Genomic DNA, 240956 nt, shown 5'->3' on the forward strand with positions numbered 1-240956 from the left:
CTCAGGCGGAAAAGCTGGGCCAGGAAAGGGGGCGGCTGTCGGGGGAGCCATCATGGAGGGACTGAGGACTGTCAGTGGGGACAGCAGTTGAAAGCTGGGACTGGCTGGGATCACCAGCTGGGGCCAGCTGTCCACAGGAGGCAGGAGGAGGCCTCTCTGAAGTCCCTCCACTCCCAGGGCCCTCGGTGTCCCTTGTCAGGGTGTAGCCTGGGCCAGCAGCTCATCACACACCTAGAGAGAGCAAGAAGGCCAGAGGGAGTCAGCAGGTAAGGTCTGTCCAGGCAGGTGCATAACTAGAGGGAGGGAGCACAGTGTGTGCCCAGCGACCCCTGCTGGCAGGCTCTGCATTGCAGCCCAGCTTCACTGCACCTTATAGGTAAATAGGCCACCAGAATGGGTGTAGGCCAGGGCAGTGAGGCTGGGTAGCTGCGTCTGAACAGTCAGGTGGGAAGGACCAAAGGGCAGGGGAGGAGAGCCACAGGACCCCTCCCTGCAACCTCAAGTCTCTGGGGGAGTCACAGAGGAAGCCAGAGAACCAGGGACCTGAGGCCACAGCTTCCTCAATGCTCCAGCTGTTTCTCTGTGCTGACACTTTCCCCACAGCTTGATGAAATTCAAAGGCAAAATGGGAGTCACTTTACAGAAACCAGCCAGTCTCCCTGGAGCACATCTGCAAAGCAAGAGGTGCCTGGGGGCCAGGCACGGTGGCTCACGCCTGTAATTCCAGCACTGTGGGAGGCTGAGGTGGGCAGATCACGAGGTCAGAAGATCGAGACCATCCTGGCTAACATGGTGAAACCCCGTCTCTACTAAAAATACCAAAAAAAATTAGCTGGGTGTGGTGGTGGGTGCCTGTAGTCCCTGCTACTCAGGAGGCTGAGGCAGGAGAATGGCGTGAACCCGGGAGGCGGAGCTTGCAGTGAGCCGAGATCACACCACTGCACTCCAGCCTGGGCAACAGAGCGAGACTCTGTCTCAAAAAAAAAAAAAAAGAGGTGCCTGGGGTGTCTCTGAGCCCAGGCCCCCCAGCCCCTACTGCTGTGCTGCATGCAGGAGGTACTTGCCAGCCCTCAGGGCACACTGGAGCCCCACGGACCCAAGGAGGAGCCCCAGGCATGGCAGGCAGCCCTTTCTCCTTTCTCCAGCCCTATGGTCTCACTGGTGTCACTCCTGGGGCCAGGGTCTCAGGCTCTTTCAGTCACCACTCAGCCCATGCAGTGAATCAAGGCCCCTTTGGTCTCCCTGGTAACATCTGCCAAGGGCAGCCCTGCTTGGCTGAGCTCCAGACCCCTAACTCTCACTGCTCCCCCAGAAGGGGCCCCAGGCTCCAAGTAGCCTCCATGTCCTGGCCCAGGGGTTCCGTCCCACTAGCCTCTGCTCAGCCTCCCTGCCCAGAACCTGCCTTTCCACCACACCATCTGCCAACTCCTCACTCTCAGGCCAGCTCCTTTCAGAGCCTTTCTGGCCACCTTTTCCTTGGTGCCCGCCCCTCAGGGAGATGAGTGTCCTCCCTGGGGAGGGGATTAACAGGGGCCAGGTGGGCCTGGATTCTTCCCTGCCTGCCCAGTACAGATACACATCAGGAGCCCTGGGCCCTCAGACACCCAGAGCCAGGCCCTACCAGGTGGGAAGAACAGCCAGGGCTGGGAAGGCCAGGCTTCTGGCAACATGTCTGTCTCCCCGGGGCCCTAGAAGCAGCCCTGGCAGGTAGGATCCCCACCCTTGACCTCGCCTCCCTCCTCACACCCAATCCCCAGGAAGGAGGACTCCTCGGCCACCTGTCCCCTCACCCTGCACACCTCAGGCCCCGGCCCTCCAGCCTCTCCCACCCCCTCCAATCGGCACAGACCGGGACTTGGCTGGCCAGGCGCCTCTGGCAGCCCTGGCCCCAGAAGATGGCAGGGGGACAGCGTCAGGCCACCCACCCCAGGGCCCCCAAGACTCTCGGCTCGCTCTCGACCAGAGGCCTCCCTCCTCGCCCAAGCCTGGTGGTGCCCAGCCCTCTCTCCAGCGCCCCTCACCGCACTGCCCTGGCTCCAGGCTCACCCCCAGACATGGGGTCTCCCAGCCCAGGTTCCCTGAGGCAGCTGGAATGAGCAGTCCCTCAGTCGCAGGGCCCTGGAGGCTTGAGCTGATCTAGCCACCGTCCCGGCCGGCGACCAGCAGGTTCCTGAGCAGTTCCTGCGGCAGCGGGAGTGCAGGAGCTGTGCCCCAACACGTCTGCCAGCGCGAGGGCCGGGCGTGGGCTCCGCTGGGGCTGGCACAGTCCAACCTAATTAGGCAACAACGCCACGTCGGCTGCCGCAAGCCTAGGCGAGGCCACAGAGGACCATGAGGTCAGCCATTGGCGTAGGCCCCACAGCACGGCACCGGGCGAGCCAGAGTCCCCGCGAAGGACAGCCACACTCCATGCTTGCCCACCCAGTCCTGCCCTGAGAGCCACCGTGGCCCCAGAGTGGCACCCTTGCTTCCAGCCACACTGGTCTCTGCAGCTCCTGGAGACCTGGAAAGGGCCTACAGGTCAGAGGAGCACCAGCTGGTCTTGTCATGGGGCCATCCCCAGTGAGGCCTGTTGCTCCCCACCCTGGCCATGGGGTGCTGGCCGATCCCTAGGAGCCCAGACCCTGGCCTGAGAAGGGGACATTGCCGGTGCCAGGCCTTCTGCCTCTGCTCAGACCCTGGCCCTGCTGCCATGGGCAACTCTCTCTGACATCACTTGGGGACAGGCTGGACCGCGTCATGCTGGGGACAGAGTGGAGAGGTCCCTGGACCCTGTCCCCATTGAATCAGGAAGCACAGCCCAGGCCCAGGCCCAGCTCCAGGCCAAGTGCCCAGGGTGCAATGACCACACACAGACCAGCGGATCGTCCTCTAGGCAGGGACCTATGCCTTCGAAGTCCTGGGAGGATGAAGTGGCACCCACTCAGCAGGCCCTGCAGCCCTAGGTTCCCAGCCTGTCAGCCCGCCGCTCTCACCCACGGGGAGAACCCAGGTACCTGTTCAGGGCCAGCGAGTCCAAGCCAGCTCCCACTTCTGGAGGGCTCCCACCCCCAGAGGGCTCACCGGCCGCTTCCGTTTCAACACCTGCTGTGCCCCCTCCCCCTGTGTCCCTTGGATCACGAGCTCCCAGCAGAGGTACTGGAGGCCCCCACAAGCCCCGGCCTGCTCCTCTGATATCCTCCCATCCTCCCTCCCACCTTCTGCGGCAGTGCCCAGGAAGTGGAGTGCCACACCCTTGGCTGGCATCCCCTGGCTCAGGAAGCCCCCTGAGGGCAGGTAGAAGTGGGAGCCTCAGCCTCTCCAGGAGGGATGTCTCAGAGGGGCACCCTCTCCCTCCTGGTCTGAGGCCCCGCTGGCCACCCAGCCCACGACAGAGTCCACTCTTGGGAGAGAGAGACTGAGGCCCAGAGAGGGCAGGACCCTATCCCGGAGAAACCACCAGCAGGAGCGGCTGAACTGGGGCCGGTCCAGCTGCCCTCAGCACCTGACTCCTCCCAGACCTGCTGCACCAGGCCCCCACGAGAGACCCAGAGGGTGAGGGGACAGCCCAGCTGCCCTCCTGGCCCCAGGGCACCCCACTGCAGCCCACTGCCCAGCTCAATGCCCCCAGAAGCTCCACCCGGTGGGCCCCTCGCCACCAGCACCTGCTGTCACACAGGGACCACCTCCTGCTACATCCCTGCTACCCTGACTTCCGTCTCCAGGCTGAGTGTGGGTCCCAAGCATGGAGACCCCTGGCCAAGACGTCCTGGGCATAGGAGGCAGGCCAGGCCCGTGCCAGTGAGCCTACGGCTGGGCCTCTGCCAGGTGCCACTGGCTGCCCACAGTCCTCTGCACTCTTCCGGCCCGAGGCCCCTCTGTGAGGCCCTGCTCCAACCCCTGGACTTAGCAGACGCAGGGAACACAGAGCTAAGGCCCTGGAGAATCCACAGGCCCCAGCAAGCTCAGCCGCTGCCCCCAAGCCGGTGGGGCTGCTAGAGCCCGCCTGTCTATGCCCACCTGCCGGCCTGGCCGCACATGGAGACAAAGCACCCAGCAGGCCCGACCCCACAACCGTGTCAGGAAGTGTGGGGCTGAGGCCAGGCCCCTCCATGCTCACAGCGGGCAGGAATGCCAGCCTGCACATCTGTGCAGGGGCCGGCTTCATGGAGGGAGCGGAGCCCGCCTGGCTCGCCAGCGCTCTGGAGACGGAGGGAGCGGTGTTTGACAAGGAAGGGAAGACCACGAAGGGCCAGCCCTAGGTCAGCGTGGGGGCATCGGGCCGAGCTCGCGTGTGTAGGCCGGGGACTCAGCCACTCTGACCCAGAGGGAAAGGCCCCCAGGACCCCACAGGACTCAGGAGGATGCTCCTGGCTGCCCAGAATCAGGGACTTTAGGAGCCCATGGGGTGTGGGACACCCCGGAGCCCCACTCAGTGTTAGAAGCAAGAAGAGAAAGCCTAGTGGCAGGTGGAGAAAGCAACGATCAGAACGGGGTGCTCGGCCAAACACCAGGCCATAGACACACCAGAGTGTGGCCCATGGAACCCTGGGGTCCTCAGAACCTTCCAGGATCCTGCAAGGTCTAAGCTGTTTTTAGATAAAGGAGGTGTCCCTTCCCCGCGCTGACATCTGCACAGATGGTGAAAGGCTCTGATGGGTGACACCCTGGGCCTCGGCTCAAATACAGTGTCCTTCACCAGTGCATGCTCAGAACTAAAGCAGAGAAGAGGCCATTTCCCTAAGAAGGTCTTTGTTGAAGCAGTACAAATGATGAACTGTACCGAAGCTCAGTTCCATGCAGGGAGGTGGGGAGAACAGAAAGCTGCCACAGCAAAGGGCGTTTTCCTGGGAGAAGGCTTTCGAGCGACGGGGACTCCAGCTGAACTAGCCAGCGGACCTGCTATATAGTGGGGAGCAGGATTTTCCTGGAAAGACAACTGACAAACTACGGTGCTGCTGGCTGTGTGCTGTGCAGGTGTTTCCTCAAAAATGCATGAAGCCAGGCCCAGCGCAGTGGCTCACTCCTGTCATCCCAGAACTTTGGGAGGCTGAGGCAGGCGGATTGCTCGACTGAGGAGTTTGAGACCAGCCTGAGTAACATGGTGAAACTCCATTTCTACAAAAAAAAAAAAAAGCACCAAAATTAGCCAGGCGTGGTGGTGCGTGCCTGTAATCCAGGCTACTTGGGGGTCTGAGGCAGGAGAATCACTTGAGCACAGAAGGCAAAGATTGCAGTCAGCCAATATCATGTATGTGTGTATATATGTGTGTGTATATGTGTGTATGTGTCTATATATGTGTGTGTTACATGTGTGTGTATATGTGTGTATGTGTGTATATGTGTATGTAAATGTGTGTGTGTGCATGTGCCCAATGAAATACTATTCAGCCTTTTTTTTTTTTTTTTGAGATGGAGTCTCACGCTCTGTCACCCAGGCTGGAGTGCAGTGGTGTGATCTCAGCTCACTGCAACCTCCGCTTCCTGGGTTCAAGTGATTCTCCTGCCTCAGCCTCCTGAGTAGCTGGGATTACAGGTGCCCACCACCACGCACGGCTAATTTTGTGGTTTTTGTTTTTGTTTTTGTTTTGAGATGGAGTCTTGCTCTGTCGCTCAGGCTGGAGGGCAGTGGCACAATCTCGGCTCACTGCAAGCTCCGCTTCCCGGGTTCACACCATTCTCCTGCCTCAGCTTCCCAAGTAGCCGGCACTACAGGCGCCCACCACCACGCCCGGCTAATTTTTTGTATTTTTAGTAGAGACAGGGTTTCACTGTGTTAGCCAGGATGGTCTGGATCTCCTGACCTCATGATCCGCCTGCCTTGGCCTCCCAAAGTGCTGGGATTACAGGCGTAAACCACCGCGCCCAGCCTAATTTTGTGTATTTTTAGTAGCGATAAGGTTTCGCCATGTTGGGCAGGCTGGTCTCAAATTCCTGACCTCAAGTGATCTGCCTGCCTCGGCCTCCCAAAGTGCTGGGATTACAGCCGTGAGCCACTGCACCCGGCCTCAGCCTTTAAAAAGGAAGAAATTCTGACCAGGCGCGGTGGCTTATGCCTGTAATCCCAGCACTTTGGGAGGCCGAGGCGGGCAGATCGTGAGGTCAGGAGATTGAGACCATCCTGGCTAACACGGTGAAACCCCGTCTCTCCTAAAAATACAAAAAACTAGCCCGGCGTGGTGTCGGGCGCCTGTAGTCCCAGCTACTCGGGAGGCTGAGGCAGAAGAATGCTGTGAACCCGGGAGACGGAGCTTGCAGTGAGCCGAGACCACACCACTGCACTCCAGCCTGGGCGACAAAGCGAGACTCCATCTCAAAAAATAAATAAATAAATAAAAGGAGAAATTCTGTCATTTTCAACAACATGGATGGAACTGGAGAACATCACGCTAAGTGACATAAGCCAAACCACAGAAGACAAAGACCACGTTCCACTTACGGGTAGAAGCTAAAACTGAGCTCATAGAAGCAGAGTAGAAAGCTGGTCCCTAGAGGCCAGGGTTTGGGGAATGGAGAGATGATGGCCAAAGAGTGTCAGGCCTCAGTTAGACAGGAAGGGTATGTTTTGTGGTTTGGGGGGATTTTTTAGTTCCATTGTGCAGCATGGTGAATATAATGAATAATAGAGTTTTGTGCATTTCAAAACTGCTAAGACTACATGTCAAATGTTCTCACCACAAAAGATGTTAAAAATCTGAGGTGGGCCGGGCGCGGTGGCTCAAGCCTGTAATCCCAGCACTTTGGGAGGCCGAGACGGGCAGATCTCGAGGTCAGGAGATCGAGACCATCCTGGCTAACACAGTGAAATCCCGTCTCTACTAAAAAATACAAAAAACTAGCCGGGTAAGGTGGTGGGCGCCTGTAGTCCCAGCTACTCGGGAGGCTGAGGCAGGAGAATGGCGTGAACCTGGGAGGCGGAGCTTGCAGTGAGCTGAGATCTGGCCACTGCACTCCAGCCTGGGCAAAAGAGCGAGACTCCGTCTCAAAAAAAAAGAATAAAAATATATATATATATATATCTGAGGTGATGGTTATCTTAATTAGCTTGATTTAAACTGAAATGATTGTATTTAAAAATCACACCATCACTATCTACCTCATAAATATATACAACTATAATCTGTCAAATATATACTTTTAAAAATGAAATTTAAAAATAAACAGGCCGGGCACAGAGGCTCATGCTGGGGGGCCAGGGTGGGAGCACCACTTGAAGACAGGGTTTGAGGTTGAAATCATCTCTGTAAACTTTATACAATTACTCAGGGGAGAAGGGAGGGGGAGAATGGAAAATGAACCAAGCTGGCGGTGCAGGCAGCGTCACGACGAGGTGTGCTTGCTCTCTGACCTGTCCTCATAACTGTCGCTGCCTACTGCCCCAGAATCATGCAGACCCTGTCCCAAGATCACAGTTCCCCTAACTACCGTAGAGAGAACAACTTAAACATTGTACAAGGTTGTTTTCCATCTGAGATACTCTTTCAGGTCCTGCGTAACAGTAAAATTACGGATACCAGCTGGTCGGAAGGACCTCACAGGAGCTGACTCACCAGCAAATGCATTTTCCACCTCCTGATTTCATCCCTCTTACCCCAACCAGTCAATGACCCCAGTTTCTCCAGCCCCTCACCCTCCATGATCCCCTTTAAAGCCCCAGCCCAGAACTCCAGGGGAGGTGGATTTGAGGGTCTCCTCCCATCTCCTTGCTTGGCACCTGCAATCATTAAACTTTCTCTGCTGCAAACCCTGCTGTCTCCGTGTATTGGTTGGTTACTGTGCAGAGGGCACACCAATCTAGTGGCCTTAGAACAAGAACAACCGGGACAATATAGCAAGATCCCATCTCTTTAAAAAAAAAAGCTGGGTGTGGGGGAGTGTGCCTGTGGTCCCAGCTACTCAGGAAGCTGAAGCAGGAGGACCGTTTCAACCCAGGAGTTCAAGGTTACGTTGAGCTGTGATGGTGCCACTGCCTTTCAGCCTGGGGGACAGAGCAAGACCTTGTCTCTAAAACAAACAAACAAAAAAACAAATAAAACCCTTTCCAAAACAACACAAAACGAAACAGCAAATTGCAGGATCTGTTGTCAATAATAAAATTCAAGTGTAAGTAAAAATCAGCATTTTGGAAAATTTGTATTCATCACTGTGAGTCTATCAGCTTCCAAATATTTAAAAGTTTTTATCATGAGATCGGGGTGATAGTAATGTGATTTTGGGGTAATATTTAATAAAATATGTCAAGATTTGAAAAATCTGCATAACTCAGTAAACCAATGTATTTCAAATTATTAATACCAAAACATGGTCTTCCAAAATTATGCATAGGCAAATTCTCACTCAAAGTGAAAACCAGGGCCAGGTGCAGTGGCTCATGCCTGTAATCCCAACACTTTAGGAGGCCAAGGTGGGAGGATCGCTTGAGGCCAGGAGTTTGAGGCTACAATGAGCTACAATGGTGCCACTGCACTCCAGCCTGAGCAACAGAGCAAGACCCTGTCTCAAAACATAACAAAAACAAAAAAAAACAAAGTAAAAACAGACCCACAGATGATAATGTTAACAATACAAAAAGTCCATTGGCACAGTTTCAGATTCTGTTATCCCAACAACCTGTAAGAAACTCTACCATTCATCGGCTGGGCGCGGTGGCTCACGCCTGTAATCCCAGCACTTCAGGAGGCTGAGGCGGGTGGATCACAAGGTCAGGAGATCAAGACCATCCTGGCTAACATGGTGAAACTCCGTCTCTACTAAAAATACAAAAAAAATTAGCCAGGCATGGTGGTGGGCGCCTGTAGTCCCAGCTACTCGGGAGGCTGAGGCAGGAGAATGGCATGAACCCGGGAGGCGGAGCTTGCAGTGAGCCGAGATTGTGCCACTGCACTCTAGCCTGGACAATAAAGCGAGACTCCATCTCAAAAAAAAAAAAAAAAAAAAATAGAAACTCTGCCATTCATCCAGTCCGGGTGCACCATCAGAGAAGAGTGTCCATGATTACCTGAAAAGATGGCACAGCCCTGTGAGGTCAGATCTCTTCACCAATTTCAACCAAAACACACTACAACAGATGCCACATGGATACAAACATTCAAGAGACTGCAAAACTCCAAAACCACGTCCCTCTTCTCACTGATTTTTTTGTTTTGAAAAGTATTTTCATAAAATGTTAACATGTTATTTCTATTAACATGTCATTAGTTTATGGGTTTTTTGGGTTGGTTGGTTGGTTTGTTTTTTGAGATGGAGTCTCACTCTGTCACCCAGGCTGGAGTGCAGGGGCACGATCTTGGCTCACTGCAAGCTCCGCCTCCCGGATTCACACCATTCTCCTGCCTCAGCTTCCCAAGTAGCTAAGATTACAGGCACCTGCCACCACGCCCGGCTAATTTTTGTATTTTTAGTAGAGACAGGGTTTCCAAGTTGGCCAGGATGGTCTCAAACTCCAGGCCTCAGGTGATCCTCCTGCCTCAGCCTTCCAAAGTGCTGGGATTACAGGCGTGAGCCACTGTATCCAGCCTTTTTTTTCTTTTTTTTTTTTTGAGATGAAGTCTTGCTTCGTTGCCCAGGCTGGAGTGTAGTGGCATGATCTCGGCTCACTGCAGCCTCTGCTTCCCAGGTTCAAGCAATTCTCCTGCCTCAGCTTCCTGAGTGGCTGAGATTACAGGCATGCGCCACCATGCCCAGCTCATTTTTGTATTTTTAGTAGAGACGGGGTTTCACCATGTTGGCCAGGCTGGTCTCAAACTCCTGGCCTCAGGTGATCCTCCTGCTTCAACCTCCCAAAGTGCTGGCATTACAGGTGTGAACCACCATGCCTGGCCTGTTGTTATTTTCAATAAGACTTCATGAAAAAAATATTTTTAGATGATCACTTTGAATTTCTATCATGGAAAAATATCAAATGATGTAACTAGTGATGTGCTGGTCAAGGTTTAACAGCAGCCCTCTCTGCTGCTTTCCGCGGTGTAAACATTCCACGCAAGCCACAGAGTACAGAGTACGGCATTTCCACTAGACAGACACACACAGACTGCACCCAGGTAGCAGTGTGGATCACAGTAAGCTACAAATAATTAGGAAGCTACACATTTTGAGTGTTTATTTCCTTTGCTTTTTATAGTATTTCTGTGTTTTACACAATTTAATTAGTTTAATTTTATTTGAATAATGGTTGTGTCCAACAACCAGCTGATGAGATTACTGGAGATGCTACTGTGGGCTCTGGTGAGCAGGTGCAAGCCTGCTTCAGCACACACTGGAGACAGCACCCCAAAACCAAAGCTCCTTGGGTTTCTCAACAGCTGCTAACAGAGTTGGGGCCAGATGCAGTGGCTCACACCTGTAATCCCAGTACTTTGGGAGGCCAAGGAGGGTGGATCATCTGATGTCAGGAGTTCGAGACCAGCCTGGCCAACATGGTGAAACCCCGTCTCTACAAAAAATACAAAAATTAGCCGGGCGTGGTGGCGCATGCCTGTAATCTCAGCTACTCAGGAAGCTGAGGCAGAAGAATCGATTGAACCCAGGAGGCAGAGGCTGCAGTGAGCCAAGATCGCACCACTGCACTCCAGCCTGGGCGACAGAGTCAGACTCTGTCTCAAAAAAAAAAAAAAGTGTAAAGGGGTCCCGAGGCCAAAACATTTGCACCCCACTAATAGTGATTAAAATACTCGCACCAGAACAACACACTGCATTCTGGAAAACACAAAAAACAAGAGATACACACTCAGTGCTCCTCAGATGGAGTCCCAAGGGGGAATCGATACTGATGGGGGTAAAAGCAATGAATGCACCAAGCAATCACTCCACTCTCCAGTCGAGAGAGGAGTGGCTCCCACAGCCCTCCAGGCCTGAGGCCTGAAGAAGAGATTCTTCAAAACGGGGGGTCTCTGGGCCAGAGGTCAGCTTGAAGCCTGCCCTTAAACTCTTCCTCTCTGTGACTCAGTTTCCTCATCTGTAAAGCGGGGTGCAAAAAGGATGCCCCAGCCCTGGGGTCCTGAGAAGCTGGGCCTGGCAGGCAGACTTGAGGCCCTTCCTGTGGTCCAGCTCTAGGACTCCCGGGACTCAGGGCTCTTTCTGCAGCCCCCACCGGGACATAACCGTTCAGCCCCACATCCCACTGCAGATCTGCAGCCCCGCCCCTGCCTGCACCCCACCCCCTCCCCTCGCCAGCATCACTGGGCCCCAGGCAGCCCCGCGCCTGCCTCTCGCAGGAGCTAGAAGCTTCCAGACCTGCACTTAGGGAGCTTTGTCCTGAAATCACGGGACGGGGGAGCTGAAAGTGGAATCGAGCAGCAGGAGGAGGGACAAGAGGTGGGCGCTGCCTGGATGCCCCCCAGACACTGGTTCCTTCGGGATCCAAGTCTTGGGGAGGAGGTGGAGTCAGCTGAGAGGGATGTGAGGTAGGGGCTGGGGTGGGGGCCTGAGTCCTTAACTCAGCACTGATGAGCTCCCGACCAATAACCAGAGATGGAGGGAGAGGGGAGGCAGGTTATGGCCGCTGTGCCCGCCCCCACCCTCATAGCTGCACCCGGGCTACTGGGGGGGCAGCACAGGAGGAAGTAGTGGGGGGAGGACACAAAGGGGCTGGGTCAGGGGGGGACCTGGCCTGCTGTGCTTGAGCTTTGAGCTGGCAAGAGCCATCTGGGGGCGGCAGGTACAGTGGTTCTGAGGCAGGAAGTGCCTGGCTGGCCCCAGCCCAGGGCTGGCTTCAGGGTCCCAGTCCAGCTTCCACAGACAGCTTCAGATGAATCCCCCGAGGATCAATATGGTGGAGCCCACAGAAGAAGGATGAATGGCCCCCAAGTCTCCAGAGCCCCACGTCACCACCCCCACCAGAGCCGGCGACACCTCCTCAAAGCTGGCCCCCCGGCCTGTGGATGCCAGGGTCAGGCACGGGGATCCCTGCATTGAGCTCTGGGCAAGGAGAGCCAGCAGGGTGGTGGCATGGTAGGGTGGTAGGGCTGGAGAGCCCCGGGCCCCCTGCCTGCTCCCCTTCCTCCCTCACTGGCCTCACATCCCCAGGAGAGACCCTGCACCCCAGGGAGGCAGTGGGTGGGGCCCAGTGCCAGCTATGACCCCGGGGTCCCTCCTTCTAGCACGTGGTGGGGCAGAACAACCAGAGCCCTGCCCCTCCACTGAGACGCCCAGAGCTCACTGCAGGAGCCCCCATGCCTGACCCTGGCATCCAGACCCGGGAGCCAGCTTTGAAAACTAAAACATCCCCACTCCTCTCTCCCTCAGTCTAACTGAAGGTGCCCAGAGGAATGCTGGACGCTGTTACTGTCGGCAGTTGCTCATCGGTGTGAATCAGTTCTGTGCAGTTTCCGAAAAACAAAATTCAGAAACCAACTAGCTATGGGGCTGAAGACACAGCAACGTGGGCTTTGCCTGGAATTCTCGGGGGGCACCTGCCGTGAGGGGTATCTGCCTCACACCAGTCACACATCTTCACTGCGGTGGCTCCGCAACTCCTGCAGGTTCCTGAGCACCTGTGTGTTCAAGTTTTGGGGCAGGACACAGGGATGCCCAGGGCCCAGCCTCTTCTCACCAGAGTCTAAACGCCTGCAAAGCCCTGAGCTGGAGGACCGGGGCAGGCCCCGGAGGGCACCCTACACACATGCCATCCTGAGTCCTCTCATAACTCAGAAGGCAGGGGCCTCTATTCCCCCACTTGATAGGTGAGGAAGCTGAGGCCAGGGAAGGCCAGGAGCTGCTCAAGGTCACACCTCAGCGCAGAGGCTGCAGCCCCTGCCTGTCCCCTCTTCCCAGGGCTGCCTGGCTCCTGGCCCCAACTCTGCATTAGGGAAGGCTGCATTAGGGGAAGGTGGCACCTCAGGAGGTGGCTCCAGGGTGCCCTCCAGCCAGCACACAGCCCCTCACCGGCTGGCCATATCCAGCACAGCCCAGGCTATGCAGTATTTGCAAGACAGGGCCGGACTCTCCACGGCCCATCCAGATGCCCGCATCCAGAGTGGACGCCACTCCAGCTTGGGCCTCCCTCGTGGGTCCTCTCTGGCCTTGCCTAGGCCCATAGGTCCTGGGCTCACTCTCCTGGGCACCCAACCCTGTGTGGTCCCAGATTCACCAGCCCCCCTCCCTCCAGCCTCACGGAGGAGGCTGGGAGGCTGGCCAGGGCCCACCCTTAGCGCCCCCCAACCCAACACCCCCAGCCTCCACATGCCGGAAAAGGCCATGCCTCTCACATGGACACAGCCCTCCCTCACTCTTACCAGTGCAGTCTCTTCCTCCAGGAAGTCTTCCCAGACCTCCTCTTTTGGGTGCCCTTGGTTTCCAGCCCCCAGCTATCAGCCAGTTCAGCCCAGATGACAGCTGCACACCAGGACCCTTCATTTCCTGTCAGCAAGGTCACGGTGCCCAGCATCCCTCCCCAAGCCCAGCGACAGGTAGACTGGGACACAGGTGTGGGCAGACTGACCTGGGATTCACCCTGTGCCTGCCTTGGACCAGGCATGGCCTCTCTGGCCATCGGTTTCTCAGCTCTGCCACAGGCTCATGCCCCTCTCTCCACAGATGCTGCCCCATTTCTCATTTCCTGTCCCAGCTCCCTCAAAGTTCTAAGAGCAGCCCAGGCCCCAGAGCCCCAGGGCCCCCCCAGGCTGGCTCTGCTCTGTCAGACCCACAGTTCTGCCAGGAATTCGTTCCTGCTGGTCCCCGGCCAGCACAGGGACACAAGGAGAGCCCCCGACCACCTACCCGAGCCCCAAAATCGCCCAACATCACTTCCCAGGCCAGCCCATGCCCAGACCAACCCTCTGCACTCTGGCCCCGTCCTAACCTCACCTGCTAAACCCCGGCCCAGGCACTGTTTCCCGCAGAGGCTCCAGGAGGCCTTCATCCACCAGCATTTCCTGCCTCTGCCTGCTGGGCCCTGCCCTCCCTATCTTGGCTCCGGGGCCTCTGCCTGACTGTGCCCACCCAGGGCTCACTTCCCCTCCCTGGGCCCAGTGCTGCCCGCCGCCCACCCTCCTCAGCTCACACTCTGCAGGTACCTCCAGGGCCTGGGTCTGCCACAGCCGGGTGGAGTGCGGCTCCAGGGCCTCCAGCCAGGAGGACGAACCTGTTCTCCTGGTTTGTGGCTGGCACTGAGAGGGGCTTCCCGAGGGCCGCACCCTAACGGTCCTGTACCTGTACTCAGGGCCAGTATGTGGGTGGCCCTTCCTCAATCCCCAAACCGATTTATAGCTAAAGAGAAGGGAGGGGACACGGCCACACCCCTGAAGCCAGAACTGCCACCCTGGGCAGGAGGCACTCCCCTCAAGCAGCACCAGTGCCCACCCCTGCTCTACGCTCCAGGCACTTGCCCACCCAGGGAACCCAACCTGCTGCGTCCAGCTCCTGGGCCCACCCTGCCCTCCTCCGGGTCCTGAGTGGCTGCTGGGTGCCAGGCAGCATCCCAGGCACAGCAGTCCCCCGTTCTGGTGCAGCCCACACCCCACCACAGAGGGCACAGGGGGCAGCACCTGCTGGGCTGCCCACCACACTGGGTGTTGGGGAGGAAATGGGGATACAAACGGTGGGGCTGCGCCCCGAGCTCCCTCTCCTCCCCAGCCTCCGAGCTCCCCAGAGGACTGGAACTGGGTTCAGTGGAGCAGCACAGGGCCTCCAGAGGAAGGATGTCGGATTGGACGACACACCTGCGGCTGCTGGGCAGAAGTGGGTGAGTGTGACGGGCAACGCTGAGAGCCCTGCTCCGGCGCAAGCTTGGTCTGGGAGCTTGCTGGAAACACAGAACTGGACCTCGGCCCAGGCCCATCCACCCAGACCTGCACCGTGACCAGACACCAGACGATGTGTGCACTGGGCAAGAGTGAAGTCGGCTCTTAATAAACACCAGTTGATTATTACCCAGTCCCATTCCACACACCAGAAGATGGAAGCCCAGGGGAGCTCAGATGGAATGGGTGTGAGAGCCCCCTGTAAACGGCAGGGCTGGCGGAGGGCACAGTGGGCTTCGGTCAGAGGCCAGCCAGGAAGCACTCCTGTGCAGTGTCCCCAGTAGCCTGGTTTCGAAGCTGGGCGGTATATAGGCTGAGTGGCAAGAGATGGTGAGGTATGTCGGGGCTTATCGATTCAAGAACAGGCTCCTCTAGAAGGATAGAAAGCACCGCCAATAGGAATAACGCTCGGTTTAAAGGCTGTGGTGATCCCCTGCTGGGGCCTGGCACGTGGCTGTCAAGAAACTCAAGACGGGGGGTAGGCCCTGTTGGCCACTTCTGCCCAATGCCTGTGGTTGCTCTCCCTAAAATCCACAGCCTTGGCCGGGCGCGGTGGCTCACGCCTGTAATCCCAGCACTTTGGGAGGCTGAGGCAGGCAGATCACAAGGTCAGGAGATCGAGACCCTCCTGGCTAACATGATGAAACCCCGTCTCTACTAAAAATACAAAAAATTAGGCAGGCGTAGTGGCGGATGCCTGTAGTCTCAGCTACTCGGGAGACTAAGGCACGAGAATGGCATGAACCCGAGGCGGAGCTTGCAGTGAGCCGAGATCGTGCCACTGCACTCCAGCCTGGGTGACATAGCAAGACTCCATCTCAAAAAAAAAAAAAAAAAAAATCCAGTCAACAGCTTCTGCCTTCCTGCCCTCAATCCCCGAAGCAGAGAGGGACAGGGTTTGTGAAAAGTCCCAAGAGCTCAAGAGGGGGCTGCCACAGGGAGACAAGGGCACCAAGCGGCAAACGCCCCCTCCCCTGGCAGGACCCCCCCATGCCCCACCCCAGAACCCTGGAACCCGCCAGAGCTCCCTGGTTGCCTGGTCAGCCAGGACATGGAGACATGACTCCCACCCCACCTCCCTGAGACCCCTCCAGGCGCTTCCTTTCCTCCGCCGTTTCGGGCAGATGGTCGCTCCACTTGGCGGGTGGTTCTGATCTAGATTCGATTGTCTTTGGGGCAAAACTCCCCACCTAATGCCGTGTAACTCTACAGGGGAGCCCGGTGGAGAGCAGATGGGCCGACACTGCCACCTGCTGGCCATCCCAGGATAGGACCCCCAAATTCATGTCATTCTCATGAAGGACCCTCGGGGTTCCAGAGGCCTTCGAGGCCCCAGTGAGTGAGGAAATTGAGGGTCGCGGGTCCATTACAAGACCCAGCCAAGGCCTAGAGCCAAGGCTTGAACCCTGGAGGACCCCCAAACCCCACCTGCCCAGGAACAGCAGACACTGGGACACTGTTTCAGGTCCTGCCCAGGCCCCTCCCACTGTGAGGCTGGGATTTGTCGCCCAGGGAGCAGGTGAGAAGAGTGGGGAAAGCAGTCCTGAGCCTGGGCGGCGGTGGGGGATGCCTCCCAGAGCAGGCCATCAGTCAGGGGCCCATCCTAGAACCCAGCGTGAATCCAAAGGAGCCAAAGCCTCCTCCTCAGAATCAGACTTGGAGCTGTGAACCCAGGGGCCAGAGCAGTTCTGGGCCAGGAAGGGGAGCTTCGTCTCAAACTGTTATCTAAGCATTGACCAGAACACACGATCACCTCAGCGGTTCCATGTGGGCGATGCCGGGCTGCCTGGTCCACGGATGAGGGGTTCAGCTCAAGGTGCCCAACCCAACCAGAGGGCAGCCTCTGTGTCCAGGAGACACGTGTGCACCCGCGGGGTGAGAACGCCAAAGGGGTGCAGGTGGGGGTAGGTTCAGTAGCCAGAGGGCCTGCGGGGCCACCCAGGCCATGCCCTTTCCTGTAAGAGCGGCCATTCCCGCAGGGTGGGGCTCTGGCTTTGTGACTGGGCTGTGCCAGTCTGGGTATGATCCCACAGCTGAGCCCCTGTAGATGCAGGTGAGGCAAGGAACCCCACGCCCTCCCCACTGAGGTCAGCGGGGCGCAGACGCCCCCTTGTCGGTGCCCTGCCTTCCTCCTGCAATCCTGCAGGACTCTCCAGGGCCAAGTGCTGCCTTTGGGGCCAAAAAGACAGCGCCTTCTCCTTCGCCTGCCCTGCGGCCATTCAGAGACATGCAGGGCACCTCCTGCTCTGCCTGGCCAGGTGGCCCCAGAAGCACAGGCCGCAGACACCGCGGGGGACCTGCGTGGGCCTCCAGTTCCCGCCCCAGCCCTTCCCATCCCCAGTTCAGGGCAGGTCCAGCTGTGGCCAGAGGTTGGGGAAGGCTCTGTCCCCTCCAGGTGTGCAGCCTTGGCCAGTGCTTCAGGCCTCCCTCCGCTCCTGCCCTGTGAGCAGAGGGGTCGGGGCGCCTGCGATGTGGTTCCCCAGAGCACCAGCGGGGTTCAGGCCAAGCAGGGTGGAGGGTGGAGGGCCACCTTCCGCCCGTCCTGGAACCACGCGGCGGCCTCCCGGTTGCCCCCCACCCGCCAGGCCCTGCCTCCCATGGGCACCAGTGGGGAGTCCACACCAAGCCGGCCATGTGCTTTTCGCGCGGGATTACTGGGGAAGCCGGCTGCTCGGTACCTGGAAGGTCCCGGGTCTCGCCTCGTGCCCCTCTGGCCCCCAAACCCACCGGCGCCCCGGAACAAGCCAACCGGTGCTGAGAGCCCGCGCAGCTCAGAGGGCGAGAGGGCGGGACAGCCGCGGGGGCGCTGGGAGCTCGGCTTCCCGGATAGCCAAGCGCAGGCCTCCGTCTCCCCAGCCGCAAATGGGCCCGCAGCGTCTCCACCCCGCAGCGCTGTCCCCAGTGGGAGGGCGGCCCGTGGACGTGCAGGGAGCACGGCGGGGGCCCGAGGCAACGCAGGACCCTGGGGGCGCCGCACCCCGCGGCCTCGCCAGCGCCTGTCGCCCGCGCGCCCCGCCCCCACGCCGGCTCCTGCGCTCCGCCCCGTTCTGCGCCTCCGACTCCCCGTGCTGCCCCGCTCCGCGCCGCGCTGGTTCGGACTCCAGCCCCACTTCCGCCCAGGCCCTGGCCCCACCTCCAGCCCCGGTCCGGCCCCGCCCCCGCACCGTGACGCAGAAGGTCTGCGCCGTACGCCGAGCCACGTCGTGCTGTCATCAGGTCTCGCCCGCGTGGCTGTGGGCGTGGCTAGCGTGGCTTCTCGGGACCACCTGAACTCGCGGCCATGGCCCCGGCCGCCGCCAGCCCCCCGGAGGTGATCCGCGCGGCGCAGAAGGACGAGTACTACCGCGGTGGGCTGCGGAGCGCGGCGGGTGGCGCCCTGCACAGCCTGGCGGGTGAGGGCCGGGCGCGGCCGGATGTCCTCGCAAGCGGCCTAGGGGGCGTTGCCCCTCATGGAGGCGGGGTGTCTACCGTGTGTGGTCACCGTCGCCTGGGCCCGTCCCGCAAGCCGGGACCCGGCAGTCTCCTTCGCCTGCCCTGCGGTCATTCAGAGATGTGCGGGGCACCTCCTGCCCTGCCTGGCCAGGTGGCCCCAGAGGCACAGGCCGCAGACACCGCAGGGGAGCTGCGTGGGCCTCCATTTCCCGCCCCAGCCCTTCCCGTCCCCACGTCAGGGCAGGTCCAGTTGTGGCCAGCGGCTGGGGAAGGCTCTGTCCCCTCCAGGTGTGCGGCTTTGGCAAGCGCTTCAGGCCTCCCTCCGCTCCTCCCCTGTGAGCAGAGGGGTCTGCGCGCCCGCGGCGCGAACGCCTCGTACCTCGGTCCCGTTCACACTGACCCCGGCCTTTCCTAGGCTTGACCAGCCGCCCAGGCCCCTCGCCCTTCTGACCCCAGGGTAGGCTCAGCCAGGCCCTACCTGCCTCACCAGGCCGTGAGCTGAGTACAGAAGCCAGTGTACTCAATGAAGCAGCGCCTGTCATCCTAGCAGTTTGGGAGGCGGAGGCGGGAGGATCGCTTGAGCCCAGGAGTTTGAGACCAGCCTGGGCAACAAGGCAACACTCCGTCTCTATAAAAAATCTGAAAATTAGCCGGGCGTGATAGTGGTGTCTGTAATTCCAGCTCCTCAGGAGGCTGAGGCAAGAGAATCGCCTGAGCCCAAGGGATGAGGCTGCAGTGAGCCATGATTGTGCCACTGCACTCCAACCTGGGTGATGGGACCAGACCCCATCACCGATTAAAACACGAAGAAAAAAAAAAAAAGAGGCCGGGTGGGGTGGCTTAGGCCTGTAATCCCAGCACTTTGGGAGGCCCAGGCAGACGGATCACTTGAGGTCAGGAGTTCGAGACCAGTCTGGGCAACATGGTGAAATCCCGTCTCTACTAAAAATACAAAAATTAGTGGGCATGGTGGCATGTGCCTGTGATTCCAGCTACTCAGGAGGCTGAGACAGAATCACTTGAACACGGGAGGCGGAGGTTGCAGTGAGCCAAGATCATGCCACTGCACTCCACCCTGGGGGACAGAACAAAAAAAAAGCAACGCCATCAAGTCTTTGGGGGTGGGGCAGGCAGTTGTTAAAGGCATCAACTCCCAGCAGAACGTTTCATGGAGCAGTGGCACTAGAGCCCAGTGGCAGGGGTGTCATGGCAGCAGGAACAGTGCTGTGGGACAGGAAGAGCGTGGGTAAATATCAGAGGACAGCCAGGCTCCCTGCCAGGAGGGGCCATGGGTATCAGGTGGGCAGCCATTGGCAGATTCTGAATAGGAGAGTGACAAGAATTTTTTGTGTGTGTCCATATTTATTTTACAATACACTGGGCACTTAGCCCTGTGCCAGACACTGTTCCCAGTGTTTTACAAATATTAACTCATTGAATCTTCAAACATCCCTATAGGTAGGACTTACTGTTACTCTTCTGATAGATGAGCAAATTGAGATTCCAGAAAGATCTCACAGCCAGGAAGTTGGAGAGCTGCTGTTTGATGCTAGACAGTTGGCCTCTGGCCTGTACTCTTACTACCCCAGACCGTCTTTCCATGTTGCCCTCATAGGCCCTAGAATGGTTGCTCAGGGGAATCCCAGAGCGAGAGATGGGCGCAAGTGGGAGGTTCTTAGCAGACTGTCTGCAGCTCACGCTAAGGCAGGTCAAGGTGGAGACAAGGTGGTGCCTCTGGAGACAGAATCAGAGAGGGAGTTGGGGGATGGGACTGGATCTGGGCCTAGACAACTCCGGGGAGGACTGTGGTCCCTCATGCTCAGGGCATGCCCACCAGCTGCCCCAGACTAATGCTGTTTCTCCTCTCAGGTGCGAGGAAGTGGCTGGAGTGGAGGAAGGAGGTTGAGCTGCTCTCAGATGTGGCCTACTTTGGCCTCACCACACTTGCAGGTAGAAGCCCCCACTGGTCCTCAGGACTGAGGGCAGCCACACACACCAAGTCCGGGGGACAGTGGCCAGGGGGCTGCCCAGCAGTGTGAGAAGCTCCTGGAGCTGGCCCGGGTGAGGCTGCCTCAGGGAAGTGCAGGAGGTGCTGCTCCGAGGGAGACGAGGCGTCAGCTCCCAGCAGGGAGCCCATTTTTCTTTTTTTTTTTGAGACGGAGTCTCGCTCTGTCGCCCAGGCTGGAGTGCAGTGGCGCGATCTCAGCTCACTGCAAGCTCCGCCTCCTGGGTTTACGCTATTCTCCAGCCTCAGCCTCCTGAGTAGCTGGGACTACAGGCGCCCGCCACCGCGCCCGGCTAATTTTTTGTATTTTTAGTAGAGACGGGGTTTCACCGTCGTCTCGATCTCCTGACCTTGTGATCCGCCCGCCTCGGCCTCCCAAAGTGCTGGGATTACAGGCGTGAGCCACCGCGCCCGGCCTAGGGAGCCCATTTTTCCAGTCTTTGTGTGTCCCTGGGGACCCACCCGGGTGCCATTGAGACCCATTTCTCAGTGGCCAGCCCTGGTAGCAAAGTGAGTCACAGTGCTGAGCCATGTCATAGGGTGCAGTGCCCCTGTCGGAGTGCCCTGGTGGAGCAACAGTGCTGAGCTGTGTCACAGTGTGCAGTGCTCATGTGACAGTGCCCTGGCGGCACAGTGGCGGGCCTGTGGCCCAGGCTGGTCGCCACCCTGGAGAGGGAGTTGTTGACGGAGGCTCTCAGGCTCCCAACCCCAGCTCAGCATGCAGCAAGGACCACTGAGCGCCAGCCTGGTTCCCTATGAGGGACTCCCCCTGGGCATCCTGCCGCCATGGAGAGCATGCTCGGTGGGTGGGAGACAGATGTGGCTACGTCACAGGGCATCTTGGGAATTGAGGGGCTCTTAGAGATAAAGACCACGTCTTGGGGAAGAGCATTTTCCAGGCAGAGCAAGCAGCTGGGAAAGGCCCTGAGAAGAACACGTCCTTGGCCGTTTGTGGGGATGATCCCGGGGGGCTCGTGGGTTTTCTAAGCCCACAGCTTTCCCTGTGCAAGGCTTGGGGCATTGCAGGGACTTGGGCAGGGGAGCGGCCAACCACTGGCTAAGACCAGACCTCAGGGGACAAAGTTGGGCTCAGGGAGACTACAGAGGCTGACAGTCCCCCATGGGATGGTGGTGGTACAGAGCAGGGGCGGCAGTGACGGGGTGAAACACGCAGGGAAGGTGCATGCAGGGCGCCCCTTGGGCTTGACCTCAGGAACTGGTGCCGCCGTCCACAGAGATGGGAATGGGAGCGGGCTATTCCGGGTGGGGGAACTGGAGGCTGTCTTGGCAGGGATGGAATTGGGGGTGCTCATCTGAGGATACATGGCGATATCAGGTAGGTGACGGAACTGGATGGCTGGCACTCAAGAGTCAGGTCCAGGCTGGGCATAAATCGGGTGGTGCCAGCTGTGCGGTTGGTGGAGAGCCATGGGACTGGATCTGAGTGCTTGGGCCGGGGGAGGTGGTGGGGACAGCTAGGGAGAAAGGGGAAGGAGCAGAGATTCCTGGGGAAAAGCCAGGAGAGGGAAGGACACCGGACACCGGCCAGCCAAGGCTCCAGGAGCTGAGGGCAGCCATTGGCCAGGCCTGTTATATGCTGCCTGAGGTCACAGTGGGCTTAGCAACAGAAGGTCATGTTGGCCTCAGCCAGCACGGGGTGGCAGTGGGCTCAAGGGCGACAAGATCGCGCTGTTGACAGGAGCCAGCAGAGGGTCAGCTGGCAGGGGGGCCGGGAGCCTGTCCCCGAGGCAGCAGTCTCAGGGTCCACATACCCATCCTCTTCCTCGCAGGCTACCAGACCCTGGGGGAGGAGTACGTCAGCATCGTCCAGGTGGACCCGTCACAGACACGTGTGCCCTCCTGGCTGCGCCGTGGCGTGCTGGTGACGCTGCATGCCGTCCTGCCCTACCTGCTGGACAAGGTCCTGCTCCCCCTAGAGCAGGAGTTGCAGGCTGATCCTGACAGTGGGCGGCCTTCGCAGGGGAGCCTGGTGCCAGGCGGGCGTGGCTGCTCAGGGGTGCGGCGCTGGGTGCGGCGCCACACAGCCACCCTGACTGAGCAACAGAGGAGGGCGCTGCTGCGGGCGGCCTTCGTCCTCAGACAGGGCCTCGCCTGCCTCCAGCGGCTACATGTTGCCTGGTTTTACATCCACGGTGTCTTCTACCACCTGGCCAAGAGGCTCACGGGGATCACGTACGTAAGTAGCAGGTGCTGAGGGCACAGCCGCTTCGGCCACCCGTGTCACCCCCACTGGACTTGGGTGTGTGCAGAGCTGGCCCTCCAGGCCTCTCAGCCAACAGGGTTCCACACCCAGAACCTGTGTCAAGGCAGGAACCCAAATCCTCTGCTTGAAAAGAGGCAGGTTTTGTTTAGTTACACTTGGCTGAAAGATCCAAGGAAGTCCAGACCCTGAGGGCAGAATGGGCTCCTGCTGCAGCCCCACGTGGACACCAGGCCCTGCACTCAGCTTTTTACTGACCGGGGGCCCTGGGTCACGCCTCACCACAGATCCCTGAACCTTGGCCCATGACTGCCCATGTCACTGCTGTGAGGAACAAGCAGCTTCTCCCAGAGTGTGTGGGAGCATGTACTGCAGCCTCAGCCCCAGCCCCTCACCCCTCACCCGTGCCTGGCCCAGCAGTCTGCCCCATCAGATGGCCGTTCCCACCTTCTCCCCTCCGCAGCTGTCGGCACCTCTGCCCATCCTAACCCCCAGCTGACGCTCCTGCTTCCAGATTCAGCAACGAAGCCTCCCCAGTGGTCCTGACACCATGTCCATCTGCCACGGCGTTAGACCCGGGCCCACCAGAGCCACTGCTGCACGAGCTCCTTCTAGAACAGCCCTCTGAGGAACCCCCTTTCTTCCGTCCCTAGAGCTGCACTGGGCCCCTCAGCCCCCACTTGCCAGGCGACCCCACCTCCACACACCCTAAACAGGAGGCCACAGTGATCTCGTCACAGAGTCAGTGGTCAGGTCTTCATTCTTAGCATACCCAGCCTCCCGCGTATTTGACGCGGTTCCTCGCCCCATCCGTGTTAGTGAGGGATTTGCTGAGCTGCTGTGACAGGGGCTTGGAAACGGGGCTCAAACCAGCTGGGAGGCTCCCTCTCTCCTAGGACAGCCAGGAAGTGGCTGGACACCCAGGGCCCACACTGGTGGTGTGACCTGCCACCTCTGTATGTGGTTCCCAGCCCTGGGCCGAGGCCATCTGGCTGTCTCCATTTCCCAGCCAGTGGAAAGGGACACGGGAAGCCGAGGGCAGCCAGCTGTCCTTCAGTGGCACAGCCAGAAGCTACACACGTCACCAGCAGCATGAGGGGGGGAGCAGGGTCCCTAGGGCCATGTGCCTTGCAGCAGGGTGGCTGGTGGGCAGCATCTACAGCCCAACATGTCTGCTCCCCCCCCATCCCTTTCAGAGAGGTGGTCCCTGGACATCCCCATGTCCTCACCCCCTCCACCAGCGCTAAGACTCCTTCTGCGCTGACAATGCCAAGGCCGGTCTGGAGCTCAGGCCTCTCCGTCATGCTAGGCTGTGAAGCAGTTCAGACTCCCTGAACCTGCCCCTGGCTTGGTTTCTGCCGGGCGCTCCCAGTGCCAGGGAGAGGCCTGGTTCTAACACGCTCCGTGCAGACTGACCCTCCCAGCAGGCGCTGAGGCCAGATCCCCTCAGGGTCCTGATGGGTGTGACACTGTCTGCCTTACAGCTCCGTGTCCGCAGCCTGCCCGGAGAGGACCTGAGGGCCCGTGTTAGCTACAGGCTGCTGGGGGTCGTCTCGCTGCTGCACCTGGTGCTGTCCGTGGGGCTGCAGCTGTATGGCTTCAGGCAGCGGCAGCGAGCCAGGAAGGAGTGGAGGCTGCACCGCGGCCTGTCTCACCGCAGGTGCACGCGGGGGCCACACGTGGGGGCTGGGGGTGTCCTTTGCACTTCACAAGGACCTGTGAGGTGCACCCACCTTGACGCTCTGCCCCCCCTTCCCCAGGGGCTCCCTGGAGGAGAGAGCGGTTTCCAGAAACCCCCTGTGCACCCTGTGCCTGGAGGAGCGCAGGCACCCGACAGCCACGCCCTGCGGCCACCTGTTCTGCTGGGAGTGCATCACCGCGTGGTGCAGCAGCAAGGTGAGGTGGGAGCCTGCTGGGGTCCTGAGATGGCTCAGCGGCTGCGCTGGCAAGACACACCTGGCAAGGCCGGGTGCGGTGGTTCAAGCCTGTAATCCCAGCACTTTGGGAGGCCGAGGCGGGCGGATCACGAGGTCAGGAGATCGAGACCATCCTGGCTAAAGCGGTGAAACCCCGTCTCTACTAAAAAAATACAAAAAACTAGCCAGGCGAGGTGGCGGGCGCCTGTAGTCCCAGCTACTCGGGAGGCTGAGGCAAGAGAATGGCGTGAACCCGGGAGGCGGAGCTTGCAGTGAGCCGAGATCGCGCCACCGCACTCCAGCCTGGGCGACAGAGCGAGACTCCGTCTCAAAAGAAAAAAAAAAAAAAGACCCACCCACCTGGCTGCAGCAGAAGTGGGGAGTCTGGCTCTGAGCACCCTTCAGGTTGAGAGTAGAGATGGGCGTCTTTTTAAAGGCTCCCAGGTAGGTCAGATGTGGGGTCGTTGTGGGGGTTAAAGTTCCAAATTCACGGTACTGAGACTTTGCTAAACACAGGTTGGGGCAGCGGCCAACCCTGAAAGGCCCCACACCTCCCCCATGCACCCCAGCATGCCCTTCCTCCTGGGCTCCTCACCACACTTGGAAACCCTGGCACACTGAATCACACCCACGGAAGATGCCGGCAGGGTGAGAGTGGCACGTCTTCCGGGAGCTGGGCTTCCTGGGCTGTGTCAGCTGCGAGAGCAGGAGGGAACCTCCCAGCCGAGCCCCATCCCCCAGCCCTGCCCCGGCCCCCACTGGGACTCGGCCTTCTGAAAAAAGGCTGGCTTTCTTGGTCATTAGTTGAAGGAAATACAACATTTATGTTCCATGTCATGGGCAGAGAATGTGGACAGGACAAGAGATGCCGATGGGGATGGGCATGGCCCAGTGGTCCCAGCTGCTGTGACCCCTTCCTCCTCTCTGCAGGCGGAGTGTCCCCTCTGCCGGGAGAAGTTCCCTCCCCAGAAGCTCATCTACCTTCGGCACTACCGCTGAGCCGGCGCCCAGGTGGGCCTGGACACAGGACTTCTACAGAAGTCTGAACGCAAGATTTAGTCTCAAGATGAACCCTACTTGCACAGGAATTAGAACATTCTCACGGGTTTTCTATCATGTAAGATACTAACCCAGCCACCCCGGGAGAGAACAGAAAGCTGTCCCTGACTGTGCTTTCTCAGCCCTGGGAGGGGCGCTAACCCCAACCTGGTATGACTCAGCCACTTCTTCAGGAATTTCACTTATTTGGACAGGATTTTAGGTTTCCCTCCCTTCCCCAAACCATACAGTTGAGAAGTAATTGAGAAGTAGGTCAGAAGACACTTTATTCATTTATATTGTGAGAAAATGGTTCCATCAGGCTTGTGTTAAGGCAATGGACTGAATGAGTGCATGTTGAGTTGGGAGGGGGCACGGGGGGCTGGCGGTTTGCTTCAGCCAGTGTGGTCAGAACAGCAGCCCCATGGCCCCCATCGGAGGCGGTCAGGCTCACCCCCAGAGTAGCTGGGCAGAGAGAAACCAACCAAGGTCAGCACCTCCGTCTGAAGCATTTGGCACACACCTTCAAAACACATCAAGGCTGCTTCCAGTTTCAGAAAATAGAAATCTGCATCTCGGGCCTGACATGCACACAGAGCTCTCCTCCTGACCCAAACGCACTTGCGTGCCAGGTCCTGGGGATTGGGGGGCTGCCGGGGCGCCCAAGCCCTCTCCTGGGGGCCCGCTGGGCAGGCGACCTGCTGACCCAGCGTCACTGCTGTGCTCAGCCCTTCAGCTCGTCCCTAGCCTATTTCCTGCCTCCATTTGACATTTCCAGGTTTTCAAAATTGCATTTAACCTGTGCCAGAGACTTCACCGTAGGCATCTTTAATAAACTAACTCCACCAAAATGTGGGCACATTAATAACAAGATGGAACTTGAGATTTCCTAAAGCGCAGTGTTAACATGCCTCGAGGGCGTATGCCACATTTCTCTACTGACCTGTTGGCAAGGCCGAGGCCTGGCCAGCAGCACCAGCTTCCAACAAAGACCCCCGCAGACCATGTCCTGCTGTTTGACTTAGGAATGAGGATGACCCTGTATTCCCGGGTTAGTCAAGGTCAGCTTACCAGGGGCTGGGGTGGGGAGGCTGTGACCCTCTAAACTGGGAGGAGCACCAAGGGAGGCACTGGGGCTGCAGCTGGGTGGGCAAATGCCACCGTGGCTCCATCCGTCAGCACCCAGTCCTTTGATTCACACTGTGCTCGGGCCAAGTGCACGCGACCTCCTGTCACATTTTAGGCCTGAGCGCTTATTAGGAAAACAGTATGGAAAGTGACAGACACTGCTGTCTGGAGTCTGAGAATCCAAGTGTCTCAACACAGTACCAGAAGCACCCCCTGGGAGCAGCCCTTGCTATCCTGGGCCAGGGACCCACAAGCTTGAACGTGGCCTCTTAAGAGAGGAGCTCAATGTCAGATATGCAAATACTGGCACAAGAAAATCCAGACAATCATCTTTCACCGTGTAAATTCTAAGACAGGACACACCGCCCAGAGTGAGGAGCCTGAGCAGCCCGGGACCCAGGAGAGGCCTTCCCTTGCATCTGTGTCTCGTCTGGGACCGCAGCTATGATGTTCTGCTGTTGGCAAAGTGGGTTCACCTTTTGGAAAGGCCAAACGAAAGTTGGGCTTTCTTGTGTCCAGCGACTGTCGTGTTTTAGATAAGACCTTAATAAAGGTGGAGTTAAAAATCACTTGGTAAGATGTTGAGTATTTTATCACATCAAAAATGCTGACATGCACGTGGGTTCTGCCTCTCCCCCCGCAGTGGGGTGCCGAGTGCCGAACCCACAAAGCCAGTCTGCTCCCCGCCAGCTTCGCTGCCCCTCGGGGGGTTGCATGATGACAGATTTAAATTAAAAACAAAACACTTTACATATCAAAGAAATGTGTCAAAATAATCTTAAACAATTAAAATATAATATATATTTATAATTCTGGGCCCTCAAAAGCAATCATGGTAGTTAAGAACAAAGTTTTGAGTCATTAGGATAGAGGCCAACTTTAAACATCTCCAGTGAGATGGATTAGGAAACTGGCATTAGAACCCCACACAGTTACTTGACAATCACCTTTAAAACGTTAAGTTCTTTCAGACACGCAGGAATCAGGCTAGATCATCACTCGGGCTCTGTGGAGTGGCTGGCACACCTGTGGCTGGTGGGGAAGGCGGCTGGCGGGGAGCGGCCCATTCCTCCCTCGCAGGCCTCGCTCCTGCCTGCCCACCTGGCACCGGGGGGGGACCGGCCACTCGCCCTTGCTCCCATGGGCTCCACCCGCCTGGCTTCCCGCCTGCAGCTGACTAGAATTCCATCCGTGAGAAACACTTGAATGTCACTGAAAAAGAAATCCATGCGATTTGGTTTAAGTGCCAGTTTCTTCAAGAACCTGATATTTCAGTTACAAATCATTGAAGCTCCTTTTTAAAAAGAAAATTCAACTCCCTCGTAATCAACTACTTTATGTGAAGAAAAAAGGCATTGTTAACAATGGCTCAAAACCGTTCTTGCAACACGTGAGGCAGCCTCAGTCCCGCTTCTAGCTGGCAAAAGCCTTGCCGGCGTCCTCCTTGCCTCTGTACCTCCTCTTCCCATGTGTGAACGGGATGTACCGGTACTTAATCATGTGCTGGGGAGAGAAGCACAGACTCAGTCACTGCACAAGCGCTCTCCGGCCAGCCACACTGTCCCCACATGGGAGCGGCCAAAGGCCCCCATCTTTTCTATACATCTGACAAGTGGAATCGGGGCCCCAGTGGCTTCCTGCACCCATGTCAACACAGCAAGGCCTTCCATAGCCCACGAGGCCTAGGTTTGAAACCCCATCAATCCCAGTGTTTCCTGAGCCTCCTATGGAGGAAGGGCAAGGGGGATGTGAGGTGGCCCAGGGCCCTCTGCAGCCAACACCCCGGGCACAGAGTAAGGCCCGCAGCAGCAAGGCCATGCCATCAAGGGGTCAGTCAGCAGTCTCAGCTAATTTCCCCCTAATGCCCTCCTCCTCAGGCAGGCTGGCGCAGGGCGCTGGGCCCCCTAAGAGGAGCCACTGGGACACTGCACATGCTGGGGCTCTCCCGTTCAGCTCCCACAAAGCTTCCATCAAGAGCCCACCCGCTCCGACAGATGCGCTCCCCGTTTAGTTCACTGGCCGTGCTGGGAATGGAGCAGTGTCCTCGTCACACACAAGACAGTGCCACTGAGCTCCACATTCACACCAGGCAGACTCTGCCACCACCCGCCACAGCCCACCACGGCTCCCCCATGCTGCAGGTAACAGAACAGCGACTGCAGCCGGCGTGGCGGCAGTGCCTCTGCTTTACCTTGATTTGCCTCTTCATTGTGATACAGAAGAGCATGATGAAGTACATCACCAGGATCGGCCAGAACACCGGGACGTTGAAAGCGTCGAAGAAAGTACAGACCATAGCCACAAGGATGCCCTTGGTAGCCGCGTGCCTTCAAGTGGGGAGAGAAGGTTAGCGCAGCATCTGCAGCCAGCACCGGGCACCTGCCGGCCGCCTCCAGCCTTGCAGCTGCACCAACCGTCCCCGCAAACAGAAGCATCCCTGTGGAAAGGAGGGGTCTACCCTGGGCACAGCAGCAGCATGACCCTTTGCAAGTAGCTCACAGAAATGTACTGTACTGCCCTCACCAGAGACTTCCTTCTCTCACTCCCTTGAAACGTACAATTCTTAAAACTACACGAAGTATAAAGCATTAATGTGAGGCTGGGGGCCCCATGCCTGCTGGCTGGGCCTGTGATCTGGAGAGAAACCCAGGCTGTGTCTTGTGGACCATCCAGGGCCTTCACCCTGTCACTGTGGCATGGCCACCAGTGCTCCCTCCCGCCCCAGCACATGGCCAAGAGATGCCATCGCCCTTGAGGCTCAGCTCTCCCTTCCTAGTCCAAGCCTCTGGTGGCTTCCAGGGCCCCTGATCTTTCTGTCCCCGACTCCATCTGGGGCTGCAAAGTCAAGGTGTGGAGCCCCACGAGCTCAGCAGGCTCCTTCACTTTACTGATCCAACAGACGTGGGTTCCTCTTGTGCCCCCAGGGCCCCTGGGGTATGAGGGACAGGACAAGCAGATGCAGCCACAGAGCTCCCATCCCTCTGACGGCTACGCCACCCACCTCTGCCTACCCGTGCAGATACGGGCACCTCGGCTCAGACCCCTCTCAAAAATGACTCCAGGAGAAGGCTAGTCCTCCTCTGCCAGCCACAGGGAGCCACAGGGCTGGGGATGGGAGAGAGGAAGGAGGGAGGACGGAGACTGGACGCAGGGCCTGCCCTCCCCAGGCCACGACCACAGGAGCCAGTGTGCACTCCATCCCAGAGTCAGCCTCCTTTCCGCCAGCCTCCGGGGCACTGGTGCTGACTTGAAAACAAGAGAACGCGGCAAGGCAGTGAGTGGCCTTCCAGTGAGAGCCCCTGTGATTCCCCCTGTGCCCAGCCCAGCACAGCAGTCATCTTTCGGGTGACTTGAACAAAACTTCAACCAGAATCAGTGTAGTCTCAGTCTCAGCCACCCTTGAGCCCAATTTTCCTTCTCAAATACCGTGAAGAATTAGCTCACCAAAATTTAAACTCTGGAAGCCTTCGAATGAAGGGGCGGAATTCCTCGTTCTGTTTGGTGGGTAGCGAAGGACCGTCATCTGCAAGGAAAAGCAACCATCAGGGAGGGGCGCCTCTTTTCATTTCCATCACATTTCTACCATTTCCCCTCAAGGCTTTGGACTAGCAGGCCTCACAAATCTAAACTGAGATTTGTGTCTTTAACCAAAGAGAAAACGGGGGTCTGTGGTCAACTGACACATCCAGTTCACTGCTTTCAGAAAGTGCTATCAGAATGTTTTTAAAGACTTCCGGCCGGGCGCAGTGGCTCACGCCTGTAATCCCAGCACTTTGGGAGGCCGAGGCGGGCGGATCACAAGGTCAGGAGATCAAGACTACGGTGAAACCCCGTCTCTACCAAAAATACAAAAAAAAAAAAAATTAGCCGGGCGCGGTGGCAGGCGCCTGTAGTCCCAGCTACTCAGGAGGCTGAGGCAGGAGAATGGCGTGAACCCAGGAGGCGCAAATAATTCAACCACATATAAACCTCCAGAACACGTCAGCTATGCCACGTACAGGCACAGAAAGAAAACAAAGGCAAATTAACATAAAAAGCAAGCAGCAGAGAACAGGGCGGGGCAGAGGATGCACTGACCGTGGAACCCGGGTGCCAGGCCTGTCCCACCAGCAGCTGTGCCAAGCCCGCTCTCACCCCACCCTCCCACCCGGACGGGTGCCGCTCCCCATTTACAGATGGGAAAACTGAGGCCTACAGGAAAGGGGCTCTTTGTTATTTTCTAGTCTCCTCCAAATAGCAACAAATGAGAGGAGCTGTGTTCCCGTCAATCTTCTCATCACATACCCTACCCAGAAGACTCACAGGCTTCTGGCCACACAGTGAGAGCACACCCTGCTCCCTGACAGCAGGTTCCCCCAGAAGGAGGAGGATCCTGGCAGGGAGCTGCACGTGGGTTTTCCCGCAGTGGCCACAATGTCCTGGAAAGCAGTTGTTTGTTCCTCCCCTGGGGCTGGCCAGTCAGGCGTGAACTCAGGGCCCCTACCTGGCCCAGGCAGGCCCAGGAGCAGCGTGAGTCTTCCAAGCATGGAGCACGAAGCGCCAGGAACACTTCAGCTCAGAGCTCCTCAGAAACCAGAGGAGGCCGCCCAAAGCCTGACCCGACGTGATGTTGGCATCAGGGTCCTGGCACTCTCTGTGCACAATGAGCTGCCTGTGGAACCCTCTGGCTATGGGAAAAGGTAACCTCATCATGGCCGCCTCCACGGATTCTGAAAGGGGCCATTGACTGGGGTGGGACGGGTGCCGGAGTCGGACCATCCGCCTCAGACCCCTACTGTCTATGGTGCCATGTGACCTTGAACACGTTACCTAACCCAGTACACCTCAGTTTCCTCATCTGCAAAGTGGGAAAACAGAATGAACACCTACTTCGTGGCTATCAGGAGGGTTTGAAGAGTCGTTCTACAAACGTATCCTGATCACCCAACGTTACAAGTACATTTCAACCCCAAGAGAAGAGTCTCGGGTGTTTCCAGAGAACACTGGGCAATCCCATCAGAAAAGAAAGGCCCAACCTGCCCACACAGCCCAGTGCACAGCTGCTACCCTACCTGAGTCTTCCATTAAGGAAGGATCCACTTTGGGAGAAAGAAAAGCTATGAAAAGATTTAGATGGTAGATCCCCAAGGCATAGGTCACAATGTACCAACCCTGAAAGAGAAGGAAAGAGAGTCAGTGGTGCACTCCGACTGTCCATCAGCCCGAGTCAGTTCATGTTTGCACTCCAGTTCACTCTCAACTTTAAGTGATCTTAAAAACACACAAAACTTACTTACAGCAACGACAATGAAATACAGTGAAATCCCATGGTAACAACTTATCTCAAATTATACTTTGTGCGTACTGAGACTAAGGGGACAAATGAGCAAAGCTCTTCAAGGGTCCAGTTAGACACATGTAATCCCCGAAGCCACAGACGCCCCATAAGGAGCGCAGCAGAAAAGGAGGCTTTTCTCAAGAAGCACATGCTCAAGCTACACCACAGGCTCAGGTGGCCCAGGCATCTGAGCGATGCTGGCCCAGAGCCCCCAGCAGGAGCAGGTTCATCAGAAACAGAAGACAGAATGTCAACTGTGACTGGAGGTGTGCTAGCTGATGTTCCTCCAACAGACAATTCCCATTGCCAAACACACTCTGCCAGGAGGGTGAAACCTTTGCCAGAAGAAACCCACAACTGGGCAATCAAGAAAAGAGAGCTTAAGCCAAGCCTTCCTCAAGAGACGCAGAGTGGGAGAATTCTGCCAAGATGCCTGAGTGCAGCACACTTGCAACTAACTCAGTTTTAAAATGACTAAGTATATCCCATTAGAAGCCAGAACTGCATTCTCAATTTTAAAAGCCTTAAATGTCTCAGTCGGGTGTGGTGGCTCATGCCTGTAATCCCAGAACTTTGGGAGGCCAAGGTGGGTGGATCACCTGAGGTCAGGAGTTCAAGACGAGCCTGGCCAACATGGTGAAACCCCATCTCTACTAAAAATACAAAAATTAGCCAGGCGTGGTGGCGCATGCCTGTGATCCCAGCTGCTCGGGAAGCTGAGGTAAGAGAATCGCTTGACCCCGGGAAGTGGAGGTTGCAGTGAGCCGAGATCACGCCACTGCACTCCAGCCTGGGTAACAGTGAGACCCCGTCTCAAAAAAATAAATATAAACACTTTAACTTTCTCATACAAACAAGAAATCTTTCTGCCTAAACACTTTTCGAGTCAGACTTAGGGCTAAACACTAGATGTGAGGGTTAACTGGATGTCTGTGTATCTACCTTTGTGCTGCAAGGCCACGCCTGAAGGCACATCAAATGAGGCACGAGCTTCGTTTAGAACATAGTAAAACTGACGAGCGCAGTGGCTCAAGCCTGTAATCCCAACACTTTGGGAGGCCGAGACGGGCGGATCACGAAGTCAGGAGATCGAGACCATCCTGGCTAACATGGTGAAACCCCATCTCTACTAAAAATACAAAAAATTAGCTGGGCATGGTGGTGGGCACCTGTAGTCCCAGCTACTTGAGAGGCTGAGGCAGGAGAATGGCGTGAACCCAGGAGGCAGAGCTTGCAGTGAGCCGAGATCCGGCCACTGCACTCCAGCCTGGGCCACAGAGCGAGACTCCGTCTCAAAAAAAAAAAAAAAAAAGAACATAGTAAAACTGACCTGTGGGTGCTGCACTCTTCCCGCCCCCTGCTCCTGCCTGATGTCCCTGATTCAAAATTTCTAGGTCATTCTTTCCATCAGACAATGGACCGAGTTCCAATTAAAAAAAAAAAAAAATCAGGCCGGGCGCGGTGGCTCAAGCCTGTAATCCCAGCACTTTGGGAGGCCGAGACGGGTGGATCACGAGGTCAGGAGATCGAGACCATCCTGGCTAACACAGTGAAACCCCGTCTCTACTAAAAAATACAAAAAAAAACCTAGCCGGGCGAGGTGGCGGGCGCCTGTAGTCCCAGCTACTCGGGAGGCTGAGGCAGGAGAATGGCCTGAACCCGGGAGGCGGAGCTTGCAGTGAGCTGAGATCCGGCCACTGCACTCCAGCAAGGGGGACAGAGTGAGACTCCGTCTCAAAAAAAAAAAAAAAAAAAAAGAAAAATCAATTAAGGTGGTAAACAAGGAAGTATCTTCCACAGTCCCCAGAGGAGAAAATAGCCCTGACAAGGCTTTCAACCTGCCCTGCTCTGCACGTAAGATTAACCTCCTCTAAAGATCTACGAAGAATTCCCATCTGCAGGTTTGCTCCTAGAAACCCCGTGTTTACTAGCAAGTAAAGGAGCACCCAAGGTGAAGTCTGAGACAACATCGCCTGACCTAGGGGTGCCCCAAAACACATGAAGGTTTGAAACCCTCAAGACCCTCTTTGGTCACTGTCTCTCTTATTTGACTCAGCGTCTCAACCTGCACTGCCCTCTTTGGCCTCATATGAGGTAGAACTCAGGAAAGGCTAAATAAACCCTTTGGATGCCAAATCATTCATGACACCCAAGGTATGGACTCTTCACCCGAGGAATGAGGCAGCCACAGAGCACCACTTTGTCCTCAGCATCATGCAGCAGGGTCAGAGGGACACAGCGGCTCCACTGTCCAGGCCTGGACACGCCCAGGGCAGGGCCAGGCTGGGCTCAGGACCACCTGGGTACACTGAGAAGCCTGGTGAGGGGACTCTGGGTGAATCATAAACAACCCTGTTTGTTAAAGACAGTCACTGAGATCTTTCTGACATTTGGCGTTTAGCTGAAAACTGATTTCTACAGACCATTTCCTGCAATACAAACTGGATCAACAGCATCCCCACCAGCACCACGTCCAGGTAACATGGACACGGCCAACTCACATCAGCCCACACCTACCTGCAGCAGGTAAACTCGAATCATGTAGACAAAGCTCAGGCCCAGTGTCACGACCCATCGCACGGCCGTGTAGGGTGTGGACTTGTCTAGCCAGGACTGATAAATCTAGAAAGACAAGAGTCCAAAAGCATGAAGCAAGTCCTGTAACTTCTGCACTGACCCTGCCACAAAATGTACCTTCTGCTAGCGTTGGCTTTCAATTTTTAAAAAAGCTAAGAGTGAGTTACAACAGCAAGAGATTGTCTATGTATCAGCACAAAGCAGTGACTATAATTAATCCAAAGTTTATTTTCAATAATTCCTGAAGCAGGTTCATCTCTTAAGCAAGACTGTTACAAAACAATCTCCTAGGAGGTTGTGACATGGTGCTGGCCCGAAGGGATCACTATGAGGAAGACCCAGCCTCACCCCAAATAGAGGACTGTGCATCTCAAAGTCCCCACCCTACAGCACAGCCCTTATCGCCACGTCTCAAGTCAGCTCCCCCATCTGCTGCAGCCAGCGGCCAGCCTTGCCCCACTCCCAGGCCCACTGGCCACAGCCTGAGTCCCAGCAGCCACAGCAGCATCTGTGTGCATCCAGGCGGCTATGGACATGACCGAGGGAGCCCTTAGTTTTATGTACTTTTTTTTTTTTTTTTTTTGAGACGGAGTCTCGCTCTGTCGCCCAGGCTGGAGTGCAGTGGCCGGATCTCAGCTCACTGCAAGCTCCGCCTCCCGGGTTTACGCCATTCTCCTACCTCAGCCTCCCGAGTAGCTGGGACTACAGGCGCCCGCCACCTCGCCCGGCTAGTTTTTTCTATTTTTTTAGTGGAGACGGGGTTTCACCGTGCCAGGACGGTCTGGATCTCCTGACCTCGTGATCCGCCCATCTCGGCCTCCCAAAGTGCTGGGATTACAGGCTTGAGCCACCGTGCCCGGCTATGTACTTATTTTTACAAATATATGTATGTATGGTTTTTTATTTTGAAATTTAATTTCCAAATTATGAGAAATTTCCAAATTCACAAAAGTAAAAAGATTATAGAAGCCCACATATGCCCATCACTCAACTTCATTAATCGCCAATCGCTTTTCATATGTGATTTAATTAAGGTGATGAATTTTTTTTTGACCCAGATCCTCAGCACCTGGAACTGCCGGTGACCCAAGCTTTTCCTGAGACTAAGGCTTCTGAGACTCCAGTGTTCAAAGGCAGCTCTAGGCACCTCACTCACCAAATGCACACGCAGCCCACACAAGAGCCTCCCGCCCTCAGGGGCAGAACCTCCGACCTGACACGGGGCAGGTGGGGCTCCCAGCACCAGGGACGTGGGTGGCCAGGAGAGGGACAGCAAGAGTAGAATGGCAGCCACGGCCGCGTCTGTCCTGCCTGGGTGCTGAGACTGGGTTTTGTATTTTTAAAGGTTGGTAAAAGGAAAACAAAAACAGAAAACGCATGTGACAGACCACATATGGCCTCAGAGCCCGATCTCTCCACAGGTGGCGCTTTAGGATGAAGAGAGCAGAGAGCGCTGTCTTCAGGAAGTCTGAGCCTGAGGCAAAGTAACTTCTCCGTCAGGAACAACAGCACACAGATCCTTCCGGAAAATGCTGGCAGTCCAGTTTCTTTTTCAAATATTTACACTCATCTACTAAAAACCCACCAACCTGTCCAAGTCTTGTGAAAAATCTGTACACCACCGAAGGTTTCCCATGGACGGACTCTCCCACACTGTCCCCTTCAGACATTCTGTAACTGGGAGAAAAACACAAAATACTTTTCAATAAAAAGCATTCAAGGGTGTGAAATCTTGGCCCTATTTTCACCAACACTGTCAAGTAGGTTTCTTCAACATTCAGTATTCTGTCCATACCATTTGTGTTTTTATCATGAACTGTTCGGGAAAAAGTAGCAGGTGCACAGGCTTCCGTGGAGGGGAAGGGCAGCGTTAGACACATGGGCCCAGCACAGGCCGCGTTTTCATTCCCACTCCAGCACCTCAGTCACCTGCGTGGGTGGCACTGTCCACCCCACTGGCCCCAGGAGCAGCCTTGGTGCCATGGGGTCCACTGGCTGGTCTATGGCATGTGGCACTGCACGTCCTCCCTCCAGGGACCGCATCCTCTGTGGATCCCTCAGAGTTCCCCCACCCAGGCACCCTGTCTGCTCCACGCCCTGTCCTGGGTCTCTGGTCTGGCAGGAGCAGGAAGGGTCCTGTCCTCGCAGGGCCAGGTCCTCCACCCCACGAACAGGAAAATGTTACCTACAACTCTCAGGTAGTGCATCCATCTGCGTCCCAGTTTCTTATCTGGCAAGTGGAGGTAACATATCTGCTCCTATTTCAACACACTGCGGTGATGCCCTGAGGAATTCACCTGAGAACCCACGTGCCAGAGGTCACATTGTTCACCCACTTAATTCCCAGATGCCCAAGTGAAGGGCATCATTACCCACATTTCACCAAGAAGGACCTAGTCTCAAACAGTAGAAGCCACGTGTCCACGGTCCCGCCACAGCTCTGCTTCTGGACAGGCCAAGCCAAGCCTGACTGCCACCTGGCTCCTCAGCCGAGCACGCCACCACCCACTCCCGGGACGAAACGGCATCAGGACCTGCCGCTCTTCAGGAAAGCACTGCTGAGTACCCAACGCCTGCCGGTTGTCATTCCTACTTTAGAAGATGAGATGCCTGCTGGCCCCTGAACTAGAGAAGATGCCAGGGGCGCATTCCCCTCCCCCACCACCCCCATCTGCTGCCTCGGCAGGGCAGTGAGGAGAAAGACTCCAGCCTCAAGTTTGGCCTAAAGTCCCGCCTGTGCTAAGTGGCTGTGAGGCCTTCAACAAACCCTCTGAGCACGCAGCAGCCGGCCTCGGTTTCCTCATCTGTAAAACGAGGCTCTAAGAAACACCAGACACGAAAGCAAAGACATCGTTCCTCGGCAACCCTTGGGGTCAGTCTTACTGTTCTCATGCACAAGTAAGAAAGCTGAGGCTCACAAAGGCTAAAGCATTGTCCTGGCCCATCAGCATGTTTGCAGTGGGCAGGAGCTGGAACCCGCATCTTCCTGAAACCAACGCTCCTCCAGTCCCACCCTGTGAGCGCTGGGGAAACCTTCCCTGCAGGTGGAAGGCAGAGGGGGCCAGACGCAATCCTGCCCTCAAGGGCCTCGGCTCTCCCATCACAACTGATGCGGGGAAATGATCCAGGCAGCTCCCTCCACGTCACCAAGTCTGTGCAGAATGTGGCTCCGTGACACCATTCCTGGATCCTGCGGAGTGCCAGGCCGGCTCAAGGAGACCGAGGGGCCCTTTGGTCTCATGTAAACCAAAGACACACAGGAGGAGGACTTTCACTCTCCACTGAGAGAACTCCGTATTTAAATAGAGGCTACACTAGAATGCGCCACCTGGAAAGGCCACCCTGTTTAGGCCAAAGCCAGGCATCTGAAAGACACGCATCACATTCTTCGTCTTGTAGCTCCTTACAGTTTTCCCCGTTTTACTCAGACTGTTTCCCATTAAAGCGCTTTTACTTGACTGCAGGTGATGAGAGTAATGTCAGAGAGAAAATACTCGGCTCTCCCACCAAAGGGTGTTCTCTAGGCAAAGTTCAGAACGTCTCTCTCTCCAGCTGAACGTGTAAAAAACCTACTCGAAACCCATCAGCCAATTCTGCTTCTCTGACACACACAACACGTATACCAAACACACACAGTCAGCTCACACCCTGACTGAACGCATCACCAGGAACAGCCTGAGGCAGTGTGGCAGGAGCAAGAACGTGAACTTTGGACTCCAACGGCCTGCTTTCAGATCCTGGCTCTACCACTCTCTGTCAGTGTGACCAGGACAGGCTATTCCAGGATGCCTCAGGTTCCAGTCTGTGAAATGGGACAACAGCACCTCTCGTGCCTTCTCCACGAGGCTCTTGCGAGTCGTCACTGGACAGCCCGTGGAACACCCTTGGATCCAGGCAAGGCAGTGCCAGCCCTGTTCCCAGATCAAGGCCAGCCCTCACAGCAGCTGCCCCCACTGCAGCCCTCCTCTCTGCTCAGTTTGAAGGCCACCTCCTCTTCAGAGGTCTCCGTTATTGCCCACACTGACCCCTAGTACCTTACATCACATCACCCTGCTTTTATTTTGTGTACAACTGTTTCCTGATACCTTTCTGGCTTATTTCTCAATTTTCTCCTGCTAGAATGAAGCTCCTGGAGGGGTCCCTTGTCTGGTTTGGGGCTGGGCCCTACCACCTGGAAGTCCATTCCATAGCAGACAGCCCATCAGTTACCTGCTGAAGGTGACTGCTTTATGTCTAGTCACAAACAAAACTGAAAGGGAGATAAAACCAGTCCAAGCAGAAACCATGAGGACATGCCAGAAAGTGTAAAACTCTCTATGTGCCTTGTTCTAGGGCCCACCACATTCATCCACATCTGTGGTCCATCACTATGTGTGTGGTAAGGATGAAGTCCTCCGCCTGGCGTCCAGGAGCACTGAAGTCTGGGATGAAGTCCTCCGCCTGGCGTCCAGGAGCACTGAAGTCTGGGATGAAGTCCTCCGCCTGGGGTCCAGGAGCACTGAAGTCTGGGATGAAGTCCTCCGCCTGGCGTCCAGGAGCACTGAAGTCTGGGATGAAGTCCTCCGCCTGGCGTCCAGGAGCACTGAAGTCTGGGATGAAGTCCTCCGCCTGGGGTCCAGGAGCACTGAAGTCTGGGATAAAGTCCTCCGCCTGGGGTCCGGGAGCACTGACAGTCCGGGATGAAGTCCTCCGCCTGGCGTCCAGGAGCACTGAAGTCTGGGATGAAGTCCTCCGCCTGGGGTCCGGGAGCACTGACAGTCCGGGATGAAGTCCTCCGCCTGGGGTCCGGGAGCACTGACAGTCCGGGATGAAGTCCTCCGCCTGGCGTCCAGGAGCACTGACAGTCCGGGATGAAGTCCTCCGCCTGGGGTCCGGGAGCACTGACAGTCCGGGATGAAGTCCTCCGCCTGGGGTCCGGGAGCACTGACAGTCTGGCTCCCACCACCTTTCTCTTCACGACCCCATCCCCAATTCCCCAATTCCTCCGGAACTAGGAAAGCCCTAGCAGCGGTGCACAAAGCTTCATGCCTCTAGTGTTGTTCAGTTCTCTGAAATGCCCTCCCAGACCCCTTCTCTTCCTTCTTTCCAAGGCCACATTCCAGCCTGGGCTCCTCCCTCCTCTGGGCCTGACCATCGTACATCTCCACCTGGCTCTGACACACTGTAACCGCCGTCACCTCGGGCATACGGCAGAAGCCAAGCGAGTCTGAATTACTGAGAACCCTTTATCCACTTACGGGATAACTGCATTTCCTGTGAAATGTCAACCCAACTAAAAACAAAGTGTTTCCAGGACCAACGGCCAGCCTCTACTCTTCACAAAGGGAAAAGGGCGAAAGCCCACTGAAGGTACTCAGGCTGAAAGCAGCCCTCTGTGCTGTAAGACACCTGGCAGAGAAACGAACGATACCTTTATCAGCGGGGCCACAGACCAGTACTAAGTCAGCCTGGAGAATTTATGATTTTATTGCCTATGTAGAATACGATCAAAACCGATGTAACTAGTTTCCCTTGAGCCCGTCAGTAACGCCTTCGGCCCAGAGCTTAACACTAAATCCTATAGATAAGCGCTGACCTGGACGCAGGATGGGGAGACGGCATATCCCCTCTCGAATCCAGCCCAACTCGCAGCGCTATGGGGGCGGCGACTTCCCGCTTCCCCCAAATGCACAACAGGGGAAGCGGACGAGACGAGGCCCGGGTGGGGAGGGCTGCAGCCCCCGCCCGGCCCCTCTCCCGCTCACCTGCCCCTCGCAGGCCCCAGGGCTCGGCCTGCACCCCCCAGCCCCTCGTCCCGGGCCCGGCCCCGAGGCGCGACCCGTACCCCTCAGGGCCGCGGGTCGGGAACACGGTCCCAGCGGCCACCCAGGCCCCGACGTCCCTCCCCGCCCGGCCCTCAGCGCGGCCCCGCCCGCCCGCGGCCTTGACAGCCCGGAAGCAGCGGAGGCGGCGCTGCCCGGCCGTTCCCGCGCCACGCAGCCCTTCCTGGCACCTCGCAGCTCCGCTACGGCCGAGCCGCGGTCTCCCTCACGGCCGCGGGAAGGAGGACGGCGGGGCAGGGGCGGCCGCCGGGGCTGCGCTCTGGCTCCGAGAAACTGCAGCGAGCACTTCCGCTCCGTCCTCCGCGGCACCGCCTCCAGGGCCCCCAAGATGGCGCGAGGGCGGGGTCGAGGGCTCCAACCATTTCCGCTTCCGGCGCAGACGCGCAGGCCGTTGGCGGGCGGGCCTCTCCGCGGAAGACACGACAGCGGCGGAAACGCGCACAGGCGCAGCTGCGTCCTCTGGCTCCGGGTCCGGCTAGCTTCGCTCCAGAGATTGCGCGGGCTCAGGGACTAGGCCCGTGGCCACACCCCCTTGCGACAAAGACCAATGGAAGCGGGCGTTGCTGGTCGCTAAGGAAACCCCCGGCGGCAAGATGGCGGCGGTTGGCGAGGGCACCCCGAGCTCCCGTGGGCCGCGCCGGGACCCGCCGAGGAGGCCGCCCCGGGACGGTAATGACTGCGGGCCACGGGGCAGGTCGCCGGCTGCCCTGGGCCCCGTTCGGGGTGCGATCGCTCTACGCCCTCAACCCCCAAATGCTCACCTCGGAAAGTGGAGGTCCAGGTGCCGCGGCGGAGCCGGGGCCGCCTCCGCGTCCCCCACTCCCACAGGACTCGCCGTGCGCCTCCCCGGGCCCGGCTCGCACCCTTCCCCGAGCCCTCCTGCCGCAGCAGGCCCAGGCCTGCAGGGGGTCGCCCCCGGCTTGCTCCCAGCAGGGAAGATCGGATTCCGGCCGCAGCCTCACAGCCAGCCGGACCTGGGGTTGCCTTGGGGATCCCGAAGCCGGGGATGTGGGGCCAGGGCAGGCGCAGGAGCAGCACGAAGCCTCCTGACTTCCTGGCCGGTGCTGTCCAGAAACGCTAGGTCGCGTTTCAAAAGCAGATTTTGCCTGTCACTCCCAGCACTTTGGGAGGCCGAGGCGGGCGGATCACCTGAAGTCAGGAGTTCGAGACCAGTCTGGCCAACATGGCGAAACCCCGTCTCTACTAAAAAAATACAAAAATTAGCCGAGCGTGGTGCCGCCTGTAGTTCCAGCTACTCAGGAGGCTGAGGCAGGAGAATCCCTTGAACCCAGGAAGCGGAGGTTGCAGTGAGCCGAGATCGCGCCACTGCATCCCAGCCTGGGCGACAGAGCAAGACTCCGTCTCAAAAAAAGAAAAAAAAAAAAAAAAGCCGCTCTTGATAGGAACTGTTTCTAGAATCAAATAAACGGGTCTGGAATGAACTCAGAGCTCACACTAGTATCTTCAGGTAGAAGATTTGGGGCAGATACAGTAGCCTGTGGTAACCCCCTGCCCTCCTCCCCGACATTTTCCCATAAACCCTGCCCCCAAGATGTGCCCGAGGAGGAGCTGGTGGGGAGGGAGCCCTACCCATTCCAGGAACTGCAGGAGTTGGCGGGTGGCCCACCCAGCAACTGGGAAGAGTTAAAGCCGGCCAGGCCCTCCTTAGGTTTGAGTGTGGATTTTGTCCCCAGGGATAGGAGACCACTGAAGGGTCACAGCAGGGGATGGGAGGGTCTGCTCCTCCCCTGTGTGCCTCACTGATGCTGCCGGCTCTGCCTTCCCCTGGCTCACTCATCTCCCGCAACAAGGCTCCCAACCTGTCCCTCACCACCTCCCGAGCACCTCTACTGTCTCAAGGACCTGCTCTTGTTTCAACCCAGCCCTCCTCTCACTGGGCCTGTCTTCTCTGCACCAAGTAGGTCCTCGTCCTTGTCACATAAACAAATGAGCAAATGGACGGCCCAACAGCCGACAGGAGAGCTCATGAGCCCCACAGGCCGCCTCTGGGCCGCTGAAGGTGATGTGTACCAACCCCTTGAAGTCCTCGAGGGAGCTGGACTCCCTCCTTCAACACTGGAGACCATCCCTCATCTCAGTGTCTGTGCTCACCTGTGTGTGTCTTCTCAATATTCAGGTTATGGTGTCTACGTATACCCAAATTCTTTCTTTCGATATGAAGGAGAATGGAAAGGAGGGAGGAAGCACGGTGAGAGGCCTCTGTGGTTTCTTCTTGCAGCTGCCACCCCACGGCTGATGAAGCTGGTTTCTCCCCGGGAGGCTGGGTGGGCAAGTGGCATTTCCTGTAGCTTTCGAGCCCACTGTACCCTGGTGCTTCCCTGGCTGCTGGGGGTAAGGCCGGATGGACGGGGAAACAGAGGCCTGGGAGACCCCCCTGGAGGGCCATCTTTAGCAAAGGAAGCTGCGACTTAGAAATTCTCCCTAGAGGTTGAGTTAATTTGTCTTTTCCAGAGTGAAAACTGGCTTTATGGTTTATTTCTGATTATAAGGAGAACCTACTCTTGTAGTAAGTCCAAGTAATAGAAGAAAGTGTAAAGTCAGGCCAAGCGCAGTGGCTCACACCTGTAATCCCAGTACTTTGGGAGGCCAAGATGGGTGGATCACTTGAGGTCAGGAGTTGCAGAACAGCCTGACCAGCAGGCTGAAACCCCGACCCTACTAAAAATACACTAGCTGGATATGGTAATGCACACCTCTAATCCCAGCTACTTGGCAGGCTGAGCCAGGAGAATCCCTTGAACACAGGAGGCAGGCGTTGCAGTGAGCTGAGGTTGCGCCACTGCACTCCAGCCTGGGTCACAGAGTGAGACTCCATCTCAAAACAAAACAAAACACAAAGAAACCAAGTATAAAGTCAATAACACCTGTACCCCCTCAACCCCAGGCAAATGCCATGAACCTTCCATGGTGTGGACCTTCCCACCACTGTGCTCCTCTCACACAGTTTTGTATCTGCCCTCTGCCAGTTTTCGTTTCTTTTCTTTTTTGTTTTTGTTTTTGTTTTTTGAGACAGAGTTTTGCTCTTGTTGCCCAGGCTGGAGTGCAGTGGTGCCATCTCGGTTCACTGCAACCTCCAGCTACCAGGTTTAAGCGATTCTCCTGCTTCAGCCTCCCGAGTAGCTGGGATTACAGGCACCTGCCACCACGCCCAGCTAATTTTTGTGTTTTTAGTAGAGATGCAGTTTTGCCATGTTGGCCAGACTAGTCTCGAACTCCTGACCTCAGGTGATCCACCCACCTTGACCTCCCAAAGTGATGGCATTACAGGCGTGAGCCACTGTGCCCAGCCACTCTGCCCAGTTTTCTTTCTTTCTTTCTTTTTTTTGAGACAATCTCGCTCTGTCACCCAAGCTAGAGTGTAGTAGCTCGATCTCGGCTCACTGCAACCTCCGTCTCCCGGATTTAAGCAATTCTCCTGCCTCAGCCTCCCAATTAGTTGGGACTACAGGCGCCCGCCACCTCGCCCAGCTAATTTTTTGTATTTTCAGTAGAGACAGGGTTTCATGGTGTTAGCCAGGATGGTCTCTATCTCCTGACCTTGTGATCCACCCATCTCAGCCTCCCAAAGTGCTGGGATTACAGGCGTGAGCCACCGCGCCCGGCCGACTTGTATTATTTTCTTTTTTTAAGTGGAGAAAGGGTTTCACCATGTTGGCCAGGCTGGTCTCAAACTCCTGACCTCAAGTGATCTGCCCACCTCAGCCTCTCAGAGTGCTGGGATTACAGGTGTGAGCCACGGCACCCGGCCACTCTGCCCAGTTTTCTCATGGGAGCTTGGTCTTCCGGGGTTTTGCTATATGAGCTATTTTTGTATCTATCAGTATTTTCTATATTTTTAAAACGTTTAACTTTTTTTTAGTGTTTTTGCTACGCAGATGCTTCTTCTGTAGGGTCCGGTAGGAAAGATGCTTGTCCACCAGGCAGGCGCGAAGGCTCCTGTCTGTGGCCGCTGGCAGAGCCTGGCCTGGGCAGGACGTTCCCCCTTTTAAAAGGTGCTCTTCTGGGGCGCTGTGTTCTGCAGACTCTCTGTCCTCACATTGACAGAAGCAGGGTGATGGGAGTGTCCCCTCAGGAGGCTCAGAGATGAGGTCTCAACTGCACTTTTATTTGTTTATTTATTTTTGATGCGGGGTCTTTCTCTGTCACCCAGGCTGGAGTGCGGTGGTGCAATCACGGCCCACTGCAGCCTCAACCTCCTGGCTCAAGTGATCCTCCCACCTCAGCCTCCTGAGCGGCTGGAACCACAAACACGCACCACCATACCCCGCTAATTTTTAACATTTTGTGTAGAGTCAGGGTCTCTCCACGTTGCTCAGGCTGGTCGCCTGCACTTTGATTCCTCTGCTTGTTCTGGCTGAAGGCCCAGGTTGCTCAGGCATGTTTCGGCAGATGATTTTGAGAGCATTTTTTATTTTTAAATACATGTATCGCATGAGTGATGGAGCCAAACACAGGTTTTGAAGGCAAGCTCTCTGTTCTGAGAAACAGGCCCCACACTGCACAGGGTCATTGCAGTCAACCCAACCGCTGTCTGACTTTACACAGCGATTTCTCCTGCCAGGTCACGGGAAGTTGTTATTTAAAGATGGCAGTTATTACGAGGGGGCGTTTGTGGATGGAGAGATCACGGGAGAAGGCCGCCGGCACTGGGCCTGGTCAGGTGAGCTCTAGCCGGGATGGCACATTCACTCCTTTCTCATAACCCGTTGGGCTCAGTTGGTCCCACGAGTCTAGACGCAGAAGGCATGACGTGTAGACGGGAACCTTTGTGCTGTGAGGAGCCTGGCCTACCCGGAAGGCCTGGGGACCTGACTGAGGCTCTGTGGTCACCACTGAGAGCAACTCAGGCTTCTGGAGACGCTTTTCTGGAATAAAGATTTATCTATCCCAAGTTACACTATTTCTTTTTTCTTTAAAGCTATTTCAGCCACATTGTATCCCTAGATGGGAAACCTCCTCTGGGGACTCCCGTGCTCGTTGCCAGAAGCTGTGTCTCCAGGAACCTCAGACCCTCATGCCAGAGGGGTCGGTGGGTTCTCAGTGGAGGTCTTTTCTCTCAGGTATTTTTTTTTTTTTTTTGAGACGGAGTCTTGCTCTGTTGCCCAGGCTGGAGTGTAGTGGCCGGATCTCAGCTCACTGCAAGCTCCGCCTCCCGGGTTTACGTCATTCTCCTGCCTTAGCCTCCCGAGTAGCTGGGACTACAGGCGCCCGCCACCTCGCCCAGCTAGTTTTTTGTATTTTTTAGTAGAGACGGGGTTTCACCGTGTTAGCCAGGATGGTCTCGATCTCCTGACCTCGTGATCCGCCCGTCTCGGCCTCCCAAAGTGCTGGGATTACAGGCTTGAGCCACCGCGCCCGGCCGGCTTTCAGTTTTTAAAGAGCCAGGGAAAAAGCTCATCCTTCACCCTGCAAACTCTTACCAGAGGGTCCTTTGCCCTCTGGTAGATGTCCGCAGAGAGTGTCTGCCTAGGGCTGTCTGCGTGCCCAGCTGCTGGGGAGACCAGACCTGCTTACCATGTTTTCCCTCATGAACCAGACTAAGTAGTACAATGGAGGCGGGGACATCCATTCTGGAGTGGTTCCTGCGTCTCATGGGTCGGGGACAGAGAAGAGCCGACTGGGGCCGCAGCCCTGAACTGAACCTCCTGTCTCACCTCCTTCTTGTCCACACGCAGGGGACACCTTCTCTGGACAGTTTGTTCTGGGAGAGCCTCAAGGACACGGCGTCATGGAGTACAAAGCTGGCGGATGCTATGAAGGGGAGGTCTCCCATGGCATGCGGGAAGGTCTGGCGTCCACGGGAGCCGGGCGCTGTGAGGGGCGGGTGCTTTCGGGGCACGGGATCCTACGTCCACTTGGGTTCAGGAACCTCTGATGGGGCCTATCTGACTTCAGAGGGTGGGAAAGAAGGTAGGGGGCCCATGCTATCTTCTCCCCACCCCCAGACCGTGTCCTATGCCCTGCATACACCAGTATGCCCACCAGGTCCTGTGGCACTTCGTGCATCTCTGTTATCCGCTACTGCGGAATAGACGCCCATGGCTTCGGGGTTAAAATGGCCACTGCTTTATTAACTGCTCCTGATCCTGGAGTCAGTAGGTTGGCCTGGGCCCTGCAGGGAGGGGCTTCTAGTCTGGTCTCATGGGGTTACTAAATGGCTATAGTCACAGCAACTCCGCCAGGCCTGAGGGTCCCTGAGATCCTCATAGGCCTGGGAAGCCCAGCTCCTTACCCAGGAGTCTTGGGCAGCTTGGCCACTTCCTCCACATTCTGTTGGCCCAAGCAAGTCAGGAGGCCAGACTCAAGCTAGGAGGGGGCTGTGCCCTGTCCCTCTACCCAGCCAAGCCAGGCAGAGCACGGTCCACGGTCCCACAGCCAAAAGGCCACCTGCACCCGAGACAGGAGTCAAGCACATGAACTCTCCACCACAGATGGAGCTTCTTTTTCCAGTGTTTTTCTTATGTTAAGAATCTGAGGCCAGGCATAGTGGCTCATGCTTGTAATCCCAGCACTTTGGGAGGCTGAGGCAGTCGGATCACCTGAGGTCAGGAGTTTGAGACCAGCCTGGGCAAAATGGTGAAACTCTATCTCTACTAAAAATACAAAAATGGCTGGGCATGGTGGCACACGCCTGTAATCCCAGCTACTCAGGAGGCTGAGGCAGGAGAATCACTTGAACCTGGGAGGCAGAGGTTACAGTGAGCTGAGATCATGCCACTGCACTCCAGCCTGGCGACAGAGCGGGACTCCGTCTCAAAAACAAAGCAACAACAACAAAAAAGAATCAGAAATACTCTCAAATTTCTGAGTTGTCCAAAATCTGAAAATGCCACAGTTTACTGAACTCCCATCCTCTTGAGTTTCTCCTTGTTCAGGTGAAGCCCTGCCTCCCTCACTGTGAACTTGAAGTTTCTTATAAAAACAAACAACAGGCCCAAACCGCACCCGTCCTCACCCCAGCAGGACACAGAGCCTGTGCAGCCTCCAATGGCAGTCTGCAGGGTCCCTCAGCAGCACCTTTGAGAGCTGGACCCCAGGGCCATTTTTGCTGCCCTGTCGGCTGACCGACCTGTCCCAAAGCACATCTGCCCTTCCCATTCAGAGCCTCTCCGAGCTGTGCCAAGGCCCTGTGTAGCCAGGCCTGCAGGGTTTGTCATGCTCCTGGGGGGCCCTGAGCCCCATGCCTCCTAGACTTACCACTTTCCTCTACCTGCCCTCTGAGGAGCAGGGGTCAGATCCTTTCTCAGATGCAGGAGGAGGCACAAAGCCAAGTCTGTCTCTTGGTCCCTTCTCCAGGACGCGGGTTTCTGGTGGACCGGGACGGACAAGTGTACCAGGGCTCCTTCCATGACAACAAGAGGCACGGCCCTGGGCAGATGCTCTTTAAGTGAGTATGAGTCTTGCAGGTGCTGCCCGGCGTATGACAGACACACAGGACAGGTGTGAGGCCATGTGGCCTGGGGGTGTAGACAAGACTGCCGTAGGACACCCCGGGCCTGTTCCGGCCCCTGCTGTCCACCTGCCACCGCTCCAGTGCCAAGTTGTTGGACCACATTCTGTGGTTTCGGTGTTGTTCTGTAATTTTCCCCTTATTGATTGAAATTGACCGATGGTGTGTTTAGTAGATAAAACATCACCCCTCCCATTAAAATACCTCCTGAGAAGGTCAGGCTGGCAGCAAGATGGCACCACAGGAGCTTCTCCAGGTCTAAATGAGGCTGGGGGTGCCCTCTGGCCAGCAGAGCCTCCCGCCTCCCAGGTGCTAGGCGTCTTCAGCCCGTGTGGAAATTCCCACGGCGGAGTCTCAGCCTCACTGGCTGTGGAGACTGCAGCCCCCTCCTGTTGCCTCTCCGTGTCATTTCCCATTTTGAGTGGCGGAGGCTAAGCGTGTCCCGAGCAGGCCTGCCATCTAGGGTGGGGGTGGGCGGACGTGTCCCCGCCGCCTGTCGTCAGCCCCCAGCCGGCCCTGGCGAGGCAGGAGCTCTCGGGGCCATCTGCTCGGGCCTATTTTTGCCTCCGTCCCGCGGTGCCTGCGGAGCCCGGTGGGAGGAGCCGGGCTGAGTCACTGCCACCACCTGGCTCCCCCTGCTGAGAGTGGACTCTGTGCGTGTGTCCCCCAGGAACGGTGACAAGTACGATGGCGACTGGGTCCGGGACCAGCGTCAGGGACACGGGGTGCTGCGCCGCACCGATGGCTCCACCTACGAGGTACCCAGGGGTGCAGAGCACCTGCTGCCCAGAGGGTGCGGGCCTCGCGGGGGTGGGACGCGTGGGGTGTGTGGGGAGCCTCACCCTGGCAGCTTCTCCAAGTTCCAGGCCCTGCAATTCCCTTATCCCGCGTGGGAAGATAAGTTTCCCTCTCCCCTCACAGTTCCCTGTCGGGAAAAGAGAAAAACAAACAGGAGCGTATTCATATGTGTGCCTTGTATGTACTCGAGAGGTACGTGGAGAGGCAGGGAAGCTCACAGGCGTGTGCCTTGTATGTACTCGGGAGGTACGTGGAGAGGCGGGGAAGCTCACAGGCGTGTGCCTTGTATGTACTCGGGAGGTACGTGGAGAGGCGGGGAAGCTCACAGGCGTGTGCCTTGTATGTGCTCGGGAGGTACGTGGAGAGGCGGGGAAGCTCACAGGCGTGTGCCTTGTATGTGCTCGGGAGGTATGTGGAGAGGCGGGGAAGCTCACAGGCGGCCCTCGCCTTTGACTTAAATCCCATCTTCAGCCAAACCAAAGGAAGAAGGGTGTTGGGGGCCAGTCATGGGATAAGGCTTGTGGTGCAGCTAAGGCAGGGCCTTCTCCACCTACAGGAGCCTTTGCGCCTTGGTGACCTGGGGCCTTTCTCTTCCTGGTACGGACAGGACAGACCCTTACCAGTGGAGTTTCCTTTACGGATGCAAATTTTTCTTACAAAAGGGAAACTTGTACTCTGTTTTCAGAGCTTCTCCTGTGTCTGCAGTTTCTCAAAATAATCAGCTCAAAATAGTGCTGATGCCAAAGAGGCAGATTTTGAGGTGGTACATTCTGGTCTGTGACAGGCCCTACAAGGCAGGGACCAGGATTGTTCTTGGGGGCATGGGGCAGCGGCCCCACGAGTACAGAGAGCAAATTTCAGGATGTTTGGAGGAGAGGACGCCAGACTTGTTGACAGGCTGGATGTGTGGGCAAAGGCAAGAGAAGAGTCAAGGTTGGCACCTGAGCTTTCGGTCTGAGCGTTGAATGGACAGTGGGGCCTGGTTCAGGACGCAGTCAGGAGGTAGAAGCAACACCCATCACTCCAGTGGGGAAAATGTACTGAAAGAGTCACTAACAAGGACGAGGCAGCTAGCTACCAAAAAGGGCAAGAGAAGGAATACCAGCATCGCAATGTCAGGAGGGGTCCCGGAGACAGAGCCTCTGCAGTGGAGTCTAAGAGTGGCGTGGTTGTTGCTTGGGCTGGGCTGCAGGCCTGAGCCCCTGGCTGGTGGGAAGGGGAGGCCGCTGGTCCACAGCCTGGGGGAGCTTCACAGTTAACCAAGCCATCCCCCATGCTGGCCGTGAGACACCAGCCCAATCGAGGGCCTCAGGAGCCCAGGTGCTGCTGTGTGAGGCTGTCACAGCCATGAGGATGACCATGACTGCAAGGGCTGTGAGGGGTCCCCTGAGCGTCCAGCAGCACTAACAGGAAGAAACCACACGTGCGGGTCTCTCAATGCAGCACAAGTCACAGCCAATCAGGACTGCCACGGCCGTGGAGAGGAGTCCCTCGTTCCCTAGAGCCTTGGGGCTGCTTTGATGAGAAACGCAACATTTAATTGTGTGGGTCGCAGAATTACAATGTCAGTTGAATTCCCTTCCTTACCAAGATTCTCGTGTGAAAGTTGGAGCAGTGGTTGGAGTGAATAGTCCCTCGAACTGGGAGGAAGCCAGCACCCTCCTGAGACTCAGACCTCAACAGAGAGGGTGTGGCTGCCAGCCCAGGTGGTAGAGAGCTTTTCTAGGGTGCCAGGGGCCAGAGCTGCTTCTCAGGAAACTCCCACTGAGGTGCAGGAGACGCTTGCCAGAGACCAGACACTGTGGGGTTTTCCACAGGCCACTGGCCCCGGCCATAGGAGTTAAAGTGGAAACACAGCTTCCCGTAGTCCCGCCTTGTTCTCTGTTGACAAAACCTGGCATTGCACTTGCTGGCAAAGGAGAAACATTGACAGGGTCCACTTCCCGTCAGGGACAAGTGGGCAAGGAAGGGGGATGCTGGGAACTGAGAGGTGGTGGGTTGGCAATTGGCATGGGGCCACATGGTGATGAAGGAGATGGGGTGGGGATGGGAGCCTCATCCTGGCTGGCACAGCTGTCCGCTCCGCAGCAAGGCCTCAGAGGTGGTCAGATGTGGGGCCCCTGGAAGGGTGGTCAGGTGGGAGGTGCAGCATGGCTCCCCTCCAAATGCATGTCCACCCTCCCTGCTCTTGAAACAGAGCATCCTGCTTGGGTAAAAGTGCCATCCATGCCCACTCCAGGGACTGCCAGCCCTGCTCAGGGCAGTTGGCCATTGGCAGTGTCCTTGCTGGACCCTGGGAGTCCATGTCAGCCTTGTTGCTGCCCCTGCTGGCCTGGGCTGGTGCTGCGGGTTCTCACCTGAGCCATATGCAGGAGATACGGCACCCAAGCCACGGCTCTGCCTCTTCTCCCCCGGGGCGTGTGTCCATCCTGCAGGACCAGACTTCACTGCGTGCTGGGGCAGCCATCACTCCCTTGTCTTCGCTCTCCAGAACGGCTGTGAGAGAGTGCGGCCAAAGGAGTCCCTGGGCAGAATTCTCTTCTCCTCACCCGCTTCCACCCCAGCACACCCGGGCCCCCAGCCCACTGCCACCATGACGATTCCCTCGCCTTGCAGGGTTGGGGCAAAGCTGGGGCCGGCGCTGGTGCACAGCTCTGGAGCTTGGGCTCGGGTGTGTGGTTTCACTTCCTGGATGCGAGGCGCTGCTGTCAGCCTTTTGGTGCGTTGGCTCGTGGTCCCCACCAGTCCATGCAGGGTGCAGGTGAGGAAGCTGAGGTGCAAGGACAGCAGGCTCCCTTACCAGGCAGTGGCAGTGCGGCCCTGGGGACCCCCGGCCACTCACCCAACCCTCACGTTCCCCGAGATTCAGGAGGACCTGCTCAGGGCCTGTCTCATGGCCCAGGGACACAGGTGCTGCCTGCTGCCAGACAGCACTGTCCACTCTGGCCTGGGCTTGGCAAGAAGCAGCTCCTGTTCTTCCAGAGGACCATGGACAGCTTCGTCCTCCCCACCCCCACTCCCAGCACAGCCCTGTCCCCAGAGGCTCTTCTGTCCCACAGGTCCCCTGGCTGCCACACAGGTGCCAACTCGGGTCCACGCTGCTTGCTGGTCACCAGCACCCTGGGCCGAAAGAGAGGACCAGGCGAGGGATGGTGCCCTCCCTCCTGGGCTGATGGCAGCAGGGTGCTCAGCGCATCCACCAGGGGGCGGCCCAGCCCTGTCCCGGCACCGCACTGGCCTCCCCGGGAGCTCCGAGCTTATTCCCAGGCCATAGTTTGGACAGGCGAGCGTGGCCTGGGATGGCCACCGGGCCCAGGGGCTGGCTGGGTACTCCTGAGAGCCAGGCCCCCGAGCCGCCTCCCGGCCTTTCTGCTTGGGATGGTTTTTCCCCTTGGCGCTAAAGCCTTGAATTCTGCGGACAGTTTTGCAGAGGATTTCTATGAGAGTCTTGGTGCAAAACCCTTAAAGTGACCTACATTCCCGGGGGCTATAATATGACCTCCCCACTCCCTCTGCCGTCCAGGCCCAGAGGACTGGGACACCTGGGCAGGCCCTGGGACTGCCTGCCGACCAAGGCCCACACACCCTCACCAGGCAGGCCTGTGGCCTGAGCCCCGTGGGGACACTGCTGTGTGCTGGTGCTCGCTGCCCTGTGGGGTCCCCTGGGCATTGTCCCCGGTGGCAGCAGTCCCCTGGCCTTGTCCACACCACTGACACCTGCAGGCACACACAGACCGTGGCCAGTGAGCTGCCCGCTCCTCCAGCGCCTTCTCTGGGCATTGCTTCTGCCCGGACCGACGTAGACGCTACAAACAGAGAAGGGCGCCAGAGGCCAAGAGGACAGGCTGGGCCCCCATGCCCTCAGGTCAGGACTGGGCCGGGGCCGCCTCCCACACAGCACAGCCATGGCTGCCAGACTGCACTTCAGAGGCAGGAGGTCTTCACATGGCTGTGTGTGCAAGAAAACATTACCAGGTCTGTCCCTTGGACTCTGGTTAATGAGGAGAAGCAAGGTGCTCTCGGCTCAGCTGCTCAGTTCTCTGTGTCTCAGTGCTGGACCCTCTGGTCACAGTGCCTCTCCTCCACCTTTATCCTGGAGAGTAAATGGCGTCCACCCGGAGAGGCAGCAGCTGCCAGAGATGGGAGTCACTCCGCATATCCTGAGGGCTGTCCAGAGGGAGGGGACAGCTGTTCCTTGTGGTGTCATTAGTCAAATATTTAGCCTGCTTTAAAAAACGTTTTGTTGGCTAGGCATGGTGGCTCACACCTGTACTTTCAGCACTTTGGGAGGCCAAGGTGGGAGGATTGCTTGAGCCCAGGAGTTCAAGACCAGCCTGGGCAACACAGGGAGACCCTGTCTCTACAAAAGAAGTTTTTAAAAATACGAAATTAGACTGGGCGCGATGGCACACACCTGTGGCCCCAGCTACTCAGGAGGCTGAGGTGGGAGGATGGCTTGAACCTGGGAGGCAGAGGTTGTAGTGAGCTGAGATCATGCCCACTGCACTCAAGCCTGGGCAACAGAGCAAGACCCTGTCTCAAAAAAATAAAAAACCAAAACACCAACCATTCTGTCATGGTAAAATCCATATAGTATAAAACGTAGCATCTTAACTACTTTTTGTTCTGTGGAGGCGAGGTCTCACTGTGTCACCCAGGCTCATCTCCAACTCCTGGGCTCTAACACTTCTGCCTTGGCCCCCAGAGGGCTGGGATTTCAGGCATGAGCCACTGCACTGGGCCATAGCCGTTTTTAAGCATGCAGTGGAGTGGCAGGAGGCACGTGTACATTTTGTGCAGCCACAACCACATCCACCTCCAGAACTTTGTCACCTTCCCACCCGAACCTCCCGTCCCCTTCCAACACGAACTCCCCACGCTCCCGCCCCTGGCGGCCACCGTTCCACTGTGTCTGTAGACCCTGCTGGTCTCGGGCCTCCTGTGAGTGGTGTCCTTTCATGCCAGGCTTGTTTCACCCAGCGCGGTGTCCTCAGATGCCTCCATGCTGGAGCCTGTGCCAGCCCCTCCTTCCTTCCTAAGGCTGAGGCGGGCTCCCCCGATGTGGACAGACATGCTTCTCTGCCCCTCTGTGGGTGGACTCTAGGGAGGCTTCCCCTCCTGGGTCCTGTGGGTGATGCTGCTGTGAATACGGCTGCACAGAGAACTCTTCGAGGCCCTGTGGGCCGCAGCCCCAGAAGTGAGACTGCTGCATTGGATGGTGATTCTGTTTTTAATTTTTGAGGAACCGCCATGCTGTTCTCCACAGCGGCCTCACCCTTTTACCTTCCCGCCCACGGTGCACACAGTTCTAGTTCCTCCGCAGCCTCACCAACACTGGTTATTTTCTGTTGTTTTTGTAAAAGGTTACCCTAATGAGTATCAGCCCTCTTAACAATGACCACAATTGAGACGCAAGCCCACCCACTGTCAGCTGTGGCCAGCACTGCGCACCCGGTCTTCCCCTCTTTGACGCTTCTTGGTGACTGTGTTCTCCCCCAGTCCTGGCCACCAGCCACCCCCATCCGGGAGCACCTGCCCCTCACCATGTTAGTGCTGCAAGGCTTTGTGGAGTGCCTTTGTGCACAGGAGTTTGGGCCCTTTCGTTTCTTCCCTGGGAGCTTAAGCCATCAATCGAGGCCACGAGGCAGACGCCAGGCCCTTCTTGGACACTGAGTTGCCTCTGAGAACTGCGCTGCCTCTCCAGCCACACCCCAACCAGCGCCGGCTGTTTGTTTTAGAGATCATTTTATGTTCTGAAAAGGCAAGAAAGTGGTGAGTCCTTCTCTCTCTCCTGGCCTTCGCCTCTGCCCACATCAGAGCATGCCCTTGGCACCTCCTACGTCAGCTCTGATCCATCTATAGTAGGAGAAACTCCAGGAAACATCGGCTGCTACCCAGGGCACCATGAGCTCGAGGTTGGCGAAGCCCTCCAGGAGACCTGTTCCCATCTCAATGGCAGGTATGTCTCCTGCAAACCGTGTCTCCTGCCTTGCAGCCAGTATTCCTTAATGCAGAACTCTATGAAGAACCTTTTTTAAAAAATGCATTCTAGAAAAAATACATTCCTGAAAATACACGTGTTACAGCTTCTTCTGACGGAAAATAAGAACAGCGGATCCCAAAGCAGAGGAGGCTCCTCTTCCACAGGGACAGGAGCCACGCAGCTCAGGCCGGGCCCAAGCCACAGAGGTCCTGGGCCGCGAGCACCCCCACCAGCCTGCGACGCCTCGGCCATCTCCATCCCCCGCACTCCTGGTTTACGGCTTACTGCCTCAACCTCCCAGGACCCGAGGGCTTGGGCAGGCCCCACACATCCTCCGAACACCCTCGGTGGGAGCTGGACCAGAACTCGGAGCAGACAGATTGGAGGCCACACGTGTGTGTGCACATCAGAGGGTCTCCTACCCATGTTGGCAGCAGCGTGGGCCGCCAGGCGTCCCTGGCTGCGTCGGCTGTGCCATGAGTGTTGGCTGTCTCACACGCCGGCTTTCCCAGAGTCGCCGCTGGGTGCCGAGCACCTGCTCACTGCACGGAGCAGGTGGCTCCTTCTGGGCAGCTTTGCCCGCCGCAGTCCCCCAGCCTCCTCTCCTCAGCTGGGCATGTGTGGGAATGCCCACCCGGGTCCTCCACGGGGCCTGCAGCCTCCACATTCGGGCCTACTGCCCTCAGACCCAGGGGTCATAGTCCAGGAAGCCTGGGCCAGTGGGGGTATCCTGACGTGCATGTAACACTGAGAACCATGTAAATAATTTGGGGCGTTTGAGCACGCATGGCCTTTGGGGAGTCTGGCCGGCTTGCCTCAGGTGGACCCCCCACCACCCTGGGGCAGAGGAGGGGGCTGGCTATCAGGACACCAGGGTTACACTAGGGCAGAGCCCATGTCCCCTCTGGAACTCCTCATAGTTCATACCTTAAAGCCCAGGCACTTGCGATGGGACCAGCGAGGTCAAATGCAGGACCCCTGGTCCTCACTGTTACCAGGAAGTGACACAGATGACCAGTCCTCAGAAACCGGAGCTAGCCCCACCCATCCCACCAAGGCACAGCAGCCCCTGGGCAGTCGCAGGGCCCAGGCAGGAGGGTCCGGCAGGCTCCTCACTCATAACATGGCCTGAGGGGGCTGGGCAGCTGGTCCTGGGAGCCCCCACCTGGTGCACCAGGCCGTGAACCTCAGCAAAGGCCCCGCCTGCTTCATACCCAAGATTTGGCAATTGTTGGGGGTTACTTTCTCCAGACCACAACACCCTGAAGGCCGACATTGGGGAAGGCTGGAGCCCCCGCTCTTCACCCCCACCTCCTGGGGCTGTCAAACCCCAAGGAGCACCAGACCCAGGATCCCCCAGGAGGGCCGGAGGCAGGAAGTGCCTCGTGGTGCCAGGGGAGGGTGGACGCCTGACTATGGCCTGAAAACAGAGGGAGTTGCTTCCAATAAAGCACGGAAAGAAAACAGCATGAATGGACCAGAAGTGCTTCCCAGAGTGAGAAAGGAGAGCGCTCACAATCTCTTCCACCCCAGGCTGCTTGGAGTAGGCCAGCGCTAAATCAGTGCCCGCACCAGCCAAGCCGTCGGAGCTCATCGACTGTCAAGGAAGGTGTGAGCCTTTGGCCAAGTGGTGCTGGGAGCTGGGGAGAGCTGAGCACTGCCCGGGGCCTCCTGAGTGCTCTGCCACCTGGCAGAGCAGGGCAGGGAAAGGAGGGCCCCTGACAGAAAACACCCTTATGGTCCTGGGGTCACCTTTGTGACCGAGGGGGAACGTATGTGTGTCACCATCATCCTGCACGACCGCTTCCTGACTTTGGAACCACTGTTTGCCTCTTTATTTTGGGTGTGGACCTGGACCCCAAGAAGCCCTTCCCCAAAGGTCATGTGACCATCACCACCTTCCTGTGTCCTACACCATACACCTGTGCTCACCTGGGTGCCAGGCAGTGGCCCGGCAGGGAGGAGGAGGGAGAGCAGGCGGTGGCGTGCCCATTCCTCTGTCCCGGCCTCTCTGTGACTGAGGCCCTGCACATAGCTCTCCACACTGGGCATTGCCCTGGGCTGTGCCTGGGTGCTCCCTGAGGCCCAGGCGGGAGGCGGCTGCTCCAGAACTTTCTTTTTTTTTTTTTTTTTTTTTGAGACAGAGTCTTGCTCTGTCGCCCAGGCTGGGGTGCAGTGGCCGGATCTCAGCTCACTGCAAGCTCCGCCTCCCGGGTTTAGACCATTCTCCTGCCTCAGCCTCCCGAGTAGCTGGGACTACAGGCGCCCGCCACCTCGCCCGGCTAGTTTTTTGTATTTTTTAGTAGAGATGGGGTTTCACCGTGTTAGCCAGGATGGTCTCGATCTCCTGACCTCGTGATCCGCCCGTCTCGGCCTCCCAAAGTGCTGGGATTACAGGCTTGAGCCACCGCGCCCGGCCTGCTCCAGAACTTTCAATGCCCCAGTCTGTGCCGTCAGCAAGGGGATCAGGAGCCTCCCCTGCACCCTATTTAATAAGCACCTGCTCATTCCTGCTTGGGGTGCATGCAACAGAAACCGAATTGTCAAAGGTGAGATTGATAACATGAATTAGACAAGACCATGCTATTGAATCCGTTGCATTGATCACTCAGATGTGCTTGGACTGATCAAGTGCTGCATGAAAGCTTGCCCGGCTCAGCCCTCCCACCCGGACACCAGCGGTGGGCACCGAGGATGCTGAGCCCGGACCTGATTGCTGAGCACCCAGGGAGGGGGATGCCAGGCAGGCTCGTGCCACATATGTGAGCCGCAGCCCCAGACCAGCCATGGCTGAAGTCACTCACCCCAAAGGTGGGCTCTGCACCTCTGCGTTTCTCATGACCTGAGTGTGTCTGGCTTCCCCTGCCCAGCCGTGGCCTCACTGGGTACTCACCCTGGACACTATATGGCAGCTGGTGCTGGCCCTGCCCCACAGCTCCACCTTCCTCCTCCTGAAAGCCCAGGGCACCTTCCAGAGGCCAAGCAGGTGGAACGGGGCAGAGACCAGACATCACTATTCTCATTACTGACGGTGACAGGGGCCCGGGACGCCCTGAAGAGCCCTCAGCTGTGCGCTGACCTTGCGCCTCTCCCCATCCAGCGTGAATGAGATGAGAGAGAGAGGACAATGGTCCCAGGAAGGGACCCTCAAGAAATGCCAATCAAATGCAGTGGACTCTCACCCAGTTTGGTGGGAACGCCTGAAGTCACAGGACAGAGAGCTGAGGGGGCAAGGCTGAGGGGAGGTGCTGTGTGCGTGCCAGGGCGCCCACGGCCTCCGACAGGCCTTGGCCTCCAGGCACGCCGTGCAGCAGCAGTCAGGACAGCCCATGGACTCTGCGCCAGTGCTTGGTATCTGAACCCCAGAAGCGCTCTCACCTGACCCCACATGCGATCAGCTCTGGGACTCCCATCCACTGTAGCTGCCAGTGTGGGTGGTGCTTGCCCAGGGCCCAGGTGGCACAGTCAACCGGACTCTGATCTTCAGGGCAACTGTCTGGCCAATAGGGTGATGTCAGTGGTGCGCTCAGCTTGGAACATTGCAGGAATGCAGCTGGGTGGGTGCTGGCTGGGATCTTGGGGTCTGGGTGCTAGAAGGACAAGAGCCCCAGGAGCAAGGGCCCTGTCCAGACAGCAGCCGGGCCTCTGCCCACCTGGCACCCCCAGCTGGCTGCCAAGCCTCTCCTGAAGCTGAGAGCTGCCTTTTTGCTGCCTCTGGGCAACCACGTGGGCTGCCAGTTGTCTCGGATCGGATAGAAGCCCCCTGCCTGGAGGCGTGAGCCGTGCTCCTGGCCTGCCGCTGAGTGGCCCCCGCCCTGCCCTGCCCCCAGCTGATGGCCTGGACCCGGAGGCTTCTCTTCAGCCACTCTGCAAATGCGATCCACACCACTCCCCGCCCCCCGCCAGCCCCTCATGCACGTGGCTCTCCCTGGCCTTTGGGGCAATCCAGTGGCCTTCAGGGCTGTCTGCAGAGGCCTTGTCTCCCTGCGGCCGGAGAGAACTCCGGCACCATCCACTTCTCCCTGATCTGCTGCACTCCTCAGCCCTGGCCCTCGGCCCTCCTTGTCTCTTCCCACGCATCCCAGGGCCCAGGATCCGTGGAGAGGCCCTGGGAAGGCACACACTGCGCCCTGCAGACCTGCCGCGGCTGCCTCGGGGTTCCCCTGGGAAAGGCACCCAGGGAGGGCCAGGCAGGGAAGCAGGAGCCCGCTTGGCTCCTGCCGAAGAGTGAACAGAAGCAAAACGTGCCTTTGGTTAATTTTTCTTCTAATAGAAGTAATTGAGAGTCAAATGAAATACCGTTGACATTTTCCGTGAAAATAATCACCGTGCTATTTCACATGATTTTCCCTGGCTTTGTTGTATGACTTGGAAACCAGGCTTGTTATGAAGGAGGCAGAGTTGGGGTGTGCAGCGAACAGGCGTTTCTCCCAAGCGCACGGGCACGTTTTTTCAAACTGTGTTTTTTAATTGGCCTCTTCATGTACAAATGAGCAGTGTAACGGACAAGCAGGGCACCTTAATCCCAGCGCCACAGTCGGCCAGTTTGCAGGTTCAGGCCTCCTTTATGATACATGCCACAGATGCAGTGTCTTTGTATTAAAAGGATTTTTGTGCTGAAATGTGCCCGTTCGAGGTTTTGTTTGCATTTTATATACTGTGCCATTGTTCCCATACCTCCTGGCATCGTTAAAATTCAAAGGGGAGTATATTTTGCAAAGCAAATTGGATCGCATTCTAATGAAATATAGTTTCTCACCACCAAGGGACAGGCTGCAAGGACCCTCAAGACGATGTGGTTTTCTAGCAGCCTGTGGTCCTCGGGCCCCGCTGTAGCCCCAGGGAGCTGCAGTGCCGTGCGGGGACCCACACAAGACCCTTGGGAGCCACCAGCCTGAGCCTCACCCTTCTGTCTGCAGGGACAGTGGCACAGCGACGTCTTCAGTGGACTGGGCAGCATGGCCCACTGCTCAGGGGTCACCTATTATGGGTTGTGGATCAACGGCCACCCAGCAGGTAGGTGTCCCTGCCTTCCCGTGGGCACTGTGAGGTCCACTGTGGGGTGTGTCCCTGGCCCCTGGGCAGTCACATGGGAGATATTGACACAGAGCACACTGGGGAGGAGTGGGGCGCAGTGGAATCTAAAATCCCATCCCTTTTTAGGAAAAACATGTTTGATGTCAAAAGTGCTCCTGCTGCAAGTGGGGCCTCCCAGATTTGGGGCCTGAGTGTTTGGGGGTGACCTGGTCACAGCTGCGCTGTCCCTCAAGTGGCTTCTGTCCAATTTCCCTGAGCCCTCTGCACTGTGATGTGACCACAGGGTGGCCTCGGGCTCACAGAAGGACCAGCCAGTTGTGCCTCCTCTGGGGGTGCCTCCCTGAGCCACCTTCCCTCTCACCATGGTGTTCCTGGTGGCCTCTGGGTGGCCTCTCGATAGATTCCAGGATGAGGGTGCCACCCCAGGGGTCGGTCTGGCCAGGGACATGACACTCATCCAAACCTTGGGGCCAAGTTGGTGACAGGTGCAGGTGCCGCTAGCACCGACTCGGGCTCTGCACTGGGGATGCCTGCAAGGTCTCAGCCCAGGCAGCCCCCCACATGCCTCCTCAGCCTGGAGGACCTTGGAGGACCAAGACCTGTTAGCTGGGAGAGGTCACAGGGTTACAGGTAACAGTAACTGCTGCCCTCAGCACAGACCTGCTGGCCCTGGGCTCCTCATGGAGGCTGAGGTCTTGGGGAAGGCAGAAGTGGCCAGGTGCCCGGGGAGCACTGAGAGGCAGGTCCCAGCACCCGCACACACACAGTGCACCCTGCAGGGGATCCTGGAGCAGAGGCCGAGCCTGGGTCCCGGCCCAGATGCTTCTGCCTCAGGTGGAGTCTCCCTGAGGGGCCCCTGGATCCTCAGCAGAGCCCTCCAGGAGCGTCTTGGTGACCTCACCTCAAGGGAAATAATCCAGATCCCAGCCCCTCCTCCCAAAAGTCTCTTGGTCCTTGTTGAAATTCCTAAGTGGGAAAAACGGGGCAAGAGGTGCAGGACGTAGCCTGGGTTCACCCTGAGGAGGGTCTCCCTCCAAGCCAAGGTGGGCTCTGGCTTTACCCCCAGAACACAGCAAGAGCTCCCACGGGGGCCAGAGCTTCAGGCCCTTCCCCAGCCCCACCGTTGCCATGAAGTCCAGGGCACCCGCCACCCTGTGTACCAGGCATCACCTGTGCTGCTTTTCAAGGCAGCCTCAGATTCCAGGCGTTCTCCCAGCATCTGCTTTTAAAGCCCCTCCATTGTGCTTTGCTAGGGGCCGGTCCATAGTGGAGAGTCAGGGATGGCTGGAGGCCGGTCCACAGTGGAGAGTCAGGGATGGCTGGAGGCCGGTCCACAGTGGAGAGTCAGGGATGGCTGGAGGCCGGTCCATGCTGGAGAGTCAGGGATGGCTGGAGGCCGGTCCATGCTGGAGAGTCAGGGATGGCTGGAGGCCGGTCCATGCTGGAGAGTCAGGGATGGCTGGAGGCCGGTCCATGCTGGAGAGTCAGGGATGGCTGGAGGCCGGTCCATGCTGGAGAGTCAGGGATGGCTGGAGGCCGGTCCATGCTGGAGAGTCAGGGATGGCTGGAGGCCGGTCCATGCTGGAGAGTCAGGGATGGCTGGAGGCCGGTCCATGCTGGAGAGTCAGGGATGGCTGGAGGCCGGTCCATGCTGGAGAGTCAGGGATGGCTGGAGGCCGGTCCATGCTGGAGAGTCAGGGATGGCTGGAGGCCGGTCCATGCTGGAGAGTCAGGGATGGCTGGAGGCCGGTCCATGCTGGAGAGTCAGGGATGGCTGGAGGCCGGTCCACAGTGGAGAGTCAGGGATGGCTGGAGGCCGGTCCACAGTGGAGAGTCAGGGATGGCTGGAGGCCGGTCCACAGTGGAGAGTCAGGGATGGCTGGAGGCCGGTCCACAGTGGAGAGTCAGGGATGGCTGGAGGCCGGTCCACAGTGGAGAGTCAGGGATGGCTGGAGGCCGGTCCACAGTGGAGAGTCAGGGATGGCTGGAGGCCGGTCCATAGTGGAGAGTCAGGGATGGCTGGAGGCCGGTGCATAGTGGAGAGTCAGGGATTGCTGGAGGCCGGTCCATAGTGGAGAGTCAGGGATGGCTGGAGGCCGGTCCATAGTGGAGAGTCAGGGATTGCTGGAGGCCAGTCCATAGTGGAGAGTCAGGGATGGCGGGTGGGGGCGGGGGTGGTGGGCAGCAGGACACGGTGTGGCAACACTGCCCACAGCAATGCCCCACAGGCCCCGGTAGAGCAGGGGCGGCCCTGGCTGCCAGGAGGCACTGGCCAGCCAGTGGACCCACCCTTGCCGGGCCTCGCCCCAGCCCCGGGTCCAGCACCTCAGGGTGCTGACTCAGACGCAGGGAATGCAGGGCCTGAATCCCAACCAGCGGGAAGACATGCCGGAACATTCCATGGGCAGGAAAATCCTACAGCCCCACACCGCCCACTTGTGTCTCTTGCGTACTCCGTGGTCCCTGTGGTCCACTTGATTCGATTCCACAGTGCTCCGGGCCAGCAGAGCCGAGCCGCACGGTCTGAGTGCGGACGACTGCCCAGGTCGCTGCTCTGCAAGGTGGCTTGTGGGGGGTCGGCCCCAGCATGTGCTTGTGTTCCAGCTGCCACACCGAGCTCGGGTCGGTTCCCGGGGCGCCCACTGCTGACTCAGCCATGGGGTGGGTGGAGGGCCATGCCAGTCACCACTAAAGCCACACTCTGTCCTCTCCCAGAACAAGCCACAAGGATCGCGATCTTGGGTCCGGAGGTGATGGAAGTGGCCCAAGGGTCTCCCTTCTCGGTGAACGTTCAGCTGCTGCAGGACCACGGGGAAATTGCCAAGAGTAAGCATCTCCGGGGGGAGATGACCTAATGTTTCCGAAAGAGAAACAGGCAGCAGGTTCTTAAGCAGTGAAGATGCGGACAAGATGTTGCATGTGGCTCCTGAGGCACAGAGGCGACTTCGTGCCCAGAGCCTGGCAGAGAGGTTGCAGGCGTGCCAGCTCCCCTGCCAGTCAGGGCAGCCATGGGTGTGTGTGCAAGCATGCGTGCACATACTGTGTGATGTGCGTGCTCGTGTATGTGTGTGCACGTGTGTGTATGCCTTGCACAGGTGTGCACAGGTCTGACTGTGTATGTGTGTGGTGGGGGCACGCATGCGTGCGTGTCAGTGTGTCCTTCCTTTTCAGGAGGAACAGTCTCCGTTCCGGTGATGGGCCACTTTCTGCTTCCCCACTCGTCTGCCGGTGGGCGTCGCAGTTGTTTGCACCTTGGGCTGTAGTGAATGGTGCCACTGTGAACACTTGTATACAAGTTTCTGTGTGAATGTGTTTTCATTTCTCATGGGTATGTACCTACAGATGGAATTGCTGGATCATGTGATAGATTTATGTTTGAACTTTTTTTTCTTTTTTGAGACGGAGTGTCCCTCTTCTTGCCCAGGCTGGAGTGCAATGGTGCAATCTCGGCTCACCACAACCTCCGCCTCCTGCGTTCAAGCGATTGTCCTGCCTCTGCCTCCCGAGTAGCTGAGATTGCAGGCGCGTGCCACCACGCCCAGCTAATTTTGTATTTTGAGTAGAGATGGGGTTTCACCATGTTGGTCAGGCTGGTCTCGAACTCCCGACCTCAGGTGATCAGCCCGCCTCAACCTCCCAAAGTGCTGGGATCACAGGCGTGAGCCACCGCACCTGGCCTGAACTTTTGAAGAAACTCCTAAACTGTTTTTCCAAAATGGCTGCAGCATTTTACAGTCCTGCCAGCAATGCATGAAGGTTCAGATTTCTCCGCATATTCCCAGCACTTGGAATTGTGTCTTTGTGTAATAGCTGCCCTGTCGGTGTGAATTGGTAGCTCCTCGTGATTTTGATTCGCATTTCCCTAACAACCGTTGATTATGAGTGGCTCTCGCTGTGCTTATTGGCTATTTGTTTATCTTCTTTGGAGAAATGTCTATTCAAATATTGTACCCATTTTTTAAAAATTGGACTGTCAGACAGTACAGTGGCTCACACCTAAAATCCCACCACTTTGGGAGGCTGAGGTGCAAGGATCACTAGAGCCCAGGAGATCTTTCTTTTTTTTTTTTTTTTTTTTTTGAGACAGAGTCTCGCTTTGTCGCCCAGGCTGGAGTGCAGTGGCGCGATCTCAGCTCACTGCAAGCTCTGCCTCCCGGGTTCACGCCATTCTCCTGCTTCAGCCTCCCGAGTAGCTGGGACTACAGGTGCCCGCCACCACGCCCAGCTAATTTTTTGTATTTTTCATAGAGACAAGGTTTCACCATGTTAGCCAGGATGGTCTCTATCTCCTGACCTTGTGATCCGCCCACCTTGGCCTCCCAAAGTGCTGGGATTACAGGCAAGAGCCACTGCGCCTGGCCCCAAAATTATGTTTAATTAGCTGGTCATAGTAGTGTATGCCTGTGGTCCCAGCTACTTGGAAGGCCTAAATTGGGAGGGTCCCTTGAGCCCAGCAGGTTGAGGCTACAGTGAGCCCCATGACTGCACCACTACACTCCAGCCTGGGCGACGGAGGGAGACCCTGTCTCAGAAAAAAAAAGGGGGGAGAGAGAAAGAAGAAGAAGAAATTTTTGAAAAGTCGTCTTCTTTTTTTTTTTTTTTTTTTTTTTTTTTTGAGACGGAGTCTCGCTCTGTCGCCCAGGCTGGAGTGTAGTGGCCAGATCTCAGCTCACTGCAAGCTCCGCCTCCCGGGTTTACGCCATTCTCCCGCCTCAGCCTCCCGAGTAGCTGGGGCTACAGGCGCCTGCCACCTCGCCCAGCTAAGTTTTTGTATTTTTTAGTAGAGACGGGGTTTCACCGTGTCAGCCAGGATGGTCTCGATCTCCTGACCTCGTGATCCGCCCGTCTCGGCCTCCCAAAGTGCTGGGATTACAGGCTTGAGCCACCGCGCCCGGCCCGTCTTCTTATTTTTGAGCCGTGGAGTTCTTTACCGAGTCTTCATACAAGCCCTTTATCAGACACATCTTTGCAAATGTTTTCTGTCCACCTAAGGCTTGTCTTTTCTTTTTTTTTTGTTTTGTTTTGTTTTGTTTTTTGAGATGGAGTCTCGCTCTGTCGCCCAGGCTGGAGTGCAGTGGCGCGATCTCGGCTCACTGCAAGCTCCGCCTCCTGGGTTTACGCCATTCTCCTGCCTCAGCCTCCTGAGTAGCTGGGACTACAGGCGCCCGCCACCGCGCCCGGCTAATTTTTTGTATTTTTAGTAGAGACGGGGTTTCACCGTGGTCTCGATCTCCTGACCTTGTGATCCGCCCGCCTCGGCCTCCCAAAGTGCTGGGATTACAGGCGTGAGCCACCGCGCCCGGCCTAAGGCTTGTCTTTTCATTTGCTTAATGCTATCTTTGGAACGGCAAAAATCTTTAATTTTGGTGAAGTCCAATTTGTCCATTTTTTCTTTTATGGATCATAGTTGTGGTACCGTATTTAAGAATTCTTTGCCTAACCCAAGTTTCACAAAGATTGTCTCATATCCCTCTGGAAGTCTTACAGTTCTAGCTCTTACATTTAGGCCTGTGATCCAGTTTGAGTTATTTTTATGGAAAAGATAAAGTTCTAAATTCATCTTTTCTTCATGGGGATGTTCCGTCATCCCAGCACAATTTGTTGAAAACACTACGCTTTCGCCGTCGAGTTGCCTTGGCACCTTGGTTGAAAATCCGTCAGCTCTAAGAGTCAGGGTTTAGTTTATGCCTGGACTCCCAGTCTGCTCCACTGATCTGTCTATCCTGATTTATCCTCAGTCTATGCCAGAGCCACACTCTCTGGATTCTTGTCGCTTTTAGCACGTTTTCCAGTTGGAGAGTCCTCCAGTTTTGTTTTTTCTTTTCAAAATGATCTTGACTCTGCTGGGACGTTTACATTTCCGTATAAAATGTTAAGATCAGCTTGCCAACTTCTGCAACAAGAACAAAAGAAGGCTGCTGGAATGTCGAGGGGGTGCATTGAACCCCTCTGGAGGGAATGGCCAGATGAAATCTTACCAACACTGAGGCTCATGAACACGGAAGCAACTCTCCATGTAGTTAGAGTTCCTACTTTATCACCAGTGTCTTGTTACTTTCAGCACACATCTTGCACTTCTTTGTGAAATCTGTTAATATATAATAATATTTTATTTATTAGATATTGAATTATAAGTATTTTGTTAATTATTTCTAAACACTGATAAATTTATTGTATTCTTTTTATGCCGTCATGAGTAGAATTTTCTTTCTTTTTTTTTTTTTTTTGAAACAGAGTCTCGCTCTGTCGCCCAGGCTGGAGTGCAGTGGTGTGATCTCAGCTCACTGCAAGCTCTGCCTCCTGGGTTCTCGCCATTCTCCTGCCTCAGCCTCCCGAGTAGCTGGGACTACAGGTGCCTACCACCACGCCCGGCTAGTTTTTTGTATTTTTTAGTAGAGACGGGGTTTCACCGTGTTAGCCAGGATGGTTTCGATCTCCTGACCTCGTGATCTGCCCGTCTCGGCCTCCCAAAGTGCTGGGATTACAGGCTTGACCCACCGCGCCTGGCCTAGTAGAATTTTCTTAACTTCATTTCAGAGGTTGCTAGACTACAATTGATTTTTACATATTGACCTCATTTCCTTTGACTTGCTTTACTCATTTATTAGTTGTACTAGTTTTATGGAGGATTCCTTAAGATTTTGTCTACATATGATCATATTGTCTATAAATAAATATAATTTTACTTCTTCCTTTTCAGTCTGAGCATGAAAACCTGTAAGGTTTTTACATTACCTCCAGCAATAAGCGAGGGTTCCAATGGCTCCACACCCTCCTCAGTACTTGCTAATGTCTGTCTGCGTTTTTTTTGAGACTGAGTCTTGCTCTGTCGTCCAGGCTACAGTGCAGTGGCGCGATCTTGGCTCACTGCAAGCTCCACCGCCTGGGTTCACACCATTCTTCTCCCTCAGCCTCCCCAGTAGCTGGGAAAACAGGCGCCCACCACCACGCCCGGTTAATTTTTTTTTGTATTTTTTTTTAGTAGAGACGGGGTTTCACCGTGCTAGCCAGGATGGTCTCAACCTCCTGACCTCGTGATCCACCCGCCTCGGCCTTCCAAAGTGCTGGGATTACAGGGATGAGCCACCGCGCCTGGCCTTTTTTTTTTTTTTTTTTTTTTTTTGGAGACTGGGTCTTGCTCTGTGGTCCAGGCTGGAGTGCAGTGGTGCGATCTTGGCTCACTGCAACCTCTGCCTCCCAGGCTCAGGCAATTCTCCTGCCTCAGCGTCCCGAGTAGTTGGGACTACAGGCACTGGCCACCACGCCCGGCTAATTTTTGTATTTTTAGTAGAGACGGGCTTTCACCATGTTGGCCAGGATGGTCTCCATCTTCTGACCTCATGATCCGCCCGCCTTAGCCTCCCAAAGTGCAGGGATTACAAGCTTGAGCCACCGCGCAGCCCTGTCTGTCTTTTGGATATAGCCATCTCTGTGGGTGTGAAGTGGTGCCGCCTTGTGGTTTTGATTTACATTTCCCTAAAGGCTGATGATGTTGAGCATCTTTGTGTGTGCTGTGGGCCATTTGTAGATGTTAGCTGGAGACATGGAGATAGGAGGCGGAACTTGACTCCAGAAGTGGGGCTCAGACACAGGACCAAATTGAGGACTAGATAAAACAGGGCCAGGGCAGAAGCAGCCTTCCGTAAGACACGCTCACCGACACATCATGCCCGTTTACCATCACCATGGCAACACCTGGGCGTTCCCGCCCCTTGCCATGGCAATGACCTGATGACCCGCAAGGTACTGCCGCTTCCCTAGAAGTCTCCACATAAACCGCCGCTTAATCTGCGTGCAGTTAAAAGTGGGTATAAATATGACTGCAGCACTGCCCTGAGCTGCTGCTTTCTGCCTGTGGGGCAGCCCAGCTCTGCAGGAGCTGTGGCCCTGTCACTTCCATACCTCCCGCTCACCCTTGAATCCTTCCCTGGCCAAAGCCAGGAACCCTCACAGGCTAAGCCCTACTGTGGAGCTCACCTGCCCTGCATCAAAATGTCTTGAGAGTTCTTCTAGATACAAGTCTCTTATCAGATATCTACTTTGCAAATACATTTTTCCATTTCGTGGGCAGTCTGGCAGTTTCTTGATGGCATCCTTTGAAACACGAAAGTTTCAAGTTTTGATGAAGCCCAATTTCTCTATTTTTCTTTTTGTTGCTTTTGATGTCATATCTAAGAAGACTTTGCTTAGTCTGGAGTCATGGAGATTTACTCCTATGTTTTCTTTTAAGAATTTTAGGCCGGGCACGGTGGCTCAAGCCTGTAATCCCAGCACTTTAGGAGGCTGAGATGGGCGGATCACGAGATCAGGAGATCGAGACCATCCTGGCTAACCCAGTGAAACCCCATCTCTACTAAAAAAATACAAAAAACTAGCCGGGCGAGGTGGCGGGCACCTGTAGTCCCAGCTACTGGGGAGGCTGAGGCGGGAGAATGGCGTAAACCCAGGAGGCGGAGCTTGCAGTGAGCTGAGATCTGGCCACTGCACTCCAGCCTGGGCGACAGAGGGAGACTCCGTCTCAAAAAAAAAAAAAAAAAAAAAAAAAGATTTTTGTATCTTTAGGCCAGGCTCACACCTGTAATCCCAACACTTTGGGAGGCCAAGACAGGTGGATCACCAACATGGCAAAACCCGTCACTACTAAAAATACAAAAACTAGCTGAGCATGGTGGTGGGTTCCTATAGTTCCAGCTACTTGAGAGGCTGAGGCGGGAGAATTGCTTGAACCCAGGAGGCAGAGGTTGCAGTGAGCCGAGATCACACCACTGCACTCCAGAGCAAGACTCCATCTCAAAAAAAATATATATATATAAAATAAATAGAATTTTATATAATATTTATATATAATTTTATTTATATGTAATTTTATTTGTATATATAAAATAAATATATATAAATAAAAAATATATATAAATTTATATATATTTTTTGTATATATACACAAAAATATATATATATTTAGCTCTTACATTTAGGACTATGAACCATTCAGTGTTAATCTTTTTGTATGGTATAAGGAAGGAGTCCAGCTGTTGTATATTCTTTTGAATGTGGATATCTGTTTGTCCCAAGATCATTTGTTAAAAAGAGCATTCTTTCCACAATTATCTTTTTGTTTGTTTTTGTTTTTTTTTTTTTTATAGAGACAGAATCTCACTCTGTTGCCCAGGCTGGTCTCAAACTCCCAGGCGCAAGCGATCCTCCCACCTTAGCCTCCCAAAATGTTGGGATCACAGGCATAAGCCACCAAGCCTGGCCTTTTTTCTTTCTTTCTTTTTTTTTAATAGAGCAATGAATTATCTTGTCCTTCAGTTTGCTAAACTTTTGTTGGGAGTTTCTGCATCCCTCTTCATGAAGACGATATTGGCATGAAATTTTCTTTTCTTGTAATGTTTTTGTCTAGTTTCGCTATCAAGGTAATGCTGTCCTCATAGAATGAGTGAATTAGGAAAAATTCTCTCTTCAAGTTTCTGGAAGAGTTTATGTGCAGTTGAGAAGAATGTGAATTTTGTTGCATACAATATTTTATAAATCAGGTCAGTTTTGTTGATATTATTGTTTAAGTATACGATATCCTTGCTGATTTTCTGTCTGCTTGTTTTATCAGTTATTGAGAGTAGCATATTGAAATATCTGACTATGATAGATTTGCCTTGCCAGGTGCAGTGGCTCATACCTGTCATCCCAGCATTTTGGGAGGCTGAGGCAAGCAGATCACTTGAAGCCAGGAGTTTGAGACCAGCCTAGCCAACATGGTGAAACCCCATCTCTACTAAAATCTCTACTAAAAATACAAAAATTAGGCATGGTGGTTCACACCTGTAATCCCAGCTGCTTGGGAGGCTGAGGCAGGAGAATTGCTTGAACCTGGGAGGCGGAGGTTGCTGTGAGCTGAGATCACACCACTGCACTCCAGCCTGGGCGACAGAGCAAGACTCCGTCTCAAAACAGACAAACAAAAGATTTGCCTATTTCTGCTTTTATTTATCTCAATTTTTGGTTCATGTGTTTTGGGGCTCTGTTATTGGGGACATATACATGTGGGATTTTTATGTGGTTTAATCAGTTGATCCCTTATCACTGTGAAATTACTTTCTTTATCTCTAGTTAACTGTCTTTACTCTTACATCTACTTTCTGTGATGTTAATATGGTCACTTTTTATTTCTTTTGACTAGCGTTAGCATGATATAGCTGTATCCATCCTTTTACTTTTAGCTTGCTTATGTTTTTTAAGTGTTCTTTTTGTAGGCAGCATATAGTCGTCTTGCTTTTTTATCCAATCTAACAATCTCTGCCTTTTAACTGAACTGTTTATACCATTCACATTTAATATGGTTATTGACACAGTAGGATTAAATTTACCATTTTACTATTTTTTAATTTGCTCCAGCTGTTTATTTCCCCTCTATATCTATTTTTATCTTTTTTGAATTGGGCATTTTTTATTATTCCATTTTATCTTCTCTGATTTTTTTTTTCCCGAGATAAGGTCTCACTCTGTCACCCAGGCAGAAGTGCAATGGTGAAATCATAGCTCACTGCAGCCTCGACCTCCTGGGCTCAAGTGATCCTCCTGCCTCAGCCTCCTGAGTAGCTGAGACTGCAGGTGCACACCACCACGCCTGGCCGATTAAAAAAATTTTTTTTCTTGTAGAGATGAGGTATCACTCTGTTGCCCAGGCTGCTCTTAAACTCCTGGTCTCAAGCAATCCACTCACCTGGGCCTCCCGAAGTGCTGGGATTACAGGTGTGAGCCACTGCGCCTGGCCCTCTGTTAAGGGATTAATTATAACTCTTTGCTTCATTATTTGAGGGATTACTTTAGGGTTTACAATTCATGAAGTGAAAGTGGACCATCATGAAGGGATTGGAGGAAGAGGAAGGGTTGGTCTTGCTGTGTCAGGGTAGCAGAGGTACATCCTGACTTACCAGTTCCTTCCTTCCTTTTTTATTTTATTATTTTCTCCTGGCAAACTGTGACACAGTTATTTTCAAGAGCTATAATACTACTTCACGTGTAAGAACTGTACAATTGTATACCTTTTTTGCCACTCCCAGTTTTTATGCAATTGTTTTCACACATTTTATGTTCATATATGTAATAAAATTAATAATACATTGTTATTTTTATTTAAATGACCACTTAGGTTTTAATGTCTGCTTAATAAACAGTAAGCAGTCTATTCTGTTGACCCGCATTGCTGTGGCTTCTGGTTCTTCTTGCTTCTTCCTGCGGATCCATATTTCCGTCTGCTCTCATTTTCCTCTGCCTGAAGGACTTAATCTTTAACATTTCTTGTAGTACAGGTTTGCTAGTAATGAATTCTTTCCGCTTTTGTATGTCTGAAAGCATCTTGATTTTAGTTTCTTTCTTTCTTTTTTTTTTTTTTTTTTTTTTTTGAGTTTTGCTCTGTCACCCAGGCTGGAGTACAATGGCACCATCTCAGCTCACTGCAACCTCTGCCTCCCAGGTTCAAGCAATTCTCCTGCCTCAGCCTCCCGAATAGCTGGGATGACAGGCACCCACCACCACGCCTAGCTAATTTTTTTTTGTATTTTTAGTAGAGATAGGATTTCGCCATGTAGGCCAGGCTGGTCTCAAACTCCTGACCTCAGTTGTTTTCATTAAATTTGGAAAATTTTCAACCATTATTTCTTCCAGTAGTTTTTCTGGCACAGCCTCTCCCATGTGTTACCCATGATTGGGTTACTTGAGGTTGTCCCACTGTTCACTGGTTCCCTTCCTTTCTTCCTTCTTGTTTTTTCTTTCTTACTTTTTTTTCCCTCGATGGTTCACTTGGGATGGCTTCTACAGCTGTACAGTTGAACAACACAGGTTTGAACTGCGGGATCCACTCATACACAGGTTTTCCTCTGCCTCGGCCACCCCCAAAACAGCAAGACCAACCCCTCTTCTTCCTTCTCCTCCTCAGTCTATTCAGTGTGAAGACAAGGATGAGCTTTATGATAATCCACTTCCACTTAATAAATAGTAAATATGTTTTTTGTTTTTTGGGGTTTTTGAGATGTCTCATTCTGTCGCCCAGGCTGGAGTGCAGTGGCATGATCTCAGCTCATTGCAACCTCCACCTCCTGGGTTCAAGCAATTCTCCTGCCTCAGCCTCCCGAGTAGCTGGGATTACAGGCATGTGCCACCACGCCCGGCTAATATTTGTATATTTAGGGCCAGGCACGGTGGCTCAAGCCTGTAATCCCAGCACTTTGGGAGGCCGAGACGGGCGGATCACAAGGTCAGGAGATCAAGACCATCCTGGCTAACACGGTGAAACCCCGTCTCTACTAAAAAATACAAAAATTAGCCGGGCGAGGTGGCGGGCGCCTGTAGTCCCAGCTACTTGGGAGGCTGAGGCAGGAGAATGGCGTAAACCCGGGAGGCGGAGCTTGCAGTGAGCTGAGATTGGGCTACTGCACTCCAGCCTGGGCAACAGCGAGACTCCGTCTCAAAAAAAGAAAAAAAAAAAAAAAATTGTATATTTAGTAGAGATGGAGTTTCACCATATTGGCCAGGCTGGTCTCAAACTCCTGACCTCGTGATCCACCTGCCTCAGCCTCCCAAGGTGCTGGGATTACAGGCGTGAGCCACTGCGCCCGGCCTTGTTTTCTTTTACTATGATTTTCTTTCTTCTAGCTTACTTTATTTTAAGAATACAGTATTTAATAGATACAACATACAAAATACGTGTTAATCAACAGTTTCTGTTATCAGCAAGGCTTCTGGTCAACAGTATGCTATTAGAGTTAAGTCATGGGGGAGTCAGAATCGACATGTGGATTTTCAGCCGCATGGAGGGTCAGCGGCCGGCATTCCCATGTTGGCCCAGGGTCAACCGCATTTCCAGGTTCATAAATCTGTTCTTCTGCAATGTTTAACCTGTTGTGAGCAACAGCATATTTTTTTATCTCATACATTATAGTTTTCATCACCAGAAGTTTCACATCATTCTTTTTTCTTATTGATTGATTGATTGATGGAGACAGAGTCTCGCTCTGTCTCCCAGGCTGGAGTCCAGTGGCGCAATCTCGGCTCACTGCAACCTCCACCTCCCAGGTTCAAATGATTCTCCCGCTTCAGCCTCCCAAGTAGCTGGGATGACAGACATGTGCCACCACACCCAGCTAATTTTTTGTATTTTTATTAGAGATGGGGTTTCACCATGTTGGCCAGGCTGGTCTCAAACTTCTGACCTCAGGTGATCTGCCCACCTCAGCCTCCCAAAGTGCTGGGATTACAGGTGCGAGCCACCGCGCCCGGCTCTTTGTTCTTTTTTTACATCTTCTGTGTCTCTATTTAACTTTAGAACATGGAATACAGTTATGATGACCATGCTTGAATGTCCTTTACTGCTGATTCTAACATCCGTGTCGGTTTTGGACAGTTTCAATGTATTTTTCTCCTTGTTATGGGCCATACTTTCCTGCATTCTTTGCATGCCTCGTAATCTTTGACTGGATGCCAGACATTGTAAATTTTACCTTGTTGGGTGCTGGATATTTTTGTATTCCTGTCAATATTCTTGAGCTTTGTTCTGGGGCACAGTTCAGTGACTTGGAGACAGTTAAGTCCTCCTGGCTCTTGCGTTTATGATTTGTTGGGCAGGTCTGCTGGAGACCTGTCTGCCTCACACCAATGGTTCCCCATGACTGTAGCAAGAACCTTCTGAGAGCTTGTCCCAGCTTCCTGTGACTTCTGAGTTTTTCCAGCCTGGCCGATGAGAACAGGCACCATGCCCAGTCCTGTGTGAGGCCCAGGTCCTGGTCCCTCTTAATTCTTCGGGTGGTTCTTCCCCAGCCTTGTGGAGTTTCGTCCCAGCTGTGCTGACTGGTGCTCCGCTGAGTATTCCAGGGCCTCCTGCAGGCTGCGGGGTCCTCCCTCTACTCAGGGTCCTCTCTCTCCTCTTCGCTGCTCTGCCTTTTGAACTTTAAAACTCTGAGGCCGGGCGCGGTGGCTCAAGCCTGCAATCCCAGCACTTTGGGAGGCTGAGACGGGCAGATCACAAGGTCAGGAGATCGAGACCATCCTGGCTAACACGGTGAAACCCCGTCTCTACTAAAATACAAAAAAAAACTAGCCGGGCGTGGTGGCGGGCACCTGTAGTCCCAGCTGCTTGGGAGGCTGAGGCAGGAGAATGGCGTAAACCCGGGAGGCGGAGCTTGCAGTGAGCTGAGATCCGGCCACTGCACTCCAGCCTGGGTGACAGAGTGAGACTCCGTCTCAAAAAAAAAAAAAAAAAAAAAACTGACTGTGTGCCTTGTTCCCCAGATTCTCTGCTCATTTTTCTCAACTGAGGGGTTTGTTGGGCTGTGCCTCAGTTTCCTCTGTCTGCAGCTCATCCTGCACGTTCTCTTAAGGCAGTGGCCACACCGTTTGTTTCCTTCTTTGAAGAATCTGTCCTGAGTTGCCTGGTGTCCGGGATCCTGGTGATCAATTTCATCGCACTTTGTCAGTGTTCTTGGTTGTTTGAACCGGGGTGTCCGTCGATCCCAGTCACTCCGTCCCCATACGGAAGTCCAGCAGGCTACGCTGGTGTTTTTACATTTCACATCTTTGCTTTCTCAGTCACGTCTCCTGCACCAGATCTTAGGCTGGGTTCCTGTTGACCTTTCCTTCTCCATGGGACCTTGACCTCAGAGTCCACATGACCAGGCCCTGGACCTGTGCCTAGTACTAGGGGTGCAGGGTGTGATACTTCATCGGTGATGATCGGGGACAGCCTAGGCTCTGAGGCGACCCTCCACCGCCACCCCAAGTGGGAGCCCGCCTGGGCCCTGCTTTGTCCGAATAGCCCATGTTCGCTGAAGTCCAGTCACTTCCCACCTGGGAACCCATCCCAGAGCTTGGCATCCACTCTGGGGCCCTGAACTGGTCTCCTTCCTCTTCTTTTGTTTCTTTTTTTTCTTTCTTTCTTTTCTTTTTCTTTTCTTTTTTTTTTTTTTTTTGAGACGAACGAACTCTCTGTCTCCCAGGCTGGAGTGCAGTGGCCGGATCCCGGCTCACTGCAGCCTCCGCCTCCTGGGTTCAAGTGATTCTCCTGCCTCAGCCTCCCAAGGAGCTGGGATGATTACAGGTGTCTGCCACCACCCTTGACTAATTTTTGTATTTTTAGTAGAGACAGGTTTCGCTGGTCTCAAACTCCTGACCTCAGGTGATCCTCCCAAAGTGCTGGAATTACGGGTGTGAGCCACCGCACCTGGCCTCCTTCCTCTTCCTCTTTGCTCCTCTCGACACAGCCATCTTGCCTCCACCCACGGTGCCCAAGCCACTCCTCCCTGCTATCCAGCTCCCACATGGGGTCTTCTGAGTGTGGCTGAACACCCAACTCCGCCACCTCCACCTGCCCAGCAGAGCCCAGAGCATCTGCACTCAGCAACTCAGAGGGACAATGGTGTCCACTCCTTGGGCACAGTCCTCTGGGGGCCACCTGCAGCCTGAGGTTCCCAGGAGCAATGGGGTGCAGGATGAAGCAGCTGACTCAGCAGACACTTGGTGGGCACCGGCTATGTGCCAGGCCCTGTGCTGGGTACCTTGGTGGAGGGACCATCCCCCCGGGTCAGGGTGGGAGATGGGCATGGAAGGCCTGCTATCCACCAGGGGGATGAGAACCACGTTGGAGGCCCCGGGAGCTTGTGAGTGCCAGTGCCACCCCATGCCCCTGACCAGCCCAGGGCCTGGGTGTACCTGAGGTGAACCCCTGAGGCTGGTTGGCAAGGAGACGCCTTCTGATAGTGTGCCACCCCCAGGCTCGGGCAGAGGTGGAGCCAGGGGTCCCCGAGGCCCAGAGCTGGAGATTCAGGATCCAGGACCTGAGGCAAGGGGCACAGGGGTGTTGGGGTGAGTGTGGCCAGCACCAGAGATCCCAGGGCCGGGAAACTTCTGCAGGGCATGGGAGAGGAGCAGAGAGGCCACGGAGGGCAAGCCGCGGTACTCAGCCCCCCGGGGCCATGGCTGCCAGCAAATGTGGCCCCGCCGAGTTATAAACACAGTGTCCCAGAGGCCTGCCCCGGGCCCACAGACAAGTCTTGGTGAGCCCTGTGCCCGCGCCCCCTGCTCCTGGGTGCCTGTGAGTGTTCACTGCCTGCTCCTCTCTCCTGGAAGGCGAGAGTGGCCGGGTCCTGCAGATCTCAGCGGGCGTCAGATACGTGCAGCTGTCGGCCTATTCTGAGGTCAGCTTTTTCAAAGTGGACGGAGACAACCAAGAGACACTCATCCAGACCCCATTGTGAGTATGTGTGACACCAACGAGTTAGTTTTGAGTTTGTTTTGAGTTCATTTAGATCACATTAATTCCTTGTCCTTTTTTCCCTGGAGACCTGGGCTAAGTCCTGGTTATGACAAATGAAATATTCGATGTCTGTTCTAAGGAAACAGCTCCCTTGAATTTCAGTATCTGACCCTTTGCTGTGGTCCCTCTTGCCTTCTGAGACCGCAAGCCCCGAGTCAGAGCCCCCAGTCTCCCCCAGAAATCGGCCCCGAAGCCTCTGGGCCTGGGTCCATATCTGGAGGGGCGACGTCAGGACTCCGGCCCTCGGGTGCTCCTGGGAGGAGGGTCGGCTGCAGAGATGCTCAGGCCTCTCGATGCAGCCAGGAGGGGAACGGCCCTTACCAGCCAGGCCTAGTTGGGCGCCACTCCCCATGCACACATCACCAGGCCTCCCAGGAAGATGCTGGACCAGGCCAGTGTGTGCACGAACCCACATGCAAACAGAGGCCTGAGCTGCAGGACTCCAGGAAGAGGCCTCACTCTAAGCCCTGCCACATGACAATCCATGCATTTTCCCGTTCACAGTCAGAACTTAGCCGTGCCCCAGGCGACCAGACCTGAGTGTACCGCCACAGCTCTGACACTCCCTTTTCCCACCAGCCCTTCTCCAGAGTTAAGGACAGTCTGACATTTGCAGTAAACTTGGACCCACTGTGAAAGTCAGAATGCACCCAAGAGGTGATGCTGCTGGAGTTGTCATAAAGAATAATGGGGGCCGGGTGCGGTGGCTCAAGCCTGTAATCCCAGCACTTTGGGAGGCCGAGACGGGCGGATCACAAGGTCAGGAGATCAAGACCATCCTGGCTAACACGGTGAAACCCCGTCTCTACTAAAAATACAAAAAAATTAGCCGGGCGAGGTGGCGGGCGCCTGTAGTCCCAGCTACTCGGGAGGCTGAGGCAGGAGAATGGCGTGAACCCAGGAGGCGGAGCTTGTAGTGAGCCGAGATCGCGCCACTGCACTCCAGCCTGGGTGACAGAGCAAGACTCCGTCTCAAAAAAAAAAAAGAATAGTGGGGGCGGCAGGCAGCTCTTCCTTCACGCTGAGACCTGCTATCTGGCTAGGCCCTTTTTCTCTCTGGGCCTCTGTTGATCCCATCCCAGCAGGAGACCTCCCAGAGAGGCTGAGTAGCACTCCCTGGACTCAGTGTAGGCAAGTCCCTGGGTCCAGGGCACGGAGCACGCTGTCTGCCTGCACCCTAGCTTGGTGTGGGGTGAGCAGAGCCAAGCTGCCCCCATTCCTTTGCAGTGGGTTCGAATGCATCCCTTATCCTGTGTCCAGCCCCGCAGCTGGGGCGCCGGGGCCCAGAGCTGCCAAGAGAGGTGCAGAAGCCGACGTACCCCTGCCCAGGAGAGACCTGGAGCTGGATTTGGGTGCCCTCTGTGGCCAGGAGGGCACCCCCGGTGGCCTGCTTGGTAAGTGGAGCTCACAAACCAGTTGGGGGTTGGGGGTGGGTGGGCCCAGGCCCAGCAGTCAAGGGAATGTGCGGTCATGGGGACCCAGAACCAGGCCAGAGCAGGAGCAAGCCGTACCCAGGGTCAGTCGTCACACGTGGGTGAAAGGAGGCAGGGCCAGGCAGCCGCATCCCCAGACAAGCAGTCCCGGGGGGCTGCGGAGGCTCAAGCCGATTGTTCGTCTCCCCTGAGCCTGGCAGGGGCTCAGCCTCGTAGGGTCCTCAGGGCAGAGTTTCTGGGTCTCCCTGGCTGAGGGCAGCAGACTCACCCAGGCCTTGAGGCCAGTGGCCAGCCTGGACACGGCCCCAGCCACTCTTGCCACCTGGTAGCCCCCACAGTGGCCGCTGGCCGTGGCTCTGAGGGGCCGCGGCGCCCACTGCTCTCTCAAGGTCTGGGTTTCCTGCTGCTGCACTTCTGCATGGGTGGCCTCACGTTTCCTCGTGGAGATGAGGCCTAGGTGCTCCGACAGAACCCCCAGCCCCCAACTCTGCCCCCCAGGCTGGGGCCAGTGAGAACGGCACTTCCATAGAATGTGTGGCCTAGACTTCACACGGATCATTCCAGAGTTACTCATGGATTTGAGTCAAAGCTTAATCCCTCCCGTGCAGCGCGATGTGCCTGTCAAACCTTCCCATGTAGTGCAGTGTGCGCGTCAAACCTCCAGTGCAGTGCGGTGTACACGTCAAACCCTCCAGTGCAGTGCAGTGTGTGCGTCAAACCCTCCCGTGCAGTGCAGTGTGTGCATCAAACCCTCCCGTGCAGCGCGGTGTGCGCATCAAACCCTCCAGTGCAGTGAACCGTGTGCATGTCAAACCCTCCAGTGCAGTGCAGTGTACGCGTCAAACCCTCCAGTGCAGCGCGGTGTGCGCATTAAACCCTCCCGTGCAGCGCGGTGTGCGCGTCAAACCCTCCCATGCAGTGAACCATGTGCACGTCAAATCCTCCTGTGCAGTGCAGTGTGCATGTCCCATGCAGCACGGTGTGCGTGTCAAACCCTCCCATGCAGCACGGTGTGCGTGTCAAACCCTCCTGTGCAGTGCAGTGTGCGTGTCCCATGCAGCGAGCGGTGTGCACGTCAAACCCTCCTGTGCAGCACGGTGTGCGTCTCAGTGCCAGAGTGAGGGAACAGTCTTAACAGCGTTGGGAGGCCCTGGGGTGCTGCCAGCCACCGGGTCCTTCTTGCCACAGCCCTGCACCCCAAGGCTCAGTAAATGGGGGTCGGGCATGGGGGTCCCCACTGTACAAATGCCTGGCACTTTGAGTTTGGGGGCCTTTGAAGAGGGCCCAGCTGACAACTGAGGTCCCCGGCCCCTAGAGCTGGAATCTGAGCCTGGAGTGCTGCTTGGGGAGGACACAGGCTGCAGGTTCCTGGGTCGAGGAGCACAGGGCAGATCTGAGAGGCTGTGGTGAGCCCAGATTCACAACTTAGCGTGGGTGGGCTGTGCGCCACCACGTTCCACATGCAGGTAAATGTCCCAGGTTTGATGAGATGCCCCGAATCATCCCCAAATGCACCTCATATGCCGGTCCTTGTCACCTGCCTTGGCCGATGCGAGCTCAGTCCCTGCCATGTCTCTGCCCGGCCCTGCCCACCACACGCAGCCCCAAGTCCCCTGGAGGCTGTCTCCAGGATTTGCACAGATGGCACCACCACCGCCTCCCCAAATTCTGAGGCCTCTCCACTCTAGACCTGAGCCCCACCTGCCACCCCTGAGTCCTCACAGTCTCCTGACCCGGCTGTCCCACTCGGGGGAGCCCCAATTCCGACCCTCCAGGCCCCTGGGGTGGGCAGGCAGGGCCAGCCCCTCCCAAGCCGGAGTCTGGTGAGCCTTGGTCTGGACCCCCCTTTCCTGTCCCTTAAGCCAGCCTAGCAGGCCCCAAAGCCTCCCTCACATCTTCCTGCCCAGGTGTGCCTGTCCCAAGGGTGCCCCAGACCTCAGCGCAGCCAGCCACACTGCCTCGTGGGCTCAGCTCAGCTCCAGGCTCTCCTGCAGCGAGACAGGGTTGAGGGGTGTGGTTGGCAGGCTGTGCCTGCACCCTCTCTCCCAGGCACTGTGTGGCCTGTGACCCTCCTGGTCACTGTCTGCAGCAGCCCCTCTTAGCAGCCAGCACTCTTGGCCGGTCACTTGGCCCCAAGTTCTCCCTGAGGATCCGTGACTCACACAGCTTAAGTGGGAGGAAGCAGCAGCGAAATGGCCCTCGCCGTCCTGGGAAGAGCCTCCGCCACCAGGGCCACCTTCCATGCCTGTGCCCCTGCCCCCGGAAACCTCACCCAGCTGGTGGCCAGAGCCTCAGAGCCTCGGGGGTCTGCTTGTAGGGAGCTCATTCTTCTAGGATCAGATGAGGCTCCGTCAAACAACGGCTGTGAGCAGAGCAGCAAGCCCGGCGTCATTCTTCATATAAAAGAGCATGCGGGCATCCCAGGTGGGACAGCAGGGCCCGGCGCCTCCACGGGAGGCCAAGGCGGCCAAGCCTCGGGCCAGCAGGGCCACGGGGGGTCCAGCCCGCGCCCCCTCGTCTGCCTTTACCTCAGTTTATAGAAGCAGTTTTATGCCGCATAGGTGGAATAGCTCTCATATTTCTGCATAAAAATACTTACTGGGCGCCACGCCTTCTACTTGGAGAGATTTTCGGAGCCAAGGTCTCAATTAAAACCAGCCTTGTGCCTGCATCGCACCCTACCCCGTGCGGGCCCCTGCACCAGCCCCACTGCCTGGGTCTGGGGGCCTCCCCCAACTGTCAGCCCGGCCCAGGCTATTTCTGGCTTGACGATGATGTGAGTGTCCAGCCGTAAATTATCCAGCACAAAAGAAATGTCCCTTGGGAAACCTAGAGGTACATGCTTTTGTTTTTGTAAGACCTGCTGGAGCTTGAACCCCAGACATTTGGAGTTTGGTGCCAAGCTCTACCTAGGGCTCATGGGTGCATCCAAGACCAACCCTGGGAGGCTGGGCTGCTGCTTTCACACTGATGTGAAACTAAACCTCTCTGTGCCTCAGTTTCCTCATCTATAAAGGGAGGGTAACAGCAGTGTCCACCCCAAGGACGGATGACTGAGTACACATGCTGGCCTCCACTCCGACCTGTGCAGGGGCACCCTGGAGGGGAGGAGCCTGGCCTGGGGTCTGGTGCAGTCAAGTCCATGCTGAGAAGAGGAGGGGGAGGCCAGAGTCAGGGAGGGGCTCTCCAGTAGGCTCCTACTTCCTTTCCGTCACCCAGGCTGGAGTGCAATGGCGTGATCTCAGCTCACTGCAGCTTCCACCTCCCAGGCTCAGGCGATCCTCCCAGCTCAGCCTCCAGAGTAGCTGGGACCACAGGCACGAGCCACCATGCCTGGCTAATATTTTGTATTTTTTTGTAGAGACAGGCCCTCGCCATGTTGCCCAGGCTGGTCTCAAACTCCTGAGTCCAAGCGATCCTCCCGCCTCAGCCTCCCGAAGTGCTGGGATCACAGGCTGCTTTCACTTTCCTTTTCTTAAAACTGGAGAAGTCCCTCGCGGGAAGGGGCGGGTCGGGCATGTGTCCCCGGGGCACGGTCGGCAGGGTCCTTGCTTTGTCTGTCTCCTGTCTCAGCGACTGGGCCAAGGACCCAGCAGGACTCACCCTAGCACCACACCCGACTAATTTTTGTATTTTTAGTAGAGATGGGGTTTTGCCATGTTGGCCAGGATGGTCTCGAACTCCTGGCCTCACGTGACCTGCTCGCCTTGGCCCCTCAAAGTGCTGGGATCACAGGCATGAGCCACCATCCCAGCCTCTTTAGTCTTTATCTTCCCTTCTTTATGTAATCCATAATGCCATTTAGGACTGATTGATCGGGCTTGCTGCTTCCAGACCCCTTCATTCCATGCAGCAGTTGACACAAACTTTTCTTCCCAATTCCCATCTCCCGTTGAAAGTCTGCCCCCAACATGTGGCCTTCACAGCACCCTAGGACATGGTGGGTTCTCCCTGCCCCAGGACAGCAGGGTGCTGGGCAGAGGGCCCCACTCAGTACCTGGAGCCCAACCAGGCCCCCACCACAGCCCTCAGGCCCTAGGGGATTGGGGACGCTGGCCAGGAGCCCTACAGAGGAAACGGAGTCATTTCGAAGTTTCAGTTCCAGCCGGGACAGCATTCATCCCCAAGTAGGAGAAAACTAAAATAATGATGGCTTAGACAAGAGTAGTCCTGGCCGGGAGGCTAGAGGTATCAGCCCCACTGTGTCAGGAACCCAGCTGTGTCTACCTGGGCCTACCAGCATCACCCCGAGGTCTGGGGCAGCTCCCGGAGCCCCCTCCCTCAGTCAGCAACCCCTGCTCAGGCCTGGAAGGGGAAGCCAATTCCAGACAGGCCCAGGCCCAGCCACAGGGAGGCCCCAGAATCAAGGAAGACCTCACAACCAGCCAGCGGGGACCAGGGGCCGGCTTTAGCCATTGTCCTGAAAGAAAACAAAAGGTGCCGTTCTGAGGCTGTCCCGCGTGTCCAGGGAAAATACACCAGGAATCATTTCCTTGTAAGCGTGAACTTCACATTCTCAAAAAAAACAAACCAAAGTCCCTTGCTCACACTCGTCCCTGGCCCGGTCACAGCGCTGCTTGCTTGGCTCCCAGACGGGCGTCCTTCCCTCTGGCCAGACCCTTGCCAACGGGTGGGCCCCGTTGAAGCCTCTGGCCTGGCCTGCAGTGCGTCCTGGGGCCGTGTGCAGCTGTGCTGGTCCCAGCCTCAAGTTTCCGTCTCTGTGCTTACCTGGGAGAGGGCCGGGGACCACGGGACGCAGGATGCCCAGTAAGACCCCTGTCCCGTGGCTGCAGAGATGGCACCTGTGGAAACGTGCCCACCCCACACCAACCATGGCACGCCTTCCAGCCACCAAGCAGGATCTCCCACGCGGACGGCCACTCATGTGCAGGGTAGAAACGTCAGGCCAGAGAGCTTCAGGCCAGAAGATAATCCAACATGAGGCCTGAAGGAAACTCGGGCCAGAAAATCTCCAGGGTACCTGCCTGCCGAAGTCCCTTCCGAGGACTCTCCTGAGCCAGTGGCTGAGACACGTGCATCCGTGGCGGAAGCTCCAGGTCTGGGCAGCCCTCTCCCCGCAGTCACAGACTACGCACACTGGGAACACCTACCTGCAACAAAGCCCGGCCACAGCCAGAGAGCAGGATGGCTCTCGCCAGGCCCCTTGGGTTGCTCCCCGCCGCTGACCCCCTGCTGCGTGGCACAGGCTTCCCCATGGCCCCGCCACTTTGGCTTCCTCCCGGCAGGCCATGTGCTTAGGATGAGACATGGCTGCTTTTAGCAAACAACACTAGGGTGACTTCAGTCCAGCCAAGATGACTTCTCACTCACATCAGAGCTCAAGAGGGAGAGGTGACCTCCCTCCCCAGCCACTGGGGACCCCAGTTCCTGTTACCTGTTCTGCCACTGTCATCTTTCTGCACCACCTCATGGTCCTGGATGGCTGCACAGGCTCTAGCCATTATGCCCCTATTCCAGCTAGCAGAAAGGGGGAAGCATAAGTGGCAAGGAGAAGGGCCCTCCCCTTCTTTTTTTTTTAATTGCTCTATGCATTTATTATTAGCTATTATTATTGCAGAACGAGGGGACAAAAAGCTCACAAACACTCTACACAATTTCATAAGACACATTGCAGGGGAAAAAGTGACTGAGATGGATCAACAGTATGCTAGGGTGTTGATGGACGCATTCATCGGGGAGGTGGACCTCTAATTCCTGGTGGAGGGGGCCTCATTCCTGGAGGGGGCATGCCTTCCGGCGTCCCTCAAGCAGGGGGAAGCCCAATTGGTAGGCCTGTGGGTGGCCTCATACCAGGTTCAGAAGCACCACGTTTTAACTGTGGACATCAGATGTGGTGGAACGGCAATCATGACCGTGGGCCAGAGGAGCAAGATGCTGCTGCACGTGGACCGCGGAATGAGACGTATCCTACAAGATGGCGGAGTCTTCACTGGCACCTTTAAGGCTTTTGATAAGCGTGTGAATTTGACCCCTGTGATTGTGAGAGTTCAGAAAGATGAAACCAACGAATGCGAAGCGACCAGAACGTGAAGAAAAGCGGGGTTAGGGCCCTCCCCTTCTAAAGAAGCTTCCTGGAGGCGCCACCCTCACTGCCATTGCTCAGAACTTGGTTACACGGCCCGGCCACACCAGGCCACACAGCCAGACGAGGCCACACAGAGACAAGCAGCGCGGCAAAGACTCTGTTACCAGAGGAGGAGGGGAGAATGGCTCTTTGCCAAATGGCTCGTCACGAACGACCCCTGCTGGGTCCCCACAGGTGCACCAACCGACTTGAAAGTCCTGGAGAGGGCTGGCAGGCAAGGACCTGAGTCTCCAGTCACCCCTGCAGGAGGAGCCCAGGGACCCTCACTCGCTTCTCTGGTAAGGAATTGGGTGGGGTGCCCTGCCATGACCCTGAAACAGCCTTTAGTCTCACCCTCCATCTCCACAGACTCTACGCCTGCCGCTTTTGCAGTGAAAGCCCAGTGCTAGGGGTGAGTGTGTGGGGAGCGTGGGAGACGGGCGCTGACCCGGCCATCCTGGGCAGCTGTGCTCAAGCAGCACCCCCGCCAGTCCCAGCTGGACTTTGCCTGGCAGGACACCCGACAGGCCTCACTGTGGCCTCTGCCCCGGGGGGTCGTGCGTGGGGAGCTGGGCCGGCCCGAACAGTGGGATGTGCTGCCTCCCCGCGCTGGTCCACCTGCCACAAACACAAACTGGAATGTTCTCAGCCACCTCCAGACTTCACAGCCTCTGGGCTTTGGGGCACAGAGGTCGGGCTGCCCTGGGGAAAGGAGGGAGAGAAGGAGGGCTTTGAGAGAGCACGGACATGAGTCAGACCTGAAATCAAGCCAAGCCAAGCCGCCTCACGTTTTAAAGCAATTGCCAGTGTCTCAGCATGTTCTGAAGCTCAGGGCGACAGCCAGGGGCCGATAAACACCTGCCACAGATGCCCAGCACACCTGTGTCACCCCCGTGCCACCCCTGAGGTCTCTGGACTGAAGGAAACAGAAGGCCCTGGAAGGCACCTCCTGCTGGGTCAAGGCCACTGGGGTCTCCCAGGAGCACCTCCAGCCCCGCCCCTCATGCCCATGTTGTGGGGAGCACAGGCCTTGCTCCACTGTCTGTGGAGGAGGCTGGAAATTCAGCCCAGCTGTGCCCACCCCAGGGACAGGCTTCCCGGGAGCTCACACTCGCCCCCAACAAACTGACGTGGACTCGGGGTCCCAGGCATCTTTCCTCGAAGACCCGACAGCAGCCGGGAACAAACCCTCCAGAAACCTGCCTTTCACTCATAGAAATAAGTTGACAAAGAGGGCAAATCCTTTCTCTTTCTGGAGGCCTAATGTCAGTGATACATAATTGCACATCACAGTATTTTATTATTTTGTTGATATGAAATGTTTCAGTTGTTTAGTTGTTTTTAACTTTCAAATAAGGATTTACATTTCGTTGAGAAGAAAAGACGATTTCCAAGGCGTGGACTATTGCCAGATACTCTAAACCCTATTTTGGTTAAATTACAGCACCCAGATTTTAGTAACAAAGCACACTGATTTTATATTCAAAGGATTTTTATATTTAGTCTCTTAACCTTTTGTAATTCCCACCCACAGCTTGCAGCGCAGAACCCTTCTGTGTCCCTTGTTGTCAGTGGGGTGTCTGCCTGGGCCCCATAATTTGGGCCATTGAGTTGGAGTGCAGGTGCTGCCCATGGCGGGTGGACACGGTCAGGCCGGCTGGGCCCCAGTGCCTCAAACGATCCCCTGGGAATTGGATTTGGGAACGTAGAGAGGCTGCAGGCGTGAGAGGACGTCAGGTTGCTTTTCTTTTCTTCTTCTTCTTTTTTTTTTTTTTTGGTTTAATGCACAAAACCCTCCCAGTGAATATTTTCAACAGATCTGAGTGGTTTCTCTTTTTCATGTGTTGGACAAATGGTTTTGAGTATTCATCAGATGGGATCTATGAAGAATCAATCATTATTGTAAGATGATTTTAAAAATCAAGGTGCCCTCTGCCACTAATTCAATCTTGCCAGTAAAAGTGTCTGAATGTGCAGCAGAGAATTTCAGGAAATTTCATTGCCTCGTGGGGTGATAACAGCTTTAAATATTAATTGTCTATGGTTAATTATGGCAGAGTAGCATGAAAGAGCCATATTTTTAAAGAAATGTTTGTGCTATAAATTCTTTTTCTAGGAATCACATCATATAGAGGGACTGTCCCAGAAAAATACAGTATAAAAAGATATCATGTTGCTTCCAATGCCAGAACAGTGGATGAAAATGGAAATGAACTCAGACTTCGGGGTGTGCGTCTGTCTAAACCTAAGCAGGGATGTTGGAGGGGCAAGGTTAATTCTCTGCCTTCAGGCAGGCGTGTGGGAGCCGAGGGGCTCTTTGGCTGGCAGGCGGGTGGAGCACCCCTCCCTTGGGGTTAAGCAGCCTCTTTGGAGGTGGCTGCTCTTTTGGGTAAAAGCTTAAGCTTTCAGGTTCCCTCCTCCTCCACAGGTCCTTTTCTCTTCCAGGTTCCTTCCTGTTCTTCCCTCCCCTTCCCGCCTGGAACAATTCAGTCCTAAAGCCATCAAGTCCTGCCAAGTGAGGTAGCCATTGGGGTCTCAGAGCTGTGTCTGGGTGTTGGGCCCAATGGAGCAGGGAAGCCCCCAAGCACGGGGCCTGAGGGGGTGATGGAGGCAGCGTCCATGGGGTATCCCTGCGGTGAGGGGTGCAGCAGGGCCTACAGACACAAAGAAGGGGGGACAAGAAGGAACCCGTGGGCTTGCATTCAGGGGTGTGAACTGGGGGTTTGCATCATAGAGAGGAAAGTGAACCTGTGCGTTTGTGTGCATGTCTGTGTACACACGGCTGTGTGTGTGTGCACGTATGTGTATGTGCCTGCACAGGTGCGCATGTGCATATGTGTGTGCGTGCCTACGCAGGTGCATGTGTGCGTGCGTGTGCGTGCCTGCACAAGTGTGTGTGCGTGCACGTGCGTGTCTGCGCAGGTGCGCATGTACGTGTGTGCGTGCCTACGTGTGTGTGCGTGCTTGCGCAGGTGCATGTGCGTGTTTGCCTGCGCAGGTGCATGTGTGCGTGTCTGCACAGGTACACGTGTGCATGTGTGTGTGTGTGCGTGTGTGTGCGCCTGCACATGTGTGTGTGTGCACATGCGTGTGCATCTGTGTGTATGCCTGCACAGGTGAGCATGCGTGTCTGCACAGGTGCGTGTGTGCATGTGTGTGCGTCTGTGCAGGTGCACATGTGCACGTGTGCATGCCTGCACAGGTGCATGTGTGCATGCAGGTGCATGTGTATGCCTACACAGGTGCGTGTGTGCGTGCGGGTGCGTGTGTATGCCTGCGCAGGTGCGTGTGTGGGGGGAGGTGTGCGTGCGTGTGCACTCACTGGCTCTGCCAGGGCCCGTGGGCAGCGGCTCCCCAGCAGGCAGGAGCAGATGCAGCACCCAGGATCGCATCTGAAAAAATCCGGGGTTCCCTGGAGAAGCAGCAGATCCAGGCTGGGGCAGGATGGAGGAATTTCCCCCATGGAGGGCAGAGGGAGGAGGAGTCAGCTCCCCATGCAGACGCCCCACCACCCTCACGGAGCCATCACGGTAGACTCCACTGGTACTGGATCAGTGAAAATCCTGCCCCACCCGGTAGCGTGGGCTGAGCAGACCACAGCGTCTCATCCATTCCTTTCCTGCCAAAGATGTGTAACCCAGGTCTCTCTGTGATGAGACCTCAGACAAGGCCACACGGGGGAACCTTCCCTGAAAGGCCTGGCCTGGAAGCTTCAAAGACGCCAGGACCATGGCAGTCAGGGAAAGGCCCAGGAATGTTCCGGACCGACGGAGACTGAAGACACAATGACAGCTCTCTCCAATGTGTGGTCCCAGGCTGATCTCCTTCCTGTGAGGGACATCACTGGGCCATGGGAAAGCCTGGGCTGGGGTCTGACCCTGAGGCGTGCCCTGCCCCAGGACGACTGTGCTGGGTTATGTGAGGTGAAAAACTTCCTGGTTTGTAAAATGCACTCAAGGACGTGGAGTGAGAAACAAATTCAGCAACGAGGCCAGGCGCGGTGGCTCACATATGTAATCCCAGCACTTTGGGAGGCCGAGGCAGGCAGATCATGAGGTCAGGAGATCGAGACCATCCTGGCTAACATGGTGAGACCCCATCTCTACTGAAAACACAAAACTTAGCCAGGCGTGGTGGCAGGTGCCTGTAGTCCCAGGTACTTGGGAGGCTGAGGCAGGAGAATAGCGTGAACGCGGGAGGCGGAGCTTGCAGTGAGCCGAGATCGCGCCACTGCACTCCAACCTGGGCCACAGAGCGAGACTCCGTCTCAAAAAAAAAAAAAAAAAAAACGGACTTTCAGACGGCCCAGGCAGGGAAAACATTCTTTGTACTCTACCTGTGACTTTTCTGTAAATGTTTGATTAAACATTTACCCCAAAATGGAAAATACCAGTGCACTCTGCACACAGGGCAGCAAGGGAGTGACGGAGGCGGCGGGGGCCGAGCAGGAGCCTCGAGGCCGCAGCAGCCGCGCAGTCCACCCCCTGCCCCGCAGTCAGAATCTAACCCTGAGGCCATCGGGAGCATGGCACGGGCAGCCACGGCGGGGAAGGCACCTGTGTGGCCCCATCCCCCGCACCGAGACCGTGGGGCCAGCAGCTGGCTTGGGGTGCTGATCCTCCTGCCCCAGCCTCCCAGCACTTCAGAACATTCCTGGGCCTTTCCCAGGCTGCCGGGGCCCTGGCATCTTTGAAGCTTCCAGGCCAGGCCTTTCAGGGAAGGTTCCCCGTGTGGCTTTGAGGTCTCATCACAGATGGAGGCTGCATCTCTGGCAGACATGGAAAAGGGGAGACAAGATAGAACCCATGGGCTTGGGGCGTGTGAGCTCGGGGTGTGTGTCATAGAGATAAGAGGAAACATCCGTGTGTGCGTGTATGTGTGTGGCCTCATACACGCGGCTGTGTGTGTGCTCCTGCTCTCCCCTGGCGGGGCCTGTGAGCAGCGACGCTGCTGGTGTGAGCTTGGCTGGCGTGGGCACCTGGGCACCTGGGGTCAGAGCTGCTCACTGCAGCCTGGCCCTAGGCCCTCGGCACAGTTTCTGTTCCTCGAGGAGGCCCTCGGACACAGAGCCCCTATGTTGCCAGCTAGGGTGCCTTCATCTCCATCTCTGGTCAGCCGCAATGCTGCTGGCAGCCTGTGTCCACTGGCGAGGGGCAGGTGCTGGGGTTGGCCCTCTGAGCGGCCTAAGGGTCCAGCTGGCAGGGCAAAGGGTCTCCCGGTGCAGAGCCTGGCCCTTGTTGTTCAGAGCCACGTAGGGTGAGCCCGAGGCTCTCCAAGGAGGACGGAGGCGAGGCAAGTGCCCCGAATTGTCCTGTGTCCCCCAACAAGGCTGGCCCACGCTCGGCCGCCAACAGGGAGCAGCGGGGGAGTGCGTGGCTGCTGCCCCAGCAGGTGGCAGGTGGTGGGTGTGCAGGCCTGGCCCTGGCCCGGTGGAAGGAATGGGTTGGAGGTGCCAGGGGCAGACACAGACCCTGAGTGTGGCAGCCTGAGGACCGCCTGTGCCTGTGCGAGGGTGCGGGTGCATGTGGCCACCCATGAGTACAGAGCGTGAGGACACGTAGATCCCTCCCGGCGGCTGACACTGTCTTCGTTCCTCTCATTTGGTACCAACAGAGAGATGGTGATGCTCCCTCTGGCAGAATTCTGCATTTGGGGACTTGGCATTTGCTGCTGGAAGGTGGAGGTGGCCCCCCAGGACCTCCGTGGCCAGCTTCAGCCCTGCCCCAGGCTCTGCAGGTGGCCGTTGTGGCTCATACAGCCCGCAAGTTGGCACAGCGCTCCCCCTTTCCCTTCCCACTGGGGCGGCTGGGCCCTATCTGTGCAGCGCAGGGACAAGGCCCCCAGGGACGGAGGCCAGAGCAGGCCAGGGTCATCACGCTTGCCCCGAGAGGCCAGCAGGGACCAGCGTGTCCTTTGCACAGCCCGGCCCACGCGGGATCCCTGTCCAGAGGAACTGCTGTCTGTGCAGTCCCCACCCCTGGCGTCCTCACCAGCGTCGGCCTTAGGGCTCCTGCACCCCACACCCTGTCCCCCAGGCCTTTCCCAGCCCCGCAGCATGCTGCTGGTCGCTGGGCCTTCCTGCTCTCCCAGTGAGAGTGTGGCCCTGTGGGGGACGCTCGGGGCCAGCTCGCCACACCGCCTTGTTGAGCGTGCTCACTGGAGCTTCTGGGGAGCAGGTGCCCGGCTTCAGAACCACGTCTCAACCTGCCCTGCAGATCCCTCCCAGGCCCACCGGCCCCTCGTGCCCGGCCACGCCCAGCCCTCAGGTGATGCTGCTCTGGCAAGAAGAGCCCCTAAGGCCACCTGAGGGCAGTGCCCCTGAATGTCCTCCTCAGCCGTGACTGCGGGGACGCACGTTCTCTGCTGGCCTGATTCTGGTGGGTCTGGACCAGGCCCTCCCACACTCCTTTCTCTCCTGCTCCAGATGGGAAAGGCGGCCAATGGCCGGGAAGGGGGTCCTAGGGAAGCTGGCCCACCCCCACCCCACCCTGCCCCTGGCCCCAGCCCCACCTCAGTCACCCTCACAGCTGGGCCTGCTGGTAGCAGGGGGGGCCTGCGGGAATCCCGCCCAGCAGACACGGGACCACGGTTTCCTCCATTCTCTTCCAGAAGAATAGGGGGCCATGGATTCTACACCGTTTTGCTAAAAGAAGTCCAAACCCCAAGCCAGAGGTGGACGCCACGGTGTTTAGAAGCCTCGGGAGGCAGCCAGTCCCTGGGAGAGCTGGCCTCTGCGGTTGCGCCTCCTCCTGCTTCCCTGTGAAGCTGCTTCCACGGCTCCACGAGGCCTCTGTCTGTCGGAGGGCCCAGGACAGCCATGGCAGGGTGGCTCCTGGCCTGTCCTCCCCAGGAGAGCTTCAGAACAGCTCCTGAGAACACAGTGGGGATGAGGAGAGCCCTGAGGACAGCAGCCGCGGGAGCCGTGGACCTTGTCCAGGCCCCCAGGCCCGAGTCTCAGTCCTCAGGGGGCCGCTTCTGCTCAGCACAGCACCCCCAGAGGATCAGGAGCAAGATGAGGGGCCTGATCCCGTTCCCGCCTGGCCGGAACGGCACCTGCCTGACCCCAGCAGGGCTGGTGCCCCGCAGCATTGTGTCCAGGGCCCAGCCGGCTCTGCCAGCTGCACAGACAGCTCTGTGGGGGGCTCCTGGAGGCGAGGAATGGGCAGGCACGGAGAGAGCCCAGAGCAGTCCTGTCTTGGCAGCTTTGCCAGCAGACGCGCCCGCACGTCCCAGAAGCAGGTCTGAAGGCAGCAGTGGAGAAACAGCATCGTGCTGGCGAAACGCGCAGGAGCAGCCGCGACCGATCAGGCCCCGGGAGCTCCGGAGCATCCTTTATTTTCTGAACATTCAGGAAGGTTGGAGGCTACTGGAGACGGAGGCTTAGGGTCAAGCACATTTTCTTTTTTTTTTTTTTTTTTTTGAGGCAGAGTCTCGCTCTGTCGCCCAGGCTGGAGTGCAGTGGCACAATCTCGGCTCACTGCAAGCTCCGCCTCCCGGGTTCCCGCCATTCTCCTGCCTCAGCCTCCCGAGTAGCTGGGACTACAGGCGCCGCCACCACGCCCGGCTAATTTTTTTGTATTTTTAGTGGAGACGGGGTTTCATTGTGTTAGCCAGGATGGTCTCGATCTCCTGACCTCGTGATCTGCCCGTCTCGGCCTCCCAAAGTGCTGGGATTACAGGCTTGAGCCACCGCGCCCGGCCGGGTCAAGCACATTTTCTATGCCTCAGGAAAGGCGCGGAGCTGGCGCGGAGCCACACCTGTGATCCCAGCACTTCGGGAGGCTGAGGCGGGAGGATTGATTGAACTCAGGAGTTCAAGGCCAGCCTGGGCCGCATAGGGAGGCCTTCTCTATGATAAAATAAAAATATTTAAAAAGGCAAAGGAAAGACCAGCATGGGTTCCTTCTCGGTGACAGTGCCAGGGCCCACGCTGGCTCTGCTGAGGGAGGCCAGGCACGGTGGTGGCCCAGCCTACACCTCCCCGTGGCTCTTGGGTGGCTCGGGTCAGTGGAGCCATATCTGAGGTGTGGGAGGTGAGGAGGGTGAGGGGGGAGAGGACGAAGCCCGGGGCTGGGGACAGCAGGGGAGTCTGACAGGCCCCCGTGTGACTCGTGTCCCCCGGCGTATTCCCGCTGACTTCTCCAGGCCCTGCCCTGCGTCTCTAATGAGCCACACTTCTCGGCTGACTGACCGACTCCTAAAGACTAATGCCCTGTGTCTGGTCACCTCCGAATGAGACTGTTCTCATCCCCTTAGGGCCAATAACGTTTTATTTTTTGAATCCACTTACATGAAATCAACGTTTCTGCTTCGGCCTTCCCTCCCCCGGCCAGGTCCTGGGCCTGCTGCGGCCGCTCTTGGGGCTGGCCTGGCCCGAGCAGCCTTGTTGATTCCGGCAGTGTCCCCGCCTGCTGCCTGGTGCCCTACACAGGTGACTAGGGAGTCTAATTGAGTCCGCCGTAAAAAGATAATGAATTGGCATCCCCTCCAGAGCGGTCGAGCTGCCCGATCCCGTCCCGCGCTGGCTCTCAGCCTCTCGGTTCCTGAGGCCCCCTTGAGGTCGTACGGTGACCTTTATCTTGCTTATAAAGCCGTAATTGATGTAATTAAAACTGGCATAAAGGCTTTGGAAGTCACTCCTGAGAGCTGGGCATGGGCACGCCTGCTGGGAGCCCCGCCTCAGTGGGTCGGCCTGGCCGGGAGGTGATGAGCATGGCCTTGGGTCAGGGAGTGCCCCAGACACTGCCAAGGACCCTCAGTCTCCGCCATGAGTGGTTCCTCTGGGGCCCGTGGAGCCCAGAGTTTGATGAGCTGATGCGTCTGTCACAGAATTTGTCTCCCTGAGCCTTGGAGTGAGGCCCACTCAGGCTGGCGGGCGCCACTCAGATGGGGAAGAGAGGGTCTCCACTGACAGTGGGCACTGTGCTGTCTGAAGGCGGCTCTGCACCTCAGCTTTTCGAGTTTAATGCCTTTGGGGGGCACTCGCCATCAGACTTTTATTCTTTTCTTTATTTCTTTTTTTCTTTTTTTTTTTTTTTAAGAGGGAGTCTCACCCTGTGGCCAGGCTGGAGTGCAGTGGTGCGATCTCAGCTCACTGCAACCTCTGCCTCCCGGGTTCAAGCGATTCTCGTGCCTCAGCCTCCTGAGTAGCTGGAACTACATGCACGCACCACCACACCCAGCTAATTTTTGTATTTTTAGTAGAGATGGGGTTTCACTGTGTTGGCCAGGATGGTCTCAATCTCCTGACCTCCTGATCTGCCCACTTTGACCTCCAAAATGCTGGGATTACAGGCGTGAGCCACTGCGCCCGGCCCCTTTTAGCCTTTTCTTTTCGGTGGTTTGGCCTAATGGGAGCAAATTTGCAGACGGGGGCACAAGCAGGACGATGCCCAGGAAGGGGGTGATGTTGGGGGGCAGCTACACTGTGACTAGCAAGTTGGCTCAGCCGGGCACCTGGCCATCACACAGTCAGCAGCATGCCCAGGACCAGTTGGGGAGTGCTGGGGACAAGACAGGGAAGTGGGCTCTGCTGGGACAGATCCACAAAGGGGAAGCTGGGCAGCAGGCAACAGGCGGGACACAGCAGGGCTAGGAGAGGCTCTGTCGGGAGGGGCCACCAGACCAAGGCAGTGTGGGGACCAGGACGGAAGGGTGAGGCCAGCCTGCACCAGACAAGCAGCAATGCCAGGGCCAGAGGGGCTGGGTGGAGATGGGCAAGGAAGAGAGAGAGGACTGGAGGACAGCCCGCGTCATGGCCTCGTGGCTGGTATCATGGTCTACACTATGGGGCCCATGTTTTGGCTTCTGTGGCAGCCCTCACCATGGCCTATGTGGTGGCCTGTGTGGTGGCCACAGGTCGTGGTCTTTGTATGGTAGCTTGTGTGGCCCCACGTCATGGCCTGTGTGGCAGCCTGTGTGGCCACCCTTGCCATGGCCTATGTGGCAACCCGCATCATGCGGTGGCTCGTATGGCAGCCTGTGTGGCAGCCTGTATGGCGTCCTGTGTGGCAGCCCAACATCATGGCCTGTGTGGTGGCCTGCGTGGCGGCCCTCATCGTGGCCTGTGTGGTGGCCTGCGTGGCGGCCCTCATCGTGGCCTGTGTGGTGGCCTGCGTGGCGGCCCTCATCGTGGCCTGTGTGGTGGCCTGCGTGGCGGCCCTCATCGTGGCCTGTGTGGTGGCCTGCGTGGCGGCCCTCATCGTGGCCTGTGTGGTGGCCTGCGTGGCGGCCCTCATCGTGGCCTGTGTGGTGGCCTGCGTGGCGGCCCTCATCGTGGCCTGTGTGGTGGCCTGCGTGGCGGCCCTCATTGTGGCCTGTGTGGTGGCTCACATCATGGCCTGTGCTCACATTACAGGAAAAGCCTCTGGCCATGTGGAGCTGGTGAGTGACAAGGTCTACCTGCTGCCTTGAGTCCTTCATGTGCTGGAGACAAACAGTGGGTGACAGAACCAGGGGTGCTGGAGGCCTAGGGAACCACTGCAGTCCTTCGAGCCACAGATGATGGCCCAAACCCCAGGACTGCAGCCATGGAGGTGCCCCCAAGGAGGATCTGAGAAGTTTGGGGAGACTTGTGTGGGCGGAGGGGTGTCATGGAGTGAGGGGAGGAGTCAGTGACCAGCGGGAGGGCAGGCCCCTCACCAAGGGGAGGCTGAGCTAGAGGAGGGACTCAGCTCTGCTCTGGTGTCTGCAGGGTGTGGGATGCGCAGTACACAGCATGAGGGGACTGCTGGCTGCCAGGGCTGGGTGTGTGGCCCCTGAGGAGGCAGGTGAGGGGTCATCTGGCTGAACGTGGTGCTTGTGTCCATGGCAAGCAAGGTGACCGCCCAAAGGGGTCTGAACAGAAGAGAGGCCAGCCTGCCCCAGGGACAGCAGCCTCCGAGGTCCCCTGGGGCCCAGGGGCAGGAGGAAACAGGGCCTGTGGGTACAGTGGCCATCTGTAGCCGATGACACTGGGGGACAAGTAGGGGCTCAGGCCAGGGCCACCCTGATGTCAGCAGCAGAGCCCAGGCACAGCCTTGGAAAATCTGCCTCTTCAGCAAACGCAGAGAAGTCGTGCGGCGGGGGTGCCCGCTTCTGCACAGAGGGTGCCCTGAACAGGAGCAGCCAAGTGGATTCCAAACCTTGCTCCACAGAGAGCAGCCCCACAGGACACTTTGGCTGGGCCTTCCTGTGCCCTCGTTTTCTTTAGGGGATGTGCAAGCTTGTGTAGCATTTCTGGCCCAGCATCAGGCAGGGGCCAGGCCGGGCTGAGCTCCGGGCCCTTGGCAGGGGAGGGACTGACCTGGCTTCCGTGTGAGGGTCCCGTGTAAACAATGGACTGAAGGGTGAGGGGGACCCAGGAGTTGGGCTTCAGCTGAGGGCAGTGCCAGTGACTTGGTGGGAGACACTGGGGCCTGGCGGGGGTGTGGCAGGGCAGTGGGCAGCCTTGGGGGTCCAGGCACAGATACGTTTTGAAGGCAGCCTTGATGTCAGCCTTGTTGCTGCAGCTGCAGTAATTGTGGGTGCATAGGATATGGGGCAGGGGCAACTGGAGGCTGACCCCAAACTTTCAGCTTGAGCACCTGGGGGGTGTGGTGCCAACCTCGGGGAAGGCAGTCACAGCCAGGCCCCGGGGGCCGCTGCGGTCAGCCTGCAGCCCCGACTCGGGGAGTGCATGGCAGAGGTGGACCTCTGTCTCTCATGGCCAGGCAGCCCCCCAGCGTGGCAGCAGAAGGCCCTCCGTGGGCCTGTGCCATGTGGCGGTCAGAGCCTGAGGGAGGGGGAGGTGACATCCAGAAGAAAGAGACACAGTGTGGGCTCCTGGATCCAGATGTGCTGGGATCTAGAAGGCTCCTCCGAGCTCAAGGCTGTGGACAACACCCCCCTTCCGCTTTTCACTATTTCTCGTTTCTCTTGCTTGCAACAAAAGCGTCTTGGCCAACCCAGAGGGCCTCCTCTTCACTCTCGGACAGGGACCACACATAGGGGTCTGCCTGCACCTCCAGGGAACCCCCCGTGTCAAACCCACATGGGCTCAAGGAACCCGGCTTTACAGGCCCTGGTGTCCTCTGTCTTCTTCCTGCTGAACTGAAAGCCGTTAGTTTCTGTTTGTGCTGTGCAGGGAGGCCTCCCTTTACCCGGCTGAGCCTTGGCTGCTTATCAGCCAGGGGCAGTCACGACAGAGCCTTTACTCTGAGGAGAGCGGGGATGTTGTGAGAACCTGCCTGAAGGCGCCTGGCACTAGCCCTTGTGATCACCAGGCAAAGGAGGCTCTTCCAACAGCTTGGCCGGAACCCCCAGCCTCAGCGATGCAGACACCCTCCAGGCTCCAGGTGGATGGATGTTTATTTACACACCAGGAATGCCTGCTGGGCTTCTACAAATACATTTTCCAATCTCCCACCTTGCCCCCGGAAATGGCACGTGGCAGGTGAGGTCTAAAGCCCCCGCCATCGTGTGAACCACGCATCCTCGGGGCTCAGGATCCGGGCCCGCTCTGGAGCAGTCACCTTGCCGAGGGGGAGGGCGTCCGCATGATCAGGATACAGAGCTGGCGTCTTTATTGCCCAGGGGGTGTCGATAAAAGACGCAGTCCAAGTTAGCTCCAGTGCAGTCCACGTGGAAACCATCGGTGCGTTAAGAAATGGAAATTATGCCATCAGCAGTGCAGCTCCCAGCCATCGCCCCGGACGTAAATAGTGCCGGGCCAGCAAAAGCTGCTGGGAGAAGGATGTTGGTTAAAGAGTGTCCTTGCAGAGGGTAGACTTTCTCTCTATAATGCACCATAATGATTAAATTAAGACACCTCCGAGAGAGATAATTCTCCCACCTGTAATTTGGAGACACTTCTGAGGCTGGCTCTCCTCAGCGTCTCTGTCGATCCCTACAGAAGTTGGGCTCCGGGAAAGGGGTGTTAATGCCTCCATCCCCAAGGTCCTATCCAGCGCCCTCCACTCACTCAGAGCCCCACGGAGGCGGCTGCCCCAGGGCCCCACATGAGGGTTCTGCCTCCTGGGATCCGGCCACAAATGAAACTGAGCCCAAACAGACCTGGCCTCCTGTGCACCCCTCAGCAGTCCCTGACTCCTCCTTCCCTCCTGGGCACTGTCCTGGCTCCACCCTTCTATCCACCCTGGAGCTGGCTCTCTTCTGTTTTTTGATGGTGTCACTGCCTGGTGGGGACACTTGTTTGTGGCCCTAAAGCCACCACACCAGCCCCTGCCTCCCTCTCAGAACTCCCCCATCCAGCCAACTCTGGAGCCGACCTTCAGCCCTCACCACATCCCATGGCCTCCTGCTAGCACCTCCTACCAGTGGTGTGTGCAAGGGGAGGGCCCTCGGGCCAGGGACGTCAGGAGAGCCCCAGCTGCCGGTGGGAGAGTGGGTTCTGATGTGTATGTGTGTGTGGAGGGGCTGCACTGAAGTTATCTCCTTCAGGCTCAGCCACTGAGCGTCCTTGTAAAAGACACAGCAGGGTAGGCCCTGGGGGCTGTAGCTCCATCTGTTCGTGGGCGGAGCCAAAGGGAAGCCCCCATACCTCACACCCTGGGATCCTGGGAGAGGGGCTGAAGAAAGCTAGGATGGGCAAGGGTCTGCAGGGGTCCCACTGAGGGATGCACAGGCCGAGCCCGCCCACAGCCTCCTCCGATGCCCGAGGACTTAGGGTCTGCTGCCACTTGGAGGGACTGGCAGCCGCCCCTGGTTTCTCCCCTCCACGCTGGTGGAGAACGGGGCCCGATGCCAGGCCCATCTCGACGCATCGCTGGAGCAGAACCGTCTTCCTCCTCATGCTACACTCAGAGGAGGGCACGTGGCTATGCCGCTGAGCACCGGCCTCTCTGGCCAGGGTCCGAGGCCCGGCCCTACCCTGGAAGCGATGCCTCGGCTGGCAGGGGGCTGCAGATTGGAGAGCCTTCCTGCCACAGAACACTGGGCTCCCAGGTGCTGGGGTGGACTCAGAAGGGAATGGGGGTGTCACGGGGCCGTGGATACGAAGGACCCCCACCTCCACTGTCGGTGGCCAGAGGGAGCACCCAGGAGGGACAGTCCCTGCCCCCTGACCTGCCCCCACCAAGACGGCATCGCTGCTGACGTCTGTGCCCGCTGCCCTGGCCAGAGCCACACTTCAGCACAGCCATGCGGGGCTCCCTCTGTCTCCGCCGCGAGGCCCTCACAGGGCCTTTCTTCATTCTGTCTCCTTAGCCGGGGGACACACGCCCCATTGTCCCGGGGCCTGTCGGCGAGTGGATCAGGGCTGTGCCGAGTTCACCGATGTCCTACTGGGGCCGCCCCCGCCCGGGTACCACCCCTTCCTGTTCCTGGACAGCCTCCACAAGGTGGGTGCCCACGGGGGGCAGAGAGGCCACCCCACATCACTCAGACGGTCCCTGCCCACCCACCACCTCAACACCCAGGCCACGTGTGCCCGGGGGGTTTCGAGCAGAGCTCCTGGGCCCCCCTTCTGAGCCTCTCCCTCTCCCCTCCTCCTGCCCAATCCTTCTAGAAGGCAGGCAGCAGATCCAGAGGCGGCTTGTACCCCGGGAGGACACCACCCACTGCACAGGAGCCGCCTGGAGGCAGCAGGTAGGAGTGTCCCACCCCACTGGCAGGCATTTGGAGGGTCAGCTCTGGCCTCCTCATCAGCTGGGCCAGGAGGACGGGGAAGGCCCAGGGGAGCCAAGGACCTGGTCTGAGAAGGCAGTGAGCCTCCACAGGCCTCGCTTCAGGGAGCCCCCAACCAGGGTCTCGAAGGGCTGACAGCTGCCCTGTGACTTGCCTGGGCTGGTACGAAGTGGGCGGAGCTGGAGCCGGTCCATCTGCTTTGATCACTACAACCCCCAGACCGTCGGGTAGACCAGACTGTGGGCACGTGGAGGCAGAGAGGCAGGAGGAGCCCGGGGACTCCCAGAGGAAGGCAGCTGGTGGCCAGGGTTCAGGGCAGTGGTCTAAGGGGACTCTGTGAGCTGGAGGACAGGAGCGGGACCAGGTGCACATCGTGGCACGTGCAAGTGGGGACACCGTGGGGGTTTGTGGTCGTCACATCTCACCATCCTGGGCCTGGCAGTGCTACGGGCACAGCACATGCAGGGCCATAACCGGCTGGTTCTACTGGGAGGAAACTGGGGCTCGGGGCCCAGCGACAGCTTCCACCTCAGGTCAGGACTCTGTCTACAAACTGGAGGCAGCTGCGCACTGGGCTGGGCTAGGCTGGGCTGGGCTAGGGAGGCCCCCGCTGATGTGCCCTGGGGACCCATCCCTCCTGGCCTGAGCCCGAGGACACAGTGGCTTGTCCCACCAACCCTCACCTGGCCCCGCAGGCTGTGGAGGAGCTGCTGGGTTGCTCACAGAGTGACCAGCACCCGTCCCGCTCCCACCCGCCTGCCAGGCACTCGCTCTTTTTTTTTTTTTCTTTTGAGATGGAGTCTTGCTCTGTTACCTGCCCAGGCTGGAGTACAGTGGCGTGATCTCGGCTCACTGCAAGCTCTGCCTCCCGGTTCACGCCATTCTCCTGCCTCAGCCTCTCAAGTAGCGGGAACTACAGGCTCCTGCAACCACACTCGGATAATTTTTTTTTTTTTTTTTGTAATTTTAGTAGAGACAGGGTTTCACCGTGTTAGCCAGGATGGTCTCAATCTCCTGACCTCGTGATCTGCCCGCCTTGGCCTCCCAAAGTGCTGGGATTACAGGCGTGAGCCACTGCGCCCGGCCCAGGCACCTGCTCTTGTTTTCTTGGGTGGAAGCTGTGACGTTTGGGATTCCTGATTGGGGCAAAACATTCTGGTGACGTGGTGCACAGACCCTGCAGGAAAAATCACCTGCTCTTGAGAGACATGGGTCCTCCTGGGACAGGGTTGGCACCGGGGGCCTTGGGCAAGGCAGGTGGGTGGAGAACCAGACCCCTGCAGTGGCCACAGAAGGGCTTCAGGGGCAGAGGAGGGCTCCAGGTATCCCCAGCGCCCGCCTGGGACCAACACGGGGTATCGGGCCCTTGAGACCTCCCGTGCCTCTGCCCATCCAGCAAACAGAAGTGGATGTGAGTGTGAGTGTGAGTGTGAGTGTGAGTGTGAATGTGCCGGGGCCGCCTCCTGCTTCCACGGGGAGGGGGGGCGGGTATGGAAGTAGCCAAGGCAGCGAGCACAGGCCCAGTGGTGGAGCTCCAGGGAAGGGGTCTGGCGAGGTGGGAGGAGGGTCTGCTGCAGCCCCCTGCAGTGAGGCCCCTCGTGGGGGACGCTCGGGGGCTGCCAAGGCGCTGGCACTGGCAGGCCTTTGATGCCACTCACCCATGGGGGCGGTGCCGCCCTCTGTCTAGCTCTGAGTCATGGTTTGTGAATTAAATATGAAACTCGCTTTGTACGATAACTTGAGAAGCAGAGACTAAAAAATAGCCAAGCTCCTGCAGGCGCGGGGGCCCCGTTTGCCCAGCGACTCGGCCGTGGGAGCATCTGCGAGAGCCAAAAGCTGAGACGCTCTGAGAGTCACTCCCACAGACACACACCGACCCACACGCCCAGGGCAGCATCTCTACTTCGTTCCATGACCATGGCAGCCTCAGCGCCGAGTGTGATGTTGAAACGTCTTATTTCAGCAAACAGGCTTTCGCTCTTTTCCACCTGAGAGAACGGAGGGGTCGGCGTCTCCTCCCAGCCTGGGCTGCGCCCACGAAGCGCTCGCACTGCCCTCAGGTGCCGTATCTTTGGACTAGGATTGTTACAATCCCAGGACGACGTGGCCGCTGAGTTGGAGTGTTCAGTGTTAAAATGATGTCGTCTCTTCGGGACACACATTTGTGACCAGCAGCCGATTCCCCTGCCTCCTGCCGGCTCCACGGCCACACCGCTAGGGCCCTCCCATTGTGTTGGGGCAGGCGTCCCAAAACGAGGCCTGCTCCCTGCAGGGAGCCCCGGCTCTCCGTGCAGCTGGGCTTACGTCTTCTGGGTACGGAAACCCTGGGGAGTCTTACCGATCGCGAACTCGCCGTGAGCTCTGCCGGCTCCTGGAGTGAGTACCCAGCATGCAGGTGAAGGGCCGCACATTTGCCGGCCTCTCCGCCATGGATCCTGGGGCGGCAGTGGCTTAGAGACAAACCTGGGCTGTGCCTCTCGTCCTCGCCGAAGCCTGGCTTCCCTGCCCCCGCCAGCGGGTCATTGCAGCCACGTGATCCCTTACTACCCTCGAACCTGCTGCCCCCCCACCCAGAGGCCTTCAACTGTGGCTGACCAGGGCGTCGACCTCACGACCTCTTCCAGGGCCTGCCCGGCTCTGTCCCTGCGGAAGCCCCCCACAACCCATCTGGGTGTTTGTGCGACGGCCCCCTCTTAGGAAAGAGTGGGGGACCCTGCCTGAGGCCCCCCCGCTGTTGCCCCCGTGCCTTCTGCCTGCTGTGCGGTGAGGAAGAAGCACCTGTCCCTCTGGTGTGGGTCCCAGCTTCCTGAACCAGCGTCCAGACCTGTCTCTGGGCCCAAAGAGCCCACTTGTCAGAATTCTGAGAAAGCCATTCTTTCCAGCAGCCAACCTGGCTCTGGCAAATCCAAAGCCCTCGAACACTCAGTCGGCTGCGTCCGGTTTGCATTTAAGGAACCCTCACTGTGTCGTGGCCGAGTGGTTCCAGGCAGGGTCCCCAGCCCGTGCCAGGCACAGGGGAGGGCTCACTGTCAGCAGGCAGGGCCGGGCAGGGCGGGGCGGGGCTGGAGGAGTGGAAGCTCCTGGCACCTTTGGGTCTGCCGCTTCTGACTGACACGCTTGTGAATGGGGTGGAGAAGGGCAGGGGCTGCGGCCGGCTCTCAGCGCATCCTTGGGCTCCAGCCTCAGCAGCAGAACCTTGAGCAGGGATCCTGCCGCTAGCACCCTGGAGTCCCAGGAGACCCCTCAGGTCTGAGACCTCCCTCGGGTCCCCCCCCAGTGTGGCCCTGTGACTGACAACTTTGTTCTGCACCAGCCGTGGCCCCTACCCTGGCACGGTCCTGTATTGTTCCAGCGTCTCCAGGGCCGAGGCCACTCCCTGCACTCACCAGCTGTCCCCAGTTGCCATCGCCGGGGACCCCCTTTCCGTAATGGGGAGGCTGCTTCGGGAGCTGGGCCCGGGGCTGACCTGGCTGCTGGGTCCCAGCTGGCATCCCCACTGCTGGGCACAGAGGATGTGGGGCCAGCCCAGGTCCTGCTTGGCGCGCCCACCGGCCAGCATAATTACGCACCAGGAGCATCTCCAGGCCGGAGACCGACGCTCACTGCACTTCCTGCCTGGAACGTTCTGGCCACCCCCAGTCACCCCCCCACCCCACTCAACATGTGGCCACCTTTTTATCCTTCCTAAGGACCCCAACAATGCCAGATTCCTGGGTTCCGTTTCTTTATAGTCCCGCTCTCCAGTTCCAGAGCAAGTCCCTTGGGGGACCCGTGGGGGTTGGCCAGAGGTCAGTTGGGTGAAGACTTGGAGGCACCCTCATAGGCAGCCTGGTGGGCTGCACCCCATGGAGGTCACGGAACCCAGCCCAGCCCCCGATAGAGCTTGGCCCCTCGAGGCACACAAGGCGCAACCTGGGGGCCCCTCTGAGACCCCGGGGTCCTGGCTTCGGCTCCTCCCCTCGTCTCCCCACAAAGCCCCAAAGCCTCACTCCCTCATGGAGGTTTTCACCCCCTCCCAGAATCCCAGCAGGAGCTAACAAAGGGGCCTCCCGGCTGTTCCAAATCTGGAGCCACAGACGGGATTCTGCAGTGTGGACAACAGGAGACTGAGACGGGAGTGTGACCCCTTCCATGTCCGGACACCAGGTCGCGCCCTCCTGGCCCCCAACCTGGGCCTGTGCCGGAGGCCTGCTGTGCCCCCGACAGCGCCACCTATTCCCCCATCATAGAAGCCCAGGTCCTAGCGGCCTGCATGGGGCCGGTGAATGGGAGAAGCAGTGAGTCTGGGCCAGGGGTCCCCCATCCCACTGGAAGGATCTGAGTGTGGACCAAGGGCAGGCAGCATTCCCTCGGGCGCTGGAGTCTGTGAGCCATGGTCAGGGTGGTCGGGCTGTGCTCACCAGGGTGTGCTGAGACGGGGGCTCTGGGGGAGCCATCTGTCCCTCAAAACAGCCACATCTGTGTCCCCTTCATGCAGCTGCACAACAGGAGCTTCCCTCAACATCCACTGGGTGACGCCAGTGCCCTCAGGAGGACAGGCAGCCCCTCTGGGCACCTGGTGAGCACCGGGGCGCCTGGTGCACTCCCCACCGGGTGGCCCCTCAAAGCCCACATCAGAGCCTGTCACCGTCATCCAGGAGGCTCCAAACAATAGAAATGACTGAAAAAAAAAAAGGACAAAGATGAAGAGTGACACACCAGCCTGTAATTTTGGGAGAGGCGTGCGTGGAAGAGGCGCAGCAGCGGATGAGGCGCAGCAGCGGGAGCGGGAGAGGCGCAGCAGTGGATGAGGCGCAGCAGTGGATGAGGCGCAGCAGCGGATGAGGCGCAGCAGCGGGAGCGGGAGAGGCGCAGCAGTGGATGAGGCGCAGCAGCGGATGAGGCGCAGCAGCGGATGAGGCGCAGCAGCGGATGAGGCGCAGCAGCGGGAGAGGCGCAGCAGCGGGAGAGGCGCAGCAGCCGGAGAGGCGCAGCAGCGGGAGCGGGAGAGGCGCAGCAGCGGGAGCGGGAGAGGCGCAGCAGTGGATGAGGCGCAGCAGCGGGTGAGGCGCAGCAGCGGGTGAGGCGCAGCAGCGGGTGAGGCGCAGCAGCGGGTGAGGCGCAGCAGCGGGTGAGGCGCAGCAGCGGGAGCGGGAGAGGCGCAGCAGCGGATGAGGCGCAGCAGCGGATGAGGCGCAGCAGCGGGTTTCAATTTACATAAGAAGCACGGCCCACGCGGGAGAAGCATGTGCGTTTGTTATGACTCTCAGGCAGGATCCTGCAAAGCCTTCTTTGCTCCCTAAAATAGGCAGAGGAAAGAGGGGCCAACGTTCCTTCACAAGCTGTGCCCCAAGGGAAGCCTGGTTTTTGTGGGCACAGAAGCCATGTCTGCCCTCCCAGAGCCCAGCCAGGGCCACCAGGACCCCCGCAGGCATGCTCTGACCCTCTGAAGCCCTCCAGGGCCTGGTCACCCTTTGTGCAGGGTGGCCAGAAAGGAGGGTCCTGCTGCAAGGGCCCTGCAGACATAGCCAGAGGCCGAGGCCCGGCACCTGCCTGCCAGGGCACCCTCAACTGCCCCAGCACGTCCAAGGATGTCAGGGAGCCCTGGGGAGGAGCCCTACCCACCCCTGCGGCCACGTGGGGCAGAGTCCAGGCCTGGAGGGCCACGGCTGCCCTGACTCATGCTGTTCTGGCAGGCTGACAGGGAGAGGTGCTGACCGGGAGAGGTCCCGAGGTGCTGACCGGGAGAGGGGTCCCGACTGGCTCTGGAGAGGCTGCACGAGGGGCTCCTGCGCCATCCGCTGAACCTGTCTCCTAACTTGCTGCCTCACCACGTGCCCCATGTCCACCTGGGGCCGAACCCCAGCTTGTGGGAGGGGAGACAGCGTGGATGGGATGGCCCTCCCTGTAGTGGGCGGTAGACGCAGACCAGACATGAGGGCCCCGCACGTGCCCACCGCCTGCTGCCCTGGGAGGGGACGCGTTTCTGAGAGGGCCTCTGGCTGCATTCCTGCAGAGACATTCCAGGCGTGTTACGGAATTCCACAAAAGGACAAAGCCCTGTCAGTTCCTAAAAGATGTGAAATTATGTCAGCTGCAGAAGAGGGACTCGGTTTGATCAACGTGGCCGTGATTTTGCCCAGCCACACAGGAGAATTCCACAGGAATGGTGGGGGTGGTGCTGGCCCCAGAAATCCTAATTCCATGCTTCATGATAGGAAAATGCGGCCACCCGAGCCCCATCGGCCCGGGACGGGGTCCATCCGCCCGACCACAGACACGGGCGTGCGCGGAGACCTTGTGTGTCATTGCTCACTGGTGGCTGTCGGCATCCAAGCCCCTCCTCCCTCCTCGGCTCCAAGAAAAATGGGCTTAATTAAGACTTCTGTGATTAGTCATTTAATCAGTCATTAGGCCAACACAGATGGAGTCAATTAATTTTTTTTTACTTGAAAAGATTGTGGAAGCTCCACAGCCCACAGAGCCCCTTCCTGGCACCATCGCCAGTGACCGTGGAGCGTCCCACACAGGCCTTCATCCCCTTTGAAAGGCCATCGGTGGGGACAGGCACCCGGGCTCCTCACCTGTCCCAGGCCCAGAGGATGCAGGACACCGACCCGTTCCTCCCTCATCTGCCACGAAGAGGTGACAGGAGCCAGGAGAATGGCCTTGGAGCCAGCAGCCACCACTGGTGCCCAGAGACACGTGAGGCAACAGCCTGGCCATGCACCGGGCCTGGCGGGGTTGGCTGGGTCTGAATAGGGACAGGACGTGGGGTGGCAACGTGTCCTTTCTCTGAGCGTGAGTCCGGGCCAGCACCCTGTGGCCAGTTAGGTGCAGGCCTGGCCAGCAAAGCAGCCTGTGATTCGCAGCCCAGGTGGGGAGGCCCGTGCCACCAGCTTGCCTGGCCGAGGGGTGTGGATGGAGGAAGCACAGAGAAGCCCAGCAACCACCCCCACCCCGGCCCCAAGATGGACAAATAGAAAATTCCCACAGGCACAAGCCAGGGGTCCCACCTCACCCGCAGCTCCCCCCAGTCCTCTCCTGGGCACGCTGGTCTCCGCCATAAACACACGGACACAGCCCAGCAGCCCAGCCTGCCCCTTGGCCTGAGTCTGGCCTGCTCACTGCTGGTGCCATCTCTGAGCATTCTTGCCAGTGCCTCCTCCACACTGCACCTGCACGGGGCCCAGCCCAGTGGGGCCTTGGAGAACACGATCTGGAATAGACTCTCAACAGACCCAAAGGGGCCCGCATGATGCGGTGGCAACTCTGGTCTCCTCAGCTCACCTGCTCACCCGCTCACCCTCCCCTAGGGCTCTGCCTCCTCTCTGGGCCTTGCCACCTGCTGACCCCGCGGCCAGGAGGTCCCACTCAGCCCAGCCCCTCCATCCCCAGGGAAGGCGCCCAGGGGATGCCCTGGCCAGTGGGTCTCAGCCTGCACCTGGCTGTGGTCCTCATGGGATCTGGCCCCGGGGTGGGGGATTGGTGTCCAGCAGGCTGGGGGCTGGGCCCACAGGGATGAGAGCTCCCAGGACAATGGGGTGGGCTGCAGGGAGGGCACCGGGCAGCCGGGGGCACCAGGGTCCTCAGTAGGCAGCACCAGGCACCCTGGCCCCACTGCTGGAAGCACCTCCAAGTGGGAGTTCAGCCACGAGAGAAAGGGATTGACTGGGTTCTTCTTTAGAAACTTTTTTTTTTTCTGAGACAGAGTCTCACTCTGTCACCCAGGCTGGAGTGCAGTGGCCCGATCTCGGCTCACTGCAAGCTCCATCTCCTGGGTTCACGCCATTCTCCTGCCTCAGCCTCCCAAGCAGCTGGGACTACAGGTGCCCGCCACTGCGTCCGGCTAATTTTTTTGTATTTCACCATGTTAGCCAGGATGGTCTCGATCTCCTGACCTCGTGATCCGCCCGCCACGGCCTCCCAAAGTTCTGGGATTACAGGCAAGAGCCACCGCACCCGGCCTAGAAACTTTTAAAGGTTGAAAAACGAGCCCTGTCTTGTCCAAGCAGGGATACTAAACCAAAGCAGGTGTGAGGGCCAGGCGGGAACGGCTGGGCCCGCGGATGTGCCCAGCGCTCAGGGGGATGTGCAATGATAGCCCCACAGCAGACGGCGGGGCTGGGGCAGGGCAGCTGTTAACTCTTCGCACGCCCGCACTGGCAAGTGCCCCCAGGTGAACAGGCTCCCCCAGACAGAGAACACCCCTCAGGCTTTCCAAGGCCTGAAGCTGACCGCCCACTGGGGACAGGGCACCTGGGGGTCTGTGGCGGTTGCCTCCCCAAGGCCTGGGGCCAAGAATCCAAACTCTGATCTTCGACCTGGGAAAGCAGTCATCTCCCCGGGTGCAGAGGCCTGCGGTGCAGAGGGGCCTCCCCGGGAGGGCTCCCCTGGCAACGTGGCCCCCAGTTCCTCGGCCCAGGCCAGGGGCACGAGGCCTCCGTGGTGCCGGCATGTTCTCCAGGGGCTCCACGGGGCAGGACACACAGACCGTGCTCTGGGAGAGGAGCCGGGGCTGGCGTCTGCACCCGTCTGTGTCTGTGCCTGGGGCTGTTACAGAAAGCCCTGGCCCGTGGCTCTCATTTCTTGGGGATACTAAGGAGGTGACAGCGGCTTCCAAGCTGGCCCCAGATCTGCGGCCAAGGGTCCTGATTTTCGGACTTTCACAGGGGCTCCCGGGGCTGTAGAAAACCCTAGGGTGTGGCTCCTGCGCAGCAGGTGGGGAAGCCTGGGCCCTTCTCTGAGAGTCACCCCCCACCTCCACGTGACAGATTCCTCCTGATTGTGTCTTGCTTGGCTCTTGCCTCACCAGCTCCCGGCACATCCTGGTGGCTCTAGAGGCCACGTGGAACCCCAGAGCTGGGCAAAGGCTCCTGCCCCTTGTCACCAGGATCTGCCTGGACTCTCTGACTCCCAGGCATGACCCCTGACGGCTCCAGTGGGCGCCCTTCTCCAGGAGCCGGGACACCAGGCCAGGCTGCAGGAAGGGGTCCCCTGGGCCTCACACCCTGGCCATGAACTGCCGTCCCTGGCCTGGCAACAGACTGGCCTCAGGCCCAGCTCTAACTTCATGCCCAGGTCAGGGCACGCCAAAGCCATGCATGAGGAACATGTCCACGTCATAGACTGGAAGACTGAGAACAGCAAAGGCCGAGCCCAGGCCCGAAGGAGCGGGTCTGGGTAGACAGGGTCAAGGGCTACAGGCTGCCAGAGGTCCCTTGCTGGGCCTGCACTCGGCCAAGGCCTCTCTGACGCCGCTCCCTGGAGCTCTGCTCGGGGCTCGCTGCTGTCTGCACAGAAGCCTGTGAGGAGCTCCTCTGGGGACCTCTTGGCTTCTCGGAGCATCTGGCCTGGGAAGGTGCGGTGAGGGGGGCTGCCAAGGCCAGGAGCTCACTCGGTGACGCCGAGATGCAATGCAGGGCCTCGGGAAAAGCAGCCCTTACCCGTCAGGGTGGCCAGTTCGGCCGACAGGCCACTCTGGTCACTGCCAGAGGCACAGGCAAGAGGAGGGAGCCGGGCACAGCACCTGTTGGCCTTGCAGAGGTGGTTGCCTGCCCACCATGCCTGTCCCTCCTCACGGCCCTCCACCTGCGCCGCCTCGTCCACCTCATCTCCTGTCTGTGCTTCTAAAAGCCACAGAGGCCACTCGCAACCGGCCACAGCCTCTGGACTTGGGGTCGACAATGGAGCCTCTGCGGCCTGGACGCCGCTCACTGTGTTTCTGTGTTTCTGTGTGAGCGTTGGTGTGTCCAGAGCACGCGTCCGCGGGGGCAACACAGGCCTCAGACGTTCAGCGCTGCAGAACGGCCAGACATAGACCCTGGGTGAGGCCCGGACTGCTGTGTCTTCACCCGGGTCCCCAGACACTGACCCCGCCGGGGAGGCCGAGACTGCCAGGCCGATGCCGGGCCAGACCTCCGCAGGTCAGGAGGGAGCAGGATGTATCTGTGCGGTGGTGGCAGCTGCTGCCTCGGGCAGAACTGGCAGGAAATGGCGCCGGGGTGGTGCGGACTCACTGGGGCCTCCAGTGTCAGGGCCGTCATGGCCAGCGACTGAGGGACAGGAATGAGGGGCTGGCACCCACGTGAAGGTGCAGTCCCAGGCACGCAGTGGGCGCCCAGACGCCCCCCAGGCCACTGCCTGCACCGCCTCCCCACGTGCGGTCTCTGCGGACGCTGGCCTCGGGCCTGCTCGCCGTCCATGGGGCACTGATGCCTTCGAATCTGCACGGCCTCCTCCCTAGGCCGAGACTCCCGAGCTCCTTCCTGGCTCGGCCTGTGTTTTCCTCAAAGCCCTGGGGGTCCTGTAAAAACTCAGGATTCCTGTAATCCTGCTTCTTTCTCTAAGGCTGGCAGCCTGGCAGACTAGTTACTCTCGGTGCTGAATTACGTACCCCGCTTCCCCTCCTTGCCCGTACTCCTGTGTCTTACATGGGTCTGGGGCCCGGCAAGACCCATTCTCCCCACTCGAAATGAAGCCACTTCAGTCTTCTGTCCTTCATTCTGCAGGCTCCGGCGTCGCCGCCTCTCAGGGGCTTCGGGTCTTTCTCACCCTTCATGGTCTTCTCGGCTGCACCGGGGGGCCTCCGCCTTGTCAGAAGCCTGTGGGAATGGGGTTGTCAGTCCCACTCCTGCTCCAAGGCCATAAGCACGTCAATAATTTAGACAAGGAGGATTTGCACAGGGCAGCCCACGGGCCCGAGGGGCAGAGAGCTGGGTGCAGGCTGCCAGAGGACTCTCCTTATCCTGCCCGTGGCCCCGAGGTGGAGTTTGCCGGCCTCTGCTGTCCTGGGGCCCCGAATCCACGCTGGAGCCACTAGCCCTGGTTCGGGTCAGCAATGCCATGTCCTGGGGGTCCAGACAGGGCATTCAGGGGCCTCACTGTGTCATCTCCACAGGCCTGAGGGGAGCGCCACGGAGGAGCAGCCTGCGGCAGCATACCCAGGTAGGTGGACGGGGCCCAAGTCCATCGCCGGTTGTGCCACTGTCTGGAGAGGCGAGATGCCACAGCCCAGAGCTGGGGGTGGGGTTGGGGGAACTCGGCCCGGGGTCCCCAGAGGCAGGTGGCTGTGGGTGGGGGATTTGGGAGCAGCCGAGCCCTCCCAAGGGCCTGAATGGGAAGGGGGCTGGTGGTTTGGGGGCTGGGGATGGTCCAGAAAGATTTGAAGCTGGGCCGACACAGCCCTTGATGTGGGGAATGTCCTAGAAAGGAGGAAGCCATGGGGACAGGGAGCACACAGGCGCAGAAGCCTTGGGGTCCAAGGGTTGCCAAGGGGAGCTGAGGAGCAGCTGTCGAGGCCCACGGTGGCTGAACCATGAGGAGCTGCTCCCCGCAAGGCCGGCTGCCGGGGCCTGGTGGGCTGGGCTGGGCGGAAAGTTCCTCCCGGCGTGGGGACTGCTGTGGGGACAGTGAGGAGGGGTGCAGCGAGGGCCTGGAGGAGGCTCAGGTGCAGACCCTCAGCCGTGGGGCCTCCTCCAGTCGCCCCAGTCCTGGGACTCAGCCCCACAGCCTAGGCCTGGCATCCCCCTCCAAGCCAGAGGGGCCAAACGCCAGGCACCTCAGCTACACAACGGCTTGGAGCCCTAGCAAGGCCTGGGCACCGCGGCTGACTGGGTGCCTGATGGAGAGTGGAGCCTCTCTGTCCGCTGGGCCAACGTGAATGACCCTTCCTCTGGTGTCTCTGGGGTTCTGGCTGGAGAGCCAAAGGCTGGAAGGTCTGGGCCCTCTGGGGTCTGGATGCCACCACAGAGCTGCCTCTGGCACAGCGGGAGCAAGTGGAACCACCCTGGTCGTGGGGACGGCACCAGTGCGGCCAGGGCTATAGCCAGCGAGGCTTGGGTGAGGGGTGGGACCGGAGTCCTGGGCGATGTCCCCTGGGGTCCCACAGCAGCCCTCACACCGTCGACCAGGCCACCCCATCCTGGCCATCCCAGGAGGAGTAGGTGGGTGAGGGTGGGGGCGGGGACATCACCGCATCGACGTCGGCTGGTCCTGGCATGTCTGCACAGCCGCCCGGCCAGGGTTTATGTGCTCAGTGGAGACAGCTCAGGGTGAGGAGCGAAGGGAGATCCGATGATGTGGGGGCCATTTGGGGCTAAGCCATATATGTATGGCCGAGGCCCCGGGTGAGAGCTGGCCCAGGGCTAGATCACGTGGCCGTCGAGGCCCGGCCTGCTGTATAGTGGCCACCAGCCAGAGCCCTTCCCGCCCTTCCCATCTGCCGGGACGCTGGCCTCAGGAGTGGGGTCAGATGGGGCCTGTGGCTGGCTCCTCAGCCACTGCCCACTGAGCTCTCGGCCCCCCGGCCAGCGCCTTGGCCGCCGCTGGTACAGCTGGATTCCTGGGAACACCTAGAAACCCGGCTGCTTGGAAACACTGTGGCGTTGCCATGTGGGGCCCTTCCTCCACCCGCCAGGGAGGCTGGCCCTGGTGCCCAGCGCTGTGGCCCACACCCGCCAGGCTGCAGAACGTGTGTCCCCCTGCGAGGCCCCCCAGAACCGTGTTTTTTTCTAGAGGAACTGACTCAGGGCCAAGTACATTCCTCCCGGCCCCCGAGGCTCGCTCTTGTCCAGCCCTGGGAACGCACAGGCGGCCGAGCCCTTGGCCTGGCTGGAGGAGGCCGCCGCTCCGCGAAGCGAGCGCTGTTTTCCAGGCCGGCGTCTGGAATGTTGCTCTGCCTTGCGGTGTGAGCCGACTCCTGCCCCCATTTCAGCTGCGGCCGCATTCCTGGTGTGAGCCCGGGCCAGCCGAGGCGCCTTTTCCAGTCTCCGGTGCCAGCCCCGGCAGGCTCAGGGGAGGGGAGAGGACGGTTTCTATGGCAACCTCACTTTTTGTTATTTCTTATTTTCTTTTTTATGGTTTCTCCAACTTTGAAGCTCTCCAGACAGTTTACAGACTGTGAAAGGAAAAGTACTTTTCCTTCTCTGCCGAGTCCCCCCAGCAGGGCCGCCCTCCAGCCCCACCCAGAGAGCCCCAGCGCGGGTGTGCGGAAGGGGCTGGGGCGGGGGCTCCAAAAGCAAGTCACACACACCTGCCTTCAGAGCGCTCGTTATTTTTAAAAACAGTTTATAGAGGAAATGAATTATTTTTCTCCTAAAAAGTAGGAAAGTATTTGCAAAGGAATCCTCCCGGGACCCACAGCCAGGTCGGCCGCAGGGGCTGGAGAGCGGCCGCCATGCGAGGGTCGTGTCTGTCCCTGCCAGCCTCTGAGTCGGAGGCCGTAGCTGGGCGGTGGCCTGAGGCCAGAGGTGGTTCCCTTCACCCAAAATTAGTTCATCCACCTACGCTGACTGTGTGTCCAGCACCCCAGGACTGGTCCGGTGGCCGGTGCTGTGGTTACGGTGCCAAGAATCCCAGAACCCGGGCAGAGATGACCAGGGTCGGGGACACGGGCCAGTGGGCACACGAGAGTGGGCAGTGGGCTGAGGCCAGGGAGGGGAGGGGACAGGAGCCTGCTGAGGACCAGCCCAGCCCGCCCCTTGCAGGGGAGTACGTGCTCATGATCCATGACGTGACCACTCCACCATTCCTGGGACGCACGCTGCCCCCCGCCTTCAAACACCTGCGGGTCGTAGCGAAGAGGGCTGACCGGCCACCCCACGTTCTGGAAGAAGGCCCTGAAGCCTCAAGCGGCTGGCAGGCCCATGGCTGCACCCCAGAGCCTCCAGCGCCTCGGTGAGGCCCAGTGTCCACAGGAGACCACCTCGGTGTGAACGGCAAGAAACTCTGCCTCTGCTTGCGGGACCCTGTCCCCGATTCCCCAGAGCCCTGCGGCTGTTTGAATAAAATGCTCAGTGGCAGCTGTGGAGGGCACCGCTCCTTGGGCCCGACGCCCGCAGCGAGGCCCTCCCCATGCACCCGCACACTCACAGGCGAGGCCACAGGACTGGAGCCCGCGTCCTCCCTCACTGCTGTGGCCTCCGCTCTGCGCAGAGCCCTGGGAAGCCTGGGGGCCCAGGCGGGACACATGGGGTGACTCGTCTCAAGGCCAGGCTGTGGCAGTCGCCCAGGCACCCTTCGAGGCCAGCATGTCTGTCCCACCCACACTGTTCCCAGGCCCAGCCACGGTCGGTGCCGGAATTCCCTGCCAGGCTGGGGCTGGGAAGGAGGGTCCCTGTCTCGCTGCCACAGAGCTCTGCAGTGAAGCCCAGCCAGGCAACCCCCGCGCCTCCGCCTGGCACTGCCCACTCCAGGCAATCCTGCCCGCAGGACGGACTCCCATGACGAGAGGCAGGAGGCATGCGATCAGCTCTCCTGGCCGGTATCCTGCCTGCCTGACGTCCCCGCCCCGCGCTGAACAGGGAGGACGGTCAGGAACATTCTACGGCTGCCTCTGGAGGGCCCCTCAGCCACTGAGAGGGGCCAGAAGGTCGCTGGGGAGGGGGCACTGAGGTGGCCCATGGGCAGCCAGCCACTCAGTCAGCACAGAAGGTGGCGACTGCACAGACCCTGCCTCCTGGCCCCGCCACGCCTGCTCTGGCCCCTGGCTTCACCCTGCCCACCTGGAGCCTGCGCAGCCTGGCTGGTCTCACCCTCTGCCCTCTCAGCGCTGGGCAGGGAGCCAGCCTCCTCAGGCCCTTGCTCTCTCGGCAGTCCCTCAGACCCCCCCCTGTTCTTGCAGCCCACCCTCTCAGAAGACCACTGTTTGGAGCCCTGGGGAGGGGGCGTCCAGGACCCAGCCCAGCCCCACACCAGGCCTGTGCCCCCGATGTTTCCCTCATGCTGCTGTCCCTGGCCCTCCCACGACTGGCACTGACCTCCTTGCGCTGCGGCCAGACCCACCCTCCCACCGTCCAGGCACACCTCCCTGGGAACACACCCACGTCCTGGGCCAGCTGCGGCCGGGGCCTCTCTCCAGACCCGCACAGGCAGCTGCTTCTGCTCGGCGGAGGGAGACTGTGGACAGAGAAGCTGTGTTCACAGCAGTGCAGGAACCCAGGGCAGCCCCTGGGCACACGGGGGTGAAGACCCACCCAGAAGCTGGGGTGCTGCACAGTGGGGGGACCCTGGGAAGCTCTCAGGGAGAGCCTGGTTGGGGCCAGGTCGGGCGTAGCGTGGTGGATGCACCGAAGAAGGCTGGCTGCCCGGGGGCAAAGGGGCGAGCTCGGGGGGCATTGCGGGGAGGAACCAGACCAGATCATGGGATGCTGGGCCCCCCATCCTTGCAGGTGACAAGCTGGAGGCCACTGGAGCTGCAGCGAGGGGACCCTTCCTCTACCAGTGCAGAGTGGCCCCAAGGCCCCCTGGTTCTGAGCTCTGCCACTTGGCGGTCGAGCACATGTGGGGGGCTGTGGCATCCCTGAAGTTTCCCCAGACACGCAGGCTTCCATTCCATACAGCAAGGCAGGCAGCCACCCTCCTGTACCTTCTAGAAGCCCAGACCCAGGGGCAAGGCTGCATCTCCCAGCTGTGGCCATCCTCGAGGCTCCCAGAGCCCAGGGCGGCTTCGTCACAGCCATGGCTCCAGCCTCTGGTCCCCGGGGGCCTTGTGAGTGCCCTGCGGTTCTGACACTGTCCCTTGCCCTTGGGGTTGGCTACGCCTGTTGGAGGGGAGGCTCCTGGTGTGCCTGACCTGCCCCGACCTGGGTCACCTGCCTCCCAGGAGGACAGGCAGACATCGGCCAGGCCGGGCCCACAGAGCCCCCGCGAAGGGCAGATGCCACCGCGCCACGCTGGCCTTGATCAACTGCAAGTGAGCGACGCTCACCTGGGTCTGCCCCTTACATTTGGCAAATTGCTTTGTAGCTTTTTTTCACTTCAGGATGAAACCACATTTGTGTCAGAAGAAAAATAGAAAATGATGTTTCAATTTAGAGAGAAAAAAATTGCTGGGAACAGCAGCAGCTGCTGGGTTTCCAGTGTGCGGAGCGGTGTCCTCTGGGATTTAATTCCCAATCAGCAGCCTCGGCTTTCAGAGTCACAAAACCCACGACAGGAAATCCAGGACTGTTTTCTCCCCACGGGTGCGGCGGGCGTGGGGGTCTGCACCTCGGGGGGGCTCCTTTGTGGCTGACAGGTGCATCTTGCCGTCCATCGAGGCTGACTTTTCGGCAAGCTCTCTGCAAACACAGAAGCCCAGAGCCATCCGCTTCCTTGGTTATCACAGCAAAACCAGGGCAGGCGTCGGTGTCCCCTGGGCTTGCTGCTGGGGCCACTGAGGGCCCAAGAAGGTGGCCAGGTGGCTACCTGGCCGTGCTCCTCTGCCCATGCCCAACCCACCAGGACAGGCCCTGGGGACCCTGGGAGGGAGCAGAGAGCCGTGGCTCCCTAGGGCTGCTGGCGCCTCTCTGGCCAGCATGCTTCAGAGCCAACAGGCAGTCGGCCTTGGAGAGATGCAGCGCCTGGGCCTTGCCTGGACTCCCGCCCCAGCCCCACTCACCCTACTCCCCACGCCACATCCCAAAGTTAAAATACACACAAAATTTGAATTTTTAAAAACAAAAAGCAAAAACAGCTAGGGAGAGAAGCCTGCGGAGACAGCCTTGTGGCCACAGACACTGCTCTGGACGTGTGGTGAGGAGCCGGGTGGGAGAGGGAGGGACTGCGGGGAGCAGCGTCCAGAGACCAGGAGTGGCGAGGTGGCCACAGGCCAGGCCTCACCCAGGGACAGTGACCGTCCCCTCGAACTCTGCTTGGACAGCCCACGGTAGGGACAGAGTCCTCGGGACGGGCCACAGAACACAAGGCCTCCCGCGTCCCTTCACCCTGGCTTCTGAGTCTGCCAGTCCCCATGCCCTGGGGAGGCCACAGAGGCTGGCCCATCTGTCTGGTCCAGCTGACCTCTTGGGCAGAGTCCCAGGACCCTTTGCTGTCTTGGGGTGGGAAGACCCTGGAAGGAGGACCCAGAGCCCCCGACATGCGTCTCCCACCAGCACACCTCCCTGCTCCGGGGTGTACCCCGCCCCCATGAAAGTTCTCCCCCATTGCCTGCCCCACGCAGGCCGGAACCAGTCCCTGAGTGCCGAGCCCGGGGCGGGGTCACGTGGAAGGATAGAGGCTCATGGGCTGACCTCGGCTCGCCTGCCCCTGCTCACTGAGTCTGCGTCTGAGACTGGGCACTGATTCCTGGGCACTGGCCTCACACCCGGCACTGGGGCCTCAGTGACGGCGTGAGTGGACAGACTTACTGCAGGCCGAGCAGCGTCTCTGAGCGGAGGGCGCGGGCTGGGGACAGACGTGCTCCCAAAGGCCTTGGCAGCATGCGGCGGTGGCCACCAGCCCTGCCCGTGGCGGCCACGGTCTCCCAGGCTTCCCAGTCCTCTTGAGCAGGCTCTCCTCTGCGTGTCGGGGGGAGAGCGGGCAGCTCGTGGTGTGGAGGTGGCAACACACCGGCTTTGGGGCCAGGGTGGCCATGCCATGTGACTGTCAACACAGCCAGATATGAGCTGGGCTAAGGCCTCCTCCCAGGCTGGGCAGGGGCTCTGTTGGGCTCCTCCTGACCTGGTGGGCATGGTAGGGGCTGTGTCTGCCTCTGGCCTGCAGACCACGGCTTACTGGTGCCACCCCTGGGAACCCGAGGCCAGGTGGCAGCTCTCTGGCAAGCTCATAAGCACAGTGTCTCGGAGGTGGAGCCCCCCCAACCCCAGCCAGCCCCCTCTCCTGCCCCAGGAGGAGTCTTGAGGAGAGCTCCAGGTCCAAGCCCCGCCCGCCTCCCCGTGCCCTTCCTGTTCCTTCAACCTCCAGACAAGGGAGCAGTGGCCGTTCCTCCTTTCCTCCCACCCACGGGTTACCGAGCAAAGATGACACTGAAAGCCATCAAGCCAGTTGCTGCCATGGAAGGTGGAATCTGTGAGCCAGAGAGAGACAGAAACACACAAAGAGGCAGAGACACAGTCAGAGACAGACACAGGCGAAGACACAGAGGTAGAGAGATGGGGTGGGGGTGGGGAGGGGATGCCCGCCTCACCCCTTCAGCAGCGGCTCAGCCAGGACACCCTCCAGACCATGCCCAGGCCCCTTTGGTGTTACCAGTGGACAGCATAGCTAGGCCACAGCCATGAACCAGATGGGACCCACCTGACCTGTGTCCCCCTCCCAAAGCCTCTCCCTTTTCACTTCTGGTGCCTAGGGGGGTGTCGAGACCAGCTGTGCAGGGCAGCCCCGCCCAGGCAGGCCTTCCTGGAGGGCCAGGTGCCCAGCCCCATAGGCAGGTTCCTGCACAGCCTGGCCTGGCCTTCCCTGGGAGCCTCAGGCCTGGGCCGAGTAAGCCAGGAGTCACTGGGCCTGTGGGCTGGCTCAGCAAGACCACAGCTCAGCAAACACCACACCCATCAGCCCCCTTCTGTCCTGCCTCCAGGCCCAGAGGCAGCCAGGGCCTCCCTGATGACAGAGCCCCCAGCTGGGGCTTGCAAGGGGAGCTGCCGGCTCTTCAGCGAGCCTTGGGGAGACCGCCTGGGGCCAGGGTGCTGCCTGGCTGCCCTCTCTGCCCCCAACTTGGCCTCTGGCGGTAGCACTTGTGAAAATGCTGGACACTCCTCCTAGTACTTCCACCTCCCACCCACGGCAACCAGAGCCAGGAGCCAGGCTGGGAGCTTCCGAACACAGCTCCAGGGCCAGTGGGGCCTCCTCAGTCTGTGCACCCTCCTTCCTGAGGACCCGTGGGGAACAGAGGTAGCGGCCCACGCCAGCCCCCTAGCTTCCTTGGCTCCTGAGGTCGACCACAGCCAGGGAGGGGCCCCCATCAAGGGTCGAGGCTCTGCCCACCCCTGCCTCACGGCCCAGGAGTCCCCACGGGCAGGCCAGGATTCAGCTCTCTCAGCTCCTGCTCCCAGCTGCCCAGCCCAGCGGCTGCTCCCTGGAGACCCCTCGGGGACTGCATGTTGGCTCCCCAGTGGCCTCGGCACCACCAGTCATTCTCCCGCCCATCCCTAGCCAGGCCCACACCTGGAGACCCTGTCCTGCTGTCCCAGACCTGACCCCACTGGGTCCTCATCCACCCACACACCACGCATGTCCCCTGCTAGGGTCCCACCTGCCGGCTTCCACCTGGGGACAGGAGGACACGGCTCCACGGTCCTGCCCAGGCAGGGAGAAGCAGGCTGAGCACCATGACGCTGCTGTACTCCTGATGGGGGCTAGCGGGAGCAGGGCTCAGTGCCTGGGGGCCTTCCACAGAGCTCCAAGCAGAAGTGGCCTGGGATGCAGCCAGGCTCCCTGCTGGGAGGGCGGGTTTCAAGCCCACAGTTTAGAGCATGGGTGGGGGTGCCTGGGCTGGGGGTCCCTTGGCTGATGGCCTGAGGGGGATAGGAGGCCAGGCCTGCAGGGAGCTGGGGGCAGGTGAGAAGGAAAAACAGCTCTAAGGGGCAGGTCTCGGGAGGCCGCCTGTGTCTCATGGTCTCCTGTGGTTGGATCCACCAAGTTCCCCCAGGCCCCTCGAGTGGGCTCATGGAGAGGGGGCGGCCGGCGCCCACTTCCCCCAGCAGCGACTCGGCGGCTGGGGCCTGCGGGCCGGGATGGGGGGCGGTGGTTCTTCCCGGGAACAGACCCCCAGCCGAGCAGAACAGGGAGGCTGCTCCCCAGAGCGAAAAGCACCCCAACCCGCCAGGCTGGGACCTTCCGGGAGGGCAGGGTTGGCAGAGACCCCCCACCCGAGCTCAGCCAAGCGGCAATTCCCGCCTCCGCCGCCGGGGGTCGCGCCGCCCCCCCCCCCCCCGACCTCCCCGCGGGCGGTGAAACCCGTGAAACGCGCGCCGCCTCCGCAGGGCCCGGGGTGGGGAAGGGGGGACGAGCCGGGGAGGAGGGGGCGGCGGGGGCGGCGGGGAGGGGGAACGGGGGTGGGAACGCTTCCTGCCGCCGCCCTGCCTCCCGCAGCGGCCTCTGGGGGCGGCCGCGCCCACCGACGGGAGGAGCCACAACCTCTGAGACCCCCGCACTTCGCCCGCCTCGGGTTGGGGGGAATTCCCGCCTCGGGAGCCGCCCCCGACGCTGCAGGAAGCTCCCAGGGCCTCCGTCCCGCCCCCCAGCCCGGGTCTGCGGCTCGGACCCGCCGCCCCCAGGCCGGAAGCCCCCGCCCCGCCCCGCCCCGCCGGAATCCGAGGCGGCGGCCGCGAATCTGGGGGACGCCGCCCCGGACGGCAGGGAGGGTGGGGGAAGCGGAAGCGGCGGCGGGGGCGGGGGGGGAAACTGAGGCTGCGGGGGCGGGGGGGAAACTAAGGCTGCGGGGCTGCCCCTCCGCGTGGGGAATGGGGCCCGGCGCGCTCCGCCTGACTCGGGGCCCCCAGTGCCCCCGGACCGGGAACGGAACGGGAGTCGGGGAGGCCGCCCTGGTCCTGAGGACGCGACGCGGGGACCGGGACGTGCACCCCTCCCCACCCCCACAGCGCGGCTTCCGGCCCGGGCGAAGGAGCGGGATTGGGAAGGTTTCGGAGCCCGCGCTGCAATTTCTGGGTGGTTCCTTCGCCACCGCCTTTCCCCCGCGAGGCCGGCCTCCGACGGGGCCTCTCCAGGGTGAGGGGCAGGCCCTGGCCTGAAGCCAGAAACAGGATTTCCCCGGATGCCAGGACAGCGCCAGGGCCGGGGGCAGGCCCGGGCCCCACCGCGGGGTTTTCTGTCCTGCGCACCACTGACCCCGCAGACTCCGCGCAGGGGGCGCAGGATGGGTTGGGGGTCCCAGAGCCTTGGTCTGTCAGACCCCCAGCGGCCAGTGCAGGTCGGTGGTCATTTCAGAGTTCCGGCCACTGTCCTGTGCAGGAGTGACCCTGGAGGCCGCCTTGGGCTGGCCTGAGGGGGATTCTAAACATGGAGGGGCCAACACCGATACCTGAAAGACCCCGGCCTAAGCCTGACCCAGTGCCGGCCACACCAACTGCACCTCTCTGCGCGCCTCTGGGATCACAGAATGGGGCGGTCTCCCCCCTCCAACCCCCCAGGCCCTGGCGAGGGCAGCTCCTCCGACCATACAGCCTTTTTCCTAGGACTGTTTTTCCTTAGAAACAGGAAGCTGGGGCGTGGGCCTCACATCCCTCGGGTCCAGGCCCCACCAGGGGCAGGGCAGAGTGGGACTGGACCACAGGGCACACAGCACCTTGCCCAGCTCCTCCCCCAGGGTGGGCACAGCAGGGCACAGGGCAGTGTCCATCTGGGACTGGTGGCCTGGCCTAACCCGGGCATAGCACCGACCAGGGTCGTTTCACCCAGCCGGGGGCATCTCCATGAGGGAGGGACACACACAGCTCCATCGTGTGTCCCTGGCAAGCAGTGGCTCTGGTTCCTGCTTGCCCGCCACCCAGACCCCAGCCTGGCCAGGCCCACCTTGCAGGAGGGGCCAGAAGGTTCCAACAGCAGAGAGGGGGACAGGGCTGTTAGGGAGAATCTGGCAGGGCCAGGCCAGAGGGGCAGCAGCCGGCACTGGCCAGGGTATACGGGACACGGGACCCTTCAGGGTCCAGGGCTGGTGGCCTGCCCGGCCCCCACCAAGGCCTCTAGGCGGCCTTCGACCCTCCACACCCCTGGGCTCTGGTTCTAGGTCTGGAGGGCAACCCACCCTGGTTTCTGGGCTGAGCTGGGCAGCCAGGAGCCCACCCTTCCAAGCCAGCCAGTTGTATCCCCACGGGGCCTGAGCACTTGGCGCCCCTTTACCTGAGAGTATCCCTGGGACAGCTGCCGGAGGGGCAGGAGGCTGGTAGACACTTTTGCCTGGGCTGACCCAGGGAGCCCCTGCCTCCAGCCTCCACCTCCCCACTTCCCCACGGTTCCTTGTCCCTGGAAGTTTCTGGAACAGGCCTCCTTTGCAGCAGGAGCCATGCAGGCCAAGCCTGGGCTGTACTTCTTGCCAGTGAGAGCTGCCAGGCCCGGCCATGGGAGAGAAAGGTCCGTTCCCAGCCCAGCCGGACACCTGGCCCAGCACAGGACACTGCAAAGACAAGCCAGGCTGGCCAGGCTGCCCCTGCTGGTCCCCACCCGCAGCGGGGCCACCTGCTCCAGGGCTGGGTGCCCCAGCCATTGAAGCCCCCGCCCACCTGGCACAGGCCAGGCACAGATGGCCATCTGCGTCACTGAGACCAGGGGGTGGCAGGGCTGGGCGGGCATCCAGTCTCCAAATGTTCTGTCCTCACCCCCTCCCCAGGGTCCCCTAGGGGTGGGGTGGATAGGGCAGTTTCTGTGGGGAGGGTCAGGACCCCCCAAGGGCCAACACATCAGGGTCACGACCCCATCCTTTCCTGAGGGCAGACGGCCCTGGCCTGGGGGTGTCCCTGTGGGCTCCACATCTCATTGCAGGGGAGGCTCCATGGGGTCCGAGGCTGGGTTGCCTGGAGCAGGACCAGCAGCTGTGCAGAGGCTCCGAGAACAGAGTGGGTGGGGGCTGCCTCTTCCAGCCAGAAGGAAGTGAGGGAGTCGGAGCAGGTGCTGGGGCATGGGGGTGGCCAGGCCTGGGCCAGGATGGGGTCGGGGTCCAGGCCTGTGGGCTGGGGCATTGGGCAGAGCCCTTCATGCAGCCATGAGGGGGCGTCCAGCTTGGGGGCCCCTGGCCATGCCCTCGGAGCATTGCACTGGGGCAGGAGGGTGGGTTGAGGATGAGGTGAGGGTGGAGCCAGGTCCCCGCCCAGGCTTAGGGGCCAGGGACACGCTGGGCTGAACCAGTGGCTGCAGTGACTGGTCAGCAGTCCCCACTCCCCACTGAGGACGTGCCGGCTGCTGCCTCCCCAGACAAGGCCAGGCTGCTCGGCCGCTGCCAGCCCCCTTGACAACAGAGTGGTGAGGGAAGGCCGGCAGGACTGTGGCTGCAGGAGGAAGGGAGACCAGCACAGCTGAGACCCAAGGGTGGCCCGAGGACAGCTGTTGGTGACTGAGGCAGAAATGAAACGGGTGGGGCAGAAACTGAGGATGGAGGTCATCTTCCCCAGACCCCAGCTCTCAGGGGACTGGGAAACAGGGACTGCCAGGAACAGGGGTACTAGTACTGGGAGCTGCCCTTCCAAGGAGCTGAGGCTGGACGGCCAACCCGTGGTCCCTGCAGAGGCCCAGGCAGGTGTGAATGCTGCAAGTCCTGAGCCTGAGGATGCAGAGGTAGGGTGGCGAGAGCCATCTCTCCCTGGCACAGAGGCAGGGAGCTTCTCCCACCCTGGCCTCTTCTCCCCCAGCCCTCAGGAGACCCCTGGACCCCTTCGAACAGCTTTGGGAAGAGGGTTCTGGCCCTGGGTGATGGCTGACCTGGCTCAGCAGGTGGCCAGAGCCCTTTAAAGCTCGGAGTTTATACCCAAAGGTAAACACCAAAGAGAAACCTGGGGCAACTCGGGGAACAACTGAGCCCAGAGCAGCCCCCGCCCCCCCGCCCCCCCGCCGCGGCGTGGCTGCTGGACGCAGTGCCTCTGAGCCTCCGGGAGGGCCGACATCAAGCCCTGTGGCACTCAGCTCCGAGACAGTGCCCACGTGGCCACAGGGACAGCCCGCGAGGCCCACCCAACATCTCTGCCCAGCCCTTCCCCCACTCCTCCCCGTGGGCCCCACGGCACCTGACCGCAGGCTGCGGCTCCATGCTCACAACTGTGTCTCAGGGTCCAGCCAGCGGCACTCTGGAGCCGTCCATCCTCTGTCCCCCAGAACATGCAAGTGCCCAGGACCAGTCCACGCCCACTCCTGCTGTGGCCCATGTTCCCCTCGGCCCACACCACGGCCCACTGCCCCCAGTACCCAAGGGCCTAGCCTGGATGGGGAGGCCAGGCCCACGTGGAGTGGGTGTTTCCAGGCCTGCTGGGGTGGGCCTGTGTGGTCTAGAGGCCGCCCTGTACCCCCTCCCTGGGGGGGCTCTGTGAGGCCTTTGGGGCCCTGGAGTTGGGCAGGGAAGGAGGAAGTCCCTGTGTGCCAGTGAGGGCAGGGCCAGGTCTGTTCCAGCCCCAGGCTTGGGGGCGCTTCCCGGGGGGCGGAGAGAAGACGGGGACCCGGGAATTGTGCCGGGAGGCTGGGGAGAGGGGCTCTCCAGTCCAAGTATTTCTCAGACCACAGGCCAGATGCACCTGTCAGGGCCTGGATGGGCTGGAGATGCTGGATGTGGTGGCCTAAGAAAGCCTAGAGAGGTGGTGGCCTGGGACCCAGGACCCTAGCCTGCGGCTGTGCCTCCACGAAACGGGCGTGCGGCGGGCACCTCCACTCCCCAGAACAGGGGTCTGGGAAGGGCCCACCGTGAGGTCAGGTGGGGAGAAGGGACCTCTGTGTCTCCCTCAGGGCAGCTCGCTGGGGTCCAGGGTTCTGATGCCACCTCTCCTCTCCTCCCGCAAGTGACCTAGGAGCTCCTCAGGGAGCTGGCGACCCACCCGTTGGGGACAGGTCTGTCCATGTGGGAGCTGGACCTTGGCCAACCCCAGGTGTGGCCTCAGAGGCCCCTGTGGAGGCCCAGCCGGGAAGGCCCCATCCCATCTTCTGTCCTGGCATTGCCCTCTGTGGGGTTTTCTCCCAGCCTGGCCAAGGCCATGGTGGCCTCAAGCCGGGGCTCCAGCCACATCCAGTGCTACAAGGAGGGACTGCAAGCTCCCTAAATCGCAGGGGTTTGAAACCTCCGTGGCCTTGTCCAGCTCGGAGAAGATGGGGACGAGGCGAGAGGGCAGTTGTGCCAGGGTGGCCACCTGGACCCCATGTGCCCTCGGGGTCGATGGAAACCCCGAGGCCCACGATCTGACATGTGACAGTGCTGCCACCCACAGTGGCCTGAACGCGAGGGGGTCCCAGCCGCCCGTGTGTGGCCGGTCCAGGGAGGGGCTGCGGTGGGCACATGCACGGCTGTCCTGCAGTCCTCTCAAAGTCCTTTATTGTACAATGTCATCTGTTTCGGGGTCGGGGAAGGACTAACAGGTACACAGCGAAATAGATAAATATGCCAAGCTCTTTTTCTTTTCTTTTTAAATCAGGCATTTATAAACAAGAAAGCATACATTAATTACATAAAAATAGTTTCCGAGTAGCAGAGTAAGCATCATACTGTCGTTAGCAGCAGCGTGGGGCACGGGCAGGGGCAGGGGTCTGGGTGATGTTAAAGGTAGAGATGGAGCTTTTTCCTTAATTGAAAAAAAAGTCATTTGTGACTCCTGACTTAAAGCAAGAACAAATGTCTCCCTGGACCCTGGCGGGCTGAGGGCGGGGTGGGGGGGCGGGGCTCAGACCCACAGGGAGGGCGGGGTGGGGGGGCGGGGCTCGGACCCACAGGGAGGAGGGGGTGGGGGCGGGGCTCAGACCCACAGGGAGGAGGGGGGTGGGGGGGCGGGGCTCAGAACCACAGGGAGGAGGGGGTGGGGGGGCGGGGCTCGGACCCACAGGGAGGGGGGGTGCAGGGCTCAGTCCCACAGGGAGGAGGGGGTGGGGGGGGCGGGGCTCGGACCCACAGGGAGGAGGGGGTGGGGGGGCCGGGGCTCGGACCCACGGGGAGGAGGGAGGAAGGGAGGAAGGGGGTGGGGGGTGGGGGGTGGGGGGTGGGGGGGCCGGGGCTCAGACCCACAGGGAGGGGGGTGTCACATGGGAAACGCACACGGGTTTCTCTGTCTCCCCCGCCCCCCAGCAGGAAAGCATTTTTTTTTTTTCCTCAGTTAAAAACAGCCCAGAAAACAAGACGACTCTCAGGTAAGAAAAGAGTTTCTGAAAAAGGACCCAGCATATACATGTATAATACAACGGTGAAAAAGGAACAAGTATTTACAGGTGAACTGTTTTTACACTGGCTAGTTCTGTACGAAAAGCAGACGTTACGGGTACGAGTTAGCTGCTCCAGAGATATGAATGTTATTGCTGTTGTTTTTCCCTTCGTTAAAAATCTTCTTTCAGTATAGAAATATAATGAGAATTAAACTGAATACAAAATCACTTAGATGAAGGGCCTCACACACAGAGGAGTCAGCAGCCCACACAGCGGACACCTCTTCCCCCCTTCTGCTGAAAGGAAACTGACTCGCACCTGTGCCAAGGGAAGCCAGGCACGCACCCCTCGGGGCCTGGGACCCCAGTCCAGAGCGGCCCTGCAGCCACAGCTGTCTCCTCAGACTCAGGGCCCTGAGGGTGGAAGCAACCCTGGTGGGCTGAGCTAAGAGCTGCGGGAACTGCCTGGGAAGGTCCCCAGCTCCAGTGGCTGGTGCAGGGAGGGCCTGCCCGCGTCCGGGTCCCACTGACCGCACGGGCCTGGCAGCTGCAGGAAGGGGTGGGCCCAGGTGACACTGGCTGGACCCTCCCAGAGCCAAAGTGGGGAAGGGCTGCCACTGCAGACACAGCGCTTTCCGTTTGGGGCAAGACGGGGCGGTGGAGGCGTGGACCCAACGGTGACCATCAGGATGGAGCAAGGGCAAGGAGAGGCTCTGGCCCAGACAGAGCTTGGAAAAGTTCATCTCCCTCTGGGGTGTAAAAACTCAAAGCAAACGGAGCAAACCTGGTAGCCCCGGGGATGGGGCAGGGCCTCTACCTCACGGTGATCTTCGACCTGGCGACAGGACAGCCACACAGAAGCACGCCAACACACTTAAAGCTTTGCTCCAACTAAATCGTTTAGTTTCCCTTGAAGAAATGACTGAAAAAACACAACTCTGGTAAAACAAGGCTAAAAACAGCATTCTGCGTGTTGCATAACAAAACTGACCCTTTACAAGACACGGTAATAATGCCCGCTGACGGATCTACCTACGGCAGAGGTGTGGAATCCATGCACACAGATAGAACAACCGCAAAGAAAACAAAAGCAAAGAAAAACCCAAACAAACGCTGCATATACATGATGTCCCTTTTGCATTGCACTTTAGAAGGGGTGGGGGGCTTCAGCAGCAACCAAGACCCCCCTCAGTAAACCAAGGGCAAAACCCTGCAGGCAATTCCGCCACCCAGACGCGAGGGCTCAGCAGTCTCTGGTCTTTGCTCGTCACTGCCCCGAGGTCGTCTGTACCTGGGCGAGTAATCTCCACCTTCCGTGAGCGCGTGCAGCTGCCGTGGGTGTTACAACGGATTCAAGCAAAGAACTCCGGTAAGATCTTCTTATGTAAATAAATACCGTAACTGTAGGATGGGTAGCCGCCTCTTGTCTACTGGGAAATCATTTTTCAAGCTTGGGCATAAGAAACCTTATACAATTTGCATAAACAGGTGAGAGTAAACGAGATTATTTGGAATAAATGCAAGGAACTTATTCTGAGAGTGGCAGATTCAGTCGCTACTGAAGACAGATATTTTGGGGGTAAAAAGACACGAGTCAGGATTTGCTGTACAAGATGCTGGAAGGCACAGAACGACCCCCGAAGTTCAGTTTTTGCATTTTCGTTTTCTTGTGATTCCCTTGTTCAACCAAGCACCAGAGGGGGTTTCTAAGCACTCGAGCACTTAGGATTTGACTGCTCTATAAATCGGTAAAAACCTCAGTTCACTGGGGAATAGAAAGGGAAGGTTGTTGACAAAGTGCAGTTCTAAATATACGTTTAAATGAACAAAAAAAAAAAAGAAAAATTGAAATAATGCTGTTTTGTTCCAATGCTGCAGCCTCAGTCCCAAAATGAAGGGAGCGATGTTTGCCGAGCTGAAAATTGATCGCCCGGTCAGGCGGCACGTGTGCCCGGAGGGGCTGAGGGTGTGACCGCCAGCCACGGTCACCACCTGACGCAGGTCAGTGCCTCGTGGTGGAGGAGCCTGGGCAGAATCACGGGGTGCAGAGGAGCCGAAGACCGTCCCCTCAGCTCTGGGGCAGCTCCTGTGCGGCTCTGCACCTCCTGGTACCCGTGGGGGCAGCGCTGGCATCGATGGCGACATGGCAGGCGGGGTGGGCGTAAGGCGGGCAGTGTTCGAGCTCATCTCGCACGCGGCACTGTCCCTGCTCTCCCTGGCAGCAGCAGGAAGACCTGGGTCCTTGTCGCTGAAAAAATAGACTCTGAAGAAAAACCCCTGCTGTCCTCACGCAGCCGCGGGCAGATGAGCTGTGATGGCTTCCCCGGGTGGGGAGGGTGGGGCGGCCGCCACCCCCACTCCGTTGCGGGTCTTCAGATGGCGTTATGTGTTGGGGGCTTTTAAAAGTTAGTCATTTAAAAATGTGTTGATTTTCTGAATTTCAAGTCTCCTTACTGGTTTTAAATAGCTTATAACAAAGTGTAAATGTTAGAATGTTCTAGCAAGCAGAGGACCAGCATGCCGCCGAGCTGGCCCGGTCTCCAGCTGCCGTTGGGGGACACGGCTTGCTCACTTGAACTTGGCCAGTAGAAAATTTTGCAGTGGATTCCAAAACTACATGGTTACAAACACTCGCTTGGTAATAGGCACAGTAAGACGTTGTGCTGTGTGGGCGGGCTGCAGGGGCGCGGCCGGGCAGAGCTGCACCGCCCAGCCGCGCCCCCTGCACCCGCGTTGTCGGCGGCGCCGCGGTGGCAGGCACGGAATCTAGGGCTCCAATTCCGCAGCGCCCTCGCTGCCCGCAGCCTCGGGGCGGGCCCGCGGCCACAGCTGCTCCTGCAGCTCCTTCACCACCTTCTCCAGGTGCTCCCTGGCCTCGCGCTCCCGCAGCAGGTCCGCCCGCAGCTGCTCCCGGTCGGCCTCCGCGTGCTGCAGCTTCACCTGCAGGTCTTCGATCTGAAAGGGAGCTGCGTGGTTAGCGTCTGCTCGCTGCCCTGCCCAGGCCCGACGCTGCTGCCCCCACCGCAGGCTCCTGCACCGCTCCTGTGCCTCCCCCATGCCACGTGCCGGTCCCTCCTCCACCTGCCGGGACATAGGCTCACGAGACAGGACCCAGCAACCACCCACCCTGTGCCCGTCAGGGCGCGCACTGATCACGGTCCCGGCCCTAGATTCTGCTCCAAGGCCTTTCCGGCTGCGCAGGGCTGGCCACCAGGGCCCACGGTGGCCCCATGCGGTCTGGGCTCCACGCCCGCCGCGCCACGTGCCTCAGTCTCCCCACCCGCATACCTGGGCCGAGTACTTGGCGCGCAGGCGGCCCGCCTCACAGCCCTTGTCGCACACCCGGGCCTGCCGCGCCTGCTCCAGCTCCCGCTTCAGGCGCAGCCGGGACTCGTTGGCCTCTTTCATCTTCTTCTCGTTCTCCGCGCGGAGGCGCTCGATCTCCTTCCGCAGGTTCCGCTTGGCCTCGGTGGCCTCCCGCAGCTTCTCCTTCTTGGCCACGCGCAGGAACTCCAGCTCCTGGGGGCCAGGGACGGCTCAGGGTCACTTCCCAGCCGGTCCCAGCGCCGCCCCCCAACCATGGCCAGCAGCCCCCAGCCCGCCCCGTGGGGTCAACCATCTGGCAATGTGCCCTCGAGCCCCGCCCCCAGTGCCCCATCTGTGCCCAACTCGTGTGGTGCCCCCACCCCACAAAGGCTTTTCAGACCCCCATCCTGAGTTTCTGCCAGGCCTGCGGCAGCTGTGCTGCACCTGGGGGCCTGAGTCAGTCACACTTGAGGCTGCAGCAGGGCCCTCCCCTGACATCCAGGGCCATGTTCCCCTTGAGGGCAGCCAGCCAAGTAGGCCCCGGCTCCCACCAATGTGAGGAGGGCAGCCTCAGACGTCGCACCATCTGAGGGCCCTGGGTCTCCCCACGCGGCCAGATGGAGACATCCATCCACTGGGCGCCTCCACAAGCCCCCCGCCTCCCCATGAAAATATCCGTGTGACTCACACCCCACGCTGCAAACACCACATGAATATGCATGTGGGAAATCACACCTCCAACCAGAATCAAGGACAACAGTGGCGGGGGACGCGCTGGGGCGAGGGACTGGCACGCGCAAGGGGGCACGTCGACAACCCTGCAGCTCTGAGGGCCGACGGGGTTGTGTTGTGCTAAAGCCCACGCCGCGGAAGCTGCCAGACACCGCTGAGGTGTGAATTTAGCGAGGCTGGGGCCGGGTGAAGGCCGGGCCACCCGCACACCTCTCCCCGCAGGCAGCCCTGCCTGTGAACTGCGCCTCCCTCAGTCAAGTCAGAAAGAAACCTAAACAACGTAAAAGGAGGCGCGAGACCGGAGCTGCAGCGTGAGAACCGTGAGGCAGAGCCCAGAGAAGCAGCATGTGCAGGTGGGGTGTGCGCGCGGGCCGAGCCCTCTCCTTCCTACTTGGGAGGCCTGGCAGGAGCCGCCTCCTGGAATACCAGGCTTTAGGAAGCACACCCCTCACGCCTGTTTTGCAGAAGCCAGGTCTTGCTGGCGGAGCGCGTGAACACCCACTCCTGGAGCACACAGAGCAAGGAACTGTCTCCGTGCAGCTGCTCCCGACTCTTTCTGCCACTAAAAATAGCCCGGCCTTCTTTATACCAGAGGAACACGGCTACTTCCTTCGTGGGGCCACCACACAGGGTGTGTGATCCTGATGGGGAAAGCTGTGGTCAAGCCAAATGCAGGGGCCTCCTGGGATGTCCATCGGCCTGGGGACACTGAGGGGCTCACCATACCCAGAGCTGCAGCTTTCGGGAGACGGACCCCCAAGGTCCCAGGCAGGCCCACTGAGGTGGAGGCGGAGAGGAGCACATGGCGCAGCCAGGAAGGGAGGAGGCATCACCTGTGCCCGTTCACCTAGTGGAGGCTGTGCTCACCGCCCGCGCCCTGGACCTCCTAGCGCCACCCGCCCTGCTCACCTGGTGGAGGCTGCGCTTGGCCTGCAGGGCTGCGCTGAGCTTCTCCTCCTGCTTCACGCGCATCTTGACCACCTCATGCAGGAACTTCTCTTTGGCTTCCTTGGTGTCCAGGCCGCCCTCCAGCGCCTGCCGCAGGTGCTCCAGCTCCGCCTCCAGCCCACTGGGGGTGTCGGCAGGGGCCGCGGCATCAGGGACGGCCGGGGGCAGGGCACGCGCGCCCGGGGAGCCCAGGTCCTTGGCGGAGCTGGATGAGGTAAAGGACGGGGAAGAGAGCGAGGACAAGGAGGAGGTGACTGAGGAGGAAGCAGAGACAGAAACGAAGTCACGGAAGTGCCCGGCAGCTCCACATCAGGGAGACGCGCCGCTCCCAGAGGAACCTGCGAAACACGGGGCCGCCGAAGCACCCCCAGGCAACCAACCCCCTCAGCCGGTGCCACGCCCACAGCCCACGGCCCACAGGTAGGCACAGAAAGCGACTCACACGTACATTCCTCCCTGCTTTCAACTTCCACCTCGGCCTCCGAGTCCTTGTCCTCCTCTGGGGCAGCCACGGGTGCCAACGTCTCTGGGGCTCCTGGGGTGTCCACAGTCAGCTTCCGCTTCCGAGGCTGGGTGCAAGTGGCGAGAGGCTCGGGGGCCCGGGAGACGGCAGCAGTACATGGAGGGCTGCTCACAACCTTCTGCTGGGCCGGCGGTGCGAGGGCCACGTTGGGGGCCACGGCTGTCTCAAAGCTCTTGTAGGAGTAGAAGCTGGAGAGGCAAACGGGTGTCGGGAAGGTACCTCTGTCCCCAAGAGCCACCCAGACCCATCGTGGCACACACCCGCTCTGAAGGTGTTACAGAGGAAAGACTTTCTCTCCCAGCTCTGATTCTTAAAGTCAAGCTTTCAGTTCCTAAGAACCCATAAGTATTTTCTACTTGCTGGGTATCTCGCACAGGCCAGACACAGGCCGACCACCACATCAAGAGGCTGCGCCCAGCAGACAGGGCTCCACCCACGACTCCACCCAGAACACAGGGAACGCTCTAGGTGTGCTCACCATCATGACGCCAGCCAAAGGAACCAACACTGAGACTGCCCTGACCAAAAGGCGGCAGGTCTGGGCACCCAGCCTGCAGAAACATGGGCGCGTCCGCGTGCACAGCCCTCGTGGGGCCTCCCCCGTGGCCAGAAACACCTGTGAATGGTGCCCACTCACCTGTCTCGGATGAGGGCCGGGAGGTGTGGGGAGAGCTCCTTCTCACTCGCTGACACCGCGGGGGACCAGGGTCGGAAAGCAGAGAGGCGCTGGCGAGGGTGAACACAGCCCAAGCTCTGTCGAGAGAGTCGTCTGTGTGAGTGACCAGGAGAAAAGCCACTTCACGTCCCCGAGGCTGTGCCGGGTGCCAGCCCTCAGTGGGGGGCAGACAGAGCCGCCAGCCGCTGGGTCTGCCCAAGGAGAAGGGCCCAGTACCCACCACCCACCACCCCAAGGACCCTGACAGGCCCCACAGCACCTTATTGGAAGAGCCGGCCAAGGTCCGCAGCCAGCTGGACGGCTTGTCCTTTTCGGAAGGCGCGGGGGACTGGGAAGAGGTGTCATCTGTTTTGGGTCTTATGGAGGCCGGGGGCTCAGAGGAAACCTGCGATCAATGAAAGGACTTGTTGGCACATCTGGTTCCCAGGGCATGGTCCCTCCACCACCCTGTGGCCAGCGTGGCAGTCACAGCCCCAGGCACTCTGGCCATGAAGGACCCTGAGTGGTGCCCAGGGCATGGTCCCTCCACCAGCCCGTGGCCAGCGTGGCAGTCACAGCCCCAGGCACTCTGGCCATGAAGGACCCTGAGTGGTGCAGAAGGCAGATTCCATGGCACCCCCCAGGAGGCTGAGTCCACTTTGCATAAAGGCCCTTGGGTCACGCGCAACAGGTGCATGGAGGCTGTGCTGAGGAACAGGTCATCTCCGACAGAACAAAGCGGACCCTGTCCTGCCATTCCGGGTGACCTCACCCACGGCTGCAGCAGGTTTCAGATGGAGAACCAAGACCCCTTCCACAGCAGCTCAGCCTGGCCCGGAGTCCCTCGTCCTTCTCCTGCCAAACCCCTTTCCAAGAACCCGAGTGTGTTCTCAGAGGGTGCCCATGCTGGGCACTCAGCTCAAACAGCCACAGCGCGGTGAGAGCCACTCACGACAGATGCGTCTGGGAAGGGCAGCTGTGGCACGGGTGGTTCGTGAGAAGGGGACACTGTGTCCCTGTGGGCCACTGGCACCAGTGCATTGAAGAGTGGGCATTCTGGCTACCCCCTCCCCACAGGAAGGAAACATTTTCAAAACGAAGGACACCATCCCCGAAGGAGCCTTGGTCTACAGGATGGCACCACACACACCTTTTCCTCGTTCCCTGCCAGCCCTGCTGCTGGAGGAAGCTTAGCGAAGGTGCCCGGACCCAGCCCACCCAGAACCAGGTGTTGTGTGTCAGGTACCCAGGCACATCCCCCAAGAATCAGTGAATGATACAGGCTGTGTGCTGGGGGCCTGAGCCGGTACATCCAGCCTCAGGCAAACATGAACTCCCCCAGCCCTGTGGCTGGAGATCCCTGAGACACGCTGCCCACAAGGCACAAATGAGACCCAAGGTCTCTTCCCAAGCAAAATCACAGGGCAGTCTCTGTACGACCAAGCATTCCTCTACTGCCAAAGACCCCACAGGACAGCACAGAGTTCCCAGGGCAGCTGGTGCCAGGTCTACACCACGGGCCAGTGCAGAAGAGGCCACACAGGGCAAGGGACCCTTCACGGGGTGAGGTCCTGCTCACTCTGCTGAGGCCAACCTCAAGCGGGGGCAGCACAGTGGGGCGGTGGGGGCGCTGCCCTTGCCCTCAGCCAGAAAGCCTTGGTGGACAGAGCACACTCAGGGCCGGGGGCTCTTCCCACCTCCAGGACTCCAGGAGGAGACGCGGCATCAGGAACCAGCCTCCTGGAGGCAGCAGGGACCCTGCTTCCCTAAGGAGAAGGTGGGGCACAGGGCAGGCTGTCCAACAAGGTGCCCCAATTACGGGGATGGAGGGCCCTGGGGGAAGATCTGGCCAAAGCCTGTGGCCTCCCCTGTAGAACGTGCACGTACCCTGCAGCCCTCAGGGAACAAGCAGGGTGGGGCCAGGGGAGGGGTGGGTGCCTGGCTCTGACCTGGGCCCAAGGGAGAAAGGTAAGTGTTCGGGCACAGGGCCGTGGACGCAGGGCAGGCAGCCCCTGAAGGCTCACGCAGCCCTGGCTGTGGACGGTTTTTTTCAGAGACACTAAAACAGCTGTTCAGGAAAAAAGACACCGAAAATACCCCCTCTATGTGGTAGCTTTCGAGGGGAAGTTGAGTGTTGGTGACGTCTGGCGGAGGCCCTGACCGCAGGGTGCCGTGCCTGTGCCCAGCAGGGGCGGGTGCCATCCTAGCTGCAACAGAGCCCCTTCCGGAATCATGCAGACCCTCCCAAGAGGCACAGAAGGCCGAGGACGCCCAGCTGGGTGGAGCTTCCTGTCTAAGCAGCCACTGAAGCGGGCGCGGAAATTCGGCTCAGTTCTCACCCGGGGAAAAGCCACAACAGCCGGCGCTGACTCCGGGAGACTCAGAGACTCCTTGAGGGGAAAGAGTCAGACGCCTCAGGCCACCTCCATGACAGCCAACATCTGAGAACACGGCTCTGTCTGGCGGGGCCCCAGCAGCTGCCCTGTGGAGGTGGCGGGAGGACCATAGGCCCAGGACCCCGACCCCCATCCGCTCAGTGGGGGTGGCCGAGGACCCTGCAGATCTGGAGGGTTGAGGCAGATGGGCTGGGGCCATCCTTGGGGCCAGGGAGCCTCCTGGTCTTCAGGGGGCCAGGACGAGCCTTCGGAGACATGACTCCGTTAAGACCCCGGATCCTCATCAGGCACTCCCCAGCTCTCGGAGCGGGCTCTCTGCAGCATCACGAGGGGAATGTGTAAACAGAGGGTGTCTGCACCCTTGTGGGCCGGCCGGAGGAAGTGACAGTCTCAGAGGGACTGTTACCTGAGCAGTATTGGTTTCTCAAAGCCCCAGGAAGCAGACAGCCGTCTTCAGGCCTGGGATGCCACCCGCCCTACCAAGGCCCCCGGGGGCCCCAGTGTCAGCTGTCGGTCAGGGACAAAACCACACCCAGTGACAGACGGCTGAGTCTTCCTCTGGGAAGAGCAGCTACAACCGCTGGCCTCTGGTGTGACCCTTCTTGGGGCTTCAAAACTAGCCCTTGGAGCCCACAGGCCATGAGGCAGGAGCACGGCTCTGGACCTGACACACCAAAGCAATGGGGCTGGGCCATCCCAAAGCCCTTCAGGCCACTGTCAGCTTGCACAGCGGAGGCCAGCCGACACGCCGCACTGCCCCGTGGCCACTTCTCCTCCTGGGGTCCTTCCCCACACCCCGACAATGACCAGGCAAGCTACCTGGACAGCAGGCACCCGGGGAACGAGTGTGAGCTTGCACCCATGTGCAGGTGCCCCCCTGCCAGGGCAGGGCTGAGGAACAGTGGGCCCAAGGTTGTGGACACCCTAGGCCCTCTGACGGAACAGTTCTTGCCCAAAGCCCAAAGGACCTATGCAGAGGCGGTGACCCAAACAGGTGAGGAGCTGGCAGTGGCCGCCTGCCCAGAACGGGGCAGCCACAGTATACTGCTACAGGCAAGCCAGCGGCTCCCCATGGGGGGTGTCCCAGAAAAGACGCTCTCCAAAAATGCACACCCCACCCTCGGGGGCCCTGCGTATCAGGCCTGCAAGGTGCAAAGAACAGAGAAGAGCCACCAAGAAGGCCTTGGGACCCTTTCCTGCCTGGTATGTGCAGACGCTCAGGGCTCAGAGCAAAATACTGACCCATTCCCTGCAATGAGGAAAGGGAGTTTGGAGGTCACAGAACTGCCATCTCCCTTCCCCAGGCCCCTGGCTCAGCAAGAGTGGGGGCTGCTTCTCCTGCCAGATCCCACAGGGTCCAAACACACAAGAGCTCAACCCCAGAGACCAAGGAGAGGCTCCACGTCCCCTACCCTGGCAGGGAGGCTGGAGTCCTGGACGGCTGCCGAGGGAGACGCCGCAGAGGCGGAGGGCACTAACCCGAGACTGAATACAGCAGCGGTTACAGCTGGCCTCCGTCCCCAGGCACCTGAGCCACCCCAGACAGGCTGAACCCAGTCTGCACATGTCCTAATGACAGCTCCTCCCAGGGCACCGAGAGCCCGGGTGGTCAGCTCAGCCACCTCCCCCACTGTGGCCTCAGCACCGCTCACTTCCAGAGCCTGTGAGGAGGACATGGGCACCAGCTGTGCCCCGCCCACCCATGTGGTCCCGAGGCAGGGACGGTCACTCGAGTCCCTGAGCAGCTGTCCAGAGCTCCGGGCTGCTTCTCTCACACTGAAGCTGAATGACAGGGCTCAAGGCCACATCCCCGCCCTGCTGGCCACTCGGTGCTGAGGGTCGTTGCCTCGAACCTTCTGGGGACACTGGGGTTTGAGTCAACCTTTGCTGAGAGGATTCACACCCAAAATCAAAACAACCACACGTAGAGCCTGCTGTGAACCTCCAGGACCACCCGGCGTCCACCCACCCTGGGCTCACAGGCACCAGCGGGCAAGGCTCCACCGGACGACAGAAGGCAGATCCCACACCAGGACCCCCCCAGAGCAAGACTCCGGGGAGGCGGTAGTGAGTGGTGGGCAGAGAGGGGCGCACAGCAGCACTCATGATAATGTCAACACAACTTCCTCCAACCACAGGGAGAACCACAGGGGACTTCGCAGAGTGGAGAAAACCAGTTTCCTGTTCAACCTGCAGCCCAGCGACCTGTCACGAGGGCACCAGCCTCAGTCACCCCAGGGCCCCGATGTCCAGTGGCCAGATGTGCCCCCATGAGGGGCACAGCATGTATCCGGCTGAAACAGACATTGAGGCCTCTGTGGCGTCAGTTTCGCGTGTGAACGACGCACAGTGGCAGAGCGGTTGTGCATCCCACAGGTCAGTCCAGGGACCACCGCCAAGCTCTGTGGGTCAGGCTTCTGTCTCCACACCTGCACGGACACTCGGCCCACGACCACCTGGTGTCAAAACTGCAGCCTGGTGCGGGGATGGGCCACTCTACGCCCCAAGGCCTGCTGCACAGCACAGCCCGCCCTGCATCCCCTCCCATGCGTCCCACTCAGTGTCTTCTCCTGCCAGGCTGCAGCCATGGGGTCAGGGGACCCTCCAAGGGAATGCACACGCCACATGGAGAGGCCAGTCTCTGACCCACTCACGCACACCAAGCAGGCCCAAGCCTCCTCTCGTCAGCATGCAGCGTCCGCACCCAGGCACAGCTGCCACGACGGAAACAGGGGGGAAACGTGCGGCCAAGGGCCGGGAAGTCCTGTAGATGCCGATGCTGCCTCGCAGGGTGAGTCCGTGAGCGCCAATTCATCTCTGTACAGGGGACACCGGCCTGTGGAGGGGATGGCTGCCACCAACAGGCAATGCCATGGAGTGGCGCAGATGTTGTAGGTACCAAGAAGTCTCCAGAAGCTGCCAGCCACAGGCCACATGGCGGGTGCAGCCCGGGGGCCACAGCAGGTGGAACGGCAGGATCACCCCAATCCAGGTTCTGTGGCGATCGCCTGTGCTGGCGTTCTGACGTTCCCAAGAGGCTGCCTGCAGCGTGGTGAGCGGGCTGGGTGCCCAAGGTCCTGCCTGCGGCCCTGCTCCCGAAGTACGTGGCCCAGAAGCACTCTGCTGTGGTAAGCTTTTCAGTGTGGCTGAAAACCCGTCTGCTATGCCTTAAAAGGATACAACCCAAACTTCAGCCGTGGGCCCAGTGTGGTGGCTCATGCCTGTAATGCCAGCTACTTGGGAGGCTGAGGTGGGAGCATCTCTGGACCTCGAAAGGTGGAGGCTGCAGTGAGCTATGATCCCACCGCTGCACTCCAGCCTGAGCAACACAGCAAGACCGTGTCTCCAAACAAACTCTGTGGTTTTCAGACCATCTTGCCACATTCTTCAAGTGGAGACAGCCTATGCCCACACCAAGAGCCTGGGTGGGTGCCTGGCACCTCAAGTCAGCATCTCCAAGGGAGGCCACCAATTCTCACCCGCAGAGGCCACGGGCCCTGTGGGAACAGCACCGTGTGCTCTCATGCCCCTCGCTGCAAAGACGGTTTTTGTGCATGGCCTCCTTAAACGTTTCCCAGAAACCATTTCCCGGACTGAACCGTCCGTGGAGCCGAGGCTGCGACTGCACGTGAAGGTTTTCATAGCAGGAACGCACTGGCCTCAGTCCAGACTCCCGCCCCCACAGAAGTGCTTCGATGACACCAAAGCACAAGGAACAGACAGAAAACAGAACAACAAGGCTTCCCAGAAAACAATCATGACATTTTTGTGCTTCAAAGGGCACCATCGAGAAAGCGAAAAGACAGCCCACAGGATGGAAGGGAAAACGTGCAAACCCGGTATCTGACAAGGGACCAGATTCAGAACACGTGAAGAACTCTACAAGTCAGCAAGGAAAACAGAATACACAACCCCATTTCCAAATGGGAAAGAACTCGAGTAGCCACTTCTCCAAACAGGATGCCAACATCCAGTAACCACACGCAAAGCTGCCTGACATCATTCACTGTGGAAACGCAACCACACCGCAGGGAGACGCCGACTCAGGCCCACAACGATGGCTTGAATTGGGTTGGTTGGTTTGTTTTTGAGACGGAGTCTTGCTCTGTCACCCAGGCCGGAGTGTAGTGGCGCTATCTCAGCTCACTGCAGCCTCAACCTCCCAGGGCTCAGGCAATCCTCCTGCCTCAGCCTCATGAGTAGCTGCGACTACAGACATGTGCCACCATGCCCAGCTAATTTTTTGTATTTTTTTTTTTTCTAGAGACAAGGTTTTACTTTGTTACCCTGGCTGGTCTTGAACTCCTGGACTCATGTAGGTAATTTGCCCGCCTCGGCCTCCCAAACTGCTGGGACTACAGGCATGAGCCACCGCGCCCGGCCTAGAATTTTTTAGTTTGGACAATGATGACATGGAGACACAGGGACCCCTATGAACTGCTGGGAGGAATGTACGATTATTTTGCTGCTGTGGAAAACAGCCTGGCCAGTCCTCGGAAGCTTTAACACAGTTACATCGCCCAGCAATTCCAGTCCTGGGCGTACACGCAGGTTACTGAAAACACACATCCACACGACAGTTTGTGCACGAGTGCTCACAGCAGCGAAGCAGAGCTGCCCAAGTGTCCGGGGACAGATGACGGGATAGACAGATTGTGGTCTCTGTCTCACAACGGAGTATGACTCAGCCATGAAAAGGAAGGAAGGAGCCTTGGAAATACTGTGCCAACGCTGGACACAGCCACACGTAGCCCGGACACACAGCCACGTGTGGCCCAGACACTGCCACGTGTGGCCCGGACACACAGTCGCATGTGGCTGAGACACAGTCATGCATGGCTCTCATACACACAGCTACGTGTGGCCCAAACAAGGTCACATGTGGCCCAGACACACAGTAACTCGTGGCCCTCATATAGTCACATGTGGCCCAGACACACATACAGTCAGTCACACGTGGCTGAGACACAGTCATGCATGGCTCTCACACAGCCACGCGTGGCCCAGATACACACAGTCACATGTGGCTCTATGGAATGACCAGGACAGGCCAATCACCAAGATCAGTGTCGGATGGGGTTTGGGACCTGGGGAGTGACGGGTCATGTGTATGGAGCTTCTTGTTGGGGCTGACAAAAATGTTCTCAACTTTGATGATGATGGTTAAACCATTAAACTATATTCTGTGGAAGGAAAAAATTTTATGGTATGCAAATTATATCTGAATACAGTCTTAATTTTTTTTTTTTTTTGAGACGGAGTCTTACTTTGTCGCCCAGGCTGGAGTGCAGTGGTGCGATCTCGGCTCACTGCAAGCTCCACCTCCCAGGTTCACGCCATTCTCCTGCCTCAGCCTCCGAGTAGCTGGGACTACAGGCGCCCGCCACCACGTCCGGCAAATGTTTTGCATTTTAGTAGAGACGGGGTTTCACCGTGTTAGCTAGGATGGTCTCGATCTCCTGACCTCGTGATCCGCCCGCCTCGGCCTCCTAAAGTGCTGGGATTACAGGCGTGAGCCACCGCGCCCGGTGAATACAGTCTTAATTTTAAAAATCTATTTAAAAAACAAAAATATGAGAGTGAATTCTTGGTCGAAAGCCAAACTGTCGAGGTGAATGGTTTTCACCACAGCACGGCCCTCAGAGCAAGACAGGATGAGATGCCTGGGAGCCAGGGGGGCGCTCGGCTGGCATGGAGGAACCAGAGGGGCGCTCGGCTGGCATGGAGGAACCAGAGGGGTGCTTGGCTGGCATGGAGGAACCAGAGGGGTGCTTGGCTGGCATGGAGGAACCAGAGGGGTGCTTGGCTGGCATGGTCGCTGCTGCGACAGGGAGGGGCAGCTCCTGGCACAGGGCTGCCACATTGCCACACCTGTGTGGACACACAGGACACCAGGAAGGCTCCAGGTTTGAGTCTTTCGCAGCTGTTTGGGGTCAGGCAGCGCTTATTTGCCACAAAGCCCACAGTGCAGCTTTACCTCTGGAAGCCTAGTTTTTCACCTTCTAAAGCCCATCAAGAAAAGAAAGCTCCATCTGAGCCAGGGGCCTGACGTCCAGTTTAGGGAACATTCTGGTCCCTGTCACCAAGGCCATCCCACAGAGCCCTGTCACCACCCTGAGGTCAAGTTTCCTTTTCAGAGGGGCCCCACTGGGTGGGAGTGGCCTCCACCCCAGGCACAGGGCGTGGCAGTCATGATGCTGTGGAGGGTGGGTCCTGCCCTGCTGGGGGTGCTGCCTGGTGCGGACCCCAGCCCAGGTGCCAGGAGACTGGCAGACAGGGGCCTGAGGGCCCTGGGAGAGCAGGTGGCTCTCGGGGAGACAAAAATGTGAGAAGCAGCTAGAGGAGGGACAGCCAGGCCCCCAGAGGCCTCCCTGCCATGGGGACAGACATGCATAGCCACCCCCGGCAGCCAGCACCTCCCACAGCTTCTGGGCAAGACCGAGGGGCTGGCATCTACACGCACCCACGTTCAGTGGAGGACGTGACAAGGTGGCCCTGGATAAGGCCCAGTGGGGCAGCAGGTGGGTCTGGGCTTACAGGTTCCCTGAGACAGCTAACCGGCTCGGGGGAGGAGGACACAGCACGACGTGGTCTTCTTCCTGCCAGAGAGGTCAGGCTGGTCTCTGGGGCCCGCATCCCCGCTCATGGCAGGCACGGCCTTGAGCCCCACCTGGGTGAACGAGGGCAAGACACAGGTTCAGACAAACCCCACAGCCAGAGACGCTGCTGCTGCCCATGGCAACAGGCAATGCAGCTGTGCCCGGGGCCCCCTGCGACCCCTTGTCCCCCAGGGTCATACCCCTTCCACAGCACCCCCAACCCGACTCTGTCCCCAACCCTGCTCCCCACCGTGCCCAGACACCACCAAGTTGACACTGACACCTCCGTGAGTCCGTGAGTCCTGTCATTATCTTGTTGGCCATTAAAGAAAGAAGGTGGCCTCCAGCCCCCAGCCATGAAACAACTCCTGATCTTGGGGGCTGGAGCCAGGAGCTCCTCGGAAAGGTCGGGAAGGACCAAGCCGCCCCACCAGTCGGCAACAGCACACCTGAGGCTAATGAAGCCCTTTCACCAAAGCTACAAGAGCAACCTGAAAACCATGTCCAGGAATCTCACAACGCCATAACTTAGAGATTAAATTTTAAAAAGAGTTCCTTTTTCAATAGGCAGGATTTTTTTTTTTTTTTTTTTGAGTCAGAGTCTCGCTCTGTCGCCCAGGCTGGAGTGCAAAGGTGTGATCTCAGCTCACTGCAACCTCTGCTTTCCGGGTTCAAGCCATTCTCCTGCCTCAGTCTCCCGAGTAGCTGGGATTACAAGCGCCTGCCACCGCACCCGGCTAATTTTTGTATTTTTAGCAGAGACAGGGTTCCACTGTGTTAGCCAGGATAGTCGCGATCTCCTGACCTCGTGATCCGCCCGCCTCAGCCTTCTAAAGTGCTGGGATTACAGGCTAAGCCCCCGCGCCCGGCCAATAAGCAGATTTTAATACAGAATTCAGCTACTAAGTAGCATTTCCAAGTTAGAAAAAGTAACTGCAGATTGAGAACTCAGATGTGACCAACACTTCTATCACCCACAGGTTCTGGGTGAAGAATAGTAAAAACACACGATTTTTATCACATCAACCTTGCTGAGGTTCCCTCACCCACAGAGAACCAGGGCCCAGGGCAAGGCAGGTAAGAATGCCCCCAGGTTGTGTGCGGTGACTGCAGACCAGGGACTCGGCTGGAGTTTGGGGCAGACAGGGACAAGGGCAAAGCCTGCCACGCATGGGGGAGGCCAGGGAGAGTCGGGGCCCTGGATGGGGGCAGCCGTTCCCTTGCTGAGGGGAGCAGCCACACACAGCAGCCTCATGGTCACTGAGCGCCAATTTTGTGATTTTCATGCCATTCAGCAGGTCACCAGATGAAACCTTTTCTAGAAACGTCGCCCTGCCCAGCATCAGGCCTTCCTTAGACCTCTCCATCCTGGGTGTGACTCACAGTCAGGCTCAAACCCCACGGGCACCGGTGGGAGGGAGGCTCTGGAAGCCCCCGCTCAGGGGAAGAGGAAACTGCCGCACCTATCACATTGGCTTCTCAGGACCACCCCGAGACCCTCACACCTTCCTGCACGACATCCTTCCAACATCTGAGACGAGATGAGCACCCCTCCATGTACTGTGCACCTCAGAAAACACGGGGAGCCTCCGAGGCCACAAATGAAAGGAGAATGAAAAACCCAGAGTGATGCCCACCACATGACCACCCTGCTGCCTGGACCACCATGGCGGCGCAGTGACCACCGACTGCGATGGAAGGAACAACCGGAACTCAGGACAGACGCCGGGAACCTGCAGCCACAGGCCTGCTCATCCGGCACCGAGTGTCAAGGTGCCAGTTGAAGAAGCCAGGAAATGGTGGCTGGGACAGGTAAGACAGTCTCAGGCCGGGCAGCAGCCACCAGACCCAGGAGCCTTGCACGGGGATCCCAGACAGAACAGTGCCCAAGAACAGGGGCAGCAGGAACACGAGGACACGCAGCTTAAAGCAAGACACACGGGAATGAGAAGGAGACATCCCAAACACCAGGGACATACCAGATGCTCGAGCAGAACTTTCCAGAATAAAAACAGTTCAAAGAAATCAAATGCAGTCCAGAGAAGAAGAGAGCACGATGGTGGGGACAGACGCGCAGAAAACAGGGCGGCCAAGTGTGCCTAGAAGGACAGGGCGATGCAGGAGAACCTTCCGGATCTGGTGGGGGCCTCGCCCTGGCTTCTCATCTTCAGAGGAGCGACAACAGCAGGCCCCAACCCTCGGCTGGACGTTCCAGACCCGAGAGCAACACCACTCAGGGTCCGTGCCTGCTCCCCGAGCACGCAGGGCAGCCACCCAGGGCCATGCCAGGGGATCCCACCACGAACCTCAGGTCTAACATGGTGAGTCCCAATCGCCCACAGAAGCAACAGAAACAAAAGCCCTGTGGGGGCCAAAACCCTGCTCCGCACGGTGGCCTGCTCCGCTCCACACAGCGGCCTGCCCTGCTCCCACAGCGGCCTGCCTGGCTATGCACAGCGACCTGCCCCGCTCAGTCCTGAGGGTGACCCCAGCCTGGTCCACAGCAGGTCCCTGATGAACGCCTGCTGGATGAAGGGTCACCTCACTGCTCAGTCCTTCAAAGGGCACCCAGGGCAGCCCACTGTGGTCACCCCACCACGCAGCACAGCTCAGAGCTTCTACAGGCAAACCCCACCCCAAAGCCTGGACAAACCCCCAAAGCACGGGGTGGACCGTGCTTTCCTACGTGGCGACTCCTACATGGCAACTCCCAGCTCTGACCAGGGCGGGGAGGCGCGGGGAGGCGTGGGGAGCCCTCTCTGGGGACTGGCAGAAGCTCACGCTGAGGCACTATGGAGACAAGCCCTGCTGAGACCATCGCTGTCTCCTCCAGGTGCACCCCCAAATACCCTCACTCAGGAATCGGCTCAACATGTGAGCTATGGGCCTTCTCTGAAGATTTCACAGTTCAAGAAATTATAAAGCTATTTTTGTAAGTCCCATTAATATTTCACACATGATAATTCGCATTTCATATTGGGCTTAAATTAACCTATTTTCTGATTATTGTGGCACAGAGGAAACAGATTGAATCTGCAAGACAACCCCAAGCCCCAAAATGAAGTGAGAACACCAGCTTTAAAGGTTCACTTGGATCTTTCTTTCGTTTAAGTAGGTCATCTTTGCTGTTACTTCAACGCTGTTGATGACAAAAAGCCAAATCTTTCTAAGGAAACCAAGTGGCAATTAGCAGCGCTCCTCGGGGCCTTGGCACTGGCCCTCTTCCTCATGCCCCGGGGGCCCCCCACAATGCCAGAGCCAAGGGGCGTCAAAACACAAAAGACCCAGCCAGGGGGGAAGGTGCTGGAAGGAGGGTGGGGCTGCAGAGACTGGGGGTGGGGGGGTGGGGGGGGGCCCAGCTTCTGTCCTGGTCCAGCTGCTGCCCAGGGGAGGGCTCCCTCTGCAGCCCCAACCTCGCTGGGGTTCTCCTGGGACCTCAGTTTGAGGCGTCCACCAGGGGCCAACAGCCAAGCAGTGCAGCCATGGGCTCCACGACGACCCCAGATGTGTGTGCTGACCCAGGGAAGTCTGGCCCCGCTCTTCTTACCCTCCCCATCCAGCCTGAGCCCTGCACTCAGCCTTGAACCACAGACCCCAGATTTGAAACCAGCCTGATGACATCGGGGCCGACCACAGAGGGGCGGCTACACAGCCGCGCAAAACCTCACTTTGGGAATCAGAAAATTAGCCAGAGGTCCCCCAGGGGACAGACTGGGGCGAACGGATCGTTCTTTTCCTCTGATGCCACTGGAAGGTAACTGCCGCAGTAACTTAAAAGAATAAACAGAGTCCCAGGAACAGCAAGCTGGCACGAGTATCCTCAGCGCCTGCGTCCACAGCTCGGCTGGGTCCCCTCGCTGCTTCGGTTCTGGGGTGAGGGATGCTCCTGCCAGCGACTGGCTGGTGGGAGGCGCGGCCCGTAATGGCCGCCTGGCCGCCTGCCACCTCGCTAAAGATTGAGGGAGACAAACAGGCCTTTCCACCCAGAATTAGAGGAAACGCTGCAGAAAGAGAAAACGCGGGGCACAGAAGCGGCACAGGATGCTGCGGTCGCGGTTCTTGGAAGGCTGATTCACCAAGAATCGGGCTTCATTAAGAGAGTGTTTCGTAAGAGCGGCGGGAGGGGTGACACCGCGTCCTGCCATCCCCGGCTTGACAGGACGGCTCCACAGGCCCAACCCTCACCCAGGCGCCAGCTGGGGCAGAAGGAGCCCTCAGACCAGCGAGGCATCTCAGGAGGTGCCCTCCTCCTCCTCCTGCCTACAAGTTCTCAAACCACAGAAGGCATCGCTTGCCCCCGGCGCTGGCCCGGACACATGGCTGCGTACAGGAAACTCTGGAGAGCCCCTGATGAGGTCAGAAGCTCAGACGACCCCAGCCCACGGGACACCTGCTGTTCTGGGGCTGGTCTCTCTCCCCTGGCGTCTGGAAGCAAAGGCCCTGGGGCCTCATCTCAGATGCCCAGAAACACGTGCAGCACCAAACACCAGAGAAGGCGGTCAGGCTGAGCAGCGCAGGGTGGTAGCCGTGTCCCCTCAGTTCCCAAGTGTCCTGCACAGAAGGCTGGCCTACCCCCAATCAGCTCACATCTACACTGCAGTCAAGAGTCCCCAGCACGGCCACACCCCTAAGTTCTGTCCCGGTGCAACATGGCCTGGAGGCACCTCCTGCACCCCCTCCATGGAGCAGCGAGAGTCCCATGCTCACCCTGGCCAGGCCACCCCTTCCCTCTGCCCAGTCAGCCCAGCCAGGTGCTGCCCAGAGGGAGGCCAGGCTCTCGGTGGAAGAGGACAACCCCTTCTCTGTTGTCTCCAAACCTCACCAGGGACATCAACCCAGATGCTGCTGCGGGGCCAAACCGAGAGCTGTGGGCATCTCAAAAGGCTGGACAAGGAGCACATGGTGGGCTTGAGGAAGGGAAGTGCGACCTGCACGGCACCCCCACCCCCACGGTCTTGGTTCTCCTGCCCTGCTCTGCATGGGGCTGGGGGTTGGTGCAGCTCTGCAGCACCACGTTTGATCTTAGAGGAGGCGCCTCACTAAGTGGCCACGTGGTGACCCGCCCTCGAAGACTGGCTGGCAGGAGAGGTGGCCTGTAATGGGCATCTGGCCGCCTGCCACCCTCACCAAAGAGGGATGAAGACAAACAGGCATGGCCGCGGAGACGGGTGTCAAGCCCCGACACAGAGGAGGCAGGAGGGCCACCTTCGGGTCTCTGCGCTCCCCACCTAGGGAGGCTCAACCTGACACAGGAGCTGCGTCTCCAGCCTTTGCCTTTCTGTACGCTTTCTCATCAACCGCTGCTCCTCACGGAGGGACAGTTGGTTCTGAGCTGCCAGGCCTCCTGCGGAACACGACCTTCCCCCAGCTCCACTTCCCAGGTGGGTGCAGCAAGCTGACCACACCGACAGCTCAGAGACAGGTGCATGGGACTCGGGAAAACCAGGCGGCGCTGGGGACCTGCAGGGAGAGCGAGACACCTCCAGCCACCTGGAGGGGACCTGCAGCCAGCCAGGTGCTGCCCAGAGGGAGGCCAGGTCAGCCAGGCCAGCAGGCCCAAGGAAGCTCAACATGGGTGGGTGGCCTCTGTGCACACCATGGCAGGCCTCACACACACGGTGGGGAGGGGGTAGTTTTTGGAAGAAGGGATCAAAAGATGAAGAGGAACTTGGTGCTCGGGACAAGGTCCCCACCCCCACAATCGCCAGCCTGAGGGCACTGCCATGACCCCAAAACCCCAGTGGGCCAACAGCCCACCTCAGGCTAGGTTCATCCATGCACGGAGGTGACCCATGGACAGCCACTGCCAGCTGCCTCTGGCCAACCAAGGCCACTCAGGACAAGGGAAGGGAGCAGAGAACACACCCCACAACTCCTAGGGCTAAACCACCCAGGGGGTCTCACACGCACGCAGAAAAATGCACATGCAGACAAATGTGCATGCACGCGCACGACAAATGTGCACGCCGACAAACGTGCACGCAAATGTGCACGCAGACAAATGTGCATGGACGCGCATGCAGACAAACGTGCACGCAAACGTGCACGCAGACAAATGTGCACGCAAACGTGCACGCAGACAAATGTGCACGCAAACGTGCACGCAGACAAATGTGCACGCAAACGTGCATGCCGACAAATGTGCACGCAAACGTGCACACAAACGTGCACGCAAAGGTGCACGCAAACGTGCATGCAGACAAATGTGCACACCGGCAAACGTGCACGCAAATGTACACGCACGCACACGCAAATGTGCACGCACGCAAACGTGCACGCAGACAAATGTGCACGCACGCAAACGTGCAGGCAGACAAATGTGCACGCCGACAAACATGCACGCAAATGTACACGCACGTGCACGCACGCGCACACAGACAAATGTGCACACACGCGCAAGGACAACCGTCTGCCTCTGAAAAGAGCCACTCCCACAGGAAATGACAACAGCCAATCGTGTTCTCACTCCTAACCTCAAACTAAAACTAATTCAGGGATCGGAACACACGCCTTTAAGTAAATGGCCCTGCTGGGCACCGTCGCTCACGCCTGTAATCCCAACACTTTGGGAGGCCGAGGTGGGTGGATCACCTGAAGTCAGGAGTTCGAGACCAGCCTGGCCCATGTGGAGAAACCCCGTCTCTACTAAAAATACAAAAATTATCCAGGTATGGTGGCACATGCCTGTAATCCCAGCGACTTGGGAGGCTGAGGTAGGAGAACTGCTTGAACCCGGCAGGTGGAGGTTGCAGTGAGCTGAGATTGTGCCATTGCACTCCAGCCTGGGCAACAAGAATGAAACTCCGTCTCAGAAAAAAAAGACAGAAAGAAAAAAGAAAGACAAGAAATAGCCCTGAGAGCAGCCCTCGAGGGCCAGGCCAGGGCCAGGAGCAGTGCAGGTGGTGCTGTGCAGGAAGCTGGTCCATCAGGGACACACTGGAGGCCACAGAAAGGAGCCTGGGTTCATCCCCCAAGGTGAGGGCAGATTCTGGGACATCCATCCATCTCGCGGCTGCCTTAAGCCCTGTCCTTCTGGGGAGACCACCCCCATGTCCCACGCAGGGAAGGCGACGCAGGCAAGATGCGTCCACCCCCTCCCTGGGGCAGACCCTTGTAGCCCACCTTGAGACAGAGACCACCCCCACCCACAGGCAGAGCACACCTACCACCGACACTGCTACTCGGACTTGGATAAAACGTTTGGACATTATCCATCCTGGCTAACACAGTGAAACTCCATCTCTACTAAAAATACAAAAAATTAGCCGGGTGTGGTGGTGGGTGCCTGTAGTCCCAGCTGCTTGGGAGGCTGAGGCTGGAGAATGGCGTGAACCCGGGAGGCGGAGCTTGCAGTGAGCCGGGATCGCGCCACTGCACTCCAACCTGGGTGACAGAGCGAGACTCCATTTCAAAAAAAAAAAAAAAAACTGGACATTTTCATTTCTTGCCCAACTGGAATTTTTCCTGTCCAAGGCCAACACTCTCTCATCTTTAAAATCTAAAGAAATGCATTCCCTAGTCGCCTCCACCTCCCCACACAGAATGGCAAAGTCTCCAGGTGCCCTGGAGCCCCACACGGCACAAGGTCCAGAGCACATGTGCACCCTGGGCCAGGGTACCCCGAGCGGGAGGGCGCTCAGGGGCCGTCTAGATTTTCACCCAGAGCTGGCCACTGTGGAGCCTGCAGCTGGGCGCTCATGGCTGGACCACCAGGTCTGGGAAGAAAACGCCCTCCACTCATTACTTTTCCATCCAAAGCTGGCTTCGTGGGCATGCAGCCACGCCCTGGGCTTCACGCTCTGTCCCAATCATTGGCATTCTGAACAATTTCACCTTTGATAAGATGTTCTTCTATAAGCAAAGTTCTCCGTGACCACGGAGCCCACATGAGCAGAGGCGGCACATGCCACATGCGAGCCCACTGCCATTCCCAGCCCGTGTGCAGAGCGTCCAGGGAGGAGGTCGTGTTTGTCCCACCCAGTCACTTTCTCCCACTAGCCCACGACTGGAGACTTGGCAGGGAGGGAGACAGGCGCCCATGGCCCCCACACGCAGTCTGTTCTCACTCAGAACAAGGGCTGTGTGGCCACATGGACGAGTTAAGTGAACTCCAACAGCCAAGTTCATTTTATGCAGCATTTTCACTGATGTGCTGAGAATAAAATGCACGTGCATTTATTATTATATTTGGGGTACAAATCACAAACTGTGCAATTTTGATGATTTCACAAGTTAAACACTCTTACATTTGCATTTTATTATTTTTTAAAGAGACATGGTCTCACTCTGTCACACAAGCTGGAGTGCGGTGGCATAATCATAGCTCACTGAGCTCACTGCAGCCTCCGCCTCCCAGGCTGCTCAACTGATCCTCCCCTCTCAGCCTCCGAGTAGCTGGGACCACGGGCACGCCACCATACCTAGCTAATGTTTGTATTTTTGTAGAGATGGGGTTTCTCCATGTTGCCCAGGCTGGTCTCCTGGGCCCAAGTGATCTGTCCACCTTGTCCTCCCAAAGCACTGGAATGACAGGAGTGAGCCACTGGAATGACAAGAGTGAGCCACTGCACCCGACCCTGCATTTGCATTTTAAACTGGCATTACACAAGGTAAAGGCGAACAGCAGGCCAGGCATGGGGGTTCACGCCTGTAATCCCAGCACTTTCGGAGGCCAAGGTGGGCGGATCACGAGGTCAGGAGTTCGAGACTAGCCTGGCCAATATGGTGAAACCCCGTCTCTACTAAAAATACAAAAATTAGCCGGGTGTGGTGGCGCACGCCTGTAGTCCCAGCTACTCAGGAGGCTGAGGCAGAAGAATCACTTCAACCTGGGAGGCAGAGGTTGCAGTGAGCCGAGATCACGCCACTGCACTCCAGCCTGGGCGATATAGCGAGACTCCATCTCAAAAAAAGAGAAAAAAGAAAAAAAGATGAATAGTGACACTTACGGTAATAACTTAAATGTCTAACTTTTCCCTACTTAAAATGATGCTGAATAGCAACTAAAAATCACTACGACCAGTTGGGTGGGAATGTGGAACAGGGACAAAGAGTTTCTATGTCAGCAGCTTCAGTTGCATTTTCCCCGGCTCTCTGGACAAGGGACCCGGCTTGGCCCTGGCACTCCTGGACTCACACTCACAGGGGGCCTGGGTTCACTTCCGGCCTTGACTGCAGAGCCCCTGAATAACTCAAAGGAAAGGGCTCAACAAAAGGGAGGCCAGGCTTCAACACAAGGTAGAACTTTTCTTTTTTTTTTTTTTTTTTTTTTTTTTTTTTTGAGACGGAGTCTTGCTCTGTCGCCCAGGCTGGGGTGCAGTGGCCGGATCTCAGCTCACTGCAAGCTCCACCTCCCGGGTTTACGCCATTCTCCTGCCTCAGCCTCCTGAGTAGCTGGGACTACAGGCGCCCGCCACCTCGCCCGGCTAGTTTTTTGTATTTTTTAGTAGAGATGGGGTTTCACCGTGTTAGCCAGGATGGTCTCGATCTCCTGACCTCGTGATCCACCCGTCTCGGCCTCCCAAAGTGCTGGGATTACAGGCTTGAGCCACCGCGCCCGGCCAAGGTAGAACTTTTCTTAGACAAAAAGCATCCCAAACACACTGGCTACACGGAACAGAGCCCACGTGCACTGGTGACCACCACCCAGGACTCGTGGGAGCCATGGCCACATGGCACCTTGGTGAGCAAGGACCCCCCACCACACTCAAACTGGCAAGGCAACCGGGAGATTTTCTAACTGTTAAAAGGGAAAAAAAAAAAAAAAAAAGGCCGGGCGCGGTGGCTCACACCTGTAATTCCAGCACTTTGGGAGGCCAAGGTGGTTGGATCATGAGGTCAGGAGATCGAGACCATCCTGGCTAACGTGGTGAAACCTTGTCTCTACTAAAACAATACAAAAAATTAGCCGGGCGTGGTGGCAGGTGCCTGTAGTCCCAGCTACTCGGGAGGTTGAGGCAGAAGAATGGCGTGAACCCAGGAGGTAGAGGTTGCAGTGAGCCGAGACTGCGCCACTGCAGTCCAGCATCAGCGACAGAGCGATACTCCATCTCAAAAAAACAACCAAAAAAACACAAAAAACCTTCTGGCCAACACGGTGGCTCACGCCTATAATCCCAGCACTTTAGGAGGTCCAGATGAGCAGATCATGTGAGGTCAGGCGTTCAAGACCATCCTGGCCAACACGGTAAAAACCCCCATCTCTGCCACAAATGCAAAAATTAGCTGGACATGGTGGTGGGCGCCTGTAATCCCAACTACTCGAGAGGCTGAGGCACAAGAATCGTTTGAACCCAGGAGGCGGAGGTTGCAGTGAGCCGAAATTGTGCCACTGAACTCCAGCCTGGGGGACACAGTGAGATTCAGTCTTAAAAAAAAAAAAAAAAAAAAAAAAAAAGCCGGGGTGCGGTGGCTCACACCTGTAATCCCAGCACATTGGGAGGCCATGGCGGGTGGATCACGAGGTCAGGAGTTCAAGACCAGCCTGGCCAAGATGGTGAAACCCCATCTCTACTAAAAATATAAAAATTAGCCAGGCATAGTGGCAACGCCTGTAATCCCAGCTACTAGGGAGGCTGAGGCAGAGAACTTCTTGAACCCGGGAGGTGGAGGTTGTAGTGAGCTGAGATCATACCACCGCACTTCAACCTGTGTGACAGAGCAAGACTCCATCTCAAAAAAAAAAAAAAACAAAAAAAAAAGCAAAACAAAACTTTCAAAGGAAGAGTTGTTTTATTGTTTGTTTTTGAGACAGAGTTTCACTCTTGTTGCCCAGGCTGGAGTGCTGTGGCACGATCTCAGCTCACTGCAACCTCCACCTCCCGGGTTCACGCCATTCTCCTGCCTCAGCCTTCCGAGTAGCTGGGACTACAGGCGCCCGCCGCCACGCTCAGCTAGTTTTTTTGTATTTTCAGTAGGGATGGGGTTTCACCATGTTGGCCAGGCTAGTCTTGAACTCCTGACCTCAGGTGATCCACCCGCCTCGGCCTCCCAAAGTGGTGGGATTACAGGCGTGAGCCACCGCGCCCGGCCTGGAAGAGTCTTAAGCCCATTTGTTAACACCTTCCAAATGCATGTCAAAAAGGCAGCTGACGTCAGGGCAGATGGAAATTTACTAGACAGATGGGGACAAGTCCACACAGCCACACCAACTGCCGCATGACACCCATCTCCAACCCAGACTCTGACCCCGGCCACGACTGCCCCCAGCCTCCAGATACCCTGGTGGTCCCAAACATAAAATCATAAAACTTTAGCTAGAACAAAAAGGCTTTTCTGTCCTGTTAATTTACAAAATAAAATCACTTATGAATTCTTATCATCAGAAACGCCCGCCTGGTGCACCTGTGCTCTGTGTGGCACCAAAACCGCCTCTACGCCGCACTGCGGAACAGGGTCGGACCCTCAGCAAGAGCACCCACGCCCACTCTCCAGCCAACTGCGGAACAGGGTCGGACCCTCAGCAAGAGCACCCACACCCACTCTCCAGCCACCGGGGCCCCCAGCACCGGCCAAGGTGGGCCCCCGTGTCCACCTGTCATTCTTACAGCCAGCCCGGCCATCCACCCCTCCCTGACTCTTCCCTGCCTGGAGCCCTCTCAGCCACCCAGGGGCCAGGGAGGGCTCACAGGCCAGTGCAGGGCAGGAGGGAGCTGCCGCGAGAGGTCCACATGGTCACAGGAGGTCCACACGGACAGCAGGTCCTCTGGGCCGGTCGGTGTCAGCTTGAACTCTACCACCCCACGCCACTGGGGCGAGCCCACCGGGGAAAGGTCCCTGGTCCCAGGCACCTCGGCTGCATCCGCCCTGCTCCACAGCACGGGGCAAATCTCTTCCAGACAATCTCTACTTGACTCAGAGCTGCCGTTGCCCAATTAGGTTTTAGGTTTCCAGGAGATAACTGTTACAAAAGAGGTCTGAGGGCAGCTCCGCCTCGACCGTGCTGACCCAGGCCGGGTCACCTGAACCTCCAGGAGGCTCTTCTCTGGCCACCTCAGCGTGGGACAGGAGGGAACTCAACCCTACCAGGATGTCTCAGGGGTCAGGGATCTAGAGGCAGAGCAGCAACCTTAGGAAGCCTCTGGCATCACCAGAGAGGCCCGGCCAGTGGAATAGGGAGGACGCTGTGCTGGGGCCTGGGCCCCCCAAGGCCAGCCTCTGGGCCTCTGATGCAGCTGTTACACCCAAGAGGAGAGGCCCATGTGGAAAGAAGATGGATCCCAAGCCCCGGGCATTCATGGAGAGGGGATGGCCCGGAGGCCAGGGTCTCCAGGAGCAGGGGAGGGTCTGAGTCTGGGGAGAAGGTGGCACAGGCACCGCACCTGCTGACGGGGCTCTGGCTGCGGGCAGACAGCAGCTCTGCAGGGAAACCAGCGTCTCCCCGACTCCTGCAGGAAGGGGAAACCACAGTGCCCCCCCCGCCAGCGGGTCGGCTTTGCTGCCTCGGCCTCCAGCCTCCTCCAGGCGCAGTGGACACCCACGATGTTTTCTCGCCATGAAAACCGACACAGCACGGTGCCAGGCCTCAGCTCCAGTGGATGGGCCTTCCGCACCCTTGGGACAGCTCGGAGCCAGCGCAGTGCTGCCTGGACTTCCGGGCCATGGGCAGCAGGGCTGCGTCCCGGCACCCCCCATGCACTTGAGGGGCAGCCCCTTGAAGCACCCTGGGCTGGAGAGCCCCTTGTGGTACCCAAAGCCACAAGCCTGTCCTGAACATGGAGACACAGAAACCCCAAGCCGAGAGGCCCAGGCCTGCAGTGCAACATCTGAGCAGAGGGAGCAGCCACCAAACCCACAGCAACAGCACAATGGCTTTGGTCCTGGCCCTGGCCCACATGGTTGCAGGAGAATCACAGGGTCCTCCCCAGAGAGGCAACACCTCTCCAAGACTCTCCTCAAAAGGTGACACTGCCACCTCCTCATCCCCATTTTCACAGAGACATACTGCCCAGGAGGCCCAGCCCTGGTGAGGGTCCCAGTCCTTGCCCTGTCAAGGGGCCTGGACAGGCCCTGGGCCAGCAACAAGAGCTCCACGCTGGGGAGACTGAGTGGGGCCCGGTGCAGGACGGGGGAGAAGCATTCAGCTGTAAACGGACAGCCTCACCTGTAGAAGGGGTGCACCGGCTCCCTCGGTCCCCAGCCTGGGACCCAGCCTCCGCAAAAAACCTCTCAGGATCCCCGACAAAGGCGCTGGGGGAAGGGGAGCGCCTCCCTGGTCACAGCATGGGGTCACTCCCACGGGATCCTCCCTAGTCAGCCAAGATGCCTGCACCCCCAGAGCCACAGGAGCTGCTGGCCGGCGAGGGGCCGAGACTGGCTCCCGTCTCCCAGCACCGGCAAGGGAAGTGGGCCAGGTGCACACAGGACCCCAGCCTCCTCTTCAGTGTACACAGTGGCTCAGCTTAGGGCACAGGAGGGGCTCACTGAGGTCGCTGGGCCCACACCGGGGTGACAGGTCGGGGGCTCAGGACAAGACCCACCCTTGCAAATGCCACTAGCAGCATGTGCTGGGAGCCAAGGACAGGACTGGCGCCCCCGAGAGCCAGTGTCCCCGGAAACCACTCCTTGACGGGGAGCCCAGCCTCTTGTCCTTTTCCTGGGTGGGAGTAAAGGGTGACCAGCAGTCACTACCCAGGCCCTATCATGAGGGTGGAGGGCTGGGAGCCAGCAGGCTCGGGGAAAGCAAGGCTTTCCATGGGTTCGGAGGCCCTGCCCTGGTGCTGTACAAGCCCAAACACCACCCACCCGCCCACTACGCGACTGGGCTCTTTCTGAAGATCTTCACCACTGCCTGTCTTCTCAGCTGTCTTCAGGTTTCTCTTTAAAAGGTATGTGGCTGGTCAGGGAAGACTCCCAGAAGTGGCTCCTCCAAGACCATTCCAAGGGATTTTAATGTCCGGTCAGTGCACTTACAGCAGGCCAGGCTTCCCCAATGAGGGTGGAGGGGGCAGCCCCCTTGTGAGAAGGGGCTGTGATCAGACTTTATTTATTTTGTTTTTTTTAAGACAGACTCTCGCTCTGTCGTCCAGGCTGGAGTGCAGTGGCTCGATCTCGGCTCACTGCAACCTCCGCCTCCCGGGTTCAAGGGATTCTCCTGCCTCAGCCTCCTGAGTAGCTGGGACTACAGGCGCCTGCCACCACGCCTGGCTAACTTTTTCTTTTTTTAGTAGAGACGGGGTTTCACCGTATTGGCCAGGCTAGTCTCGAACTCCTGACCTCGTGATCCACCTGCCTCGGCCTCCCAAACTGCTGGGATTACAGGCTTGAGCCACTGCGCCCGGCCTGTGGTCAGACTTTCCACAGTGGGTTCAGGTGGAAGGTGGACTCAGAAGTTTTGCCCACACGTGCCCTGCGCTTCTCCTGAATGGCTGAGGAGTGGAGGGCTGGGGGTGGGGCCCAACTTCACCCGTGTTTTAACAAACCCTACTCTAAAACTGCCTGACCTGTCACAAGGACCACCGTATCACAGGCCCGTTCCCCTCACTGGATGCCCACACTGGTCTGGAAGAGGCTGGGCACACTGGTTCACTGCTGTAATCCCAGTGCTTTGGAAGACTGAGGTGGGAGAGTCGCTTGAAGCCAGGAGATGGAGGCTGCAGTGAGCCCCAATCACACCGCTGCACTCCAGCCTGGGCGACAGAGCGAGACCCTGTCTCTAACAAAAAACAAAATAAGGAAGAAAGAACTGTTCTGTCTGTAGGGCTGGGCCACGCCTAGTGCCTGGGTGGGCAGGAGAATACTCGCCCCCCCCACCCAACTCCCCCCCGCCCCCACCGCCCGTCAGCCCTCCCTTGTCTCACCCACTCTGCTCTCCCCTCCCCCCTCCCCCTGCAGCTGGAGCTGTTGTCAGAGGAGGGGAGGCATTTCCTGTGTCCCCCTCCCCCTAATTCCCCTACATTCTTGGCAAGCCCAGAGGAGGCCTGAGAGAACCAGAGAGGGATGGGCGGGAGCGGGCGAGAGGCCGGGAGGGAAGCCAGGCCCCACCACGCACACAAGACTTGGAGAGTAGGGCCAGGAAGGAAATGGGGGAAGGGATGAAGCGATGCCCGAGAGGGGCTGGAAGGGACGCCCACCATCATCAGAGGGTGGTCTCTGCTGGGCACGGCCACGCCCCTTCCACCCCTCCGCCTGCCTCCTCAGGGCGTCTAGTAGGCTGCCATTCTGTATGGGACGCAGAAGAAAGGCCAGAGGCAGTCCCGCTCAGAGATCAGGGACAGACCACTCCAGGTCACGCGGCCATCCCCAAAGAGCTGACTGCGCCCTGACAGGCACCCGGTGGGGCGGTCGAGGGCCCAGTCCAGCAAGGCCCCTCCGGGACACCAGGAGACAGGAGGGCAGAGTCCAGGCGATCACCCAGCAGCCACCAAGCCCCCAAGCAGCTGGTCAGAGTGATGGCCACAGCCCTGCCCTTGTGGAGCTTACTGTCTGGGGAGGGAGATGAAGGTGGCACTTCAATGCCAGGGTCCAGGAGGTGGCAGCATCCCAGCACCACAGGGAATTGGGTGGGGGGTGTGCAAGCACTCGGGCCCTAACCAAATCTTAGCCCTAACACCCCCCACCACCACCTGGCTCACAGGGCAGTGCTCACGGCCTGTGTACACGTGTGCCCATGGGTGCTGCCCGCCCAGGGACTGCAGGGAGGTCTGCGGGCCACGGCATCCAGCCTGGGGCAGCCTCCTGAGTGGCATCAGTGACTTCCTAAAAAAAGGCCCCAGAGACCCCACCCCTCTCAACCACGGGAAGACACAGGAGTTGGTGGGTCTAGGGAAGCCCTCACCACACAATGAATCTGCCGGGCTCTACCTTTAGGAATGGGCAGGACAGGCCTGCTCCGCTGAGGCCATGCACAGATGGGGAGGCACACACAGCCTGTGCCTGACGGTGAAAGGTGAAGGGAGGGGCAGACCCAAGGGACCTGGGTAGATTTCTCTAGCAAGAGTGGTCTCCAGATCACATTTAGGAATCTGCAATTTCACCACTGGTCCTGATACAGACTGCCGTCCTCCCCAGGGCTCCTGTGTCTCACGGCAGGACAGCAAAGGCAAGGCCCAGCCAAGCCAGAGCCGGCTGCTGCCTCTGGGCAAGGCCTCCATGCCCCACCCTTGCATCACTCCTGGCTCTGCCCTGTTCAGACAGCCCTGCCCACAATGGGTGGGGCACAGAGACCAGCAGGAGCAGCACTTCGGGACCCAAGGCTGGGAGTAAGTGGGTACAGGGGACACCGGGCTCCTAAGAATCATACTGTGGCCCCACCCCAAGTGCCTGCCTCCAGACCTTGCTCACTTGAGGGCAAAGCAGGCATCCAGCAAGCCGAAGCCATCAGGAGTGGTGCATGTGTGTGTGCGTCCATGGTACTGATATGTGCATCCATGTATGCCTGTCCTGATGACTGTATGACAGGTGTGTGCGCCCGTGGATGCCGTGTGAGTGCCCGTGGGTGCTGATGTGTGTGCACGTGTTCCTGTGGGTCCTGATGAGTGAGACAGGTGTGTGTGCCTGTGGATGCTGATGTGCGCACGTGTTCCTGTGGGTCCTGATGAGTGAGACAGGTGTGTGTGCCCGTGGGTGCTGATGTGTGCACGTGTTCCTGTGGGTCCTGATGAGTGTGTGAGACAGGTGTGTGTGCCCGTGGGTGCTGATGTTTGTGTGCACGTGTGCCCGTGGGTCCTGATGAGTGCATGAGTGCAGGTGTGTGTGCCCGTGGGTGCTGATGCGTGCGTGCACTCCATTTTCACACTGCTGATGAAGATATACCCAAAACTGGAAACAAAAAGAGGTTTAATTGGACTTACAGCTCCACATGGCTGGGGAGGCCTCAGAATCATGGCAGGTGGCAAAAGGCACTTCTTACATGGCGGCGGCAAGAGAAAAAATGAGGAAGCAAAAGCGGAAACCCCTAATAAACCCATCAGATCTCACGAGACTTATTCTCTATCACGGGAATAGCAGAGAAAGTCCGGCCGGATGGTTCAATTACCTCCCCTGGGTCCCTCCCACAACACGTGGAAATTCTGGGAGATACAATTCAAGTTGAGATTTGGGTGGGGACACAGCCAAACCATATCACCGTCTCTACTAAAACTACAGAACTTAGCTGGGCATGGTAGCATGTGCCTGTAATCTCAGCTATTCAGGAGGCTGTGGCACGAGAATCACTTGAACCTGGGAGGAGACAGAGTGAGACTCCATCTCCAAAGAAAAATAGTTTTAAGTTTGAAAGGTTTAAATACCCTTTCTTTTTAAACAAACTGTTAGCACAGAGAGAAAAGACGCTTTCCTGCAGCCCCAAATGAGAGGAATCACAGCTCCAAGGAAGCGCCCGCCCCAGCACCGGCAGCAGCCTCCTGGGTGAGGTCCCTGCGGTGCCTGCCGGAATCTCTCCAATGCCCCGCCCCTGAGAGGAAGCAGCTCCAGTGCTCATCAACACCCATTACAAACGCATCAGGGGCCAGAGGGACCCACGAATTCCAGAACCAAAGACAAAAACCTCAACAGAGGGGTTCCTGAACACGTCAGGAATGGAGCTGTGAGTGGGGGCTTTTCATGGGGGTTCGTAAGTTACTCAAAGACAGCAATCAGGAACTCAGCAATCAGGAGCCAGAGGATGGCCACATATTCACAGCGGAGGCCCCTGTACCTCCTCTTGGTGGGACACCCCAGGTTGGGGTGCATGGTCTAGAGCAGGCCTAGCGCTGTCCCCAGCCCCACACACTGAGCCCTACAATCTTCTGCTTACAAAGAAAAAGCTTCATGTTTTCTCACCATCCAACCACAACGCTGTCTCTCGCTTATGGGTCTAAAACACTGCGGAGGCGGCTCAGGGCCTCTAGAGGCACAGACAGGGGGCCCTACAGGCCTTCAGCCCTGGCTCCCCAACCCCAGGGCCACAGGAGCAGGTGGCCCAGGGACCAGGAGAGCAACAGACACGCACTTCCGGCTTGCTGATCTCCCTGGAGGGTCCAGGGCAGTCGGGCCAGCCATTCCTTTGGAGATAAATATCAAACCTCAAGTAAATGGCTTTTGAGGGCAGCAGGTGAACTTCTGAGAGCTGGGTGGAGCCAGGTGCTCCTGGGGTAGCCAGCCACAGCCTGCTGGGCTGTCCCTTCAAGTGCAGGTAAAGGCAGGTGGAGCGGCAGTGGGGGTCGGGGGTGGGGAGCAGGACTTCTTTCTGTGAAATGTGGCTGCACGAATGGGAGAGTCCACCCGCGCCGGGCTCAATCACAGTAAATGCCAGTTCCTCACGTCTTCTCCCTATCAGAGCAACCGGCCCCTGCTCAGTGTGAACCAAAGAAAAGAACAGCTTGAAAGGGCACAAGGAGGCCGGGCGCGGCGGCTCAAGCCTGTAATCCCAGCACTTTGGGAGGCTGAGACGGGCGGATCATGAGGTCACAAGATCGAGACCATCCTGGCGAACACGGTGAAACCCCGTTTCTACTAAAAAATACAAAAAACTAGGCGGGTGAGGTAGCAGCGCCTGTAGTCCCAGCTACTGGGGAGGCTGAGGCAGGAGAATGGTGTAAACCCGGGAGGTGGAGCTTGCAGTGAGCTGAGATCTGGCCACTGCACTCCAGCCTGGGCGACAGAGCGAGATTCCGTCTCAAAAAAAAGAGAAAGGGCACAAGGAGACTGCTCAATTGTCAACACCTCTGAAAGGCTGCTGCCCCAGGACCAGCCTGGGCGGGGAAGGTGGGCAGAGTGCACGCACGACCAGGAGCCAAGGTGCGCTGGGGGATGCAGGCAACGGGGCCTGCTGGCAACGGGGCCTGCCAAGGACTCTCCCTCCCAAAGAGCCAGAGGCCAGGTCCAAGGAACATTTAAAGATAAACGTTGGCCTGGTGCGGTGGCCCACGCCTGTAATCTCAGCACTTCGGGGGACTGAGGCAGGCGGATCACGAGGTCAGGAGATCGAGACCATCCTGGCGAACACGGTGAAACCCCGTCTCTACTAAAAATACAAAGAATTAGCCATGTGTAGTGGCGGCGCCTGTAGTCCCAGCTACTCGGGGGGCTGAGGCAGGAGAATGGCGTGAACCCGGGAGGCGGAGCTTGCAGTGAGCCGAGATCACTCCACCGCACTCCAGCCTGGACGACAGCGTGACTCCGTCTCAAAAAAAAAAAAACAACGATAAATGTTTATGGAAAAACCAGACTCCCCCCACACCCTCATCCTTCCCCAGGGCTCAGGGTCTCAGACAAAGGGCAAAGTTGTCCACACCGGCCAGGCCACACCCAGACCACCTCAGAGCACCTAAAAACCCCCAGAGGGCGGGGCAGCCCCACTGCTCCCTGAAGGCGGAGCCACAGGAAGCCTCGTCCCTGTGGGAACCTCGAGGTCTGTGACTACAAGAAACAGAAAGGAGCCGTCGGTGGCCCCTGAGCGGAGCCATGGGCCGGCCACTGCTCCGACCACTCAGGGCCCTGATGCTCCTTCCAAGACAGAATCGGACCAGGACCCCACGTACAGATCTCCACCGGGCCCCCGAGGCTGGCCACCATCTCTAGAAGCTCCTCTCACGGGGCAGCAGCCCTTTCAGGTGGGGGTTCCAGGACAAGCTTGTTCAGCTGGAGAAACCCCTGGGGCCGCCCCCTGTGAGGCTGCTTCAGCTTGGGTGGGTGAGAGGTGCAGCCTCCGCCTGCTGACACACACGGCCTGGGGCTGCCTGGAAAGACCAGCACAGACAGCAAAGGCCCCAAACAATTGGGGTGCCTTCGCCCACCCTCACAAGGGTCGTGTCTCCTCTGCTGAGAGCAAGGAGTTGGGAGGGGCCGTGGTGGCGAGGAAAGTGACCAAAGCTGACTGCAGCAAGGGGCAGCAGCCAGCCTCCCTCACTCCCTCCCGAAAGTGGGGCCCCCGCCCCCCATCACGGCTGCTATTCTCCTAGGGTCCGGCGCTGCAGCCACATAGTCCAGAGGCCCCTTCAAGTCCCATCAACCAACTGTCATGGGCCAAGTGGCGGTGTCTGCCCCCCATGAGGCTCCGGCCTGGAATCCCACTTCCAGAAACATGTAAGAGGGACATGGCCAGGTGTCGCTGGGACTTCCTGCCACGGGGCAGGAGTGGACACCATCCAGGTGGCCCCTGGGGAGGGCTGACCACCCGCACAGTAGAGCACACGCGGCCACGACTGGGACACGGGCCCTCAGGTGACTGGTGGAGCGAGCGAGAGGCAGCCCCACGCCACCCTCGGCGCCCACAGGGAACCGCACCCCACGAAGCACAGCTGTCATGGGTGGTCTTGACCTGCAAACCCAGCATATGGGGGCCTGGCTGAAATGCAGAGAGAGGAACGGTGAGCCGGCAGCCCCAAGCCTGGGAAGGGCCAAGAACTTCCCGGAACCAAGTATTTGCAAAGACTGACAGAAAGTTTGTGTCTTTATTTAACCAACAGAAAGCCTGCCATGGGAAAGCAAGCGAAGCGCACAGGCAGAGCTCCTCAACGGGAAAAGGAGTCCGGCCTCAAAGCAAAACCAGCGCCACTTACAAAGCGCTGCCTTCCTGAATCCCCCTTACCTGGAGGTGCCTACGTGAGCGCCCACCCAACTGCAAGTGTCACCTGACCCCAGGGCTGGGTCTGGACATGGCCCATAAGACCTGCGCACACGCGTGGGTGCTCAGCATGCATCTGGGCGGACCAGGATACTGTTCCAGGGCCGCCATCCTGGTGCTGCTGGTCAGGGAGATGTCCCCACCTTCCAGCCAGGGCAGCGAGTGAGAGGCTGTGGGCAGAGAGGTATCCCCGCCACAACCACCCAAGAGCACGTCTGCCCGCACGGCCCATCCACACCCGGTCCACAGAACGGACGGGGGGCCGCCGCACTCCCAAGGTCCCCCACAGCCTCAGCCCGAAGGCTGCCCATGGAGCAGCTTCGAGGCCCTGCACCAGCACACTTTGGCGTGATGCTGGGGGAGGCTGCAGTCACGGTCGGGCCTCCTGGCTGGGTCCACCCTCTGGTCGCACACTTGTCACTTCTCCAAGGATGTTCTTACCCTCCCCCCACCAGGTCAGCCACACAACCTGGGGCCACAGCACCTCTGCCCAGGCTCACAAGGCTGGGGAGGACCGTCCCCAGCAGGGTCACGGGTATCCCTGGCTCAAGCTCACTAACGAGGCAGGGCCAGACCCTCCCATTCCATCACAGACAAAAAGAGGCATGGCAGCCACCCCGTCCCGTCCTCCCCACGCTAAGCCAGGCAGTCCCATCTCAGCCCCGTGGCTCCCAGGACTGTGGGAGGAATGCCACCCTCTGACCAGGAGAGGGACCCCACGGCTGCTGTCTTCCCGCACACGCTTCCGAGGGTCTCCGGCGCCGGTGGGAAAGAGGAGGGGCCGGGGGAAGTGTGGGGCTTGGAGAAGGCAGCATGGCCAAGGCCCGGACACCCCCAGCTGGGTCTCAGCCGGCCAAACACACCGCCTTGGTCTGTTCCCAAAATGAAGGGCCAAATGGCCTCGGCAGCCATCTCAGGAATAGCCGTGTGGCATCTGCACTGAACACAGGTGGCGCCAAATGTCTCCACGGGGGCAGGGGTACAGCCTGTGTTTTCAGGTGCTCTTTGGGGCCAGCTGATGACATTTACTACTGCTGGAACAGTTTCTCTGATTTAAGACCCAAGGCGCCTACCACCTCCCCCTCCCCTGGAAGAAGCTGAGGCACCAGCGAGCCTCGGGGGCATGAGGGGCCTGGGAGGGCGAGGCTTGGTGCATGGTGAGAACTCCCTCACAGGGTCCGGGGTCAGCACACGCAGACAGGGGCACGGGAGACAGGAATCAGACTCCAACACGCTACTGACAAAACACGAAGACCTCAACAGGGGAGTTTTGGTTTTGATAAACTGCATTAAGGACACCATTTACAAGACATGGTTGTATTTAATTTAAGTGGGTTTTGGCAATCAATGACAATGCAAAAATAGGAACCAGTTCACCCTCCGTTATTATTATTATTTTTTAAGTCGCAAAGAGCTTCCCCGAGCCTTAGCAGGAACAGGGCTCGTGTAGCCTGTTGGGGAAGGAGGCCCCCAGACCACAGGGACAGCCACTGCCACTCAGTGCAGCTGGGAGCTGTAGACGCTGGGCCAGGGCTGTCTCCCCCACCCCCCAACGGAGGGATCCTGTGGAGGGCTCTGTCCCCTCTTTCCACTGCATGTTTTGAGGAGGCAGCACAGTCTCAACACCTCTGGTTTCTATTTATGCTAAACCTGGAAGTCTGTGTGTGTTTTTGCTTAATTTTTAACACCATTTTTAAGCTACTAAAACATTTAACCTTGGTAGCTCGGCTCAGACCTTTCAGGTTTTTAATCCCCGGAAAGGCCGGCCCTCGTGGAGGCTCCAGCCCCGCCCATCTGTGCAGAGGGCAAGAGGTCGTGAGAATGTAAGAGACAGCAATAAAAATCGGGGCAGTGACCTTTTGAACCAGCCTCTTTGCAGGACGCAGGCCTGGAGAGACAGCAAGGTGGCCTGGGGCGGGCGGAGGCCCCCAAGCCCCTCCACTCGGTGCCCCTGCACCTGCCCACAGGGGCAAGTCCTCCCAGAGGAGAAAAGCAACGAGGAAGCGGCCAGTGGCCCGGAGCTCCTCTCCCAGTCCCAGTCCCGCCAGCCACCCACGGGCCAGGACCAGATGCATCTTCAAAAACCACTTTCTGGAAGCATCGCCAGCCAGTCCTCCCAGGATGCCAACCTCTGGGGCCATCGCATCAATATCAGAATCTCCTGGCCCCTCCGCAACAGACCTGGACGCGGGGGGTTGAGGGGAGGCCTGCATGACTGCTCAGAGGGTCCCCTTAGGCCACCAGAAGCACCCCCTCCCCACCGCGGGACAGGGGCCACAATCCCCGCCCCGGGGCGGGCCTGCGGGGACAGGCGAGGGGCCCCAGGCGATGGTGGGGCTCAACGGGACAAAGGTTCCGAGGGGCGAGAGCAGCACAGCACAAAAGGCGAGCGTCTGGGGTCAGCCCGGGGCAGGGCAGCCGACACAAAGCCCCTGCCGAGGGCAGCCAGTGCTCCGCCGAACCTGCCAGCATCTGAGCGCTTAATCCCCACACTGGAGACCGTCTGAGAGATGGGACACTGAATCTTCTTTAAAAGGGGGCCCCCAGGGGTGACACCAGCCCAGGCGCCACGCGGCCCCATAACAGGCTCCTGTGGGGACCTCTCCCGGCGGGAGAGGCTGCCTGGTTTCTCTGGCCTGGACGGGGGGCAGCCCCTGCAGCTCCCCAGCGCAGCAGACTCTTCTGGGGGGAGGCCAGCCAGGGTTCCTCAGTGAACAAATGCCCCTGGAGCCATCAGGGAGGATGTGGCAGGGCCTGGCTGGGAGGTGGGGGTGTCCAGGCCTCTGCACTTCTCAGAGACTGTCCCGTGACTCTGGGGTTGCCCACCACAAAGGAGCCCAGGCTCGTGTGCAACCCAACACCCATCAGGACACCCCAAGTTCTGCAGTGGGCCCAAGGACACACATCCCTCCAACCCCCACAGACCATGCAGGTCGCACCAGGCCCCAGAACACTCCTCACCAGGCCTCAGTCATCCCCAGAGCCCAGGCCTGGGGCCAGGCACTTGGGGCCATAGGCTCATTCACAGGGAAACCGTCTGGCCTGGTGACATGGGCAGCTGGTCCAGCCTGGGGTGGCCCGGGACAGGACCAGGAGCCCTCGGGCAGGAGAGGGGCAAATGTGAACTTGTCCACCTCCATGCTGGCCCTCTGGAGAGTGCGGCAAAGGGACAGCAAGGATGTCAAACAGCTGAACAGCCCTGCCCTCGCCCCCAGAGTCCAGGGGCCCAGAAGAAGGGAAGCGGGAAGGGCTGGCCAGGTCCAGTCTCTGCTCCCGCCCCACCTCCAGCCCCTCTGGAGGGCAGGACGGCCTGAACTTTTCACCTTGGGCTCAGACACCCAAAGAAAGGCTGTGAGGTGTCTGCCCGGGAGGCACAGGGAGTGCGGCCTCCTCAGTCGGCAGCTTGTTTCCCCAGCGCCCCCTCAACACTGCGCACTGCCCATTTTACAATCGCCAGATGGCAGCCCAGGAACCACAGGCCTCCCATTACCCTGTGACCGCCTGACCTCTCGTAAACGGGACAAAGCCCAGGCCTTGTGGCCACACCCCCACGCCTGTGAGGGACCAAGACAGGGGCTTTGGGTCACCAGGGCTGCATTCAAGATGAGCACTGTCCAGGGGATGCCTCAGGCGCTGGCGTCAGAGTGGTGTCACCAGCATCTCCCAGCCCCTCCTCCCATGCCAGGCCCGAAGGGAGGATGACATGCAGCAGGCCCAGGACCGAACCCAGACCCAGCGCCAGTCAACGGGCCCACCTGCCCTTGCTCTAGCTTGTGGAGAGACCACCTCTGTCCCTCACTTGCAGCAAGGTGCTAGCCACACTTCACTGTCCAGCTGTAGGGGACAAGATGACCAGGGCACAGCACAGCACCCCCGGACAAAACTCCAACCAGTGGGGGACATCCAGGGACAGCCACGCTCATCCATTGGCAGTCTGGTGGCAGACACCGCCAAACATGCCAGACCCGCCAGACCCACGCCAGCCACAGGTACCGCCAGACTCGCCAAACCCAATCCAGCCACAGGTACTGCCAGACCCGCGCCAATCACAGGCACCGCCAGACCCACGCCAGCCACAGGCACCGCCAGACCCACCAGACCCACACCAGCCACAGGCACCACCAGCCACACACTGCTCTGGTCCAGAGTCCTGAAGCAGCCTCCTGCCGGCCCTGGGCCCAGTGCACAGCCACGTCCCCACTGTCCCTGGTGCCCAAGGCTGGCTTAACAGCAACCAACAGGGAAGGAAGGAGGAGAGTGTCCAGGACCAGCCATGAGGCCGATTCCAAAGCTGGCTTCTGCCCACAAAGCAACGCTCCAGGGCAGCAAAGCTCCTCATCACACCCGAGAACCAGGCGCCACTAATGCAGGCCTGAAGAGGGATGAACCCAGCCTGCGGAATGGCTTTGCTTCACGACAGGCCACAGGCTGCCGAGGACAGATACCCCAAATGGGGGAACGCATCTGGCAGTGTCCACTTGGCCTACTGGTGACACTGTGGGGGCCTGCAGTGTGGCCACTTCCGTCAACGCTCACATCACTGCAAAACCCACTGTCTCTGTCCTAACGGCCCCTTAGTCACCCTCTGGCTCTGCCCAGGCTTGGATCCCAGGGCTGGATCTGCATCAAGAATCAAACACAGGCCGGCACGGTGGCTCACGCCTGTCATCCCAACATTTTGGGAGGCCGAAACAGGAGGATCACTTGAGCCCAGGAGTTCTAGACCAGCCTGGACAACATGGTGAGACCCCGCCTCTGCTCAAACAATACAAAACCTTAGCCAGACATAGTGGTGTGTGCCTGTAGTCTCGGCTACTCATGAGGCTGAGGTGGGAGGATTCACTTGAACCAACAGATCGAGGCTGCAAGATCGTGCTGCTGCGCTCCAGCCTGCGTGACAGAGCCAGAGCCAGACCCTGTCGAAAGAAAGAAGGAAAGAGAGAGAGAAGGAGAGAAGGAAAAAGAGAGGGAGGGAGGGAGGGAAGGAGGAGGGAAACGGAAAGGGAAGGGGGAAAAGGGGGAAGGGAAAAGGGAGGGGGGAAGAGAGGGAGGGAGGAAGGAAGGAAGGAAGGAATCAGAATACGGCAGCACAGCAGCTGGGGCTCTCTGGGTGGGGCCAGAAGGCACAGTTGCTGTCCCCACCAGTCCCCGCACCCACTCCTGTCACGGCCTCTCCCTCGACTGCGCCTATGGCCCCCGCATGCTGCTCTGCAGCCCTCACAGGCCAGAGAAAGACTCCAAGCCTCATCTCTCCGTCAACGCTGAAAATTGGGTGAAACTCCATGGTCAGGGAAAGGGGGACCTGTCAAGCCAGCCAAGAAAATTCACCTTGTCCCAAGACCAGTTGAATGCGGCCACAGCTGCCCTGTAGTGACAGCTCGGCACCACTGGGAAGGCCAGACGAGTCCCCCTGCAACCAGACATACCCCAAGGTGGCTTATGAACCCCAGGGCACCTGACTCGCGCTGCAGTGCCCCCTTAACGAGAGGCCCTCCATCAGTGGCACGCAGAGCTGCAGGAAGCACAGGTGTCCCAGGCCACACAGCACCAGGATCCCACACCCAGATCAGGGTGCAGGGTTCAACCCACCAAAACCCTACCAGGATCCCCGAGTCCTCTGAGACACCTGCCTACACAGCCTCCTGGGAGGTGCTGGAGGGACCAGGAGGCACACAGTGGGAGCTGGATCCCCGAGTCCTCTGAGACACCCGGCTACACAGCCTCCCGGGAGGTGCTGGAGGGACAGTGGGAACAGCAGGGAGGCGATGCCAGCCCCCAAGGACGGGCGACATCAGCGGCAGCACAGCCGCCCGCTCAGAGCCAGGGCCCCACCGCATGACAACCCAGGGGGCACCTGGGCCAGGGCTGCGGGCGCCATGCATCTGACCACTGGGGTGGGCACCAGCTCCACGTAGTGCTGTTGGGAGTGCCCTGGCCTGTGGGAACCTGCTTCTAAGGGTGAGTAGCATCCATGGAGGGGTGGCGGCTGCCCAGCCTGTGAGGTCTCCGCCTGGCACCCACATAGCCACGGCCACCACAGCACACAGGCCCCAGGTGGCACTCAGGACCTCCAGCCTCCCACTGGAGGTGGCCTCAGGCTCAAGCTGTGACCTGGAACCAAAGTGTGACTTCCAAACACGTCTCGCAGGGCATGCAAGGTGCTCCTGCTCATTTGGAGACCGTACAGACAGAGTGACCCTGGACCTGTGTCCTGGAACAGTCTGGAAGTAGAAAGGCCCAAGCATCAGCCTCACACACCTCAGGACACCCCAGCTGCATTTCCTGACGCCCAAAGGCTGACTGCATCCCTGACGTGTGGCGCCCCCCGTGCCCCCACAGCAAGCCTTTCCCAGGCCTCTGGCCGCTGCCCAGCTTCTGATGAGAGCAAAGTGCAGCACTGATCGCATGGCCCCTAATGCCCCACTCCCTCAGTGCCCTCAGGCCTGGCCCAATCCCAAAGCTGTCCACCACGCCTTCCACCCTGAAAGGAGGCTCGGGATATTGAAGTGTGAAGAGGTATGTCTCCCATATAGCACATGAGAGGACGTGGGACATTCTTGTCGCACCTGCTCCAGCCCGGACGGCCCCGTCAACACACCCCTTCCTTGCTCCTCACAAGATCAGACTGCCTGGAAATGTCTGCAAACAAACCCCAGAACTCCACTGTACCCCTGCGCAAGCTGAATTCGGAGTGGTACGTGCTAGTCCCCCTTTCCTGACGGCTGGCCCACAACTGCTACCATCGCCTGTGCCTGCAGATGTTATTAAGAGCGACATGGACACCAAGCTTGTTACAAAACCAGTTCAGCGCTGGCTTGATGCAGTTGCTCGCCTGAATAGTCAAAATCATGGCACTTTGTTCATAATCAATTCCCGCTGAAACTGAAAAGGCGGTGATGAAGATGTTAACAAAACGAATTTAATGTAGCCAAAATTATTGCAAAAGGAAAACACATCCGCTCACAATGGATGTGCCAGTCAGCACAATTCAGCGATGTTTTTAAACCTGCTGCCATGGAGCGGGATTTGCCCACCTTCCTCCCTGAAGCAGAGGCCACCCTGAGGGCCTCCAGGGCCATCTCAACATTTCCAGTTACTTTGGCTCTTTCTATCTGAAACTTGGCCCTGAGCAACTTTCTCCCACAAGAGCCTCAGCCTGGAGGAGAGCCCACGAGCCACACAGGTCCGGCCACCGTGATGACAGCACCATATTCATTTTCTATCTCATTTTTCAAATGGAGTGGATGAAGGGGGTGACCGATGAGAGAAGCTGGATGTCACTCACGGACTGCGATGCCAGGGCCCGCCTGCAGCCAAGGTGAAGTCACAGAGACCCATCACCCTCCTCCCCGGAAAGGCCAAAAACGCAGACAAGACATGAGGCAAGAGACAATGGCCCCGGGGACCCTGGATGTCAGACAGCAAAGGACAGTGGTCCCCAAAATTCAGAGTGGAGCCAAACCCTCTGGCAGCCCCAGCTCACTGCCTCCCGAGAGTTCCCAGCCATGGTACAGGAAGCGGGACCCAGGCAGGGCCCAGCAGACACTGGGTTGAGACGGAGCTGACAATTCAGGGCAAGCAAGGCAGCTGCAATTCACAGGAACAGCAGAGAAGGGAGCACCGCACAGAGCGCCTGGGGTCTGCAGGGGCCCCTGACAATTCCGCAGACCCCAGATCACAGCACGTATGTGCAGAAACTCCACGAGGCCGGGATGACTCACCCACAGAGATTTAGAGACGACAGGCCTGAGGCTCACACCAGGCTAGGCAAAGAGCCTGTCTCCACCAGACAGACAGGAAATCGCCCAAATTCATGGGGTCCTGTGTCCCTCAGAAGACTCTGCCACAGGAGTGCGGAATTATCCGGCCTAGAATGAGCCCTGAGCCCAGCTCTAGACCCACCTAAAACAAATCACAAAAGCAAGACCCAAACGGATCAAGCTACCTCCAAGTAACTGAACGCAGTCTGGACAAAGCTCAAATTTTTATTTTATTGTATTTTTTCCCTGAGACAGGGTCTGGCTCTGTCACCCAGGCCGGAGTGCAGCGGCGCGATCGAAGCTCACTGCAACCTCCACCTCCTGGGTTCAAGTGATCCTCCCACCTCAGCCTCCCAAGTAGCTGGGACTACAGGTGTGCACCACCACGCCTGGCTAATTTTTGTATTTTTAAGTAGAGACAATTTCTCCATGTTGCCCAGGCTGGTCTCGATCTCCTGGACTCAAGCAATCTGCCCACCTCAGCCTCCCAAAGTGCTAGTATTACTGGTGTGAGTCACCACGCCCAGCCGATTTATAGGAATACAAAAACATTCAGCACCCAAACAGGCAAATTTCAAAACGTCTAGAATCCAGAAAGCAAGAAATTGTGGACCACGATGAGGAAAATCCATCAATTGCAAAAGATCAGAACTGGCACAGACGTAGAAATTCATAGAAGACACTGGAACTGTTAGGACACTGTATTCCACATGTTTAAAAGAGTAAAATAAAGACATGAAAGATTATAATAAAGTCCCAAATCAAACTTCTAGAGATGACACATCCGCTGCTACACGGGATTAAGTGTTGAGGAGACGCTGTGGAAGAAAACATTTGCGATGTGGACACAGTAACAGAGGAAAAAGAGTCCAAAGGTGAGAAGAGCACCTTGAGCTGAGAACAGTCACGTGACTGACACATGGGCCGCCAAGTGCCCGGAGGAGGGAGGCAGGAGAAACGCCTTCCAAACCTAACAAAAACTATACAACGTACTCTGAACACACGGAGCATGAGGAAACCACAGCAAAGTGGCTCAAAGCAGTGACAAAGAGACAATGCTAAAGAAAGGCATTGAGCGCCATGGCTCACGCCTGTAATCCCAACACTTTGGGAGGCCAAGGCAGGTGGATTACCTGAGGCTGAGTTTGAGACCAGCCTGGCCAACATGGAGAAACCCCGTCTCTACTAAAAATACAAAAAATTAGCTGGGCGTGGTGGGAGGCGCCTGTAATCCCAGCTGCTCAGGAGGCTGAGGCAGGAGAATCACTTGAATCCGGAGGCAGAGGTTGCAGTGAGTGGAGATTGCGCCACTGCACTTCAGCCTGGGTGACAGAGTGAGACTCCGTCTCAAAAAAAGAAAAAAAGAAAAGAAAAGGAAGAAAAAAAGAAGAGGCATGTCCGTCAAGAAGAGGAGAGAAGGATGAACAGATCTCTTTCTGGAAGCACACAAGCAGGAAGACAGTGCAGCAACATCTTTAAAGTATTGAAAATTGGGGCCAGGCACGGTGGCTCATGCCTGCGAAATCTCAGCACTATGGGAAGCTGGGGACGGCCGATTGCTTGAGTCCAAGTTTGAGACCAGCCTGGGCAACATGGCAAAATCCCATCTCTACAAAAAAATAAAACAGGCCGGACGCGGTGGCTCACCCCTATAATCCCAGCACTTTGGAAACCCGAAGCGGATGGATCATGAGGTCAGGAGATCGAGACCATCCTGGATAACACGGTGAAACCTCGTTTCTACTAAAAATACAAAAAATGAGTCGGGCGTGGTGGCACGCACCTGTAGTCTCAGCTGCTTGGGAGGCTGAGGCAGGATAATCGCTTGAACTCGGGAGGCGGAGGTTGCAGTGAGCCAAGATCATGCCACTGCACTGCAGCCTGGGTGACAGAGACTCTGTCTCATATACATACAGACATACAGACATACATACATAGAGAAAATTACCTGTATAACACAAACCAGTAACCCTCAACCAAGAACAGATTAACTGAATAGTCTATATAGCTAAAAATCTTCCCACAAAAAAAAACTCTGGGTCCAAGTAGGTTTTAATGGTAAGTTCCACGAAACTTGGCCGGGCGCGGTGGCTCAAGCCTGTAATCCCAGCACTTTGGGAGGCCGAGACGGGCGGATCACGAGATCAGGAGATGGAGACCATCCTGGCTAACACAATGAAACCTCTACTAAAGTCTCTACTAAAAATACAAAAAAATTAGCCGGGCGAGGTGGCGGGCGCCTGTAGTCCCAGCTACTCGGGAGGCTGAGGCAGGAGAATGGCGTAAACCTGGGAGGCGGAGCTTGCAGTGAGCCGAGATAGCGCCGAAACTTTTGTTTTTTAATAGAAACAGAGTTCACCTATGTTGCCCAGGCTGGTCTCGAACTCCTGGGCTCAAGGGATCCTCCTGCCTTGGCCTCCCAAAGTGCTAGGATTACAGGCGTAAGCCACCACACCCAACCCCCACAAAACTTTTTTTTTTTTTTTTTTTTTTTGAGATGGAGTCTTGCTTTGTCGCCTAGGCTGAAGTGCAGTGGTACAATCTCGGCTCACTGCAACCTTTGCCTCCCGGGCTCAAGAGATTCTCCTGCCTCGGCCTCCCACGCAGCTGGGACTACAGGCATGCGCCACCACACCAGGTTAATTTTTGTATTTTAGTAGAGATGGGTGAACCATCTCACCACCATATTGGCCAATCTGGTCTCGAACTCCTGACCTGGCTTCCCAAAGTGTTGGGATTACAGGCGTGAGCCACTGCACCCAGCCCCCCACCAAACATTTTTAAAAGAAAAAATCCTTTCAGAAAACTTAGGAGGAAATACCTCTCAAATCATTCTACAAGAATATTACTCTGTTAATATCAAAACCAGACAAAGATACAAGGGAAGAAGAAAAAAAAGAAAACAAAAACACCAACATCCCTCATGAATATAAATGCAAGAATTCTTGGCGGGCGCCGTGGCTCCCGCCTGTAATCCCAGCACTTTGGGAGGCCGAGGCAGGGGGATCACCTAAGGTCAGAAGTTCAAGACTGCCTGGTCAATAGAGTGAAACCCCATCTCTACTAAAAATACAAAAATTAGCCGGGCGCAGTGGCACACGCCTGTAATCCTCACTACTTGGGAGGCTGAGGCAGACGGATCACTTGAGGTCAGGAGTTTGGGACTAGCCTGGCCAACATGGTGAAACCCCGTCTCTACTGAAAATACAAAAAACTAGCTGGGCATGGTGGCGGGCACCTGTAATCCCAGTTACTCAGGAGGCTGAGGCAGGAGAATCACTTGAACCTGGGAGGCGGGGGTTACAGTGAGCCAAGACAGCGTCACTGCACTGCAGCCTGGGTGACAGAGCAAGGCTCGGCCTCAAAACCAAAACAAAAAACAACTCAACAATATGCTAAAATAAATAATAAAACATCATGACTGAAGAGGGGGTTATCCCAGGAATGAACAACTGGTTTAGCATTCAAGAAATCAGTCAGTGTAATTCATCACATTACCAAAATAGAAAGATACCATATTAATAATCTCAAAAAATGCAGGAAAAAAACACCTGACAAAATCCAATAGCCTTCCTGATCAAGTAAACTAGGAACCGTATTCTGGCGACTTCCTCGGACTCATAAAGGGCACTGGCAAAAACCCCACACACAGCATCACACTCAATGGTGCCAATTATAGATCAGGAGGGAGGGCGTCCACTCCCACCACTCCCATCCAAACTAAACTCTCCCACTCTACACCTTCCCGATCAGGAGCGAGGGCGTCCACTCCCACCGCTCCCATCCAAACTAAACTCTCCCACTCCACGCCTTCCCGATCAGGAGCGAGGGCGTCCACTCCCACCACTCCCATCCAAACTAAACTCTCCCACTCCACACCTTCCCGATCAGGAGCAAGGGCGTCCACTCCCACCGCTCCCATCCAAACTAAACTCTCCCACTCCACGCCTTCCCGATCAGGAGCGAGGGCGTCCACTCCCACCGCTCCCATCCAAACTCTCCCACTCCACGCCTTCCCGATCAGGAGCGAGGGCGTCCACTCCCACCGCTCCCATCCAAACTCTCCCACTCCACGCCTTCCCGATCAGGAGCGAGGGCGTCCACTCCCACCGCTCCCATCCAAACTCTCCCACTCCACGCCTTCCCGATCAGGAGCGAGGGCGTCCACTCCCACCGCTCCCATCCAAACTCCCACTCCACGCCTTCCTGATCAGGAGCGAGGGCGTCCACTCCCACCGCTCCCATCCAAACTCTCCCACTCCACGCCTTCCCGATCAGGAGCAAGGGCGTCCACTCCCACCACTCCCAAACAAACTGCTCTGGAGGCTCTAGACAGTACCATCAAGCAAGACAAATAAAAGGGCATCCGGACTGGAAAGGAAGAAGTGAAACTGCTTTTACTGCAGACGACACGATCATCTACACAGAAAACCCGATGACGACTACAACAAAAGCCAGTAAGGTTAGTAAGTGAGTTGAGCAAAATTGCAGGCTACACGATCAACATACAAGAATTGTACTGGCCGTTTATATTCAGTAAACAGATTTTTTTAAAATACTATTTACAAGACAAAAAAAAAACCTTAATAGATAAATGAAAACATCTGACAAAACATCAAAACGTGGTAAAATCCTATGCGCTACAAACAACAAAATATTAAATTAAAAACAACCCAAATAAACAGAAAGCTTTCCATGGGTCGGAAAACTCCAGTTAAGATGTTCCCAATTTATCTACGGACTCAATTCAATCCCAATCAAAATTTCACAAAAATGTTCCCAGAAATTGACAAACTGATTCTAAAATTCATATGGAAAAGTGGAAGATCTCAAATAGCCATAACAGCTCTGAAAAAGCACAGGGTTAGAGCATGAATATCACCTGACCTCAAGAATTATTTTAAAGCTACGACAATCCAAAACAGCATGGCATTGATATAAAAAGATAAACAAGTGGATCAACCGAATACACATCCGCACAGCTGATTTCTGACAAAGGCACAGACAATCCAGTAGAGAAATAATCTTTACCACAAGCTCCACTAAAACAACTGAACACCTTGGGCAAAGAAATGAACTCAGGTTCACACCTTGCATCATACATAAAAATTAACTCAAAATGGATCACAGACCTAAATATACAACTTAAAGCTACAAAATTTCTAGAAGAAAACAGGAGATAATCTTTGTGACCTTGAGTTAGGAAAAAAGTTATCAGCTAGGAAACTGAAGTCCAAACAAAAGAACAAACTGAGGCCAGACGTAGTGGCTCACACCTGTGATCCCAGCACTTTGGGAGGCAGAGGCAGGCAGATCATTTGAGCTTGAGTTCGCAACCAACCTGGGCAACATAGCGAAACCCCGTCTCTACAAAAAACACAAAAATTAGCCAGGTGTGGTGGCATGTGCCTGTAGTCTCAGCCAGTCAGGAGGCTGAGGCAGGAGGATCACCTGAGCCCGGGAGGTGGAGGCTGCAGTGAGCTCAGATCACGAGACTGCACTCCAGCCGGGGTGACAGAACCACACCCTGTCTCAAAAAAAAGAAAAAGAACAAACTGAAAAATTGGACCAAGTAAAAATTTCGCAGTTCTATTCTTCAAAAGACACTTCAGAAAAAGAAAGCCACGGACAGGGACAAAGTCTACGTAAGGCACCAATGTGAAAAGGGACTTGCATCCAGAATACATAAAGATCTCTCACAAGTCAACAGTAAAACAACAAACCCAATCTAAAATAACTGGCAAAAATCAGAAGGGACATTCCACCAGAGAAGACATATGGTGGCAAATAAGCACAAGAGAAGCCACTCCACAATCTCAGCAATGAGGGAAGCTCAACCTAAACCCCAAGGAGATGGCGCCGCACACCCATCGGGACGACGGAACTCCTAAGCCCGCCCACCACGCGCGCCGGCGAGGACGTGGAGCAGCAGCAACTCTCACCGCCGGCAGGACGCGGGACGGTGCGGCCACCTTGGAAGATAGTCTGGCGGTTTCTAAAAGTTAAACACAAGCACAAATATGTGATGCAGCCATTCCACACCTAGGTATCCATCCAAGGAAATAAAACCGTGTGTCGCGACAACAACTTGTACCCGAATGTTCACAGCCGCTTTCTTTGTGACAGTCAAGAACTGGAAACACTCCACACGCTCCAACAGGCAAACGAAGGAACAAACGCGACATCCACACAGGGGAACACTGCCCAGCACACGCCAGGCGTCGAAGGAGCCCAAAATAATTACGCTGAGGGAAGGAAGCCAGACCAAAAGAAGAACATATTGTAGGATTTCATTTAGACAAAGCTCTAAGGAAGGCAGCGCATCTACAGGCCCAAAAGCTGCAGCCTGGGGAGAAAGGGGCGTGGGCAGGAGAGAACTTCTGGGCGACGGACAGGTTCATCATCTGGACTGCAGCGAGGGTTTAACACGTGTCTTACACGCGTGTGCATACATCAAAAATTATCTAACTGTATGCTTTAAATATACGCAGCTTATTATGTTAATTACGCCTCAAAAAGAGGTTTTAAAAAATAACTACACAGCAATCATCCCAACCGCACCCGTATATTCCAGGCTTCGTTTGTTCTATAGCTTTAAACAACCTCCACAGCTCAGGACAAAGGGAAACTGGTGGCACGAAACCACCACGGCTTCTGTCGCTGACCTCAGAAATGCCCTTTTCCATCCTAAGAGTTTCACAAAAACAACGTAGCTCTGTGTTACAGTTATTCTTTCTCTAGATCAGGAACCTGCAAGCGTTTCCTGTAAAGGACCAAATCACACATACTTTGGGTTTGTAGGCCACATGGTCTCTCTCACACCTACTCAGCCTTTCTGCTGTGACACAGAACAGCCACAGACGGCACCGGCGAGGGCGGGCCATGCACCTGTAACACTTTACTCACAAAAGCAGGCAGGGGGTGCCGGAGGAGCAGCAGCCACCATGTCATCTGGGAACTTGCTAGAAATGCACATTCTCAGACCCTACCTCGAACCTGGGAACCCACAGTTCTGGGGATGGAGCCCACAGCATGTCATTTCAGAAGCCAGTCCATGATTCCAAAGCCTGGGTTTGAATATGCTGGTCTAGAAAACCGGCCAAGTGATGAGCTGATCTGATTTAAAAGGAACACACCCCAAGGCAAACACTCAAGGGCCAGGAACTGCTGACCCCGATCCCAGGTGGGGCCCTGGGCCACCTCAGATAAAACATGAGTCCCGCCAGGCGCGGTGGCTCACACCTGTAATCCCAGCAAATTTGGGAGGCCAAGGCGGGTAGATCACAAGGTCAGGAGTTCAAGACCAGCCTGGTGAACATGGCCCACCAACATGGTGAAACCCCGCCTCTACTAAAAATTAAAAAATTAGCCGGGCGTGGTGCCAGGTGCCTATAATCCCAGCTACTCAGGAGGCTGAGGCAGGAGAATCCCTTGAACCTGGGAGGCAGAGGTTGCAGTGAGCTGGACCGTGTCACCGCACTCCAGCCTGGGTGACAGACCAAGACTCCAACTCAAAAACAAAAACAAAAAAAAACATGAGTTCCCTGACCAAGCCACTCATGGGGGAGAAAAAGAAAAGAAAAGAAAAGAAAAGAAAATGACGTTCCTGATAAACCTGTTACTCCATTTCCTGACTGACAAGTTTCAGCACTTTCAAAAAGAAAAAAAAAAACCATTCTCAAACGCCTCTGCTGCCCTTCCATGACGCCGCAGCACGCTCCGCACAGCCACTGCCTGATCCTCCCAAGGGGGCGATTCGGCCTCGGCATCTAGAATGGGGACATCTGAGCTGGTCCCACACACACCAGCCGAGACCGCTCTATGCTGCAGACACCAAACATACGGGTTTGAGGACCAGGAATCCTGTGTGTCCACGCGTGCATGCACACACACTGTCGCGAGATAAAACACCACATTCCAAGAAAATAACGTCTGGCTGTCCAAAGATTACTGCTGGTTAAAGTCACAAATAATCAGTATTGCCATATTTCCCTTTATAAAGTACCTCTTCACACTCTTCCTTGCTCAATGCTTAAACTGTCAACATTTACTTAAAATGTTTTGCAGGCTGGGCGTGGTGGCTCAAGCCTGTAATCCCAGCACTTTGGGAGGCTGAGGTGGGCAGTTCACCTGAGGTCAGGAGTTCGAGACCAACCTGACCAACATGGAGAAACTCCAAATCTACTAAAATTACAAAATTAGCCAGGCGTGGTGGTGCACGCCTGTAACCCCAGCTACTCAGGAGGCTGAGGCAGGAGAATTGCTTGAACCCGGGAGGCGGAGGTTGCGGTGAGCCCAGATCACACCATTGCACTCCAGCCTGGGCAACAAGAGCAAAGTTCCGCCCCCAAAATAAACAAATCAATAAAAATAAAAACGTAAAATATAAAAATCTTTTGCAAATCCAGAGAAACATGTCAAGAAGATATAATAATTCAAAAACATAATGAGGAAAGAAATCCAGTTTTTAGATGGAAGAGCAACATCGCTTCAACCCCATTCTCCTCTCAAAAGTCACCGAGAGCCCGGCTCTGGGATGAAGGAAGCATTGTCTCGAGCTCAAGCACACACAGGGCAGGAGGCAGCTGGGAGGAGGCGGCTGGGGGCCAAGCAGCTGCGCAGGCAGACGCCAGGGAGCCACGCCGACGCGCTCTGGCACCAAAGCGCTGCCACGGGAGGGGAGGCCTTGCAGAAGCAGGATCAGGGGCTGGTCCACACGTCTGCATAAGAGCTATCCACAGGGCTCCTAGGTGCCCTCCCCCCGCAGCCATTGGCACGTCAGCCTCGACGTGACCAGATGGAAAAGAATTGGCAATGCGGGCCGGGCACGGTGGCTCACGCCTGTAATCCCAGCACTTTGGGAGGCCGAGGCGGGCAGATCACAAGGTCAGGAGATCGAGACCACGGTGAAACCCCGTCTCTACTAAAAATACAAAAAATTAGCCGGGCGCGGTTGTGGGCGCCTGTAGTCCCAGCTACTCGGGAGGCTGAGGCAGGAGAATGGCGTGAACCCGGGAGGCGGAGCTTGCAGTGAGCCGAGATCGCGCCACTGCACTCCAGCCTGGGCAACAGAGCGAGACTCCGTCTCAAAAAAAAAAAAAACAAAACAAAAAAAAAAAGAATTGGCAATGTGGGGAAATGCCCCTTTAAAAAGTCGAGGTCTGAAATCAACCAAAGGAATGCAGAGCAAACCAGCAGGACAAACTGTCAAGGAAAACATTAATGTCTGCGGCAATAGGAGAAAGATGCGGCATCCACAAGTCACAACAGGTAAGAGCTTTTACAAAGAGAAAGACCGGATATCTCAGAAACGAAAATGAAATCATGAAACTAAAAGTAGCCAACAAAGAAAGTGCTGGATGATAAGGTGGAGACCTCCAGAGAGTAACCCTGAGCCACAAGGGGACAGCAGGGAGGCCACGGCAAGAGCACCAGTGCCAGGAGGACCAACGTCAAGCCCTAGGGAGTGCTAAGCAGGAGATGCCGCGGGCGCCGTCCCAAAGATCGGGGCATGAGCCTCCTGGTAACGAAAACCTGACAAGGGCCCAGCAGGTGCGCAACACAGGGCCAAATACAAGCCGCCTCGAGGTGTCTGACAAGATGACATTTTGAATGCCAGATCCAAGAGGAGGTTTTGAAAGCTCCTGAAGGACACAGTCAGGTCACATGTCAGAGCCCAAGGCAGATGGCAGGGGACTTCACCATGGGGACACCAGAGGCAAAACACTGAGGAGGGCTGACAAGTGTTCTGTTCCAGCCCTCCACACACGGGTGCCCAGTTACCCGGTCAGCCATACAACACCCAAAGCACGTGCCTCCTAGGCACCCAACTGCACAGTGTGCTGCGGTCACTCAGATAAGGACGAACCCAGGAGGGGAACCCCTAGAACCCCATAGCAGGAAGAGCACAGAAATACCCAGGGCAGGCAGGTGGGGCCAGCTGGCCATCGGCCTCTGGACCACAGAGGGAGGGGCAGGGAAGAACACTGGAGCAAGGACGGAGCAGCCAGAGATCCTGAGAAAACCAAGCAAGGAAGTAAAAAACAAGACACTGCCTAACTCCAGGAACACACAGTGGAGAGGAAATGAGGTCAGGCACACAACTCCAAGACAGAAAGCAGTGGCACGAGACAGGAAATGAGGTAAGGACACGGAGTGCTCCAGACAGGAAATGAGGTCAGGACACAGAGGGCTCCAGACAGGAAATGAGGTCAGGACACAGAGGGCTCCAGAAAGGAAATGAGGTCAGGACACAGCTCCAGATAGGAAATGAGGTCAGGACACAAATAATTTCAGATAGGAAATGAGGTCAGGACACAGAGCGGCACAGACAAGAAATGAGGTCAGGACACAGAGTGCTCCAGACAGGAAATGAGGTCAGGACACAAGACAGGAAATGAGGTCAGTACACAGAATGCTCCTGACAGGAAATGAGATCAGGACAGAGCGCGCTCCAGACAAGAAATGCAGTCTGGACAGTGTGCTGCAGACAGGAAATGAAGTCAGGACAAAGGGTGGCACAGACAGGAAATGAGGTCAGGAGACAGAGAACATCAGACAGGAAATGAGGTCAGGAGACAGAGCGCTCCAGACAGGAAATGAAGTCAGGGACACAGAATGGCTCAGACAGGAAAAAAGATCAGGACACAAGAGTGGCACAGACAGGAAATGAGGTCAGTACACAGAATGCTCCTGACAGGAAATGAGATCAGGACAGAGAGAGCTCCAGACAAGAAATGCAGTCTGGATAGTGTGCCGCAGACAGGAAATGAAGTCAGGATAAAGGGTGGCACAGACAGGAAATGAGGTCAGGACACAGAGTGGCACAGACAGGAAATGAGGTCAGGAGACAGAGAGTTCCAGACAGGAAATGAGGTCAGGACAGAGAGAGCTCCAGAGAGGAAATGCAATCCGGACACAGCATGTTCCAGACAGGAAATGAGGTCAGGACACATAGTGGCACAGACAGGAAATGAGGTCAGAACACAGAGTGCTCAAGACAGGAAGTGAGGTCCAGACAGAGTGGCACAGACAGGAAATGAGATCAGGACACAGCATGTTCCAGACAGGAAATGAGGTCAGGACACAGAGTGTTCCAGATAGCAAATGAGGTCAGGACACAGAGAGCTCCAGACAGGAAATGAGGTCAGGACAGAGAGAGCTCCAGACAGGAAATGCAGTTAGGACACAGCATGTTCCAGACATGAAATGAGGTCAGGACAAAGGGTGGCACAGACAGGAAATGAGGTCAGGACACAGCATGTTCCAGACAGGAAATGAGGTCAGGACAGAGAGCTCCAGACAGGAAATGAGGTCAGGACACAGAAAGCTCCAGGCAGGAAATGAGGTCAGGACACAGTGTGTTCCAGACATGAAATGAGGTCAGGACACAACATGCTCCAGACAGGAAATGGTCAAGACACAGTGTGCCCCGGGCAGGAAATGAGGTCAGGACACAGTGTACCAGATAAGAAATGGGGTCAGAAGACACCACTCAGTCATATTAATCAGCCAAAGGATAGATTTATCAAAACTCAAGACACACGGTGTCAGCACGTGGGGCTGTGGCAGGTACAAGTCTAAGCAGCTGGACCGAGGTCAAGCACCACAGTGCTTGTCGCTCAGGTACATGGGGTCAACAGAAGACTATGCAGCAAGAATGGGGAGCATCCCTGCCTATGGAAAGTGGGGCAGGACAGGATGGGGACACTGGCTGCCATCATTCAGCTTTTGGTATGCCATGGACTCCTTAGCTAAAGATAAAAGACAAAAGAAAGGCCACATGGTGGGGTGACAAACACCAGAGAGAAGTTTGTCTAACAGGCATGTGGGGTGTGGCGCCAGTCCACAGCACGCACCACATGACAGAGAGGTGACATTGTGGGGCAGTGCCCAGCCGTGTCCCCTAAAAGCCACCTGCACCCAAGTGCACAGCACAGGCATTTGGAGGAAAGAAGTGTTGTCATGGCTATCTCCACTTTCAGAAATCCCCCAGAACTCACCTGACCGCAGGGACCCCACAGGTGTGCAGCAGGTGGTTGCACGCCTCAGGTGCACATGCCGATGGACCGTGCTATTCCATCAGCAAATGCCCTGCGCATCACACACACACACACACACACACAGTAACCACAGTCTGGCTGAGACTGTGATAACTTCAGGAACAAAGAGAAGACTCCAATTCGGCTTCTACCTCCCAGTCCACTTCACCCCTCCCCAGAGATGGTGGTGACGGCCACAAGTCTAGGTACAAGGCCAGACAGGTAGACCTGTCACTGCACACAAGGACAGGCTGACAGCTGAAAGCCGCGTCCTCAACGCGCCCAGACTGAATATCAAGTAAATTAAAATACAAAGCAGTCCAGTAGGCATCTAAGTAGAATCTCGAGCCTTCGGGCAGGGATGGTAATCCTAGGACGAGGCACTGCCATTTCAGGGCTGTTCGAGACGGGGACATGTCACGCTGGAGATCGCAGTGCAGCAGAGTCCCCCAAGCACCCTGTGACACAAAGTCCCACAGGGGGAGAGCAGAGCCGAGCCCTTCCGCCCCCACCAACGGGCACCACGCTCGGGGACCGGTTGGGCCAGCACTCTCGCAGGTGCACCAGCAGGCTGTGGCCTCCTCTAGCGTGGACCTTCCAGATTCTTCACAATCAGCATCTGGAGGGGAACAAGCAGTTTCCACGTGGGTCCAACACCTCAGAGAAGCAGCGCCAGTGCCAACCCCAGCCCCCCATGGTCACTGGAGCCCACCTGGAACGTCTAGAATGGTGCCTTCTGTCCAAGAGTCACGTGAGGCAGCTCCAGACAAGCATCCATGGTATGAAGATCAGGCACGTGGCCCTCGCCACCATGGTCCACACAGTCAGGGTGGGCGTCCAGAAGGACCCAGAGCCTTCTCTTCCAGCAGCAGGCGCTCTGGAGATACCACTCTGGCCCAAGAGGTGCGCAGACCACCAGAAAGCAACCCTCAGCCAGGCTGGCATCGATGCCCAGCCCCCACACACACCTCCCCACTGCTGTCACTGTGGGCTCTCACCCCTGGTATGGGGGGCACAACGCCCCCAAAGGCCTCAAGCCAGGGCCACACCAGCGCACAGGGGATCTGCGCCTCACTCCCGGGGCCTCTGTATGTAGCACCACCAGCTCCATCCTCCATCTGCTCGCACCGTTCCTAGCTGTCAGCACTGGGGACGTGTGGCTCATTTAGTAAGTGCACACGTGTTGGGAAGATGTCCTCAGAAACAAAAGTGAGGAGACCATGGCAGAGGCCAGCAGCCCCCTGAGACAGGGCGTATGTGCAGGAAGGGCCGACAGAAACACAAGGCTGCGTGTCCTGTTCATTCTGCTTCCTCCCAGTGTGTGTCCGAGGACGACCTGCACTCACAAGTGGCCAGGCTTCTCCCTGGGTTGTAAACAAACGGATACACCAAAACTCAGGAAGTCCCCTTCATGGATAACTCCAGACACCCAAAGTCTGGAGAGCCTCCCAGCTTTTGCCTGCTGTGCTGGAGCCTGTGATGTTGGCCTGGGTGCTCCGGACTTCCCAGGGGAGGCTGCGCTGCACGCGGTGCTGGACTCACAGAGCAGCTAAAGCAACTGATCAAATCGCCTTATGAAATATTTCCTTCAATTTAGCAATTCTCACTTTTTTTTTTTTTTTTTTTTTTTCAGACAGGGTCTCACTCCATCACCCAGCCTGGAGTGCAGTGGCATGACTTGGGCTCACTGCAACCTCTGCCTCCCAGGTTCAAGGTATTCTCATGCCTCAGCCTTCCGAGTAGCTAGGATCACAGGCACCTGCCACCATGCCTCGCTAATTTTTGTATTTTTAGTAGTGACGGGGTTTTGTCATTTTGGTCCAGCCTGGTCTCAAACTCCTGACCTCAAGTGATCTGCCCATCTCCAACTCCCAAAGTACTGGGATTACAGGTGTGAGATACCACGCCCGGCCTCACTTTCTTCTTCTAATGTTTAATAGTTCAATCTTCCATGGATGTGCTGGGACCATGAGAAGGCTCTTCCAGAAGAGCTGAGCACCAGCCTGGTGCTGGCCCTGAGGGAGGAACCCATACCACGAGCTTCGGGACAGCTGTGAGGACACTGGCCAGGTCCTCTGGAGGGCCACAGACTGTGCCAGAAAGGCCCGTGAGCAAGGGGCTGCTCCCTTCCCCGAGCTGTACCTGCTCCACGGGCACTGACTGATGGGCTACCGGGCTTCTCTCGAATGTGGAAATAAAGACCCTCGGTCAGCAACTCAGACGGACAAAAGCCCTCCATAGGTCAAAACACCACGACACAAAGGGGCCTGCAGAGGTAGTGCCATGTGGGACCCAGGCCCAAGCTGCTTCCAGGGAGGCTGAGTGTGGCCCTGTACCAGGGTCAGAACGTGGGGCAGCCTCCCCAGCAGCCACAGCACCCTCCTGGGGCCCAGGGGATTCTCAATCGAGCCAGGCCACAGCAAACCCTGGTCTTGGGACACAGCCCCCTATTCAGCTTTCTCACCTTTCATGGAGCAGCTAAAAATGAATGGACCCGTTCTTTACAAGACTTTTGAAAACTTAAGGTAGGATAAAGTTTGCTATTAAACTGGAGAAAAAGGGACAGTTTTCAACCCTCCACGTCTGAAGAGCGCCCTGCCTGCCCTCGGCTGCTCCTCCTCCTCGTATCTCTCACCGGGGAGTGCGCCGAGACCTGGCAGGAAACCCTGAGAGGCCTCCCCACAGGTGTGCAGAGCACTGGCAAAGACCGGCGTCACTCCCACATGCCACAGCGCGTCTGGGCACAGCCACTGCCAGGAACAGTGAAATGTCAACGGACATGACAGCTGGCGAGGCCTCCAGAGACGAGGCCAGATAAGCCGGCTCAGCCGCACTGTGCCCGGAGCCAAGGGGCGGGGAGGGAAGCAAGAAGGGGAGAAGCCGCGGGTTTGTGTCACTGGCCAACAACCACCGGACTCGGGAAAATGGTCGACATTCACAGGGAAATAAATACTTTGCCGTTCATTTTTCTAGAAAAAGCCACTGTGTACAAACACAACTTCACAGCGGAGACCTGTGAACCCATCGCACACACTGGGCTCCACCAGTGACACGGAGCAGGTCCCCCACGCCTGGCACCAGCCCCCCCGATGCTGCCCACACAGAGGCAGTCACCGTTAGGCAGGCAAGGGCTCTACGGGGAAAGGAGGGCGGCTGCAGCTGGGGATGAGCCTCGATGGCCTCACACCACCTGGGGACCAGGACAGGAGCGGACACGCCATACGTCACTGCAGCGGGCCGTGAGGGCACTTGAGAGCTGGGAAAGCCCTGCTGGCTCTGAAATAAGACGTCAGCAGGGGCCGGGGCGGGGGGAGGGTGCAGGGGCGGGGCCGGGCGCCAGGCTCAGCCTGTAATCCCAGCACTGTGAGAGGCCAGGCGGGAGGATGGCTTAAGCCCAGGAATTCAGGAGCAGCCTGGGCCACAGAGTGAGACCCCATCTCTACAAAAAATAAAAAAAAAAGGACATCAGCAGATACCAAGACCTGTGGGCAGCCAACAGAAGGACAACTCGGGCGTCAAAACTGACCAGAATGGACAGTAAGAGTGACTCTTTCCAAACGCGGTCCGCGGCGCTACTAACTGGCAGGAAGGCAGGCGGGAGCAGAAAGGCGAGGCTCCAGCAGCAGCAGGGGCCAGGAGTGCAGTCAGCGCCCGGCGTCCCCATCCCTAAGACAAGCAGACTCACTAGGGATCTGGCCCACCGGGAGAAAGTTCATGGGGGCAGGGGACTTTCAGGGTCCAAAGTCCCCTCGGCAGATTACTCATTAATCACCAAGGGAGAGGCTCTCCTGAGGAAAGCATGGGGGCCGCTTGTTCCTGATGCTTCCCATGCCTCTGACACGGCACCGGCCCCCCTGGGGTTGCCCCTACCCACCTGCCCGTCTGGGCCCTGCCAATGCACAGCCGGCTACCCGAGGCAATGACGCAGGCCCAAGAGAAGAGTCAGTGAGCCGCCAGGCAGGTCCCAGGCAGAAGTAAACCACTGAAAAGGGCGTGGCAGACACAGGCACAGCGTGGCCAGGGGAGCCAGCTTCCCAGACTTGATCACTGTGTCACGGTCACACACCACATCCCCTTACTTTTAGAAATTCAGACTGAAGGGCTGAGCAGGGAGGACCCCACTGACTGAAACCTTCTCTCAAATAACCTGCAAAAAGCTGCGAAAACAATCGTGGCGAGAGGAGGCCAGTGCCAGCAGCAGCTAGGCTCCGTGAACGGGGACTCACCATGTTCTTCCTGCAACTTCACTGTATGGAGGTTTGGAGGTTTCTCAAAATAAAAAGACCCAAACCAAGGACAGGCAGCAGGCTTGGCTTGCAAACGGGCCACTTCCTGCTCCCCCGTCAGCCGTGGGCAGTGGCACACCTGGGCAGCAGTGGCCACCCCACAGCCGAGGACACACTGGGAACGGACATCGGGTTCTGGGATGGCCAGAGAGCAGCGCGAGGGCTGCCCAGCACCACGCCGGGCTCTCTGTTGAGCAGGGCAACGAGCATCCTTAACTTTTAAGACACACTGAGTGGTTTCCTTAAAACAGGTGGCCATGGCCGGGCACGGTGGCTCATGCCTGTAATCCCAGCACTTTGGGAGGCCAAGGTGGCTGGATCACTTGAGGTCAGGAGTTAGAGACCAGCTTGGCCAACATGGTGAAACCCTGTATCTACTAAAAATACAAAAATTAGCCGGGCGTGGTGGCATGTGCCTGTAATCCCAGTTACTGGGGAGGCTGGAGGCAGGAGAATCACTTGAACCCGGGAGGCAGGAGGCAGAGGTTGCAGTGAGCCAACATTGCGTGACTGCACTCCAGCCTGGGGGATAGAGTGAAACTCTCTATCAAAAAAAAAAAAAAAAAAAACCCGGTGGCCAAAAGATGCAAGCTGCAACAACAGCAAGACACCGAACTCCAGCAACCTGAAATGTTCTGACTGGAACAAACTCTCCAACTATAAAAACATCTCCAATTCCCATTCAACCTGGGTCGTAATTGACAAATCCAACAAAACCTGTGGTCTGTTGAGCAGGCGGCAGGACAGGGAGGCCCCGTGAGGCCAAGGCCGGTGAGTTGGTTGGAGCTGGGGACACGGTGAGCCCTCTGTGCTGGCTCTTCCCTCCCCCACACTTTCGGCCCCAACAACAGCAGCGGGGCAATCAGGCATCTCTCAGCCGGCTCTCCACTCACCACCTTGCTCTCATTTTCAGAAACATCTCTTCCCAGTAAGAGTCACCTGGGGTCAGTTTCTGCCCACTCAGATCACACCATGGGTGAGGAGCCGGTCACCTGGGACCATCAAAGGCAGAGACACTTGAAAGGGTCCCCTCAGCCTTGCTCTCAAACAGCCCTGGGGCATCGAAGGCTGAACTGAGCAGAGAAGTGGCTCCCATTGCCGGGCACCTCCCGGTGGCACAGCTGTGCACGTGGCCAGCAACAGCAGGAACACTCGGCCTGCATGCTGGACCCTGGAGCCTCACACGTCCTCAGCCTGTGGGCTTTCCCCAGCACCTCCACAAATGAGGCAAGCGGCCCTGTGGACCCAACCATAATGGGACCCAATGCCCAGGCCCAAGTCAGACGCACCCTGCGCGCCCACTGACGATGCTGCCATGGAAGCTGGCCTCCAACTCAGAGCCGACTATCAGGGCAGCAGTGCCAGGCGGCACCAAGAACCAACAGCAATCGACCACATCTGCGACTGGCCTGACAGCCTCGCCGGCTGCCTCACATTCTCCAGGCATTTTGCTAAGTACCTATGGGAATCCATCAGCTGACCACCAGGCTGGCTGGCTGTGGGCACAGTCCCCATGCCAACGCCCAGACGTGGCTCCTGAGATGGCTTGTGGGACCCAGCTGCCTTTTCCAAACAGGAGGGGGGCCAATGGGAAACTGAGGCCTAGAAAAGTAATGGAACGCGGCCCACACTTAGAGTAAGAAGGTAGCCCAGCCATGCTCCTAACCCCTAAGCCACGTTGCCTCTCTCTATGCTTCTAGAAACTTCCACTTGACTGAAATAATCCAAAAGTACACCGACCACTATTTGCACAGAGAAGACATGAGAAGGAAAGACAGCGAGTTCAACAGCAAACCCAGCTGCAGTGACTTTCACTTCACTGCGGGCAAAGGAAAACCAACAGGCACAGCCAGTGCCTGCCAGAGAGGCTGCCCCACGCCTTTCTCGAACCAGCGCAGAGCTCCGCCCGCCTCGGGTCAAAGGCTGCCTGTCCAGGCCCCGCCACTGCCAGGCTTCCTTTTGAATCCAACGAGCAGCATCACAGTTGCATTGCCGCAGTGGCACAGAGGCCCCAGCGTTATTTGCAAAACAAAAAGTGAGGACCCTCCACTGGAGAGCCACCCTGCGGTGCCCCTCATTAATATTCAACAGTTAGGACAAAGCCGGACAAAAGAGCAGAGCAGGTCACCAAGCTCCGAACCCACCCTGAGTCCCAGCCTGTTCCTGATTCCAAGATGGGGCCTTTGGAAACCAAGTAACGGAAATGGCTGCCAGCCAGGGTGAGTCCAGGCAGCCCCGGAGAGGGGACGCGGCAGCGTGGGCACCACCCAGCCAGACCAAAGCAGAGCCCAGGAGCTCCCCCCAGAACCTGGTGGTCTCAGGGCCTGGAAAGGCAGCTGGCCGGGCCCCTAGGGCTCTAGGGAAGGAACGTGGGCTGCTCCAGAAAGTACCCAAAAGCACCAGGGTCCCTCTGCGCACTCACCAGAGCCTCTCCGTGAGGCACTGGAGCACAAGAGCAGACATGAAACAACCCAGGCCCACCCCCTCACCCGTCACCACCAGCAGAGCCAAACAAGTCAACATGGGGCTGAGACTGGTCCCAGCCCACATGCCCTGGTGAAAGAGGCGGGCATGCGGCGTCCAAGGGCGGTCCCAGCTGCGTCAGCAATGGTGTGTCCAGGGGAAGGAGGCCAAGGTGTGCAGCCAGCAGTGAGGCCCCTTCCCGAAAGCCAGACTGGACTCGGGCCGGGGCAGCTGTGCGCTCCCCAAGGGCACCTGTGAGGCCCAGGAAAGAGGAAGAGCAAGTCCTGATGCCAGGAGCAGGCCCTGGGGCTCCTGTTTTCAGGGAAAAGTCAAGGTCAAGCCAGCAGATTGTCCCAGAAACCCCAAGTGGCCAGGGCAGGAGGATACACACTTCCTGCCTGGTGGCTACACCCCAACCCCAGGGAGACATTTCTAGGGGTTGCCAAGAAAACGGCACCTTGCCCCGGGTCCACCACACCACCCACATTTGGCAATGGGATTCCAAAGGGAGGACTCTGATGGGCTTCTGTGTGGTAGGAAGTATTTTCAGGGAAGCCATCACTTTGCTAAAAGAATTTTCTCCAGGATCTGGCAGGACATAACTTCAGAGCGAGAAGAGAGGAGGCAGAGGGAAGCTGCAAACAGGCCCCTGGTCATTTTGGGAATCTGGGGTCCTCTCGCTGCCCTTCCCTGGCCCCAGGCTGAGGGCAGCCCGTGACCCAAGCCCTTCCCTCTCTGACTGCACACACCCACGCACACCTGTGCACACACATGCCCATGGTTCCTTTTTTCTTTTTAAGACGGAGTCTCGCTCTGTTGCCCAGGCTGAAGTGCAGTGGCACAATCTCAGCTCACTGCAAACTCTGACTCCCAGGTTCGAGTGATTCTCCTGCCTCAGCCTCCCAAGTAGCTGGGACTACAGGTGCACGCCACCACACCTGGCTAACTTTTGTATTTTTAGTAGAGATGGGGTTTCACCATATTGGCCAGGCTGGTCTTGAACTCCTGACCTCGTGATCCACCTGCCTCGGCCTCCCAAAGTGCTGGGATTACAGGCGCGAGCCACTGTGCCCAGCCTGTGCCCATGGCTCTCGCACAGGCCTCCCAGAAAGAAGCAGCAGCCTGGCCACAGTGGGCAAGGTGGAGGTCCCTGAGGCCCCAGCAGGTTCCTCTTTGCTGCTGCCACAGGCCAGGCGCACAGTAGGTGCTCCTTCATGGAACAGCAGCCCCGTTCAGGCCTGACTGCCGCATCTCACTCTGAGACTGCCTCCCCCAACGGCACTCACAGCCCTTGGCCCCAGCAGGTGACTGTCATGTCTGCATCACACCGAAGCCCTTTCCATGAGCACCACCAGTTCCGGCAGAGCCCCCGCCCAGCTTGCACAAAGGAGGGGTGGGGAGTCTGACTTGCAGACGGTGCTACACACTGAGGCTCACAGAGCGTCTCCCCTTACAAAGATGAATCTGGCGCCGAGACGCTCCAGCTTCCTGACCACCACAGCAGAGGACGGAGGCAGCCTCCGGCAACAGAGGGAGGATCAGACCACGGTGCATGCCATAGACAAACAGGAGAGAGAAATCTACAACAAGTGGAACAGGATCACTAACCAGAGTAGAGAAAGAAGCACAACTGAGCAAAAGCCTCCACATACAACTCAACTCAAAGAGGGACTCAGGCCAGTTGCGGTGGCTCAAGCCTGTAATCCCAGCACTTTGGGAGGCCGAGACGGGCAGATCACAAGGGCAGGAGATCCAGACCATCCTGGCTAACACGGTGAAACCCCGTTTCTACTAAAAAAAAAATACAAAAAACTAGCCAGGCAAGGTGGCGAGCGCCTATAGTCCCAGCTACTCGGGAGGCTGAGGCAGGAGAATGGCGTAAACCCAGGAGGCGGAGCTTGCAGTGAGCTGAGATCTGGCCACTGCACTCCAGCCTGGGCAACAGAGCGAGACTCCGTCTCAAAAAAAAAAAAAAAAAAAAAAAAGAGGGACTCAGACATTCCTCAAAGAGGATACAGGAGGGACCAATAAGCACATGAAAAAATGCTCAACATACTAGTCATCAGGGAAATGAGAAGCAAAACCACAATGAGATGCCACCTCACACCCATTAGGATGGCTGCTGTCAAAAAACAGAACGAGTGCTGGAGAGGATGTGAAGACAGTGTTGCTCGAACGCTGTTGCTGGAAGTGGAAAATGCTGCAGCCACTATGAAAAACAGTCGGTTCTTCAAAAAGAAAAACGGGCTGAATGTGGTGGCTCACGCCTGTAATCCCAGCACTTTGGGAGGCCAGGAGTCAGAGACCAGCCTGGTCAACATGGCGAAATACTGTCTCCACTAAAAATACAAAAATTAGCCAGGTGTGGTGGCATATACTTATAGTCCCAGCTACTCAGGAGGCTGAGGCAGGAGAATCACTTGAACCCAGGAGGCGGAGGCTGCAGTGAGCCGAGATAGAGCCACCGCACTCCAGCCTGGGCAACAGAGTGAGACTCCTCTGCCTCAAAAAAAAAAAAAAAAAAAAAAAAAGGCCAAGTGCCGTGGCTTACGCCTATAATCACAGCACTTTGGGAGACCGAGGCGGGTGGATCACGAGGTCAGGAGATGGAGAACATCCTGGCTAACACGGTGAAACCCCATATCTACTAAAAATACAAAAAAATTAGCCAGGTGTGGTGGCAGGTGCCTGCAGTCCCAGCTATTCGGGAGGCTGAGACAGGAGAATGGCATAAACCCAGGAGGTGGAGCTTGCAGTGAGCCGAGATGGCGCCACTACACTCCAGCCTGGGCAACAGAGAGAGGTGCCATCTCAAAAAAAAAAAAAGAAAGAAAGAAAGAAGGAAGAAAAAATAGGGCCAGGTGCAGTGGCTGATGCTTGTAATCCCAGCACTTTAGGAGGCCAAGGTGGGTAGGTCACATAAGGTCAAGAGTTCAAGACTAGCCTGACCAACATGGTGAAACCCTGTCTCTACAAAAAATACAAAAATTAGCCGGGCGGGGTGGCACATGCCTTTAGTCCCAGCTACTTGGGAGGCTCAGACAGGAGAATCACTTGAGTCCAGGAGGTGGAGGCTGCAGTGAGCCAAGATCGTGCCACTGCACTCCAGCCTGGGTGATAGAGCAAGATGCTGTCTCAAAAATAAATAAAACTAGAATGATCAATGATCCAGCAATTCCACTTCCGAATCTACACCCAGAACTGAAGGCAGGGTCTCCAGAGGTCACTGTGCACCCGTGCTGACAGCAGCATCATTCACGACAGCTAAACTGTGGAAGTCACCCATGTGTCCACCGACAGAAATGGGTAAACAAAATACATCCAAGCAACAGCCTGCGATTCAGTCTTAAGAAGGAAGGAGCCGGGCACGGTGGCTCAAGCCTGTAATTCCAGCACTTTGGGAGGCTGAGACGGGCGGATCACGAGGTCAGGAGATCGAGACCATCCTGGCTAACACGGTGAAACCCCGTCTGTACTAAAAAAAAAACACAAAACACTACCCGGGCGAGGTGGCAGGCGCCTGTAGTCCCAGCTACTCGGGAGGCTGAGGCAGGAGAATGGCGGGAACCCGGGAGGCGGAGCTTGCAGTGAGCTGAGATGGCGCCACCGCACTCCAGCCTGGGCCACAGAGCTAGACTCCGTCTCAAAAAAAAAAAAAAAAAAGGAAGGAAGGAGACTGTGACACAGGCTGCTCATGGCTGCACCTTGAGGACACGGCGCTGAATGAAATAAGCAGTCACAAAAGGACAGATCCTGTGCGACTCCACTCACAGGAGGTCCCTAGAGTCACCAAACTCACAGAAACAGAAAGCGGTGGGTGGGTGCCGGGGCCTGGGGGCGGCAGAATGGGGAGTGAGTGTTTCACGGGGACAGAGGCTGGGCCTGGGAAGGTAGGTGAACAGCAGTGTGAATTTGCTTCATAGTTTTAGCTGTTCTGATGTTGGGTGCATATATATTATTGCTAGATCTTCCAGTTGATTCGACCCGTTTATCATTCTGTAACTACTTTTCCGTCTCTAGGAATAGTTTCTGAAAAAAAAGTCTATTTGGTGTGATACAAATGGAGCCACTCCTGTTTTCTTTTGGTCACCAGTGGCATGGGACGTCTTTTTCCATTCCTTCACTGTCGGCCTACGTGTTCAACACTGCTGAATGGTACACATAATGGTAAACGTTATGTCTATTTTGCCACAATAAAAAAACGTAATATGTACAAGTTACAGAAAAAATTACTGAAATAACAACCAACCGACCAAAAAGCAAAGAAATACAAACTAAACGATGAGATTTTTCACCTTTCAAATTAACAAAGACACTCTAAATGACAGAATCTTTTTTTTTTTTTTTCTGAGACGGAGTCTCGCTCTGTCGCCCATCCTGGAGTGCAGTCGCACGATCTCAGCTCACTGCAACCTCTGCCTCCCAGGTTCAAGCAATTCTCCTGCCTCAGCCTCCCGAGTAACTGGGATTACAGGCGTGCGCCACCACATCCAACTAATTTTTGCATTTTTAGTAGAGACGGGGTTTCACTGTGTTAGCCAGGATGGTCTGGATCTCCTGACCTCGTGATCCGCCCGCCTTGGCCACCCAAAGTGCTGGGATTACAGGCGTGAGCCACCGCACCCGGCCTGTTTTTTGTTTTATGGGACAAAGTCTCACTCTATCACCCAGGCTGTAGTAGAATGTCATCATCTCGGCTCACTGCAACCTCCACCTCCCAGGTTCAAGTGATTCTCCAGCCTCAGCCTCCCAAGTAGCTGGGACTACAGGTGTGTAACACCACACCTGGCTAATTTTTGTATTTTTTTAAATAGAAACATGGTTTTACCATGTTGGCCAGGCTGGTCTTGAAATCGACCTCAGGTGATCCACCCACCTCAGCCTCCCAAAATGCTGGGATTACAGGCATGAGCCACCACACCCAGCCTAAATGACAGAATCTTAAAAGTCGTCAGGAGGGGCGGGTGTGGTGGCTCACGCCTGTAATCCCAGCACTTTGGGAGGCCGAGGCGGGCGGATCACGAGGTCAGGAGATCCAGACCATCCTGGCTAACACAGTGAAACCCCGTCTCTACTAAAAATACAAAACATTAGCCGGGCGTGGTGGTGGGCGCCTGTAGTTCCAGCTACTCGGGAGGCTGAGGCAGGAGAACGGTGTGAACCCGGGAGGCGGAGCTTGCAGTGAGCTGAGATGGCGCCACCGCACTCCAGCCTAGGTGACAGAGCGGAGGTAAGTCATCAGGAGGTAGGAAAATGGGCAGTTTCTTAACTCTGTGGGCATGTAACCTGCACACCATTCAAAGAAAAGTTTGGGGAAAACAACAACACCTTTTAGGAGAATCTCAGAGCCTACTAAGGAAATGATCAGAAATGTGGACAAAGATCTAAGCACAAACAGAATCATCCCAGCTGAGCTAACATACAAAAGCAATCTATAGAGATGTGTATTGCGTGTGCGCGTATCAGTAAATAACAGGGTACCCGGCAGACAGTGTGCCTCCCCACTGACCTGCCGCATCCACAAGAAGCTTACCACACACCTAGCATCCCACGCAGCAGAGAATGCGTTTACAGCCAACAAGACTGACGACAGGGAGGGCTGGGACGCTTCGGAAGACAGCCAGGCCTGACCCACGCCCTCCAACCAAGCTGTCTCACTCCCAAGCCCACATGTGCACCACAGTACACCCAAGAGCAAGCCCTCTGCCCATTCGTCCCAAGGCACAAGAACAGGACGAACAAAGCTGCACGGCGACAGTGACACAGTGAGCCGGCCAGAGTGACGGGCACTCGAAAAGCACACGTGCAGACCAGCACCCTGACAGGGGCTTCTGCAACAGAGCACGATGGCCAGCCTGCAGAAAGAGCGGGCGGGGCAAGAGGACGGTGGCCCCGGCTGAGGAGCATGAGAGGGCAGGGCAGGGATGAAGCAGGCGGTAGCTGGAGAACACTGACATCTCGTGCAGGCAGCATGTGGTCACAAAGCTCGTGTGATGTGTTTGTGTTAACACACGCCCTGAAGCATCTCTTGCAATACCAAAACACGGCCCATGCCCTAGACACTAAGTAAGTTCCAGACCCTCAATACCAACTAATACTCCAAAATACCACAGGGCTGGCCCAAAAAGGCACCAGGCACCCAAGGCACTGATATCCCAAAGGTGCTGAGCAGAGCAGGGCAGACGGGGAACCGCGTTCACGTGCCCTTGTGATAAACCTAGAACTCTGCCCTCACCCACGTCTGCATTTGTCTTTTATACCTTTCTGTGTTATGTGAATACTGTGCTGGTGTGCTTTTCACTTACTTCTTACAAGAATGTCACAGTAATATTCCTACAGAAAACACAGGCCGGGTGCGGTGGCTCACACCTGTAATCCCAGCACTTTGGGAGGCCGAGGTGGGTGGATCACAAGGTCAGGAGATCGAGACCATCCTGGCTAACACGGTGAAACCCGTCTCTACTAAAAATACAAAAAATCAGCCGGGCGTGGTGGCGGCGCCTGTAGTCCCAGCTACTTGGGAGGCTGAGGCACGAGAATGGCGTGAACCCAGGAGGCGTAGCTCGCAGTGAGCCAAGATCGTGCCACTGCACTCCAGCCTGGGGGACAGACTCCGTCTCAAAAAACAAAGAAAACACAGTCACAGATATACTTGTTATGCCTCATTCAGGGAAAAAGGCAGACCTTAGTGCACATATGGAAAAATCCAATTAAGAAAACTTTCAGTCCAGGAGCGGTGGCGCACAGCACTTTGGGAGGCTGAGGCAGGAGGATCACTTGAGCCCAGGAGTTCCAGACCAATCTGGGCAACATACGGAGATCATATCGCTAAAATTACAAAAACATCAGCCAGGTGCGGTGATGCCCACCTGTAGTCCTGGCTACTCAAGAAGCTGAGGCAGGAGAACCACTTGAGCCCAAGAGATCAAAGCTGCCATGAGCTGGGATCACACCACTGCACTCTGCAGCACAGATGACAGAACAAGACCTTGTCTCCAAAAATGAGAAAAAAGAAAAATCTTACCGTCAATGTGGCAGAGACTACAGTGAGGACAGGGACACCCACTCCCCAGCGGGGCCAGAAGGGGCCACGGTCGGCCGTATCCCGGCTTCCCACGTTTCCAGCAACAGAGCTGTGGCACGCTCCTGCCTCTCCCGACATGTGAACCACAGGACACTGTACTTCTGCCTCAACCCGCCAAGAACAGAGAGAGAACGGGTCACCCTCTGCACTCTTCTCCGCTGTTCTGGGCTTCTTCGGTGAGCACACACCAGTCGCTCCTCTGATCACTCTCCTGACTAGACACGCACGGGAAGTGTTCAGACATTACAGAGGCTCACCACTAGTGGCTGGGGGCCGTGCCAAGGGCCGCGCCACGTGAGGAAGGTCACCAACAGTCTCCAGGTGGGGAGGCTGGCCCTCCTCCAACCAGCTCCGCTCTCTCCTGGCCTGCTGCCTCCCAACAAGATGTTGCCTCTGCCAGGCTCAGGTCAGCCCTCGGACTGTCCCCACAGCCCGTCACAGCACCACACATGCACACACAGAGGCCTGCGTGGAAGACCCACTCATCATACACAGTGTTGTCCCTTGGTCCCAAAAAGCAGCAGGAGGACCCTTCTGAGACAGGAGGGACCTGAACATAGGCTGGTGTCCAGAAATCCCCCTTAGCTTTGTTAGGCAAGTTAATGGGTCATAGTTAGCATTGTTTACAATGCCATATTCCTTAGATGTGGATACCGAAACACTTAAATATGAAATGAGATGATGCCTGGGATTTGCTTTAAAAAATTACACTCCCGGCTGAGCGCGGTGGCTCACGCCTGTAATCCCAACACTTTGGGAGGCTGAGGCAGGCGGATCACGTGGTCAGATCAAGATCATCCTGGCTAACATGGTGAAACCCCGTCTCTACTAAAAATACAAAAAAATTAGCCGGACGTGGTGGTGGGCGCCTGTAGTCCCAGCTACTCGGGAGGGCCGAGGCAGGTGAATGGCGTGAGCCCAGGAGATGGAGCTTGCAGTGAGCCAAGATCGTGCCACTGGTGGCACTCCAGCCTGGGCTACAGAGTAGAACACCGTCTCAAAAACAAAACAGAACAAAACAAAATTACAGTCCCTCCCCCTCAAAATAGGAGAGGGAAGTTGGATGAAACAAAATGAGTGAGCCACGGATAACTGGTGAACGCGATACACGGGGTGCGTTGAGCTAATCTCTCTACTGCAGTGAAAGCCGGGAATTTTCCACACAGATGACACTCTTAAGTCCATAGACATATTTAAGCCATAAGTTCATAATGACAGTAAAAAGAGAAGCGTTCCCCGTTTGCCCCGCAGGCAAGTGTGAGGGGACCCTGGGCCCTCCATGCCCTGAAGTGAAGGGATGGAGCCCGCAGGGACCCGCCTTCCAGGCCCACAGCATCCTGGGCTCCCTCTTCCACGTGTCCACGTTTAGGCAGAAAATGGCAGAGGCCAGGGATGCAGGGCGGCCACAGAGCTCCTACAAACCCCTCACCTGCAGCTCCTGTGTACACCCTGCAGTTACCACCAAAGTTCAACCAGGGTGCCCAGGACATCTCAGGGTCTGAGCACAGCCGAGGCAGCTTGGGGCCAATGCGGGGCCACCTACTAGCAGTGCTGGAGGGGCTGTGGATGGCCCCCACACTGGGTAGCACAGATTTTCCTAAGAGCTGTGGTTTCTCGCGCCTCTCACCTGACTCATGAATGACAGGACGCTGTGCTTCCCGCCCCCACCGAGGGCGAAGTCTGTGTCCGCGCCACTACTCTCCTGGATCTAGAACTGTCCGCCGTCCGCCGAACCAGCAGAGAGAGCTGCATTTCTAAGAACCCCAGGTTTTCTTGTTAATGCTCTACGGTTACTTCGGGCTAAAGAGAGCTCTGCTTCTTAAAATCCACTTGATTTCTTCTTCTGGGGGCCTTGATGGCCCCAGGAACCCCTGCTCAGCGGTTCCAGTGCCGCAGCCTTGCCCCCCACCAGCCACCACCCACGGGACCTCCTCATGGGGGCCGGGCGACACTGTGGACAGCATGTGGCTTGCCGCCAGGTGCTTCTGGCAACTCAGAGTCCCAGACACAGTCCTGCCCGCGGCCAGACCAGCCTGGCCCACATTTCTCGAGGCTGCTCGGAGGTGCCTGCCCTTCCCACGTTCCTCCAGACCCAGGCCTCCCTCCTCCCTGACTTCTCGGCCTGTGGCTTCCCGCCAGTGCCCCTACCCCAGGCCTGCGGCCATTTCACCCTCCCAGAGGTCTCCTGGGCCAAGGTCCCAGAAAGTGGAGCGGAACCCAGAGGACAGGGGCCCCTGCGGTGGGCGCTGCCCTGTGGGGTCCTGGCCACCTTCCTCAGCACCTGGGGCCACACCTCACTGAGCAAACCAGAACAAGGGACCCCACAGGCACTCCTGAGAAAACAGGTCCTTCTTTATCTACAGTCCATTAAAATACCAAAGAAATCACAATTTCAATAACAATGTTTAGATGGGAAAATAAAAAGCCCATCTACACCAGAGGCATCGAGCTGAGTCAGGGAGCTGAACAGGGGTGGGGGCACCGAAGTTCCACGGACCCACAAAGGAGGCAGCTGAAGCAGCAGTGGGGAACTGAAGCAAACCTACACCCAGCGCAAGGAGCTGCACCACTGCCCAGACACACCGGACGCCCCGGATGGCGGCATGAGCCTAGACACAGGCCTCACCCAGCCCCGGAGCTGTGAAAGCTGCTCTGAGAAGCCTCCCATTGGCCAGGAAAGACTTCAAAGTGAGGGGTTCTCCCCTCTCCCAAACTGAACTGTGAACCCCAAGACCCACACACAGCCACCCACAAGCATCACCAGGGAGCCCGCCACCTGGACCAGGCCCTCGCCACCGCACACCCCGTGGGTCCCCGGCATCACCAGGGAGCCCGCCACCTTGGACCAGGCCCTCGCCACCACACACCCCGCGGGTCCCCGGCATCACCAGGGAGCCCGCCACCTGGACCAGGCCCTCGCCACCGCACACCCCGTGGGTCCCCGGCATCACCAGGGAGCCCGCCACCTTGGACCAGGCCCTCGCAACTGCACACCCCGTGGGTCCCCGGCATCACCAGGGAGCCCGCCACCTGGACCAGGCCCTCGCCACCACACACCCTGTGGGTCCCCGGCATCACCAAGGAGCCCGCCACCTGGACCAGGCCCTCACCACCGCACACCCTGCAGGTCCCTGGCATGCGGGCTGTCCAGGTCGAAACCCTTCCTGACTCCATTCAGGTCCGGGATGTGTCCCCAGACACAGGTGCCGCCATCGGCTACACCCACATGCGAAGAGGGTTCGCCCGTTCCCCCAAGGGGAGCTCAAGACCACGCGAGAGGCAGGTCCCCACCCCAGCCAGTGACAAGGAAGACACTCAGCCCGGCTTGACTCAAAGAGCCACACAGAGGCAAACCAGGGGGTTTACCTTGTTTTCACAGTTTAACGAGCTTTATAAATTAAGACAAAACCCACTAGGGTCAGGCAAGCTGGGCGACACTCACTGCATCCAAGAATGTTAACAAAAATCACAGTTTTGATAGTTCTGCAAAAAAAAACTTAGCAAATTTACAACAAAACTGTCAAGTAATTAAGGCAAGGCACTTCACACATGAACTTAAACTGCTAATTAAAATCCCCTCGCTTAATTGACTACATTTGCATATCATTCAACTTGGGAGTATAATTTTTTTAATGGTTTGGGCAACAGGGTTGTAGCCAGGAAATGCGGAGGCAGCAGGTGAGGCAGAGCGAAGGCCCTGCCAACGGCACAACCCGGAGCACCAGGCAGGTGGCCGGGGACTGTGCCAGGCCGGGTCCCCACCTCCCTCCAGGTCCACACGGGTGTCCAGGGAGGAAGCAGCTGAGATCTCACAGACGTCACACCAGCTATGGAGGTCCTGGGTGTCCCTAACCCAGAAGGCAGCCTGAGGCAGGCTTCAGAGCAAGCACAGAATACCCCCCTCCCCAGGGTGGCCCAGCCCACTGACAGCCCAGGTTCTGTGTGCAGCTCTCACTCGGTGAGCGCCAGTCCACAGGACACGGGCCGCGGCGCGGGTGGCCTCGGTGGACGCGCACACCTTCGGCACCACACACGCAGTGTCCACAGCTCTGCGGAGGGTGGTTCAGCTGCCCTGTCCAGTGTGCTGCTCCTCCCGCCTGGACCAGGAGTCAGAGTCCAGACCCCACGCTCACCCTCACCAGGCAGGCAGGAGTCCCTCTCTCTGGGGCCCCAGGCTTGTGCCACCTCTGCAGAGGGAAGTCTCAAGGCTGGGAGTGCCTGGTCCCCATCCTCAGGCGTCAGAGCCTGTCAGGGCCAGGGAGGCAGAGCACCCTGTGCCCAGAGGCCCAACCGGTGCCATGGCAGGCCTGTCCTGGGTACTGTGTAGGTCCACGCAGGGCCGCCAACCTTCCAGAGCAGCACAGGGAATAGCAAGTCTAGGACGCAGAGGCCCAGTTTGGCCTAGTCGTCTGGGAAACTATAAAAAAAGAGGGCCACGGGCAGCTGGAGCTGCCATCCACTGCCACGCGGAGGCTCCTCAGGCCACAGGAGCCTGAAGGGAGGCACGGGGACAAACTGCTTCCCAAGAAAGGCTCAGGTTCTCTGAGCGTGGACAATGAAGCCTAACTCCCCTCAGACAGACCTCCAGGGCCAGCTGTGAGGGTGAGGGACGGAGTCAAGGATGCCTGCCCTGGCATTGCCTGGACCATGGGCAGCCATACCAGGCGGGGACCTGGGGCTGCCATAGCCCAATGCCTGACAAAGAGAAGCCTTTGACAGCACCAGGCGGGACGGCACCGGGAGAGACGCCCGCCACGAGAGGGTGATCAGCCTATCGAGGCCCATTCGACTCGGTAAGTAACCCATCCTGGATAGGGTCAAATGGGCCAACCTCAGACCTCCCACAGAAGGTGCCAGCCTCCCGGGGCTCTCAGGGATGAGGCGTTTACATGTGTTCTGCAGGACGAGCTCAGCACCCAGCCAGACTGGCCTCCATGCTAAGGACAGACACATTCCCTCAACAGGGCAAGAAGGACTCAACCTATGGGCCTTATTTCCAAAAACGAAAGCAAGAACATTTCTGTTTCTGGGCGAAGACGCATACTCCATAGTAAAAGCAAAAATGTTTCCACGTTACTTTCAGGACAGAGAGCCTACATCAGACTCTGCAACAACTGTGCACCCAATCGGCCTCCTCTCAACAGCGGGACCAGCAGTTCCCAGCAGGCAGCACCAACCAGGGCAGGGTGAGGGCGGGTCTGCAGGCTGACAGCTGCTTCTTATTCTCATCACTTACAAATTTACTCCTGGGCAGAAGAACACTATGTAATTAGCAGACACCTGGCTCTCCTGGCAATATGGTTTCCCCTGTAGAAGAAAACTGACATCAAAGGAAACACCGGCACAGCCACAGTCTTCAGGAACCACAGCAGCCAGGGAGCCCCGCAGGGAGCACCTAAGCTGCTTCAGATACAGGCAGGGTATGGACAGAGAGACAGAGGCTGCGCCAGCACCACTGGACACCTGCTGGGTGCTCCCTGCCCTCCCACCGCCCCTCACCCACTCCTGACGCACTTCCTGGTGAGGTCAGCCAGTCCCCAGGTGCCCCCATAACGGGACACGAGTTGTCGTGGAGTCACCGTCACCTCACGCAGCTCAGGGATCAGGTCTGGTTGGGAAGGGCCACACAAGAGCCCAGTTAGTGTCTTGGGTCCTGGGGTGGAACCCTCAGGACAGAGACAGATCCTCTGATTTGGGTGACGGTGTCCCCTGCCACCCATGCCCACCCTGAGGCCGCCAGCCTGAGCTGCATTTCTCTGAAATGAGCAGCACCGTGGGGCCTGCAGGAAGCCTAGAACAGGAGCTGTTTCTAAGTCAGCCACCGACATTCCAGCAGAAGCCACAGTCAGTCCAGGCAGGGCTGAGAGCTGGGAGGAGCATCAGCACTCAGCCTCACCAGCCAAGGGTAACATTCCAGCACCTTCTGAGCCCTCAACATGGAACCAGGGTAGAAGCGCCCCCAGGTCAGAAGACAGTGAACCAATTTCTTCCAAAGGTGGAACAATGGCCGGCGCAGTGGCTCACGCCTGTAGTCCCAACACTTTGGGAGGCTGAGGCGGGTGAATCATGAGGTCAGGAGATGGAGACCATTCTGGCTAACATGGTGAAACCCCATCTCTACTAAAATACAAAAAATTAGCCGGGCGTGGTGGTGCACGCCTGTAGTCCCAGCTACTCAGCAGGCTGAGTCAGGGGAATTGCTTGAACCCGGGAGGCGGAGGTTGCAGTGAGCCAAGATCGCGCCACTGCACTCCAGCCTGGGCGACAGAGCGAGACTTCGTCTCAAAAAAAAAAACAAAAAACAAACAAAGGTGAAACAGTGAGAGAAGAAACAGCATTCCCCTTCTAACCAGAAAACGGAGCTGCCAATAAACCCTGACCGCCAATGCCTGCGAGGTCCACTGAGTCATTCAGTGAGTTATTGAATCGGGCCCCCAAACTGGGGACCCAGACGTGACCAGGCGCCCCCAACCCTAGCCCCTGAGGCCGGCAACACAACCACACACACGACAACCCCCATGGCCAGTGAGACAAGGCCCCCAGCAGAGGCAGCCCAAGAAGGCCTGACAAGGGCTGGGTGTGCTGGCCTAAGAGGCAGGCCTAGACACCCCGATTCAGCAGCTGCAGGGGCACCAAGGCAGAGCACTCCTTCCATCTTTATGAGTCAAAAAAGTAAAATCGGAGAAGACATGAACACCAAGCACCAAACAGAATCTCGGCCGTTTCCCAGGCTCAAGCCAAAACGCCTCTCAAAGCTCCCTTTATCTTCCCCCCAGACAAGAGACAGGAGCAGTACTCAAAGGAACAAGCGCTTCATGCGAAGGCCTACTAGGCGGCAGGCAGGACACAAGTTGAGGGCCACAGGCACCAGGCGCCACCACGCCACCTCCGGGCCATGACCAACGCAGGTGCTGGGTCCATCTGCTCCTAGTCTGGATTTTACTATTGTCCCCACAATCTCATTTAAATTTCACACTCGAGTCCTGGTTCTTCATTTTCGTAAATAAGCAGGCTCATGTGGCGGCATGTCCCCAGAGCTGGAGGCTCCCTGGGCCCCCCATCGAGGCCACCCCAGCAAGGCAGCCTGGAAAAATATCAAGTACCGCACAGTGAAACCAGCACGCAGGCTCTGGGAAGCAGGACCCTTCTGGAACTCTCTCTCATATTCACAAAGCAGCAGCACCTATAGAACTATCACTTACCATGCTCCCAACCCCCGGGGTGAGCCAGAGCTTCCTGAGGGTCACCCGGCATGGCACCTGGTCTGCACAGGGTAACCAGGCCTCAAGAGAACAGGTGGGACGTCGGGGGCGACCCCTCCACCCCGCAGGCCCCGGGGATGCCTTCTGTGGCAGAACCCACTCCAGGGGCCAGGCACGATGGCTCATGCCCGTAATCCCAGCACTTTGGGAGGCCAAGGTGGGTGGATCACTTGAGGTCAGGAGTTCAAGACCAGCCTGGCCAACATGGTGAAACCCCATCTCTACTAAAAATACAAAAAAATTAACTGGGCCTGGTGGTGCACATCTGTAATCCCAGCTACATGGGAGGCTGGGGCAGGAGAATCGCTTAAACCCAGGAGACAGAGGCTGCAGCAAGCCAAGATGGCACCACTGTACTCCAACCTGGGCAACAGAGACAGACTGTCTCAAAAAAAAAAAAAAACCCGCTCCAGACCACGAGGGTGACGGCCAGGGCACGACAGGAAGCAGCCGCCCTACCGCCCGCTCTGGAGGCCAGGTGTAAAGAGCTGGTCCCCGGGCAGCCCCCTACTCCATGACACCCTGGCCTGGTGACCACTGCTCAGGAGGGGAAGAGCCCTTAAGAGTAAGGACGGGGGCCTTCTTTTCCAGCTCTCCCAGATATTGGGGAAATAATTCACCCTCTGTATTTTGACTCAAAACAAAGAAACTTTTTAAAAACATTTCAGTTGAAACTTGCATAATTCTTCCAGTGGAGAAATCCTCCCTCAACTTTCGCAATCCTTAGAAAGAGACACATTATTGCCACAGAGAGTCCGGCCGCTGGCGTGGACACCTCCTGCCAGACAGTCAGGGCCCAGGCCCCGGAACCACCGCCTTCTCTCTGGAGGCCCTGCCGGCAGCGAAGGCCTAACCTAAGCTGGGGCTGTGGCCCCATAACCCCGCGAGACTCCAGGGCGGGGTTCGGCTCACACTTACCCCAGACTTCCTCGCACCATATCCTGTCTGCCCTCACCCGGAGACTCAGACAGACAGACAGCCAGACATTGCACAAATCAGCCACAGGGACGGCTGAGAAACAAGACACTGACAGAGGGAAGCCCCCCTCCGTGACCCTGCTGTCCCAGAAGGCGAGGGACCCAGCCCAGCTCCCAGAGGGGTCCCAGACAGATGGATGACAGACCGTGCGGGGAAAATGACCACTAGGTTCTGTTCCCTGCAGAAGCCACCAGGGGCAGCCGCCCATGTCCTCCCCATGCACAGCCAGCTGGGGTGGGCAGAGGTCAAGAACCACTCTCAAGCTGCTGTCCCCCTGCCCCTTGAGAAGACCCAGTAGCCGACCGTCTTTCCAGAACCCTCACCTGGGGGGCAGACCAGCCCAAACCTACAGATCCTGGCCTTCTGCACAGGGACCAGGGCCTGCCCAGGAGCCTGACCCCAGAGCATGGCCCAAGACCACATGGAACCCCACAAAAAGCTGGAGAAAAACACTCGCAGCAGACGCTTTTTCCAAAGGAAGCCGGTGGACAAAGGGCCAGATGGCCCCCAAAGTGCTCCCCGGACCTGAGGGTGTCTGGGAGGGCATAGCCCGAAACCCACACACGACGACCTCGCTGAGTGAGGGGTGTCCTAGAGAGAAACTCCTGATGCTGCCCCTTCCTGTGATCAGTTCAGCTTAAAAGAGCAAAACACAGCTCCTACCCGAGGCCCGCCCAGCCCAACGACCCCCTCCTGGCCTCCACCAGCACAGTCATTCCCCAGAACAGACCTCGAGACTCAAAGCTCTCAAGCCCGACCACCTGGCTGGGCACCTGCCTCAGGAAACACTGCCTGGGGCCAGGGCCAGCCATGCAGTGACACGGGTCAAAAGCCCAGCATGAGGGATCAGAAAACCCACGTCGCGGACCCTCCACTGCGGCACACAGAGCTTCCCAACCAAGTGACCCTCAGCCCGCAGCCCACTAAGACCCACACCAGCCCACACAGAGCAAGGGCAAGCCAACCTGCAGGACTCCTGGGAACTCACGCATCTGCAGGACAGAGCGACAACACTCTAACACAACCCAAATTCTCCAGTCACCAGAATGCCCAGAACGCACGTGGCAGGTGAGCAACAGCTCTCACAAAGGCAGCCCACCACCCCAGGAACAGGACCCCCGGCCCCCTCGGAGCAGAACCCCCGGCCAGAACAGGACCCCCCCAGCCCTCTTGGAACAGGACCCTCAGAGCAGAATCCCTGCCCGGAACAGGACCCCGGCCCCCTTGAAGCAGGACCCCCAGCCCCCTCGGAGCAGGACCCTGCCATGGCCCAAGGGAGGCACCACACCGCACCACCCTGTTATCAGCCTGCAAGGAAAGCGCTTGGCTGCCCAGCAAGACGTTCTGCGGGACAAGGGGCCACGTCCCAGGCAGCAGGCCAAGCGGCAGCTCCAACTGCCACATTTTGTCTCCGTCTCTGACAGCTGTCTACGCTGACAAAAAGATGTAGTCCAATGGAGTCCTACGGCTATCAGAGAACCCAAGAGGAAGGAGGCGAGCCGACCGGAAAGAAGAACAGTGGGAGTGGGGAAGGCTCCAGTCTCTTGGCTAAGTGCTCCCAGCAGCACAATGACCCATCTGTGCCCCACCTGTACCACTCAAAACATAAAGCCCAAGATCAAGAAACAGTCCCCAGTTTACACCGAGGCAGACAGGTTAAGCAACTTGTCCAAGGTCACAAAGCCAGCGTGGAACCAAGTACGGAGGTGAGATAAGGCCCCTGTCAAGGATAGCAGCCCCAGGGTCCCTAAGAGGGGACTCGCCAAGCACCCACACAGCCCACACAGTCTTCCAAGATACAGCAGCAGGAAGCTGGCTGGGCCCGACAGCCACTGGACAGGAGCGGAGGCCTCCTCTGCAACCCCGTGATATGAGGGGGCATCTGGAGGAAGACTGTCTGCCCCTCACACTGTCACTGCACTGCCGACAGGCCAGGGACTCCGGCACAGCCGCCTTCACACGAGGCTTCCAAAGCGAAAGCTGCAGCCCCGCCTCCCACTTGGTTTGGGACACGGGAACACCACCGCCCTCTCCCACCTCCCATCACGGGTAGCAGAGTGACGCTGACCCAGCCCACTCAGGCAGGAGACCCGGCCCTGGCCTGGCCACAAACACCCGGAAGGCAGTTCAGCTCCCTCCCGCTCCACAGAGCCCGAAGGCCTGCTGGGAGCAGCAGCCCTGCAAAGAGGGTTCCAGTACACTCTTTGTTCCTTCAGCCCTCATCTTCGGCAGATCAAAAATATTAAAATAAGCTACAAAGGAAGTGAAGAAATCAAAACATATCCTGAGAATAAGCTGTCAAGACATGGGTGGGAGGAGCCAACGGCAGCCAGCGAGGGTGGAGGCGGGGCCTCCCAGGCCACTCCTTCTAGGAGAAGTGGGGTCTGGGCACTGCGGGTCCACGCCCACCCTGAGACCACACTCCCTTCTCATGTGTTGCCCCCGTGCACAGAGACACGCACATGGCTGTCCTAGGGAGACTTAAGGGGATCCTGCAGCCCAGAACTCCCAACCACACAGTCACAGAGCCTGGGGGCACGCACTGAGCGAGGGCAGAGTCCCTGGCTGCCACCCCACGTCAAGAACACAGAGCAGGAGACGACACGGGCAGGATGGGTGCCCACCCCCAGGAGCATGAGGAGAGGAAAGCCCGCAGGAGCTGGTGAACATGCAGGGAGCCAGGCGGAGGCCACCACTGCCAGGGCCAGGCTGTGGCTGCCACTCAGGCCTGGAGGACCCAGTCACTCACACCGTAAACGTCGTCAGTATGGCTTGGGAATTCCTTTTTAATCAATAGATGAGATTTCAGAGCTGTGCTAGGGAGGACTTCAAAAGGGAAAGGCAACTTGGAGCCATCCGCTGAGATGACCAGGGGGAAAGCTTGTCTGGCCCGTCTCCATGGCGGCCCAAGGACCCCGGCGCTCACAACCGCCGGGAGGGAGAAGCCGGTGGCCTGGGCCCTGCTCTGTGTCAGCTGTGACGAAGAGGCCCTGCTGGCCACTCCAATGGCCCCCCAACAAAACCCAGGAAGACAGAAAGACTGCAAGCACATACATGACCCACAGTCGGACAAAAACAAACGCAGACACACCCTGCTCAGCCGAGATCCTCTGCCGTCAGCTCTGGAGACAGTGATGAGTGTGTCCCAGCAGCTCAGGCCTTGGCCACAGGTGACCCACTATGCAGCCTGCCCGAGCCCACCAACCACCCCAGCGACACGTGGCTTCCCCCAGCCATAGGCACTGACGAGGGTGCGGCCACCCCAAAAAGAAAGACCCCAGCCCACAGGGAGCGCCATCGGACCCACCCCAGCCAACTCCCCATGTGACATGAAGGGTCCCAGCCTGTGAGGTCTGTCTGCAGCTCTGCCACGAGCATCCGTCCCCAGCCCACAGGTCTGCAGGCAGCTGCCACCTGAGCCCTGGCCTGGCAGGGTCAGAAGCACCCCTGCACACACACACGCACACACACAGGCACACGCACATGCACCCTCCGCAGCCCCCTCCACGCAGAGGCGACAGTCCCTCGCTTCCATCCACAGCCCCTCCTCCCCACGATCTGACACTCTGCTGGAGGGGCGCCCAGAGAAAACCGGGCTGGAGCATCTATTCACAGATTCAGAAAAAAAAAGTTTGATGCAATAGCTGAATTAATTAGGCCTCCCAAGAATAGCTGAGCCAATGCAGCATTCTGTGTGTGCAATTTAATAAGCCTGGATATTTAAAAGAAAAGTTACACATACTTGGGGAGGTATGCAACGGAAAGTTCCTGAGGACCCCACTGAGTAATTTCGGCGCCTCGTGGCCTGGGAGCTGCCCATGCCGGATCCCGTAGATCCTCCAACTGGCAAACTACAAAGCCAGGCCAGCGGCCTCCCTCCCCGGCGCACCCCTCTGCGTTTCAGAAGGAGAGAAGGAAATGGGTGAGTCCAAATCCCAAGCCGCCAGTAACTCCAGCATGTGGGCCCAGGGGCCTGCTGACCAGGCCCTCAGCCGGGTGCCAAGTGGCCCTCACCCCACACGGGGCACTCTGGGATTTGGTCCCTGGCAGGCCCAGGGAGACCAACCAGCACAGTGCTGGAGCCGCCCAGTCTCAGGCCCCTGTCGCTGCAGCCTGAACACCTGGCTTCATTTTGTGTCTCTGTCCCAAAACTTCAAGGCAACAAACATGGACCGGGAGCCAGTAACAAAACCAGGCCTCGTCTCGCCCAAGCTCTGTCTCCTGGGGCCCAAGGGCAGGCAGCCCTCCGTCTTCGAGGCTGGGTGCCTTCGGGGTGAGGGCAGTCACCTCCACCCCAACCCCAAGGAAGACCTGGGCCTGAGGCATCCGGCTGGGGCCCAACTGGAGCTAACTTCCCTGACCTCGGAGCAGGCCGCTTTCCCGGGAGCATAGGAGGCCTGTGCCTTCCTATCCTATCTGGGCAAAGGCTATGGGCCTGTGGGCCTTCCCCACACACCAGGCCTAGCCCCCACCCCACCGACACAGCCCCCACTCCAGGCTCCTCCTGGGGGAAAGGGCAGGAGGGCCTTCCTACTAAACCCTCTGGCCCTGCCAAGGGGAACACTCTGAATTTCCCTAAAACAAAGCAAAGACTTGACACATGGGGCACGGCAGAAACACAGGTCCCAGCCTTTGGAGACCAGAGCCTGTGGCCCAGAAGGGTCCCCCACCGCAAGCACATCCACCCCTGCTCCCAGGCCTGGGGCCACTCACCCGGGGCACCCGCCGCTTGTACTTGTTGCCGTAGTCGAACTTCTCCTTCACGTCGTCCAGGCAGCGACCGAGGCGCGCCTGCTCCTCCTTGCCCGTGTAGTCCTGGCTCAGCAGGATGTAGGCCCGCCAGTTGGCCGAGTCGAAGCCCCAGTGGCAGGTCCGGTTCTCCAGGGCCTTGTGCGAGTGCACCACGAACTTGTGCGGCGGGTACATGAGGCGGCAGTCCAGGCACTGGATGCAGGCGGCGCTCGGGCTGCTGTAGAGCTCCGGCACCAGCAGCCCCTTACACTTGCCGAAGCACTCGTGGTACACGCGGACGCTGCGCTCGCTGAGCTCCAGGCCCAGCGCCAGGCTGGCGGCCAGCTCCTTCTTGCAGGGCGGCGGGTAGGCGCCGCCGTAGAGCAGCGCGTTGCACAGGCGCTCGGCGTCCGTCTTGGTGATGAGCCCGCACGAGGGCGCCGAGAAGGGCAGGATGCCCATGACTTTGAGGATCTCCAGCTGGTCGGCCGTGCAGCGCGAGCAGTAGATGTGGAGCTCGTCGCACACCGAGTTGATCTGCTGCAGCGAGAAGTCGCGCAGCACCGAGTTGAGGATCTGCGGCAGACACAGACGCTTCTCGCCTCCCACCACGAAGCACGAGATGGTCTCGCCTTCTAGCACGGTCTCGCAGCGCTCAGTGGAGCGATCGGACGGCATGAAGAAGGGACCGGGCAGCACGGGCGGCGGCGGCTGGATGGCGGGCAGGTGCAGCACGGGCGGCGGCTCGGTGGCTGCGGGCACCGGCGCCGGCACCGCGGCCGCGCCCGCCTCCTTGGCGCTCTCCTTCTTGTAGGCCTCCTGCGCCCAGCGCGCCGAGAAGGCGGCCGGGCCGCCCAGCGAGCTCATAGAGCTCAGGTGGAACTGCTCCAGCGTCTTCTGCAGCCCCGGGTGCGGCTGGAAGCAGCCGCGGCCGCCTGCCGCCGCCTCCATGGTGCGCTCCGTCTCCCCCGGCCGCTCCCGCTCCCGCGCGCCCGGGCCCCCCCGGCCCCCGCCGCCGCCCCGCGCGCCCCGGCGGCGCCCGCGGCCCCGACCCCGGCCGCCCCCCGCCGCCGGCTCACGGCCGATCACGGCCGCGGCCTCGCCCGGGGGCGCGAAGGGGAAGGCGGGCGGGGCGAAGGGGTCCCGCCGCTGGAGCCCGCCGCCGCCCGGGCCCGGCGCCACATCCACGCGCCCCGCGCCGCGCCCGCCGCCGCCCGGGCCCCCCGCGCGTCCCCCGCGCGCCCCCCGGGCTCTAGGCGCGGGGCATGCCCCGGCGCGCGCCGCCAACGCCAACGCCAACGCTCGCGGGCCCGGGGCTCGCGGGGGGCGCGCGGGCAGGTGCCGGCGCCGCGAGGCGCGAATCGCCGCGGCGGCCGAGGCCGAGGGGCCCGGGAGGAGCGGGGGCGCGGGCGCGGGGCCCGCCGGGCCGTCCTCGCGCGGCGCGCCGCCGCCGCCCCGCTCCTCCCACCGCGCGGCGCCCGCCCGGCTCGTCCCGGCGGCGCTGGCCGGCCGCGTCGCGCCCGCCGCCGGCCCCCGGCCCGCCCGCCCGCCGGCTCCGCGGCCCGCCCGCCCGGCTTCCGGGGCGGCGGAGGCGCCTCTCGCCCGCGGCCCTCAGAGCGCGGCGGCGGCGCGGGGCTCGGGGCGCTCGGCGCACATCCTCCCGGCGGCTCGCTCCGGCTCGGACTGAGCGCCCGGCGCTGAGCTCACGCCGCCGCCGCGCCGCCCCGCCCCGCGCCGCCTGCTCCGCCCCGCGCCGGCCCCGCCCCCCGCGCTGTTTGTTGCCGTGCGTCCGCCTCAGCCCGAGCGCTGGCCAAGAATGTGACCCGCTCCCCAGTCGGGCTCTTCCAGGAACGCGCGCTCCCCGCCCGGACTCGGCCGCGCTCGGCTCCGCTCGCCCGGGACTCGGCCACGCTCGGACCCGCCCTGCCACGACTCGGCTACTCTCGGCCAGGACTCGGCTCCGCTCGGCCATGCTCGACTCCGCTCGGCCCCGCTCGGCCCCGCCCGTCGAAGGCCGCTCGGCGCGGGCGGAGGCGGAGGCGGCGGTGGCGCCCGGGGCCCCCCTTCCGGCCGAGGCCGCTTCCTGCGCGGCTGGGAAGGCGCCCGTCTCGCCGCCGCCGGGGCCCAGAAACCCACAGGCCCCCGCCACGACCGCAAACCAGCTGGGGGAGGCCGGGGGGCCACGCCACGCAGCCGGGGTTCTCCCAGGGTGGGACGCCACACAGCGGGGAGGCCCCGGACGCCTCTGGGGTCCCACACACTACCGGGACGCCACACGGTGACCTGGGGGTCACCACACACGAGGGGGACAGCGGCCACGCCCAGGGACCCCGCGCCGAGACAGGCGCCGCGCCGCGTGACCCTGGCGGCGCAGCCCAGCGGCCCCCGCTGCCCCGTGGCCCGGTGGCCGAGTGTCCGCGGCTCCCGCCCGCGCCAGCCCCGCCCCGCCCGACGGCCCCGGGCGGACTGTCCCTGATGCGCGGGCCAGGGGTTTCGGGCCTGAGAGGGGCGGCGTCGGGTGCCCCCGACGCGGCCGGTTTGCCAGCCACCCCGGCCAGGTGGCTTATCAGAATTTCGGTCCCGCGGGTCCCGGCGGGCAGGCCGGCGAGACCCTTGCCCTCCGCCCCAGGGCCTCGGAGCGCTGAGACGGCTTTCGGGGCCAGGTCGGCCCTCCACGCCTGGCCACGCAGTGGGAGAGACCCAAGCCATGGCAGGGCGGGAAGCGGGAAGCCCGGGGCCCCGAAGTTGGACAGTCGGCCAGGTGGTCTCCAGGGGAGGCAGCGTCCAGCGAGGCGTGCGGGCGCGGGGACGCAATGGTCGCGGGGCTGAGGGCTCGGACTGTGCTCACCTGAGGTGGAGAGACATTCCCGACGGGCCAGGGGTGCCCAAGCTGGCCTGGGTACTGCAATGTGAGTGACCTTTAGCTGGGACCTCCTGCCCCTCACTTCCCCAGTGGAGGCTGGAACCAGCCTCAAACCAGCACGCCTGGGCGCAGTTCCTACCCTGGGGGAGCCGGCCCAGCGCCCCTGTGCAGGTCTTGGCCCGACCTGCGGCAGGGCAGGTGTCTGGAGAGGGAGCCAGGACCTACCAGCAGGTGACCCCCAGCAGGTGACCCCAGGGCAGCTCCATACTCCCTCTCTCCGCTGCCTTGGGGTTTGTCTCCTTGTCATCACACTCCACGCTGTCCCCCGACTCTTCCCATTGACTCTGTTGGCCCCCACAATTGGAGGCCAGGCCTCTCTGTGCGTTCACACATCAGAAAGCTGGGTAAGAAGATCATTTCCTTAAAAGGGATATTTAACCCGGCAGGGTGGCTCACGCCTGTAATCCCACCACTTTGGGAGGATGAGGCAGGCTCATTGCTTGAGCCCAGGGGTTCAAGACTAACCTGGGAAATATAGTGAGACCCCGTCTACCAAAAAAATATATATTTTTTTTAATTAGCCGGGCATGGTGGCCTGCACCTGTGGTCTCAGCTACTTGGGAAGCTGAGGTGGGAAGATTGCTTGAGCCCAGAAGGTTGGGGCTGCAGGGAGCTGTCCTTGAGCCACTGCACTCCCTCCTGGGTGACAGGGACACACCCTTTTTTTGAGACAGACCCTGTCTCTAAAAAAAAAAAAAAGGCCAGGCACTGTGGCTTACCCGTGTAATCCCAGCACTTTGGGAGGCCAAGGCAGGCAGATCAGGAGGTCAGGAGATTGAGACCATCCTGGCTAACACGGTGAAACCCCGTCCCTACTAAAAATACAAAAAATTAGCAGGTCGTGGTAGCAGCGCCTGTAGTCCCAGCTACTTGGGAGGCTGAGGCAGGAGAATGGGGTAAGCCCGGGAGGCAGAGCTTGCAGTGAGCCGAGATCGCGCCACTGCACTCCAGCCTGGGCGACAGAGTAAGACTCCGTCTCAAAAAAAAAACAACCAAAACATTCTGTCCGGTCAGGCGCGGTGGCTCACGCCTGTAATCACAACACTTTGGGAGGCCGAGGCAGGCGGATCACGAGGTCAGCAGATGGGGACCATTCTGGCTAACACAGTGAAACCCCGTCTCTACTAAAAATACAACAAATTAGCTGGGCGTGGTGGCTGGCGCCTGTAGTCCCAGCTACTCAGGAGGCTGAGGCAAGAGAATGGTGTGAACCTGGTAGGCAGAGCTTGCAGTGAGCCGAGATGGCGCCACTGCACTCCAGCCTGAGCAACAGAGCGAGACTCCGTCTTAAAAAAAAAAACAAAAAAGATATTTAGGCCAGATGCAGTGGCTCACGCCTGTAATCCCAGCACTTTGGGAGGCCGAGGCGGATGGATTATTTGAGATCAGGAGTTGAAGACCAGCCTGGCCAACATGGTGAAACCCCCTCTCTACTAAATATACAAAAAATAGCCAGGCGTTGTGGTGCACGCCTGTAATCCCAGCTACTCGGGAGGCTGAGGCAGGAGAATTGCTTGAACCCGGTAGGCGGAGCTTGCAGTGAGCCGAGATGGCGCCACTGCACTCCAGCCTGGGTGAAGGAGTGAGACTCTGTTTCAAAAAAAAAAAAATAGAAAAGGGACTTCTTTGTTTTCCTGGAGATGGTTTCGTTGGCCCACATTTTGGACACACACACACAAAAAAACAGCTAGTGTTGCACTTGAGGTTGTCACTTCCTTCCATGTAGATTTGAATTCCAAACAAATTGTAACTCAAAGAAGGTGGTTGCAGCCAGGCCTGCTGGGAAGTGTCTCCAATAAAGCAGAGAATTCCTCCAGCTCCTCTGGGGATTAGGGGCTCTGTGCAGGGCCCCTAGCATGGGCAGTGCCCACCCAGAGCCCCTGCTTCCCTCTGTGCCTCTGGCTTTGCAGGGTCCTGGCCAGGGACCAACACTGTCTCCAGACTGTGGACCCCTGGGAAGCAGCCATAGGCGTGCAGTAGAGTGAAGGTGCGGGGACAGGCGAAGGCCTCCAGCTGGTCTCTGAAGCTACCTCCACCTCTGTGGACTCTTGAGACTTCCTTCCCCCAAGATGTCAGAGCTTCCAGAGGAAGGCACCCACACCACCCCACCAAGGGTCAGAGCAGCCACGCCTAGAGGGAGCCAGCAGGGTCCTCTTTTCTCCCTGAGCTTGGCAGGGAAGGGGCTGAGGGGTGTCTCCCACCCGCTGGCCTTCCACCCTCCAGCCCTGCCCAGCAGCTGCTCAGGCCAGTCGCCCACGCAGGCCACCATACTGACAGGCAGCGGGTCAAAGCTACAGGCACAGCCACAGCTCAGAATAGGGTGGGACAGACGTGGTGCCTGCCCAGAGGAGCCCCGGCATGCGGGCAAAGGCAGGGACCTCCCAGCTCGCTCCCTGGCCCCTGCCACGCTGACAGGCTTGGTCATGCTGACAGCTGGTCATGAGTTTGTCCACTTACTCAATGAGCTCCTACCACTGTGGACACTGGGATCGGGGTAAGGAGACCAGGTTGTGCCCTGTGTGGTTCCATTCTGGTGTGAGAGACAATAGTCAATCAACAAACCTGCTAGTACAGGAGCGAGATCCTTCAGATCCCCAAAAGGCCCGGAGTGGCTGGGGCTGGCTTTAGGCAGGGAAGGCCTCCTGGGAGGCTGGCCTTGGAGTTGAGACCCCCACCTTAAGGAGCCAGCAGTGTGGAGATAAGTTGGACAGCACTCCAGGACCAGAGAGAGGAAGACACTGGCAAAGCAAGAGGTCCCCCAAGCTTTGAGGGAACTCAGAAACCTTGGTGGGGAAATGCATTGCAGACCAGTTCTGCTCCACCCTGCCCTGCCCTGCCCTAATGCCATCCATTGTCTCCTCCTCAGGAACCAGAAGGAAGGCCTGGTAGCAGCCAGGCACAGACTACCATTGGCAAAAACATGCTCAGTTACTGGGAAAGAAACCTTCAAATGTGAAAATAAAAATTGCCCAAGTAACATCAGCTTAGTATAATTTTGTTTTGTTTTTGTTTTTGTTCGAGATAAAGTTTTGCTCTTGTTGCCCAGGTTGGAGTGCAATGGTGCGATCTTGGCTCACTGCAACCTGCATCTCCCGGGTTCAAGCGATTTTCCTGTCTCAGCCTCCCGAGTAGCTGGGATTACAGGCACCTGCCACCATGCCCAGCTAATATTTTGTATTTTTAGTAGAGACAGGGTTTCACCATGCTGGCCAGGCTGGTCTGGAACTTCTGACCTCAGGTGGTCTACCTGCCTTGGCCTCCCAAAGTGCTGGGATTACAGGCTATACCACCATGCCCAGCTGGTAGAAGTTTTAGAAAGACCTTTGTCTTACTTTGGATTCCCCCAAAAATAGGCCCTGAGACAAAGATTTTTATTTTATTTTATTTATTTATTTTTGAGACGGAGTCTCGCTGTGTCGCCCAGGTTGGAGTGCAGTGGCGCGATCTTGGCTCACTGCAAGCTTCGCCTCCCAGGTTCATGCCATTCTCCTGCCTCAGCCTCCTGAGTAGCTAGGACTACAGGCGCCTGCCACCATGACTGGCTACCTTTTTTTGTATTTTTAGTAGAGACGGGGTTTCGCCATGTTGGGTAGGCTGGTCTCAAACTTCTGACCTCAGGTGATCCACCTGCCTTGGCCTCCAAAGTACTGAGATTACAGGCGTGAGCCACTGTGCCTGGCCTTTTATTTAATTTTTTTATTTAAAGAAATGAGATCTCACTATGTTGCCAGGTTTGTGTTAAACTCCTGAACTCAAGTGCTCCTCCCCTCGGCCTCCCAAAGTGCTGGGATTACAGGTGTGAGCCACCGCGCCCAGACAAGACAAAGATTTGAGTTCGAGTGCTTTGCTCGGGAGGCGATCCAAGGAAGCACAGGAAAGGGTCAGAGCAAATGAGCAGGGGAGGGGAAGCCAGGCCCTAAGCGGGTGCTGCAAAGCCTCTTACCCCTGGGCACCTGGAGCTGAATCCTCAGGGTAGACCCCAGGTCTCAGAGCCATCCCAGGGGCTGCCCTGGCCAGAGTCCAAGGGTGTGAGAGATGAGCACTGGAACAGCAAGATTAATCCAATCGGGAAATGAGTTAAAGGTAGCAAGAGTCAGGTTTCTCGATGTTAAAATACAGAAAGGGAGGAAGGAACCATGTGGTGTTGGATTGGAATTATCGATACCTGCATGAGCTCACAAATGTCCATGTTTATAAAGAAAACTATTGGCCGGGCGCGGTGGCTCAAGCCTGTAATCCCAGCACTTTGGGAGGCCGAGACGGGCGGATCACGACGTCAGGAGATCGAGACCATCCTGGTTAACACGGTGAAACCCCGTCTCTACTAAAAAATACAAAAAATTAGCCGGGCGAGGTGGCGGGCGCCTGTAGTCCCAGCTACTCGGGAGGCTGAGGCAGGAGAATGGCGTGAACCCGGGAGGCGGAGCTTGCAGTGAGCTGAGATCCGGCCACTGCACTCCAGCCTGGGCGACAGAGCGAGACTCCGTCTCAAAAAAAAAAAAGAAAACTATTGATGTAAATGTGTTTTGTATAAACATCAGCCCTCACTCTGCCCACCAAGACGAGGCACACCTCAGCAGCAGGGAGCACACCAGGAAGCCCAGTCTTGGCTCCCAATTTTCATTCACTGAAGGGAACCAAAGTGTTTCTGTTTTTGTTTTTGAGATGGAGTCTCGCTCTGTCGCCCAGGCTGGAGTGCAGTGGTGCAGTCTCAGCTCACTGCAACCTCTGCCTCCCGGGTTCACACCATTCTCCTGCCTCAGCCTCCTGAGTAGCTGGGACTGCAGGTGCCGCCACCACACCTGGCTAGTTTTTTGTATTTTTAGTAGAGACGGGGTTTCACCGTGTTAGCCAGAATGGTCTCAATCTCCTGACCTCGTGATCCGCCCACCTCGGCCTCCCAAAGTGCTGGGATTACAGGCGTGAGCCACTGCGCCCAGCCAGGAACCGGAGTTCTTTAAAGAGACGGCTGATCCAGCCGGGCACAGTGGCTCACACCTGTAATCCCAGCACTTTGGAAGGCTGTGGTGGGCGAATCACCTGACACTGGGAGTTTGAGACCAGCCTGACCAACATGGCTGAGGCAGGAGAATCACTTGAACCTGGGAGGCGAAGGTTGCGGTGAGCCAAGATCTCGCCTTTGCACTCCGGCCTGGGCAACAAGAGGGAAAGCTCCATTAAAAAAAAAAAAAAAAAGATGGCTGACCCCAGGGCCAGGAAGGGAGAGAGTGACGACAAGACATAAGGCACCCCGGGTCACATGGAGAGGGCACTGAGCCACAGCCCCTGTTTGCCAAATCAGGCCGAATAATGATATTAATAGATGGTAATGATAGTTATAATTACCAAATAAAATAGAAAACCATGAGTCTATACATATTTTCATATTTATTAAAATAAATATATTAATTGAAAGTTTAAAAAGAGCAATTTGCATATTTTGAAAGCATCAGCTGAGCATGGTGGCTCACACCTATAATCCCAGCACTTTTGGGGAGGCCAAGGTGGAACAGTTGCTTGAGCCCAGGAGTTCGTGACCAGCCTGGGCAACGTAGAGACCCTGCTTCTACACAAACTTTAAAAATTAGCTAAGCGTGGTGGTGCAGGCCTGCAGTCCCAGCTACTTGAGAGACTGAGACAGGAGGATCCCTTGAACCCAGGAGGTCGTGACCTGCCTGGGCAACATAGAGACTGTACTTCTACACAAAATTTTAAAATTAGCTAAGCGTAGTGGTGCAGGCCTGTAGTCCCAGCTACTTGAGAGACTGAGACAGGAGGATCCCTTGAGCCCAGGAGGTCGAGGTTGCAGTGAGCCATCATGTCGCCACTGCACTCCAGCCGGGACAACAGAGCAAGACCTTGTCTCAAAAATAAAACAACAGGCCGGGCGCGGTGGCTCAAGCCTGTAATCCCAGCACTTTGGGAGGCCGAGACGGGTGGATCACAAGGTCAGGAGATCGAGACCATCCTGGCTAACCCGGTGAAACCCCGTCTCTACTAAAAAATACAAAAAACTAGCCGGGCGAGGTGGCGGGCGCCTGTAGTCCCAGCTACTCGGGAGGCTGAGGCAGGAGAATGGCGGGAACCCGGGGGGCGGAGCTTGCAGTGAGCTGAGATCCGGCCACTGCACTCCAGCCTGGGCGACAGAGCGAGACCCCGTCTCAAAAAAAAAAATAAATAAATAATAAAAAAAATAAATAAAACAACAACAATAACAAAAAGTAGCCATGCATGATGGCACGCACCTGTGGTCCCAGCAACTCAGGAAGCTGAGGCAGGAGGATTGCTTGAGCCAAGGAGTCCAAGGCTGCAGTGGGCTAGGATAGCATCAGTGCATTTCAGCCAGGACAACAGAGCGAGACCCTGTCTCTAAAAAAGAGAGGGAGAGAGAGGGAGAAACGGAGGGAGGGAGGGAGGGAGGAATCTCCCCCACAAAATGCTAATTTGTCACAAAGGGAAAAAGAATGTAAGTTCCAGCAGAGACACAGACCTCACCTTAATCAAGTGATCACAGTGGACTCCAGTGGTACTGGATCAATCAGAATCCTGCCCCACCTAACAGGGTGGGATGAGCAGACCACATTGTCACATCTGCCCCTTTCCTGCCAAAGATGCACAACCCGTGTCTGTCTGTGATGACCTCTCAGACAAAGCCACACAGGGAATCTTCTCCAAATAAGCCTGGCCTGGAAACTTCAAAGGACAGTCAGGGAAAGGCCCAGGAATGTTCTGGAGTGACAGAGACAGAAGACACGATGGCAACTCAGTGCAATGTGTGGTCTCAGGCTGATCTCTTTACTGCAAGGGATATTACTGGGACTACCAGAAAGCCCAGAGTGGGGTCTGACTCCACGTGATTTCCTGCCTTGGACAGCCGTGTTGGGGCGTGTAGGAGAATGTCCTTGTTTCGGGGTGTGGTGGAGCACCATGCAGCAACAAACCTTCAAATGCTTCAGGGGAAAAAAAGTTCCTGTACTATTCTTGCAACTTTTCTATAAGCTTGAGATTGTGTCAAAATACAAATTTTATTTTTAACAATGTTAGGAGGAGGAGGCACACATTCTCCATTCGGCCCTGCTGAGCTTGAGCTGTCGGGCAGGCTGCAACCTGAAGCTTCTGACAGTCCTGCAGTGGGGCACTGTGAGGGTGGGGCCAGGGAGCCACAGGACACCAGAGCATCTGCTACAACTCCAGCCAGGATGGCGCAGGGTCCCCTTCCCAGTCCAAGCACAAACACGTGCTGGGTAAAATAGATTTGCTTTTTTTTTTTTTTTTTTTTTTTGAGATGGAGTCTCACTCTGTCACCCAGGCTGGAGTGCAGTGGCGCAATCTCAGCTCACTACAACCTCTGCCTCCTGGGTTCAAGCGATTCTCCTGCCTCAGCCTCCCAAGTAGCTGGGATTATAGGCGCGTGCTACCATGCCCAGCTAATTTTTTGTATTCTTAGTAGAGACGGGGTTTCACCATGTTAGCCAGGATGGTCTTGATCTCCTGAGTTTGTGATCCACCCGTCTCGGCCTCCCAAAGTGCTGGGATTAAAGGTGTGAGCCACCGTGCCCGGTCTTTTTTTTTTTTTTTTTTTTTTTTTTTGAGACAGAGTCTTGTTCTGTTACCCAGGCTGGAGTGCAGTGGCGTGATCTTGGCTCTCTGCAAACTCTGTCTCTCGGGTTCAAGTGATTCTCCTGCCTCAGCCTCCTGAGCAGCTGAGATGACAAGCGCCCGCCAACATGCCTGGCTAATTTTTGTATTTTTTTTTTTTTTTTTTTTTTTTTTTTTGAGACGGAGTCTCGCTCTGTCGCCCAGGCTGGAGTGCAGTGGCGCAATCTCGGCTCACTGCAAGCTCCGCCTCCCGGGTTCACGCCATTCTCCTGCCTCAGCCTCCCGAGTAGCTGGGACTACAGGCGCCCGCCCCTGCGCCCGGCTAATTTTTTCTATTTTTAGTAGAGACGGGGTTTCACCATGGTCTCGATCTCCTGACCTTGTGATCCGCCCACCTCGGCCTCCCAAAGTGCTGGGATTACAGGCGTGAGCCACCACGCCCGGCCTAATTTTTGTATTTTTTTTTAGTAGAGATGGGGTTTTGCCATGTTGGCCAGGTTGGTCTCAAACTCCAGACCTCAGGTGATCCACCCGCCTCGGCCTCCCAAAGTGCTGGGATTACAGGTGTGAACCACCGCACCCAGCCAGATTTGTTTTTTAAATGTCCGGTAAAACAACACGAGGAAGGAAGCTGTGCAGAACTAGAAATGAAGATAGCACTCGGCCGGGCGCGGTGGCTCAAGCCTGTAATCCCAGCACTTTGGGAGGCCGAGGCGGGCGGATCATGAGGTCAGGAAATCGAGACCATCCTGGCTAACACGGTGAAACCCCGTCTCTACTAAAACATACAAAAAAAAAAAAAAAAAAAACTAGCCGGGCGCGGTGGCGGGCGCCTGTAGTCCCAGCTACTCGGGAGGCTGAGGCAGGAGAATGGTGTGAACCTGGGAGGCGGAGCTTGCAGTGAGCTGAGATCCGGCCACTGCACTCCAGCCTGGGCGACAGAGCGAGACTCCATCTCAAAAAAAAAAAAAAAAAAAAGAAGATAGCACTCAAGTCACAGTGGTAAGCAAGAATGGAAACCAAACTGCCAATGCAAGGCTTGGGCCTGGTCTCATGTCCAATGAGGGCTACTGGTTAAGGCCAGTGAGAAACACAGTCATGGCCACAGACCCTTTCCGAATGGGATCTGGAACTGGGCTTCCATCATAACAATAAGAGCTAAGAAGGGTCTGTCCCAGTCTGTGAAGGGGACATGGAAATCTTTGCCCACCAGCCTAGACATGGAGCCCAGAGAGTGACCAGCCCAGACTGAGACAGAAGGACACACGGCTCCAGGAAAACAAGGAACCAGTGGAATGTAGGATGCAATTGACTAGATCAAACAGTGTGTGGAGGGCTTGTTGGAAGACGTAGGTGGGATGGGCCATAGGCACAGAGGAAACTCAGCAGATGAAAGAAGAAAGCAAGGCCAATACTAACTCCAGGAAAAACAAAAAGAAAACCTAAACAGAGTTCACTACTTGCCTCAGCAGAGAGTTATAGTACATAATTATAACAGAGTCATCAACTTAAACAAAAACGATGAAATTGCTCATTTGGGAAGCCAGAAGACGAGATGGTAGGGTGCGGCAGAGAGCATTGGACAAGACCAAAACCCTCATTCCCCGGTAACATCTCACCATGTATAAAGCTGCTAAACCAAGAAGGGGCAGCGAGAGCACACAATTTAGAAGTATGGAGAGAGCTAAGACAAAAAAAATGGTTGAAAGCTTTGAAAGAGGCTGATGCCAGGGCCATCATGGAGGAGCAAAGGAGGGCTAGGGCTTGGTGAGTTCTACAGATAAATAGTTTCTACAGATCTACAGTTTCAATATTTAAACTGTACTCACTTTGAGGGTTTTTTTCCTTTCTTTTATCTATATATCTCTATATATCTGTATTTCTTTGGTAGCTATTAAAATAAAGAAACACACTAGAATTCCAAATGAAAAATAACAGGCTGGGGGCAGTGGCTCACACCTGTAATCCCAGCACTTTGGTAGGCTGAGGCGGGCCACCTGAGGGCAGGAGTTCGAGACCAGCCTGGTGAAACCCCATCTACTAAAAATACAAAAATTAGCTGGGTATGGTAGCATGTGCCTATAGTCCCAGCTACTCGGGAGGCTGAGGCAGGAGAATCACTTGTACTCAGGAAGTGGAGGTTGCAGTGAGCTGAGATTGCGCTAGTGCACTTCAGCCTGGGCAATAAAGCAAGACTTCATCTCAAAAAATAAAATAAAAATAAATAACAAAGAAAAACACACATTCCCATCAAAAATCACCATTATCTGGGACATTGCAAAATACTTTGGACACGTCATCAATTAAAGAAGGAATCAAAATGGAAACCACAACATGTTTTAAATTGAATGATAATGAAAACACTGTCAATGAAAATTCCTAGATGTAGCTCACACGGTACTTAGAATGCTATAGTCTTCAGATCATATAACAAAAAACAAGAAAGTGATTTTTGCCAAGTGAAGAATCTATAGCTGTCTTAAAGTTTCTCTTTTGTGCTGACCTGCAATTTCTAGTTTTCCTTTTTTTTTTTTTTTTTTTTTTTGAGACAGAGTCCCACTCTGTTGCCCAGGCTGGAGTGCAGTGGCACGATATCGACTCACTGCAAGCTCCACCTCCCAGGTTCATGCCATTCTCCTGCCTCAGCCTCCCGAGTAGCTGGGACTACAGGCACCCGTCACCACGCCCGGCTAATTTGTTTGTATTTTTAGTAGAGACGGGGTTTCACCGTGTTAGCCAGAATGGTCTTGATCTCCTGACCTCGTGATCCGCCCACCTCGGCCTCCCAAAGTGCTGGGATTACAGGCGTGAGCCACCGCGCCTGGCCCCCCTTTTATTTTATTTTATTTTATTTTATTTTATTTTATTTTATTTTATTTTTTTGAGACGGAGTCTTGCTCTGTCACCCAGGCTGGAATGCAGTGGCCGGATCTCAGCTCACTGCAAGCTCTGCCTCCCAGGTTCACGCCATTCTCCTGCCTCAGCCTCCCCAGTAGCTAGGACTATAGGCGCCCGCCACCTTGCCCAGCTAGTTTTTTGTATTTTTTAGTAGAGATGGGGTTTCACTGTGTTAGCCAGGATGGTCTTGATCTCCTGACCTCGTGATTCACCCGTCTCGGCCTCCCAAAGTGCTGGGATTACAGGCTTGAGCCACCACGCCCGGCCTCCCCCTTTATTTTAAGACGGAGTTTTGCTCTTGTTGCCCAGGCTGGAGTGCAATGGCGTGATCTCAGCTCACTGCAACCTCTGCCTCCCGGGTTCAAGTGAGTCTCCTGCCTCAGCCTCCCGAGTAGCTGGGATTATAGGCGTGTGCCACCACGCCAGGCTAATTTTTTATTTTTAATAGAGACAGAGTTTCTCCATGTTGGTCAGGCTGGCCTCGAACTCCCGACCTCAGGTGATCTGCCCACCTTGGCCTCCCAAAGTGCTGGGATTACAGGCGTGAGCCCTTGCACCTGGCCTAGCTTGCTTGCTTTCTTTCTTTCTTCCTTTCTTTCCTTTCTTTCCTTTCTCTCTCTTTCTCTCTCTCTCTCTCTCTCTCTCTCTCTCTTTCTCTCTTTCTTTCTTTCTTTCTTTCTTTCTTTCTTTTTTTTTTGAGACAGAATCTCTCTCCGTCACCCAGGCTGGAGTGCAGCAGCGTGATTTCAGCTCACTGCAACCTCCACCTCCAGGGTTCAAGCAATTCTCATGCCTAAGCCTCCGTAGTAGCTGCGATTACAGGAGCATGCCACCACGCAGAGCTAATTTTTGTATTTTTAGCAGAGACAAGGTTTCACCATGTTGGCCAGGCTGGTCTTGAACTCTTGTCCTCAGGTGATCCGCCCGCCTCAGCCTCTCAAAGTGCTGGGATTACAGGCATGAGCCACCACACCTGGCCGGCAGTTTCTGGCTTTTTTTTTTTTTTGAGACAGAGTCTCGCTCTGTCGCCCAGGCTGGAGTGCAGTCCTGCAATCTCAGCTCACTGCAACCTCTGCCCCCGGGTTCACACCATTCTCCTGCCTCGGCCTCCTGAGTGGCTGGGACTACAGGTGCCCACCACCACACCTGGCTAATTTTTTTATGTTTAGTAGATATGGGGTTTCACCACGTTGGCCAGGATGGTCTCGATCCCCTGACCTCATGATCCACCCGCCTCGGCCTCCCGAAGTCCTGGGATCACAGGCATGAGCCACCGCGCCTGACCCATTCTCTGGTTTTCTAAGGAAGCTGCCTTCAGTTTTGTTTGCCTTTTCTGTTGTTTCTCTCAGAGCCCTTCTCCCCAGGAGAGCCCTCGCCTGCCGTGGGGTCTTCTGTGAAATCAGTTGCCTGACCTGTACCGGGCCCAGGTGGCCTCAGGTGTGTGTCAGCCTCCCTGTGGTGGTCCCGGAGCCAGGGCCTGCCTCTTGGGGTCACCCGAGGTGATGCATGGGAAGCGCTGAGCAGGGCGCCTGCCCCTGGGGGGCCACGGATGATCCTGCCATTGTGGCCATTGGGAACCAGAGGGTGAGAGCAGGTGGCCGGCCGACCACCCCACTCAGAGTCAGAGCCCAGCTCCTGCCCACTCCCCACAGGGATGAAGCCAGGTAGGGCAGCAATGTGGCTGCCCAGGCTTGGACAGCCTGGGCCAGGCATTGGGCCATCCCAGGAGCCAGTTGTCCATCCAGCCCCACCTTGAGCTCACACCCAGAGTATGACAGGGCCTGGCCCAGTCCCAGGCTAGGGAGACAAGGCTGGCTCTCTCAGGCTCCTTTTCCTGCAGGAGACCCCTGGCAGCCCCTGCCCAGGGCCACAGGGACCTTGGAGGCTGAGGGCGCAGCAGCAGGAAGATGGGCCTGAGGGAGGGAGGGGCACAGAGGTCTGTGCCACAGAGGCACCCTCAGCAGCCCGCAGCCTGGCTCTGAGGACGCGTCCACAGCCTATGGACAGCCAGGGGGACACTGGTGAGGCCCAGCCTGGGGGGCCGTGTGCTGAATTTAAGAGCCAGTGTGGGCACCCAGCCCTGCCACCCTCGCCCACTGGACCCTGTCCTGGGGGCATCCTGTGCTGCCCTGGATTGTGCGCTGTGCTGGTTATGGCTGCCCGGGGCTGCAGCCATGCCATGCCACCCCAGTCATTCACTGCCACCTCCCCGAGTGCCCTCAGCACTTCACTGAGCCTGGGACCCTAGGGCCAGAGCTCACTCTTGACTTAGCTGAAGCAGGTTCATGTCAAACAGTGGGGACAGAGCGAGAGCCAGGGACCCAGCCATGGCCGGGGCATCACCAGCATCCTCCAAGGCCCTGGCTGCTGTCCTTTACCCGGCACACAACACTGAGCACCATGAGGTGGGCACAGGGGATGCAATGGGGACAGAAGGGTGCTGTCCTTGCACACAAGAAGTTTTCAGCCAGCACTTCCCAAAGTGGGGGACCATCCCCACAGTGCTTTCCAGGGGCCTGAGCCGTGGCACTGCTGGTTGCAATGGCAGAACCTCATGAGTCATCACAGGCACTGTGGGACCCAGGTGCCAGGGCTGGTTTTCCCTCGACATGCTGAGCCAGGTGGCATTACCACCATATGCAGACCAGAGCACGCTGAGGCTCAGGGCAACCTGGGACCTGCTGGAGCATGTGGCTGATCGGGGCGTGAGGTCAGGTGAGGGCAGGGCATGTGTGAGAGCCAGACCTCAGGGGCCCAGTGGTCCCAAGGGCAGCGAGGGGTCCTTCACACAGGTCCTACCCTTCAGTCACCCACGGCACCTGCCCGCAGCCACCTTCCCGCTACTCAGAGGGGCTGCAGCCTCCAGGCTCAGGCCAAGCCATCCCAGGAGCCCAGCCCCTTACCTCCTGCTCTCTGCCTCTGCATGGACGCCCCTTGCCCCCATCCTCACCCCTCCCCCTCAGCAGCAGGACACAGCCCCACCCTCTGTCTAGGGCCACGGCCCCTTGGCCAGCCTTCCTGAGAGCAGGGTCTGTCCCACACTGGGCTCCCAGCACCGCCCTTGGCCCCCTCAGAGAGCCCCCACCCATCCCATTCTCCTGCTTAAGGGCTCGAAGGCACAGTCCGAGACCCTGCCAGGGACCCCTGCCAGTGTTCTGCCCTCCTCAGGCCGGAGGGCTGGCCTCCCTGTCCCGGCATCCCCTTCCTCCTAGTTGGACTCCCCGTTACCCCTTCCCTATCAGGGGCTGGCTGCCTTCCCAGCAACAGGCTGGCCAATGGCTGGCCTGGGCCCGGTGAGGTGCAGCTATGCCAGGCCCTGCCTCTGGCGGGACACGGGTCCCCAGGCCAGGTGCCCCTTGGTACTGTGTTTGGAGGGATGGCTCGCTCTTGGCTGGGGGCACTGCCCTGAGGACCCGTGCTGTCACCTAGGCCTCAAGTGCTGCCCAGAGGCCCTTGCCACAGCCTCCCTGAAGCCCTTGCCCTTCTTGGGGCCCGGGGTCCCATTCCAGGAGTGAAACTGGGCTGGGCCAGCCACAGTGTGGGGGCCTGTGCAGCAGGCAGAGGGGAAGCACGGGACTCCAAAAGGGAAGGGAGGAAGGGCAGGGACAGCCGCGGGCACTGGGTCCAGCCCTGCCTCAGGGCCATCCTCAGTGCAGCATCCGCCCTGGTCTGTGTTTGGGGGTGGAAGGGCAGCTGGCACTGGGGGAGACAGCACTGCCTCCACCCACCCACCCCTCCGAGGCCCCCAGAGCTGCTCCCGGGGGTCTTGCGTGACTTAGGCCCTTCCTCTGACATCACGGGCCTGCTGGCGCCTGCTGGTGGGGGAGTGGGGTGGGCCTGGGCCCACATCCTGCTTGGCCAGTTACCCACAGGCCAAGTGACCAGCACAGCCATCCCAGGCCTAGCCATACACTGCACCACCCCGGCCTTCGCTCCGTCCCAGGCCCTGCCCATCCCCTGCCACAGCGTAGGAGCCCCAGGTTGCAAAGGCTCGGGCCCCTCTCTCCTTGAGGCAGGGCCCGGCCGGCTCCTCGTAAGCCTGAGCCACACTTGGCTTCCCGAGCAGGCCCCTCCCGCCCCTGCCGTCATTTCTGGCAGGCCCTCTGCGTGAGCTCACGAGTTACATAAGGCATGTGAGCTATGTCTTGGGGGAATGAGCGACCCCTACACGGGGCTCTACATCCCCTCGCCCTCTCCAGCCACAGACCACCATGAGCCGAGGGAGGGCTGGGCGTGAGAGGTGACCCCGTGCTCCCCTGCCCTGGGTGGAGGAAGGGGCTGCCCAGCCACCCTGAGAACAATGGTATGTGCAGAAGAGAAGGGACTGAAACTCTTTGAAGATGTTCCAGGATTTAGCACCCAGGGAGCAGCGGACAGAGACTCAGCCCCAGCAGCCCCCCGCACGGAGGGAGGAAAGGGCTCCCCAGGCTGCTCAGGAGAACGTTCATTGCTATAGTGGGCAGTTGCCTCCCAACCAGGGATGGTCACCCCTTGCCCGGGGACAGTCACCCTCCCGGAATGGAGCTTCATTTCTCGGGGCTGGGAATCACCCTGGATCCTTCCCCACCCAGGGTGCTCTTGGGCCATCTGAGGGCTCCTGGGTCATTTTGGGCCATCTGAGGGCTCCTGGGTCATTTTGGGCCATCTGAGGGCTCCTGGGTCATTTTGGGCCTTCTGAGGGCTCCTGGGTCATTTTGGGCCATCTGAGGGTCCCTGAGCCCAATGACACTTCTGCCCAGGCTCGTGCGGCTGGAGGAAGCCGCCAGGCAAGGTCCCCTCCATGCCCTGGTGCAGCCTGGCCTGGGAGAGAGGAGGCCCCAGCCACGCCGAGAGCAAAGACAGGGCAGAGTTTCTCGGACGTGGCACCGGGCCAGGGAGCCCCTCACGGCTGCAGGGGTTCTCCACGGACTCAGCCATCTGGGGAGAGCAGCCCAGAGCCCTCGGGCCTCCTGCCGTATTCTGTGGCCTGGGACTTGGGGGGACCCATGAGGACACTGGGACACCGCTGAAGGGAGGTGCAGACAGTGTGTACTGGCGTTTCCGGGGACCGAGCCCAGAAGGAGCGGGACAGCCACCTCCTGGCCTGGAGGAAAATCCTGCTCCCTGGCAAGAAAACCACCCTAGAGGAACGGGGTTGGGGTGCCGGAGGCTTTCCTCAGGCGGCCGCCCCTTTCCTCCTCCAGAAGCAGGGCAGGAAAAGAGCATTCCGCCCAGGCAGCGAAAACCCCAGCTCGGCCCCTCCCGCCCCACCAGAGGCCGCCTGGAGGCACGGAGTTCCGGCCGGGATGAGGCCTGGGAAGCCCAGCGACTCACAGGCCACGGCTGCTTCCCCTCTGCGAGGAAAGAAAAGTCCCTGCAGAGCGGCCCTCGGCTCAGGCTGCGGTGCCCAAGCAGAGGAAGGGAGCGTGCTTGCAGATGCCTCCTGCTGGGAGCCTGCCACCCCCGCCACACCCTGCGCGGGGACAAAGCTCTCGGTGGCTGTGGCGGGGACACACCGCGTGTGGGTGGCTGCAAGCCAGCAGCCCCGAGCAGCCCCTCCCGCTAGACTCCCAGCCTGGGCCCTCTGTCCTCCAGGCAACGAGAACATGTATGCCTCGCTTTTCAGAGACTCGGGTTCTTGGAACTTACACCCTCTTGGGTTTGCTATTTTTACCCACCCTGAGCCTTCCGGTCTCCATGGCGACGCCTCCAAACAGCAGATTCCAGGCGGCAATGACGTCATCTCTCCCTTTCCTGCCGCCCAGGCCTCGGAGGCACTGCTGCCTGGGGCCGGGGGTGGGGGTGGGGGGCTGCAGGGCTTCCCTGGCCCCCTCCCATACCTGCCTCACGCTCCCCCAAGCAGCGACTCAAGGCCTGCGGGCCACGGCTGGGCCTCTCCTGACTCCAGCTTGCCCGTCTGTCCTTGGGGGCAGCGTCCTTCCTTCTCTTGGCCCCTTGGAGCAGCTCTGCGGGAGCCCTGCAGCAGCCCAACGGATTGAATGCAAAAGACAGCCACCCTCCTGCTCCAGATCCTGGGAGGAGGCTGCAGGCTGCCGCTGAGACAGCAACCTGCCTGGCCTGGGAAGCTCCTTGCGGCCCCAGCATCAGAAGCTTGCTCTTGGCACCGTGGCTCACTCCTGTAATCCCAGCACTTTGGGAGGCCCAGGCGGGCGGATCATGAGGTCAGGAGATCGAGACCATCCTGGCTAACACAGTGAAACCCTGTCGCTACTAAAAATACAAAAAAACAAATTAGCTGGGCATGGTGGTGGGCGCCTGTAGTCCCAGCTACTTGGGAGGCTGAGGCAGGAGAATGACGTGAACCCAGGAGGCGGAGCTTGCAGTGAGCTGAGATCACACCACTGCACTCCAGCCTGGGCGACAAAGCAAGATTCCGTCTCAAACAAAAAAGTAGCAGCAGCAGCTTGGTCTCGGCCAGGCGCGGTGGCTCACGCCTATAATCCCTGCACTTTGGAAGGCCGAGGCGGGTGGATCACCCGAGGTCAGGAGTTTGAGACCAGCGTGGCCAACATGATGAAACCCCATCTCTAATAAAAATATAAAAAATTAGCCAGGTACCTGTAACCTCAGCTACTTAGGAGGCTGAGGTGGAGAATCACTTGAACCTGGGAGGCGGAGCTTGCAGTGAGCTGAGATCGTGCCACTGCACTCCAACCTGGGCAACAAGAGTAAAACTCCATCTCAAAAAAAAAAAAAAAAAAGAAAACAAAAGAAAAGAAAAACTTGCTCCCAAGAGAGGCAGTGACCATGGTGGCAGGGGCCCAGGGAGTCCACAGACGCCCAGAGCAGGGTATGGTCTATAGCACGGTCTGCTAGGCACCCACTGTAGTGCCGAAGGGCATCCAGCCCCTGAGAGTGAGGCTGTCAGAACACCCTGGCCCCAGGTCGCACAGCTCCAGGGCTCCAGCCCAGGCAAGACAGGCGCTGCAGGGCCCAGCCCCACACCCTGGTCCCAATCAGGCGTCTGGATAGGGGCAGCAGTCCCTAAGCCCAGGCCCAGGTCCCCCACAGTAACTGCCAGCTTGTGTCCCTGTCTGGGACCACACTTTACCCAGCTGCCTCTGCAACGCCAGCCTGCAGTCTGCCCTCAGCCCAAACCGAGGATGGGGACACCCGGGGTTGGATGGCCACTGGTGACCAAGGTTGGGTGGGCAAGGCTACCCTTTCCCAGGGTCACCCTCCAGGAGAAGAGCCCCAGCCCTGGAGCACGTGTGTGCTTCGCTGTGCTTGCAGAGACCACAGAAATGCCACACGTCTTGGCAGTGCCTTGCAAAAAGGACAAGTGCAGCCTCGAAAGTTTCGCAGCCCCCAGAGGGCCAGGAGGAGCCCCGAGGAGCCACCCCCACCCGGCCCCCGAGGCACCCTTACCTGGGGGGTGCTGGGGTCTCACTGCCTAAGCAGGGCCTGTGACTAAATCAGCTCCACCCACCCCCGGCCTCCTCCCCAAAGGAGGCATGGAGGGCAGGAGGGCAGGGTCTGGTGTGGGGGAGGTGGCAGGCAGGGCTGTGGAAGCTGTGGGGGGCTGGAGCTCTCGGCACAGGCTGGGTGAAGGTCACAGCCTCCCTCTGTCCCACCAGCACCCGGATGGGAAAACAGGACCCTCAGCAGGTGTCCCAATGGCCAACATCACTGCTCCCAGAAACGATACAGAAACAAGGTGGTTTCGAGGCTCACATTCCTACCCTCCTGCTTGATTTCAGGGATGAAGTCCCAACTCGCCTCTGTCTGACACCGGCAGGCACACTCGCAGGTCTGGGCACGAGGCAGGCAGGTGAGCCGCCCGTCTCCAGAGCCCCTCAAGACCCTGTGGTGCACAGACAAGGTGCCTGGAGAACACAGCCCCAGGGCACTAGGCAGGGCCTTTCCCCCAGCCCCCACGAGGACCCCCCACCCTAAGGCTGCATTCCAGGGTGAGGTGCTGGGAAGAGGCCATGGCACAGAGGCCCCATGAGGGTTTGGGTGCCCAGGACGGGTTCTGTGCTCCCTGGATGGAACCTGGCTGCAGCAGGGATGTGGACGTTGTGCGTTCACTGAAGCACCTCCTCCAACAATCTCTGTCTGGACAGAGGCAGGAGGGAGGCTGGGAGGCTGGGAGCCTGAAGGGTCCTGGGGGTGTGAGCAGGACAGGAGAGCGGCTTCACATGGAGGGTGTGGAGTTCCTGGACGAGTGGCCCATAGCCCTGCACGAAGCGGGGTGGCCGAACGCCACCAGCACCAAGCAGCCCCCCTGAACTTTGTGCGCCTCGGCCTGCTGCCCTCCCCCTGTTGGCTCAGGCTCCAGCTGTCCCCGCTGAGTCCCACAGGAGGCCCCTGGCCTGAGCTCTAGTCAGCCAGATGTGTCCTGCCCGACAGGGTCCGGGTGCAGGCCAGGGGGCTGGGCCCTGAGGGCGCTGGGTGGGTGAGCGTGGAACTGGTTTCTTCTGTGGAGTAGACTACATGCCTCCCTACAGCAAGCACAGACACACGGGAGAGTTCCTGTTCTACAGAGCTGGCAGCTTCCCTAGGAGAGCATAAAAAAATTAAGTCTCCAAATGTTCTCTGTTGGACGGGGGTCCATGTTCTTAAAAGGAATAGACCAGGGTAAGTGGAGAGGTGCTGAGTTGGAGGGGGGCTTCCTATGAGGTCCATCTCAGCAGCCCTAAAATGGGTGAGGGATGAGCTTTCGGGGCCGGGGCCAGCAGCGCAAAGGCCTGGGGGCAGGACGGTGCTTGGGTCCCTGCAGGATGCGTGCAGCAGGTGGAGGAGGGAGTGGTAAGAGAGGACGCGAGGGGTGGGGTGGCAGAGGGTGGGCAGAGCACACCGTGCCTATTTGCTGTTGACATCCAACTTTGCTCCCCTGGGGGACCCAGCCTGGGGGGCTCTGCTCCTAACCTGGGAGGCTCTTGGCAGACAAGGGTGGAGCAGCTGCTGGGTGTGGTGAGTGGGGTCTGGGCTTCGTGCCTCCCCCGGCTGTGGGGGCTCCCTGAGGTGCTTGAGCCCATGACTACCTATCCCTCCACTTCCCTGCTGGGAAAACTGAGGGCCCGATCAGCGGAATCGATTCAAAACAGATGAGGCTAATTTTTTTCTGAGCATTTTGTTTCCAGTCCCACCCCTAGCCTGGCACAGAGCTGGAGTGACCGGCCGAGGGGAGGGCTCTCGCCTGGCCCAGCCCAAACCCCTCTGGGGCCCCTGGCTGGCCCCTCCCAAGCCTGCCCAGGGACCTGCTGCCCACAGGCCTACCCGCTCTGGCCGAGCATGGGGGTTACATAAACAGGCACATTCATGACTTCAAAGGGCGAGGCAAGAGGCTGCAGGGACCCAGGTATGGGCTCAGGGTGCTGGGGCCACCTGCACCAGCAGCTGCCCCACAGATGCTGCAGGGAGGGGCCTGGCACTCACCCCGTCCCAGCACCTTCTGCACGCGGGTCCACCTCCAGGCCAGGCACTGCCCGGCGGGCTCTTGTTGCCGTGAGTAATGTTTAACTTGGAAGGGCCCGTGGACAACTGCAGGGGAGAAGTTAACAACAAGTTTGGATTGCAATCCGCTTGCCAGGAGGGGGGCAGAGAGAGGAAAGGAGAGAGAGAGGGTAAAGTTGAGAGGAAGAAAGGAGACCAGAAGGTTGGCCGGGGGACGTGCACTCCAGGGAGGCAGGGCTGAGAGGACACCCCTGGCCTGGGATCCAGGGCTATGGTCTGTGTGTAGCTAAGAAGCGCAGGCCCCAGGGCCAGGTGCCCATTGTGCCCAGGAGTGGGAGCTCTGAGGCCAACTGGCTGGCAGTCACCCTCCCAGGCATGGGGCTGAGCCTCCCATGCCTCAGTTTCCCCTACAGAAAACACCCTGCACCCAAGACGGGCCTTGGGGTCCAGCCTTGGGGCAGAAACACTGCACACACGTGCACACACATGCAGGCACGTGGGCACACAGAGGCTCACATGCCTGCACGCATGCACACACAGGCGCGTGCACACACACACACACACACACACACCCCACACCCCCACATACACACGGGTGTTAGCAAAACGGCCCCGCCTGAATCGCTGAGGGCCCAAGGCCGGAAAAGTCCATGACGCTGGAGCAGGGATGAGGTCCCATTCCAGCAGGCCGGGGGAGGGCCGCCGCACTGGAGCCGGGACAGAGCTCTCGCCAAACAGAGGCCTCCCGCAGCACAAACCCCGGCCTTTCGTGGGGTCAGTGCCCATAGGGTTGAGCACCACGTGCCTGGCTGGGCAGTGCTCCTACCAGGGTCCCCTTCTCCACTGTAGGAAACACAGCTACTCCTGTGGCCGCGTCTGCTCTGCTGCATCTCCAGCGCCTGCCAGGCATGGTGTGTGTGGCCCCGAGACAGGGAGTTTCCAGTGCGTGAGTGGGAGTCCAGGCCCCGGGTGGGGCAGATGCCAAGTGGGGGCCAGAGAAGGAGAGTGCTGGGCCAGGGATCAGGAGCACACGGCTCCTCTCTGGCCTCCTCTCCTACCTCCATCTGCCACCTCCATCATCAACAGCCCAGATGACCTGGGGGCAGCTCCCTGACCTTGCGGGCTCACTGTTCTCACCTAGAAAAGAGGAGAGCGGGCCGGGCGCGGTGGCTCACGCCTGTAATCCCAGCACGTTGGGAGGCTGAGGTGGGCGGATCACGAGGTCAGGAGTTCAAGACCAGCCTGACCGACATGATGAAACCCCGTCTCTACTAAAAATACAAAAATTAGCCAGGCATGGTGGTGCGTGCCTGTAATCCCAGCTACTCGGGAGGCTGAGGCAGGAGAATCGCTTGAACCTGGGAGATGGAGGTTGCAGTGAGCCGAGATCAGGCCTCTGCACTCCAGCCTGGGTGACAGAACAAGACCCTGTCTGAAAAAAAAAAAAAAAAAAGAAAAGAGGAGAGCGGCTTTGACTGTCTTCAGCCTCTATCAGACCACGCCCAAGAAGGCCGGCAAAGGGTGGGGGCTCATCCTCTGAAGGATCGAGGGGACAAGACACCCTGGATGCACAGGCCATGTGGGCCTGCCCAGCTCTGCCCCTACCGGGACCCAGCTCTGCCAGCAGACTGGGAACCTGCGGCCCCAGCTCCACTGGGCCAGGCAAAACATCACACCCACCCTCACCGGCCAGCCCGCACTGGCCCCCACTCACCTCCATTCCAGAATACAGCACCTCTCTCTGCCCAATCAATGCTTTTTCACAAATGTGGACTTTGACAGGAAACTGCCCTCCTCCCTTAACCTTGCTGTGTTTTCAGGTTTGCCCCTGGGCAAGAGAGTCTCCCCTCCTCCTGGACAGAGTGCAGGTCGCACACCTGAGGCAGGGAAGAAGCTGGCTGCATGGGGAGCCACACCTCCCAGGCAGGAGGCTGTGGCCTGGGGCTCCTGGGCCAGGGGTCCCAGAACCTTTTTTTTCTTTTTTTTTTTTTTGAGACAGAGTCTTGCTCTGTCGCCCAGGCTGGGGTGCAGTGGCACTATCGTGGCTCACTGCAAGCTCTGCCTCCCGGGTTCACATCATTCTCCTGCCTCAGCCTCCCGAGTAGCTGGGACTACAGGCGCCCGCCACCACACCCGGCTAATTTTTTGTATTTTTAGTAGAGACGGAGTTTCATTGTGTTAGCCAGGATGGTCTCAATCTCCTGACCTGGTAAGTGCCTGCCTCGGCCTCCCAAAGTGCTGGGATTACAGGCGTGAGCCACTGACCCCGGCCCCTGGAGCCTCAGTCTCGGAATCACACCCACTCCACGGAAATTGCTCAGAACGACCTTTTCCCACTTCTGGGATTCCTGCAACTGTTTTTCACTGGAGTTAAACAGTTTCGTTTTATACCTCCCAGCCCAGGGCGTCTGTCACAGCTTTCCAATCCATGATACCACGAATCGGACTGGACACGGATAAATTGGGACAGGGCGCCCAGTGGCAAAGGCCGGGACAGGTGGGCCACTCTCTCCAGAAGGTACCTCTGACAGGGGCTGTGCAGGGCTGCAGGAGACACAGGAGGACCCCGCCTGGCCCCTTAGAGACAGGGTCTCCCGGACGGGAGATTCCTGTAGCCTCTCTTCCTCCTTCACACTTTGTTTAATCGGGAAATCGACCATTGCTGCCCTTCCACAGACAGGTCGGTGAGTACCGACAGGGAAGTGAATTGACAGGGAAAGGCCCTGCCCTCCCCCACCACGCTAGAGTGGCCATGCGAACCTGATGATGGGGCCCCAATGCAGGGACGCCCCTCTCCTGCCTGGGCCCTGATTGGCACGGCACCTGCAGTTCAAGCCCGGGGTCCCCATCCCTGCCGTGAGCTCGGCTCTCAGGTCAGACAGACCGAAAAGGAATGGAGACATTGAGGCTTCGGACAGGTGTGCGGACAGGAGGCCCGGGGTCTCCCGATGCCCTTCCCAGCGTCCCCCTGCGCCTCGCCGGCGATCTGGGCGCAGTGGCGGAGGGTCTCCCGCGCACATGGGAGGACGGCTCAGCCTTCCAGTCCCCCGGCGTGCCACTGAGGCCTGCAGCGCAGCTGGGTCACCCTCAGAACGCCGGACCCGGAGCAAGGGCGAACACCGTGAGGCGCTGCGCTCGTGGCTTGCATGTGGCGTCCACGTTGAAACGAAGCAGGCTCGACGCTGGAAACTCGCTTCACCCACCCGCCCCTTCGCCATCCGCTGGCGGCGACTGCACGCCCAGAATCCCCCGTGCGCTTCCCACGCCTCTTGGACGGCCGCCCCGGAAGCGCGCTCGCCCTGGAGGTCGCAGAACGAGCGGTGAGTGCCAGGCTGGGCCTGTGAACATGGAGGAAATTGGAGCGGCGAGGTGGCTGGGACCGGCCCTCCCCCTGCGGGTCTCACCGCCACGGCGGCCCCAGGCTGGGCGCCGAGGACAGGGCCGGGGCGGGGCGGGGCGGGGCGGGAAGTGCGCGGGACCCTGCGGGGCGGGGCTTGGCTTTGTGGGTGGTGCCCATGGGGGCGGGGTGTGGGCGGGGCCTAGACGGAGGGTGGAGCTGAGAGGGGCGGGGCAGGGAAGCGCCAGCAGGCGGAGCGGGGGCGGGGCGCAGGGGGGCCCGGAAAGACGGGCGGGGATTGAGGGGTGGGGCGTGGGGAGCCCGGGGGGCGGGGCGGGGCGTGGAGAGCACGGGAGGAAGGGCGGGGCTTGGGGGCGGGACGCGAGGGAGCCCGGAGGGAGAGGCGGGGCTTGAGGGGCGGGGCGTGGGAGGTGCCCGGGAGGAGGGTCCGGCAGAGGGACCCAGGCTGGAGAGTTAGTTCGGGTCTGAGGTGTTGTGAGCCGGGAGCGCGAGGAAACCAAAGGCAGGGGCTGGTTGAGGCTGCAGCTCACTGCTGATTTACCCCAGGACCCCGCTCCGGAGGGGTCGTAGCCAGTTTAGCACAAGTCCATCATCCGCTAGTCCCGAAAGCGCTGGGCAGTGGGGTCAGGGGCAGTGGGAGGAAATCCACCCGGCTGACGCCCTGCGGGTTCTCCGGTTCCCGGGCGCTCGGCGGCGGGCGTGGCCCTCAGAGCAGGCCACCGGGCGTTGGGGGTCCAGGCTGACTCCCGGAGAGACCGGGATCGCCAAGTCACGCCCCACGTGGCCTGGAGGCTTTTTCCTGGTCCTCCCAATCCTTCAGCCAAAGGCTCTCATTATGTGGAGAATGGAAGTCACTATTTGGGGGAATTGACTGTCCCCAGGGCACGTCCTAGAAGGGAGCAAATCCCTCCGAGGAGGCGCAGGAGATTCACAGGCAGCCTCTATGCGTGCACCTCCATTCAGGATGTGCCAGGACGGCAGACCACAGGCAGCGCCAGAAACGGCTCGCGATGCTGGCAGGTCAAACAGCCGGGCACCTGGGCGTGGGGACACCGGAGGGACACTGGTTGTACACGCGTGCTGCAGAGTTGGTGACCATGGGCAGTGCAGCCGCTGGGTTTGGCCTGTGAGGCCATCCTCGAGGTTCTCTGGAGGCCAGCAAGGGGCTTTCACAGCTGAGAGGTGTGTAAGGACCCAATATGGCAGGAGCTGCCCTCGCCAGCTGCCCAGAGTGAGCTGGCTCTCCCAGGCTGGAGGGGCTGCCCCAGGGTGCTCAGACAGCCAGGCACTTACTTCACTCCCTGACCCCGACCCCCAGTGGGAGGTCAGTGGGTGCCACTAAGTCCTCCCCAACCCTGCCAGACGGCAGTGTACAAAAACCTGGGTTCACGTCCAGCTTGGCTGCTCACTGTCATGACAAGTGGGCAGATGCCCTGGGCCTCAGTTGGCCCATCTGTAAGTGGGGCCAAGAGACAGCACCTCCGTCACAGGGCTGGGTGTGGGGTGAACAGGTTGGTCCCTGGAGACAAGTGGTGTGGTGCCCTGAGGCCTGAGGCCAGGCTCCAAGGCCGCTCAAGGAATAGGGGATTTGAGGCAGCTCAGAGAGGACAGGCCCAGCAGCCAGCCCCAGCCTGATATCTCCCCTCTGCTTAGGCCCCAGACGCAGCTGCATCCTGGAATTGTTCTGAGAAATCTGGGACCTGCTCCACCTCCACCCAGGCAGGGGGCACCAGCCAGCTCCAGAGTTGCCCACCTTCCCTCACAGGCGCACAGGTCAGTGCCAGGCCAACCCCAGAGCGAGAACACCGGTGCTGGACTGTGCTGAAGCAGCGAGGTGGCCTGCACAGGTGAGGTTGCCAGGAACAGTCAGTGCAGCTGTGCCCAGTCCTGGGCAGGGCAGCCATGGGAGGGCCCTGACTGCGGAGGGGTGTCCAGAGAGCCTGCCCCACTATGGAGAAGCCTGCGGGGAAGAAGGTGGCAGAAGGGAGGCGGGGCTGGTCTTGGCGGCCACTGTCTGGCCAGTTCGGATCCTAGTCATGCCTTGGCTCCACCTAGGTTGCAGGCAAAGAACCTGTTCAGAGATTCTGCTGGGCATCAGGCCACTGTTTCCAGCGGCCAGATAGCTTCCTGGGGCCTCAGGACTCTGGGCTGCCCTCTGGCCCCGGGGAAGGTTGCCAGGCCATGGGCAGGGAGAAAAGCAGAAGGGGGATGGGAGGGGGAGGAGAGTCTCAGCCAGTGTCCCGCTCGGATGCACAGCACTGTTGTTCAGTCACCAGCTGGCTGGGAGGACGGCTTCCACTGCAGGATGGACCCCAGGGAGGAGGATGGAACTTCATTGTCAGACATCCCTCACACCACAAAGTTGGAAATTGCTCACCCAGAAATGGGGGTATATGGCACTTTGGGAGGCCAAGGCAGGAGGACTGCCTGAGGCCAGGAGTTTGACGAGACCATCCTGGACAATAGTGTAAGACCCTGTCTTTACAAAAATTAAAATTAGCCAGGGCCCTGGTGTGGTGACTCATGCTTGTAATCCTAGCACTTTGGGAGGCCAAGGGAAGAGGATCGCTTGAGCTCAGGAGTTTAAGATCAGCCTGGGCAACATGGCAAAATCCCATGCCGTCTCTACAAAACAAAACAAAACAAAACAAAAAATTAACCATGGTGGCTTGTGCCTGTAGTCCCAGCTACTTGGGAGGCTGAAGTGGGAGGATTGCTTGAGCCAGGGAAGCAGCAGTTGCAGTGAGCCGAGATCGTGCCACTAGACTCTAGCTTGGGTAACAGAGGGAGACTGTCTCAATAAATAAAATAAAAATAAAGAGGTGTTGAGGATTGCTTGAACCCAGGAGGTGGAGGTTGCAGTGAATCAAGATTTTGCCACTGCACTGCAGCCTGGGCAACAGAGCAAGACCCTGTCTCTAAAACAAAACCAAAAACAGAAATAGGGTTGTTGGTTGTCACTTAGCTGGGGCTCGTGGTGATGGGGTCCAGTGGCACATATGGAGGGCATAGCTGGAAGGAACAGAGGCCACCTCCTCCTCGGGCACCTGGTAGGGGAGAGCAGCCCTAGGCCAAGGCCACACAGTGTGAGGGTTTGCAGGACAGTCAGTAGTCTGCACGGGGGCCTCCTGGAGCCTGGTTCTCCAGACAGTCCCCGAGGGAGCACCCAGGGGAAAAGAGAAACAGAAAACCAGCCCATTTTTGGGCCATATCTTTCAAGCCACTTTCTCTTTTTCTCCTTCTTCTTTTTCTTTTTTTTTTTTTTTTGAGTTGGAATTTCTCTGTCACCCAGGCTGGAGTACAGTGGCACAATCTTGGCTCACTGCAACCTCCACCTCCTGGGTTCAAGCAATTCTCCTGTTTCAGCCTCCCAAGTAGCTGGGACTACAGGCGTACACCACCACGCCTGGCTAAATTTTGTATTTTTAGTAGAGATGGGGTTTCACCATATTGGTTAGGCTGGTCTTGAACTCCTGGCCTCAGGTGATCCACCTGCCTTGGCCTTCCAAAGTACTGGGATTGCAGGCGTGAGCCACTGCGCCCAGACTCAGGTCCCTTTCTCTAAAAGTCAGCAATTCTACCAGATGAACACACAAGACCTAAGCCCCCAGTGGTGACTTCTTGCTCCCTGCCCACGGGTGTCCCAGTCCTTCCAGGCTGTGCCTTCGAGCCTACAGAAGTCGCTCACCGTGCATGTCCCTGACCCTCTGGAGGATGCGCAGGGCCCAGGCCACCCACTGTCCTTATTTTCCAATGCAGGGGCAGCAAGGGAGGTGTCGGACGGAGCCACCCCACGGTTCCCCTGTGAAAGTCTGCACGTCACTCAGAAAGTTGAAGCAAACGAAGCAGGGCTGGAGCTCACAGTTCACAGCTGGCCAGGCTGCACAGGGGATGCGCCAAGGACAGTTTCCTACAACAAGTGGAAATCTGTGTGCTGCAGGCGAGCTGGGTCCTGGAAAGTGCAGGGACCAGCCAGCATCTCGGGACATCAAGGGCTGTCTCCAGCCAGCAGATTTCCCATAAAAAGGTGCTGAACTGGGGACAAAGCTGATTCTACAGAGCTGAGAATCCAGACCTTCCCTGGGGACTCCCAAGGGGGCCCTGGCCACCCTCTCCACCTGCAGAGGTTTCCTGGCCCAATAGCTCCTCCTCTGAGGGCCCCCTTCCAGCTCTCGGCCCATGGGGGAGCCAGTTCCTCAGCTCTGGGCTTGGTGGACAGGAGACCTAGGGCTCCCTGCACCGAGCTGGGCTCAGTGTTTTCTTTTTTGTTGTTTTTTTTGAGACGGAGTCTCGCTCTGTCGCCCAGGCTGGAGTGCAGTGGCCAGATCTCAGCTCACTGCAAGCTCCGCCTCCCGGGTTTACGCCATTCTCCTGCCTCAGCCTCCCAAGTAGCTGGGACTACAGGCACCCGCCACCTCGCCCGGCTAGTTTTTTTGTACTTTTTTAGTAGAGACGGGGTTTCACCGTGTTCGCCAGGATGGTCTCGATCTCCTGACCTCGTGATCTGCCCGTCTCGGCCTCCCAAAGTGCTGGAATTACAGGCTTGAGCCACCGCGCCCGGCCTGGGCTCAGTGTTTTCAAGCTGAACTTGGTGCGAGGTGGCTTGGAAAGCTGGGAGCCTGCTGCGTGTCTCCTGGGGCTGCTGTGAAAAAATGACCACACACTGGGAGCCTAAAACAACCGACATTTATCCTGTCACAGTTCAGGCAGCTGGAGTCCAAAATCAGTGGTTGGGAGGGTGGCCTTCCCTCTAAAGGCTCTGGGCGGCTGCTTCCTGCCCCTTCCAGCTCTGGGCCCCTGGCATTCCCTGGCTTGCGGCTGTACCACCCCCAACCCCAAGCTTCCTTCCTGTGACTCTGTGTCCAAATTTTCCCTTCTTTTCTTTTTCTTTTTCTTTTTTTTTTTCCCAAGATGGAGTTTTGCTCTTGTCGCTCAGGCTGGAGTGCAACAGCATGATCTTGGCTCACGGCAACCTCCGCCTCCTGGGTTCAAGCAATTCTCCTGCCTCAGCCTCCTAAGTAGCTGGGATTACAAGCACCCACCACCCATACCCAGCTAATTTTATATTTTTAGTAGAGACGAAGTTTCATCATGTCTTTCAGGCTGGTCTTGAACTCCTGACCTCACATGATCCACCTGCCTCGGCCTCCCAAAGTGCTGAGATTACAGGCATGAGCCACAGCACCTGGCCCTGGCCAATTTTCCTTTTCTTTTTCTCTTTTTTTTTTTTTTGAGATGGAGTCTTGCTCTGTTGCCCAGGCTGGAGTGCAGTGGCTCAATCTCAGCTTACTGCAACCTCTGCCTTCCGGGTTCAAGCGATTCTCCTGCCTCAGCCTCCTGAGTAGCTGAGACTACAGGCGCCCGTCATCACACCGAGCTAATTTTTGTAGTTTTTAGTAGAGACGGGGTTTCACTATGTTGGCCAGGCTGGTCTTGAACTCCTGACCTCAAGTGGTCTGCCCGCCTCGGCCTCCCAAAGTGCTGGGATTGCAGGCGTGAGATATTACACCTGGCCAATTCTCCTTTTCTTACAAGAACACTGGTCACACTGCATTCAGAGCCAACCCTAACCCAGTATCGCCTCATCCTGATTTGATTCTATGAGCGCAGACCTTGCTTCCGAGCGAGGCCACTTCCTCAGGTACTGGTGGACATGAGTCTTTGGAGACACTGCTCAACCCACAGCACTCCCCCAGCTTGATTTCTGTGACTTGTTTTCCCCAGAGGAGGGGTGCCCTGAGAGGTCTCCACTGCCTGACCGGCTCCTTGGTGCCAAGCACTCTGCGAGGCTTCCCAGGGAACAGAGCACACAGGACCGCCCTCCTAGAAAGACCAACCAGCATCTGAGCTCACAATTTCCCAGCAGGGCAGTGGGGTGGAAAGAGAAGCCTGGGCTGGGCTGGGCTGGCGAAGCTTCTCTGGGGAGGGGACGTCAGAGCAGGGTCTGGGGCTGACAAAAGCCCGCCCCTGGCTGGGGGCTGAGGGGGCAGGGGGCTGAGCCTGACACATGGGGATAGAGGACAGGCTGTGGGAGGGTGTGAACAGGAGAGTGCTTGAAGGGGTGCTGGGGACTTTGAGAGAGGGCAGCTGGCCCTGTCTGGTGGGGAATGCTGGCCCAGAGACAGGCCATGGCTGGGGTGGGGTTCAGAAACAGGACCACTGTCTCCCGGGCCAGGGCCCTCCCCAGCTACTACTGGCTTTCCGGCTCTTGGGGTCAGGGGCGGGTCTGTGCCATGACCCCACCACTGAGGCTGTGAGGAGGCTGGGGGTGCCCAGGGGCACCAAGGCACACCCCTACTCTCGCACCCATGTGTGGGCCCGAGCACCTGCTCTGCTGCCCCAAGGATCTGGTGATGTTTCCCAGGCAACTGTCTCACACAGCCTATCTGCCTGGCACTCCCGTATCCCGTAAATGCCACCACATCTGGCTACAGGCGGGCGTGTCTGCCTGGCATCCATGGGCCAGCAGGTGTGGCAGAGCACAGCCCGCTTCCTGGCTGTGTCGGAAGGCTGCCCGGGCGTTTTGGCTGTTGTTGCCAGCAGGCGAGCATTGCCAGGGCACTGTGCTTGGGCGCCAGGCCGTTTTGCCACGTGGGAAGGGGTGGAGACAGCCCAGTGCCTTCAGCGTGTACCCAGGGTGCCTGCTGGTCACACGTCTCACTGGGAAATTGGGAGGGTGCACTGCCATCGGGCTGCTTAGGCCTGCCAGCCTCCGGGCCTGTCACTGCTGTCTTAGCCTGATTTGCAGGGTGTGAGCGCTGGGCAGAGACGATCATCCGGGGGACTCTGAGGATGCCAGTGGCTGGGACACTTGTTCCTTCGTGGTGGAAGGAGTTGGAGAGGGTTGGCTCCCTGACCTGCAACCAGCAGACCTCACCGGGCTTCTGAAACCAGCTCAGTGGGCTGGGGCCTGATTCATCATCCATAAATGCGTCCTTTTATGCCACAGAGGGTGAGGGGCCTCCTCGCCCACCGGTTTGCAGGTGTGGCAGTACGAGATGGGCGGCTCCGATGCCCCCACCCACTTGAACACCTTCGGCTCTGCCTGGGGTGCAAACTCCCACGGCTGAAACATTTTTTTGTAAACATGAATTTCGGCTTAGCAAAAACTCATTTCCACACTGCACGTGTCAGTTCCAACCAGAAATTATTTTCCAATAAAGCAAAACTCCCTGTCACCACAGTAGCAGCAGCTGGCTCTGAAGAAGTGGAGCCTTTTCACCAGGCTCAACTTTGAAACTTCCACCAGCACCAGCACCACTGTGTCTGCTAATAACTTTGGGACAGGCGGGACGAGGTGTGTTTGTTGGAGGCGAACACGCTTCCTTGTCTTGAGAGTCTTGAGTGGCCGGTCCCCTTCCAGGCCCTTGGCTGGCAGGCAGCTGTTGGGAGAGCTGTCAGGAGGGAGGGGATTGGGGGTCAGGCTTCCTGACAAGTGGAGGCACCCACCATGTGCCCAGAGCAGAGGTCACCCCAGTGCCTTTCTCTGTGGACTTATCCCTGGCTGTAGGTCACAGGGGCCTGCCCCACTGCCCCCTCCCCCGTGGTGACATGGGAGGAGGGGAAATTAATCCAGAGCAGCAGATAAACCAGAGGGGAAGAGCCCCCAGGAGGACAACTGTGACATGTTGCACTGCCTCTGCGTCCCCAAAGCACCAGGCCCAGAGGCCCTGCTTTCTGCCACATGGCACTGGCATGGGGCTCCGGCTCCTCTTCCCTGGTGGCCAAGGGTAAATGAGGCCCACTGGGGTGACTAAGACCAAAGGGGATGGGGGCCCCCCAGCTTTGGTGCTGCAGGCTGGAGCCAGGCTCAGCTAGCCCCGAGGTCCCCTGCAGGCTCGTGCCTCCTAGCCTTGGGGCACCTGCAGCGAGAGCTTCCCAAGCAGCCCGTGCCAGCCAGGCAGCGGAGGTGTCCCAGGTCTGGGCCACTTGAGACGCCTCCCTGCTCCTGCTTTGCTCTGCCCCTCTTGGGCCCAGTGGCCAGGACACCTGCATGCGGGAGCCGGGAGGGGCCGGAAGGGGCCGGAAGGATGCTGAAGGCCCCAGCAAAGCTGTAGTGTTTGGCTTCCCAGGGGTGGGGGCTTGGTCCTCCCTCCCAGAAAGACCCCTGTTCTGGAGCAGCAGCTGCACACAGGTGTCCCTCACACGGTCCTCCAGGACAGGGCAGGGGCCTGAAGTTCCCAGGCTCTGCCCAAGGGACCCAGGCAGGGAAGGAGATGAGTCCCAGGGGCTTGAAGCCCATCCGGAGGCTAGCCGGTCCTGCGGCAGGAGGGCACTGGACCATGTGGGGGCCATAGAGGAGGAGGAGGCAGGAACCACCCCCGGGTCCAACAGTGGAACCCTGGGGTTAGGGAGCCAGAGCGGGGAAGGGAGAGAAGGGGCAAGAACATATCTCCATCCCAGCATGGCCCAGAGAGCTGAGCAAACAAACACTTGTCTTCAAGGGCCTTTCTCTTGTCTTTTTTTTTTGTTTTTCGAAATAGAATCTTGCTGTGTCGCCCAGGCTGGAGTGCAGTGGTGTGATCTTGGCTCACCACAACCTTTGCCTCCTAGGCTCAAGTGATTTTCATGCCTCAGCCACCCAAGTAGCTGGGATTACAGGCCTGCGCCACCACGCCAGGCTACTTTTTGTATTTTTAGTAGAGATGGGGTTTCTCCATGTTGGCCAGGCTGGTCTCGAACTCCTGGCCCTCCAGTGATCCTCCCGCCTTGGCCTCCCACAGTGCTGGGATTGCAGGCTTGAGCCACCACACCTGGCTTTTTTTTTTTTTTTTTTTTTTTTGAGATGGGGTCTGCAGTGGCATGATCTTGGCTCACTGCAGCCTCCACCTCCCTGGGCTCAGGTGATCCTCCCACCTTAGCCCCCCAAGTAGGTGGGACCACAGGCACATGCCACCATGCCCAGCTAATTTTTTTATTTATAGAGACAAGGTCTTGCCATGTTGCCCAGGCTGGTCTCAAACTCCTGGGCTCAAGCAATCTGCCTGCTTGGGCCTCTCCAAGTCCTAGGATTACAGGCATGAACCACTGGGCCTGGCTTTTCC

General features: G+C 58.0%; 7 protein-coding genes and 5 long non-coding RNA genes across 51 annotated transcripts; 6 read left to right on the forward strand and 6 right to left on the reverse strand.

Annotated features, from left to right (window-relative positions):
• The first annotated feature begins 17956 nt into the window (after positions 1-17956).
• PEX10 (peroxisomal biogenesis factor 10) lies at positions 17957-27026 on the forward strand. Of its 9 annotated transcripts, XM_077979956.1 has the most exons (7): positions 17957-18109; positions 20019-20099; positions 21945-22351; positions 23860-24035; positions 24136-24271; positions 24808-24939; positions 25222-27026. In XM_077979956.1, the coding sequence occupies exons 1-6, from the start codon at positions 17998-18000 to the stop codon at positions 24910-24912; spliced, it is 1017 nt and encodes a 338-aa protein (XP_077836082.1). In that variant the 5' UTR covers positions 17957-17997; the 3' UTR covers positions 24913-24939; positions 25222-27026. The 9 variants fall into 9 exon arrangements, with proteins under 9 accessions (XP_077836082.1, XP_077836068.1, XP_077836075.1 ...); XM_077979942.1 differs by lacking the exon at positions 24808-24939 and having other exon boundaries at positions 23800-24035; XM_077979949.1 differs by lacking the exon at positions 24808-24939 and having other exon boundaries at positions 23803-24035.
• On the reverse strand, positions 25592-40463 carry RER1 (retention in endoplasmic reticulum sorting receptor 1). 18 transcript variants are annotated; one of them, XM_078003359.1, is made up of 8 exons: positions 40344-40463; positions 36541-36648; positions 35941-36028; positions 34292-34396; positions 31509-31608; positions 29902-29980; positions 28649-28784; positions 25592-27960 (listed from the first exon to the last, which is right to left on the reverse strand). In XM_078003359.1, the coding sequence occupies exons 3-8, from the start codon at positions 36019-36021 to the stop codon at positions 27871-27873; spliced, it is 591 nt and encodes a 196-aa protein (XP_077859485.1). In that variant the 5' UTR covers positions 36022-36028; positions 36541-36648; positions 40344-40463; the 3' UTR covers positions 25592-27870.
• A 282-nt stretch (positions 40464-40745) lies between these two features.
• On the forward strand, positions 40746-111668 carry MORN1 (MORN repeat containing 1). Of its 10 annotated transcripts, none has more exons than XM_015135557.3 (14): positions 40746-40842; positions 42311-42382; positions 44756-44854; positions 45870-45980; positions 47491-47581; positions 48315-48402; positions 59345-59441; positions 62178-62288; positions 75579-75702; positions 76993-77159; positions 97468-97601; positions 97769-97848; positions 108767-108813; positions 111354-111668. In XM_015135557.3, exons 1-14 carry the CDS (start codon positions 40767-40769, stop codon positions 111545-111547), a joined length of 1491 nt encoding a protein of 496 aa, XP_014991043.2. In that variant the 5' UTR covers positions 40746-40766; the 3' UTR covers positions 111548-111668. The 10 variants fall into 10 exon arrangements, 9 of the variants coding, with proteins under 9 accessions (XP_014991043.2, XP_077835952.1, XP_077835960.1 ...); XM_077979790.1 differs by lacking the exon at positions 40746-40842 and adding an exon at positions 41476-41641; XM_077979826.1 differs by lacking the exon at positions 108767-108813 and having other exon boundaries at positions 97769-97854; positions 111287-111668.
• Positions 111669-113641: 1973 nt separating this feature from the next.
• Positions 113642-117566, reverse strand: LOC114674399 (uncharacterized). Its single transcript, XM_077980162.1, has 4 exons — positions 116840-117566; positions 115599-115654; positions 114996-115230; positions 113642-113927 (listed from the first exon to the last, which is right to left on the reverse strand). Exons 1-4 carry the CDS (start codon positions 116915-116917, stop codon positions 113679-113681), a joined length of 618 nt encoding a protein of 205 aa, XP_077836288.1. The 5' UTR covers positions 116918-117566; the 3' UTR covers positions 113642-113678.
• A 6741-nt stretch (positions 117567-124307) lies between these two features.
• SKI (SKI proto-oncogene) lies at positions 124308-206950 on the reverse strand. 3 transcript variants are annotated; one of them, XM_028841065.2, is made up of 7 exons: positions 205718-206950; positions 129871-129996; positions 129573-129688; positions 128855-129123; positions 128374-128666; positions 126715-126945; positions 124308-126381 (listed from the first exon to the last, which is right to left on the reverse strand). In XM_028841065.2, exons 1-7 carry the CDS (start codon positions 206684-206686, stop codon positions 126193-126195), a joined length of 2193 nt encoding a protein of 730 aa, XP_028696898.2. In that variant the 5' UTR covers positions 206687-206950; the 3' UTR covers positions 124308-126192. The 3 variants fall into 3 exon arrangements, with proteins under 3 accessions (XP_028696898.2, XP_077835749.1, XP_014990975.3); XM_077979623.1 differs by having other exon boundaries at positions 124308-126507; positions 126675-126945; positions 128861-129123; positions 205718-206763; XM_015135489.3 differs by having other exon boundaries at positions 128861-129123; positions 205718-206760.
• On the forward strand, positions 137513-187974 carry LOC144337171 (uncharacterized). The gene is made up of 3 exons (XR_013409896.1): positions 137513-137724; positions 137781-139420; positions 187817-187974. It is a non-coding gene; the product is annotated as an uncharacterized LOC144337171 (long non-coding RNA).
• On the reverse strand, positions 169360-175225 carry LOC144337160 (uncharacterized). Of its 2 annotated transcripts, XR_013409848.1 has the most exons (4): positions 171127-175146; positions 170763-171066; positions 170006-170625; positions 169360-169441 (listed from the first exon to the last, which is right to left on the reverse strand). It is a non-coding gene; the product is annotated as an uncharacterized LOC144337160 (long non-coding RNA). The 2 variants fall into 2 exon arrangements; XR_013409850.1 differs by lacking the exon at positions 169360-169441 and having other exon boundaries at positions 170001-170625; positions 170763-171030; positions 171091-175225.
• On the reverse strand, positions 178397-180296 carry LOC144337173 (uncharacterized). Its single transcript, XR_013409900.1, has 2 exons — positions 179644-180296; positions 178397-179550 (listed from the first exon to the last, which is right to left on the reverse strand). It is a non-coding gene; the product is annotated as an uncharacterized LOC144337173 (long non-coding RNA).
• LOC144337168 (uncharacterized) lies at positions 180537-183347 on the forward strand. Its single transcript, XR_013409888.1, has 2 exons — positions 180537-180594; positions 182568-183347. It is a non-coding gene; the product is annotated as an uncharacterized LOC144337168 (long non-coding RNA).
• On the reverse strand, positions 180711-194965 carry LOC144337163 (uncharacterized). Its single transcript, XR_013409862.1, has 2 exons — positions 192111-194965; positions 180711-180756 (listed from the first exon to the last, which is right to left on the reverse strand). It is a non-coding gene; the product is annotated as an uncharacterized LOC144337163 (long non-coding RNA).
• A 16879-nt stretch (positions 206951-223829) lies between the features above and the next one.
• Positions 223830-224926, forward strand: LOC100430539 (uncharacterized). Its single transcript, XM_015135061.3, is given in 3 exon segments — positions 223830-224139; positions 224142-224384; positions 224387-224926. Coding segments are annotated over 3 exon segments (819 nt in total). The 5' UTR covers positions 223830-223877; the 3' UTR covers positions 224701-224926.
• Positions 224927-228348: 3422 nt separating this feature from the next.
• Positions 228349-239090, forward strand: LOC144337148 (uncharacterized). Of its 3 annotated transcripts, XM_077980266.1 has the most exons (6): positions 228349-228459; positions 229404-229465; positions 230953-231874; positions 233566-233759; positions 235672-235939; positions 237637-239090. In XM_077980266.1, the coding sequence occupies exons 3-4, from the start codon at positions 231573-231575 to the stop codon at positions 233735-233737; spliced, it is 474 nt and encodes a 157-aa protein (XP_077836392.1). In that variant the 5' UTR covers positions 228349-228459; positions 229404-229465; positions 230953-231572; the 3' UTR covers positions 233738-233759; positions 235672-235939; positions 237637-239090. The 3 variants fall into 3 exon arrangements, with proteins under 3 accessions (XP_077836392.1, XP_077836382.1, XP_077836378.1); XM_077980256.1 differs by lacking the exons at positions 228349-228459; positions 229404-229465 and having other exon boundaries at positions 230426-231874; positions 235672-236438; positions 237172-239090; XM_077980252.1 differs by lacking the exons at positions 228349-228459; positions 229404-229465 and having other exon boundaries at positions 230426-231874; positions 235672-236438; positions 237179-239090.
• The last annotated feature ends 1866 nt before the right edge of the window (positions 239091-240956 follow it).

The sequence above is a fragment of the Macaca mulatta genome, chromosome 1 (assembly GCF_049350105.2).
Source record: "Macaca mulatta isolate MMU2019108-1 chromosome 1, T2T-MMU8v2.0, whole genome shotgun sequence".
NCBI classification, from domain to species: Eukaryota; Metazoa; Chordata; class Mammalia; order Primates; family Cercopithecidae; genus Macaca; species Macaca mulatta.

Coding starts and splice junctions, on each gene's coding strand:
- PEX10 (XM_077979942.1), top strand. CDS start 17,998: ATGGCCCCGGCCGCCGCCAGCCCCCCGGAGGTGATCCGCGCGGCGCAG. Junction 18,110..20,018: donor CGCCCTGCACAGCCTGGCGG/GTGAGGGCCGGG, acceptor TTCTCCTCTCAG/GTGCGAGGAAGTGGCTGGAG. Junction 24,036..24,135: donor CGCGGCCTGTCTCACCGCAG/GTGCACGCGGGG, acceptor CCCCTTCCCCAG/GGGCTCCCTGGAGGAGAGAG.
- RER1 (XM_028827071.2), bottom strand. CDS start 37,333: ATGCGGGTTCCAGCTCCTGCCCACTGCAAACATGCTGATGGGCCAGGA. Junction 36,029..37,118: donor GGCTGCTGCGTGCTCAGAGG/GTTTGTTGAAGG, acceptor TTTTTCTCCCAG/TTACAGAATGTCTGAAGGGG. Junction 34,397..35,940: donor TTTTCACAAGACTTGGACAG/GTTGGTGGGTTT, acceptor TTGTCTTTCTAG/ATTTATCAGTCCTGGCTAGA.
- MORN1 (XM_015135557.3), top strand. CDS start 40,767: ATGGCGGCGGTTGGCGAGGGCACCCCGAGCTCCCGTGGGCCGCGCCGG. Junction 62,289..75,578: donor CCACGGGGAAATTGCCAAGA/GTAAGCATCTCC, acceptor CTCTCCTGGAAG/GCGAGAGTGGCCGGGTCCTG. Junction 97,849..108,766: donor GAGCCGCCTGGAGGCAGCAG/GTAGGAGTGTCC, acceptor TCATCTCCACAG/GCCTGAGGGGAGCGCCACGG.
- LOC114674399 (XM_077980162.1), bottom strand. CDS start 116,917: ATGGTGCTCAGCCTGCTTCTCCCTGCCTGGGCAGGACCGTGGAGCCGT. Junction 115,655..116,839: donor CCCCAGGTGGAAGCCGGCAG/GTGGGACCCTAG, acceptor TCTGGCTCACAG/ATTCCACCTTCCATGGCAGC. Junction 113,928..114,995: donor GAGACGCTGCTCGGCCTGCA/GTAAGTCTGTCC, acceptor CTGTGTTTGCAG/AGAGCTTGCCGAAAAGTCAG.
- SKI (XM_028841065.2), bottom strand. CDS start 206,686: ATGGAGGCGGCGGCAGGCGGCCGCGGCTGCTTCCAGCCGCACCCGGGG. Junction 129,997..205,717: donor ACAAGCGGCGGGTGCCCCGG/GTGAGTGGCCCC, acceptor CATTGATCGCAG/GTTTCCTCTGAGCCCCCGGC. Junction 129,689..129,870: donor TGGCCGGCTCTTCCAATAAG/GTGCTGTGGGGC, acceptor CTCTCTCGACAG/AGCTTGGGCTGTGTTCACCC.
- LOC144337148 (XM_077980266.1), top strand. CDS start 231,573: ATGGGAGGACGGCTCAGCCTTCCAGTCCCCCGGCGTGCCACTGAGGCC. Junction 231,875..233,565: donor TGGAGGTCGCAGAACGAGCG/GTGAGTGCCAGG, acceptor CCCTCTGCTTAG/GCCCCAGACGCAGCTGCATC.